We start from the raw sequence: 285,284 nt of genomic DNA, 5'->3' as shown, positions 1-285,284 counted from the left end.
GAAAAAAATCGGGAAAAAATCGGAAAAAAATCGGAAAAAATCGGAAAAAATCGGAAAAAAAATCGGAAAAAATCGGAAAAAATCGGAAAAAAAATCGGAAAAAATCGGAAAAAATCGGAAAAAAATCGGAAAAAAATCGGAAAAAAATCGGAAAAAATCGGAAAAAAATCGGAAAAAAATCGGAAAAAAATCGGAAAAAAAAAAATCGGAAAAAATCGGGAAAAAATCGGAAAAAATCGGAGAAAATCGGGAAAAATCGGGAAAATAATCGGGAAAAAAATCGGAGAAAATCGGGAAAAATCGGGAAAATCGGAAAAAAATCGGAAAAAATCGGAAAAAAATCGGAGAAAATCGGGAAAAAAAAAAAATCGGAAAAAATCGGGAAAAAATCGGAAAAAAAAAAAATCGGAAAAAATCGGGAAAAAAATCGGAAAAAAATCGGAAAAAATCGGAAAAATCGGGAAAAATCGGAAAAAAATCGGAAAAAAATCGGAAAAAATCGGAAAAAATCGGAAAAAAATCGGAAAAAAAAAAATCGGAAAAAAAATCGGAAAAAATCGGAAAAAATCGGAAAAAATCGGGAAAAAATCGGAAAAAATCGGGAAAAAAATCGGAAAAAAATCGGGAAAAAAAAATCGGAAAAAAAATCGGAAAAAAAAAATCGGAAAAAAATCGGAAAAAAAAAATCGGAAAAAAATCGGAAAAAATCGGAAAAAAATCGGGAAAAAAAAAAATCGGAAAAAATCGGAAAAAATCGGAAAAAATCGGAAAAAATCGGGAAAAAATCGGGAAAAAAATCGGAGAAAATCGGGAAAAATCGGAAAAAAATCGGGAAAAAAATCGGAGAAAATCGGAAAAAAAATTCGGAAAAAATCGGAAAAAATCGGAAAAAAATCGGAAAAAATCGGAAAAAAATCGGAAAAAAATCGGAAAAATCGGAAAAAAAATCGGAAAAAAATCGGAAAAAATCGGAAAAAAAATCGGAAAAAAAAAAAATCGGAAAAAAATCGGAAAAAATCGGAAAAAAAAAATCGGAAAAAAATCGGAAAAAAATCGGAAAAAATCGGAAAAAAAATCGGAAAAAAATCGGAAAAAATCGGAAAAAAATCGGGAAAAAAATCGGAAAAAAAATCGGAAAAAAATCGGAAAAAAATCGGAAAAAAAAAAAATCGGAAAAAAAATCGGAAAAAAAATCGGAAAAAATCGGAAAAAAAATCGGAAAAAATCGGAAAAAATCGGAAAAAAATCGGAAAAAAATCGGAAAAAATCGGAAAAAAAATCGGAAAAAAAATCGGAAAAAATCGGAAAAAAAAAATCGGAAAAAAAAATCGGGAAAAATCGGAAAAAAATCGGGAAAAAAATCGGAGAAAATCGGGAAAAATCGGAAAAAAATCGGGAAAAAAAAAAAATCGGAGAAAATCGGGAAAAATCGGAAAAAAATCGGAAAAAATCGGAAAAAAATCGGAAAAAAATCGGAAAAAAATCGGGAAAAAAAAATCGGAAAAAAATCGGGAAAAAAAAAAATCGGAAAAAATCGGAAAAAAAATCGGAAAAAATCGGAAAAAAAATCGGAAAAAAATCGGGAAAAAAATCGGAAAAAAAATCGGAAAAAAAAAAAAATCGGAAAAAAAATCGGAAAAAATCGGAAAAAATCGGAAAAAATCGGAAAAAATCGGAAAAAATCGGAAAAAAATCGGGAAAAAAATCGGAGAAAATCGGAAAAAAATCGGAAAAAAATCGGGAAAAAATCGGAAAAAAATCGGAAAAAATCGGGAAAAAAATCGGAAAAAAATCGGAAAAAATCGGAAAAAATCGGAAAAAAATCGGAAAAAAATCGGGAAAAAAAAAATCGGAGAAAATCGGGAAAAATCGGAAAAAAATCGGGAAAAAAATCGGAAAAAATCGGAAAAAAAAAAAATCGGAAAAAATCGGGAAAAATCGGAAAAAAATCGGAAAAAAATCGGAAAAAATCGGAAAAAAAATCGGAAAAAAAATCGGAAAAAATCGGAAAAAAAATCGGAAAAAATCGGGAAAAAATCGGAAAAAATCGGAAAAAATCGGAAAAAAAATCGGAAAAAATCGGAAAAAATCGGAAAAAAAATCGGAAAAAATCGGAAAAAATCGGAAAAAAAATCGGAAAAAATCGGAAAAAATCGGAAAAAAAAAAATCGGAAAAAATCGGAAAAAAAATCGGAAAAAATCGGAAAAAATCGGAAAAAAAAATCGGAAAAAAATCGGAAAAAAATCGGAAAAATCGGGAAAAAAATCGGAAAAAAATCGGAAAAAATCGGAAAAAAATCGGAAAAAATCGGGAAAAATCGGAAAAAAAATCGGAAAAAATCGGAAAAAATCGGAAAAAAATCGGGAAAAAAATCGGAGAAAATCGGAAAAAAAATCGGAAAAAATCGGAAAAAATCGGGAAAAAAAAAAAAAATCGGAAAAAATCGGGAAAAATCGGAAAAAAATCGGGAAAAAAATCGGAGAAAATCGGGAAAAAAAAATCGGAAAAAAATCGGAAAAAATCGGGAAAAATCGGAAAAAAATCGGAAAAAATCGGGAAAAAATCGGAAAAAAATCGGAAAAATCGGGAAAAAAATCGGAAAAAAATCGGAAAAAAATCGGAAAAAATCGGAAAAAAAATCGGAAAAAATCGGAAAAAAAATCGGAAAAAATCGGGAAAAAAATCGGAAAAAATCGGAAAAAATCGGAAAAAATCGGAGAAAATCGGGAAAAAAATCGGAAAAAAATCGGAAAAAATCGGGAAAAAATCGGAAAAAATCGGAAAAAATCGGGAAAAAAATCGGAAAAAAATCGGAAAAAAAAAAAAATCGGAAAAAAATCGGAAAAAATCGGGAAAAATCGGAAAAAAATCGGGAAAAAATCGGGAAAAAATCGGAGAAAATCGGGAAAAATCGGAAAAAAATCGGAAAAAAATCGGAGAAAATCGGAAAAAAAAAAATCGGAAAAAATCGGAAAAAATCGGAAAAAAATCGGAAAAAATCGGAAAAAAATCGGAAAAAATCGGAAAAATCGGAAAAAAATCGGAAAAAAAATCGGAAAAAATCGGAAAAAAAATCGGAAAAAAATCGGAAAAAAATCGGAAAAAAAAAAATCGGAAAAAAATCGGAAAAAAATCGGAAAAAATCGGAAAAAAAATCGGAAAAAAAATCGGAAAAAATCGGAAAAAAATCGGAAAAAATCGGAAAAAATCGGAAAAAAAAATCGGAAAAAAATCGGAAAAAAATCGGAAAAAATCGGAAAAAAATCGGAAAAAAAAAAAATCGGAAAAAAATCGGAAAAAATCGGAAAAAAATCGGAAAAAAATCGGAAAAATCGGAAAAAAATCGGAAAAAAAATCGGAAAAAAAATCGGAAAAATCGGGAAAAATCGGAAAAAATCGGGAAAAAAATCGGAGAAAATCGGAAAAAATCGGAAAAAAATCGGAAAAAAAAAAATCGGAAAAAATCGGGAAAAAATCGGAAAAAAAATCGGAAAAAAATCGGAAAAAAATCGGGAAAAAAATCGGAGAAAAAAAAATCGGAAAAAAATCGGAAAAAAATCGGAAAAATCGGAAAAAAAAAAAATCGGAAAAAATCGGGAAAAATCGGAAAAAAAAATCGGGAAAAATCGGAAAAAATCGGAAAAAAAATCGGAAAAAAATCGGAAAAAATCGGAAAAAAAAATCGGAAAAAATCGGAAAAAATCGGAAAAAAATCGGAAAAAAATCGGGAAAAAATCGGAAAAAAATCGGAAAAATCGGGAAAAATCGGAAAAAAATCGGAAAAAAATCGGAAAAATCGGAAAAAAAATCGGAAAAAATCGGAAAAAATCGGAAAAAAATCGGAAAAAATCGGAAAAAATCGGAAAAAAATCGGAAAAAAAAAATCGGAAAAAAAAAATCGGAAAAAATCGGGAAAAAAATCGGAGAAAATCGGGAAAAATCGGAAAAAAATCGGGAAAAAAATCGGAGAAAATCGGAAAAAAAAAAAATCGGAAAAAATCGGAAAAAATCGGAAAAAAAATCGGAAAAAATCGGGAAAAAAATCGGAAAAAATCGGAAAAAAATCGGAAAAAAAATCGGAAAAAATCGGAAAAAAATCGGAAAAAAAAAATCGGAAAAAATCGGAAAAAATCGGAAAAAATCGGAAAAAATCGGGAAAAATCGGAAAAAAAAAAATCGGAAAAAAATCGGAAAAAAAATCGGAAAAAAATCGGAAAAAATCGGAAAAAAAATCGGAAAAAAAAAAATCGGAAAAAAATCGGAAAAAATCGGAAAAAAATCGGAAAAAAATCGGGAAAAAAATCGGAAAAAAAATCGGAAAAAATCGGAAAAAATCGGAAAAAAATCGGGAAAAAAATCGGAAAAAATCGGAAAAAAAAAATCGGAAAAAAATCGGGAAAAAATCGGGAAAAAATCGGAGAAAATCGGGAAAAATCGGAAAAAAATCGGGAAAAAAATCGGAGAAAATCGGAAAAAAAATCGGAAAAAATCGGAAAAAATCGGAAAAAAAATCGGAAAAAATCGGGAAAAAATCGGAAAAAAATCGGAAAAAATCGGAAAAAATCGGGAAAAAAATCGGAAAAAAAAAAAATCGGAAAAAATCGGGAAAAAATCGGAAAAAAATCGGAAAAAAAAATCGGAAAAAAATCGGAAAAAAAATCGGAAAAAAATCGGAAAAAATCGGAAAAAAATCGGGAAAAAAATCGGAAAAAATCGGAAAAAAAATCGGGAAAAAAATCGGAAAAAAAATCTGAAAAAATCTGAAAAAATCGGGAAAAAAATCGGAAAAAATCGGAAAAAAATCGGAAAAAATCGGAAAAAAAATCGGAAAAAAAATCGGAAAAAATCGGAAAAAAAATCGGAAAAAAAATCGGAAAAAATCGGAAAAAATCGGAAAAAATCGGAAAAAAATCGGAAAAAAATCGGGAAAAAAAAATCGGAGAAAAAAATCGGGAAAAAAATCGGAAAAAATCGGGAAAAATCGGGAAAATAATCGGAGAAAATCGGGAAAAATCGGGAAAAAATCGGGAAAAAAATCGGAGAAAATCGGAAAAAAAAATCGGAAAAAAATCGGAAAAAATCGGAAAAAAAATCGGGAAAAAATCGGAAAAAATCGGAAAAAAATCGGAAAAAAATCGGAAAAATCGGAAAAAAATCGGAAAAAAATCGGAAAAAAAATCGGAAAAAATCGGAAAAAAAATCGGAAAAAATCGGGAAAAAAATCGGAAAAAATCGGAAAAAAATCGGAAAAAAAAAAAAAATCGGAAAAAATCGGAAAAAAATCGGAAAAAATCGGGAAAAAATCGGAAAAAATCGGAAAAAAATCAGAAAAAAATCGGAAAAAAATCGGAAAAAAATCAGAAACAAATCGGGAAAAAATCGGAAAAAAAATCGGAAAAAATCGGAAAAAAATCAGAAAAAATCGGAAAAAAAATCGGAAAAAAATCGGAAAAATCGGAAAAATCGGAAAAAAATCGGGAAAAAAATCGGAGAAAATCGGGAAAAAAAATCGGAAAAAATCGGGAAAAAATCGGAAAAAAATCGGAAAAAATCGGAAAAAAAATCGGAAAAAAATCGGAAAAAATCGGAAAAAAAATCGGAAAAAAAATCGGAAAAAATCGGAAAAAATCGGAAAAAAAATCGGAAAAAATCGGGAAAAAATCGGAAAAAAAAAATCGGAAAAAATCGGAAAAAAAAAATCGGAAAAAAATCGGAAAAAATCGGAAAAAATCGGAAAAAAATCGGAAAAAAATCGGAAAAAATCGGAAAAAAAATCGGAAAAAATCGGGAAAAAATCGGAAAAAAAATCGGAAAAAATCGGAAAAAAAATCGGAAAAAAAATCGGAAAAAATCGGAAAAAAATCGGAAAAAAATCGGAAAAAAAATCGGAAAAAATCGGAAAAAAAATCGGAAAAAATCGGGAAAAATCGGGAAAAAAATCGGAGAAAATCGGGAAAAATCGGGAAAAAAATCGGAAAAAATCGGAAAAAATCGGAAAAAAAATCGGAAAAAAAATCGGAAAAAATCGGAAAAAATCGGGAAAAAATCGGAAAAAAAAAAATCGGGAAAAATCGGAAAAAAATCGGGAAAAAAAAAAAAATCGGAAAAAATCGGAAAAAATCGGAAAAAAATCTGAAAAAATCGGAAAAAAATCGGAAAAAAAATCGGAAAAAATCGGAAAAAAATCGGAAAAAAATCGGAAAAAAAATCAGAAAAAAATCGGAAAAAAATCGGAAAAAAAATCGGAAAAAATCGGAAAAAAATCGGAAAAAATCGGAAAAAAAATCGGAAAAAAATCGGAAAAAATCGGAAAAAAATCGGAAAAAAAAATCGGAAAAAAATCGGAAAAAAAATCGGAAAAAATCGGAAAAAAAATCGGAAAAAAATCGGAAAAAAAATCGGAAAAAATCGGAAAAAATCGGGAAAAATCGGAAAAAAATCGGAAAAAAATCGGAGAAAAATCGGGAAAAAAATCGGAAAAAATCGGAAAAAAATCGGGAAAAAAATCGGAAAAAATCGTAAAAAAAATCGGGAAAAATCGGAAAAAAAATCGGAAAAAATCGGAAAAAAAATCGGAAAAAATCGGAAAAAAATCGGGAAAAAATCGGGAAAAAATCGGAGAAAATCGGGAAAAATCGGAAAAAAATCGGGAAAAAAATCGGAAAAAATCGGAAAAAAAATCGGAAAAAATCGGAAAAAATCGGGAAAAAATCGGAAAAAATCGGAGAAAAAATCGGAGAAAAATCGGAAAAAAAAAAAATCGGAAAAAAATCGGAAAAATCGGAAAAAAATCGGAAAAAAATCGGAAAAAATCGGAAAAAAATCGGAGAAAATCGGGAAAAATCGGAAAAAAAAATCGGAAAAAAATCGGAAAAAATCGGAAAAAATCGGGAAAAAATCGGAAAAAAAATCGGAAAAAAAAAAATCGGAAAAAATCGGGAAAAAATCGGAAAAAAATCGGAAAAAATCGGGAAAAATCGGAAAAAAATCGGAGAAAATCGGGAAAAATCGGAAAAAAAATCGGAAAAAATCGGAAAAAATCGGAAAAAAAATCGGAAAAAATCGGGAAAAAAAAAATCGGAAAAAATCGGGAAAAATCGGGAAAAAAATCGGGAAAAAATCGGAAAAAAATCGGAGAAAATCGGAAAAAATCGGAAAAAATCGGAAAAAAAAAAAATCGGAAAAAATCGGGAAAAAAATCGGAGAAAATCGGGAAAAATCGGAAAAAAATCGGAAAAAAATCGGAAAAAATCGGAAAAAAAATCGGAAAAAATCGGAAAAAAAATCGGAAAAAAATCGGGAAAAATCGGGAAAAAATCGGAAAAAATCGGAAAAAATCGGAAAAAAATCGGAAAAAATCGGAAAAAATCGGAAAAAAAATCGGAAAAAATCGGAAAAATCGGAAAAAAAATCGGAAAAAATCGGAAAAAATCGGAAAAAAAATCGGAAAAAAATCGGAAAAAAAATCGGAAAAAAATCGGGAAAAAAATCGGAGAAAATCGGGAAAAAATCGGAAAAAAATCGGGAAAAAAATCGGAGAAAATCGGGAAAAAAAAAAATCGGAAAAAATCGGAAAAAAAATCGGAAAAAATCGGAAAAAATCGGGAAAAAAATCGGAAAAAATCGGGAAAAATCGGAAAAAAAATCGGAAAAAAAAAAAAAAAATCGGAAAAAATCGGAAAAAATCGGAAAAAATCGGAAAAAAAATCGGAAAAAATCGGAAAAATCGGAAAAAAATCGGAAAAAATCGGAGAAAATCGGGAAAAAAATCGGAAAAAATCGGAAAAAAAAAAAAATCGGAAAAAATCGGAAAAAATCGGAAAAAAATCGGAAAAAAATCGGAAAAAATCGGGAAAAAAATCGGAGAAAATCGGGAAAAATCGGAAAAAAATCGGAAAAAATCGGAAAAAAAATCGGAAAAAAAATCGGAAAAAATCGGGAAAAATCGGAAAAAAAATCGGAAAAAATCGGAAAAAATCGGAAAAAAAATCGGAAAAAATCGGAAAAAATCGGAAAAAAATCGGAGAAAATCGGAAAAAATCGGAAAAAAATCGGGAAAAAAATCGGAGAAAATCGGGAAAAATCGGAAAAAAAAAAATCGGAAAAAATCGGAAAAAAATCGGAAAAAAATCGGAAAAAAATCGGAAAAAAATCGGAAAAAATCGGAAAAAAATCGGAAAAAATCGGAAAAAATCGGAAAAAAATCGGAAAAAATCGGAAAAAAATCGGAAAAAAATCGGAAAAAATCGGAAAAAAAATCGGAAAAAAATCGGAAAAAATCGGAAAAAAAATCGGAAAAAATCGGAAAAAATCGGAAAAAAATCGGGAAAAAAATCGGAAAAAATCGGAAAAAAAATCGGAAAAAATCGGAAAAAAATCGGAAAAAAAAAAATCGGAAAAAATCGGAAAAAATCGGAAAAAAAAAAATCGGAAAAAAAATCGGGAAAAAATCGGAAAAAAATCGGAGAAAATCGGAAAAAAAAATCGGAAAAAATCGGAAAAAATCGGGAAAAAAAAATCGGGAAAAAATCGGAGAAAATCGGGAAAAATCGGAAAAAAATCGGGAAAAAAATCGGAGAAAATCGGGAAAAATCGGAAAAAAATCGGGAAAAAATCGGAAAAAAAATCGGAAAAAATCGGGAAAAAAAAATCGGAAAAAAAATCGGAAAAAATCGGAAAAAAATCGGAAAAAAAAAAATCGGAAAAAATCGGGAAAAAAATCGGAAAAAAAAAATCGGAAAAAAATCGGAAAAAATCGGGAAAAAAATCGGAGAAAATCGGGAAAAATCGGAAAAAAAATTCGGAAAAAATCGGAAAAAATCGGAAAAAAAATCGGAAAAAATCGGGAAAAAATCGGAGAAAATCGGGAAAAATCGGAAAAAAATCGGGAAAAAAATCGGAGAAAATCGGGAAAAAAATCGGAAAAAATCGGGAAAAAATCGGGAAAAAAATCGGAGAAAATCGGGAAAAAAAAATCGGGAAAAAAATCGGAGAAAATCGGAAAAAAAATTCGGAAAAAATCGGGAAAAATCGGGAAAAAATCGGGGAAAAAATCGGAGAAAATCGGGAAAAATCGGAAAAAAATCGGGAAAAAAATCGGAGAAAATCGGAAAAAAAATTCGGAAAAAATCGGAAAAAATCGGAAAAAATCGGGAAAAAATCGGAGAAAAAAAAATCGGGAAAAAATCGGGAAAAAAATCGGAGAAAATCGGGAAAAATCGGAAAAAAATCGGGAAAAAATCGGAAAAAAATCGGAGAAAATCGGAAAAATCGGAAAAAAATCGGAAAAAAATCGGAGAAAAAAATTCGGAAAAAAAATCGGAAAAAATCGGAAAAAATCGGAAAAAATCGGAAAAAAAAAAAATCGGAAAAAATCGGAAAAAATCGGGAAAAAAATCGGAGAAAATCGGGAAAAATCGGAAAAAAAATTCGGAAAATATCGGAAAAAATCGGAAAAAAAATCGGAAAAAATCGGGAAATAAATCGGAAAAAAATCGGGAAAAAAATCGGAAAAAAATCGGGAAAAAAATCGGAGAAAATCGGAAAAAAAATTCGGAGAAAATCGGAAAAAAAATTCGGAAAAAATCGGGAAAAATCGGGAAAAAATCGGGGAAAAAATCGGAGAAAATCGGGAAAAATCGGAAAAAAAATCGGAAAAAATCGGGAAAAAATCGGGGAAAAAATCGGAGAAAATCGGGAAAAATCGGAAAAAAAATCGGAAAAAATCGGGAAAAAATCGGGAAAAAATCGGAGAAAATCGGGAAAAATCGGAAAAAAATCGGGAAAAAAATCGGAGAAAATCGGGAAAAATCGGAAAAAAATCGGGAAAAAATCGGGAAAAAAATCGGAGAAAATCGAGAAAAATCGGAAAAAAAATTCGGAAAAAATCGGAAAAAATCGGAAAAAAAATCGGAAAAAATCGGGAAAATAATCGGAGAAAATCGGGAAAAATCGGAAAAAAATCGGGAAAAAAATCGGAGAAAATCGGAAAAAAAAATCGGAAAAAATCGGAAAAAATCGGAAAATAAATCGGAAAAAATCGGGAAAAAATCGGAGAAAATCGGGAAAAATCGGAAAAAATCGGAAAAAAATCGGGAAAAAAATCGGAGAAAATCGGGAAAAATCGGAAAAAATCGGAAAAAATCGGAAAAAAAATCGGAGAAAATCGGGAAAAATCGGAAAAAAATCGGGAAAAAAATCGGAGAAATTCGGGAAAAATCGGAAAATAATCGGGAAAAAAATCGGAGAAAATCGGGAAAAATCGGGAAAAAAAAAAATCGGAAAAAAATCGGAAAAAATCGGAGAAAATCGGAAAAAAATCGGAAAAAAAAAAATCGGGAAAAAAATCGGAAAAAAATCGGGAAAAATCGGAAAAAAATCGGAAAAAAATCGGAAAAATCGAAAAAAAAAATCGGAAAATAAAAAATCGGGAAAAAAATCGGAGAAAATCGGGAAAAATCGGAAAAAATCGGGAAAAAATCGGGAAAAATCGGAAAAAAATCGGGAAAAAATCGGGAAAAAAATCGGAGAAAATCGGGAAAAATCGGAAAAAAATCGGAAAAAAATCGGAAAAAAAAAAAAATCGGAAAAAATCGGGAAAAATCGGAAAAAAATCGGAAAAAATCGGAAAAAATCGGAAAAAAAATCGGAAAAAATCGGAAAAAATCGGGAAAAAATCGGAAAAAATCGGAAAAATCGGAAAAAAATCGGGAAAAAATCGGAAAAAATCGGAAAAAAATCGGAAAAAAATCGGAAAAAAATCGGAAAAAATCGGAAAAAAATCGGAAAAAATCGGAAAAAATCGGAAAAAAAATCGGAAAAAATCGGAAAAAAAAAATCGGAAAAAAAATCGGAAAAAATCGGAAAAAATCGGAAAAAAATCGGGAAAAAAAAAAATCGGAAAAAATCGGAGAAAAAAAAAAATCGGGAAAAAATCGGAAAAAAATCGGAAAAAAAAAAAATCGGAAAAAAAATCGGAAAAAATCGGAAAAAAAAAATCGGAAAAAATCGGGAAAAAATCGGAAAAAAATCGGAGAAAAATCGGGAAAAAAATCGGAAAAAAATCGGAAAAAAATCGGAAAAAATCGGGAAAAAAAAATCGGAAAAAAATCGGGAAAAAATCGGGAAAAAATCGGAGAAAATCGGGAAAAATCGGAAAAAAATCGGGAAAAAATCGGAAAAAAATCGGAGAAAATCGGGAAAAATCGGAAAAAAAATCGGAAAAAATCGGAAAAAATCGGAAAAAAAATCGGAAAAAATCGGAAAAAAATCGGAAAAAATCGGAAAAAAATCGGAAAAAAATCGGAAAAAAATCGGAAAAAATCGGGAAAAAAATCGGAAAAAATCGGGAAAAAATCGGAAAAAAAAAAAAATCGGAGAAAATCGGGAAAAATCGGAAAAAAATCGGAAAAAATCGGAAAAAAAATCGGAAAAAATCGGGAAAAAAATCGGGAAAAAATCGGGAAAAAATCGGAAAAAATCGGGAAAAATCGGAAAAAAATCGGAAAAAAATCGGAGAAAATCGGAAAAAAAATCGGAAAAAATCGGAAAAAATCGGGAAAAAATCGGAAAAAAAAAAAATCGGAGAAAATCGGGAAAAATCGGAAAAAAATCGGGAAAAAAATCGGAAAAAATCGGGAAAAATCGGAAAAAAATCGGAAAAAATCGGGAAAAAAATCGGAGAAAATCGGGAAAAATCGGAAAAAAATCGGGAAAAAAATCGGAAAAAATCGGAAAAAAAATCGGAAAAAATCGGGAAAAAATCGGGAAAAAAATCGGAAAAAATCGGAAAAAATCGGAAAAAAAATCGGAAAAAATCGGGAAAAATCGGAAAAAAATCGGGAAAAAATCGGAAAAAAATCGGAAAAAATCGGAAAAAATCGGAAAAAAAATCGGAAAAAATCGGAAAAAATCGGAAAAAAAATCGGAAAAAATCGGGAAAAAATCGGAAAAAATCGGGAAAAATCGGAAAAAAATCAGAAAAAAATCGGAAAAAATCGGAAAAAAAAAAAAATCGGAAAAAATCGGAAAAAATCGGAAAAAAATCGGAAAAAATCGGGAAAAAATCGGAAAAAATCGGAGAAAATCGGAAAAAATCGGAAAAAAATCGGAAAAAATCGGAAAAAATCGGAAAAATCGGAAAAAATCGGAAAAAATCGGAAAAAAAAAAAAATCGAGAAAAAATCGGGAAAAATCGGAAAAAAATCGGGAAAAAAATCGGAGAAAATCGGGAAAAATCGGAAAAAAATCGGAAAAAAATCGGAAAAAAATCGGAAAAAATCGGAAAAAATCGGGAAAAAAATCGGAAAAAATCGGAAAAAATCGGAAAAAATCGGGAAAAAAATCGGAAAAAAAATCGGGAAAAAAATCGGAGAAAATCGGGAAAAATCGGAAAAAAATCGGAAAAAAATCGGAAAAAATCGGAAAAATCGGAAAAAAATCGGAAAAAAATCGGAAAAAATCGGGAAAAAAAATCGGAAAAAATCGGAAAAAATCGGAAAAAATCGGAAAAAAAAAAAATCGGAAAAAATCGGAAAAAAATCGGAAAAAAAATCGGGAAAAAAAAAATCGGAAAAAAATCGGAAAAAATCGGAAAAAAAATCGGAAAAAATCGGAAAAAATCGGAAAAAAAAATCGGAAAAAATCGGAAAAAATCGGAAAAAAAATCGGAAAAAAAAAATCGGAAAAAATCGGGAAAAAATCGGAGAAAATCGGGAAAAATCGGAAAAAAAAAAAAATCGGGAAAAAATCGGAAAAAAAAATCGGAAAAAATCGGGAAAAATCGGAAAAAAATCGGAAAAAATCGGAAAAAAATCGGAAAAAAATCGGAGAAAATCGGAAAAAAAATCGGAAAAAATCGGAAAAAATCGGAAAAAAAATCGGAAAAAATCGGAAAAAAATCGGGAAAAAAATCGGAGAAAATCGGAAAAAAATCGGAAAAAAAAAAAAAAATCGGAAAAAAAAAAAAAAAAATCGGAAAAAATCGGAAAAAATCGGGAAAAAAATCGGAAAAAATCGGGAAAAAATCGGGAAAAAATCGGAGAAAATCGGGAAAAATCGGAAAAAAATCGGGAAAAAAATCGGAGAAAATCGGAAAAATCGGAAAAAAATCGGAAAAAATCGGGAAAAAAATCGGAAAAAATCGGAAAAATCGGAAAAAAATCGGAAAAAATCGGGAAAAAAATCGGAGAAAATCGGGAAAAATCGGAAAAAAAATTCGGAAAAAATCGGAAAAAATCGGAAAAAAAATCGGAGAAAATCGGGAAAAATCGGAAAAAAATCGGGAAAAAAATCGGAAAAAAATCGGGAAAAAAATCGGAGAAAATCGGAAAAAAATCGGAAAAAAATCGGGAAAAAATCGGAAAAAAAATCGGAGAAAATCGGGAAAAAAATCGGAAAAAAATCGGAAAAAATCGGAAAAAAAATCGGAAAAAATCGGAAAAAAAATCGGAAAAAAATCGGGAAAAAATCGGAGAAAATCGGGAAAAATCGGAAAAAAATCGGAAAAAAATCGGAAAAAATCTGAAAAAAAATCGGAAAAAAAATCGGAAAAAATCGGAAAAAAATCGGAAAAAATCGGGAAAAAAATCGGAGAAAATCGGGAAAAATCGGAAAAAAATCGGAAAAAAATCGGAAAAAAATCGGAAAAAATCGGAAAAAAATCGGGAAAAAATCGGGAAAAAAATCGGAGAAAATCGGGAAAAATCGGAAAAAAATCGGGAAAAAAATCGGAGAAAATCGGAAAAAAAATCGGAAAAAATCGGAAAAAATCGGAAAAAAAAAATCGGAAAAAATCGGGAAAAAATCGGAAAAAAATCGGAAAAAATCGGGAAAAAAATCGGAGAAAAAATCGGGAAAAAATCGGAAAAAAATCGGAAAAAAATCGGAAAAAATCGGAAAAATCGGAAAAAAAAAAAATCGGAAAAAATCGGGAAAAAAATCGGAAAAAATCGGGAAAAAAATCGGAGAAAATCGGGAAAAATCGGAAAAAAATCGGGAAAAAAATCGGAGAAAATCGGAAAAAATCGGAAAAAAAATCGGAAAAAAATCGGAAAAAATCGGGAAAAATCGAAAAAAAATCGGAAAAAAATCGGAAAAAATCGGAAAAAAAATCGGAAAAAATCGGAAAAATCGGGAAAAAATCGGAAAAAATCGGAAAAAATCGGAAAAAATCGGAAAAAAATCGGGAAAAAAAAAAAAATCGGAAAAAATCGGAAAAAAAAAAAATCGGAAAAAATCGGGAAAAAAATCGGAGAAAATCGGAAAAAAAATCGGAAAAAATCGGAAAAAATCGGAAAAAAAAAAATCGGAAAAAAAAAAATCGGAAAAAATCGGAAAAAATCGGAGAAAATCGGAAAAAATCGGAAAAAAATCGGAAAAAAATCGGAGAAAATCGGAAAAAAAAAAAATCGGGAAAAAATCGGGAAAAAAATCGGAGAAAATCGGAAAAATCGGAAAAAAAATTCGGAAAAAATCGGAAAAAATCGGAAAAAAAATCGGAAAAAATCGGGAAAATAATCGGAAAAAATCGGAAAAATCGGAAAAAAATCGGGAAAAAAATCGGAGAAAATCGGAAAAAAAAATCGGAAAAAATCGGAAAAAATCGGAAAATAAATCGGAAAAAATCGGGGAAAAAATCGGAGAAAATCGGGAAAAATCGGAAAAAAATCGGAAAAAATCGGAAAAAAAATCGGAAAAAATCGGGAAAAAATCGGGAAAAAATCGGAGAAAATCGGGAAAAATCGGAAAAAAAAAAAAAATCGGGAAAAAAATCGGAGAAAATCGGGAAAAATCGGAAAAAAATCGGAAAAAAATCGGAAAAAAAATCGGGAAAAAATCGGAAAAAAAAATCGGGAAAAAATCGGAAAAAATCGGGAAAAAATCGGAAAAAATCGGAAAAAAAATCGGAAAAAAATCGGGAAAAAAATCGGAGAAAATCGGAAAAAAAATTCGGAAAAAATCGGAAAAAAAATCGGAAAAAAAAATCGGAAAAAAAAAAATCGGAAAAAAAATCGGAAAAAAAAATCGGGAAAAAATCGGAAAAAATCGGGAAAAATCGGAAAAAAATCGGGAAAAAAATCGGAAAAAAATCGGAAAAAATCGGAAAAAAAATCGGAAAAAAATCGGAAAAAATCGGAAAAAAATCGGAAAAAAAATCGGAAAAAAATCGGAAAAAATCGGAAAAAAAATCGGAAAAAATCGGGAAAAAATCGGAAAAAAATCGGAAAAAAAAAAAATCGGGAAAAAAATCGGAGAAAATCGGAAAAAATCGGAAAAAAAATCGGGAAAAAAATCGGAAAAAATCGGGAAAAATCGGAAAAAAAATCGGGAAAAAAATCGGAAAAAATCGGAAAAAAAATCGGAAAAAATCGGGAAAAAATCGGGAAAAAATCGGGAAAAAATCGGAGAAAATCGGGAAAAATCGGAAAAAAATCGGGAAAAAAATCGGAGAAAATCGGGAAAAAATCGGAGAAAATCGGGAAAAATCGGAAAAAAATCGGGAAAAAAATCGGAGAAAATCGGGAAAAATCGGAAAAAAATCGGGAAAAAATCGGGAAAAAAATCGGAGAAAATCGGGAAAAATCGGAAAAAAAATCGGAAAAAATCGGAAAAAATCGGAAAAAAAATCGGAAAAAATCGGGAAAAAATCGGAGAAAATCGGGAAAAATCGGAAAAAAATCGGAAAAAAATCGGAAAAATCGGGAAAAAAATCGGAAAAAAAAAATCGGAAAAATCGGGAAAATAATCGGAAAAAATCGGAGAAAATCGGAAAAATCGGAAAAAAATCGGGAAAAAAATCGGAGAAAATCGGAAAAAAAATTCGGAAAAAATCGGAAAAAAAAAAATCGGAAAATAAATCGGAAAAAATCGGAAAAAATCGGGAAAAAAATCGGAAAAAAATCGGGAAAAAATCGGAAAAAATCGGGAAAAAAATCGGAGAAAATCGGGAAAAATCGGAAAAAAATCGGAAAAAATCGGAAAAAAAATCGGAAAAAAAATCGGAAAAAATCGGAAAAAATCGGAAAAAAATCGGAAAAAATCGGGAAAAAATCGGAAAAAAATCGGAGAAAATCGGGAAAAATCGGAAAAAAATCGGAGAAAATCGGAAAAAAAATTCGGAAAAAATCGGGAAAAATCGGAAAAAAAATCGGAAAAAATCGGAAAAAATCGGAAAAAAAATCGGAAAAAATCGGGAAAAAAATCGGGAAAAAATCGGAAAAAAAAAAAAATCGGAAAAAATCGGGAAAAATCGGAAAAAAATCGGAAAAAATCGGAAAAAATCGGAAAAAAAATCGGAAAAAATCGGAAAAAATCGGAAAAAATCGGGAAAAATCGGAAAAAAATCGGGAAAAAAATCGGAGAAAATCGGAAAAAAAATCGGAAAAAAATCGGAAAAAATCGGAAAAAAATCGGAAAAAAATCGGAGAAAAATCGGAAAAAAAAAAAATCGGGAAAAAAATCGGAGAAAATCGGAAAAAAATCGGAAAAAATCGGAAAAAATCGGAAAAAAATCGGAAAAAATCGGGAAAAAAAAAAAATCGGGAAAAAAATCGGAAAAAATCGGGAAAAATCGGGAAAAAAATCGGAGAAAATCGGAAAAAAAATTCGGAAAAAATCGGGAAAAATCGGAAAAAAAATCGGAAAAAATCGGAAAAAATCGGAGAAAATCGGGAAAAATCGGGAAAAAAATCGGAGAAAATCGGAAAAAAAATTCGGAAAAAATCGGGAAAAATCGGAAAAAAAATCGGAAAAAATCGGAAAAAATCGGAAAAAAAATCGGAAAAAATCGGGAAAAAAATCGGAGAAAATCGGGAAAAATCGGAAAAAAATCGGGAAAAAAATCGGAGAAAATCGGGAAAAATCGGAAAAAAATCGGGAAAAAATCGGGAAAAAAATCGGAGAAAATCGGGAAAAATCGGAAAAAAATCGGAAAAAATCGGGAAAAAAATCGGAGAAAATCGGAAAAAATCGGAAAAAAAATCGGAAAAAATCGGAAAAAATCGGAAAAAAATCGGAGAAAATCGGGAAAAATCGGAAAAAAATCGGAAAAAAATCGGAAAAAAATCGGGAAAAAATCGGAAAAAAAAAAATCGGGAAAAAATCGGAAAAAAATCGGAGAAAATCGGAAAAAAATCGGGAAAAAATCGGGAAAAAAATCGGAAAAAATCGGAAAAAAATCGGAAAAAAAATCGGAAAAAATCGGAAAAAATCGGAAAAAAAATTCGGAAAAAATCGGAAAAAATCGGAAAAAAATCGGAAAAAATCGGGAAAAAAAAAAATCGGAGAAAATCGGGAAAAATCGGGAAAAATCGGAAAAAAAAAAAAATCGGAAAAAATCGGAAAAAATCGGAAAAAAAATTCGGAAAAAATCGGGAAAAAATCGGGAAAAAATCGGAGAAAAAAATCGGAAAAAAAAATCGGAAAAAAATCGGAAAAAAATCGGGAAAAAATCGGAAAAAAATCGGAAAAAATCGGGAAAAATCGGAAAAAAAATCGGAAAAAAAATCGGAAAAAAATCGGAAAAATCGGGAAAAATCGGAAAAAAATCGGGAAAAAATCGGGAAAAAAATCGGAAAAAATCGGGAAAAATCGGAAAAAAATCGGGGAAAAAATCGGAGAAAATCGGAAAAAAATCGGGAAAAAAATCGGAAAAAATCGGAAAAAATCGGAAAAAAAATCGGAAAAAATCGGGAAAAAATCGGAGAAAATCGGGAAAAATCGGAAAAAAATCGGGAAAAAAATCGGAGAAAATCGGGAAAAAAATCGGAAAAAATCGGGAAAAAATCGGGAAAAAAATCGGAGAAAATCGGGAAAAATCGGAAAAAAATCGGAGAAAATCGGAAAAAAAATTCGGAAAAAATCGGGAAAAATCGGAAAAAATCGGGAAAAAATCGGAAAAAATCGGGAAAAATCGGAAAAAAAAAAAATCGGAAAAAAATCGGAGAAAATCGGAAAAAAAATTCGGAAAAAATCGGAAAAAATCGGAAAAAATCGGGAAAAAATCGGGAAAAAAATCGGGAAAAATCGGAAAAAAATCGGAAAAAAATCGGGAAAAAAATCGGAGAAAATCGGGAAAAATCGGAAAAAAATCGGGAAAAAATCGGGAAAAAAATCGGAGAAAATCGGAGAAAATCGGAAAAAAAATTCGGAAAAAATCGGAAAAAATCGGAAAATAAATCGGAAAAAATCGGGAAAAAATCGGGAAAAAAATCGGAGAAAATCGGGAAAAATCGGGAAAAATCGGAAAAAAAATCGGAAAAAATCGGAAAAAAAATTCGGAAAAAATCGGGAAAAAATCGGAAAAAAAAAAATCGGAAAAAATCGGAAAAAATCGGGAAAAAATCGGAAAAAAATCGGAAAAAAATCGGAAAAAAAAAAAATCGGAAAAAAATCGGAAAAAATCGGGAAAAAAATCGGAGAAAATCGGGAAAAATCGGAAAAAAATCGGGAAAAAAAAAATCGGGAAAAAAATCGGAGAAAATCGGGAAAAATCGGAAAAAAAATCGGAAAAAATCGGAAAAAAATCGGAAAAATCGGGAAAAATCGGAAAAAAATCGGGAAAAAATCGGAAAAAAATCGGAAAAAATCGGGAAAAATCGGAAAAAAATCGGAAAAAATCGGAAAAAAATCGGAGAAAATCGGAAAAAAACGGAAAAAAAATTCGGAAAAAATCGGAAAAAATCGGAAAAAAAATCGGAAAAAATCGGGAAAAAATCGGAGAAAATCGGGAAAAATCGGAAAAAAATCGGGAAAAAAATCGGAGAAAATCGGGAAAAAAATCGGAAAAAATCGGAAAAAATCGGAAAAAAATCGGAGAAAATCGGGAAAAATCGGGAAAAAAATCGGAAAAAATCGGAAAAAAAATCGGAAAAAAAATTCGGAAAAATTCGGGAAAAATCGGAAAAAAAATCGGAAAAATCGGAAAAAAATCGGGAAAAAAAATCGGAGAAAATCGGAAAAAAAATTCGGAAAAAATCGGAAAAAATCGGAAAAAATCGAAAAATTTTTTGGGAAAAAATCGGAAAAAATTGGGAAAAATCGGAAAAAAAATCGGAAAAAATCGGGAAAAATCGGAAAAAAATCGGGAAAAAATCGGGAAAAAAATCGGAGAAAATCGGGAAAAATCGGAAAAAAATCGGGAAAAAAATCGGAGAAAATCGGGAAAAATCGGAAAAAATCGGAAAAAATCGGAAAAAAAATCGGAAAAAAATCGGAAAAAATCGGGAAAAAAATCGGAGAAAATCGGGAAAAATCGGAAAAAAATCGGGAAAAAAATCGGAGAAAATCGGGAAAAATCGGAAAAAATCGGAAAAAATCGGAAAAAAAATCGGAAAAAATCGGGAAAAAATCGGGGAAAAAATCGGAGAAAATCGGGAAAAATCGGAAAAAAAATCGGGAAAAAAATCGGAGAAAATCGGGAAAAATCGGAAAAAAATCGGGAAAAAAATCGGAGAAAATCGGGAAAAATCGGAAAAAAATCGGGAAAAAAATCGGAGAAAATCGGGAAAAATCGGAAAAAAATCGGAAAAAAATCGGAGAAAATCGGGAAAAATCGGAAAAAAAATTCGGAAAAAATCGGGAAAAAAATCGGAAAAAATCGGGAAAAAATCGGGAAAAAAATCGGAAAAAATCGGGAAAAATCGGAAAAAAAATCGGGAAAAAAATCGGAGAAAATCGGGAAAAAATCGGAAAAAAATCGGAAAAAAATCGGAAAAATCGGAAAAAATCGGAAAAAAATCGGAAAAAAATCGGAGAAAATCGGGAAAAAAATCGGAAAAAAAATTCGGAAAAAATCGGAAAAAAATCGGAGAAAATCGGGAAAAATCGGAAAAAAATCGGGAAAAAATCGGGAAAAAAATCGGAGAAAATCGGGAAAAATCGGAAAAAAATCGGGAAAAAATCGGAAAAAAATCGGAGAAAATCGGGAAAAATCGGAAAAAAAATTCGGAAAAAATCGGAAAAAATCGGAAAAAAAATCGGAAAAAATCGGGAAAAAATCGGAGAAAATCGGGAAAAATCGGAAAAAAATCGGGAAAAAAATCGGAGAAAATCGGGAAAAAAAAAAATCGGAAAAAATCGGGAAAAAATCGGAAAAAAATCGGAGAAAAATCGGGAAAAATCGGAAAAAAATCGGAGAAAATCGGAAAAAAAATTCGGAAAAAATCGGGAAAAATCGGAAAAAATCGGGGAAAAAATCGGAAAAAATCGGGAAAAATCGGAAAAAAATCGGGAAAAAAATCGGAGAAAATCGGAAAAAAAATTCGGAAAAAATCGGAAAAAATCGGAAAAAATCGGGGAAAAAATCGGAGAAATTCGGGAAAAATCGGAAAAAAATCGGGAAAAAAATCGGAAAAAATCGGGAAAAATCGGAAAAAAATCGGAAAAAATCGGGAAAAAATCGGAGAAAATCGGAAAAAAATCGGAAAAAAATCGGGAAAAAAAAAAAAAAAATCGGAGAAAATCGGGAAAAATCGGAAAAAATCGGAAAAAATCGGAAAAAAAATCGGAAAAAATCGGGAAAAAATCGGGAAAAAATCGGAGAAAATCGGGAAAAATCGGAAAAAAATCGGGAAAAAAATCGGAGAAAATCGGGAAAAATCGGAAAAAATCGGAAAAAATCGGAAAAAAAATCGGAAAAAATCGGAAAAAAATCGGGAAAAAATCGGAGAAAATCGGGAAAAATCGGAAAAAAAAAAAATCGGGAAAAAAATCGGAGAAAATCGGGAAAAATCGGAAAAAAATCGGGAAAAAAATCGGAGAAAATCGGGAAAAAAAAATCGGAAAAAAATCGGGAAAAAAATCGGAGAAAATCGGGAAAAATCGGAAAAAAATCGGGAAAAAAAAAATCGGAGAAAATCGGAAAAATCGGAAAAAAAATTCGGAAAAAATCGGGAAAAAATCGGGAAAAAAATCGGAGAAAATCGGGAAAAATCGGAAAAAAATCGGGAAAAAAATCGGAGAAAATCGGAAAAAATCGGAAAAAAAATCGGGAAAAAAATCGGAAAAAATCGGAAAAATCTGAAAAAAAATCGGGAAAAAAATCGGAAAAAATCGGAAAAAAAATTCGGAAAAAATCGGGAAAAATCGGGAAAAAATCGGGGAAAAAATCGGAGAAAATCGGGAAAAATCGGAAAAAAATCGGGAAAAAAATCGGAGAAAATCGGAAAAAAAATTCGGAAAAAATCGGAAAAAATCGGGAAAAAATCGGGAAAAAATCGGAGAAAATCGGAAAAAAATCGGGAAAAAAATCGGAGAAAATCGGGAAAAATCGGAAAAAAATCGGGAAAAAATCGGGAAAAAAATCGGAGAAAATCGGGAAAAATCGGAAAAAAAATTCGGAAAAAATCGGAAAAAATCGGAAAAAAAATCGGAAAAAATCGGGAAAAAATCGGAGAAAATCGGGAAAAATCGGAAAAAAATCGGGAAAAAAATCGGAGAAAATCGGGAAAAAAATCGGAAAAAATCGGGAAAAATCGGGAAAATAATCGGAGAAAATCGGGAAAAATCGGAAAAAAATCGGGAAAAAAATCGGAGAAAATCGGAAAAAAAATTCGGAAAAAATCGGAAAAAATCGGAAAATAAATCGGAAAAAATCGGGAAAAAATCGGGAAAAAAATCGGAGAAAATCGGGAAAAAATCGGGAAAAAATCGGGAAAAAAATCGGAGAAAATCGGGAAAAATCGGAAAAAAATCGGGGAAAAAATCGGAGAAAATCGGAAAAAAAATTCGGAAAAAATCGGAAAAAATCGGGAAAAAATCGGGAAAAAAATCGGAGAAAATCGGGAAAAATCGGAAAAAAATCGGGAAAAAATCGGGAAAAAAATCGGAGAAAATCGGGAAAAATCGGAAAAAAAATTCGGAAAAAATCGGAAAAAATCGGAAAAAAAATCGGAAAAAATCGGAAAAAATCGGAAAAAAATCGGGAAAAATCGGAAAAAAATCGGGAAAAAAATCGGAGAAAATCGGAAAAAAATCGGAAAAAATCGGGAAAAAATCGGGAAAAAAATCGGAGAAAATCGGGAAAAATCGGGAAAAAAATCGGAGAAAATCGGGAAAAATCTGGAAAAAATCGGGGAAAAAATCGGAGAAAATCGGGAAAAATCGGAAAAAAATCGGGAAAAAAATCGGAGAAAATCGGAAAAAAAATTCGGAAAAAATCGGAAAAAATCGGAAAATAAATCGGAAAAAATCGGGAAAAAATCGGGAAAAAAATCGGAGAAAATCGGGAAAAATCGGGAAAAAAATCGGAGAAAATCGGAAAAAAAATCGGAAAAAATCGGGAAAAAATCGGAGAAAATCGGGAAAAATCGGAAAAAAATCGGAAAAAATCGGGAAAAAATCGGAAAAAATCGGAAAAAATCGGGAAAAAAATCGGAGAAAATCGGGAAAAATCGGGAAAATAATCGGGAAAAAAATCGGAGAAAATCGGGAAAAATCGGGAAAAATCGGAAAAAAATCGGGAAAAAATCGGGAAAAAAATCGGAGAAAATCGGGAAAAATCGGAAAAAAATCGGGAAAAAAATCGGAGAAAATCGGAAAAAAAATTCGGAAAAAATCGGAAAAAATCGGAAAAAAATCGGAAAAAATCGGGAAAAAATCGGAAAAAAATCGGAGAAAATCGGGAAAAATCGGGAAAAAAATCGGAGAAAATCGGAAAAAAAATTCGGAAAAATTCGGGAAAAAATCGGGAAAAAATCGGGAAAAATCGGAGAAAATCGGGAAAAATCGGAAAAAAATCGGGAAAAAAATCGGAGAAAATCGGAAAAAAAATTCGGAAAAAATCGGAAAAAATCGGGAAAAAATCGGGGAAAAAATCGGAGAAAATCGGGAAAAATCGGAAAAAAATCGGAAAAAAATCGGAGAAAATCGGAAAAAAAAATTCGGAAAAAATCGGAAAAAATCGGAAAATAAATCGGAAAAAATCGGGAAAAAATCGGGAAAAAAATCGGAGAAAATCGGGAAAAATCGGGAAAAAAATCGGAGAAAATCGGGAAAAAAAATTCGGAAAAAATCGGGAAAAATCGGAAAAAAAATCGGAAAAAATCGGAAAAAATCGGAAAAAAAATTCGGAAAAAATCGGAAAAAATCGGAAAAAAAATCGGAAAAAATCGGGAAAAAATCGGTGAAAATCGGGAAAAATCGGAAAAAAATCGGAAAAAATCGGGAAAAAATCGGGAAAAAAATCGGAGAAAATCGGGAAAAATCGGGAAAAAAATCGGAGAAAATCGGAAAAAAAATTCGGAAAAAATCGGGAAAAATCGGGAAAAAATCGGGAAAAAATCGGAGAAAATCGGGAAAAATCGGAAAAAAACCGGAAAAAAATCGGAGAAAATCGGAAAAAAAATTCGGAAAAAATCGGAAAAAATCGGGAAAAAATCGGGGAAAAAATCGGAGAAAATCGGGAAAAATCGGAAAAAAATCGGGAAAAAAATCGGAGAAAATCGGAAAAAAAATTCGGAAAAAATCGGAAAAAATCGGAAAATAAATCGGAAAAAATCGGGAAAAAATCGGGAAAAAAATCGGAGAAAATCGGGAAAAATCGGAAAAAAATCGGAGAAAATCGGGAAAAAAAATTCGGAAAAAATCGGGAAAAATCGGAAAAAAAATCGGAAAAAATCGGAAAAAATCAGAAAAAAAATTCGGAAAAAATCGGAAAAAATCGGAAAAAAAATCGGAAAAAATCGGGAAAAAATCGGTGAAAATCGGGAAAAATCGGAAAAAAATCGGAAAAAAATCGGGAAAAAAATCTCAGAAAATCGGAAAAAGAATTCGGAAAAAATCGGAAAAAATCGGAAAAAAAATCGGAAAAAATCGGGAAAAAATCGGAAAAAAATCGGGAAAAAAATCGGAGAAAATCGGGAAAAATCGGGAAAAAAATCGGGAAAAAATTGGAAAAAAATCGGGAAAAAAATCGGAAAAAATCGGGAAAAATCGGGAAAAAAATCGGAGAAAATCGGGAAAAATCGGGAAAAAAATCGGAAAAAATCGGAAAAAAAATCGGAAAAAATTCGGAAAAAATCGGAAAAAAATCGGAGAAAATCGGAAAAATCGGAAAAAAATCGGAAAAAAAATGGAAAAATATGGAAAAATCGGAAAAAAATCGGAAAAATCGGTAAAAATCGGAAAAAAAAAAATCGGGAAAAAAATCGGGAAAAAAATCGGAGAAAATCGGAAAAAAATCTGAAAAAAAATCGGGAAAAAATCGGGAAAAAAATCGGAGAAAATCGGGAAAAATCGGAAAAAAATCGGGAAAAAAATCTCAGAAAATCGGAAAAAAAATTCGGAAAAAATCGGAAAAAAAATCGGAAAAAATCGGGAAAAAATCGGAAAAAAATCGGGAAAAAAATCTCAGAAAATCGGAAAAAAAATTCGGAAAAATTCGGGAAAAATCGGAAAAAAAATCGGAAAAAATCGGAAAAAAAATCGGAAAAAATCGGGAAAAAAATCGGGAAAAAAATCGGAGAAAATCGGAAAAAAATCTGAAAAAAAATCGGGAAAAAATCGGGAAAAAATCGGAGAAAATCGGGAAAAATCGGAAAAAAATCGGGAAAAAAATCTCAGAAAATCGGAAAAAAAATTCGGAAAAAATCGGAAAAAATCGGAAAAAAAATCGGAAAAAATCGGGAAAAAATCGGAAAAAAATCGGGAAAAAAATCGGAGAAAATCGGGAAAAATCGGGAAAAAAATCGGAAAAAATCGGAAAAAAAATCGGAGAAAATCGGGAAAAAATCGGGAAAAATTTTGAAAAAAAATTCGGAAAAATTCGGGAAAAATCGGAAAAAAAATCGGAAAAAATCGGAAAAAAAATCGGAAAAAATCGGGAAAAAATCGGAAAAAAATCGGGAAAAAAATCGGAGAAAATCGGGAAAAATCGGAAAAAAACGGGAAAAAAATCTCAGAAAATCGGAAAAAAAATTCGGAAAAAATCGGAAAAAAATCGGGAAAAAATCGGGAAAAAAATCGGAGAAAATCGGGAAAAATCGGAAAAAAATCGGAAAAAATCGGGAAAAAAATCGGGAAAAAATCGGAGAAAAATCGAAAAATCGGAAAAAAATCTGAAAAAAAATCGGGAAAAAATCGGGAAAAAAATCGGAGAAAATCGGGAAAAATCGGAAAAAAATCGGGAAAAAAATCGGAGAAAATCGGAAAAAAAATTCGGAAAAAATCGGAAAAAATCGGAAAAAAAATCGGAAAAAATCGGGAAAAAATCGGAAAAAAATCGGGAAAAAAATCGGAGAAAATCGGGAAAAATCGGGAAAAAAATCGGAAAAAATCGGAAAAAAAATCGGAAAAAATCCGGGAAAAAAATCTCAGAAAATCGGGAAAAATCGGAAAAAAAACGGGAAAAAAATCTCAGAAAATCGGAAAAAAAATCGGAAAAAATCGGGAAAAAATCGGAAAAAAATCGGAAAAAAATCGGGAAAAAAATCGGAAAAAATCGGGAAAAATCGGGAAAAAAATCGGAGAAAATCGGGAAAAATCGGGAAAAAAATCGGAGAAAATCGGGAAAAATCGGAAAAAAACCGGGAAAAAAATCGGGAAAAAAATCGGAGAAAATCGGAAAAAAATCTAAAAAAAAATCGGGAAAAAATCGGGAAAAAAAAAAATCGGAGAAAATCGGGAAAAATCGGAAAAAAATCGGGAAAAAAATCGGAGAAAATCGGAAAAAAAATTCGGAAAAAATCGGAAAAATCGGAAAAAAAATCGGAAAAATCGGGAAAAAATCGGAAAAAAATCGGGAAAAAAATCGGAGAAAATCGGGAAAAATCGGAAAAAAAATCGGAAAAAATCGGGAAAAAATCGGGAAAAAAATCGGAGAAAATCGGGAAAAATCGGAAAAAAATCGGGAAAAAAATCGGAGAAAATCGGGAAAAATCGGAAAAAAATCGGAAAAAATCGGGAAAAATCGGAAAAAAATCGGAAAAAAAAAAATTCGGAAAAAATCGGAAAAAATCGGAAAAAAAATCGGAAAAATCGGGAAAAAATCGGAAAAAAATCGGGAAAAAAATCGGAAAAAAATCGGAAAAAAATCGGAAAAAATCGGAAAAAAAAAAATTCGGAAAAAAATCGGGAAAAATCGGAAAAAAAATCGGAAAAAATCGGAAAAAAAATCGGAAAAAATCGGGAAAAAATCGGAAAAAAATCGGGAAAAAAATCGGAGAAAATCGGGAAAAATCGGAAAAAAATCTGGAAAAAATCGGAGAAAATCGGGAAAAATCGGAAAAAAATCGGGAAAAAAATCGGAGAAAATCGGGAAAAATCGGAAAAAAACCGGGAAAAAAATCTCAAAAAATCGGAAAAAATCGGGAAAAAATCGGAAAAAAATCGGGAAAAAAATCGGAGAAAATCGGGAAAAATCGGGAAAAAAATCGGGAAAAAATCGGAAAAAAATCGGGAAAAAAATCGGAAAAAATCGGGAAAAATCGGGAAAAAAATCGGAGAAAATCGGGAAAAATCGGGAAAAAATCGGAGAAAAATCGGAAAAAATCGGAAAAAAACGGGAAAAAAATCGGGAAAAAAATCGGAGAAAATCGGAAAAAAATCGGAAAAAAAATCGGGAAAAAATCGGGAAAAAAATCGGAAAAAATCGGAAAAATCGGAAAAAAATCGGGAAAAAAATCTCAGAAAATCGGAAAAAAAATTCGGAAAAAATCGGAAAATATCGGAAAAAAAATCGGGAAAAAAATCGGAAAAAATCGGAAAAAAATCGGGAAAAAAATCGGAGAAAATCGGGAAAAATCGGAAAAAAATCGGAAAAAATCGGAAAAAAAATCGGAAAAAATCGGGAAAAAATCGGGAAAAAAATCGGAGAAAATCGGGAAAAATCGGAAAAAAATCGGAAAAAAATCGGAGAAAATCGGAAAAATCGGAAAAAAATCGGAAAAAATCGGGAAAAATCGGAAAAAAAATCGGAGAAAATCGGAAAAAAAATCGGAAAAAATCGGAAAAAATCGGAAAAAAAATCGGAAAAATCGGGAAAAAATCGGAAAAAAATCGGGAAAAAAATCGGAGAAAATCGGGAAAAAATCGGGAAAAAATTTGAAAAAAAATTCGGAAAAATCGGGAAAAATCGGAAAAAAAATCGGAAAAAATCGGAAAAAAAATCGGAAAAAATCGGGAAAAAATCGGAAAAAAATCGGGAAAAAAATCGGAGAAAATCGGGAAAAATCGGAAAAAAATCTGGAAAAAATCGGAGAAAATCGGGAAAAATCGGAAAAAAATCGGGAAAAAAATCGGAGAAAATCGGGAAAAATCGGAAAAAAACGGGAAAAAAATCTCAGAAAATCGGAAAAAAAATCGGAAAAAATCGGGAAAAAATCGGAAAAAAATCGGGAAAAAAATCGGAGAAAATCGGGAAAAATCGGGAAAAAAATCGGGAAAAAATCGGAAAAAAATCGGGAAAAAAATCGGAAAAAATCGGGAAAAATCGGGAAAAAAATCGGAGAAAATCGGGAAAAATCGGGAAAAAAATCGGAGAAAATCGGGAAAAATCGGAAAAAAACCGGGAAAAAAATCGGGAAAAAAATCGGAGAAAATCGGAAAAAAATCTAAAAAAAAATCGGGAAAAAATCGGGAAAAAAATCGGAGAAAATCGGGAAAAATCGGAAAAAAATCGGGAAAAAAATCTCAGAAAATCGGAAAAAAAATTCGGAAAAAATCGGAAAATATCGGAAAAAAAATCGGAAAAAATCGGGAAAAAATCGGAGAAAATCGGAAAAAAATTTGAAAAAAAATTCGGAAAAATTCGGGAAAAATCGGAAAAAAAATCTGAAAAAATCGGAAAAAAAAAAAATCGGAAAAAAATCGGAAAAAATCGGGAAAAAAATCGGAAAAAAAAAATCGGAAAAAATCGGAAAAAAATCGGAAAAAAATCGGAAAAATCGGAAAAATCGGAAAAAAATCGGAAAAAAATCGGAAAAAAATCGGAGAAAATCGGGAAAAATCGGAAAAAAATCGGGAAAAAAATCGGGAAAAAAATCGGAAAAAGTCGGAAAAAATATCGGAAAAAATCGGAAAAAATCGGAAAAAAAATCGGAAAAATCGGGAAAAAATCGGAAAAAAATCGGAAAAAAATCGGAAAAATCGGGAAAAATCGGAAAAAAATCGGAAAAAATCGGAAAAAAAATCGGAAAAAATCGGGAAAAAATCGGAAAAAAAAAAATCGGAAAAATCGGAAAAAAAATCGGAAAAAATCGGAAAAAATCGGAAAAAATCGGAAAAATCGGAAAAATCGGAAAAAAATCGGAAAAAATCGGAAAAAAATCGGAAAAAAATCGGAGAAAATCGGAAAAAAATCTGAAAAAAAATCGGGAAAAAATCGGGAAAAAAATCGGAGAAAATCGGGAAAAATCGGGAAAAAAATCGGAGAAAATCGGAAAAAAAATTCGGAAAAAATCGGAAAAAATCGGAAAAAAAATCGGAAATAATCGGGAAAAAATCGGAAAAAAATCGGGAAAAAAATCGGAGAAAATCGGGAAAAATCGGGAAAAAATCGGAAAAAATCGGGAAAAATCGGGAAAAAAATCTCAGAAAATCGGAAAAAAAATTCGGAAAAAATCGGAAAAAATCGGAAAAAAAATCGGAAAAAATCGGGAAAAAATCGGAAAAAAATCGGGAAAAAAATCGGAGAAAATCGGGAAAAATCGGAAAAAATTCGGAAAAAATCGGGAAAAATCGGGAAAAAATCGGGGAAAAAATCGGAGAAAATCGGGAAAAATCGGAAAAAAACCGGAAAAAAATCTCAGAAAATCGGAAAAAAAATTCGGAAAAAATCGGAAAAAATCGGAAAAAAAATCGGAAATAATCGGGAAAAAATCGGAAAAAAATCGGGAAAAAAATCGGAGAAAATCGGGAAAAATCGGAAAAAATTCGGAAAAAATCGGGAAAAATCGGGAAAAAATCGGGAAAAAAAATTCGGAAAAAATCGGGAAAAATCGGAAAAAAATCGGGAAAAAAATCGGAGAAAATCGGAAAAAAAATTCGGAAAAAATCGGAAAAAATCGGGAAAAAATCGGGGAAAAAATCGGAGAAAATCGGGAAAAATCGGAAAAAAATCGGGAAAAAAATCGGAGAAAATCGGAAAAAAAATTCGGAAAAAATCGGAAAAAATCGGAAAATAAATCGGAAAAAATCGGGAAAAAATCGGGAAAAAAATCGGAGAAAATCGGGAAAAATCGGGAAAAAAATCGGAGAAAATCGGGAAAAAAAATTCGGAAAAAATCGGGAAAAATCGGAAAAAAAATCGGAAAAAATCGGAAAAAATCGGAAAAAAAATTCGGAAAAAATCGGAAAAAATCGGAAAAAAAATCGGAAAAAATCGGGAAAAAATCGGAAAAAATCGGGAAAAATCGGAAAAAAATCGGAAAAAATCGGGAAAAAATCGGGAAAAAAATCGGAGAAAATCGGGAAAAATCGGGAAAAAAATCGGAGAAAATCGGAAAAAAAATTCGGAAAAAATCGGAAAAAATCGGAAAAAATCGGGAAAAAAATCGGAGAAAATCGGGAAAAATCGGAAAAAAACCGGAAAAAAATCGGAGAAAATCGGGAAAAATCGGAAAAAAATCGGAAAAAATCGGGAAAAATCTGAAAAAAAATCGGAAAAAAATCGGAAAAAATCGGAAAAAAAATTCGGAAAAAATCGGGAAATATCGGAAAAAATCGGGAAAAAAAATCGGAGAAAATCGGGAAAAATCGGAAAAAAATCGGAAAAAAATCGGAAAAAATCGGAAAAAAAATTCGGAAAAAATCGGAAAAAATCGGGAAAAAATCGGGAAAAAATCGGAAAAAATCGGAAAAAAATCGGGAAAAAAATCGGAAAAAATCGGAAAAATCGGAAAAAAATCGGGAAAAAATCGGAAAAAAATCGGAGAAAAATCGGAAAAATCGGAAAAAAAATTCGGAAAAAATCGGAAAAAATCGGAAAAAAAATCGGAAAAAATCGGGAAAAAATCGGAGAAAATCGGGAAAAATCGGAAAAAAATCGGGAAAAAAATCGGAGAAAATCGGAAAAAAATCGGAAAAAATCGGGAAAAATCGGGAAAAAAATCGGAGAAAATCGGGAAAAATCGGAAAAAAATCGGAAAAAAATCGGAGAAAATCGGAAAAAAAATTCGGAAAAAATCGGAAAAAATCGGAAAATAAATCGGAAAAAATCGGGAAAAAATCGGGAAAAAAATCGGAGAAAATCGGGAAAAAATCGGAAAAAAATCGGAAAAAAATCGGAGAAAATCGGGAAAAATCGGAAAAAAATCGGGAAAAAAATCGGAGAAAATCGGAAAAAAAATTCGGAAAAAATCGGAAAAAATCGGAAAAAAATCGGGAAAAAATCGGGAAAAAAATCGGAGAAAATCGGGAAAAATCGGGAAAAAAATCGGAGAAAAAATCGGAAAAAAAATTCGGAAAAAATCGGGAAAAATCGGAAAAAAAATCGGAAAAAATCGGAAAAAATCGGAAAAAAAATTCGGAAAAAATCGGGAAAAAATCGGAAAAAAATCGGAGAAAATCGGGAAAAATCGGAAAAAAATCGGGAAAAAAATCGGAGAAAATCGGGAAAAATCGGAAAAAAAATCGGGAAAAAATCGGAAAAAAATCGGAGAAAATCGGGAAAAATCGGAAAAAAATCGGGAAAAAATCGGGAAAAAAATCGGAGAAAATCGGGAAAAATCGGAAAAATAATCGGGAAAAAAATCGGAGAAAATCGGAAAAAAAATTCGGAAAAAATCGGAAAAAATCGGAAAATAAATCGGAAAAAATCGGAAAAAAATCGGGAAAAAAATCGGAGAAAATCGGGAAAAATCGGGAAAAATCGGAAAAAAAATCGGAAAAAATCGGAAAAAATCGGAAAAAAAATTCGGAAAAAATCGGGAAAAAATCGGGAAAAAAATCGGAGAAAATCGGGAAAAATCGGAAAAAAATCGGGAAAAAAATCGGAGAAAATCGGGAAAAATCGGAAAAAAATCGGGAAAAAATCGGAAAAAAATCGGAGAAAATCGGGAAAAATCGGAAAAAAATCGGAAAAAATCGGAAAAAAATCGGAAAAATCGGGAAAAATCGGAAAAAAAATTCGGAAAAAATCGGAAAAAAATCGGAAAAATCGGGAAAAATCGGAAAAAAATCGGGAAAAAATCGGAAAAAAATCGGAGAAAATCGGGAAAAATCGGAAAAAAATCGGGAAAAAATCGGGAAAAAAATCGGAGAAAATCGGGAAAAATCGGAAAAAAAATTCGGAAAAAATCGGAAAAAATCGGAAAAAAAATCGGAAAAAAAATCGGAAAAAATCGGGAAAAAATCGGAGAAAATCGGGAAAAATCGGAAAAAAATCGGGAAAAAAATCGGAGAAAATCGGAAAAAATCGGAAAAAATCGGGAAAAAATCGGAAAAAAATCGGAAAAAATCGGGAAAAAAATCGGAAAAAAAAATCGGAAAAAATCGGAAAAAAAAAAAATCGTAAAAAATCGGAAAAAATCGGAAAAAATCGGGAAAAAAATCGGAGAAAATCGGGAAAAATCGGAAAAAAATCGGGAAAAAAATCGGAGAAAATCGGAAAAAAAATTCGGAAAAAATCGGAAAAAATCGGAAAATAAATCGGAAAAAATCGGAAAAAATCGGGAAAAAAATCGGAGAAAATCGGGAAAAATCGGAAAAAAATCGGAGAAAATCGGAAAAAAAATCGGAAAAAATCGGAAAAAATCGGAAAAATCGGGAAAAATCGGAAAAAAATCGGAGAAAATCGGGAAAAAATCGGAAAAAATCGGGAAAAATCGGGAAAATAATCGGAGAAAATCGGGAAAAATCGGAAAAAAATAATCGGGAAAAAAATCGGAAAAATCGGGAAAAATCGGGAAAAATCGGAAAAAAATCGGGAAAAAATCGGAAAAAAATCGGAAAAAATCGGGAAAAATCGGAAAAAAATCGGGAAAAAAATCGGAGAAAATCGGAAAAAAAATTCGGAAAAAATCGGAAAAAATCGGAAAATAAATCGGAAAAAATCGGAAAAAATCGGAAAAAAATCGGAGAAAATCGGGAAAAATCGGGAAAAAAATCGGAAAAATCGGAAAAAAAATTCGGAAAAAATCGGGAAAAATCGGGAAAAAATCGGAAAAAAATCGGAGAAAATCGGGAAAAATCGGAAAAAAAAAATCGGAAAAAAATCGGAGAAAAAAATCGGAAAAAAAATTCGGAAAAAATCGGAAAAAATCGGGAAAAAATCGGGAAAAAATCGGAGAAAATCGGGAAAAATCGGAAAAAAATCGGGAAAAAAATCGGAGAAAATCGGAAAAAAAATTCGGAAAAAATCGGAAAAAATCGGAAAAAAATCGGAAAAAATCGGAAAAAATCGGGAAAAAATCGGAGAAAATCGGGAAAAATCGGAAAAAAATCGGAGAAAATCGGGAAAAAAAATTCGGAAAAAATCGGGAAAAATCGGAAAAAAAATCGGAAAAAATCGGAAAAAATCGGAAAAAAAATTCGGAAAAAATCGGAAAAAATCGGAAAAAAAATCGGAAAAAATCGGGAAAAAATCGGTGAAAATCGGGAAAAATCGGAAAAAAATCGGAAAAAATCGGAAAAAATCGGGAAAAAAATCGGAAAAAATCGGGAAAAATCGGGAAAAAAATCGGAGAAAATCGGAAAAAAAATTCGGAAAAAATCGGAAAAATCGGGAAAAAATCGGGAAAAAAATCGGAGAAAAAAATCGGGAAAAATCGGAAAAAAACCGGAAAAAAATCGGAGAAAATCGGAAAAAAAATTCGGAAAAAATCGGAAAAAATCGGAAAAAATCGGGAAAAAATCGGAGAAAATCGGGAAAAATCGGAAAAAAATCGGGAAAAAAATCGGAGAAAATCGGAAAAAAAATTCGGAAAAAATCGGAAAAAATCGGAAAATAAATCGGAAAAAATCGGAAAAAATCGGAAAAAAAATTCGGAAAAAATCGGGAAAAATCGGGAAAAAAATCGGAGAAAATCGGAAAAAAAATCGGAAAAAATCGGGAAAAATCGGAAAAAAAATCGGAAAAAATCGGAAAAAATCGGAAAAAAAATTCGGAAAAAATCGGAAAAAATCGGAAAAAAAATCGGAAAAAATCGGGAAAAAATCGGTGAAAAAATCGGAAAAAATCGGAAAAAAATCGGAAAAAAATCGGAAAAAAATCTCAGAAAATCGGAAAAAAAATTCGGAAAAAATCGGAAAAAATCGGAAAAAAAATCGGAAAAAATCGGGAAAAAATCGGAAAAAAATCGGGAAAAAAATCGGAGAAAATCGGGAAAAATCGGAAAAAAATCGGGAAAAAATTGGAAAAAAATCGGAAAAAAATCGGAAAAAATCGGAAAAAAATCGGAAAAAAATCGGAGAAAATCGGGAAAAATCGGAAAAAAATCGGAAAAAATCGGAAAAAAAATCGGAAAAAATCGGGAAAAAATCGGGAAAAAAATCGGAAAAAATCGGGAAAAATCGGAAAAAAATCGGAAAAAAAAAAAAATCGGAGAAAATCGGGAAAAATCGGAAAAAAATCGGAAAAATCGGGAAAAATCGGAAAAAAACCGGAAAAAAATCGGAAAAAAATCGGAAAAAATCGGAAAAAAATCGAAAAAAAATCGGAAAAAATCGGAAAAAAATCGGAGAAAATCGGGAAAAATCGGAAAAAAATCGGGAAAAAAATCGGAGAAAATCGGAAAAAAAATTCGGAAAAAATCGGAAAAAAAATCGGAAAAAATCGGGAAAAAATCGGAAAAAAATCGGGAAAAAAATCTCAGAAAATCGGAAAAAAAAAAAAAAAAATTCGGAAAAATTCGGGAAAAATCGGAAAAAAAATCGGAAAAAATCGGAAAAAAAATCGGAAAAAATCGGGAAAAAAAAAAAATCGGAAAAAAATCGGAGAAAATCGGAAAAAAATCGGAAAAAAAATCGGAAAAAATCGGAAAAAATCGGAAAAATCGGGAAAAATCGGAAAAAAATCGGAAAAAAATCTCAGAAAATCGGAAAAAAAATTCGGAAAAAATCGGAAAAAATCGGAAAAAAAATCGGAAAAAATCGGGAAAAAATCGGAAAAAAATCGGGAAAAAAATCGGAGAAAATCGGGAAAAATCGGGAAAAAAATCGGAAAAAATCGGAAAAAAAATCGGAAAAAATCGGAAAAAATCGGGAAAAATTTCGGAAAAAAATTCGGAAAAATTCGGGAAAAATCGGAAAAAAAATCGGAAAAAATCGGAAAAAAAATCGGAAAAAATCGGGAAAAAATCGGAAAAAAATCGGGAAAAAAATCGGAGAAAATCGGGAAAAATCGGAAAAAAATCTGGAAAAAATCGGAGAAAATCGGGAAAAATCGGAAAAAAATCGGAAAAAAATCGGAGAAAAAATCGGGAAAAATCGGAAAAAAACCGGAAAAAAATCGGAGAAAATCGGAAAAAAAATCGGAAAAAATCGGAAAAAAATCGGGAAAAAATCGGGAAAAAAATCGGAGAAAATCGGGAAAAATCGGAAAAAAATCGGAAAAAATCGGGAAAAAAATCGGGAAAAAATCGGAGAAAATCGGAAAAAAATCTGAAAAAAAATCGGGAAAAAATCGGGAAAAAAATCGGAGAAAATCGGGAAAAATCGGAAAAAAATCGGGAAAAAAATCTCAGAAAATCGGAAAAAAAATTCGGAAAAAATCGGAAAATATCGGAAAAAAAATCGGAAAAAATCGGGAAAAAATCGGAAAAAAATCGTGAAAAAAATCGGAGAAAATCGGGAAAAATCGGGAAAAAAATCGGAAAAAATCGGAAAAAAAATCGGAAAAAATCCGGGAAAAAAATCTCAGAAAATCGGGAAAAATCGGAAAAAAAACGGGAAAAAAATCTCAGAAAATCGGAAAAAAAATCGGAAAAAATCGGGAAAAAATCGGAAAAAAATCGGAAAAAAATCGGAGAAAATCGGAAAAAATCGGAAAAAATCGGAAAAAAAAAAAATCGGAAAAATCGGAAAAATCGGAAAAATCGAAAAAAATCGGAAAAATCGGGAAAAATCGGAAAAAAACCGGAAAAAAATCGGGAAAAAAATCGGAAAAAAATCGGAAAAAAATCGGAAAAAAAATCGGAAAAAATCGGGAAAAAAATCGGAGAAAATCGGGAAAAATCGGAAAAAAATCGGGAAAAAAATCTCAGAAAATCGGAAAAAAAATTCGGAAAAAATCGGAAAATATCGGAAAAAAAATCGGGAAAAATCGGGAAAAAATCGGAAAAAAATCGGGAAAAAAATCGGAGAAAATCGGGAAAAATCGGGAAAAAAATCGGAAAAAATCGGAAAAAAATCGGAAAAAATCGGGAAAAAATTGGGAAAAAAATCGGAGAAAATCGGGAAAAATCGGAAAAAAATCGGGAAAAAAATCGGAGAAAATCGGGAAAAATCGGAAAAAAATCGGAAAAAATCGGAAAAATCGGGAAAAAAATCGGAAAAAAAATCGGAAAAAAAATTCGGAAAAAATCGGAAAAAATCGGAAAAAAAATCGGAAATAATCGGGAAAAAATCGGAAAAAAATCGGGAAAAAAATCGGAGAAAATCGGGAAAAAATCGGGAAAAAATTTGAAAAAAAATTCGGAAAATTCGGGAAAAATCGGAAAAAAAATCGGAAAAAATCGGAAAAAAAATCGGAAAAAATCGGGAAAAAATCGGAAAAAAATCGGGAAAAAAATCGGAGAAAATCGGGAAAAATCGGAAAAAAATCTGGAAAAAATCGGAGAAAATCGGGAAAAATCGGAAAAAAATCGGGAAAAAAAACGGAGAAAATCGGGAAAAATCGGAAAAAAACCGGGAAAAAAATCTCAAAAAATCGGAAAAAATCGGGAAAAAATCGGAAAAAAATCGGGAAAAAAATCGGAGAAAATCGGGAAAAATCGGAAAAAAATCGGGAAAAAATCGGAAAAAAATCGGAAAAAAATCGGAAAAAATCGGGAAAAATCGGGAAAAAAATCGGAAAAAAAAAATCGGAAAAAAAAAAAAATCGGAGAAAATCGGAAAAAAAAAAAATCGGAAAAAATCGGAAAAAATCGGAAAAAAATCGGAGAAAATCGGGAAAAATCGGAAAAAAATCGGGAAAAAATTCGGAGAAAATCGGGAAAAATCGGGAAAAAATCGGGAAAAAAATCGGGAAAAAAATCGGAGAAAATCGGAAAAAAAATTCGGAAAAAATCGGAAAAAATCGGAAAAAAAATCGGAAAAAAATCGGGAAAAAAATCGGAGAAAATCGGGAAAAAATCGGGAAAAAATTTGAAAAAAAATTCGGAAAAATTCGGGAAAAATCGGAAAAAAAATCGGAAAAAATCGGAAAAAAAATCGGAAAAAATCGGGAAAAAATCGGAAAAAAATCGGAAAAAAATCGGAGAAAATCGGGAAAAATCGGAAAAAAATCGGAAAAAATCGAAAAAAAATCGGAAAAAATCGGGAAAAATCGGAAAAAAATCGGGAAAAAAATCGGAGAAAATCGGGAAAAATCGGAAAAAAATCGGGAAAAAAATCGGAGAAAATCGGAAAAAAAATTCGGAAAAAATCGGAAAAAAATCGGAAAAAATCGGAAAAAAAAATCGGAGAAAATCGGAAAAATCGGAAAAAAATCGGAAAAAAATCGGAAAAAAATCGGGAAAAAATCGGAAAAAATCGGAAAAAAATCGGAAAAAAAAAAAATCGGGAAAAAATCGGGAAAAAAATCGGAGAAAATCGGGAAAAATCGGAAAAAAATCGGAAAAAAATCTCAGAAAATCGGAAAAAAAATTCGGAAAAAATCGGAAAAATCGGAAAAAAAATCGGAAAAAATCGGGAAAAAAATCGGAAAAAATCGGGAAAAATCGGGAAAAAAATCGGAAAAAAATCGGAAAAAAAATCGGAAAAAATCGGGGAAAAAAATCGGAAAAAATCGGGAAAAATCGGAAAAAAATCGGGAAAAAAATCGGAAAAATCGGAAAAAAAATCGGAAAAAATCGGGAAAAAATCGGAAAAAAATCGGAAAAAAATCGGAAAAAATCGGAAAAAATCGGAAAAAAATCGGAAAAAAATCGGAAAAAATCGGAAAAAAATCGGAAAAAAATCGGAAAAAATCGGAAAAAAATCGGAAAAAAATCGGAGAAAATCGGAAAAAAATCGGAAAAAAATCGGAAAAATCGGGAAAAATCGGAAAAAAAACCGGAAAAAAATCGGAAAAAAATCGGAGAAAATCGGAAAAAAATCGGAAAAAAAATCGGGAAAAAATCGGAAAAAATCGGAGAAAATCGGGAAAAATCGGAAAAAAATCGGGAAAAAAATCTCAGAAAATCGGAAAAAAAATTCGGAAAAAATCGGAAAAAAAAAAATCGGAAAAAAAATCGGAAAAAATCGGGAAAAAATCGGAAAAAATCGGAAAAAAAAAATCGGAAAAAAAATTCGGAAAAATTCGGGAAAAATCGGAAAAAAAATCGGAAAAAATCGGAAAAAAAATCGAAAAAAATCGGAAAAAATCGGGAAAAAAATCGGAGAAAATCGGGAAAAATCGGAAAAAATCGGGAAAAAAATCGGAAAAAAATCGGAAAAAATCGGAAAAAATCGGGAAAAAATCGGAAAAAAATCGGGAAAAAAATCGGAAAAATCGGAAAAATCTGAAAAAAATCGGAAAAAAATCGGGAAAAAAATCGGAAAAATCGGAAAAAATATTCGGAAAAAATCGGAAAAAATCGGAAAAAAAATCGAAAAAAATCGGGAAAAAATCGGAAAAAAATCGGGAAAAAAAAAATCGGAGAAAATCGGAAAAAAAAAATCGGAAAAAAATCGGAAAAAATCGGAAAAAATCGGAAAAAAAATCGGAAAAAATCGGAAAAAATCGGAAAAAAATCGGGAAAAAAATCGGAAAAAAAATCGGAAAAATCGGAAAAAATCGGAAAAAATCGGAAAAATCGGAAAAAAATCTCAAAAAATCGGAAAAAAAATTCGGAAAAAATCGGAAAAAAATCGGAAAAAAATCGGAAAAAATCGGGAAAAAATCGGAAAAAAATCGGGAAAAAAATCGGAAAAATCGGAAAAATCGGAAAAAATTCGGAAAAAATCGGGAAAAATCGGAAAAAAATCGGGAAAAAAATCGGAGAAAATCGGGAAAAATCGGAAAAAAACGGAAAAAAATCGGAGAAAATCGGAAAAAAAATCGGAAAAAATCGGAAAAAATCGGAAAAAAAATCGGAAAAAAAATCGGGAAAAAATCGGAAAAAAATCGGAAAAAAATCGGAGAAAATCGGGGAAAAATCGGAAAAAATTCGGAAAAAATCGGGAAAAATCGGGAAAAAATCGGGAAAAAAATCGGAGAAAATCGGGAAAAATCGGAAAAAAAAAATCGGAAAAAAATCGGAGAAAATCGGAAAAAAAAAATCGGAAAAAATCGGAAAAAATCGGAAAAAATCGGAAAAAATCGGAAAAAATCGGGAAAAATCGGAAAAAAATCGGGAAAAAAATCGGAAAAAATCGGAAAAAAAATCGGAAAAAATCGGAAAAAATCGGAAAAAAATCGGAAAAAATCGGAAAAAATCGGAAAAAAATCGGAAAAAATCGGAAAAAAATCGGGAAAAAAATCGGAGAAAATCGGGAAAAAAAATTCGGAAAAAATCGGGAAAAATCGGAAAAAAAAAAATCGGAAAAAATCGGAAAAAATCGGAAAAAAAATCGGAAAAAATCGGAAAAAATCGGAAAAAAAATCGGAAAAAATCGGAAAAAATCGGAAAAAATCGGGAAAAATCGGAAAAAAATCGGAAAAAATCGGAAAAAAAAAATCGGAAAAAAATCGGAGAAAATCGGAAAAATTCGGGAAAAAATCGGAAAAAATCGGAAAAAAAATCGGAAAAAATCGGGAAAAATCGGAAAAAAATCGGGAAAAAAATCGGAGAAAATCGGGAAAAATCTGAAAAAAATCGGAAAAAAAATTCGGAAAAAATCGGAAAAAATCGGAAAAAATCGGAAAAAATCGGAAAAAAATCGGAAAAAATCGGAAAAAATCGGAAAAAATCGGGAAAAATCGGAAAAAAATCGGAAAAAAATCGGAGAAAATCGGAAAAAATCGGAAAAAATCGGAAAAAATCGGAAAAAAATCGGAAAAAATCGGGAAAAAATCGGAAAAAAATCGGAGAAAAAAATCGGAAAAAATCGGGAAAAAAATCGGAAAAAATCGGAAAAAAAATCGGAAAAAATCGGGAAAAATCGGAAAAAAAATCGGAAAAAATCGGAAAAAATCGGAAAAAAAATCGGAAAAAATCGGAAAAAATCGGAAAAAAAATCGGAAAAAATCGGGAAAAAATCGGAGAAAATCGGGAAAAATCGGAAAAAAATCGGAAAAAAATCGGGAAAAAAATCTCAGAAAATCGGAAAAAAAATTCGGAAAAAATCGGAAAAAATCGGAAAAAAATCGGAAAAAATCGGGAAAAAATCGGAAAAAAATCGGAAAATCGGAAAAATCGGAAAAAAAATCGGAAAAAAAATCGGAAAAAATCGGAAAAAAAATCGGAAAAAATCGGGAAAAAAATCGGAAAAAAAATCGGAAAAAATCGGGAAAAATCGGAAAAAAAATCGGAAAAAATCGGAAAAAATCGGAAAAAAAATCGGAAAAAATCGGGAAAAAATCGGAAAAAATCGGGAAAAATCGGAAAAAAATCGGAAAAAAATCGGGAAAAAAATCGAAAATCGGAAAAAAAATCGGAAAAAATCGGAAAAAATCGGAAAAAAAATCGGAAAAAATCGGGAAAAATCGGAAAAAAATCGGGAAAAAAATCGGAGAAAATCGGAAAAATCGGAAAAAAATCGGAAAAAATCGGAAAAAAAATCGGAAAAAAAATCGGAAAAAATCGGAAAAATCGGGAAAAAAAAAAATCGGAGAAAATCGGAAAAAATCGGAAAAAAATCGGAAAAAATCGGAAAAAAAATCGGAAAAAATCGGGAAAAAATCGGGAAAAAAATCGGAAAAAAATCGGGAAAAATCGGAAAAAAATCGGAAAAAAATCGGAAAAAATCGGGAAAAATCGGGAAAAAAATCGGAAAAATCGGAAAAATCGGAAAAAAACGGAAAAAAATCGGAAAAAAATCGGAGAAAATCGGAAAAAAATCGGAAAAAAAATCGGGAAAAAATCGGAAAAAAAATCGGAGAAAATCGGAAAAATCGGAAAAAAATCGGGAAAAAAATCGGAAAAATCGGAAAAAAAAAAAAATTCGGAAAAAATCGGAAAAAAAATCGGAAAAAATCGGAAAAAAATCGGAAAAAAATCGGGAAAAAAAAAAAAATCGGGAAAAAAATCGGAGAAAATCGGAAAAAAAATTCGGAAAAAATCGGGAAAAATCGGAAAAAAAATCGGAAAAAATCGGAAAAAAAATCGGAAAAAATCGGAAAAAAAAAAATCGGAAAAAAATCGGAGAAAATCGGAAAAAAATCGAAAAAAAATCGGGAAAAAATCGGGAAAAAAATCGGAGAAAATCGGGAAAAATCGGAAAAAAATCGGGAAAAAAATCGGAGAAAATCGGAAAAAAAATCGGAAAAAATCGGAAAAAATCGGAAAAAAAATCGGAAAAAATCGGGAAAAAATCGGAAAAAAATCGGAAAAAAATCGGAGAAAATCGGAAAAAATCGGAAAAAAATTCGGAAAAAATCGGAAAAAAAATCGGAAAAAATCGGGAAAAAATCGGGAAAAAAATCGGAAAAAATCGGGAAAAATCGGAAAAAAATCGGAAAAAAATCGGAGAAAATCGGGAAAAAAAATCGGAAAAATCGGAAAAAAATCGGAAAAAAATCGGAAAAAATCGGGAAAAATCGGAAAAAAATCGGAGAAAATCGGGAAAAATCGGGAAAAAAATCGGAGAAAATCGGAAAAAATCGGAAAAAAACCGGAAAAAAATCGGAAAAAAATCGGAGAAAATCGGAAAAAAATCGGAAAAAAAATCGGAAAAAATCGGGAAAAAAATCGGAGAAAATCGGGAAAAATCGGAAAAAAATCGGGAAAAAAATCGGAGAAAATCGGAAAAAAAATCGGAAAAAATCGGAAAAAATCGGAAAAAAAATCGGAAAAAATCGGGAAAAAATCGGAAAAAAATCGGGAAAAAAATCGGAAAAAATCGGGAAAAATCGGAAAAAAATCGGAAAAAATCGGAAAAAAAAAAATCGGAAAAAATCGGGAAAAAATCGGAAAAAAATCGGAAAAAATCGGAAAAAATCGGAAAAAAATCGGGAAAAAAAAAAATCGGAGAAAATCGGGAAAAATCGGGAAAAAAATCGGAAAAAAAAATCGGAAAAAAATCGGGAAAAAAATCTCAGAAAATCGGAAAAAAAATCGGAAAAAATCGGAAAAAATCGGAAAAAAAATCGGAAAAAATCGGGAAAAAATCGGAAAAAAATCGGGAAAAAAATCGGAGAAAATCGGAAAAAAATCGGGAAAAAATTTGAAAAAAAATCGGAAAATCGGGAAAAATCGGAAAAAAAATCGGAAAAAATCGGAAAAAAAATCGGAAAAAATCGGGAAAAAATCGGAAAAAAATCGGAAAAAAATCGGAGAAAATCGGAAAAAATCGGAAAAAAATCGGGAAAAAATCGGAAAAAAATCGGGAAAAATCGGAAAAAAATCGGAAAAAAAATCGGAGAAAATCGGGAAAAATCGGAAAAAAATCGGGAAAAAAATCGGAAAAAAATCGGAAAAAATCGGAAAAAATCGGAAAAAAATCGGGAAAAAAATCGGAGAAAATCGGGAAAAATCGGAAAAAAATCGGAAAAAAATCGGAAAAAAAAAAAATCGGAAAAAAAATCGGAAAAAATCGGGAAAAATCGGAAAAAAATCGGAAAAAATCGGAAAAATCGGGAAAAAAATCGGAGAAAATCGGGAAAAATCGGAAAAAAACGGGAAAAAAATCGGAAAAAAAAAAAAAAATCGGAAAAAATCGGAAAAAAATCGGAAAAAAAAAAAATCGGAAAAAATCGGGAAAAAAATCGGAGAAAATCGGGAAAAATCGGAAAAAAATCGGGAAAAAAATCGGAGAAAATCGGAAAAAAAATCGGAAAAAATCGGAAAAATCGGAAAAAAAATCGGGAAAAATCGGGAAAAAATCGGAAAAAAATCGGGAAAAAAATCGGAGAAAATCGGGAAAAATCGGAAAAAAATCGGAAAAAATCGGAAAAAAAATCGGAAAAAATCGGAAAAAAATTGGGAAAAAAATCGGAAAAATCGGGAAAAATCGGAAAAAAATCGGGAAAAAAATCGGAAAAAATCGGGAAAAATCGGAAAAAAATCGGAAAAAATCGGGAAAAATCGGGAAAAAAATCTCAGAAAATCGGAAAAAAAATTCGGAAAAAATCGGAAAAAATCGGAAAAAAAATCGGAAAAATCGGAAAAAATCGGAAAAAAATCGGGAAAAAAATCGGAGAAAATCGGAAAAAATCGGAAAAAATTTGGAAAAAAAATCGGAAAAAATCGGAAAAATCGGAAAAAAAATCGGAAAAAATCGGAAAAAAAAAAAAATCGGAAAAAATCGGAAAAAATCGGAAAAAAATCGGGAAAAAAATCGGAAAAAATCGGAAAAAATCGGAAAAAAAAAAAAATCGGAAAAAATCGGAAAAATCGGAAAAATCGGAAAAAAATCGGAAAAAAATCGGAGAAAATCGGGAAAAATCGGAAAAAAATCGGGAAAAAAATCGGAGAAAATCGGAAAAAAAATTCGGAAAAAATCGGAAAAAAATCGGAAAAAATCGGGAAAAAAATCGGAGAAAATCGGAAAAATCGGAAAAAAATCGGAAAAAATCGGGAAAAAAATCGGGAAAAAATCGGAGAAAATCGGAAAAAAATCGGAAAAAAAATCGGGCAAAAATCGGAAAAAAATCGGAGAAAATCGGGAAAAATCGGAAAAAAATCGGGAAAAAAATCGGAGAAAATCGGAAAAAAAATTCGGAAAAAATCGGAAAATATCGGAAAAAAAAAAAAATCGGAAAAAATCGGAAAAAAATCGGAAAAATCGGGAAAAATCGGAAAAAAATCGGAAAAAATCGGAAAAAATCGGAAAAAAAATCGGAAAAAATCGGGAAAAAAATCGGAGAAAATCGGGAAAAATCGGAAAAAAAACGGGAAAAAAATCGGAAAAATCGGAAAAAAAATCGGAAAAAAATCGGAAAAAATCGGAAAAAAATCGGGAAAAAAATCGGAAAAAATCGGGAAAAAAATCGGAAAAAAATCGGGAAAAAAATCGGAAAAAAATCGGGAAAAAAATCGGAAAAAATCGGGAAAAATCGGGAAAAAAATCGGAAAAAATCGGAAAAAATCGGAAAAAAATCGGAGAAAATCGGGAAAAATCGGAAAAAAATCGGGAAAAAAATCGGAAAAAAAAATCGGAAAAAATCGGAAAAAAATCGGAAAAAAAAATCGGGAAAAAATCGGAAAAAAATCGGAAAAAATCGGGAAAAATCGGAAAAAAATCGGAAAAAAATCGGAAAAAATCGGAAAAAAAATCGGAAAAAATCGGAAAAAATCGGAAAAAAAAAAATCGGAAAAAATCGGGAAAAAATCGGAAAAAAATCGGAAAAAAATCGGAAAAAAATCGGAAAAAAATCGGAAAAATCGGAAAAAATCGGAAAAAAATCGGAAAAAAATCGGAAAAAAAATTCGGAAAAATTCGGGAAAAATCGGAAAAAAAATCTGAAAAAATCGGAAAAAAAATCGAAAAAAATCGGGAAAAAATCGGGAAAAAAATCGGAGAAAATCGGGAAAAATCGGAAAAAATCGGGAAAAAAATCGGGAAAAAAATCGGAGAAAATCGGAAAAATCGGGAAAAATCGGAAAAAAATCGGGAAAAAAATCGGAGAAAATCGGGAAAAATCTGAAAAAAATCGGAAAAAAATCGGGAAAAAAATCTCAGAAAATCGGAAAAAATATTCGGAAAAAATCGGAAAAAATCGGAAAAAAAATCGGAAAAAATCGGGAAAAAATCGGAAAAAAATCGGGAAAAAAATCGGAGAAAATCGGGAAAAATCGGAAAAAAATCGGAAAAAATCGGAAAAAAAAAAAAATCGGAAAAAATCGGAAAAAATCGGAAAAAAATCGGAAAAAATCGGAAAAAAAATCGGAAAAAATCGGAAAAAAAATCGGAAAAAATCGGAGAAAATCGGAAAAAAATCGGAAAAAAATCGGAAAAAATCGGAAAAAAATCGGAAAAAAATCGGAAAAAAAAAATCGGAAAAAAAAAATCGGAAAAAAAATCGGAAAAAATCGGAAAAAAATCGGAGAAAATCGGAAAAAAATCGGAAAAAAATCGGAGAAAATCGGAAAAAAAATTCGGAAAAAATCGGAAAAAATCGGAAAAAAAATCGGAAAAATCGGGAAAAAATCGGAAAAAAATCGGAAAAAAATCGGAAAAAATCGGAAAAATCGGAAAAAATCGGGAAAAATCGGGAAAAATCGGAAAAAAATCGGGAAAAAAATCGGAAAAAAAATTCGGAAAAAATCGGAAAAAATCGGAAAAAAAATCGGAAAAAAATCGGAAAAAATCGGAAAAAAATCGGGAAAAAATCGGAGAAAATCGGGAAAAATCGGAAAAAATTCGGAAAAAATCGGGAAAAATCGGGAAAAAATCGGGAAAAAAATCGGAAAAAATCGGAAAAATCGGAAAAAAACCGGAAAAAAATCGGAGAAAATCGGAAAAAAAATCGGAAAAAATCGGAAAAAATCGGGAAAAAATCGGGAAAAAAATCGGAAAAAATCGGGAAAAATCGGAAAAAAATCGGGAAAAAAATCGGAGAAAATCGGAAAAAAAATTCGGAAAAAATCGGAAAAAATCGGAAAAAAAATCGGAAAAAATCGGGAAAAAATCGGAAAAAAATCGGAAAAAAAAAAATCGGGAAAAAATCGGAAAAAATCGGGAAAAATCGGAAAATAAATCGGAAAAAATCGGAAAAAATCGGAAAAAAATCGGAAAAAAAAAATCGGAAAAAATCGGAAAAAAATCGGAGAAAATCGGGAAAAAAAATCGGAAAAAATCGGGAAAAATCGGAAAAAAAATCGGAAAAAATCGGAAAAAATCGGAGAAAAAAAAAAATCGGAAAAAATCGGAAAAAATCGGAAAAAAAATCGGAAAAAATCGGGAAAAAATCGGTGAAAATCGGGAAAAATCGGAAAAAAATCGGAAAAAATCGGGAAAAAATCGGAAAAAAATCGGAGAAAATCGGAAAAATCGGAAAAAAATCGGAAAAAAATCGGAAAAAAAATCGGAAAAAATCGGAAAAAATCGGAAAAAATCGGGAAAAAATCGGAGAAAATCGGAAAAATCGGAAAAAAACCGGAAAAAAATCGGAAAAATCGGAAAAAAAAATCGGAAAAAATCGGAAAAAATCGGGAAAAAATCGGGAAAAAAATCGGAAAAATCGGAAAAATCGGAAAAAAATCGGAAAAAAATCGGAAAAAATCGGAAAAAAAATTCGGAAAAAATCGGAAAAAATCGGAAAAAAATCGGAAAAAATCGGAAAAAAATCGGAAAAAAATCGGAGAAAATCGGGAAAAATCGGAAAAAAATCGGAAAAAATCGGGAAAAAAAATTCGGAAAAAATCGGGAAAAATCGGAAAAAAAATCGGAAAAAATCGGAAAAAATCGGAAAAAAAATTCGGAAAAAATCGGAAAAAATCGGAAAAAAAATCGGAAAAAAAAAATCGGAAAAAATCGGAAAAAATCGGGAAAAATCGGAAAAAAATCGGAAAAAAATCGGGAAAAAAATCTCAGAAAATCGGAAAAAGAATTCGGAAAAAATCGGAAAAAATCGGAAAAAAATCGGAAAAAATCGGAAAAAATCGGAAAAAAATCGGAGAAAATCGGGAAAAAAAATCGGAAAAAAATCGGAGAAAATCGGAAAAAAAATTCGGAAAAAATCGGGAAAAATCGGAAAAAAAATCGGAAAAAATCGGAAAAAATCAGAAAAAAATCGGAAAAAATCGGAAAAATCGGAAAAAAATCGGAAAAAAATCGGGAAAAAAATCGGAAAAATCGGAAAAAGAATCGGAAAAAATCGGAAAAAATCGGAAAAAAAATCGGAAAAAATCGGAAAAAATCGGAAAAAAATCGGGAAAAAAATCGGAGAAAATCGGGAAAAAAATCGGAAAAAATCGGAAAAAATCGGAAAAAAATCGGAAAAAAATCGGAAAAAATCGGAAAAAAATCGGGGAAAAAAATCGGAAAAATCGGAAAAAAAATCGGAAAAAAATCGGAAAAAATCGGAAAAAAAATCGGAAAAAATCGGAAAAAATCGGAAAAAAATCGGAAAAAATCGGGAAAAATCGGAAAAAAAAAAATCGGGAAAAAAATCGGAGAAAATCGGGAAAAATCGGGAAAAAAATCGGAGAAAATCGGAAAAATCGGAAAAAAACCGGAAAAAAATCGGGAAAAAAATCGGAAAAATCGGAAAAAAATCGGAAAAAAAATCGGGAAAAAATCGGAAAAAAATCGGAGAAAATCGGAAAAATCGGAAAAAAATCGGGAAAAAAATCGGAGAAAATCGGAAAAAAAATTCGGAAAAAATCGGAAAAAAAATCGGAAAAAATCGGGAAAAAATCGGAAAAAAATCGGGAAAAAAATCGGAGAAAATCGGAAAAAAAATTCGGAAAAATTCGGGAAAAATCGGAAAAAAAATCGGAAAAAATCGGAAAAAAAATCGGAAAAAAAAAAATCGGAAAAAAATCGGAAAAAAATCGGAGAAAATCGGAAAAAAATCGGAAAAAAAATCGGGAAAAAATCGGGAAAAAATCGGAGAAAATCGGGAAAAATCGGAAAAAAATCGGGAAAAAAATCTCAGAAAATCGGAAAAAAAATTCGGAAAAAAAAAATCGGAAAAAATCGGAAAAAAAATCGGAAAAAATCGGGAAAAAATCGGAAAAAAATCGGGAAAAAAATCGGAGAAAATCGGGAAAAAAATCGGAAAAAAATCGGAAAAAATCGGAAAAAAAATCGGAAAAAATCGGGAAAAAATCGGAAAAAAATCGGAAAAAAATCGGAAAAAAATCGGAAAAAATCGGAAAAAATTTGAAAAAAAATTCGGAAAAATCGGAAAAATCGGAAAAAAAAAAAAATCGGAAAAAATCGGAAAAAAAATCGGAAAAAATCGGAAAAAATCGGAAAAAAATCGGGAAAAAAATCGGAGAAAATCGGAAAAATCGGAAAAAAATCGGGAAAAAATCGGAAAAATCGGAAAAAAATCGGAAAAAAATCGGAAAAAAATCGGAAAAATCGGGAAAAATCGGAAAAAAACCGGGAAAAAAATCTCAGAAAATCGGAAAAAAAATTCGGAAAAAATCGGAAAAAAATCGGGAAAAAATCGGGAAAAAAATCGGAGAAAATCGGGAAAAATCGGAAAAAAATCGGAAAAAATCGGGAAAAAAATCGGGAAAAAATCGGAGAAAATCGGAAAAAAATCGGAAAAAAAATCGGGAAAAAATCGGGAAAAAAATCGGAGAAAATCGGGAAAAATCGGAAAAAAATCGGAAAAAAATCGGAGAAAATCGGAAAAAAAATTCGGAAAAAATCGGAAAAATCGGAAAAAAAATCGGAAAAAATCGGAAAAAATCGGAAAAAAATCGGAAAAAAATCGGAGAAAATCGGAAAAAAAATCGGGAAAAAAATCGGAAAAAATCGGAAAAAAAATCGGAAAAAATCGGGAAAAAAATCGCAGAAAATCGGGAAAAATCGGAAAAAAAACGGGAAAAAAATCTCAGAAAATCGGAAAAAAAATCGGAAAAAATCGGAAAAAAAAAAAATCGGAAAAAAATCGGAAAAAAATCGGAAAAAAATCGGAAAAATCGGAAAAAAATCGGGAAAAAATCGGAAAAAAATCGGAAAAAAATCGGAAAAAATCGGGAAAAATCGGGAAAAAAATCGGAGAAAATCGGGAAAAATCGGGAAAAAAATCGGAGAAAATCGGGAAAAATCGGAAAAAAACCGGGAAAAAAATCGGGAAAAAAATCGGAGAAAATCGGAAAAAAATCTAAAAAAAAATCGGGAAAAAATCGGGAAAAAAATCGGAGAAAATCGGGAAAAATCGGAAAAAAATCGGGAAAAAAATCGGAGAAAATCGGAAAAAAAATCGGAAAAAATCGGAAAAATCGGAAAAAAAATCGGGAAAAATCGGGAAAAAATCGGAAAAAAATCGGGAAAAAAATCGGAGAAAATCGGAAAAATCGGGAAAAAAATCGGAAAAAATCGGAAAAAAAATCGGAAAAAATCGGGAAAAAATTGGGAAAAAAATCGGAGAAAATCGGGAAAAATCGGAAAAAAATCGGGAAAAAAATCGGAGAAAATCGGGAAAAATCGGGAAAAAAATCGGAAAAAATCGGGAAAAATCGGGAAAAAAATCTCAGAAAATCGGAAAAAAAATCGGAAAAAATCGGAAAAAATCGGAAAAAAAATCGGAAAAAATCGGAAAAAATCGGAAAAAAATCGGGAAAAAAATCGGAAAAAAAAAATCGGGAAAAAATCGGGAAAAAATTTGGAAAAAAATTCGGAAAAAATCGGGAAAAATCGGAAAAAAAATCGGAAAAAATCGGAAAAAAAATCGGAAAAAATCGGAAAAAATCGGAAAAAAATCGGGAAAAAAATCGGAAAAATCGGGAAAAAAATCGGAAAAAAATCTGGAAAAAATCGGAAAAAATCGGGAAAAATCGGAAAAAAATCGGGAAAAAAATCGGAGAAAATCGGGAAAAATCGGAAAAAAACCGGGAAAAAAATCTCAGAAAATCGGAAAAAAAATTCGGAAAAAATCGGAAAAAAATCGGGAAAAAATCGGGAAAAAAATCGGAGAAAATCGGGAAAAATCGGAAAAAAATCGGAAAAAATCGGGAAAAAAATCGGGAAAAAATCGGAGAAAATCGGAAAAAAATCTGAAAAAAAATCGGGAAAAAATCGGGAAAAAAATCGGAGAAAATCGGGAAAAATCGGAAAAAAATCGGGAAAAAAATCTCAGAAAATCGGAAAAAAAATTCGGAAAAAATCGGAAAATATCGGAAAAAAAATCGGAAAAAATCGGGAAAAAAATCGGAGAAAATCGGGAAAAATCGGGAAAAAAATCGGAAAAAATCGGAAAAAAAATCGGAAAAAATCGGGAAAAAAATCTCGGAAAAAAATCGGGAAAAATCGGAAAAAAAACGGGAAAAAAAAAAATCTCAGAAAAAAATCGGAAAAAAAATCGGAAAAAATCGGGAAAAAATCGGAAAAAAATCGGGAAAAAAATCGGAGAAAATCGGGAAAAATCGGAAAAAAATCGGAAAAAATCGGAAAAAAATCGGAAAAAAATCGGAAAAAATCGGAAAAATCGGAAAAAAATCGGAGAAAAAATCGGGAAAAATCGGAAAAAAAATCGGAGAAAATCGGGAAAAATCGGAAAAAAACGGAAAAAAATCGGGAAAAAAATCGGAGAAAATCGGAAAAAAATCGGAAAAAAAATCGGGAAAAAATCGGAAAAAAATCGGAAAAATCGGGAAAAATCGGAAAAAAATCGGGAAAAAAATCGGAAAAATCGGAAAAAAAATCGGAAAAAATCGGAAAAAATCGGAAAAAAAATCGGAAAAAATCGGAAAAAATCGGAAAAAAATCGGGAAAAAAATCGGAAAAATCGGGAAAAATCGGGAAAAAATCGGAGAAAATCGGAAAAAAATCGGAAAAAAAATTCGGAAAAAAATCGGAAAAATCGGAAAAAAAAAATCGGAAAAAATCGGAAAAAAAAAAAATCGGAAAAAAATCGGAAAAAATCGGGAAAAAAATCGGAGAAAATCGGGAAAAATCGGAAAAAATCGGAAAAAAATCGGAAAAAAAAAAAATCGGAGAAAATCGGAAAAATCGGGAAAAATCGGAAAAAAATCGGGAAAAAAATCGGAGAAAATCGGGAAAAATCTGAAAAAAATCGGGAAAAAAATCGGGAAAAAAATCTCAGAAAATCGGAAAAAATATTCGGAAAAAATCGGAAAAAATCGGAAAAAAAATCGGAAAAAATCGGGAAAAAATCGGAAAAAAATCGGAAAAAAATCGGAAAAAATCGGGAAAAATCGGGAAAAAAATCGGAAAAAATCGGAAAAAAAATCGGAAAAAATCGGGAAAAAATCGGGAAAAAAATCGGAGAAAATCGGAAAAAAAATTCGGAAAAAATCGGAAAAAATCGGGAAAAAATCGGAGAAAATCGGGAAAAATCGGAAAAAAATCGGAAAAAAAAAAAATCGGAAAAAAATCGGAAAAAAATCGGAGAAAATCGGAAAAAAAAAATCGGAAAAAAAATCGGGAAAAAATCGGGAAAAAAATCGGAGAAAATCGGGAAAAATCGGAAGAAAATCGGAAAAAAAATTCGGAAAAAATCGGAAAAAATCGGAAAAAAAATCGGAAAAAATCGGGAAAAAATCGGAAAAAAATCGGAAAAAAATCGGAGAAAATCGGAAAAATCGGGAAAAAATCGGAAAAAATCGGAAAAATCGGGAAAAAAATCTCAGAAAAAAATCGGAAAAAAAATTCGGAAAAAATCGGAAAAAATCGGAAAAAAAATCGGAAAAAAAAAATCGGGAAAAAATCGGAAAAAAATCGGGAAAAAAATCGGAAAAAATCGGGAAAAATCGGAAAAAAATCGGAAAAAATCGGGAAAAAATCGGAAAAAAATCGGGAAAAAAATCGGAGAAAAATCGGGAAAAATCGGGAAAAATCGGAAAAAAATCGGAAAAAAATCGGAAAAAAAATCGGGAAAAATCGGAAAAAAATCGGGAAAAAATCGGAAAAAATCGGGAAAAATCGGAAAAAAAATCGGAAAAAAAATCGGAAAAAATCGGAAAAAAATCGGAAAAAAATCGGAAAAAATCGGAAAAAATCGGGAAAAATCGGAGAAAATCGGGAAAAATCGGAAAAAAATCGGAAAAAAATCGGAAAAATCGGAAAAAATCGGAAAAAAATCGGAAAAAATCGGAAAAAATCGGAAAAAATCGGAAAAAAATCGGAAAAAATCGGGAAAAATCGGAAAAAAATCGGAAAAAAATCGGAAAAATCGGGAAAAATCGGAAAAAAATCGGGAAAAAAATCGGAAAAAATCGGAAAAATCGGAAAAAATCGGAAAAAATCGGAAAAATCGGAAAAAAATCGGGAAAAAATCGGAGAAAATCGGAAAAATCGGAAAAAAACCGGAAAAAAATCGGAAAAAATCGGAAAAAAAATCGGAAAAAATCGGAAAAAAAAAAAAATCGGAAAAAAATCGGGAAAAAATCGGAAAAAAATCGGGAAAAAAAAAAATCGGAAAAAAATCGGAAAAAAATCGGAAAAAATCGGAAAAAAAATCGGAAAAAATCGGAAAAAATCGGAAAAAATCGGAAAAAAATCGGAAAAAATCGGGAAAAAATCGGAAAAAAATCGGAAAAAATCGGGAAAAATCGGAAAAAAATCGGAAAAAAAATCGGAAAAAAAAATCGGAAAAAATCGGAAAAATCGGAAAAAAAATCGGAAAAAATCGGAAAAAATCGGAAAAAAAATTCGGAAAAAATCGGAAAAAATCGGAAAAAAAATCGGAAAAAATCGGAAAAAATCGGTGAAAATCGGGAAAAATCGGAAAAAAATCGGAAAAAATCGGAGAAAATCGGAAAAAAATCGGAAAAATTCGGGAAAAATCGGAAAAAAATCGGAAAAAATCGGAAAAAAATCGGAAAAAATCGGGAAAAATCGGAAAAAAATCGGGAAAAAATCGGAAAAAATCGGGAAAAATCGGAAAAAAACGGAAAAAAATCGGAAAAAATCGGAAAAAAAATCGGAAAAAATCGGAAAAAATCGGAAAAAATCGGGAAAAAATCGGAGAAAATCGGGAAAAATCGGAAAAAAATCGGGAAAAAAATCGGAAAAAATCGGAAAAAAAATTCGGAAAAAATCGGAAAAAATCGGAAAATAAATCGGAAAAAATCGGAAAAAATCGGAAAAAAATCGGAGAAAATCGGGAAAAAAAAAAAATCGGGAAAAAAATCGGAAAAAATCGGAAAAAAAATCGGAAAAAAAATCGGGAAAAATCGGAAAAAAAATCGGAAAAAATCGGAAAATAAATTGGAAAAAAAATCGGAAAAAATCGGAAAAAATCGGAAAAAAAATCGAAAAAAATCGGAAAAAATCGGAAAAAATCGGGAAAAATCGGAAAAAAATCGGAAAAAAATCGGGAAAAAAATCTCAGAAAATCGGAAAAAAATTCGGAAAAAATCGGAAAAAATCGGAAAAAAATCGGAAAAAATCGGAAAAAATCGGAAAAAAATCGGAAAAAAAATCGGAAAAAAATCGGAAAAAAAATCGGAAAAAATCGGGAAAAAAAAAAAATCGGAAAAAAAAAATCGGGAAAAATCGGAAAAAAAATCGGAAAAAATCGGAAAAAATCGGAAAAAAATCGGTGAAAATCGGGAAAAATCGGAAAAAAATCGGAAAAAAATCGGAAAAAAATCGGAAAAAATCGGAAAAAAATTCGGAAAAAATCGGAAAAAATCGGAAAAAAAAATCGGAAAAAATCGGAAAAAATCGGAAAAAAATCGGAAAAAAATCGGAAAAAATCGGAAAAAAATCGGAAAAAAAAAATCGGAAAAAATCGGAAAAAAATCGGAAAAAAATCGGAAAAAATCGGAAAAAAATCGGAAAAAAATCGGAAAAATCGGGAAAAATCGGGAAAAAAATCGGAAAAAATCGGAAAAAAAAAAAAATCGGAAAAAATCGGAAAAAATCGGAAAAAAATCGGAGAAAATCGGGAAAAATCGGAAAAAAATCGGAAAAAAATCGGAAAAAATCGGAAAAAAAATCGGAAAAAAATCGGAAAAAATCGGAAAAATCGGAAAAAAACCGGAAAAAATCGGAAAAAAATCGGAAAAAAATCGGGAAAAAAATCGGAGGAAAAAAATCGGAAAAAAATCGGAAAAAAAAAAAAATCGGAAAAAATCGGGAAAAAAATCGGAAAAAATCGGGAAAAAAATCGGAAAAAAATCGGAAAAAAAATCGGAAAAAATCGGAAAAAAAATCGGAAAAAATCGGAAAAAAAATCGGAAAAAATCGGGAAAAAAATCGGAAAAAAATCGGAAAAAAATCGGAAAAATCGGAAAAAAAATCGGAAAAATTCGGGAAAAATCGGAAAAAAAATCGGAAAAAATCGGAAAAAAAATCGGAAAAAATCGGGAAAAAAATCGGAAAAAAATCGGAAAAAAAATCGGAAAAAAATCGGAAAAAAAATCGGAAAAAAATCGGGAAAAAATCGGAAAAAAAATCGGAGAAAATCGGGAAAAATCGGAAAAAAATCGGGAAAAAAATCTCAGAAAATCGGAAAAAAAATTCGGAAAAAATCGGGAAAAATCGGAAAAAAAATCGGAAAAAATCGGGAAAAAATCGGAAAAAAATCGGGAAAAAAATCGGAGAAAATCGGGAAAAAAATCGGAAAAAAATCGGAAAAAATCGGAAAAAAAAAAATCGGAAAAAATCGGAAAAAATCGGAAAAAAATCGGAAAAAAATCGGAGAAAAATCGGAAAAAAATCGGAAAAAATCGGAAAAAAAAAAAAATCGGAAAAAAAAATCGGGAAAAATCGGAAAAAAAATCGGAAAAAATCGGAAAAAAAATCGGAAAAAAAAAAATCGGAAAAAAATCGGAAAAAAATCGGGAAAAAAATCGGAAAAATCGGAAAAAAATCGGAAAAAAATCGGAAAAAATCGGAGAAAATCGGGAAAAAAATCGGAAAAAAAAAAAAATCGGAAAAAAATCGGAAAAATCGGGAAAAATCGGAAAAAAATCGGGAAAAAAATCGGAGAAAATCGGAAAAAAAATTCGGAAAAAATCGGAAAAAAATCGGAAAAAATCGGAAAAAAATCGGAAAAAATCGGAAAAAATCGGAAAAAAATCGGAAAAAATCGGAAAAAAATCGGAAAAAATCGGAAAAATCGGAAAAAAAATCGGAAAAAAAAAAATCGGAAAAAAATCGGGAAAAAAATCGGGAAAAATCGGAAAAAAATCGGGAAAAAAATCTCAGAAAATCGGAAAAAAAATCGGAAAAAATCGGAAAAAATCGGAAAAAAAATCGGAAAAAATCGGAAAAAATCGGAAAAAAATCGGGAAAAAAATCGGAGAAAATCGGAAAAAAAAATCGGAAAAAAATCGGAAAAAATCGGAAAAAAAATCGGAAAAAATCGGGAAAAAAATCGGAAAAAATCGGGAAAAATCGGAAAAAAAACGGAAAAAAATCGGAAAAAATCGGAAAAAAAATCGGAAAAAATCGGAAAAAATCGGAAAAAAATCGGAAAAAAATCGGAAAAATCGGGAAAAATCGGAAAAAAATCGGAAAAAAATCGGAAAAAAATCGGAAAAAAAATCGGAAAAAATCGGGAAAAATCGGAAAAAAAATCGGAGAAAATCGGGAAAAATCGGAAAAAAATCGGAAAAATCGGGAAAAATCGGAAAAAAATCGGAAAAAAATCGGGAAAAAAATCGGAAAAAATCGGAAAAAAATCGGAAAAAAAAATCGGGAAAAAATCGGAAAAAAATCGGAGAAAATCGGGAAAAATCGGAAAAAAATCGGGAAAAAAATCGGAAAAATCGGAAAAAAAATTCGGAAAAAATCGGAAAAATCGGAAAAAAAATCGGAAAAATCGGGAAAAAATCGGAAAAAAATCGGGAAAAAAATCGGAAAAATCGGAAAAAATCGGAAAAAATCGGGAAAAAAATCGGAAAAAATCGGAAAAAAAATCGGAAAAAATCGGAAAAAAATCGGGAAAAAAATCGGAGAAAATCGGAAAAATCGGAAAAAAATCGGGAAAAAAATCGGAAAAAATCGGAAAAAATCGGAAAAAAAAAAAATCGGAAAAAATCGGAAAAAATAGGGAAAAAAATCGGAGAAAATCGGAAAAAAAATTCGGAAAAAAATCGGAAAAAATCGGAAAAAAAATCGGAAAAAAAAATCGGAAAAAATCGGAAAAAAATCGGAAAAAAATCGGAAAAAATCGGAAAAAAATCGGGAAAAAATCGGAAAAAATCGGAAAAAAAAATCGGAAAAATCGGAAAAAAATCGGAAAAAAATCGGAAAAAATCGGGAAAAATCGGAAAAAAAATCGGAAAAAAATCGGAAAAATCGGAAAAAAAAAAAATCGGAAAAAATCGGAAAAAAATCGGAAAAAATCGGAAAAAAATCGGAAAAAATCGGAAAAATCGGAAAAAAATCGGAAAAAATCGGAAAAAAATCGGAAAAAAATCGGAGAAAATCGGAAAAAAATCGGAAAAAAAATCGGGAAAAAATCGGAAAAAAATCGGAGAAAATCGGGAAAAATCGGAAAAAAATCGGGAAAAAAATCGGAGAAAATCGGAAAAAAAATTCGGAAAAAATCGGAAAAATCGGAAAAAAAATCGGAAAAAATCGGGAAAAAAATCGGAGAAAATCGGAAAAATCGGGAAAAAAATCGGAAAAAAATCGGAAAAAAATCGGAAAAAAATCGGAAAAAAATCGGGAAAAAAATCGGAGAAAATCGGGAAAAATCGGAAAAAAATCGGGAAAAAAATCGGAGAAAATCGGAAAAAAAATCGGAAAAAATCGGAAAAAATCGGAAAAAAATCGGGAAAAAAAAAAAATCGGAAAAAATCGGGAAAAAAATCGGAAAAAAATCGGAAAAAAATCGGAAAAAAATCGGAAAAAAAATCGGAAAAAATCGGAAAAAATCGGAAAAAAATCGGAAAAAAATCGGGAAAAATCGGAAAAAAATCGGAAAAATCGGGAAAAATCGGAAAAAAACCGGAAAAAAATCGGAAAAAAATCGGAAAAAATCGGAAAAAAATCGGAAAAAAAATCGGGAAAAAATCGGGAAAAAAATCGGAAAAAATCGGGAAAAATCGGAAAAAAATCGGGAAAAAAATCGGAGAAAATCGGAAAAAAAATTCGGAAAAAATAGGAAAAAATCGGAAAAAAAATCGGAAAAAATCGGGAAAAAATCGGAAAAAAATCGGAAAAAAATCGGAAAAATCGGAAAAAAATCGGAAAAAAATCGGAAAAAATCGGAAAAAAATCGGAAAAAAAAAAAAATTCGGAAAAAATCGGAAAAAATCGGAAAAAAAATCGGAAAAAATCGGAAAAAAAATCGGAAAAAATCGGAAAAAATCGGAAAAAAATCGGAAAAAATCGGGAAAAATCGGAAAAAATCGGAAAAAAATCGGGAAAAAAATCGGAAAAAAAATCGGAAAAAAATCGGAAAAATCGGAAAAAAATCGGGAAAAAAATCGGAAAAAATCGGGAAAAATCGGAAAAAAAAAATCGGAAAAAAATCGGAAAAAAATCGGAGAAAATCGGAAAAAATATTCGGAAAAAATCGGAAAAAATCGGAAAAAAAAAAAATCGGAAAAAAATCGGGAAAAAATCGGAAAAAAATCGGGAAAAAAATCGGAGAAAATCGGAAAAAATCGGAAAAAAAATCGGAAAAAATCGGAAAAAAAATCGGAAAAAATCGGAAAAAATCGGAAAAAAATCGGAAAAAATCGGAAAAAAAATCGGAAAAAATCGGAAAAAATCGGGAAAAAATCGGAGAAAATCGGAAAAAAATCGGAAAAAAATCGGAAAAAAAAATCGGAAAAAAATCGGAAAAAAATCGGAAAAAAAAAAATCGGAAAAAAATCGGAAAAAAAAAAAATCGGAAAAAATCGGGAAAAAAATCGGAAAAAATCGGAAAAAATCGGGAAAAAAATCGGAAAAAATCGGAAAAAAAATCGGAAAAAATCGGAAAAAATCGGAAAAAAAATCGGAAAAAATCGGAAAAAATCGGAAAAAAATCGGAAAAAAATCGGAGAAAATCGGGAAAAATCGGAAAAAATCGGAAAAAATCGGGAAAAAAATCTCAGAAAATCGGAAAAAAAATCGGAAAAAATCGGAAAAAATCGGAAAAAAAATCGGAAAAATCGGGAAAAAATCGGAAAAAAATCGGGAAAAAAATCGGAGAAAATCGGGAAAAATCGGAAAAAAATCGGAAAAAATCGGAAAAAATCGGAAAAAAATCGGAAAAAAATCGGAAAAATCGGAAAAATCGGGAAAAATCGGAAAAAAATCGGAAAAAAATCGGAGAAAATCGGGAAAAAAATCGGAAAAAAATCGGAAAAAAATCGGAAAAAATCGGGAAAAATCGGAAAAAAAAAAATCGGAAAAAATCGGAAAAAATCGGAAAAAAAATCGGAAAAAAATCGGAAAAAATCGGAAAAAAATCGGAAAAAAAATCGGGAAAAATCGGAAAAAAATCGGAAAAAAATCGGAAAAAAATCGGAAAAATCGGAAAAAAATCGGAAAAAATCGGAAAAAATCGGAAAAAAATCGGAAAAAATCGGAAAAATCGGAAAAAATCGGAAAAAAATCGGGAAAAAAAAAAATCGGAAAAAAAAAAATCGGAAAAAATCGGAAAAAAATCGGGAAAAAAATCGGAGAAAATCGGGAAAAATCGGAAAAAAATCGGGAAAAAAATCGGAGAAAATCGGAAAAAAAATCGGAAAAAATCGGAAAAAATCGGAAAAAATCGGAAAAAAAAAATCGGAAAAAAATCGGAAAAAATCGGAAAAAAATCGGAAAAAAATCGGAAAAAATCGGAAAAAAATCGGAAAAAAAATCGGGAAAAAATCGGAAAAAAATCGGAAAAAATCGGGAAAAATCGGAAAAAAATCGGGAAAAAAATCGGAAAAATCGGAAAAAAAATCGGAAAAAATCGAAAACAATCGGAAAAAAAATCGGAAAAAATCGGGAAAAAATCTGAAAAAAAACCGAAAAAAATCGGAAAAATCGGAAAAAATCGGAAAAAAATCGGAAAAAATCGGAAAAAAAATCGGAAAAAATCGGAAAAAAATCGGAAAAAAATCGGAAAAAATCGGGAAAAATCGGAAAAAAATCGGAAAAAAATCGGAGAAAATCGGGAAAAATCGGAAAAAAATCGGAAAAAATCGGAAAAATCGGAAAAAAAATCGGAAAAAATCGGAAAAAAAAAAAATCGGAAAAAATCGGGAAAAAAATCGGAAAAAAAATCGGAAAAAATCGGGAAAAAAATCGGAAAAAAATCGGAAAAAAACAGAAAAAATCTGAAAAAATCGGGAAAAAATCGAAAAAAATCTATAAAAAAAATCGAAAAAAATCGGAAAAAAAATCGGAAAAAATCGGAAAAAATCGGAAAAAAATCGGAAAAAATCGGAAAAAATCGGAAAAAATCGGAAAAAAATCGGAAAAAATCGGGAAAAATCGGAAAAAAACCGGGAAAAAAATCGGAAAAAAATCGGAAAAAAAAGAAAATCGGAAAAAAAATCGGAAAAAATCGGAAAAAAAATCGGAAAAAAAATCGGAAAAAAAAAAATCGGAAAAAAATCGGGAAAAAAATCGGAAAAAAATCGGAAAAAAAATCGGAAAAATCGGAAAAAAAATCGGAAAAAATCGGAAAAAAAAAAAAATCGGAAAAAATCGGGAAAAAATCGGGAAAAAAATCGGAGAAAATCGGAAAAATCGGAAAAAAATCGGGAAAAAAATCGGAAAAAATCGGGAAAAATCGGAAAAAAATCGGAAAAAATCGGAAAAATCGGAAAAAAATCGGAAAAAAAATCGGAAAAAAAAATCGGAAAAAATCGGAAAAAAAAAAAATCGGAAAAAATCGGAAAAATCGGAAAAAAATCGGAAAAAAATCGGAAAAAATCGGAAAAAAAATCGGAAAAAAATCGGAAAAAATCGGAAAAAAATCGGAAAAAAATCGGAAAAAAATCGGAAAAAAAATCGGAAAAAAATCGGAAAAAATCGGAAAAAATCGGAAAAAAATCGGAAAAAATCGGAAAAAAATCGGAAAAAAATCGGAAAAAAATCGGAAAAAATCGGGAAAAATCGGGAAAAATCGGAAAAAAATCGGAAAAAAATCGGAGAAAATCGGAAAAATCGGAAAAAAAAAAAATCGGGAAAAAATCGGGAAAAAAATCGGAGAAAATCGGGAAAAATCGGAAAAAAATCGGGAAAAAAATCGGAAAAAATCGGAAAAAAATCGGAAAAAATCGGAAAAAATCGGAAAACAAATCGGAAAAAATCGGGAAAAAATCGGAAAAAAATCGGAAAAAAATCGGAGAAAATCGGAAAAAAAATCGGAAAAAAATCGGAAAAAATCGGAAAAAAAATCGAAAAAAATCGGAAAAAATCGGAAAAAAATCGGAAAAAATCGGAAAAAAAATCGGAAAAAATCGGAAAAAATCGGAAAAAAATCGGAAAAATCGGAAAAAAATCGGAAAAAAATCGGAAAAAATCGGAAAAAAAAAAATCGGAAAAAAATCGGAAAAAATCGGAAAAAAATCGGAAAAAAAAAAATCGGAAAAAATCGGGAAAAAAATCGGAGAAAATCGGGAAAAATCGGAAAAAAATCGGAGAAAATCGGAAAAAAAAAAAATCGGAAAAAATCGGAAAAAATCCGAAAAAAAATCGGAAAAAAATCGGAAAAAAATCTGAAAAAATCTGAAAAAAATCGGGAAAAAAATCCGAAAAAATCGGAAAAAATCGGGAAAAAATCGGAAAAAAATCGGGAAAAAAATCGGGAAAAAAATCGGAAAAAATCGGAAAAAATCGGAAAAAAATCGGAAAAAATCGGAAAAAATCGGAAAAAAAATCGGAAAAAAATCGGGAAAAAATCGGAAAAAAATCGGAAAAAAATCGGAGAAAATCGGAAAAAAAATCGGAAAAAAATCGGAAAAAATCGGAAAAAAATCGGAAAAAATCGGAAAAAAATCGGAAAAAATCGGAAAAAATCGGAAAAAATCGGAAAAAAAATCGGAAAAAAAATCGGAAAAAAAATCGGAAAAAAAAATCGGAAAAAAATCGGAAAAAAATCGGAGAAAATCGGGAAAAAATCGGAAAAAAATCGGGAAAAAATCGGAAAAAAAAAATCGGAAAAATCGGAAAAAAAAATCGGAAAAAATCGGAAAAAATCGGAAAAAAATCGGAAAAAATCGGAAAAAAATCGGAAAAATCGGAGAAAATCGGGAAAAATCGGAAAAAAATCGGGAAAAAAATCGGAGAAAATCGGGAAAAATCGGAAAAAATCGGAAAAAATCGGAAAAAATCGGAAAAAATCGGAAAAAATCGGAAAAAATCGGAAAAAAATCGGAAAAAATCGGAAAAATCGGAAAAAAATCGGGAAAAAATCGGAGAAAATCGGAAAAAATCGGAAAAAAAAAAAATCGGAAAAAAATCGGAAAAAATCGGGAAAAAAATCGGAAAAAAATCGGGAAAAAAAATCGGAAAAAATCGGAAAAAAAATCGGAAAAAATCGGAAAAAAATCGGGAAAAAAAATCGGAGAAAATCGGGAAAAATCGGAAAAAAATCGGAAAAAAAACCGGAAAAAAATCGAAAAAAAATGGAAAAAAACGGAAAAAAAACGGGAAAAAATCGGAAAAAAATCGGAAAAAAATCGGGAAAAAATCGGAAAAAATCGGGAAAAATCGGAAAAAAATCGGGAAAAAAATCTCAGAAAATCGGAAAAAATCGGAATCGGAAAAAAAAAAAATCGGAAAAAATCGGAAAAAAAAAAAAATCGGAAAAAAATCGGAAAAAATCGGAAAAAAATCGGAAAAAAATCGGAGAAAATCGGAAAAAAAATCGGAAAAAAATCGGAAAAAATCGGAAAAAAAAAAAATCGGAAAAAAATCGGAAAAAAATCGGGAAAAAAAAAAAATCGGAAAAAATCGGGAAAAATCGGAAAAAAATCGGGAAAAAAATCGGAGAAAATCGGGAAAAATCGGAAAAAAATCGGAAAAAAAATCGGAAAAAAAAAAAATCGGAAAAAAATCGGAAAAAATCGGAAAAAAAATCGGAAAAAATCGGAAAAAATCGGAAAAAAAATCGGAAAAAATCGGAAAAAAATCGGAAAAAATCGGAAAAAAAATCGGAAAAAAATCGGAAAAAAATCGGAAAAAATCGGAAAAAAATCGGAAAAAAATCGGAAAAAAATCGGAAAAAAAATCGGAAAAAAAATCGGAAAAAATCGGAAAAAAAATCGGAAAAAATCGGGAAAAAAATCGGGAAAAAAATCGGAGAAAATCGGGAAAAATCGGAAAAAAATCGGAAAAAAATCGGAAAAAAAAAAATCGGAAAAAAATCGGAAAAAAAAAAAATCGGAAAAAATCGGAAAAAAAAAATCGGAAAAAAAATCGGAAAAAATCGGAAAAAAATCGGAAAAAAATCGGAAAAAAATCGGGAAAAAAATCGGAAAAAATCGGAAAAAAATCGGAAAAAAATCGGAAAAAAAATCGGAAAAAAAATCGGAAAAAATCGGAAAAAATCGGAAAAAAATCGGAAAAAATCGGGAAAAAAATCGGAAAAAAATCGGAAAAAAAATCGGAAAAAATCGGAAAAAATCGGAAAAAAAATCGGAAAAAAATCGGAAAAAAATCGGAAAAAAATCGGAAAAAAATCGGAAAAAAATCGGAAAAAATCGGAAAAAAATCGGAAAAAAATCGGAAAAAAATCGGAAAAAATCGGAAAAAAATCGGAAAAAAATCGGAAAAAAATCGGAAAAAAAATCGGAAAAAATCGGAAAAAATCGGAAAAAAAATCGGAAAAAAATCGGAAAAAAATCGGAAAAAAATCGGAAAAAATCGGAAAAAAAATCGGAAAAAAATCGGAAAAAAATCGGAAAAAATCGGAAAAAATCGGAAAAAAATCGGAAAAAAAAATCGGAAAAAATCGGAAAAAAATCGGAAAAAATCGGAAAAAAAATCGGAAAAAATCGGAAAAAATCGGAAAAAAAATCGGAAAAAAATCGGGAAAAAATCGGAAAAAAATCGGAAAAAAATCGGAAAAAAATCGGAAAAAAAATCGGAAAAAATCGGAAAAAATCGGAAAAAAATCGGAAAAAAATCGGAAAAAAATCGGAAAAAAATCGGGAAAAATCGGAAAAAAATCGGAAAAAAATCGGAAAAAATCGGAAAAAATCGGAAAAAAATCGGAAAAATCGGGAAAAAAATCGGAAAAAAATCGGGAAAAAAAAAAAATCGGAAAAAATCGGAAAAAAAAAAAATCGGAAAAAATCGGAAAAAATCGGAAAAAAAAATCGGAAAAAATCGGGAAAAATCGGAAAAAAATCGGGAAAAAAAAATCGGAAAAAATCGGAAAAAATCGGAAAAAAAATCGGAAAAAATCGGGAAAAAAATCGAAAAAAAAATCGGAAAAAAATCGGAAAAAATCGGGAAAAAATCGGAAAAAATCGGAAAAAAATCGGAAAAAATCGGAAAAAAATCGGAAAAAAAATCGGAAAAAATCGGAAAAAAATCGGAAAAAAATCGGAAAAAATCGGAAAAAAATCGGAAAAAAATCGGAAAAAAATCGGAAAAAAATCGGAAAAAATCGGAAAAAAATCGGGAAAAAAATCGGAAAAAATCGGAAAAAAATCGGAAAAATCGGAAAAAAATCGGAAAAAAATCGGAAAAAATCGGAAAAAAAAATCGGAAAAAAAAAAATCGGAAAAAAATCGGAAAAAATCGGAAAAAATCGGAAAAATCGGAAAAAAATCGGAAAAAAATCGGAGAAAATCGGAAAAAAAATTCGGAAAAAATCGGGAAAAATCGGAAAAAAAATCGGAAAAAATCGGAAAAAAAAAAAATCGGAAAAAATCGGAAAAAATCGGAAAAAAATCGGAAAAAATCGGAAAAATCGGAAAAAAATCAGAAAAAAATCGGAAAAAAATCGGAAAAAAATCGGAAAAAAATCGGAAAAAATCGGAAAAAATCGGAAAAAATCGGAAAAAATCGGAAAAAAATCGGAAAAAAAATCGGAAAAAATCGGGAAAAATCGGAAAAAAATCGGAAAAAATCGGAAAAAAAAAAAATCGGAAAAAATCGGAAAAAAATCGGAAAAAAAAAAAAATCGGAAAAAATCGGAAAAAAAATCGGAAAAAAATCGGAAAAAAATCGGAAAAAAAATCGGAAAAAAATCGGAAAAAAATCGGAAAAAAATCGGAAAAAATCGGAAAAATCGGAAAAAAAACGGGAAAAAAATCGGAAAATCGGAAAAAAAATCGGAAAAAATCGGAAAAAATCGGAAAAAAATCGGAGAAAATCGGGAAAAATCGGAAAAAAATCGGAAAAAATCGGAAAAAAATCGGAAAAAAAATCGGAAAAAATCGGAAAAAAATCGGAAAAAAAAAAAATCGGAAAAAAATCGGGAAAAAAATCGGAGAAAATCGGGAAAAATCGGAAAAAAATCGGAAAAAAATCGGAAAAATCGGAAAAAAAAAAAAATCGGAAAAAAATCGGAAAAAATCGGAAAAAAAATCGGAAAAAATCGGAAAAAAATCGGAAAAAAAAAATCGGAAAAAAATCGGAAAAAAAAAAAATCGGAAAAAAATCGGAAAAAATCGGAAAAAAAATCGGAAAAAATCGGAAAAAAATCGGAAAAAAAAAAAAAATCGGAAAAATCGGAAAAAATCGGAAAAAAATCGGAAAAAAAAAAAATCGGAAAAAAATCGGAAAAAAAAAATCGGAAAAAAATCGGAAAAAAATCGGGAAAAAAAAAAATCGGAAAAAAATCGGAAAAAAAATCGGAAAAAAAAATCGGAAAAAATCGGAAAAAATCGGAAAAAATCGGAAAAAAATCGGGAAAAAAAAAATCGGAAAAAATCGGAAAAAAATCGGAAAAAATCGGAAAAAAAATCGGAAAAAAAATCGGAAAAAAAATCGGAAAAAAATCGGAAAAAAAAAAAAATCGGAAAAAATCGGAAAAAAAAAAAATCGGAAAAAATCGGAAAAAAATCGGAAAAAAATCGGAAAAAAATCGGAAAAAATCGGAAAAAAAATCGGAAAAAATCGGAAAAAATCGGAAAAAAAATCGGAAAAAATCGGAAAAAATCGGAAAAAAATCGGAAAAAAATCGGAAAAAATCGGAAAAAATCGGAAAAAAATCGGAAAAAAATCGGAAAAAAAATCGGAAAAAAATCGGAAAAAAATCGGAAAAAATCGGAAAAAAATCGGAAAAAAATCGGAAAAAAAAAAAATCGGAAAAAATCGGAAAAAAAAAAATCGGAAAAAAATCGGAAAAAAATCGGAAAAAAATCGGAAAAAATCGGAAAAAATCGGAAAAAAATCGGGAAAAAAATCGGAGAAAATCGGGAAAAATCGGAAAAAAATCGGGAAAAAAATCGGAGAAAATCGGAAAAAAAATTCGGAAAAAATCGGAAAAAATCGGAAAAAAATCGGAAAAAATCGGAAAAAATCGGAAAAAAATCGGAAAAAAATCGGAAAAAAATCGGAAAAAAAATCGGAAAAAATCGGAAAAAAAAAAAATCGGAAAAAAAAAATCGGAAAAAATCGGAAAAAAATCGGAAAAAATCGGGAAAAATCGGAAAAAAATCGGGAAAAAAATCTCGGAAAAATCGGAAAAAAAAATCGGAAAAAATCGGAAAAAATCGGAAAAAAAATCGGAAAAAATCGGAAAAAATCGGAAAAAAATCGGAAAAAAATCGGAAAAAAATCGGAAAAAAAATCGGAAAAAATCGGAAAAAAATCGGAAAAAAAAAAAATCGGAAAAAATCGGAAAAAAAAAAAAAAATCGGAAAAAATCGGAAAAAATCGGAAAAAAAAAAAATCGGAAAAAAATCGGAAAAAAATCGGGAAAAATCGGAAAAAAAATCGGAAAAAAATCGGAAAAATCGGAAAAAAAAAAAATCGGAAAAAATCGGAAAAAAAAAAATCGGAAAAAATCGGAAAAAATCGGAAAAAATCGGAAAAAAATCGGAAAAAAATCGGAAAAAAAATCGGAAAAATCGGAAAAAATCGGAAAAAAATCGGAAAAAAAAATCGGAAAAAAATCGGAAAAAATCGGAAAAAAAATCGGAAAAAATCGGAAAAAAAAAAAAATCGGAAAAATCGGAAAAAAAATCGGAAAAAATCGGAAAAAAATCGGAAAAAAAATCGGAAAAAATCGGAAAAAAATCGGAAAAAAATCGGAAAAAAATCGGAAAAAAATCGGGAAAAATCGGAAAAAAATCGGAAAAAAATCGGGAAAAATCGGAAAAAAAATCGGAAAAAATCGGAAAAAAATCGGAAAAAAATCGGGAAAAATCGGAAAAAATCGGAAAAAAATCGGAAAAAAAATCGGAAAAAATCGGGAAAAAAAAATCGGAAAAAAATCGGAGAAAATCGGAAAAAAAATCGGAAAAAAAATCGGAAAAAATCGGAAAAAAAATCGGAAAAAATCGGAAAAAAAATCGGAAAAAATCGGAAAAAAATCGGAAAAAAATCGGAAAAAAATCGGAAAAAATCGGAAAAAAAATCGGAAAAAATCGGAAAAAAATCGGAAAAAAAAAAATCGGAAAAAATCGGAAAAAATCGGAAAAAAATCGGAAAAAAATCGGAAAAAAATCGGAAAAAAATCGGAAAAAAAATCGGAAAAAATCGGAAAAAAATCGGAAAAAATCGGAAAAAAATCGGAAAAAAATCGGAAAAAATCGGAAAAAAATCGGAAAAAAAAAAAATCGGAAAAAAAATCGGAAAAAAATCGGAAAAAAAAAAAATCGGAAAAAATCGGAAAAAAATCGGAAAAAATCGGAAAAAAATCGGAAAAAAAAAAAAATCGGAAAAATCGGAAAAAAATCGGAAAAAAATCGGAAAAAAAAAAAAATCGGAGAAAATCGGAAAAAAAATCGGAAAAAATCGGAAAAAATCGGAAAAAAAATCGGAAAAAATCGGAAAAAATCGGAAAAAAATCGGGAAAAAAATCGGAGAAAATCGGAAAAAATCGGAAAAAAATCGGAAAAAATCGGAAAAAAAATCGGAAAAAAAATCGGAAAAAATCGGAAAAAATCGGAAAAAAATCGGAAAAAATCGGAAAAAATCGGAAAAAAAATCGGAAAAAAATCGGAAAAAAAATCGGAAAAAAAATCGGAAAAAAAAAATCGGAAAAAAATCGGAAAAAAAATCGGAAAAAATCGGAAAAAAAATCGGAAAAAATCGGAAAAAAAAAAAAATCGGAAAAAAATCGGAAAAAAAAAAATCGGAAAAAAATCGGAAAAAATCGGAAAAAATCGGAAAAAAAATCGGAAAAAAATCGGAAAAAATCGGAAAAAAAATCGGAAAAAAAAAAAAAAATCGGAAAAAATCGGAAAAAAAATCGGAAAAAATCGGAAAAAAAATCGGAAAAAATCGGAAAAAAATCGGAAAAAAATCGGAAAAAAAATCGGAAAAAATCGGAAAAAAAATCGGAAAAAATCGGGAAAAAATCGGAAAAAAAATCGGAAAAAATCGGGAAAAAATCGGAAAAAAATCGGAAAAAAATCGGAAAAAAATCGGAAAAAAAAAAATCGGAAAAAAATCGGAAAAAATCGGAAAAAAAATCGGAAAAAATCGGAAAAAAATCGGAAAAAATCGGAAAAAATCGGAAAAAAATCGGAAAAAAATCGGAAAAAATCGGAAAAAAAAAAAATCGGAAAAAAATCGGAAAAAAAATCGGAAAAAATCGGAAAAAAATCGGAAAAAAATCGGAAAAAATCGGAAAAAAATCGGAAAAAAATCGGAAAAAAAATCGGAAAAAAAATCGGGAAAAATCGGAAAAAAATCGGAAAAAAATCGGAAAAATCGGAAAAAAAATCGGAAAAAATCGGAAAAAATCGGAAAAAAATCGGAAAAATCGGGAAAAATCGGAAAAAAATCGGAAAAAAATCGGAAAAAAATCGGAAAAAAATCGGAAAAAATCGGAAAAAAATCGGAAAAAAAAAAAATCGGAAAAAATCGGGAAAAAAATCGGAGAAAATCGGGAAAAATCGGAAAAAAAAAAAAATCGGAAAAAAATCGGAAAAAATCGGAAAAAAAAATCGGAAAAAATCGGAAAAAAATCGGAAAAAAAAAATCGGAAAAAAATCGGAAAAAATCGGAAAAAAATCGGAAAAAAATCGGAAAAATCGGAAAAAATCGGAAAAAAAATCGGAAAAAATCGGAAAAAAAATCGGAAAAAATCGGAAAAAAATCGGAAAAAAATCGGAAAAAAAAAATCGGAAAAAAATCGGGAAAAAAATCGGAAAAAATCGGAAAAAATCGGAAAAAAATCGGAAAAAAATCGGAAAAATCGGGAAAAAAATCGGAAAAAAATCGGAAAAAAAAAAAAATCGGAAAAAAAAAAAATCGGAAAAAATCGGGAAAAAATCGGAAAAAAATCGGAAAAAAATCGGAGAAAATCGGAAAAAATCGGGGAAAAAATCGGAGAAAATCGGAAAAAAAAATCGGAAAAAAAAAAAATCGGAAAAAATCGGAAAAAAAATCGGAAAAAATCGGAAAAAAAATCGGAAAAATCGGAAAAAAATCGGAAAAAAATCGGAAAAAAATCGGAAAAAATCGGAAAAAAAATCGGAAAAAATCGGAAAAAATCGGAAAAAAAATCGGAAAAAATCGGGAAAAAATCGGAAAAAAATCGGAAAAAAATCGGAAAAATCGGAAAAAAAAAAAATCGGAAAAAAATCGGAAAAAATCGGAAAAAAAATCGGAAAAAATCGGAAAAAAATCGGAAAAAAATCGGAAAAAAATCGGAAAAAAATCGGAAAAAAATCGGAAAAAATCGGAAAAAATCGGAAAAAATCGGAAAAAAATCGGAAAAAAATCGGAAAAAAATCGGAAAAAATCGGAAAAAAATCGGAAAAAAATCGGAAAAATCGGAAAAAAATCGGAAAAAAATCGGGAAAAAAATCGGAAAAAATCGGAAAAAAAATCGGAAAAAATCGGAAAAAATCGGAAAAAAAATCGGAAAAAATCGGAAAAAATCGGAAAAAAATCGGAAAAAAATCGGAGAAAATCGGAAAAAAAATCGGAAAAAAATCGGAAAAAAAAAATCGGAAAAAAAATCGGAAAAAATCGGAAAAAATCGGAAAAAAATCGGAAAAAAATCGGAAAAAAAATCGGAAAAAATCGGAAAAAAAATCGGAAAAAAATCGGGAAAAAATCGGAAAAAAATCGGAAAAAAATCGGAAAAAAATCGGGAAAAATCGGAAAAAAATCGGAAAAAAATCGGAAAAAATCGGAAAAAAATCGGAAAAAAATCGGAAAAAATCGGAAAAAAAATCGGAAAAAAATCGGAAAAAATCGGAAAAAAATCGGAAAAAAATCGGAAAAAAATCGGAAAAAAATCGGAAAAAAATCGGAAAAATCGGAAAAAAATCGGAAAAAAAAAAAAATCGGAAAAAAAAAAAATCGGGAAAAAAATCGGAAAAAAAATCGGAAAAAATCGGAAAAAATCGGGAAAAAAATCGGAGAAAATCGGGAAAAATCGGAAAAAAATCGGAAAAAATCGGAAAAAAATCGGAAAAAAAATCGGAAAAAATCGGAAAAAAATCGGAAAAAAATCGGAAAAAATCGGAAAAAATCGGAAAAAAATCGGAAAAAATCGGAAAAAAAATCGGAAAAATCGGAAAAAAATCGGAAAAAAATCGGAAAAAAATCGGAAAAAATCGGAAAAAAATCGGAAAAAAATCGGAAAAAATCGGAAAAATCGGAAAAAAATCGGAAAAAAATCTCAAAAAATCGGAAAAAAAAAAATCGGAAAAAATCGGAAAAAATCGGAAAAAATCGGAAAAAAAATCGGAAAAAAATCGGAAAAAAATCGGAAAAAATCGGAAAAAAATCGGGAAAAAAAAAAATCGGAAAAAATCGGAAAAAAATCGGAAAAAAAAAATCGGGAAAAAATCGGGAAAAAAATCGGAGAAAATCGGGAAAAATCGGAAAAAAATCGGGAAAAAAATCGGAGAAAATCGGAAAAAAAATCGGAAAAAATCGGAAAAAATCGGAAAAAAAATCGGAAAAAATCGGAAAAAATCGGAAAAAAATCGGAAAAAAATCGGAAAAAATCGGAAAAAAAAAAAAATCGGAAAAAATCGGAAAAAAAAAAAAAAAAATCGGAAAAAATCGGAAAAAAATCGGGAAAAAAATCGGAAAAAATCGGAAAAAATCGGAAAAAAAAAAAAATCGGAAAAAAAATCGGAAAAAAAATCGGAAAAAATCGGAAAAAAATCGGAAAAAAATCGGAAAAAAAAAAAATCGGAAAAAATCGGAAAAAAAATCGGAAAAAATCGGAAAAAATCGGAAAAAAAATCGGAAAAAATCGGAAAAAATCGGAAAAAAATCGGAAAAAAATCGGAAAAAATCGGAAAAAATCGGAAAAAAATCGGAAAAAATCGGAAAAAAATCGGAAAAAAATCGGGAAAAATCGGAAAAAAAATCGGAAAAAATCGGAAAAAAAATCGGAAAAAATCGGGAAAAAATCGGGAAAAAAATCGGAGAAAATCGGGAAAAAAAAAAATCGGAAAAAAATCGGGAAAAAATCGGAAAAAAATCGGAAAAAAAATCGGAAAAAAATCGGAAAAAATCGGAAAAAAAATCGGAAAAAAAATCGGAAAAAATCGGAAAAAAATCGGAAAAAAATCGGAAAAAAAATCGGAAAAAATCGGAAAAAAATCGGAAAAAAAATCGGAAAAAATCGGAAAAAAAATCGGAAAAAATCGGAAAAAAATCGGAAAAAATCGGAAAAATCGGAAAAAAATCGGAAAAAAATCGGAAAAAAATCGGAAAAAATCGGAAAAAAATCGGAAAAAATCGGAAAAAATCGGAAAAAAATCGGAAAAAAATCGGAAAAAAATCGGAAAAAAATCGGAAAAAAATCGGAAAAAAATCTCGGAAAAAAATCGGAAAAAAAAAAAAATCGGAAAAAATCGGAAAAAATCGGAAAAAAAATCGGAAAAAATCGGAAAAAAATCGGGAAAAAAATCGGAGAAAATCGGGAAAAATCGGAAAAAAATCGGAAAAAATCGGAAAAAAAATCGGAAAAAAAAAAAATCGGAAAAAAATCGGAAAAAATCGGAAAAAAAATCGGAAAAAATCGGAAAAAATCGGAAAAAAATCGGAAAAAAATCGGGAAAAATCGGAAAAAAAATCGAAAAAAAATCGGAAAAAAAAATCGGAAAAAAAATCGGAAAAAATCGGAAAAAAATCGGAAAAAAATCGGAAAAAATCGGAAAAAAATCGGAAAAAAATCGGAAAAAATCGGAAAAAAATCGGAAAAAAAATCGGAAAAAAATCGGAAAAAAATCGGAAAAAAAATCGGAAAAATCGGAAAAAAAATCGGAAAAAATCGGAAAAATCGGAAAAAAAATCGGAAAAAATCGGAAAAAATCGGAAAAAAAAAAATCGGAAAAAATCGGAAAAAATCGGGAAAAAAATCGGAGAAAATCGGGAAAAATCGGAAAAAAATCGGGAAAAAAATCGGAGAAAATCGGAAAAAATCGGAAAAAAATCGGAAAAAATCGGAAAAAATCGGAAAAAATCGGAAAAAAATCGGAAAAAAATCGGAAAAAAATCGGAAAAATCGGAAAAAAATCGGAAAAAAATCGGAAAAAATCGGAAAAAAAATCGGAAAAAATCGGAAAAAATCGGAAAAAAAATCGGAAAAAATCGGAAAAAAATCGGAAAAAAATCGGAAAAAATCGGAAAAAAATCGGAAAAAAAATCGGAAAAAATCGGAAAAAATCGGAAAAAAATCGGAAAAAAATCGGAAAAAAATCGGAAAAAAAAAAAAAATCGGAAAAAATCGGAAAAAATCGGAAAAAAAATCGGAAAAAAAAAAAAATCGGAAAAAAAATCGGAAAAAATCGGAAAAAAATCGGAAAAAATCGGAAAAAAATCGGAAAAAATCGGAAAAAAATCGGAAAAAAATCGGAAAAAAATCGGAAAAAAATCGGAAAAAAAAAAAAATCGGGAAAAAAATCGGAAAAAAAATCGGGAAAAAAATCGGAGAAAAATCGGAAAAATCGGAAAAAAATCGGGAAAAAAATCGGAGAAAATCGGAAAAAAAATCGGAAAAAATCGGAAAAAATCGGAAAAAAATCGGAAAAAATCGGAAAAAAAAAATCGGAAAAAAATCGGAAAAAAATCGGAAAAAATCGGAAAAAAATCGGAAAAATCGGAAAAAAAATCGGAAAAAAATCGGAAAAAAAATCGGAAAAAAAATCGGAAAAAAAAAAAATCGGAAAAAAATCGGAAAAAATCGGAAAAAAAATCGGAAAAAAATCGGAAAAAAAAAAAATCGGAAAAAAATCGGAAAAAAATCGGAAAAAATCGGAAAAAAAATCGGAAAAAATCGGGAAAAAAATCGGAAAAAAAATCGGAAAAAATCGGAAAAAAAATCGGAAAAAATCGGAAAAAAATCGGAAAAAAAATCGGAAAAAAAATCGGAAAAAAATCGGAAAAAAAAAAAAATCGGAAAAAAAAAAATCGGAAAAAAATCGGAGAAAATCGGGAAAAATCGGAAAAAAATCGGGAAAAAAATCGGAGAAAATCGGAAAAAAAATCGGAAAAAATCGGAAAAAATCGGAAAAAAAATCGGAAAAAATCGGAAAAAATCGGAAAAAAATCGGAAAAAATCGGAAAAAAATCGGAGAAAATCGGAAAAAATCGGAAAAAATCGGAAAAAAAATCGGAAAAAATCGGAAAAAAATCGGAAAAAAATCGGAAAAAAATCGGAAAAAATCGGAAAAAAAAAAATCGGAAAAAAAAAAATCGGAAAAAATCGGAAAAAAATCGGAAAAAATCGGAAAAAAAAAAAAATCGGAAAAAAAAAATCGGAAAAAATCGGAAAAAAAATCGGAAAAAAATCGGAAAAAAATCGGAAAAAAATCGGAAAAATCGGAAAAAAATCGGAAAAAAATCGGAAAAAAATCGGAAAAAAATCGGAAAAAATCGGAAAAAAATCGGAAAAAATCGGAAAAAATCGGAAAAAAAATCGGAAAAAATCGGAAAAAATCGGAAAAAAATCGGAAAAAAATCGGAAAAAAATCGGAAAAATCGGAAAAATCGGAAAAAAATCGGAAAAAAAAAAAATCGGAAAAAAATCGGAAAAAAAATCGGAAAAAAAAAATCGGAAAAAAATCGGAAAAAAAATCGGAAAAAAAATCGGAAAAAAAATCGGAAAAAATCGGAAAAAAAATCGGAAAAAAATCGGAAAAAATCGGAAAAAAATCGGAAAAAAAAATCGGAAAAAAATCGGAAAAAATCGGAAAAAAATCGGAAAAAAATCGGAAAAAAATCGGAAAAAAAAAAAATCGGAAAAAAATCGGAAAAAAATCGGAAAAAAATCGGAAAAAAATCGGAAAAAAATCGGAAAAAAATCGGAAAAAAAATCGGGAAAAAAAAAAATCGGAAAAAAATCGGAAAAAATCGGAAAAAAAATCGGAAAAAATCGGAAAAAAATCGGGAAAAAAATCGGAAAAAATCGGAAAAAAATCGGAAAAAAATCGGAAAAAATCGGGAAAAAAATCGGAAAAAAATCTCAGAAAAATCGGAAAAAAAAAAAAATCGGAAAAAATCGGAAAAAATCGGAAAAAAAATCGGAAAAATCGGGAAAAAATCGGAAAAAAATCGGAAAAAAATCGGAAAAAAAAAAATCGGAAAAAATCGGAAAAAAATCGGAAAAAAAAATCGGAAAAAAATCGGAAAAAAATCGGAAAAAATCGGAAAAAAAATCGGAAAAAAAATCGGAAAAAATCGGAAAAAATCGGAAAAAAATCGGAAAAAAATCGGAAAAAAATCGGAAAAAAATCGGAAAAAAAAAATCGGAAAAAAAATCGGAAAAAATCGGAAAAAAAATCGGAAAAAATCGGAAAAAAATCGGAAAAAAATCGGGAAAAAAAAAAAAAATCGGAAAAAATCGGAAAAAATCGGAAAAAAAATCGGAAAAAATCGGAAAAAATCGGAAAAAAATCGGAAAAAAATCGGAAAAATCGGAAAAAAAATCGGAAAAAAATCGGAAAAAATCGGAAAAAAAATCGGAAAAAATCGGAAAAAAATCGGGAAAAAAATCGGAGAAAATCGGAAAAAAAAAAAATCGGAAAAAATCGGAAAAAAAATCGGAAAAAATCGGAAAAAATCGGAAAAAAATCGGAAAAAAATCGGAGAAAATCGGAAAAAAAATTCGGAAAAAATCGGGAAAAAATCGGAAAAAAATCGGAAAAAAAATCGGAAAAAAAATCGGAAAAAAATCGGAAAAAATCGGAAAAAATCGGAAAAAAAATCGGAAAAAAATCGGAAAAAATCGGAAAAAAATCGGAAAAAAAAAAATCGGAAAAAATCGGAAAAAAATCGGAAAAAAATCGGAAAAAAATCGGAAAAAAATCGGGAAAAAATCGGAAAAAAAATCGGAAAAAAATCGGAAAAAAATCGGAAAAATCGGAAAAAAATCGGAAAAAAATCGGAAAAAAATCGGAAAAAAAATCGGAAAAAAATCGGAAAAAAATCGGAAAAAAAATCGGAAAAAATCGGAAAAAATCGGAAAAAATCGGAAAAAAATCGGAAAAAATCGGAAAAAATCGGAAAAAAAAAAAATCGGGAAAAAATCGGAAAAAAATCGGAGAAAATCGGAAAAAATCGGAAAAAAATCGGAAAAAAATCGGAGAAAATCGGAAAAAAAATCGGAAAAAAAATCGGAAAAAATCGGAAAAAAATCGGAAAAAATCGGAAAAAATCGGAAAAAAATCGGAAAAAAAAAATCGGAAAAAAATCGGAAAAAAATCGGAAAAAAAATCGGAAAAAAATCGGAAAAAATCGGAAAAAAAATCGGAAAAAAAATCGGAAAAAATCGGAAAAAAATCGGAAAAAAAAAAAAAATCGGAAAAAATCGGAAAAAAATCGGAAAAAATCGGAAAAAAAATCGGAAAAAATCGGAAAAAAAATCGGAAAAAAAATCGGAAAAAATCGGAAAAAAAATCGGAAAAAAATCGGAAAAAAATCGGAAAAAAATCGGAAAAAAATCGGAAAAAAATCGGAAAAAAAAAAATCGGAAAAAAAATCGGAAAAAAAAAAATCGGAAAAAAAATCGGAAAAAAAAAAAATCGGAAAAAAAATCGGAGAAAATCGGAAAAATCGGAAAAAAATCGGAAAAAATCGGAAAAAAAAAAAAAATCGGAAAAAATCGGAAAAAAATCGGAAAAAATCGGGAAAAAAATCGGAGAAAATCGGGAAAAATCGGAAAAAAATCGGAAAAAAATCGGAAAAAATCGGAAAAAAAAAAATCGGAAAAAATCGGAAAAAAAATCGGAAAAAAAATCGGAAAAAATCGGGAAAAAAATCGGAAAAAAATCGGAAAAAATCGGAAAAAAATCGGAAAAAAATCGGAAAAAAAATCGGAAAAAAAAAAAAAATCGGAAAAAATCGGAAAAAATCGGAAAAAAAATCGGAAAAAATCGGAAAAAATCGGAAAAAAAATCGGAAAAAATCGGAAAAAATCGGAAAAAAAATCGGAAAAAATCGGAAAAAAAATCGGAAAAAATCGGAAAAAATCGGAAAAAAATCGGAAAAAATCGGAAAAAATCGGAAAAAAAATCGGAAAAAATCGGAAAAAAAATCGGAAAAAATCGGGAAAAAATCGGAAAAAATCGGGAAAAATCGGAAAAAAATCGGAAAAAAATCGGAAAAAATCGGAAAAATCGGAAAAAAATCGGAAAAAAATCGGGAAAAAAATCGGAAAAAAATCGGAAAAAAATCGGAAAAAATCGGGAAAAAATCGGAAAAAAATCGGAAAAAATCGGAAAAAAATCGGAAAAAAATCGGAAAAAATCGGAAAAAAATCGGAAAAAAAAAAAAATCGGAAAAAATCGGAAAAAAATCGGAAAAAAATCGGAAAAAAATCGGAAAAAATCGGAAAAAAATCGGAAAAAATCGGAAAAAATCGGAAAAAAATCGGAAAAAAAATCGGAAAAAAATCGGAAAAAATCGGAAAAAAAATCGGAAAAAATCGGAAAAAATCGGAAAAAAATCGGAAAAAAATCGGAAAAAATCGGAAAAAAAATCGGAAAAAATCGGAAAAAATCGGAAAAAAATCGGAAAAATCGGGAAAAATCGGAAAAAAATCGGGAAAAAAATCGGAAAAAATCGGAAAAAATCGGAAAAAAATCGGAAAAAAAAAAAATCGGAAAAAATCGGAAAAAAATCGAAAAAAATCGGAAAAAAAAATCGGAAAAAATCGGAAAAAATCGGAAAAAAAATCGGAAAAAATCGGAAAAAATCGGAAAAAAATCGGAAAAAAATCGGAAAAAATCGGAAAAAAAATCGGAAAAAAATCGGAAAAAAAAAATCGGAAAAAAAAAATCGGAAAAAATCGGAAAAAAATCGGAAAAAAAATCGGAAAAAATCGGGAAAAAAATCGGAAAAAAAAAAATCGGAAAAAAAATCGGAAAAAAAATCGGAAAAAATCGGAAAAAAAATCGGAAAAAAAATCGGAAAAAATCGGAAAAAAATCGGAAAAAAATCGGAAAAAAAATCGGAAAAATCGGAAAAAAATCGGAAAAAAATCGGAAAAAAAAATCGGAAAAAAAATCGGAAAAAATCGGAAAAAATCGGAAAAAAAATCGGAAAAAATCGGAAAAAAAAATCGGAAAAAAATCGGGAAAAAAATCGGAGAAAATCGGAAAAAAAATCGGAAAAAAATCGGAAAAAATCGGAAAAAAAATCGGAAAAAATCGGAAAAAAATCGGAAAAAAATCGGGAAAAAAATCGGAAAAAATCGGAAAAAAAAAAAATCGGAAAAAAATCGGAAAAAAAAATCGGAAAAAAATCGGAAAAAAATCGGAAAAAAAAATCGGAAAAAAAAAAAATCGGAAAAAATCGGAAAAAATCGGAAAAAAATCGGAAAAAATCGGAAAAAAAATCGGAAAAAATCGGAAAAAAATCGGAAAAAAATCGGAAAAAAAATCGGAAAAAAATCGGAAAAAATCGGAAAAAAATCGGAAAAAAATCGGAAAAAAATCGGAAAAAAATCGGAAAAAAAATCGGAAAAAAAAAAAATCGGAAAAAATCGGAAAAAATCGGGAAAAATCGGAAAAAAAAAAAATCGGAAAAAAATCGGAAAAAATCGGAAAAAAATCTCAAAAATCGGAAAAAAAATCGGAAAAAATCGGAAAAAATCGGAAAAAAAATCGGAAAAAATCGGGAAAAATCGGAAAAAAATCGGGAAAAAAATCGGAAAAAATCGGAAAAAAAATCGGAAAAAAATCGGAAAAAATCGGAAAAAAAAAAATCGGAAAAAATCGGAAAAAAATCGGAAAAAAAATCGGAAAAAAATCGGAAAAAAATCGGAAAAAAATCGGAAAAAAATCGGAAAAAAATCGGAAAAAAAATCGGAAAAAATCGGAAAAAATCGGAAAAAAAATCGGAAAAAATCGGAAAAAAATCGGAAAAAAATCGGAAAAAATCGGAAAAAAAAATCGGAAAAAATCGGAAAAAAAAAAAATCGGAAAAAAAATCGGAAAAAAAAAAAATCGGAAAAAAAAATCGGAAAAAATCGGAAAAAAATCGGAAAAAAAATCGGAAAAAAATCGGAAAAAAAATCGGAAAAAAATCGGAAAAATCGGAAAAAAAAAAATCGGAAAAAAATCGGAGAAAATCGGAAAAAAAATCGGAAAAAATCGGAAAAAAAATCGGAAAAAATCGGAAAAAAAATCGGAAAAAATCGGAAAAAAAATCGGAAAAAATCGGAAAAAAAAATCGGAAAAAAATCGGAAAAAAAATCGGAAAAAATCGGAAAAAAAATCGGAAAAAATCGGAAAAAATCGGAAAAAAAATCGGAAAAAATCGGAAAAAAAAAAAATCGGAAAAAATCGGAAAAAAATCGGAAAAAAAAATCGGAAAAAAATCGGAAAAAATCGGAAAAAAAATCGGAAAAAATCGGAAAAAATCGGAAAAAAATCGGAAAAAATCGGAAAAAAATCGGAAAAAAAAATCGGAAAAAAAATCGGAAAAAAATCGGAAAAAAATCGGAAAAAAATCGGAAAAAAATCGGAAAAAAATCGGAAAAAAAATCGGAAAAAATCGGAAAAAAATCGGAAAAAATCGGAAAAAAAATCGGAAAAAATCGGAAAAAAAAAAAAAATCGGAAAAAATCGGAAAAAAAATCGGAAAAAAAATCGGAAAAAATCGGAAAAAAATCGGGAAAAAAATCGGAAAAAATCGGAAAAAAAATCGGAAAAAAATCGGAAAAAATCGGAAAAAATCGGAAAAAAAATCGGAAAAAAATCGGAAAAAAATCGGAAAAAAATCGGAAAAAAATCGGAAAAAATCGGAAAAAAATCGGAAAAAAATCGGAAAAAAAATCGGAAAAAATCGGAAAAAAATCGGAAAAAATCGGGAAAAATCGGAAAAAAAAAAAAATCGGAAAAAATCGGAAAAAAAATCGGAAAAAATCGGAAAAAATCGGAAAAAAATCGGAAAAAATCGGAAAAAATCGGAAAAAAATCGGAAAAAAATCGGAAAAAATCGGAAAAAAAATCGGAAAAAAATCGGAAAAAATCGGAAAAAAAATCGGAAAAAAATCGGAAAAAATCGGAAAAAAATCGGAAAAAAATCGGAAAAAATCGGAAAAAAAATCGGAAAAAAATCGGAAAAAAATCGGAAAAAAATCGGAAAAAAATCGGAAAAAATCGGAAAAAAAAAAAATCGGAAAAAATCGGAAAAAAATCGGAAAAAAATCGGAAAAAAATCGGAGAAAATCGGGAAAAATCGGAAAAAAATCGGGAAAAAAATCGGGAAAAAAAATCGGAAAAAATCGGAAAAAATCGGAAAAAAAATCGGAAAAAATCGGAAAAAAATCGGAAAAAAATCGGAAAAAAAAAAATCGGAAAAATCGGAAAAAAATCGGAAAAAAATCGGAAAAAAATCGGAAAAAAAATCGGAAAAAATCGGAAAAAAATCGGAAAAAAATCGGAAAAAAATCGGAAAAATCGGAAAAAAAATCGGAAAAAAATCGGAAAAATCGGAAAAAAATCGGAAAAAAATCGGAAAAAAATCGGAAAAAAAAAAAATCGGAAAAAATCGGAAAAAATCGGAAAAAAAATCGGAAAAAAAAAAATCGGGAAAAAAAAAAATCGGAAAAAAATCGGAAAAAAATCGGAAAAAAAATCGGAAAAAATCGGAAAAAAAATCGGAAAAAAATCGGAAAAAAATCGGAAAAAATCGGAAAAAAAATCGGAAAAAATCGGGAAAAAATCGGAAAAAAAAACGGAAAAAATCGGAAAAAAAATCGGAAAAAATCGGAAAAAATCGGAAAAAAATCGGAAAAAAATCGGAAAAAATCGGAAAAAATCGGAAAAAAATCGGAAAAAAATCGGAAAAAAATCGGAAAAAAATCGGAAAAAAATCGGAAAAAAATCGGAAAAAAATCGGAAAAAAAAAAATCGGAAAAAAAATCGGAAAAAAAAAATCGGAAAAAATCGGGAAAAAAATCGGAAAAAAATCGGAAAAAAATCGGAAAAAAATCGGAAAAAATCGGAAAAAAAATCGGAAAAAAAAAAATCGGAAAAAATCGGAAAAAAATCGGAAAAAAATCGGAAAAAAATCGGAAAAAAAATCGGAAAAAAAATCGGAAAAAATCGGAAAAAAATCGGAAAAAAATCGGAAAAAATCGGAAAAAAAATCGGAAAAAATCGGAAAAAAAAAAAATCGGAAAAAAATCGGAAAAAATCGGAAAAAAATCGGAAAAAAAATCGGAAAAAATCGGAAAAAAATCGGAAAAAAATCGGAAAAAAATCGGGAAAAAAATCGGAAAAAAATCGGAAAAAATCGGAAAAAATCGGAAAAAATCGGAAAAAAATCGGAAAAAAATCGGAAAAAATCGGAAAAAATCGGAAAAAAATCGGAAAAAAATCGGAAAAAAATCGGAAAAAATCGGAAAAAAAAAAAAATCGGAAAAAAATCGGAAAAAAATCGGAAAAAAAAAAATCGGAAAAAAATCGGAAAAAAATCGGAAAAAATCGGAAAAAAAATCGGAAAAAAATCGGAAAAAAATCGGAAAAAAAATCGGAAAAAATCGGAAAAAAAAATCGGAAAAAAATCGGAAAAAATCGGAAAAAAATCGGAAAAAAATCGGAAAAAAATCGGAAAAAAAAAAATCGGAAAAAAATCGGAAAAAAAAATCGGAAAAAAATCGGAAAAAAATCGGAAAAAAATCGGGAAAAATCGGAAAAAAATCGGAAAAAAATCGGAAAAATCGGAAAAAAAATCGGAAAAAAAATCGGAAAAAATCGGAAAAAATCGGAAAAAAAATCGGAAAAAATCGGAAAAAATCGGAAAAAAATCGGAAAAAAATCGGTAAAAATCGGAAAAAAAATCGGAAAAAAATCGGAAAAAATCGGAAAAAAAATCGGAAAAAATCGGAAAAAATCGGAAAAAAATCGGAAAAAAAATCGGAAAAAAAATCGGAAAAAATCGGAAAAAATCGGAAAAAAATCGGAAAAAATCGGAAAAAAATCGGAAAAAAATCGGAAAAAAATCGGAAAAATCGGAAAAAAATCGGAAAAAAATCGGAAAAAAAATCGGAAAAAAATCGGAAAAAAATCGGAAAAAAAATCGGAAAAAAAATCGGAAAAAATCGGAAAAAAATCGGAAAAAATCGGGAAAAAAATCGGAAAAAAATCGGAAAAAAATCGGAAAAAATCGGAAAAAAAATCGGAAAAAAATCGGAAAAAAATCGGAAAAAAATCGGAAAAAATCGGAAAAAAATCGGAAAAAAATCGGAAAAAATCGGAAAAAAAAATTCGGAAAAAATCGGAAAAAAAATCGGAAAAAATCGGAAAAAATCGGAAAAAAATCGGGAAAAAAATCCGAAAAAATCGGAAAAAATCGGAAAAAAATCGGGAAAAAAATCGGGAAAAAAATCGGAAAAAAATCGGAAAAAAATCGGAAAAAAATCGGAAAAATCGGAAAAAAAATCGGAAAAAATCGGAAAAAAATCGGAAAAAAATCGGAAAAAAAAAATCGGAAAAAAAATCGGAAAAAAATCGGAAAAAATCGGAAAAAAATCGGAAAAAATCGGAAAAAATCGGAAAAAAAATCGGAAAAAATCGGAAAAAAATCGGAAAAAAATCGGAAAAAAATCGGAAAAAATCGGAAAAAAAATCGGAAAAAAAAAAAATCGGAAAAAAATCGGAAAAAATCGGAAAAAAATCGGAAAAAAATCGGAAAAAAATCGGAAAAAAAATCGGAAAAAATCGGAAAAAATCGGAAAAAAAATCGGAAAAAATCGGAAAAAATCGGAAAAAAATCGGAAAAAAATCGGAAAAAAATCGGAAAAAATCGGAAAAAAAATCGGAAAAAAATCGGAAAAAAATCGGAAAAAAAATCGGAAAAAAAAATCGGAAAAAAATCGGAAAAAAATCGGAAAAAATCGGGAAAAAAATCGGAAAAAAATCGGAAAAAAATCGGAAAAAAAAAATCGGAAAAAAATCGGAAAAAAATCGGAGAAAATCGGAAAAAAATCGGAAAAAAATCGGAAAAAAATCGGAAAAAATCGGAAAAAAAAAATCGGAAAAAAAAAAAATCGGAAAAAATCGGAAAAAAATCGGAAAAAAAAAAATCGGAAAAAATCGGAAAAAAATCGGAAAAAATCGGAAAAAAATCGGAAAAAAATCGGAAAAAAAATCGGAAAAAAATCGGAAAAAAATCGGAAAAAAATCGGAAAAAAATCGGAAAAAATCGGGAAAAATCGGAAAAAAATCGGGAAAAAAAAAATCGGAAAAAATCGGAAAAAATCGGAAAAAAAATCGGAAAAAATCGGAAAAAATCGGAAAAAAAATCGGAAAAAATCGGGAAAAAATCGGAAAAAAATCGGGAAAAAAATCGGAAAAAATCGGAAAAAATCGGAAAAAAATCGGAAAAAATCGGAAAAAAAATCGGAAAAAATCGGAAAAAAATCGGAAAAAATCGGAAAAAATCGGAAAAAAATCGGAAAAAAATCGGAAAAAAATCGGAAAAAAATCGGAAAAAATCGGAAAAAAATCGGAAAAAATCGGAAAAAAAATCGGAAAAAAATCGGAAAAAATCGGAAAAAAATCGGAAAAAATCGGAAAAAAAATCGGAAAAAAATCGGAAAAAAATCGGAAAAAATCGGAAAAAAAATCGGAAAAAATCGGAAAAAAAATCGGAAAAAATCGGAAAAAATCGGAAAAAAATCGGAAAAAAATCGGAAAAATCGGAAAAAAATCGGAAAAAAAAAAATCGGAAAAAAATCGGAGAAAATCGGAAAAAAAATCGGAAAAAATCGGAAAAAATCGGAAAAAAAATCGGAAAAAATCGGAAAAAATCGGAAAAAAATCGGAAAAAAATCGGAGAAAAAAATCGGAAAAATCGGAAAAAAATCGGAAAAAATCGGAAAAAATCGGAAAAAAATCGGAAAAAATCGGAAAAATCGGAAAAAAAAAAATCGGAAAAAAATCGGAAAAAAATCGGAAAAAATCGGAAAAAAAAAATCGGAAAAAATCGGAAAAAAAAAATCGGAAAAAAATCGGAAAAAAATCGGAAAAAATCGGAAAAAAATCGGAAAAAAATCGGAAAAAATCGGAAAAAAAATCGGAAAAAATCGGAAAAAATCGGAAAAAAAATCGGAAAAAATCGGAAAAAAAATCGGAAAAAAATCGGAAAAAAATCGGAAAAAATCGGAAAAAAATCGGAAAAAAATCGGAAAAAAATCGGAAAAAAATCGGAAAAAAAAATCGGAAAAAAATCGGAAAAAATCGGAAAAAAAAATCGGAAAAAATCGGAAAAAATCGGAAAAAAAATCGGAAAAAATCGGAAAAAATCGGAAAAAAAAATCGGAAAAAAATCGGAAAAATCGGAAAAAAAATCGGAAAAAAATCGGAAAAAAAAAATCGGAAAAAATCGAAAAAAATCGGAAAAAAATCGGAAAAAATCGGAAAAAATCGGAAAAAAATCGGAAAAAAATCGGAAAAAAAATCGGAAAAAAAATCGGAAAAAAAAAAAATCGGAAAAAAATCGGAAAAAATCGGAAAAAATCGGAAAAAAAATCGGAAAAAAAATCGGAAAAAATCGGAAAAAAAATCGGAAAAAATCGGAAAAAATCGGAAAAAAATCGGAAAAAAAATCGGAAAAAATCGGAAAAAAAATCGGAAAAAATCGGAAAAAAATCGGAAAAAAATCGGAAAAAATCGGAAAAAAATCGGAAAAAAATCGGAAAAAAAATCGGAAAAAATCGGGAAAAAAATCGGAAAAAATCGGAAAAAAATCGGAAAAAAATCGGAAAAAAATCGGAGAAAATCGGAAAAAAAATCGGAAAAAATCGGAAAAAAATCGGAAAAAAATCGGAAAAAATCGGAAAAAATCGGAAAAAAAAATCGGGAAAAAAATCGGAGAAAATCGGAAAAAAAATCGGAAAAAATCGGGAAAAAAAAAAAAATCGGAAAAAAAATCGGAAAAAATCGGAAAAAAATCGGAAAAAAATCGGAAAAAAATCGGAAAAAATCGGAAAAAAAATCGGAAAAAATCGGAAAAAATCGGAAAAAAATCGGAAAAAAAATCGGAAAAAATCGGAAAAAAATCGGAAAAAATCGGAAAAAAATCGGAAAAAAATCGGAAAAAAATCGGAAAAAAAAAAAATCGGAAAAAAATCGGAAAAAATCGGAAAAAAAATCGGAAAAAAAAAAAAAATCGGAAAAAATCGGAAAAAAAATCGGAAAAAAAATCGGAAAAAATCGGAAAAAAATCGGAAAAAAATCGGAAAAAATCGGAAAAAAATCGGAAAAAAATCGGAAAAAATCGGAAAAAAATCGGAAAAAAAATCGGAAAAAAATCGGAAAAAAATCGGAAAAAAAATCGGAAAAAAAATCGGAAAAAAATCGGAAAAAAATCGGAAAAAATCGGAAAAAAAAAAAAATCGGAAAAAATCGGAAAAAAATCGGAAAAAATCGGAAAAAATCGGAAAAAAATCTGAAAAAATCGGGAAAAATCGGAAAAAAATCGGGAAAAAAATCTCGGAAAAAAAATCGGAAAAAAAAAAAATCGGAAAAAATCGGAAAAAAAAAAATCGGAAAAAAAATCGGAAAAAATCGGAAAAAAATCGGAAAAAAATCGGAAAAAATCGGAAAAAAATCGGAAAAAAATCGGAAAAAAATCGGAAAAAAATCGGAAAAAATCGGAAAAAATCGGAAAAAAATCGGAAAAAAATCGGAAAAAAATCGGAAAAAAATCGGAAAAAAATCGGAAAAAAAATCGGAAAAAAATCGGAAAAAAATCGGAAAAAATCGGAAAAAAATCGGAAAAAAATCGGGAAAAAAATCGGAAAAAATCGGAAAAAATCGGAAAAAAAAAAAATCGGAAAAAATCGGGAAAAAAATCGGAGAAAATCGGAAAAAAAATCGGAAAAAATCGGGAAAAAAATCGGAGAAAAAAAAATCGGAAAAAAATCGGAAAAAAATCGGAAAAAAAATCGGAAAAAAAATCGGAAAAAAATCGGGAAAAAATCGGAAAAAAATCGGAAAAAATCGGAAAAAATCGGAAAAAAATCGGAAAAAAATCGGAAAAAATCGGAAAAAAATCGGAAAAAAATCGGAAAAAATCGGAAAAAAATCGGAAAAAAATCGGAAAAAAATCGGAAAAAAAATCGGAAAAAAATCGGAAAAAAATCGGAAAAAAATCGGAAAAAAAAATCGGAAAAAAATCGGAAAAAAATCGGAAAAAAAAAAATCGGAAAAAATCGGAAAAAAAATCGGAAAAAATCGGAAAAAAAATCGGAAAAAAAATCGGAAAAAATCGGAAAAAAATCGGAAAAAAATCGGAAAAAATCGGAAAAAAAATCGGAAAAAATCGGGAAAAAAATCGGAAAAAAAATCGGAAAAAATCGGAAAAAAAATCGGAAAAAATCGGAAAAAAAATCGGAAAAAAAAAAAAAATCGGAAAAAAAATCGGAAAAAAAAAAAAATCGGAAAAAAAAAATCGCAAAAAATCGGAAAAAATCGGAAAAAATCGGAAAAAAATCGGAAAAAATCGGAAAAAAATCGGAAAAAAATCGGAAAAAATCGGAAAAAAATCGGAAAAAATCGGAAAAAAAATCGGAAAAAATCGGGAAAAAAATCGGAAAAAAATCGGAAAAAATCGGAAAAAATCGGAAAAAAATCGGAAAAAAATCGGAAAAAATCGGAAAAAAAATCGGAAAAAAATCGGAAAAAATCGGAAAAAAAATCGGAAAAAAATCGGAAAAAATCGGAAAAAAAATCGGAAAAAAATCGGAAAAAATCGGAAAAAAATCGGAAAAAATCGGAAAAAATCGGAAAAAAAATCGGAAAAAAATCGGAAAAAAATCGGAAAAAAATCGGAAAAAATCGGAAAAAAATCGGAAAAAAAATCGGAAAAAAATCGGAAAAAAATCGGAAAAAAATCGGGAAAAAAATCGGAAAATCGGAAAAAAAAATCGGAAAAAAAAAAAATCGGAAAAAATCGGAAAAAAAATCGGAAAAAAATCGGAAAAAAATCGGAAAAAAAAAAATCGGAAAAAAATCGGAAAAAAAATCGGAAAAAAAAAATCGGAAAAAATCGGAAAAAAAATCGGAAAAAAATCGGAAAAAATCGGAAAAAATCGGAAAAAAATCGGAAAAAAATCGGAAAAAAATCGGAAAAAAAATCGGAAAAAATCGGAAAAAAATCGGAAAAAAATCGGAAAAAATCGGAAAAAAATCGGAAAAAAATCGGAAAAAAATCGGAAAAAAATCGGAAAAAATCGGAAAAAAAAAAAAATCGGAAAAAAAATCGGAAAAAAAATCGGAAAAAAAAAAAATCGGAAAAAATCGGAAAAAATCGGAAAAAAAATCGGAAAAAAAAAATCGGAAAAAAATCGGAAAAAAAATCGGAAAAAATCGGAAAAAAATCGGAAAAAAATCGGAAAAAAAATCGGAAAAAAATCGGAAAAAAATCGGAAAAAAAAAATCGGAAAAAATCGGAAAAAAATCGGAAAAAATCGGAAAAAAAAATCGGAAAAAATCGGAAAAAAAAAAAAAATCGGAAAAAAATCGGAAAAAAAAAAAATCGGAAAAAAATCGGAAAAAAATCGGAAAAAATCGGAAAAAAATCGGAAAAAAAATCGGAAAAAAATCGGAAAAAAAATCGGAAAAAAAATCGGAAAAAATCGGAAAAAAATCGGAAAAAAAATCGGAAAAAATCGGAAAAAAATCGGAAAAAAAATCGGAAAAAAATCGGAAAAAAATCGGAAAAATCGGAAAAAAAATCGGAAAAAAATCGGAAAAAAATCGGAAAAAAATCGGAAAAAAATCGGAAAAAATCGGAAAAAAATCGGAAAAAATCGGAAAAAAAATCGGAAAAAATCGGAAAAAATCGGAAAAAAATCGGAAAAAATCGGAAAAAATCGGAAAAAAATCGGAAAAAAATCGGAAAAAATCGGAAAAAAAATCGGAAAAAAATCGGAAAAAATCGGAAAAAAAATCGGAAAAAATCGGAAAAAATCGGAAAAAAATCGGAAAAAAATCGGAAAAAATCGGAAAAAATCGGAAAAAAATCGGGAAAAAAAAATCGGAAAAAATCGGAAAAAAATCGGAAAAAAAATCGGAAAAAAATCGGAAAAAAAATCGGAAAAAAATCGGAAAAAATCGGAAAAAAATCGGAAAAAAAATCGGAAAAAAAATCGGAAAAAAATCGGAAAAAATCGGAAAAAAAATCGGAAAAAAAATCGGAAAAAATCGGAAAAAAATCGGAAAAAAATCGGAAAAAAATCGGAAAAAAATCGGAAAAATCGGAAAAAAATCGGAAAAAAATCGGAAAAAAAATCGGAAAAATCGGAAAAAAAATCGGAAAAAATCGGAAAAAATCGGAAAAAAAATCGGAAAAAAATCGGAAAAAAATCGGAAAAAAAATCGGAAAAAAAATCGGAAAAAAATCGGAAAAAAATCGGAAAAATCGGAAAAAAAATCGGAAAAAAATCGGAAAAAAATCGGAAAAAATCGGAAAAAAAAAAATCGGAAAAAAAATCGGAAAAAATCGGAAAAAAAATCGGAAAAAATCGGGAAAAAAATCGGAAAAAAATCGGAAAAAAATCGGAAAAAATCGGAAAAAAAAATCGGAAAAAAATCGGAAAAAATCGGAAAAAAAATCGGAAAAAATCGGAAAAAATCGGAAAAAAATCGGAAAAAAATCGGAAAAAAAATCGGAAAAAATCGGAAAAAAATCGGAAAAAAATCGGAAAAAAATCGGAAAAAAATCGGGAAAAAAATCGGAAAAAAATCGGAAAAAATCGGAAAAAAATCGGAAAAAAATCGGAAAAAATCGGAAAAAAATCGGGAAAAAATCGGAAAAAATCGGAAAAAAAATCGGAAAAAAAATCGGAAAAAATCGGAAAAAAATCGGAAAAAAATCGGAAAAAATCGGAAAAAAATCGGAAAAAATCGGAAAAAAATCGGAAAAATCGGGAAAAATCGGAAAAAATCGGAAAAAAATCGGAAAAAATCGGGAAAAAAATCGGAAAAAATCGGAAAAAATCGGAAAAAAAAAAAAATCGGAAAAAAATCGGAAAAAAAATCGGAAAAAAATCGGAAAAAAATCGGAAAAAAATCGGAAAAAATCGGAAAAAAAATCGGAAAAAAATCGGAAAAAATCGGAAAAAAAATCGGAAAAAATCGGAAAAAATCGGAAAAAAATCGGAAAAATCGGAAAAAAATCGGAAAAAAATCGGAAAAAAATCGGAAAAAAATCGGAAAAAAATCGGAAAAAAAAAAAAATCGGAAAAAAATCGGAAAAAAATCGGAAAAAAAATCGGAAAAAAATCGGAAAAAAAATCGGAAAAAATCGGAAAAAAATCGGAAAAAAAATCGGAAAAAAATCGGAAAAAAAAAAAATCGGAAAAAAAAAAAAAATCGGAAAAAATCGGAAAAAAAATCGGAAAAAATCGGAAAAAAAATCGGAAAAAATCGGAAAAAATCGGAAAAAAAAAAATCGGAAAAAAATCGGAAAAAATCGGAAAAAATCGGAAAAAAAATCGGAAAAAATCGGAAAAAAAAAAAATCGGAAAAAAATCGGAAAAAATCGGAAAAAAAAAAAATCGGAAAAAATCGGAAAAAAAATCGGAAAAAAAAATCGGAAAAAAATCGGAAAAAAATCGGAAAAAAATCGGAAAAAAATCGGAAAAAAATCGGAAAAAAATCGGAAAAAAATCGGAAAAAAATCGGAAAAAAATCGGAAAAAAAAAAAATCGGAAAAAAAAATCGGAAAAAAATCGGAAAAAATCGGAAAAAAAATCGGAAAAAATCGGAAAAAAAATCGGAAAAAAATCGGAAAAAAATCGGAAAAAAATCGGAAAAAAATCGGAAAAAATCGGAAAAAAAATCGAAAAAAATCGGAAAAAAAAATCGGAAAAAAATCGGAAAAAAATCGGAAAAAAAATCGGAAAAAATCGGAAAAAAAAAAATCGGAAAAAAATCGGAAAAATCGGAAAAAAAATCGGAAAAAATCGGAAAAAATCGGAAAAAAATCGGAAAAAATCGGGAAAAAATCGGAAAAAAATCGGGAAAAAAATCGGAGAAAATCGGAAAAAATCGGAAAAAAATCGGAAAAAATCGGAAAAAAAACCGGAAAAAAATCGGAAAAAAATCGGAAAAAAATCGGAAAAAATCGGAAAAAAAAAAAATCGGAAAAAAAAATCGGAAAAAAATCGGAAAAAAATCGGAAAAAAAAAAAATCGGAAAAAAATCGGAAAAAAATCGGAAAAAATCGGAAAAAATCGGAAAAAAATCGGAAAAAAATCGGAAAAAATCGGAAAAAAAATCGGAAAAAATCGGAAAAAATCGGAAAAAAATCGGAAAAAATCGGAAAAAAATCGGAAAAAAAAAAATCGGAAAAAAATCGGAAAAAAATCGGAAAAAAATCGGAAAAAAATCGGAAAAAATCGGAAAAAAATCGGAAAAAAATCGGAAAAAATCGGAAAAAAAATCGGAAAAAATCGGAAAAAATCGGAAAAAAATCGGAAAAATCGGGAAAAATCGGAAAAAAATCGGAAAAAATCGGAAAAAAATCGGAAAAAAAATCGGAAAAAATCGGAAAAAAATCGGAAAAAAAATCGGGAAAAAATCGGAAAAAAATCGGAAAAAATCGGAAAAAATCGGAAAAAAATCGGAAAAAAATCGGGAAAAAAAATCGGAAAAAATCGGAAAAAAAATCGGAAAAAAAAATCGGAAAAAATCGGAAAAAAATCGGAAAAAAATCGGAAAAAAATCGGAAAAAAATCGGAAAAAAAATCGGAAAAAATCGGAAAAAAATCGGAAAAAAAATCGGAAAAAATCGGAAAAAAATCGGAAAAAAATCGGAAAAAAATCGGAAAAAATCGGAAAAAAAATCGGAAAAAATCGGAAAAAAAATCGGAAAAAAATCGGAAAAAAAATCGGAAAAAAAATCGGAAAAAAAAAAAATCGGAAAAAAAATCGGAAAAAAAAAAAATCGGAAAAAAATCGGAAAAAATCGGAAAAAAAAAAAATCGGAAAAAAATCGGAAAAAAAATCGGAAAAAAAATCGGAAAAAAAAAAAATCGGAAAAAATCGGAAAAAAAAAAAAATCGGAAAAAATCGGGAAAAAATCGGAAAAAAAAAAATCGGAAAAAAATCGGAAAAAATCGGAAAAAATCGGAAAAAAATCGGAAAAAAATCGGAAAAAAATCGGAAAAAAAATCGGAAAAAAATCGGAAAAAAAATCGGAAAAAATCGGAAAAAAAATCGGAAAAAAATCGGAAAAAATCGGAAAAAAATCGGAAAAAAAATCGGAAAAAAAATCGGAAAAAATCGGAAAAAATCGGAAAAAAATCGGAAAAAATCGGAAAAAATCGGAAAAAAAATCGGAAAAAAATCGGAAAAAATCGGAAAAAAATCGGAAAAAATCGGAAAAAAAATCGGAAAAAATCGGAAAAAATCGGAAAAAAATCGGAAAAAATCGGAAAAAATCGGAAAAAAAATCGGAAAAAATCGGAAAAAAATCGGAAAAAAAATCGGAAAAAAATCGGAAAAAAATCGGAAAAAAATCGGAAAAAAATCGGAAAAAATCGGAAAAAAAATCGGAAAAAATCGGAAAAAATCGGAAAAAAATCGGAAAAATCGGAAAAATCGGAAAAAAATCGGAAAAAAATCGGAAAAAAAATCGGAAAAAAAAAAATCGGAAAAAAAAAAAATCGGAAAAAAATCGGAAAAAATCGGGAAAAATCGGAAAAAAATCGGGAAAAAAATCGGAAAAAATCGGAAAAAAAATCGGAAAAAATCGGAAAAAAAAAAAATCGGAAAAAAATCGGAAAAAATCGGAAAAAAATCGGAAAAAATCGGGAAAAAAATCGGAAAAAAATCGGAAAAAAAATCGGAAAAAAATCGGAAAAAAATCGGGAAAAATCGGAAAAAAAATCGGAAAAAATCGGAAAAAAAATCGGAAAAAATCGGAAAAAATCGGAAAAAAATCGGGAAAAAAATCGGAGAAAATCGGGAAAAAATCGGAAAAAAATCGGAAAAAAAATCGGAAAAAAAAAATCGGAAAAAAAATCGGAAAAAATCGGAAAAAAATCGGAAAAAAAATCTCGGAAAAATCGGAAAAAAAATCGGAAAAAATCGGAAAAAATCGGAAAAAAAATCGGAAAAAATCGGAAAAAATCGGAAAAAAATCGGAAAAAAATCGGAAAAAAAAAAATCGGAAAAAAAATCGGAAAAAATCGGAAAAAAAATCGGAAAAAATCGGAAAAAAATCGGAAAAAAATCGGAAAAAAATCGGAAAAAAATCGGAAAAAATCGGAAAAAAATCGGAAAAAAAAAAAATCGGAAAAAATCGGAAAAAAAATCGGAAAAAAATCGGAAAAAAATCGGAAAAAAAATCGGAAAAAATCGGAAAAAAATCGGAAAAAAATCGGAAAAAATCGGAAAAAAAATCGGAAAAAATCGGAAAAAATCGGAAAAAAATCGGAAAAAAATCGGAAAAAAATCGGAAAAAATCGGAAAAAAATCGGAAAAAATCGGAAAAAAAAAAAAAATCGGAAAAAAATCGGAAAAAATCGGAAAAAAATCGGAAAAAAATCGGAAAAAATCGGAAAAAAAATCGGAAAAAAATCGGAAAAAATCGGAAAAAAATCGGAAAAAAAAATCGGAAAAAATCGGAAAAAAATCGGAAAAAATCGGAAAAAAATCGGAAAAAAATCGGAAAAAATCGGAAAAAAATCGGAAAAAAAATCGGAAAAAATCGGGAAAAAAATCGGAAAAAATCGGAAAAAATCGGAAAAAAATCGGAAAAAAATCGGAAAAAATCGGAAAAAAAATCGGAAAAAAATCGGAAAAAATCGGAAAAAAATCGGAAAAAAAATCGGAAAAAAATCGGAAAAAATCGGAAAAAAATCGGAAAAAATCGGAAAAAAATCGGAAAAAATCGGAAAAAATCGGAAAAAAATCGGAAAAAATCGGAAAAAAATCGGAAAAAAATCGGAAAAAAATCGGAAAAAAATCGGAAAAAATCGGAAAAAAAATCGGAAAAAATCGGAAAAAAAATCGGAAAAAATCGGAAAAAATCGGAAAAAAAAAAATCGGAAAAAAAATCGGAGAAAATCGGAAAAAAATCGGAAAAAATCGGAAAAAAAAATCGGAAAAATCGGAAAAAATCGGAAAAAAAATCGGAAAAAATCGGAAAAAAAAAAATCGGAAAAAAATCGGAAAAAAATCGGAAAAAAATCGGAAAAAATCGGAAAAAATCGGAAAAAATCGGAAAAAAATCGGAAAAAAATCGGAAAAAAAAAAATCGGAAAAAAAATCGGAAAAAAAATCGGAAAAAATCGGAAAAAAATCGGAAAAAAAATCGGAAAAAAATCGGAAAAAATCGGAAAAAAAATCGGAAAAAATCGGAAAAAAATCGGAAAAAAATCGGAAAAAAAAAATCGGAAAAAAAATCGGAAAAAATCGGAAAAAAATCGGAAAAAAAATCGGAAAAAAATCGGAAAAAAAATCGGAAAAAATCGGAAAAAAATCGGAAAAAAATCGGAAAAAATCGGAAAAAAATCGGAAAAAAATCGGAAAAAAATCGGAAAAAATCGGGAAAAAATCGGAAAAAAATCGGAAAAAAAATCGGAAAAAATCGGAAAAAAAATCGGAAAAAAATCGGAAAAAATCGGAAAAAAAATCGGAAAAAATCGGAAAAAATCGGAAAAAAAATCGGAAAAAAATCGGAAAAAATCGGAAAAAAATCGGAAAAAAATCGGAAAAAAAATCGGAAAAAAATCGGAAAAAAATCGGAAAAAAATCGGGAAAAATCGGAAAAATCGGAAAAAATCGGAAAAAAATCGGGAAAAAAATCGGGAAAAAAATCCGAAAAAATCGGAAAAAATCGGAAAAAAATCGGAAAAAAATCGGAAAAAATCGGAAAAAAATCGGAAAAAAATCGGAAAAAATCGGAAAAAAATCGGAAAAAAATCGGAAAAAATCGGAAAAAAATCGGAAAAAAATCGGAAAAAATCGGAAAAAAAATCGGAAAAAATCGGAAAAAATCGGAAAAAATCGGAAAAAAAAAAAAATCGGAAAAAATCGGAAAAAAAAAAATCGGAAAAAAAAATCGGAAAAAATCGGAAAAAAATCGGAAAAAATCGGAAAAAATCGGAAAAAAATCGGAAAAAAAAAAAATCGGAAAAAAATCGGAAAAAAATCGAAAAAAATCGGGAAAAAATTTGAAAAAAATCCGAAAAAAATCCGAAAAAATCGGAAAAAAAATCGGAAAAAATCGGAAAAAAAATCGGAAAAAATCGGAAAAATCGGAAAAAACCGGAAAAAAATCCGAAAAAATCCGAAAAAATCGGAAAAAAAATCGGAAAAAATCGGAAAAAATCGGAAAAAAAATCGGAAAAAATCGGGAAAAAAATCGGAAAAAAATCGGAAAAAATCGGAAAAAAATCGGAAAAAAATCGGAAAAAAATCGGAAAAAATCGGAAAAAAAATCGGAAAAAATCGGAAAAAATCGGAAAAAAAAAAAAAAATCGGAAAAAAATCGGAAAAAAATCGGAAAAAATCGGAAAAAATCGGGAAAAAATTTGGAAAAAAAATCGGAAAAAAATCGGAAAAAATCGGAAAAAAAATCGGAAAAAATCGGAAAAAATCGGAAAAAAAATCGGAAAAAATCGGAAAAAATCGGAAAAAAATCGGAAAAAATCGGAAAAATCGGAAAAAAATCGGAAAAAAATCGGAAAAAAATCGGAAAAAATCGGAAAAAATCGGAAAAAAATCGGGAAAAAAATCGGAGAAAATCGGAAAAAATCGGAAAAAAATCGGAAAAAAATCGGAAAAAATCGGAAAAAAAATCGGAAAAAAAAAATCGGAAAAAAAAAAAAAAATCGGAAAAAATCGGAAAAAATCGGAAAAAAATCGGAAAAAAATCGGAAAAAATCGGAAAAAAATCGGAAAAAAATCGGAAAAAATCGGAAAAAATCGGAAAAAAATCGGAAAAAAAATCTGAAAAAATCGGAAAAATCGGAAAAAAAATCGGAAAAAAATCGGAAAAAATCGGAAAAAAATCGGAAAAAATCGGAAAAAATCGGAAAAAAAATCGGAAAAAATCGGAAAAAAATCGGAAAAAAAAAAAATCGGAAAAAAATCGGAAAAAAATCGGAAAAATCGGAAAAAAATCGGAAAAAATCGGGAAAAAATCGGAAAAAAATCGGAAAAAATCGGAAAAAATCGGAAAAAAATCGGAAAAAAAATCGGAAAAAATCGGAAAAAAAATCGGAAAAAATCGGAAAAAATCGGAAAAAAAATCGGAAAAAATCGGAAAAAAATCGGAAAAAAATCGGAAAAAAAATCGGAAAAAATCGGAAAAAAATCGGAAAAAAATCGGAAAAAATCGGAAAAAAAATCGGAAAAAAAAAAATCGGAAAAAAATCGGAAAAAAAATCGGAAAAAATCGGAAAAAAATCGGAAAAAAAATCGGAAAAAATCGGGAAAAATCGGAAAAAAATCGGAAAAAATCGGAAAAAAAATCGGAAAAAATCGGAAAAAATCGGAAAAAAAATCGGAAAAAATCGGAAAAAATCGGAAAAAAAAATCGGAAAAAAATCGGAAAAAAATCGGAAAAAAAAATCGGAAAAAAAATCGGAAAAAATCGGAAAAAAATCGGAAAAAAATCGGAAAAATCGGAAAAAAAAAAAATCGGAAAAAATCGGAAAAAATCGGAAAAAAAAGTCGGGAAAAAAATCGGAGAAAATCGGAAAAAATCGGGAAAAAAATCGGGAAAAAAATCGGAAAAAATCGGAAAAAAAATCGGAAAAAAAAAAAATCGGAAAAAATCGGAAAAAAAATCGGAAAAAATCGGAAAAAATCGGAAAAAAATCGGAAAAAAATCGGAAAAAAATCGGAAAAAAAAAATCGGAAAAAAAAAAATCGGAAAAAATCGGAAAAAATCGGAAAAAAATCGGAAAAAAATCGGAAAAAAATCGGAAAAAAATCGAAAAAATCGGAAAAAAAATCGGAAAAAAATCGGAAAAAATCGGAAAAAAAATCGGAAAAAATCGGAAAAAATCGGAAAAAAATCGGAAAAAAAAAATCGGAAAAATCGGAAAAAAATCGGAAAAAATCGGAAAAAAAATCGGAAAAAATCGGAAAAAATCGGAAAAAAATCGGAAAAAAAAAAATCGGAAAAAATCGGGAAAAAATCGGAGAAAATCGGGAAAAATCGGAAAAAAATCGGAAAAAATCGGAAAAAAATCGGAAAAAAAAAAAAATCGGAAAAAATCGGAAAAAAAATCGGAAAAAAATCGGGAAAAAAAATCGGAAAAAATCGGAAAAAATCGGAAAAAAAATCGGAAAAAATCGGAAAAAAATCGGAAAAAAAAAAATCGGAAAAAATCGGAAAAAAAATCGGAAAAAATCGGAAAAAAAATCGGAAAAAAAATCGGAAAAATCGGAAAAAAAAAAAAAATCGGAAAAAATCGGAAAAAAAATCGGAAAAAATCGGAAAAAATCGGAAAAAAAATCGGAAAAAATCGGAAAAAATCGGAAAAAAAAAAAAATCGGAAAAAAATCGGAAAAAAAATCGGAAAAAAATCGGAAAAAAATCGGAAAAAAATCGGAAAAAATCGGAAAAAATCGGAAAAAAATCGGAAAAAAAATCGGAAAAAAAATCGGAAAAAAAATCGGAAAAAATCGGGAAAAAATCGGAAAAAATCGGAAAAAAAATCGGAAAAAATCGGAAAAAATCGGAAAAAAAATCGGAAAAAATCGGAAAAAATCGGAAAAAAATCGGAAAAAATCGGAAAAAAAATCGGAAAAAAAATCGGAAAAAATCGGAAAAAAATCGGAAAAAAAATCGGGAAAAAATCGGAAAAAAATCGGAAAAAATCGGGAAAAATCGGAAAAAAATCGGAAAAAAATAGGAAAAAATCGGAAAAAAAATCGGAAAAAATCGGAAAAAATCGGAAAAAAATCGGAAAAAAAAAAATCGGAAAAAAATCGGAAAAAAATCGGAAAAAATCGGGAAAAAATCGGAAAAAAATCGGAAAAAAATCGGAAAAAAATCGGAAAAAAATCGGAAAAAATCGGAAAAAAATCGGAAAAAAATCGGAAAAAATCGGAAAAAAAAAAATCGGAAAAAAATCGGAAAAAAAAATCGGAAAAAAAAAAAAAAATCGGAAAAAATCGGAAAAAAATCGGAAAAAAATCGGAAAAATCGGGAAAAATCGGAAAAAAATCGGGAAAAAAATCGGAGAAAATCGGAAAAAAAATTCGGAAAAAAATCGGAAAAAAATCGGAAAAAATCGGAAAAAAATCGGGAAAAAAAATCGGAAAAAAAATCGGAAAAAAAATCGGAAAAATCGGGAAAAAATCGGAAAAAAATCGGAAAAAAATCGGAAAAAAATCGGAAAAAAATCGGAAAAAATCGGAAAAAAATCGGAAAAAAATCGGAAAAAATCGGAAAAAATCGGAAAAAAATCGGAAAAAATCGGGAAAAAAATCGGAAAAATCGGAAAAAAAAAAATCGGAAAAAATCGGGAAAAAAAATCGGAAAAAAAATCGGAAAAAATCGGAAAAAAATCGGAAAAAAATCGGGAAAAAAATCGGAAAAAAAAAAAATCGGAAAAAATCGGAAAAAAATCGGAAAAAATCGGAAAAAAAAAAAATCGGAAAAAATCGGAAAAAAATCGGAAAAAAATCGGAAAAAATCGGAAAAATCGGAAAAAAATCGGGAAAAAATCGGAAAAAAAATCGGAAAAAAATCGGAAAAAAAAAAAATCGGAAAAAAAATCGGAAAAAATCGGGAAAAATCGGAAAAAAATCGGAAAAAAATCGGAAAAATCGGAAAAAAAATCGGAAAAAATCGGAAAAAATCGGAAAAAAATCGGAAAAAAATCGGAAAAAATCGGAAAAAATCGGAAAAAAATCGGAAAAAATCGGAAAAAAATCGGAAAAAAAATCGGAAAAAATCGGAAAAAAATCGGAAAAAAAATCGGAAAAAATCGGAAAAAAAAAAATCGGAAAAAAATCGGAAAAAATCGGGAAAAATCGGAAAAAAAATCGGGAAAAAAATCGGAAAAAAAAAAATCGGAAAAAATCGGAAAAAAATCGGAAAAAAATCGGAAAAAATCGGAAAAAAATCGGAAAAAAAATCGGGAAAAAATCGGAAAAAAAATCGGAAAAATCGGGAAAAATCGGAAAAAAATCGGGAAAAAAATCGGAGAAAATCGGAAAAAAAATTCGGAAAAAATCGGGAAAAAAATCGGAGAAAATCGGAAAAAAATCGGAAAAAAATCGGAAAAAATCGGAAAAAAAATCGGAAAAAATCGGAAAAAATCGGAAAAAAATCGGAAAAAATCGGAAAAATCGGAAAAAAATCGGAAAAAATCGGGAAAAATCGGAAAAAAATCGGAAAAAATCGGAAAAAAAATCGGAAAAAATCGGAAAAAATCGGAAAAAAAATCGGAAAAAAAATCGGAAAAAAATCGGAAAAAAAAAAATCGGAAAAAAATCGGAAAAAAATTGGAAAAAAAAAAAAATCGGAAAAAATCGGAAAAAATCGGAAAAAAAATCGGAAAAAATCGGAAAAAAAATCGGAAAAAATCGGAAAAAATCGGAAAAAAATCGGAAAAAAATCGGAAAAATCGGAAAAAATCGGAAAAAAATCGGAAAAAAATCGGAAAAAATCGGAAAAAATCGGAAAAAAATCGGAAAAAAATCGGAGAAAATCGGGAAAAATCGGAAAAAAATCGGGAAAAAAATCTCAGAAAAAATCGGAAAAAAAATCGGAAAAAATCGGAAAAAATCGGAAAAAAAAAATCGGAAAAAATCGGGAAAAAATCGGAAAAAAAAAAAAATCGGAAAAAAATCGGAAAAAATCGGAAAAAATCGGAAAAAAAATCGAAAAAAATCGGAAAAAAAATCGGAAAAAAAATCGGAAAAAAATCGGAAAAAAATCGGAAAAAAATCGGAAAAAATCGGAAAAAATCGGAAAAAAATCGGAAAAAAATCGGAAAAAATCGGAAAAAAATCGGAAAAAAAATCGGAAAAAATCGGAAAAAATCGGAAAAAAAATCGGAAAAAATCGGAAAAAAAAAAAATCGGAAAAAAATCGGAGAAAATCGGAAAAAATCGGAAAAAAAAAAAATCGGAAAAAATCGGAAAAAAAATCGGAAAAAATCGGGAAAAATCGGAAAAAAATCGGAAAAAATCGGGAAAAATCGGAAAAAAATCGGGAAAAAAATCGGAGAAAATCGGAAAAAAAATTCGGAAAAAATCGGAAAAAAAAAAATCGGAAAAAAAATCGGAAAAATCGGAAAAAATCGGAAAAAAATCGGAAAAAAATCGGAAAAAATCGGAAAAAAAATCGGAAAAAAATCGGAAAAAAATCGGAAAAAAATCGGAAAAAATCGGAAAAAAATCGGAAAAAATCGGAAAAAAATCGGAAAAAAATCGGAAAAAATCGGAAAAATCGGAAAAAAATTGGAAAAAAATCGGGAAAAAAAAAGAAAATCGGAAAAAAAATCGGAAAAAATCGGGAAAAAATCGGAAAAAAAATCGGAAAAAATCGGAAAAAAAATCGGAAAAAAATCGGAAAAAAATCGGAAAAAAATCGGAAAAAATCGGAAAAAAATCGGAAAAAATCGGAAAAAAATCGGAAAAAATCGGAAAAAATCGGAAAAAAAATCGGAAAAAATCGGAAAAAAATCGGAAAAAAATCGGAAAAAAATCGGAAAAAATCGGAAAAAATCGGAAAAAATCGGAAAAAAATCGGAAAAAATCGGAAAAAAAATCGGAAAAAATCGGGAAAAAATCGGGAAAAAATCGGAAAAAATCGGGAAAAATCGGAAAAAAATCGGAAAAAAATCGGAGAAAATCGGAAAAAAATCGGAAAAAAATCGGAAAAAATCGGGAAAAATCGGAAAAAAATCGGAGAAAATCGGAAAAAAAATTCGGAAAAAAAAAAAATCGGAAAAAATCGGAAAAAAAATCGGAAAAATCGGAAAAAATCGGAAAAAAATCGGGAAAAAAATCGGAAAAATCGGGAAAAAATCGGAAAAAATTTGGAAAAAAATTCGGAAAAATCGGAAAAAATCGGAAAAAAAATCGGAAAAAATCGGAAAAAAAATCGGAAAAAATCGGAAAAAATCGGGAAAAAAATCGGAAAAAAATCGGAAAAAATCGGAAAAAAATCGGAAAAAAATCGGAAAAATCGGAAAAAAATCGGAAAAAAAATCGGGAAAAAATCGGGAAAAAAATCGGAAAAAATCGGAAAAAATCGGGAAAAAATCGGAAAAAAAAAAAAATCGGAAAAAAATCGGAGAAAATCGGAAAAATCGGAAAAAAAATCGGAAAAAATCGGAAAAAAAATCGGAAAAAATCGGGAAAAAATCGGGAAAAAAATCGGAAAAAAATCGGAGGAAAAAAATCGGAAAAAAAATCGGAAAAAATCGGAAAAAATCGGAAAAAAAATCGGAAAAAATCGGAAAAAATCGGAAAAAAATCGGGAAAAAAATCGGAAAAAAAATCGGAAGAAATCGGGAAAAATCGGAAAATAAATCGGAAAAATCGGAAAAATCGGAAAAAAAATCGGAAAAAATCGGAAAAAAAATCGGAAAAAATCGGAAAAAATCGGAAAAAAATCGGAGAAAATCGGAAAAAAATCGGAAAAAATCGGAAAAAAATCGGAAAAAAATCGGAAAAATCGGGAAAAATCGGGAAAAATCGGAAAAAAATCGGGAAAAAAAAAAAATCGGAGAAAATCGGGAAAAATCGGAAAAAATGAAAAAAATCGGAAAAAAAATTCGGAAAAAATCGGAAAAAATCGGAAAAAAAATCGGAAAAAATCGGAAAAAATCGGAAAAAAAATCGGAAAAAATCGGAAAAAAAATCGGAAAAAATCGGAAAAAAAATCGGAAAAAATCGGAAAAAATCGGGAAAAATCGGAAAAAAATCGGAAAAAATCGGAAAAAAATCGGAAAAAAAATCGGAAAAAAAATCGGAAAAAAATCGGAAAAAATCGGAAAAAAAATCGGAAAAAATCGGGAAAAATCGGAAAAAAAATCGGAAAAAATCGGAAAAAATCGGAAAAAATCGGAGAAAATCGGAAAATAAATCGGGAAAAATCGGAAAAAAATCGGAAAAAAAATCGGAAAAAATCGGAAAAAATCGGAAAAAAAAAAAATCGGAAAAAATCGGAAAAAATCGGAAAAAAAATCGGAAAAAATCGGAAAAAATCGGAAAAAAAATCGGAAAAAATCGGGAAAAAATCGGAGAAAATCGGGAAAAATCGGGAAAAATCGGAAAAAAATCGGGAAAAAAATCGGAAAAAATCGGAAAAAAATCGGGAAAAAAATCGGAAAAAATCGGGAAAAATCGGAAAAAAAATCGGGAAAAAAATCGGAAAAAATCGGAAAAAAAAAAATCGGAAAAAATCGGGAAAAATCGGAAAAAAAATCGGAAAAAATCGGGAAAAAATCGGAAAAAAAATCGGAAAAATTCGGAAAAAATCGGAAAGAAAATCGGAAAAAATAGGAAAAAAATCGGAAAAAATCGGAAAAATCGGGAAAAATCGGAAAAAAATCGGAAAAAAATCGGAAAAAAATCGGAAAAATCGGAAAAAAAATCGGAAAAAAACGGAAAAAATCGGAAAAAATCGGGAAAAATCGGAAAAAAAATTCGGAAAAATCGGGAAAAAAAACGGGAAAAAATCGGAAAAAAATCGGAGAAAATCGGAAAAATCGGAAAAAAAATTCGGAAAAAATCGGAAAAAATCGGAAAATAAATCGGAAAAAATCGGGAAAAAATCGGGAAAAAAATCGGAGAAAATCGGGAAAAATCGGGAAAAAAATCGGAAAAAAAAAAATCGGAAAAAATCGGGAAAAATCGGAAAAAAAATCGGAAAAAATCGGAAAAAATCGGAAAAAAAATCGGAAAAAATCGGAAAAAATCGGAAAAAAAATCGGAAAAAATCGGAAAAAATCGGAAAAAATCGGGAAAAATCGGAAAAATCGGAAAAAAATCGGAAAAAATCGGAAAAAAAATCGGAAAAAATCGGAAAAAATCGGAAAAAAAATCGGAAAAAATCGGGAAAAAATCGGAAAAAATCGGGAAAAATCGGGAAAAAAATCGGAAAAAAATCGGAAAAAAATCGGAGAAAATCGGAAAAAAAATCGGAAAAATTCGGGAAAAAATCGGGAAAAAAATCGGGAAAAAAATCGGAAAAAAAATCGGAAAAATCGGAAAAAATCGGAAAAAAATCGGAAAAATTCGGGAAAAATCGGAAAAAAAATCGGAAAAAATCGGGGAAAAAAATCGGGAAAAATCGGAAAAAAATCGGAGAAAATCGGGAAAAATCGGAAAAAAATCGGGAAAAAAATCGGAAAAAATCGGGAAAAATCGGAAAAAATCGGAAAAAATCGGGAAAAAAATCGGAAAAAAATCGGAAAAAAATCGGAAAAAATCGGGAAAAATCGGGAAAAATCGGAAAAAAATCGGGAAAAAATCGGGAAAAAAATCGGAGAAAATCGGGAAAAAAATCGGAAAAAAATCGGAGAAAATCGGAAAAAAAATTCGGAAAAAATCGGGAAAAATCGGAAAAAAAATCGGAAAAAATCGGAAAAAAAATCGGAAAAAATCGGAAAAAATCGGGAAAAAAAAAAATTCGGAGAAAATCGGGAAAAATCGGAAAAAAATCGGAAAAAAAAAAAAAATCGGAAAAAATCGGGAAAAATCGGAAAAAAAATCGGAAAAAATCGGAAAAAATCGGAAAAAAAATTCGGAAAAAATCGGAAAAAATCGGAAAAAAAATCGGAAAAAATCGGGAAAAAATCGGAGAAAATCGGGAAAAATCGGGAAAAATCGGAAAAAAATCGGGAAAAAAATCGGAAAAAAAATTCGGAAAAAATCGGAAAAAATCGGAAAAAAAATTCGGAAAAAATCGGAAAAAATCGGAAAAAAATCGGAGAAAATCGGGAAAAATCGGGAAAAAAATCGGAAAAAATCGGAAAATAAAAAAATCGGAAAAAATCGGGAAAAAATCGGGAAAAAAATCGGAAAAAATCGGAAAAATCGGGAAAAAAATCGGAGAAAATCGGAAAAAAAAATCGGAAAAAATCGGAAAAAATCGGATCGGGGAAAAAATCGGAAAAAAAATCGGAAAAAAATCGGAAAAAAATCGGGAAAAAAAAAAATCGGAGAAAATCGGGAAAAATCGGAAAAAAATCGGGAAAAAAATCGGAGAAAATCGGGAAAAATCGGAAAAAAAATCGGAAAAAATCGGAAAAAATCGGAAAAAAAATCGGAAAAAAAATCGGAAAAAATCGGGAAAAAATCGGAGAAAATCGGGAAAAATCGGAAAAAAATCGGAAAAAAATCGGAAAAAAAAATCGGAAAAAAAATCGGAAAAAATCGGAAAAAATCGGAAAAAAAATCGGAAAAAATCGGGAAAAAATCGGAAAAAATCGGGAAAAATCGGGAAAAATCGGAAAAAAATCGGGAAAAAAATCGGAAAAAAAATTCGGAAAAAATCGGGAAAAATCGGAAAAAAATCGGGAAAAAAATCGGAAAAAAAATCGGAAAAAATCGGGAAAAAAAAAAAAATCGGAAAAAAATCGGAAAAATCGGAAAAAATCGGAAAAAAATCGGAAAAAATCGGAAAAAAAATCGGAAAAAATCGGGAAAAATCGGGAAAAAATCGGAGAAAATCGGGAAAAATCGGAAAAAAATCGGGAAAAAAATCGGAGAAAATCGGGAAAAATCGGGAAAATAATCGGAGAAAATCGGGAAAAATCGGGAAAAAATCGGGAAAAAAATCGGAAAAAAATCGGAGAAAAAAATCGGAAAAAAATCGGAAAAAAATCGGAAAAATCGGAAAAAATCGGAAAAAAAATCGGAAAAAAATCGGAAAAAATCGGAAAAATCGGAAAAAAAAAAAATCGGAAAAAAATCGGAAAAAATCGGAAAAAAAATCGGAAAAAATCGGGAAAAAATCGGAAAAAAATCGGAGAAAATCGGGAAAAATCGGAAAAAAAATCGGAAAAAAAATCGGGAAAAAATCGGAAAAAAATCGGAAAAAATCGGAAAAAATCGGAAAAAAATCGGGAAAAAAATCGGAAAAAATCGGGAAAAATCGGAAAAAAATCGGAAAAAATCGGAAAAAAAAAAATCGGAGAAAATCGGGAAAAATCGGAAAAAAATCGGGAAAAAAATCGGAGAAAATCGGAAAAAAAATTCGGAAAAAATCGGAAAAAATCGGAAAATAAATCGGAAAAAATCGGAAAAAATCGGGAAAAAAATCGGAGAAAATCGGGAAAAATCGGGAAAAAAATCGGAAAAATCGGAAAAAAAATCGGAAAAAATCGGGAAAAATCGGAAAAAAAATCGGAAAAAATCGGAAAAAATCGGAAAAAAAATCGGAAAAAATCGGAAAAAAAATCGGAAAAAAATCGGAAAAAAATCGGAAAAAAATCGGAGAAAATCGGAAAAAATCGGAAAAAAATCGGGAAAAAAATCGGAGAAAATCGGGAAAAATCGGAAAAAAATCGGAAAAAAAATCGGAAAAAATCGGAAAAAATCGGAAAAAAATCGGAAAAAAAATCGGAAAAAATCGGAAAAAATCGGAAAAAATCGGGAAAAATCGGAAAAAAAATCGGAAAAAAATCGGGAAAAATCGGGAAAAATCGGAAAAAAAAAATCGGGAAAAAATCGGGAAAAAAATCGGAGAAAATCGGAAAAATCGGAAAAAAATCGGGAAAAAAATCGGAGAAAATCGGAAAAAAAAATCGGAAAAAATCGGGAAAAATCGGAAAAAAAATCGGAAAAAATCGGAAAAAATCGGAAAAAAAATTCGGAAAAAATCGGAAAAAATCGGAAAAAAAAAATCGGAAAAAATCGGAAAAAAATCGGGGAAAAAAATCGGGAAAAATCGGGAAAAATCGGAAAAAAATCGGAAAAAAATCGGAGAAAATCGGGAAAAATCGGAAAAAAATCGGGAAAAAAATCGGAAAAAATCGGAAAAAATCGGAAAAAAATCGGGAAAAAAATCGGAAAAAATCGGGAAAAATCGGAAAAAAAATCGGAGAAAATCGGAAAAATCGGGAAAAATCGGAAAAAAATCGGGAAAAAATCGGGAAAAAAATCGGAGAAAATCGGGAAAAATCGGAAAAAAATCGGGAAAAAAATCGGAGAAAATCGGAAAAAAAAATCGGAAAAAATCGGGAAAAATCGGAAAAAAAATCGGAAAAAATCGGAAAAAATCGGAAAAAAAATTCGGAAAAAATCGGAAAAAATCGGAAAAAAAATCGGAAAAAATCGGGAAAAAATCGGGAAAAAAATCGGAGAAAATCGGGAAAAATCGGAAAAAAATCGGGAAAAAAATCGGAGAAAATCGGGAAAAATCGGAAAAAAAATTCGGAAAAAAACGGAAAAAATCGGAGAAAATCGGGAAAAATCGGAAAAAAAATTCGGAAAAATTCGGGAAAAAATCGGGAAAAAATCGGGAAAAAAATCGGAGAAAATCGGGAAAAATCGGAAAAAAAATTCGGAAAAAATCGGAAAAAATCGGAAAATAAATCGGAAAAAATCGGGAAAAAATCGGGAAAAAAATCGGAGAAAATCGGGAAAAATCGGAAAAAAATCGGAAAAAAAATTCGGAAAAAATCGGGAAAAATCGGAAAAAAAATCGGAAAAAATCGGAAAAAATCGGAAAAAAAATTCGGAAAAAATCGGAAAAAATCGGAAAAAAAATCGGAAAAAATCGGGAAAAAATCGGAGAAAATCGGGAAAAATCGGGAAAAATCGGAAAAAAATCGGAAAAAATCGGGAAAAAATCGGGAAAAAAATCGGAGAAAATCGGGAAAAATCGGAAAAAAAATCGGAAAAAAAAAAAATCGGAAAAAATCGGAAAAAATCGGAAAAAAAATCGGAAAAAATCGGAAAAAATCGGAAAAAAAATCGGAAAAAATCGGAAAAAATCGGAAAAAAAATCGGAAAAAATCGGGAAAAAATCGGAAAAAATCGGGAAAAATCGGGAAAAATCGGAAAAAAATCGGGAAAAAAATCGGAGAAAATCGGAAAAAAAATCGGAAAAAAATCGGGAAAAAATCGGGAAAAAAATCGGTAAAAAAATCGGAAAAAATCGGGAAAAAAAAATCGGAAAAAATCGGGAAAAAAATCGGAGAAAATCGGGAAAAATCGGAAAAAAATCGGGAAAAAAATCGGAAAAAATCGGAAAAAAAATCGGAAAAAATCGGGAAAAATCGGGAAAATAAAAAAATCGGAGAAAATCGGGAAAAATCGGGAAAAAAATCGGAAAAAAATCGGAGAAAATCGGGAAAAATCGGGAAAAATCGGAAAAAAATCGGGAAAAAATCGGGAAAAAAATCGGAGAAAATCGGGAAAAATCGGAAAAAAATCGGAAAAAAATCGGAGAAAATCGGAAAAAAAATTCGGAAAAAATCGGAAAAAATCGGAAAAAAATCGGAAAAAATCGGGAAAAAATCGGGAAAAAAATCGGAGAAAATCGGGAAAAATCGGGAAAAAAATCGGAGAAAATCGGAAAAAAAATCGGAAAAAATCGGGAAAAATCGGAAAAAAAATCGGAAAAAATCGGAAAAAATCGGAAAAAAAATCGGAAAAAATCGGAAAAAATCGGAAAAAAAATCGGAAAAAAAATCGGAAAAAAATCGGAAAAAATCGGAAAAAATCGGGAAAAAATCGGAAAAAAATCGGAAAAAAAATCGGGAAAAATCGGAAAAAAATCGGGAAAAAAATCGGAGAAAATCGGGAAAAATCGGAAAAAAATCGGGAAAAAAATCGGGAAAAAATCGGGAAAAATCGGGAAAAAATCGGGAAAAAAATCGGAGAAAATCGGGAAAAATCGGGAAAAATCGGAAAAAAATCGGGAAAAAATCGGGAAAAAAATCGGAGAAAATCGGGAAAAATCGGAAAAAAATCGGAAAAAAATCGGAGAAAATCGGAAAAAAAAATCGGAAAAAATCGGGAAAAAAAAAATCGGAAAAAATCGGGAAAAAATCGGAAAAATCGGGAAAAATCGGAAAAAATCGGGAAAAAAATCGGAGAAAATCGGGAAAAATCGGAAAAAAAATTCGGAAAAAAACGGAAAAAATCGGAGAAAATCGGAAAAAAAATTCGGAAAAATTCGGGAAAAAATCGGGAAAAAAATCGGGAAAAAAATCGGAAAAAATCGGGAAAAAAATCGGAGAAAATCGGGAAAAATCGGGAAAAAAATCGGAGAAAATCGGAAAATAAATCGGAAAAAATCGGGAAAAAATCGGGAAAAAAATCGGAGAAAATCGTGAAAAATCGGGAAAAAAATCGGAGAAAATCGGAAAAAAAAATCGGAAAAAATCGGGAAAAATCGGAAAAAAAATCGGAAAAAATCGGGAAAAAATCGGAAAAAAAATTCGGAAAAAATCGGAAAAAATCGGAAAAAAAATCGGAAAAAATCGGGAAAAAATCGGGGAAAAAATCGGAAAAAAAATCGGAAAAATCGGGAAAAAATCGGGGAAAAAATCGGAGAAAATCGGGAAAAATCGGAAAAAAATCGGGAAAAAAATCGGAGAAAATCGGGAAAAATCGGAAAAAAAATTCGGAAAAAATCGGAAAAAATCGGAAAAAAAAAAAAATCGGAAAAAAAATCGGAAAAAATCGGGAAAAAATCGGAGAAAATCGGGAAAAATCGGGAAAAAAATCGGAGAAAGTCGGAAAAAAAAATCGGAAAAAAAATTCGGAAAAAATCGGAAAAAATCGGAAAAAAAATCGGAAAAAATCGGGAAAAAATCGGAGAAAATCGGGAAAAATCGGGAAAAATCGGAAAAAAATCGGGAAAAAAATCGGAGAAAATCGGAAAAAAAATTCGGAAAAATTCGGGAAAAAATCGGGAAAAAAATCGGAAAAAAATCGGAGAAAATCGGGAAAAATCGGGAAAAAATCGGGAAAAAAATCGGAGAAAATCGGGAAAAATCGGAAAAAAATCGGAAAAAATCGGAAAAAAAATCGGAAAAAATCGGGAAAAATCGGGAAAATAATCGGAGAAAATCGGGAAAAAAATCGGGAAAAAAATCGGGAAAAAAAAAAAATCGGAGAAAATCGGAAAAATCGGGAAAATAATCGGAGAAAATCGGGAAAAATCGGAAAAAAAATCGGGAAAAAAAAAAAATCGGAAAAAAATCGGAGAAAATCGGAAAAAAATCGGAAAAAAATCGGAAAAATCGGAAAAAATCGGAAAAAAAATCGGAAAAAAATCGGAAAAAATCGGGAAAAATCGGAAAAAAAATCGGGAAAAAAATCGGAAAAAATCGGAAAAAAAATCGGAAAAAATCGGGAAAAAATCGGAAAAAAATCGGAGAAAATCGGGAAAAATCGGAAAAAAAATCGGAAAAAAATCGGGAAAAAATCGGAAAAAAATCGGAGTAAATCGGAAAAAATCGGAAAAAAATCGGAAAAAAATCGGAGAAAAATCGGAAAAAAAATCGGAAAAAAATCGGAAAAAATCGGAAAAAAATCGGAGAAAATCGGGAAAAATCGGAAAAAAATCGGGAAAAAAATCGGAGAAAATCGGAAAAAAAAAAAAATCGGAAAAAATCGGAAAAAATCGGAAAATAAATCGGAAAAAATCGGGAAAAAATCGGAAAAAAATCGGAGAAAATCGGGAAAAATCGGGAAAAAAATCGGAGAAAATCGGAAAAAAAATCGGAAAAAATCGGAAAAAATCGGAAAAAATCGGAAAAAAAATCGGAAAAAATCGGAAAAAATCGGAAAAAAAAAAAAAAATCGGAAAAAATCGGGAAAAAATCGGGAAAAAATCGGAGAAAATCGGGAAAAATCGGAAAAAAATCGGGAAAAAAATCGGAGAAAATCGGGAAAAATCGGAAAAAAAATTCGGAAAAAAACGGAAAAAATCGGAAAAATCGGAAAAATCGGAAAAAAAATTCGGAAAAATTCGGGAAAAAATCGGGAAAAAATCGGGAAAAAAATCGGAAAAAAATCGGAAAAATCGGAAAAAAATTCGGAAAAAATCGGAAAAAATCGGAAAAAAATCGGAAAAAAAAAAATCGGAAAAAATCGGAAAAAAATCGGAGAAAATCGGAAAAATCGGGGAAAAAAAAAAATCGGAAAAAAAATTCGGAAAAAATCGGAAAAAATCGGAAAAAAAATCGGAAAAAATCGGGAAAAAATCGGAAAAATCGGAAAAATCGGGAAAAAAATCGGAAAAAAATCGGGAAAAAAATCGGAGAAAATCGGAAAAAAAATTCGGAAAAAATCGGGAAAAAATCGGAAAAAAAATCGGAATCGGAAAAAATCGGAAAAAATCGGAAAAAAAATTCGGAAAAAATCGGAAAAAATCGGAAAAAAAATCGGAAAAAATCGGAAAAAATCGGAAAAATCGGGAAAAATCGGGAAAAATCGGAAAAAAATCGGGAAAAAAATCGGAGAAAATCGGAAAAAAATTCGGAAAAATTCGGGAAAAAATCGGAAAAAAATCGGGAAAAAAATCGGAGAAAATCGGAAAAATCGGGAAAAAATCGGGAAAAAAATCGGAGAAAATCGGGAAAAATCGGAAAAAAATCGGAAAAAAATCGGAAAAAATCGGAAAAAAAATCGGAAAAAATCGGAAAAAATCGGGAAAAAATCGGAGAAAATCGGAAAAAATCGGGAAAAAAATCGGAAAAAAATCGGAGAAAAATCGGGAAAAATCGGGAAAATAAAAAAAATCGGAAAAATCGGGAAAAATCGGGAAAAAAATCGGGAAAAAAATCGGAGAAAATCGGGAAAAATCGGGAAAAATCGGAAAAAAATCGGAAAAAATCGGAAAAAAAAATCGGAAAAAATCGGGAAAAATCGGAAAAAAATCGGAGAAAATCGGAAAAAAAATCGGAAAAAATCGGGAAAAAATCGGAAAAAAAATCGGAAAAAATCGGAAAAAAATCGGAAAAAAATCGGAAAAAATCGGGAAAAAAATCGGAAAAAAAATCGGGAAAAATCGGGAAAAAAATCGGAAAAAAAATCGGAAAAAATCGGAAAAAATCGGAAAAAAAATCGGAAAAAAATCGGAGAAAATCGGAAAAAAAATCGGAAAAAATCGGAAAAAATCGGAAAATAAATCGGAAAAAATCGGAAAAAATCGGAAAAAAATCGGAAAAAATCGGGAAAAATCGGGAAAAAAATCGGAGAAAATCGGAAAAAAAATTCGGAAAAAATCGGAAAAAATCGGAAAAAAAATCGGAAAAAATCGGAAAAAAAAAATCGGAAAAAATCGGAAAAAAATCGGAGAAAATCGGAAAAAATCGGGAAAAAATCGGGAAAAAAATCGGAGAAAATCGGGAAAAATCGGAAAAAAATCGGGAAAAAAATCGGAGAAAATCGGGAAAAATCGGAAAAAAATCGGGAAAAAAATCGGGAAAAAATCGGGAAAAATCGGGAAAAAAATCGGGAAAAAAATCGGAGAAAATCGGGAAAAATCGGGAAAAATCGGAAAAAAATCGGGAAAAAATCGGGAAAAAAATCGGAGAAAATCGGGAAAAATCGGAAAAAAATCGGGAAAAAAATCGGAGAAAATCGGAAAAAAAAATCGGAAAAAATCGGGAAAAATCGGGAAAAAATCGGGGAAAAAATCGGAGAAAATCGGGAAAAATCGGAAAAATATCGGGAAAAAAATCGGAGAAAATCGGGAAAAATCGGAAAAAAAATTCGGAAAAAAACGGAAAAAATCGGAGAAAATCGGGAAAAATCGGAAAAAAAATTCGGAAAAAATTCGGAAAAAAATCGGAGAAAATCGGGAAAAATCGGAAAAAAAATTCGGAAAAATTCGGGAAAAAATCGGGAAAAAAATCGGGAAAAAAATCGGAGAAAATCGGAAAAAAATTCGGAAAAAATCGGGAAAAAATCGGGAAAAAAATCGGAGAAAATCGGGAAAAATCGGAAAAAAAAATTCGGAAAAAATCGGAAAAAATCGGAAAAAAAATCGGAAAAAATCGGGAAAAAATCGGAAAAAAATCGGAAAAAATCGGAAAAAATCGGAAAAAAAATCGGAAAAAATCGGTAAAAAATCGGAGAAAATCGGGAAAAATCGGGAAAAATCGGAAAATAAATCGGAAAAAATCGGGAAAAAATCGGAAAAAAAATCGGAAAAAATCGGAAAAAAAATCGGAAAAAATCGGAAAAAATCGGAAAAAAATCGGAGAAAATCGGGAAAAATCGGGAAAAAAATCGGAAAAAAAATTCGGAAAAAATCGGGAAAAATCGGAAAAAAAATCGGAAAAAATCGGAAAAAATCGGAAAAAAAATTCGGAAAAAATCGGAAAAAATCGGAAAAAAAATCGGAAAAAATCGGGAAAAAATCGGAGAAAATCGGGAAAAATCGGGAAAAATCGGAAAAAAATCGGGAAAAAAATCGGAGAAAATCGGAAAAAAAATTCGGAAAAATTCGGGAAAAAATCGGGAAAAAAATCGGGAAAAAAATCGGAAAAAATCGGGAAAAAAATCGGAGAAAATCGGGAAAAATCGGGAAAAAAATCGGAGAAAATCGGAAAATAAATCGGAAAAAATCGGGAAAAAATCGGGAAAAAAATCGGAGAAAATCGTGAAAAATCGGGAAAAAAATCGGAGAAAATCGGAAAAAAAAATCGGAAAAAATCGGGAAAAATCGGAAAAAAAATCGGAAAAAATCGGAAAAAAAAATCGGAAAAAAAATTCGGAAAAAATCGGAAAAAATCGGAAAAAAAATCGGAAAAAATCGGGAAAAAATCGGGAAAAAATCGGAAAAAAAATCGGAAAAAATCGGGAAAAAATCGGGAAAAAAATCGGAGAAAATCGGGAAAAATCGGAAAAAAATCGGGAAAAAAATCGGAGAAAATCGGGAAAAATCGGAAAAAAAATTCGGAAAAAATCGGAAAAAATCGGAAAAAAAATCGGAAAAAAAATCGGAAAAAATCGGGAAAAAATCGGAGAAAATCGGGAAAAATCGGAAAAAAATCGGAAAAAAAAAAATCGGAAAAAAAAAAAATCGGAAAAAAAAAAAATCGGAAAAAATCGGAAAAAATCGGAAAAAAAATCGGAAAAAATCGGGAAAAAATCGGAGAAAATCGGGAAAAATCGGGAAAAATCGGAAAAAAATCGGGAAAAAAATCGGAGAAAATCGGAAAAAAAATTCGGAAAAATTCGGGAAAAAATCGGGAAAAAAATCGGGAAAAAAATCGGAGAAAATCGGGAAAAATCGGGAAAAAATCGGGAAAAAAATCGGAGAAAATCGGGAAAAATCGGAAAAAAATCGGAAAAAATCGGAAAAAAAATCGGAAAAAATCGGGAAAAATCGGGAAAAAAATCGGAGAAAATCGGGAAAAATCGGGAAAAAAATCGGGAAAAAAATCGGAGAAAATCGGGAAAAATCGGGAAAATAATCGGAGAAAATCGGGAAAAATCGGGAAAAAAATCGGGAAAAAAATCGGGAAAAAAATCGGAGAAAATCGGAAAAAAATCGGAAAAAAATCGGAAAAAAAGTCGGGAAAATGCAAAAAATCGGAAAAAAATCGGGAAAAAAATCGGAGAAAATCGGGAAAAATCGGAAAAAAAATCGGGAAAAAAATCGGAAAAAATCGGGAAAAATCTGAAAAAAAATCGGAAAAAAATCGGAAAAAATCGGAAAAAAAATCGGAAAAAATCGGGAAAAAATCGGAAAAAAATCGGAAAAATCGGGAAAAATCGGGAAAAAAATCGGAAAAAAAATCGGGAAAAAATCGGAAAAAAATCGGAAAAAATCGGAAAAAATCGGAAAAAAATCGGGAAAAAAATCGGAGAAAATCGGGAAAAATCGGAAAAAAATCGGGAAAAAATCGGAGAAAAAAATCGGAAAAATCGGGAAAAAAATCGGAAAAAAATCGGAAAAAAATCGGAAAAAATCGGAAAAAAAATTCGGAAAAAATCGGAAAAAATCGGAAAATAAATCGGAAAAAATCGGGAAAAAATCGGGAAAAAAATCGGAGAAAATCGGGAAAAATCGGGAAAAAAATCGGAGAAAATCGGAAAAAAAATTCGGAAAAAATCGGAAAAAATCGGAAAAAATCGGAAAAAAAATTCGGAAAAAATCGGAAAAAATCGGAAAAAAAATCGGAAAAAATCGGGAAAAAATCGGGAAAAAATCGGAGAAAATCGGGAAAAATCGGAAAAAAATCGGGAAAAAAATCGGAGAAAATCGGGAAAAATCGGAAAAAAAATTCGGAAAAAAACGGAAAAAATCGGAGAAAATCGGGAAAAATCGGAAAAAAAATTCGGAAAAATTCGGGAAAAAATCGGGAAAAAATCGGGAAAAAAATCGGAGAAAATCGGGAAAAATCGGAAAAAAATTCGGAAAAAATCGGAAAAAATCGGAAAAAAAATCGGAAAAAATCGGAAAAAATCGGAAAAAAAATCGGAGAAAATCGGAAAAAAAAATCGGAAAAAAATCGGAAAAAAAATCGGAAAAAATCGGAAAAAATCGGAAAAAAAATCGGAAAAAATCGGAAAAAATCGGAGAAAATCGGGAAAAATCGGGAAAAATCGGAAAAAAATCGGGAAAAAAATCGGAAAAAAAATTCGGAAAAAATCGGAAAAAATCGGAAAAAAAATTCGGAAAAAATCGGAAAAAATCGGAAAAAAAATCGGAAAAAAATCGGAAAAAATCGGAAAAAAAATCGGAAAAAATCGGAAAAAATCGGAAAAAAATCGGGAAAAATCGGGAAAAATCGGAAAAAAATCGGAAAAAAATCGGAGAAAATCGGAAAAAAAATTCGGAAAAATTCGGAAAAAATCGGGAAAAAAATCGGAAAAAAATCGGAGAAAATCGGGAAAAATCGGAAAAAATCGGGAAAAAAAAAAATCGGAGAAAAAATCGGGAAAAATCGGAAAAAAATCGGGAAAAAAATCGGAAAAAATCGGAAAAAAAATCGGAAAAAATCGGAAAAAAATCGGGAAAAAATCGGAGAAAATCGGGAAAAATCGGGAAAAAAATCGGAAAAAAATCGGAGAAAATCGGGAAAAATCGGGAAAAAAATCGGAAAAATCGGGAAAAAATCGGAAAAAAATCGGAAAAAAATCGGAAAAAAATCGGAAAAAAAAAATCGGAAAAAATCGGAAAAAATCGGAAAAAAATCGGAAAAAATCGGGAAAAAATCGGAAAAAAATCGGAAAAAATCGGAAAAAAAATCGGAAAAAATCGGAAAAATCGGAAAAAAAAAAAATCGGAAAAAATCGGAAAAAATCGGAAAATCGGAAAAAATCGGGAAAAAATCGGGAAAAAAATCGGAGAAAATCGGGAAAAATCGGAAAAAAAATCGGGAAAAAAATCGGAGAAAATCGGGAAAAATCGGGAAAAAAATCGGAAAAAATCGGAAAAAATCGGAAAAAAAATCGGAAAAAATCGGAAAAAATCGGAAAAAAATCGGGAAAAAAATCGGAAAAAAAATCGGAAAAAAAATCGGAAAAAATTCGGGAAAAAATCGGAAAAAAAATCGGGAAAAAAATCGGAAAAAATCGGAAAAAATCGGAAAAAAATCGGAGAAAATCGGAAAAATCGGAAAAAAATCGGAAAAAAAATCGGAAAAAATCGGGAAAAATCGGAAAAAAAATCGGAAAAAATCGGAAAAAATCGGAAAAAAAATCGGAAAAAATCGGAAAAAATCGGAAAAAAAATCGGAAAAAATCGGAAAAAATCGGAAAAAATCGGAAAAATCGGGAAAAATCGGAAAAAAATCGGGAAAAAAATCGGAGAAAATCGGAAAAAAAATCGGAAAAAATCGGAAAAAAAAAAAAAAATCGGAAAAAAATCGGGAAAAAATCGGGAAAAAAATCGGAGAAAATCGGGAAAAATCGGGAAAAAAATCGGAGAAAATCGGAAAATAAATCGGAAAAAATCGGGAAAAAATCGGGAAAAAAATCGGAGAAAATCGGAAAAATCGGGAAAAAAATCGGAGAAAATCGGAAAAAAAAATCGGAAAAAATCGGGAAAAATCGGAAAAAAAATCGGAAAAAATCGGAAAAAATCGGAAAAAAAATCGGAAAAAATCGGAAAAAATCGGAAAAAAAATCGGAAAAAATCGGAAAAAATCGGGAAAAAATCGGAAAAAAATCGGAAAAAAATCGGAAAAAAATCGGAAAAATCGGGAAAAATCGGAAAAAAAAAAAATCGGAAAAAATCGGAAAAAATCGGAAAAAAAATCGGAAAAAAAATCGGAAAAAATCGGGAAAAAATCGGAGAAAATCGGGAAAAATCGGGAAAAAAATCGGAGAAAATCGGAAAAAAAATCGGAAAAAAAATTCGGAAAAAATCGGAAAAAATCGGAAAAAAAATCGGAAAAAATCGGGAAAAAATCGGAGAAAATCGGGAAAAATCGGGAAAAATCGGAAAAAAATCGGAAAAAATCGGGAAAAATCGGAAAAAAAATCGGAAAAAAATCGGAAAAAATCGGAAAAAATCGGGAAAAAAATCGGAGAAAATCGGAAAAAATCGGAAAAAATCGGAAAAAAAATCTGGAAAAATCGGGAAAAATCGGAAAAAAATCGGAAAAAAATCGGAGAAAATCGGAAAAAAAATCGGAAAAAATCGGAAAAAATCGGAAAAAAATCGGAAAAAAATCGGAAAAAATCGGAAAAAATCGGAAAAAAATCGGAGAAAATCGGGAAAAATCGGAAAAAAATCGGAAAAAAAAAATCGGAAAAAAAATCGGAAAAAATCGGAAAAAATCGGAAAAAATCGGAAAAAAAATCGGAAAAAATCGGAAAAAATCGGAAAAAAAATCGGAAAAAATCGGGAAAAAATCGGGAAAAAAATCGGAGAAAATCGGGAAAAATCGGAAAAAAATCGGGAAAAAAATCGGAAAAAATCGGGAAAAATCGGAAAAAAAATTCGGAAAAAAACGGAAAAAATCGGAAAAAATCGGGAAAAATCGGAAAAAAAATCGGAAAAAAATCGGAAAAAATCGGGAAAAAATCGGGAAAAAAATCGGAAAAATCGGGAAAAATCGGAAAAAAATCGGAAAAAATCGGAAAAAATCGGAAAATAAAAATCGGAAAAAATCGGAAAAAATCGGAAAAAATCGGAGAAAATCGGGAAAAATCGGAAAAAAATCGGAAAAAAATCGGAAAAAATCGGGAAAAATCGGAAAAAAAATTCGGAAAAAAACGGAAAAAATCGGAAAAAAAATCGGAAAAAATCGGAAAAAAAATCGGAAAAAATCGGAAAAAATCGGAAAAAAAATCGGAAAAAATCGGGAAAAAATCGGGAAAAAATCGGAGAAAATCGGGAAAAATCGGAAAAAAATCGGGAAAAAAATCGGAGAAAATCGGGAAAAATCGGAAAAAAAATCGGAAAAAAACGGAAAAAATCGGAGAAAATCGGGAAAAATCGGAAAAAAAATTCGGAAAAATTCGGAAAAAAAAATCGGAAAAAAAATCGGGAAAAAATCGGAAAAAATCGGGAAAAATCGGAAAAAAATCGGAAAAAATCGGAAAAAATCGGAAAAAAATCGGAAAAAATCGGGAAAAAATCGGGAAAAAAATCGGAAAAAATCGGGAAAAAAATCGGAAAAAAATCGGAAAAAAAATCGGAAAAAATCGGAAAAAATCGGAAAAAAAATCGGAAAAAATCGGGAAAAAATCGGAGAAAATCGGGAAAAAATCGGGAAAAAAATCGGAAAAAATCGGGAAAAAATCGGAGAAAATCGGAAAAAAAATCGGAAAAAAATCGGAGAAAATCGGAAAAAATCGGAAAAAATCGGAAAAAAAATCGGAAAAAATCGGAAAAAATCGGAAAAAAAATTCGGAAAAAATCGGAAAAAATCGGAAAAAAAATCGGAAAAAATCGGGAAAAAATCGGAGAAAATCGGGAAAAATCGGAAAAATCGGAAAAAAATCGGAAAAAAATCGGAGAAAATCGGAAAAAAAATTCGGAAAAAAATCGGGAAAAAATCGGGAAAAAAATCGGGAAAAAAATCGGAGAAAATCGGGAAAAATCGGGAAAAAATCGGGAAAAAAATCGGAGAAAATCGGGAAAAATCGGAAAAAAATCGGGAAAAAAATCGGAAAAAATCGGAAAAAAAATCGGAAAAAATCGGGAAAAATCGGGAAAATAATCGGAGAAAATCGGGAAAAATCGGAAAAAAATCGGGAAAAAAATCGGAGAAAATCGGGAAAAATCGGGAAAAAAATCGGAAAAAATCGGAGAAAATCGGGAAAAATCGGAAAAAAAAAAATCGGAAAAAAAAAAAAAATCGGAGAAAAAAAATCGGGAAAAATCGGAAAAAAAATCGGAAAAAATCGGGAAAAAATCGGGAAAAAAATCGGAGAAAATCGGGAAAAATCGGAAAAAAAATCGGAAAAAAATCGGAAAAAAAAAAAAAATCGGAAAAAATCGGGAAAAATCGGAAAAAAAATCGGAAAAAATCGGAAAATAAATCGGAAAAAATCGGAAAAAATCGGAAAAAAATCGGAGAAAATCGGAAAAATCGGGAAAAAAATCGGAAAAAAAATCGGAAAAAATCGGAAAAAAAATCGGAAAAAAAATCGGAAAAAATCGGAAAAAATCGGAAAAAAAATCGGAAAAAATCGGAAAAAATCGGAAAAAAATCGGGAAAAAAATCGGAGAAAATCGGAAAAAAAATCGGAAAAAAATCGGAAAAATCGGGAAAAAAATCGGAAAAAAATCAGGAAAAAAATCGGAAAAAATCGGGAAAAAATCGGAAAAAATCGGGAAAAAAATCGGAAAAAAATCGGAAAAAAAACCGGAAAAAATCGGGAAAAAAATCGGAGAAAATCGGAAAAAATCGGAAAAAATCGGAAAAAAAATCGGGAAAAAAATCGGAAAAAAAATCGGAAAAAAAATCGGAAAAAATCGGGAAAAAATCGGAGAAAATCGGGAAAAATCGGGAAAAATCGGAAAAAAATCGGAAAAAATCGGAAAAATCGGAAAAAAAAAAAATCGGAAAAAATCGGGAAAAAATCGGAAAAAAAAATCGGAAAAAAATCGGAAAAAATCGGGAAAAAATCGGAAAAAATCGGGAAAAATCGGGAAAAAAATCGGAGAAAATCGGAAAATAAATCGGAAAAAATCGGGAAAAAATCGGGAAAAAAATCGGAGAAAATCGGGAAAAATCGGGAAAAAAATCGGAGAAAATCGGAAAAAAAAATCGGAAAAAATCGGGAAAAATCGGAAAAAAAATCGGAAAAAATCGGAAAAAATCGGAAAAAAAATTCGGAAAAAATCGGAAAAAATCGGAAAAAAAATCGGAAAAAATCGGGAAAAAATCGGGGAAAAAATCGGAAAAAAATCGGAAAAATCGGGAAAAAATCGGGGAAAAAATCGGAGAAAATCGGGAAAAATCGGAAAAAAATCGGGAAAAAAATCGGAGAAAATCGGGAAAAATCGGAAAAAAAATTCGGAAAAAATCGGAAAAAATCGGAAAAAAAATCGGAAAAAAAATCGGAAAAAATCGGGAAAAAATCGGAGAAAATCGGGAAAAATCGGAAAAAAATCGGAAAAAATCGGAAAAAAAATCGGAAAAAAAATTCGGAAAAAATCGGAAAAAATCGGAAAAAAAATCGGAAAAAATCGGGAAAAATCGGAAAAAATCGGGAAAAATCGGGAAAAATCGGAAAAAAATCGGGAAAAAAATCGGAGAAAATCGGAAAAAAAATTCGGAAAAATTCGGGAAAAAATCGGGAAAAAAATCGGGAAAAAAATCGGAGAAAATCGGGAAAAATCGGGAAAAAATCGGAAAAAAATCGGAAAAAATCGGAGAAAATCGGAAAAAAATCGGAAAAAATCGGAAAAAAAAAATCGGAAAAAAAATCGGAAAAAATCGGGAAAAAATCGGAAAAAAATCGGAGAAAATCGGGAAAAATCGGAAAAAAATCGGAAAAAAATCGGAAAAATCGGGAAAAAATCGGGAAAATAAAAAATCGGAAAAAATCGGAAAAATCGGAAAAAAATCGGAAAAAAATCGGAAAAAATCGGAAAAAAATCGGAAAAAAATCGGAAAAAAATCGGGAAAAAAATCGGAGAAAATCGGAAAAAATCGGAAAAAAAATCGGAAAAAAATCGGAAAAAATCGGGAAAAATCTGAAAAAAAATCGGGAAAAAAATCGGAAAAAATCGGAAAAAAAATCGGAAAAAATCGGGAAAAAATCGGGAAAAAAATCGGAGAAAATCGGGAAAAATCGGGAAAAAAATCGGAAAAAAATCGGGAAAAAATCGGGAAAAAAATCGGAGTAAATCGGAAAAAATCGGAAAAAAATCGGGAAAAAAATCGGAAAAATCGGGAAAAATCGGAAAAAAATCGGGAAAAAATCGGGAAAAAAATCGGAGAAAATCGGGAAAAATCGGAAAAAAATCGGAAAAAATCGGAAAAAATCGGAAAAAAAATCGGAAAAAATCGGAAAAAATCGGAAAAAAATCGGAAAAAATCGGGAAAAAATCGGAAAAAAATCGGAGAAAAAAATCGGGAAAAAATCGGAAAAAAAAATCGGAAAAAAAATCGGAAAAAAAATCGGAAAAAATCGGGAAAAATCGGAAAAAAAATCGGAAAAAATCGGAAAAAATCGGAAAAAAAATCGGAAAAAATCGGAAAAAATCGGAAAAAAATCGGAAAAAAATCGGAAAAAATCGGAAAAAAATCGGAAAAAAATCGGAAAAAATCGGAAAAAATCGGAAAAAAATCGGAAAAAAATCGGAAAAATCGGAAAAAATCGGAAAAAAATCGGAAAAAAATGGGAAAAAATCGGAAAAAAATCGGAAAAAATCGGGAAAAATCGGAAAAAAAATCGGAAAAAAATCGGGAAAAATCGGGAAAAATCGGAAAAAATCGGAAAAAATCGGGGAAAAAAATCGGAGAAAATCGGAAAAAAATCGGAAAAAAATCGGAAAAAAATCGGAAAAAATCGGAAAAAAAAATCGGAAAAAATCGGAAAAAATCGGAAAAAAAAAATCGGAAAAAATCGGAAAAAATCGGAAAAAAAATCGGAAAAAATCGGAAAAAATCGGAAAAAAAATCGGAAAAAATCGGGAAAAAATCGGGAAAAAATCGGAGAAAATCGGGAAAAATCGGAAAAAAATCGGGAAAAAAATCGGAAAAAATCGGGAAAAATCGGAAAAAAAATCGGAAAAAAACGGAAAAAATCGGAGAAAATCGGGAAAAATCGGAAAAAAATCGGAAAAAAAATCGGAAAAAATCGGAAAAAAAATCGGAAAAAAAATCGGAAAAAATCGGAAAAAATCGGAGAAAATCGGGAAAAATCGGAAAAAAATCGGAAAAAAATCGGAAAAAAATCGGAAAAAAATCGGAGAAAATCGGGAAAAATCGGGAAAAAATCGGGAAAAAAATCGGAAAAATCGGGAAAAATCGGAAAAAAATCGGAAAAAATCGGAAAAAAATCGGAAAAAATCGGAAAAAAAATCGGAAAAAAATCGGGAAAAATCGGAAAAAAATCGGAAAAAATCGGAAAAATCGGGAAAAAAATCGGGAAAAAAATCGGAGAAAATCGGAAAAATCGGAAAAATTCGGAAAAAATCGGGAAAAATCGGAAAAAAAATCGGAAAAAATCGGAAAATAAATCGGAAAAAATCGGGAAAAAATCGGGAAAAAAATCGGAGAAAATCGGGAAAAATCGGGAAAAAAATCGGAAAAAAAATTCGGAAAAAATCGGGAAAAATCGGAAAAAAAATCGGAAAAAATCGGAAAAAAAATCGGAAAAAAACTGAAAAAATCGGAAAAAAAATTCGGAAAAAATCGGAAAAAAAAAAAAATCGGAAAAAATCGGGAAAAAATCGGAGAAAATCGGGAAAAATCGGGAAAAATCGGAAAAAAATCGGGAAAAAAATCGGAGAAAATCGGAAAAAAAATTCGGAAAAATTCGGGAAAAAATCGGGAAAAAAATCGGAAAAAAATCGGAAAAAATCGGGAAAAAAATCGGGAAAAAAATCGGAGAAAATCGGAAAATAAATCGGAAAAAATCGGGAAAAAATCGGAAAAAAATCGGAAAAAATCGGGAAAAATCGGAAAAAAATCGGGAAAAAAATCGGAGAAAATCGGGAAAAATCGGAAAAAAAATTCGGAAAAAATCGGAAAAAATCGGAAAAAAAATCGGAAAAAAAATCGGAAAAAATCGGGAAAAAATCGGAGAAAATCGGGAAAAATCGGGAAAAAAATCGGAGAAAATCGGGAAAAATCGGAAAAAAAATTCGGAAAAAATCGGAAAAAATCGGAAAAAAAATCGGAAAAAATCGGAAAAAATCGGAGAAAATCGGGAAAAATCGGGAAAAATCGGAAAAAAATCGGGAAAAAAATCGGAGAAAATCGGAAAAAAAATTCGGAAAAAATCGGAAAATAAATCGGAAAAAATCGGGAAAAAATCGGGAAAAAAATCGGAGAAAATCGGGAAAAATCGGGAAAAAAATCGGAGAAAATCGGAAAAAATCGGAAAAAAAATCGGGAAAAAAATCGGAAAAAATCGGAAAAAAAAAATCGGAAAAAATCGGAAAAAATCGGAAAAAAATCGGAAAAAATCGGAAAAAATCGGAAAAAAATCGGGAAAAAAATCGGAGAAAATCGGGAAAAATCGGGAAAAATCGGAAAAAAATCGGGAAAAAATCGGAAAAAAATCGGAGAAAAAAATCGGAAAAATCGGAAAAAAATCGGAAAAAAATCGGAGAAAATCGGAAAAAAAATTCGGAAAAAATCGGAAAAATCGGAAAAAAATCGGAAAAAATCGGAAAAAATCGGGAAAAAAATCGGAGAAAATCGGGAAAAATCGGGAAAAAAATCGGAGAAAATCGGAAAAAAAATTCGGAAAAAATCGGGAAAAATCGGGAAAAAAATCGGGAAAAAAATCGGAGAAAATCGGGAAAAATCGGGAAAATAATCGGAGAAAATCGGGAAAAATCGGAAAAAAATCGGAAAAAAATCGGAGAAAAAATCGGAAAAATCGGGAAAAATCGGAAAAAAATCGGGAAAAAAATCGGAGAAAATCGGAAAAAATCGGAAAAAAAATCGGGAAAAAAATCGGAAAAAATCGGGAAAAATCTGAAAAAAAATCGGGAAAAAAATCGGAAAAAATCGGAAAAAAAATCGGAAAAAATCGGGAAAAAATCGGAAAAAAATCGGAGAAAATCGGGAAAAATCGGAAAAAAATCGGGAAAAAAATCGGAGAAAATCGGGAAAAATCGGAAAAAAATCGGGAAAAAAATCGGAGAAAATCGGAAAAAAAATCGGAAAAAATCGGAAAAAATCGGAAAAAAATCGGAAAAAATCGGAAAAAATCGGGAAAAAAATCGGAGAAAATCGGGAAAAATCGGGAAAAAAATCGGAAAAATCGGAAAAAAAATTCGGAAAAAATCGGAAAAATCGGAAAAAAATCGGAAAAAATCGGAGAAAATCGGAAAAAAATCGGAAAAAATCGGGAAAAAATCGGAAAAAATCGGAGAAAAATCGGGAAAAATCGGAAAAAAATCGGGAAAAAAATCGGAGAAAATCGGGAAAAATCGGAAAAAAAATTCGGAAAAAAACGGAAAAAATCGGAAAAAATCGGAAAAATCGGAAAAAAAATTCGGAAAAAATCGGAAAAAATCGGAAAAAATCGGAAAAAAAATTCGGAAAAAATCGGAAAAAATCGGAAAAATAAATCGGAAAAAATCGGAAAAAAATCGGGAAAAAAATCGGAGAAAATCGGGAAAAATCGGGAAAAAAATCGGAAAAAAAATCGGGAAAAAAATCGGAGAAAATCGGGAAAAATCGGGAAAAAATCGGGAAAAAAATCGGAGAAAATCGGGAAAAATCGGAAAAAAATCGGGAAAAAAATCGGAAAAAATCGGAAAAAAAATCGGAAAAAATCGGGAAAAATCGGGAAAAAATCGGAGAAAATCGGGAAAAATCGGGAAAAAAATCGGAAAAAAATCGGAGAAAATCGGGAAAAATCGGGAAAAATCGGAAAAAAATCGGGAAAAAATCGGAAAAAAATCGGAAAAATCGGGAAAAATCGGGAAAAAAAATCGGAAAAAAATCGGAAAAAATCGGGAAAAAAAAAATCGGAAAAAAAATCGGGAAAAATCGGAAAAAAATCGGAAAAAATCGGAAAAATCGGAAAAAAAATTCGGAAAAAAAAAATCGGAAAAAATCGGAAAATAAATCGGAAAAAATCGGAAAAAATCGGAAAAAAATCGGAGAAAATCGGGAAAAATCGGAAAAAAATCGGAAAAAATCGGAAAAAAAATTCGGAAAAAAAATCGGAGAAAATCGGGAAAAATCGGGAAAAATCGGGAAAAAATCGGAGAAAATCGGGAAAAATCGGAAAAAAATCGGGAAAAAAATCGGAGAAAATCGGGAAAAATCGGGAAAAATCGGAAAAAAATCGGGAAAAAAATCGGAGAAAATCGGAAAAAATCGGAAAAAAAATCGGGAAAAAAATCGGAAAAAATCGGGAAAAATCGGAAAAAAAAAAAAAAATCGGGAAAAAAATCGGAAAAAATCGGAAAAAAAATCGGAAAAAATCGGGAAAAAATCGGAAAAAAATCGGAGAAAATCGGGAAAAATCGGGAAAAAAATCGGAAAAAAATCGGAGAAAATCGGGAAAAATCGGAAAAAAATCGGAAAAAAAATCGGAAAAATCGGAAAAAAAATTCGGAAAAAATCGGAAAAAATCGGAAAATAAATCGGAAAAAATCGGAAAAAATCGGAAAAAAATCGGAAAAATCGGGAAAAATCGGGAAAAAAATCGGAAAAAATCGGAAAAAAATTCGGAAAAAATCGGGAAAAATCGGGAAAAAATCGGAAAAAAAAAAATCGGAAAAAATCGGAAAAAAATCGGAAAAAATCGGGAAAAAATCGGGAAAAAATCGGAGAAAATCGGGAAAAATCGGAAAAAAATCGGGAAAAAAATCGGAGAAAATCGGGAAAAATCGGAAAAAAAATTCGGAAAAAAACGGAAAAAATCGGAGAAAATCGGGAAAAATCGGAAAAAAAAAAAAATTCGGAAAAATCGGAAAAAATCGGGAAAAATCGGAAAAAAAATCGGAAAAAATCGGAAAAAATCGGAAAAAAAATCGGAAAAAATCGGGAAAAAATCGGAAAAAAATCGGAAAAATCGGGGAAAAATCGGAAAAAAATCGGAAAAAAAATCGGAAAAAAATCGGAGAAAATCGGGAAAAATCGGGAAAAAATCGGAAAAAAATCGGAGAAAATCGGAAAAAAAAAAAATCGGAAAAAAATCGGAAAAAATCGGAAAAAAAAAAAAATCGGAAAAAATCGGAAAAAATCGGGAAAAAATCGGAGAAAATCGGGAAAAATCGGAAAAAAATCGGGAAAAAAATCGGAGAAAATCGGGAAAAATCGGGAAAAATCGGAAAAAAATCGGAAAAAATCGGAAAAAAATCGGAAAAATCGGGAAAAATCGGGAAAAATCGGAAAAAAAAAATCGGAAAAAATCGGAAAAAAATCGGAGAAAATCGGGAAAAATCGGAAAAAAATCGGAAAAAAATCGGAGAAAATCGGAAAAAAAATTCGGAAAAAATCGGAAAAAATCGGAAAATAAATCGGAAAAAATCGGGAAAAAATCGGAAAAAAATCGGAAAAATCGGGAAAAAATCGGAAAAAAATCGGAGAAAATCGGGAAAAATCGGAAAAAAATCGGAAAAAAATCGGAAAAAATCGGAAAAAAAATCGGAAAAAATCGGGAAAAAATCGGGAAAAAAATCGGAGAAAATCGGAAAAATCGGGAAAAAAATCGGAAAAAAATCGGAGAAAATCGGGAAAAATCGGGAAAAATCGGAAAAAAATCGGGAAAAAATCGGGAAAAAAATCGGAGAAAATCGGGAAAAATCGGAAAAAATCGGAAAAAAATCGGAAAAAATCGGAAAAAAATCGGAGAAAATCGGGAAAAATCGGAAAAAAATCGGAAAAAAAAAAAATCGGAAAAAATCGGAAAAAAAATTCGGAAAAAATCGGAAAAAATCGGAAAATAAATCGGAAAAAATCGGAAAAAATCGGGAAAAAAATCGGAGAAAATCGGGAAAAATCGGGAAAAAAATCGGAGAAAATCGGAAAAAAAATTCGGAAAAAATCGGGAAAAATCGGAAAAAAAATCGGAAAAAATCGGAAAAAATCGGAAAAAAAATCGGAAAAAATCGGAAAAAATCGGAAAAAATCGGAAAAAATCGGAAAAAAATCGGAAAAATCGGAAAAAATCGGAAAAAATCGGAAAAAAATCGGAGAAAATCGGAAAAATCGGAAAAAAATCGGAAAAAAATCGGAGAAAATCGGAAAAATCGGAAAAAAAATTCGGAAAAATCGGAAAAAATCGGAAAAAAATCGGAAAAAAAATCGGAGAAAATCGGAAAAATCGGAAAAAAATCGGAAAAAATCGGAAAAAATCGGAAAAAAAATCGGAAAAAAATCGGAAAAAATCGGGAAAAATCGAAAAAAAATCGGGAAAAAAATCGGAAAAAATCGGAAAAAAAATCGGAAAAAATCGGAAAAAATCGGAAAAAAATCGGAGAAAATCGGGAAAAATCGGGAAAAAAATCGGGAAAAAAATCGGAGAAAAATCGGAAAAATCGGAAAAAATCGGAAAAAAATCGGGAAAAAATCGGAAAAAAATCGGAAAAAATCGGGAAAAATCGGAAAAAAATCGGAAAAAAATCGGAGAAAATCGGAAAAAAAATTCGGAAAAAATCGGAAAAATCGGAAAATAAATCGGAAAAAATCGGGAAAAAATCGGGAAAAAAATCGGAGAAAATCGGGAAAAATCGGAAAAAAATCGGAGAAAATCGGAAAAAAAATTCGGAAAAAATCGGGAAAAAAAAAAATCGGAAAAAAAATCGGAAAAAATCGGAAAAAATCGGAAAAAAATCGGAAAAAATCGGAAAAAATCGGAAAAAAAAAATCGGAAAAAAATCGGAAAAAATCGGAAAAAATCGGAAAAAAATCGGAAAAAAATCGGAAAAATCGGAAAAAATCGGAAAAAAAAAAATCGGAAAAAAATCGGAAAAATCGGAAAAAATCGGAAAAAATTCGGGAAAAAAATCGGAGAAAATCGGAAAAAAAATTCGGAAAAAATCGGGAAAAATCTGAAAAAAAATCGGAAAAAAATCGGAAAAAATCGGAAAAAAAATCGGAAAAAATCGGGAAAAAATCGGGAAAAAAATCGGAGAAAATCGGGAAAAATCGGAAAAAAATCGGAAAAAAATCGGAAAAATCGGGAAAAATCGGAAAAATCGGAAAAAAATCGGGAAAAAATCGGAAAAAAATCGGAGAAAATCGGGAAAAATCGGAAAAAAATCGGGAAAAAAATCGGAGAAAATCGGAAAAAAAAATCGGAAAAAATCGGGAAAAATCGGAAAAAAAATCGGAAAAAATCGGAAAAAATCGGAAAAAAAATCGGAAAAAATCGGAAAAAATCGGGAAAAAAACGGGAAAAAATCGGGAAAAAAATCGGAAAAATCGGAAAAATCGGGAAAAAAATCGGAAAAAAATCGGAAAAAAATCGGAAAAAAAATCGGAAAAATCGGAAAAATCGGAAAAAAATCGGAAAAAATCGGAAAAAAATCGGAAAAAATCGGGAAAAATCGGAAAAAAATCGGGAAAAAAATCGGAAAAAATCGGAAAAAAAAATCGGAAAAAATCGGGAAAAATCGGAAAAAAAATCGGAAAAAATCGGAAAAAATCGGAAAAAAAATTCGGAAAAAATCGGAAAAAATCGGAAAAAAATCGGAAAAAATCGGGAAAATAATCGGAAAAATCGGGAAAAATCGGGAAAAAAATCGGAAAAAAATCGGAGAAAATCGGGAAAAATCGGAAAAAAATCGGGAAAAAAATCGGAAAAAATCGGAAAAAAAATCGGAAAAAATCGGGAAAAATCGGGAAAATAATCGGAGAAAATCGGGAAAAATCGGAAAAAAATCGGGAAAAAAATCGGAGAAAATCGGGAAAAATCGGAAAAAAATCGGGAAAAAAATCGGAGAAAATCGGAAAAAATCGGAAAAAAAATCGGAAAAAAATCGGAAAAAATCGGAAAAAAAATCGGAAAAAATCGGGAAAAAATCGGGAAAAAAATCGGAGAAAATCGGGAAAAATCGGAAAAAAATCGGGAAAAAAATCGGAGAAAATCGGAAAAATCGGGAAAAAATCGGGAAAAAATCGGAGAAAATCGGGAAAAATCGGAAAAAAATCGGGAAAAAAATCGGAGAAAATCGGGAAAAATCGGAAAAAAATCGGGAAAAAAATCGGAGAAAATCGGAAAAAAAAATCGGAAAAAATCGGGAAAAATCGGAAAAAAAATCGGAAAAAATCGGAAAAAATCGGAAAAAAAATTCGGAAAAAATCGGAAAAAATCGGAAAAAAATCGGGAAAAATCGGGAAAATAATCGGAGAAAATCGGGAAAAATCGGGAAAAAAATCGGGAAAAAAATCGGAGAAAATCGGAGAAAATCGGGAAAAATCGGGAAAAATCGGGAAAAAAATCGGGAAAAAAATCGGAGAAAAAAAATCGGAAAAATCGGAAAAAAATCGGAAAAAAATCGGGAAAAAAATCGGAGAAAATCGGAAAAAAAAATCGGAAAAAATCGGGAAAAAAATCGGAAAAAAAATCGGAAAAAATCGGAAAAAATCGGAAAAAAAATTCGGAAAAAATCGGAAAAAATCGGAAAAAAATCGGGAAAAATCGGGAAAATAATCGGAGAAAATCGGGAAAAATAGGGAAAAAAATCGGGAAAAAAATCGGAAAAATCGGAAAAAATCGGAAAAATCGGAAAAAAAAAATCGGGAAAAAATCGGGAAAAAAATCGGAGAAAATCGGGAAAAATCGGAAAAAAATCGGGAAAAAAATCGGAGAAAATCGGGAAAAATCGGAAAAAAAATTCGGAAAAAAACGGAAAAAATCGGAGAAAATCGGGAAAAATCGGAAAAAAAATTCGGAAAAAATTCGGAAAAAAATCGGAGAAAATCGGGAAAAATCGGAAAAAAAATTCGGAAAAATTCGGAAAAAATCGGGAAAAAAATCGGGAAAAAAATCGGAGAAAATCGGGAAAAATCGGAAAAAAATCGGGAAAAAAATCGGAGAAAATCGGGAAAAATCGGAAAAAAAATTCGGAAAAAATCGGGAAAAAATCGGGAAAAAAATCGGAAAAAAATCGGAAAAATCGGAAAAAAATTTTGGAAAAAATCGGAAAAAAAATCGGAAAAAATCGGGAAAAAATCGGGAAAAAAATCGGAGAAAATCGGGAAAAATCGGGAAAAATCGGGAAAAAAATCGGGAAAAAAATCGGAGAAAATCGGGAAAATCGGAAAAAAATCGGGAAAAAAATCGGAGAAAATCGGGAAAAAAAATCGGGAAAAAATCGGGAAAAAATCGGAAAAAATCGGGAAAAAAATCGGAAAAAAAAAAATCGGAAAAAAATCGGAAAAATCGGAAAAAAAATCGGAAAAAATCGGAAAAAATCGGAAAAAAAATCGGAAAAAATCGGAAAAAATCGGAAAAAAATCGGAGAAAATCGGAAAAAAAATTCGGAAAAAATCGGGAAAAATCGGAAAAAAAATCGGAAAAAATCGGAAAAAATCGGGAAAAAAATCGGAAAAAAATCGGAAAAAAATCGGAGAAAATCGGAAAAAATCGGAAAAAAATCGGGAAAAAATCGGAAAAATCGGGAAAAATCGGAAAAAAATCGGAAAAAAAAATCGGAAAAAAAAATCGGAAAAAATCGGAAAAAAAATTCGGAAAAATTCGGGAAAAAATCGGGAAAAAAATCGGAAAAAAATCGGAAAAAATCGGAAAAAATCGGAAAAAAATCGGGAAAAAAATCGGAGAAAATCGGGAAAAATCGGAAAAAAAATCGGGAAAAAAATCGGAAAAAATCGGGAAAAATCTGAAAAAAAATCGGGAAAAAAATCGGAAAAAATCGGAAAAAAAATCGGAAAAAATCGGAAAAAATCGGAAAAAATCGGGAAAAAATCGGAGAAAATCGGGAAAAATCGGAAAAAATCGGAAAAAAATCGGAAAAAAATCGGAAAAAATCGGAAAAAAATTCGGAAAAATCGGAAAAAAATCGGGAAAAAAATCGGGAAAAAAATCGGAGAAAATCGGGAAAAATCGGAAAAAAATCGGGAAAAAAATCGGAGAAAATCGGGAAAAATCGGAAAAAAATCGGAAAAAAATCGGGAAAAAAATCGGAAAAAAAATCGGAAAAAATCGGGAAAAATCGGGAAAAAAATCGGAGAAAATCGGGAAAAATCGGAAAAAAATCGGAAAAAAATCGGAGAAAATCGGGAAAAATCGGAAAAAATCGGAAAAAAATCGGGAAAAAATCGGAAAAAAATCGGAGAAAATCGGGAAAAAAATCGGAAAAAATCGGAAAAATCCGAAAAAAAATCGGAAAAAATCGGAAAAAATCGGAAAAAAAATCGGAAAAAATCGGGAAAATCGGGAAAAATCGGGAAAAAAATCGGAAAAAAAATCGGAAAAAATCGGAAAAATCGGGAAAAATCGGAAAAAAATCGGGAAAAAAAAAAATCGGGAAAAAAATCGGAGAAAATCGGGAAAAAAATCGGAAAAAATCGGAAAAATCGGAAAAAAAATCGGAAAAAATCGGAAAAAATCGGAAAAAAAATCGGAAAAAATCGGGAAAAATCGGGAAAAATCGGGAAAAAAATCGGAAAAAAATCGGAAAAAATCGGAAAAATCGGAAAAAAATCGGAAAAAAATCGGAAAAAATCGGAAAAAAAATTCGGAAAAAAAAAAAATCGGAAAAAATCGGAAAATAAATCGGAAAAAATCGGAAAAAATCGGGAAAAAAAAAAATCGGAGAAAATCGGGAAAAATCGGAAAAAAATCGGAAAAATCGGAAAAAAAATTCGGAAAAAATCGGGAAAAAATCGGAAAAAAAATCGGAAAAAATCGGAAAAAATCGGAAAAAAAATCGGAAAAAATCGGAAAAAATCGGAAAAAATCGGAGAAAATCGGGAAAAATCGGAAAAAAATCGGAAAAAAATCGGAGAAAATCGGGAAAAATCGGAAAAAAATCGGAAAAAATCGGAAAAAAAATCGGAAAAAATCGGGAAAAATCGGAAAAAAAATCGGAAAAAATCGGAAAAAATCGGAAAAAAAATTCGGAAAAAATCGGAAAAAAAATCGGAAAAAAAATCGGAAAAAATCGGAAAAAATCGGGAAAAAAATCGGAGAAAAAAATCGGAAAAATCGGAAAAAAATCGGAAAAAAATCGGAGAAAATCGGGAAAAATCGGAAAAAAATCGGGAAAAAAATCGGAAAAAATCGGAAAAAAAAATCGGAAAAAATCGGGAAAAATCGGAAAAAAAATCGGAAAAAATCGGAAAAAAAATTCGGAAAAAAAAAAATCGGAAAAAATCGGAAAAAATCGGAAAAAAATCGGGAAAAATCGGGAAAATAATCGGAAAAATCGGGAAAAATCGGGAAAAAAATCGGAAAAAAATCGGAGAAAATCGGGAAAAATCGGGAAAAATCGGAAAAAAATCGGAAAAAATCGGAAAAAAAATCGGAAAAATCGGGAAAAATCGGAAAAAAATCGGAAAAAAATCGGAGAAAATCGGAAAAATCGGAAAAAAAATTCGGAAAAAAACTGAAAAAATCGGAAAAAAAATCGGAAAAAATCGGAAAAAAAATCGGAAAAAAATCGGAAAAAAATCGGAGAAAAATCGGAAAAAAATCGGGAAAAAAATCGGAGAAAATCGGGAAAAATCGGGAAAAAAATCGGGAAAAAATCGGAGAAAATCGGGAAAAATCGGAAAAAAATCGGAAAAAAATCGGAGAAAATCGGGAAAAATCGGAAAAAAATCGGGAAAAAAATCGGAGAAAATCGGAAAAAAAATTCGGAAAAAATCGGAAAAAATCGGAAAATAAATCGGAAAAAATCGGGAAAAAATCGGAAAAAAATCGGAGAAAATCGGGAAAAATCGGGAAAAAAATCGGAAAAATCGGAAAAAATCGGAAAAAAAATCGGAAAAAAATCGGAAAAAATCGGGAAAAAAATCGGAAAAAAAATCGGGAAAAAAATCGGAAAAAATCGGAAAAAAAATCGGAAAAAATCGGGAAAAAATCGGAAAAATCGGGAAAAAAATCGGAAAAAAATCGGAAAAAAATCGGAAAAAAATCGGAAAAAATCGGGAAAAATCGGGAAAAATCGGAAAAAAATCGGAAAAAATCGGAAAAAAAATCGGAAAAAATCGGGAAAAAAATCGGAAAAAATCGGAGAAAAAAATCGGGAAAAATCGGGAAAAAAATCGGAAAAAAATCGGAGAAAAAAATCGGAAAAATCGGGAAAAATCGGAAAAAAATCGGGAAAAAATCGGAAAAAAATCGGAGAAAATCGGGAAAAAAATTCGGAAAAAATCGGAAAAATCGGAAAAAAAATCGGAAAAAATCGGAAAAAATCGGAAAAAAAATCGGAAAAAATCGGGAAAAAATCGGGAAAAATCGGAAAAAAATCGGAAAAAAATCGGAAAAAATCGGAAAAATCGGAAAAAAATCGGGAAAAAAATCGGAGAAAATCGGAAAAAAAATTCGGAAAAAATCGGAAAAAATCGGAAAATAAATCGGAAAAAATCGGAAAAAATCGGAAAAAAATCGGAAAAATCGGGAAAAATCGGGAAAAAAATCGGAGAAAATCGGAAAAAAAATCGGAAAAAATCGGAAAAATCGGAAAAAAAATCGGAAAAAATCGGAAAAAATCGGAAAAAAAATCGGAAAAAATCGGAAAAAAATCGGAAAAAAATCGGGAAAAAATCGGAAAAAATCGGGAAAAATCGGAAAAAAATCGGAAAAAAATCGGAAAAAAAATCGGAAAAAATCGGAAAAATCGGAAAAAAATCGGAAAAAATCGGAAAAAATCGGAAAAAAAATCGGAAAAAAATCGGAAAAAATCGGAAAAAAATCGGAAAAATCGGAAAAATCGGAAAAAAATCGGAAAAAAATCGGAAAAATCGGAAAAAATCGGAAAAAAATCGGAAAAAAATCGGAAAAATCGGAAAAAATCGGAAAAAAATCGGGAAAAAAAATCGGAAAAAATCGGGAAAAAAATCGGAAAAAATCGGGAAAAAAATCTGAAAAAAAATCGGGAAAAAAATCGGAAAAATCGGGAAAAATCGGAAAAAAATCGGGAAAAAATCGGGAAAAAAATCGGAGAAAATCGGGAAAAATCGGAAAAAAATCGGGAAAAAAATCGGAGAAAATCGGAAAAAAAAATCGGAAAAAATCGGGAAAAATCGGAAAAAAAATCGGAAAAAATCGGAAAAAATCGGAAAAAAAATTCGGAAAAAATCGGAAAAAATCGGAAAAAAAAAAATCGGAAAAAATCGGAAAAAAAAATCGGAAAAAATCGGAAAAATCGGAAAAAAAATTCGGAAAAAAAAATCGGGAAAAAATCGGAAAAAATCGGAAAAAAATCGGAGAAAATCGGGAAAAATCGGAAAAAAAATCGGAAAAAATCGGAAAAAATCGGAAAATAAATCGGAAAAAATCGGGAAAAAAAAAAATCGGGAAAAAAATCGGAAAAATCGGGAAAAATCGGAAAAAAATCGGAAAAAAAATTCGGAAAAAATCGGGAAAAATCGGAAAAAAAATCGGAAAAAATCGGAAAAAATCGGAAAAAAATTCGGAAAAAATCGGAAAAAATCGGAAAAAAAATCGGAAAAAATCGGGAAAAAATCGGAGAAAATCGGGAAAAATCGGGAAAAATCGGAAAAAAAATTCGGAAAAAAATCGGAGAAAATCGGAAAAAAAAATCGGAAAAATTCGGGAAAAAATCGGAAAAAAATCGGGAAAAAAATCGGAGAAAATCGGGAAAAATCGGAAAAAATCGGGAAAAAAATCGGAGAAAATCGGGAAAAATCGGAAAAAAATCGGGAAAAAAATCGGAAAAAATCGGAAAAAAAATCGGAAAAAATCGGGAAAAATCGGGAAAATAATCGGAGAAAATCGGGAAAAATCGGGAAAAAAATCGGGAAAAAAATCGGAGAAAATCGGAAAAATCGGAAAAATCGGAAAAAAATCGGGAAAAATTCGGGAAAAAAATCGGAGAAAATCGGGAAAAATCTGAAAAAAATCGGAAAAAAAATCGGAGAAAATCGGAAAAAAAATTCGGAAAAAATCGGAAAAAATCGGAAAATAAATCGGAAAAAATCGGGAAAAAATCGGGAAAAAAATCGGAGAAAATCGGGAAAAATCGGGAAAAAAATCGGAAAAAATCGGAAAAAAAATTCGGAAAAAATCGGGAAAAATCGGAAAAAAAATCGGGAAAAATCGGAAAAAAATCGGGAAAAAAATCGGAGAAAATCGGAAAAAATCGGAAAAAAATCGGAAAAAAATCGGAAAAAATCGGGAAAAAAATCGGAAAAAATCGGGAAAAATCTGAAAAAAAATCGGAAAAAAAAATCGGAAAAATCGGAAAAAATCGGAAAAAAATCGGAAAAAATCGGGAAAAAAATCGGAAAAATCGGGAAAAATCGGAAAAAAATCGGAAAAAAATCGGAGAAAATCGGAAAAAAAAATCGGAAAAAATCGGAAAAAATCGGAAAAAAAATCGGAAAAAATCGGAAAAAATCGGAAAAAAAAAAATCGGAAAAAATCGGAAAAAATCGGGAAAAAATCGGAGAAAATCGGAAAAATCGGAAAAAAATCGGAAAAAAATCGGAAAAATCGGGAAAAATCGGAAAAAAAATTCGGAAAAAAACGGAAAAAATCGGAAAAAAAAATCGGGAAAAATCGGAAAAAAAATTCGGAAAAATTCGGGAAAAAATCGGGAAAAAATCGGGAAAAAAATCGGAGAAAATCGGGAAAAATCGGAAAAAAAATTCGGAAAAAATCGGAAAAAATCGGAAAATAAATCGGAAAAAATCGGGAAAAAATCGGAAAAAAATCGGAGAAAATCGGGAAAAATCGGGAAAAAAATCGGAAAAAAAATTCGGAAAAAATCGGGAAAAATCGGAAAAAAAATCGGAAAAAATCGGAAAAAATCGGAAAAAAAATTCGGAAAAAATCGGAAAAAATCGGAAAAAAAATCGGAAAAAATCGGGAAAAAATCGGAGAAAATCGGGAAAAATCGGGAAAAATCGGAAAAAAATCGGGAAAAAAATCGGAGAAAATCGGAAAAAAAATTCGGAAAAATTCGGGAAAAAATCGGGAAAAAAATCGGAAAAAAATCGGAGAAAATCGGGAAAAATCGGGAAAAAATCGGGAAAAAAATCGGAGAAAATCGGGAAAAATCGGAAAAAAATCGGGAAAAAAATCGGAAAAAATCGGAAAAAATCGGAAAAAATTGGGAAAAAATCGGAAAAAATCGGAAAAAAAATCGGAAAAAATCGGGAAAAAATCGGAGAAAATCGGGAAAAATCGGGAAAAATCGGAAAAAAATCGGGAAAAAAATCGGAGAAAATCGGAAAAAAAATTCGGAAAAATTCGGGAAAAAATCGGAAAAAATCGGAAAAAAATCGGAGAAAATCGGGAAAAATCGGAAAAAATCGGGAAAAAAATCGGAGAAAATCGGGAAAAATCGGAAAAAAATCGGGAAAAAAATCGGAAAAAATCGGAAAAAAAATCGGAAAAAATCGGGAAAAATCGGAAAAAATCGGAAAAATCGGGAAAAATCGGAAAAAAATCGGAAAAAAATCGGAGAAAATCGGGAAAAATCGGGAAAAATCGGAAAAAAAACGGAAAAAAAAAATCGGAAAAAATCGGGAAAAAATCGGAGAAAATCGGGAAAAATCGGGAAAAAAATCGGAGAAAATCGGAAAAAAAATTCGGAAAAAATCGGGAAAAATCGGAAAAAAAATCGGGAAAAATCGGAAAAAAAATCGGGAAAAAAATCGGAAAAATCGGAAAAAATCGGAAAAAAATCGGAAAAAAATCGGAAAAAATCGGGAAAAAAATCGGAAAAAATCGGGAAAAATCTGAAAAAAAATCGGGAAAAAAATCGGGAAAAATCGGGAAAAATCGGAAAAAAATCGGGAAAAAATCGGGAAAAAAATCGGAGAAAATCGGGAAAAATCGGAAAAAAATCGGGAAAAAAATCGGAGAAAATCGGAAAAAAAAATCGGAAAAAATCGGGAAAAATCGGAAAAAAAATCGGAAAAAATCGGAAAAAATCGGAAAAAAAATTCGGAAAAAATCGGAAAAAATCGGGAAAAAATCGGAGAAAATCGGGAAAAATCGGAAAAAAATCGGGAAAAAAATCGGAGAAAATCGGGAAAAATCGGAAAAAAAATTCGGAAAAAAACGGAAAAAATCGGAGAAAATCGGGAAAAATCGGAAAAAAAATTCGGAAAAATTCGGGAAAAAATCGGGAAAAAATCGGGAAAAAAATCGGAGAAAATCGGGAAAAATCGGAAAAAAAATTCGGAAAAAATCGGAAAAAATCGGAAAATAAATCGGAAAAAATCGGGAAAAAATCGGGAAAAAAATCGGAGAAAATCGGGAAAAATCGGGAAAAAAATCGGAAAAAAAATTCGGAAAAAATCGGGAAAAATCGGAAAAAAAATCGGAAAAAATCGGAAAAAATCGGAAAAAATTCGGAAAAAATCGGAAAAAATCGGAAAAAAAATCGGAAAAAATCGGGAAAAAATCGGAGAAAATCGGGAAAAATCGGGAAAAATCGGAAAAAAATCGGGAAAAAAATCGGAGAAAATCGGAAAAAAAATTCGGAAAAATTCGGGAAAAAATCGGGAAAAAAATCGGGAAAAAAATCGGAGAAAATCGGGAAAAATCGGGAAAAAATCGGGAAAAAAATCGGAGAAAATCGGGAAAAATCGGAAAAAAATCGGGAAAAAAATCGGAAAAAATCGGAAAAAAAATCGGAAAAAATCGGGAAAAATCGGGAAAATAATCGGAGAAAATCGGGAAAAATCGGGAAAAAAATCGGGAAAAAAATCGGAGAAAATCGGGAAAAATCGGGAAAAATCGGAAAAAAATCGGGAAAAAATCGGGAAAAAAATCGGAGAAAATCGGGAAAAATCGGAAAAAAATCGGGAAAAAAATCGGAGAAAATCGGAAAAAAAATTCGGAAAAAATCGGAAAAAATCGGAAAATAAATCGGAAAAAATCGGGAAAAAATCGGAAAAAAATCGGAGAAAATCGGGAAAAATCGGGAAAAAAATCGGAGAAAATCGGAAAAAAAATTCGGAAAAAATCGGAAAAAATCGGAAAAAAAATCGGAAAAAATCGGAAAAAATCGGAAAAAAATCGGGAAAAAATCGGAAAAAAATCGGAGAAAATCGGAAAAAATCGGGAAAAAATCGGGAAAAAAATCGGAGAAAATCGGGAAAAATCGGAAAAAAATCGGGAAAAAAATCGGAGAAAATCGGGAAAAATCGGAAAAAAAATTCGGAAAAATTCGGGAAAAAATCGGGAAAAAAATCGGAAAAAAATCGGAGAAAATCGGGAAAAATCGGAAAAAAATCGGAAAAAAATCGGAGAAAATCGGAAAAAATCGGGAAAAAACGGAAAAAAATCGGGAAAAAATCGGAAAAAAATCGGAGAAAATCGGGAAAAATCTGAAAAAAATCGGGAAAAAATCGGAAAAAATCGGAAAAAAAATCGGAAAAAATCGGGAAAAAATCGGGAAAAAAATCGGAGAAAATCGGGAAAAATCGGGAAAAAAATCGGGAAAAAAATCGGAGAAAATCGGAAAAATCGGGAAAAAACGGAAAAAAATCGGGAAAAAATCGGGAAAAAAATCGGAGAAAATCGGGAAAAATCGGAAAAAAATCGCGAAAAAAATCGGAGAAAATCGGAAAAAAAATTCGGAAAAAATCGGAAAAATCGGAAAAAATCGGAAAAAAAATCGGAAAAAATCGGGAAAATCGGAAAAATCGGGAAAAAAATCGTGAAAAAAATCGGAGAAAATCGGGAAAAATCGGAAAAAAATCGGGAAAAAAATCGGAGAAAATCGGAAAAAAAATTCGGAAAAAATCGGAAAAAATCGGAAAATAAATCGGAAAAAATCGGGAAAAAATCGGGAAAAAAATCGGAGAAAATCGGGAAAAATCGGGAAAAAAATCGGAGAAAATCGGAAAAAAAATTCGGAAAAAATCGGGAAAAATCGGAAAAAAAATCGGAAAAAATCGGAAAAAATCGGAAAAAAATCGGAAAAAATCGGGAAAAAATCGGAGAAAATCGGGAAAAATCGGAAAAAAAATCGGAGAAAATCGGGAAAAAATCGGGAAAAAAATCGGAGAAAATCGGGAAAAATCGGAAAAATCGGGAAAAAAAATCGGGAAAAATCGGAAAAAAATCGGAGAAAATCGGGAAAAATCGGAAAAAAATCGGGAAAAAAATCGGAGAAAATCGGGAAAAATCGGAAAAAAATCGGGAAAAAAATCGGAGAAAATCGGAAAAAATCGGAAAAAAATCGGGAAAAAAATCGGAAAAAATCGGGAAAAAAATCGGAAAAAATCGGGAAAAATCCGAAAAAAAATCGGAAAAAATCGGAAAAAATCGGAAAAAAAATCGGAAAAAATCGGGGAAAATCGGGAAAAATCGGAAAAAAATCGGGAAAAAAATCGGAGAAAATCGGGAAAAATCGGAAAAAAATCGGGAAAAAAATCGGAGAAAATCGGAAAAAAAATTCGGAAAAAATCGGAAAAAATCGGAAAATAAATCGGAAAAAATCGGGAAAAAATCGGGAAAAAAATCGGAGAAAATCGGGAAAAATCGGGAAAAAAATCGGAGAAAATCGGAAAAAAAATTCGGAAAAAATCGGGAAAAATCGGAAAAAAAATCGGAAAAAATCGGAAAAAATCGGAAAAAATCGGGAAAAAATCGGGAAAAAATCGGAGAAAATCGGGAAAAATCGGAAAAAAATCGGGAAAAAAATCGGAGAAAATCGGGAAAAATCGGGAAAAAAATCGGAAAAAATCGGAAAAAATCGGGAAAAATCGGAAAAAAATCGGGAAAAAATCGGAAAAAAATCGGAGAAAATCGGGAAAAATCGGAAAAAAATCGGGAAAAAATCGGAGAAAATCGGGAAAAATCGGAAAAAAATCGGGAAAAAAATCGGAGAAAATCGGAAAAAATCGGAAAAAAATCGGGAAAAAAATCGGAAAAAATCGGGAAAAAAATCGGAAAAAATCGGAAAAAATCTGAAAAAAAATCGGGAAAAAAATCGGGAAAAATCGGGAAAAATCGGAAAAAAATCGGGAAAAAATCGGGAAAAAAATCGGAGAAAATCGGGAAAAATCGGAAAAAAATCGGGAAAAAAATCGGAAAAAATCGGAAAAATCGGAAAAAAAATCGGAAAAAATCGGGAAAAATCGGAAAAAAAATCGGAAAAAATCGGAAAAAATCGGAAAAAAAATTCGGAAAAAATCGGAAAAAATCGGAAAAAAAATCGGAAAAAATCGGAAAAAATCGGAGAAAATCGGGAAAAATCGGAAAAAAAATTCGGAAAAATTCGGAAAAAATCGGGAAAAAATCGGGAAAAAAATCGGAGAAAATCGGGAAAAATCGGAAAAAAAATTCGGAAAAAATCGGAAAAAATCGGAAAATAAATCGGAAAAAATCGGGAAAAAATCGGGAAAAAAATCGGAGAAAATCGGGAAAAATCGGGAAAAAAATCGGAAAAAAAATTCGGAAAAAATCGGGAAAAATCGGAAAAAAAATCGGAAAAAATCGGAAAAAATCGGAAAAAATTCGGAAAAAATCGGAAAAAATCGGAAAAAAAATCGGAAAAAATCGGGAAAAAATCGGAGAAAATCGGGAAAAATCGGGAAAAATCGGAAAAAAATCGGGAAAAAAATCGGAGAAAATCGGAAAAAAAATTCGGAAAAATTCGGGAAAAAATCGGGAAAAAAATCGGGAAAAAAATCGGAGAAAATCGGGAAAAATCGGGAAAAAATCGGGAAAAAAATCGGAAAAAATCGGGAAAAATCGGAAAAAAATCGGGAAAAAAATCGGAAAAAATCGGAAAAAAAATCGGAAAAAATCGGGAAAAATCGGGAAAATAATCGGAGAAAATCGGAAAAATCGGAAAAAAATCGGAAAAAAATCGGAGAAAATCGGGAAAAATCGGGAAAAATCGGAAAAAAATCGGGAAAAAATCGGGAAAAAAATCGGAGAAAATCGGGAAAAATCGGAAAAAAATCGGGAAAAAAATCGGAGAAAATCGGAAAAAAAATTCGGAAAAAATCGGAAAAAATCGGAAAATAAATCGGAAAAAATCGGGAAAAAATCGGGAAAAAAATCGGAGAAAATCGGGAAAAATCGGGAAAAAAATCGGAGAAAATCGGAAAAAAAATTCGGAAAAAATCGGGAAAAATCGGAAAAAAAAAAAAAAAAAATCGGAAAAAATCGGAAAAAAATCGGAAAAAAATCGGAGAAAATCGGAAAAAATCGGAAAAAAATCGGGAAAAAAATCGGAAAAAATCGGAAAAAAATCGGAAAAAATCGGGAAAAATCTGAAAAAAAATCGGAAAAAAATCGGAAAAATCGGAAAAATCGGAAAAAAATCGGGAAAAAATCGGGAAAAAAATCGGAGAAAAAAATCGGAAAAATCGGAAAAAAATCGGGAAAAAAATCGGAGAAAATCGGAAAAAAAAATCGGAAAAAATCGGGAAAAATCGGAAAAAAAATCGGAAAAAAAATCGGAAAAAATCGGGAAAAAATCGGAGAAAATCGGGAAAAATCGGGAAAAATCGGAAAAAAATCGGGAAAAAAATCGGAGAAAATCGGAAAAAAAATTCGGAAAAAATCGGAAAAAATCGGAAAAAAATCGGGAAAAAAATCGGAGAAAATCGGGAAAAATCGGGAAAAAATCGGAAAAAAATCGGAGAAAATCGGGAAAAATCGGAAAAAAATCGGGAAAAAAATCGGAAAAAATCGGAAAAAAAATCGGAAAAAATCGGGAAAAATCGGGAAAATAATCGGAGAAAATCGGGAAAAATCGGGAAAAAAATCGGGAAAAAAATCGGAGAAAATCGGGAAAAATCGGGAAAAATCGGAAAAAAATCGGGAAAAATTCGGGAAAAAAATCGGAGAAAATCGGGAAAAATCGGAACAAAATCGGGAAAAAAATCGGAGAAAATCGGAAAAAAAATTCGGAAAAAATCGGAAAAAATCGGAAAATAAATCGGAAAAAATCGGGAAAAAATCGGAAAAAAATCGGAGAAAATCGGAAAAAATCGGGAAAAAAATCGGAGAAAATCGGAAAAAAAATTCGGAAAAAATCGGAAAAAATCGGAAAAAAAATCGGAAAAAATCGGGAAAAAATCGGAGAAAATCGGGAAAAATCGGGAAAAAAATCGGAGAAAATCGGAAAAAATCGGAAAAAATCGGGAAAAAATCGGAGAAAATCGGGAAAAATCGGAAAAAAATCGGGAAAAAAATCGGAGAAAATCGGGAAAAATCGGAAAAAAAATTCGGAAAAATTCGGGAAAAAATCGGGAAAAAAATCGGCAAAAAAATCGGAGAAAATCGGGAAAAATCGGAAAAAAATCGGGAAAAAAATCGGAGAAAATCGGAAAAAATCGGGAAAAAACGGAAAAAAATCGGGAAAAAATCGGGAAAAAAATCGGAGAAAATCGGGAAAAATCTGAAAAAAATCGGGAAAGAAATCGGAAAAAATCGGAAAAAAAATCGGAAAAAATCGGGAAAAAATCGGAAAAAAATCGGAGAAAATCGGGAAAAATCGGGAAAAAAATCGGGAAAAAAATCGGAGAAAATCGGGAAAAATCGGGAAAAAACGGAAAAAAATCGGGAAAAAATCGGGAAAAAAATCGGAGAAAATCGGGAAAAATCGGAAAAAAATCGCGAAAAAAATCGGAGAAAATCGGAAAAAAAATTCGGAAAAAATCGGAAAAATCGGAAAAAATCGGAAAAAAAATCGGAAAAAATCGGGGAAAATCGGGAAAAATCGGGAAAAAAATCGTGAAAAAAATCGGAGAAAATCGGGAAAAATCGGAAAAAAATCGGGAAAAAAATCGGAGAAAATCGGAAAAAAAATTCGGAAAAAATCGGAAAAAATCGGAAAATAAATCGGAAAAAATCGGGAAAAAATCGGGAAAAAAATCGGAGAAAATCGGGAAAAATCGGGAAAAAAATCGGAGAAAATCGGAAAAAAAATTCGGAAAAAATCGGGAAAAATCGGAAAAAAAATCGGAAAAAATCGGAAAAAATCGGAAAAAAATCGGGAAAAAATCGGGAAAAAATCGGAGAAAATCGGGAAAAATCGGAAAAAAATCGGGAAAAAAATCGGAGAAAATCGGGAAAAATCGGGAAAAAAATCGGAGAAAATCGGGAAAAATCGGAAAAATCGGAAAAAAATCGGGAAAAAATCGGGAAAAAAATCGGAGAAAATCGGGAAAAATCGGAAAAAAATCGGGAAAAAAATCGGAGAAAATCGGGAAAAATCGGAAAAAAATCGGGAAAAAAATCGGAGAAAATCGGAAAAAATCGGAAAAAAATCGGGAAAAAAATCGGAAAAAATCGGGAAAAAAATCGGAAAAAATCGGGAAAAATCTGAAAAAAAATCGGGAAAAAAATCGGAAAAAATCGGAAAAAATCGGAAAAAAAATCGGAAAAAATCGGGGAAAATCGGGAAAAATCGGGAAAAAAATCGTGAAAAAAATCGGAGAAAAAATTCGGAAAAAATCGGGAAAAATCGGAAAAAAAATCGGAAAAAATCGGAAAAAATCGGAAATTAAATTCGGAAAAAATCGGAAAAAATCGGAAAAAAAATCGGAAAAAATCGGGAAAAAATCGGAGAAAATCGGGAAAAATCGGGAAAAATCGGAAAAAAATCGGGAAAAAAATCGGAGAAAATCGGAAAAAAAAATCGGAAAAATTCGGGAAAAAATCGGAAAAAAATCGGAAAAAAATCGGAGAAAATCGGGAAAAATCGGGAAAAAATCGGGAAAAAAATCGGAGAAAATCGGGAAAAATCGGAAAAAAATCGGGAAAAAAATCGGAAAAAATCGGAAAAAAAATCGGAAAAAATCGGGAAAAAATCGGGAAAAAATCGGAGAAAATCGGGAAAAATCGGGAAAAAAATCGGGAAAAAAATCGGAGAAAATCGGGAAAAATCGGGAAAAATCGGAAAAAAATCGGGAAAAATTCGGGAAAAAAATCGGAGAAAATCGGGAAAAATCGGAAAAAAATCGGGAAAAAAATCGGAGAAAATCGGAAAAAAAATTCGGAAAAAATCGGAAAAAATCGGAAAATAAATCGGAAAAAATCGGGAAAAAATCGGAAAAAAATCGGAGAAAATCGGGAAAAATCGGGAAAAAAATCGGAGAAAATCGGAAAAAAAATTCGGAAAAAATCGGGAAAAATCGGAAAAAAAATCGGGAAAAATCGGAAAAAAATCGGGAAAAAAATCGGAGAAAATCGGAAAAAATCGGAAAAAAATCGGGAAAAAAATCGGAAAAAATCGGGAAAAAAATCGGAAAAAATCGGGAAAAATCTGAAAAAAAATCGGGAAAAAAATCGGAAAAAATCGGAAAAATCGGAAAAAAATCGGGAAAAAATCGGAAAAAAATCGGAGAAAATCGGGAAAAATCGGAAAAAAATCGGGAAAAAAATCGGAGAAAATCGGAAAAAAAAATCGGAAAAAATCGGGAAAAATCGGAAAAAAATCGGGAAAAAAATCGGAGAAAATCGGAAAAAAAAATCGGAAAAAATCGGGAAAAATCGGAAAAAAAATCGGAAAAAATCGGAAAAAATCGGAGAAAATCGGGAAAAATCGGAAAAAAATCGGGAAAAAAATCGGAGAAAATCGGGAAAAATCGGAAAAAAAATTCGGAAAAAAACGGAAAAAATCGGAGAAAATCGGGAAAAATCGGAAAAAAAATTCGGAAAAATTCGGGAAAAAATCGGGAAAAAATCGGGAAAAAAATCGGAGAAAATCGGGAAAAATCGGAAAAAAAATTCGGAAAAAATCGGAAAAAATCGGAAAATAAATCGGAAAAAATCGGGAAAAAATCGGAAAAAAATCGGAGAAAATCGGGAAAAATCGGGAAAAAAATCGGAAAAAAAATTCGGAAAAAATCGGTAAAAATCGGAAAAAAAATCGGAAAAAATCGGAAAAAATCGGAAATTAAATTCGGAAAAAATCGGAAAAAATCGGAAAAAAAATCGGAAAAAATCGGGAAAAAATCGGAGAAAATCGGGAAAAATCGGGAAAAATCGGAAAAAAATCGGAGAAAATCGGAAAAAAAATTCGGAAAAATTCGGGAAAAAATCGGGAAAAAAATCGGGAAAAAAATCGGAGAAAATCGGGAAAAATCGGGAAAAAATCGGGAAAAAAATCGGAGAAAATCGGAAAAAATCGGAAAAAAATCGGAAAAAAATCGGAAAAAATCGGAAAAAAAATCGGAAAAAATCGGAAAAATCGGGAAAATAATCGGAGAAAATCGGGAAAAATCGGAAAAAAATCGGAAAAAAATCGGAGAAAATCGGGAAAAATCGGGAAAAATCGGAAAAAAATCGGGAAAAAATCGGGAAAAAAATCGGAGAAAATCGGGAAAAATCGGAAAAAAATCGGGAAAAAAATCGGAGAAAATCGGAAAAAAAATTCGGAAAAAATCGGAAAAAATCGGAAAATAAATCGGAAAAAATCGGGAAAAAATCGGAAAAAAAATCGGAGAAAATCGGGAAAAATCGGAAAAAAATCGGAGAAAATCGGAAAAAAAATTCGGAAAAAATCGGGAAAAATCGGAAAAAAAATCGGGAAAAATCGGAAAAAAATCGGGAAAAAAATCGGAGAAAATCGGAAAAAATCGGAAAAAAATCGGGAAAAAAATCGGAAAAAATCGGGAAAAAAATCGGAAAAAATCGGGAAAAATCTGAAAAAAAATCGGGAAAAAAATCGGAAAAAATCGGGAAAAATCGGAAAAAAATCGGGAAAAAATCGGGAAAAAATCGGAGAAAATCGGGAAAAATCGGAAAAAAATCGGGAAAAAAATCGGAGAAAATCGGAAAAAAAAATCGGAAAAAATCGGGAAAAATCGGAAAAAAAATCGGAAAAAAAATCGGAAAAAATCGGGAAAAAATCGGAGAAAATCGGGAAAAATCGGGAAAAATCGGAAAAAAATCGGGAAAAAAATCGGAGAAAATCGGAAAAAAAAATCGGAAAAATTCGGGAAAAAATCGGGAAAAAAATCGGAAAAAAATCGGAAAAAATCGGGAAAAATCGGAAAAAAATCGGGAAAAAAATCGGAGAAAATCGGGAAAAATCTGAAAAAAATCGGAAAAAAATCGGAAAAAATCGGAAAAAAAATCGGAAAAAATCGGGAAAAATCGGGAAAATAATCGGAGAAAATCGGGAAAAATCGGGAAAAAAATCGGGAAAAAAATCGGAGAAAATCGGAAAAATCGGGAAAAATCGGAAAAAAATCGGAAAAATTCGGGAAAAAAATCGGAGAAAATCGGGAAAAATCGGAACAAAATCGGAAAAAAATCGGAGAAAATCGGAAAAAAAATTCGGAAAAAATCGGAAAAAATCGGAAAATAAATCGGAAAAAATCGGAAAAAATCGGGAAAAAAATCGGAGAAAATCGGGAAAAATCGGGAAAAAAATCGGAGAAAATCGGAAAAAAAATTCGGAAAAAATCGGAAAAAATCGGAAAAAAAATCGGAAAAAATCGGGAAAAAATCGGGAAAAAATCGGGGAAAAATCGGGAAAAAAATCGGAGAAAATCGGAAAAAATCGGGAAAAAATCGGGAAAAAATCGGAGAAAATCGGGAAAAATCGGAAAAAAATCGGGAAAAAAATCGGAGAAAATCGGGAAAAATCGGAAAAAAAATTCGGAAAAATTCGGGAAAAAATCGGGAAAAAAATCGGCAAAAAAATCGGAGAAAATCGGGAAAAATCGGAAAAAAATCGGAAAAAAATCGGAGAAAATCGGAAAAAATCGGAAAAAACGGAAAAAAATCGGGAAAAAATCGGAAAAAAATCGGAGAAAATCGGGAAAAATCTGAAAAAAATCGGGAAAGAAATCGGAAAAAATCGGAAAAAAAATCGGAAAAAATCGGGAAAAAATCGGGAAAAAAATCGGAGAAAATCGGGAAAAATCGGGAAAAAAATCGGGAAAAAAATCGGAGAAAATCGGGAAAAATCGGGAAAAAACGGAAAAAAATCGGGAAAAAATCGGGAAAAAAATCGGAGAAAATCGGGAAAAATCGGAAAAAAATCGCGAAAAAAATCGGAGAAAATCGGAAAAAAAATTCGGAAAAAATCGGAAAAATCGGAAAAAATCGGAAAAAAAATCGGAAAAAATCGGAGAAAATCGGGAAAAATCGGGAAAAAAATCGTGAAAAAAATCGGAGAAAATCGGGAAAAATCGGAAAAAAATCGGGAAAAAAATCGGAGAAAATCGGAAAAAAAATTCGGAAAAAATCGGAAAAAATCGGAAAATAAATCGGAAAAAATCGGAAAAAATCGGGAAAAAAATCGGAGAAAATCGGGAAAAATCGGGAAAAAAATCGGAGAAAATCGGAAAAAAAATTCGGAAAAAATCGGGAAAAATCGGAAAAAAAATCGGAAAAAATCGGAAAAAATCGGAAAAAAATCGGAAAAAATCGGGAAAAAATCGGAGAAAATCGGGAAAAATCGGAAAAAAATCGGGAAAAAAATCGGAGAAAATCGGGAAAAAATCGGGAAAAAAATCGGAGAAAATCGGAAAAATCGGAAAAATCGGAAAAAAATCGGAAAAAATCGGGAAAAAAATCGGAGAAAATCGGGAAAAATCGGAAAAAAATCGGGAAAAAAATCGGAGAAAATCGGGAAAAATCGGAAAAAAATCGGGAAAAAAATCGGAGAAAATCGGAAAAAATCGGAAAAAAATCGGGAAAAAAATCGGAAAAAATCGGGAAAAAAATCGGAAAAAATCGGGAAAAATCTGAAAAAAAATCGGGAAAAAAATCGGGAAAAATCGGAAAAAATCGGAAAAAAAATCGGAAAAAATCGGGGAAAATCGGGAAAAATCGGAAAAAAATCGTGAAAAAAATCGGAGAAAATCGGGAAAAATCGGAAAAAAATCGGGAAAAAAATCGGAGAAAATCGGAAAAAAAATTCGGAAAAAATCGGAAAAAATCGGAAAATAAATCGGAAAAAATCGGGAAAAAATCGGGAAAAAAATCGGAGAAAATCGGGAAAAATCGGGAAAAAAATCGGAGAAAATCGGAAAAAAAATTCGGAAAAAATCGGGAAAAATCGGAAAAAAAATCGGAAAAAATCGGAAAAAATCGGGAAAAAATCGGAAAAAATCGGGAAAAAATCGGAGAAAATCGGGAAAAATCGGAAAAAAATCGGGAAAAAAATCGGAGAAAATCGGGAAAAATCGGGAAAAAAATCGGAGAAAATCGGGAAAAATCGGGAAAAATCGGAAAAAAATCGGGAAAAAATCGGAAAAAAATCGGAGAAAATCGGGAAAAATCGGAAAAAAATCGGGAAAAAAATCGGAGAAAATCGGGAAAAATCGGAAAAAAATCGGGAAAAAAATCGGAGAAAATCGGAAAAAATCGGAAAAAAATCGGGAAAAAAATCGGAAAAAATCGGAAAAAAATCGGAAAAAATCGGGAAAAATCTGAAAAAAAATCGGGAAAAAAATCGGGAAAAATCGGGAAAAATCGGAAAAAAATCGGGAAAAAATCGGGAAAAAAATCGGAGAAAATCGGGAAAAATCGGAAAAAAATCGGGAAAAAAATCGGAGAAAATCGGAAAAAAAAATCGGAAAAAATCGGGAAAAATCGGAAAAAAAATCGGAAAAAATCGGAAAAAATCGGAAAAAAAATTCGGAAAAAATCGGAAAAAATCGGAAAAAAAATCGGAAAAAATCGGAAAAAATCGGAGAAAATCGGGAAAAATCGGAAAAAAAATTCGGAAAAATTCGGGAAAAAATCGGAAAAAATCGGGAAAAAAATCGGAGAAAATCGGGAAAAATCGGAAAAAAAATTCGGAAAAAATCGGAAAAAATCGGAAAATAAATCGGAAAAAATCGGGAAAAAATCGGGAAAAAAATCGGAGAAAATCGGGAAAAATCGGGAAAAAAATCGGAAAAAAAATTCGGAAAAAATCGGGAAAAATCGGAAAAAAAATCGGAAAAAATCGGAAAAAATCGGAAATTAAATTCGGAAAAAATCGGAAAAAATCGGAAAAAAAATCGGAAAAAATCGGGAAAAAATCGGAGAAAATCGGGAAAAATCGGGAAAAATTGGAAAAAAATCGGGAAAAAAATCGGAGAAAATCGGAAAAAAAAATCGGAAAAATTCGGGAAAAAATCGGAAAAAAATCGGAAAAAAATCGGAGAAAATCGGGAAAAATCGGAAAAAAATCGGGAAAAAAATCGGAGAAAATCGGGAAAAATCGGAAAAAAATCGGGAAAAAAATCGGAAAAAATCGGGAAAAATCTGAAAAAAAATCGGGAAAAAAATCGGGAAAAATCGGGAAAAATCGGAAAAAAATCGGGAAAAAATCGGGAAAAAAATCGGAGAAAATCGGGAAAAATCGGAAAAAAATCGGGAAAAAAATCGGAGAAAATCGGAAAAAAAAATCGGAAAAAATCGGGAAAAATCGGAAAAAAAATCGGAAAAAATCGGAAAAAATCGGAAAAAAAATTCGGAAAAAATCGGAAAAAATCGGAAAAAAAATCGGAAAAAATCGGAAAAAATCGGAGAAAATCGGGAAAAATCGGAAAAAAAATTCGGAAAAATTCGGGAAAAAATCGGGAAAAAATCGGGAAAAAAATCGGAGAAAATCGGGAAAAATCGGAAAAAAAATTCGGAAAAAATCGGAAAAAATCGGAAAATAAATCGGAAAAAATCGGGAAAAAATCGGGAAAAAAATCGGAGAAAATCGGGAAAAATCGGGAAAAAAATCGGAAAAAAAATTCGGAAAAAATCGGGAAAAATCGGAAAAAAAATCGGAAAAAATCGGAAAAAATCGGAAATTAAATTCGGAAAAAATCGGAAAAAATCGGAAAAAAAATCGGAAAAAATCGGGAAAAAATCGGAGAAAATCGGGAAAAATCGGGAAAAATCGGAAAAAAATCGGGAAAAAAATCGGAGAAAATCGGAAAAAAAAATCGGAAAAATTCGGGAAAAAATCGGGAAAAAAATCGGGAAAAAAATCGGAGAAAATCGGGAAAAATCGGGAAAAAATCGGGAAAAAAATCGGAGAAAATCGGGAAAAATCGGAAAAAAATCGGGAAAAAAATCGGAAAAAATCGGAAAAAAAATCGGAAAAAATCGGGAAAAATCGGGAAAATAATCGGAGAAAATCGGGAAAAATCGGGAAAAAAATCGGGAAAAAAATCGGAGAAAATCGGGAAAAATCGGAAAAAATCGGAAAAAAATCGGGAAAAAATCGGGAAAAAAATCGGAGAAAATCGGGAAAAATCGGAAAAAAATCGGGAAAAAAATCGGAGAAAATCGGAAAAAAAATTCGGAAAAAATCGGAAAAAATCGGAAAATAAATCGGAAAAAATCGGGAAAAAATCGGAAAAAAATCGGAGAAAATCGGGAAAAATCGGGAAAAAAATCGGAGAAAATCGGAAAAAAAATTCGGAAAAAATCGGGAAAAATCGGAAAAAAAATCGGGAAAAATCGGAAAAAAATCGGGAAAAAAATCGGAGAAAATCGGAAAAAATCGGAAAAAAATCGGGAAAAAAATCGGAAAAAATCGGGAAAAAAATCGGAAAAAATCGGGAAAAATCTGAAAAAAAATCGGGAAAAAAATCGGGAAAAATCGGGAAAAATCGGAAAAAATCGGGAAAAAATCGGGAAAAAAATCGGAGAAAATCGGGAAAAATCGGAAAAAAATCGGGAAAAAAATCGGAGAAAATCGGAAAAAAAAATCGGAAAAAATCGGGAAAAATCGGAAAAAAAATCGGAAAAAATCGGAAAAAATCGGAGAAAATCGGGAAAAATCGGAAAAAAATCGGGAAAAAAATCGGAGAAAATCGGGAAAAATCGGAAAAAAAATTCGGAAAAAAACGGAAAAAATCGGAGAAAATCGGGAAAAATCGGAAAAAAAATTCGGAAAAATTCGGGAAAAAATCGGGAAAAAATCGGGAAAAAAATCGGAGAAAATCGGGAAAAATCGGAAAAAAAATTCGGAAAAAATCGGAAAAAATCGGAAAATAAATCGGAAAAAATCGGGAAAAAATCGGGAAAAAAATCGGAGAAAATCGGGAAAAATCGGGAAAAAAATCGGAAAAAAAATTCGGAAAAAATCGGGAAAAAATCGGAGAAAATCGGGAAAAATCGGGAAAAATCGGAAAAAAATCGGGAAAAAAATCGGAGAAAATCGGAAAAAAAAATCGGAAAAATTCGGGAAAAAATCGGAAAAAAATCGGGAAAAAAATCGGAGAAAATCGGGAAAAATCGGGAAAAAATCGGGAAAAAAATCGGAGAAAATCGGGAAAAATCGGAAAAAAATCGGGAAAAAAATCGGAAAAAATCGGAAAAAAAATCGGAAAAAATCGGGAAAAATCGGGAAAATAATCGGAGAAAATCGGGAAAAATCGGGAAAAAAATCGGGAAAAAAATCGGAGAAAATCGGGAAAAATCGGGAAAAATCGGAAAAAAATCGGGAAAAATTCGGGAAAAAAATCGGAGAAAATCGGGAAAAATCGGAAAAAAATCGGGAAAAAAATCGGAGAAAATCGGAAAAAAAATTCGGAAAAAATCGGAAAAAATCGGAAAATAAATCGGAAAAAATCGGGAAAAAATCGGGAAAAAAATCGGAGAAAATCGGGAAAAATCGGGAAAAAAATCGGAGAAAATCGGAAAAAAAATTCGGAAAAAATCGGAAAAAATCGGAAAAAAAATCGGAAAAAATCGGAAAAAATCGGAAAAAATCGGAAAAAATCGGAAAAAAATCGGAGAAAATCGGAAAAAATCGGGAAAAAATCGGGAAAAAAATCGGAGAAAATCGGGAAAAATCGGAAAAAAATCGGGAAAAAAATCGGAGAAAATCGGGAAAAATCGGAAAAAAAATTCGGAAAAATTCGGGAAAAAATCGGGAAAAAAATCGGAAAAAAATCGGAGAAAATCGGGAAAAAACGGAAAAAAATCGGGAAAAAAATCGGAGAAAATCGGAAAAAATCGGGAAAAAACGGAAAAAAATCGGGAAAAAATCGGGAAAAAAATCGGAGAAAATCGGGAAAAATCTGAAAAAAATCGGGAAAGAAATCGGAAAAAATCGGAAAAAAAATCGGAAAAAATCGGGAAAAAATCGGGAAAAAAATCGGAGAAAATCGGGAAAAATCGGGAAAAAAATCGGGAAAAAAATCGGAGAAAATCGGGAAAAATCGGGAAAAAACGGAAAAAAATCGGGAAAAAATCGGGAAAAAAATCGGAGAAAATCGGGAAAAATCGGAAAAAAATCGCGAAAAAAATCGGAGAAAATCGGAAAAAAAATTCGGAAAAAATCGGAAAAATCGGAAAATAAATCGGAAAAAATCGGGAAAAAATCGGGAAAAAAATTCGGAAAAAATCGGAAAAAATCGGAAAAAAAATTCGGAAAAAATCGGAAAAAATCGGAAAAAAAATCGGAAAAAATCGGAAAAAATCGGAGAAAATCGGGAAAAATCGGAAAAAAAATTCGGAAAAATTCGGGAAAAAATCGGGAAAAAATCGGGAAAAAAATCGGAGAAAATCGGGAAAAATCGGAAAAAAAATTCGGAAAAAATCGGAAAAAATCGGAAAATAAATCGGAAAAAATCGGGAAAAAATCGGGAAAAAAATCGGAGAAAATCGGGAAAAATCGGGAAAAAAATCGGAAAAAAAATTCGGAAAAAATCGGGAAAAATCGGAAAAAAAATCGGAAAAAATCGGAAAAAATCGGAAATTAAATTCGGAAAAAATCGGAAAAAATCGGAAAAAAAATCGGAAAAAATCGGGAAAAAATCGGAGAAAATCGGGAAAAATCGGGAAAAATCGGAAAAAAATCGGGAAAAAAATCGGAGAAAATCGGAAAAAAAAATCGGAAAAATTCGGGAAAAAATCGGGAAAAAAATCGGGAAAAAAATCGGAGAAAATCGGGAAAAATCGGGAAAAATCGGAAAAAAATCGGAGAAAATCGGGAAAAATCGGGAAAAAATCGGGAAAAAAATCGGAAAAAATCGGAAAAAAAATCGGAAAAAATCGGGAAAAATCGGGAAAATAATCGGAGAAAATCGGGAAAAATCGGAAAAAAATCGGGAAAAAAATCGGAGAAAATCGGGAAAAATCGGGAAAAATCGGAAAAAAATCGGGAAAAATTCGGGAAAAAAATCGGAGAAAATCGGGAAAAATCGGAAAAAAATCGGGAAAAAAATCGGAGAAAATCGGAAAAAAAATTCGGAAAAAATCGGAAAAAATCGGAAAATAAATCGGAAAAAATCGGGAAAAAATCGGGAAAAAAATCGGAGAAAATCGGGAAAAATCGGGAAAAAAATCGGAGAAAATCGGAAAAAAAATTCGGAAAAAATCGGGAAAAATCGGAAAAAAAATCGGGAAAAATCGGAAAAAAATCGGGAAAAAAATCGGAGAAAATCGGAAAAAATCGGAAAAAAATCGGGAAAAAAATCGGAAAAAATCGGGAAAAAAATCGGAAAAAATCGGGAAAAATCTGAAAAAAAATCGGGAAAAAAATCGGGAAAAATCGGGAAAAATCGGAAAAAAATCGGGAAAAAATCGGGAAAAAAATCGGAGAAAATCGGGAAAAATCGGAAAAAAATCGGGAAAAAAATCGGAGAAAATCGGAAAAAAAAATCGGAAAAAATCGGGAAAAATCGGAAAAAAAATCGGAAAAAATCGGAAAAAATCGGAGAAAATCGGGAAAAATCGGAAAAAAATCGGGAAAAAAATCGGAGAAAATCGGGAAAAATCGGAAAAAAAATTCGGAAAAAAACGGAAAAAATCGGAGAAAATCGGGAAAAATCGGAAAAAAAATTCGGAAAAATTCGGGAAAAAATCGGGAAAAAATCGGGAAAAAAATCGGAGAAAATCGGGAAAAATCGGAAAAAAAATTCGGAAAAAATCGGAAAAAATCGGAAAATAAATCGGAAAAAATCGGGAAAAAATCGGGAAAAAAATCGGAGAAAATCGGGAAAAATCGGGAAAAAAATCGGAAAAAAAATTCGGAAAAAATCGGGAAAAATCGGAAAAAAAATCGGAAAAAATCGGAAAAAATCGGAAATTAAATTCGGAAAAAATCGGAAAAAATCGGAAAAAAAATCGGAAAAAATCGGGAAAAAATCGGAGAAAATCGGGAAAAATCGGGAAAAATCGGAAAAAAATCGGGAAAAAAATCGGAGAAAATCGGAAAAAAAAATCGGAAAAATTCGGGAAAAAATCGGGAAAAAAATCGGGAAAAAAATCGGAGAAAATCGGGAAAAATCGGGAAAAAATCGGGAAAAAAATCGGAGAAAATCGGGAAAAATCGGAAAAAAATCGGGAAAAAAATCGGAAAAAATCGGAAAAAAAATCGGAAAAAATCGGGAAAAATCGGGAAAATAATCGGAGAAAATCGGGAAAAATCGGGAAAAAAATCGGGAAAAAAATCGGAGAAAATCGGGAAAAATCGGGAAAAATCGGAAAAAAATCGGGAAAAATTCGGGAAAAAAATCGGAGAAAATCGGGAAAAATCGGAAAAAAATCGGGAAAAAAATCGGAGAAAATCGGAAAAAAAATTCGGAAAAAATCGGAAAAAATCGGAAAATAAATCGGAAAAAATCGGGAAAAAATCGGGAAAAAAATCGGAGAAAATCGGGAAAAATCGGGAAAAAAATCGGAGAAAATCGGAAAAAAAATTCGGAAAAAATCGGAAAAAATCGGAAAAAAAATCGGAAAAAATCGGGAAAAAATCGGGAAAAAATCGGGAAAAAATCGGGAAAAAAATCGGAGAAAATCGGAAAAAATCGGGAAAAAATCGGGAAAAAAATCGGAGAAAATCGGGAAAAATCGGAAAAAAATCGGGAAAAAAATCGGAGAAAATCGGGAAAAATCGGAAAAAAAATTCGGAAAAATTCGGGAAAAAATCGGGAAAAAAATCGGAAAAAAATCGGAGAAAATCGGGAAAAAACGGAAAAAAATCGGGAAAAAAATCGGAGAAAATCGGAAAAAATCGGGAAAAAACGGAAAAAAATCGGGAAAAAATCGGGAAAAAAATCGGAGAAAATCGGGAAAAATCTGAAAAAAATCGGGAAAGAAATCGGAAAAAATCGGAAAAAAAATCGGAAAAAATCGGGAAAAAATCGGGAAAAAAATCGGAGAAAATCGGGAAAAATCGGGAAAAAAATCGGAAAAAAAATCGGAGAAAATCGGGAAAAATCGGGAAAAAACGGAAAAAAATCGGGAAAAAATCGGGAAAAAAATCGGAGAAAATCGGGAAAAATCGGAAAAAAATCGCGAAAAAAATCGGAGAAAATCGGAAAAAAAATTCGGAAAAAATCGGAAAAATCGGAAAATAAATCGGAAAAAATCGGGAAAAAATCGGGAAAAAAATCGGAAAAAATCGGGAAAAAATCGGGAAAAAATCGGGAAAAAATCGGGAAAAAAATCGGGGAAAATCGGGAAAAATCGGAAAAAAATCGGGAAAAAAATCGGAGAAAATCGGGAAAAATCGGGAAAAAAATCGGAGAAAATCGGAAAAAAAATTCGGAAAAAATCGGGAAAAATCGGAAAAAAAATCGGAAAAAATCGGAAAAAATCGGAAAAAAAATTCGGAAAAAATCGGAAAAAAAATCGGAAAAAAAATCGGAAAAAATCGGAAAAAATCGGGAAAAAATCGGAAAAAATCGGGAAAAATCGGAAAAAAATCGGAAAAAAATCGGAGAAAATCGGGAAAAATCGGAAAAAAATCGGGAAAAAAATCGGAGAAAATCGGAAAAAAAAATCGGAAAAAATCGGGAAAAATCGGAAAAAAAATCGGAAAAAATCGGAAAAAATCGGAAAAAAAATTCGGAAAAAATCGGAAAAAATCGGAAAAAAATCGGGAAAAAAATCGGAGAAAATCGGGAAAAATCGGGAAAAATCGGAAAAAAATCGGGAAAAAATCGGGAAAAAAATCGGAGAAAATCGGGAAAAATCGGAAAAAAATCGGGAAAAATCGGAGAAAATCGGGAAAAATCGGAAAAAAAATTCGGAAAAAAAAGGAAAAAATCGGAGAAAATCGGGAAAAATCGGAAAAAAATCGGAAAAAAATCGGGAAAAAAATCGGAGAAAATCGGGAAAAATCGGAAAAAAATCGGGAAAAAAATCGGAGAAAATCGGAAAAAATCGGAAAAAAAATCGGGAAAAAAATCGGAAAAAATCGGAAAAAAAATCGGAAAAAATCGGGAAAAAATCGGGAAAAAAATCGGAGAAAATCGGGAAAAATCGGGAAAAATCGGGAAAATAATCGGGAAAAAAATCGGAGAAAATCGGGAAAAATCGGGAAAAATCGGGAAAAAATCGGAGAAAATCGGGAAAAATCGGAAAAAAATCGGGAAAAAAATCGGAGAAAATCGGGAAAAATCGGAAAAAAATCGGGAAAAAAATCGGAGAAAATCGGAATTTTTTTTGGGAAAAAATCGGAAAAAATCGGGAAAAATCGGAAAAAAATCGGGAAAAAAATCGGAGAAAATCGGAAAAAAAATTCGGAAAAAATCGGAAAAAATCGGAAAATAAATCGGAAAAAATCGGGAAAAAATCGGGAAAAAAATCGGAGAAAATCGGGAAAAATCGGGAAAAAAATCGGAGAAAATCGGAAAAAATCGGAAAAAAAATCGGGAAAAAAATCGGAAAAAATCGGAAAAAAAATCGGAAAAAATCGGGAAAAAATCGGGAAAAAAATCGGAGAAAATCGGGAAAAATCGGGAAAAAAATCGGGAAAAAAATCGGAGAAAATCGGGAAAAATCGGGAAAAATCGGAAAAAAATCGGGAAAAAATCGGGAAAAAAATCGGAGAAAATCGGGAAAAATCGGAAAAAAATCGGGAAAAAAATCGGAGAAAATCGGAAAAAAAATTCGGAAAAAATCGGAAAAAATCGGAAAATAAATCGGAAAAAATCGGGAAAAAATCGGGAAAAAAATCGGAGAAAATCGGGAAAAATCGGGAAAAAAATCGGAGAAAATCGGAAAAAAAATTCGGAAAAAATCGGGAAAAATCGGAAAAAAAATCGGAAAAAATCGGAAAAAATCGGAAAAAAAATCGGAAAAAATCGGGAAAAAATCGGGAAAAAATCGGGAAAAAATCGGGAAAAAAATCGGAGAAAATCGGGAAAAATCGGAAAAAAATCGGGAAAAAAATCGGAGAAAATCGGGAAAAATCGGGAAAAAAATCGGAGAAAATCGGAAAAAAAATTCGGAAAAAATCGGGAAAAATCGGAAAAAAAATCGGAAAAAATCGGAAAAAATCGGAAAAAAAATTCGGAAAAAATCGGAAAAAAAATCGGAAAAAAAATCGGAAAAAATCGGGAAAAAATCCGGGAAAAAATCGGAGAAAATCGGGAAAAATCGGAAAAAAATCGGAAAAAAATCGGAGAAAATCGGGAAAAATCGGAAAAAAATCGGGAAAAAAATCGGAGAAAATCGGAAAAAAAATCGGAAAAAATCGGGAAAAATCGGAAAAAAAATCGGAAAAAATCGGAAAAAATCGGAAAAAAAATTCGGAAAAAATCGGAAAAAATCGGAAAAAAATCGGGAAAAAAATCGGAGAAAATCGGGAAAAATCGGGAAAAATCGGAAAAAAATCGGGAAAAAATCGGGAAAAAAATCGGAGAAAATCGGGAAAAATCGGAAAAAAATCGGGAAAAAAATCGGAGAAAATCGGGAAAAATCGGAAAAAAAATTCGGAAAAAAACGGAAAAAATCGGAGAAAATCGGGAAAAATCTGAAAAAAAATTCGGAAAAAAATCGGGAAAAAAATCGGAGAAAATCGGGAAAAATCGGAAAAAAATCGGGAAAAAAATCGGAGAAAATCGGAATTTTTTTTTGGAAAAAATCGGAAAAAATCGGGAAAAATCGGAAAAAAATCGGGAAAAAAATCGGAGAAAATCGGAAAAAAAATTCGGAAAAAATCGGAAAAAATCGGAAAATAAATCGGAAAAAATCGGGAAAAAATCGGGAAAAAAATCGGAGAAAATCGGGAAAAATCGGGAAAAAAATCGGAGAAAATCGGAAAAAATCGGAAAAAAAATCGGGAAAAAAATCGGAAAAAATCGGGAAAAATCTGAAAAAAAATCGGGAAAAAAATCGGAAAAAATCGGAAAAAAAATCGGAAAAAATCGGGAAAAAATCGGGAAAAAAATCGGAGAAAATCGGGAAAAATCGGGAAAAAAATCGGGAAAAAAATCGGAGAAAATCGGGAAAAATCGGGAAAAATCGGAAAAAAATCGGGAAAAAATCGGGAAAAAAATCGGAGAAAATCGGGAAAAATCGGAAAAAAATCGGGAAAAAAATCGGAGAAAATCGGAAAAAAAATTCGGAAAAAATCGGGAAAAATCGGAAAAAAAATCGGAAAAAATCGGAAAAAATCGGAAAAAAAATCGGAAAAAATCGGGAAAAAATCGGGAAAAAATCGGGAAAAAATCGGGAAAAAAATCGGAGAAAATCGGAAAAAATCGGGAAAAAATCGGGAAAAAAATCGGAGAAAATCGGGAAAAATCGGAAAAAAATCGGGAAAAAAATCGGAGAAAATCGGGAAAAATCGGAAAAAAAATTCGGAAAAATTCGGGAAAAAATCGGGAAAAAAATCGGGAAAAAAATCGGAGAAAATCGGGAAAAATCGGAAAAAAATCGGGAAAAAAATCGGAGAAAATCGGAAAAAATCGGGAAAAAACGGAAAAAAATCGGGAAAAAATCGGAAAAAAATCGGAGAAAATCGGGAAAAATCTGAAAAAAAATCGGGAAAAAAATCGGAAAAAATCGGAAAAAAAATCGGAAAAAATCGGGAAAAAATCGGGAAAAAAATCGGAGAAAATCGGGAAAAATCGGGAAAAAAATCGGGAAAAAAATCGGAGAAAATCGGGAAAAATCGGAAAAAAATCGGAGAAAATCGGAAAAAAAATTCGGAAAAAATCGGGAAAAATCGGAAAAAAAATCGGAAAAAATCGGAAAAAATCGGAAAAAAAATTCGGAAAAAATCGGAAAAAAAATCGGAAAAAAAATCGGAAAAAATCGGGAAAAAATCCGGGAAAAAATCGGAGAAAATCGGGAAAAATCGGAAAAAAATCGGAAAAAAATCGGAGAAAATCGGGAAAAATCGGAAAAAAATCGGGAAAAAAATCGGAGAAAATCGGAAAAAAAAATCGGAAAAAATCGGGAAAAATCGGAAAAAAAATCGGAAAAAATCGGAAAAAATCGGAAAAAAAATTCGGAAAAAATCGGAAAAAATCGGAAAAAAATCGGGAAAAAAATCGGAGAAAATCGGGAAAAATCGGGAAAAATCGGAAAAAAATCGGGAAAAAATCGGGAAAAAAATCGGAGAAAATCGGGAAAAATCGGAAAAAAATCGGGAAAAATCGGAGAAAATCGGGAAAAATCGGAAAAAAAATTCGGAAAAAAACGGAAAAAATCGGAGAAAATCGGGAAAAATCGGAAAAAAAATTCGGAAAAAAATCGGGAAAAAAATCGGAGAAAATCGGGAAAAATCGGAAAAAAATCGGGAAAAAAATCGGAGAAAATCGGAAAAAATCGGAAAAAAAATCGGGAAAAAAATCGGAAAAAATCGGAAAAAAAATCGGAAAAAATCGGGAAAAAATCGGGAAAAAAATCGGAGAAAAACGGGAAAAATCGGGAAAAATCGGGAAAAAAATCGGGAAAAAAATCGGAGAAAATCGGGAAAAATCGGGAAAAAAATCGGGAAAAAATCGGGGAAAAAATCGGAGAAAATCGGGAAAAATCGGAAAAAAATCGGGAAAAAAATCGGAGAAAATCGGGAAAAATCGGAAAAAAATCGGGAAAAAAATCGGAGAAAATCGGAATTTTTTTTTGGAAAAAATCGGAAAAAATCGGGAAAAATCGGAAAAAAATCGGGAAAAAAATCGGAGAAAATCGGAAAAAAAATTCGGAAAAAATCGGAAAATAAATCGGAAAAAATCGGGAAAAAATCGGGAAAAAAATCGGAGAAAATCGGGAAAAATCGGGAAAAAAATCGGAGAAAATCGGAAAAAATCGGAAAAAAAATCGGGAAAAAAATCGGAAAAAATCGGAAAAAAAATCGGAAAAAATCGGGAAAAAATCGGGAAAAAAATCGGAGAAAATCGGGAAAAATCGGGAAAAAAATCGGGAAAAAAATCGGAGAAAATCGGGAAAAATCGGGAAAAATCGGAAAAAAATCGGGAAAAAATCGGGAAAAAAATCGGAGAAAATCGGGAAAAATCGGAAAAAAATCGGGAAAAAAATCGGAGAAAATCGGAAAAAAAATTCGGAAAAAATCGGAAAAATCGGAAAATAAATCGGAAAAAATCGGGAAAAAATCGGGAAAAAAATCGGAGAAAATCGGGAAAAATCGGGAAAAAAATCGGAGAAAATCGGAAAAAAAATTCGGAAAAAATCGGGAAAAATCGGAAAAAAAATCGGAAAAAATCGGAAAAAATCGGAAAAAAAATCGGAAAAAATCGAGAAAAAATCGGGAAAAAATCGGGAAAAAATCGGGAAAAAAATCGGGGAAAATCGGGAAAAATCGGAAAAAAATCGGGAAAAAAATCGGAGAAAATCGGGAAAAATCGGGAAAAAAATCGGAGAAAATCGGAAAAAAAATTCGGAAAAAATCGGGAAAAATCGGAAAAAAAATCGGAAAAAATCGGAAAAAATCGGAAAAAAAATTCGGAAAAAATCGGAAAAAAAATCGGAAAAAAAATCGGAAAAAATCGGGAAAAAATCCGGGAAAAAATCGGAGAAAATCGGGAAAAATCGGAAAAAAATCGGAAAAAAATCGGAGAAAATCGGGAAAAATCGGAAAAAAATCGGAAAAAAATCGGAGAAAATCGGAAAAAAAATCGGAAAAAATCGGGAAAAATCGGAAAAAAAATCGGAAAAAATCGGAAAAAATCGGAAAAAAAATTCGGAAAAAATCGGAAAAAATCGGAAAAAAATCGGGAAAAAAATCGGAGAAAATCGGGAAAAATCGGGAAAAATCGGAAAAAAATCGGGAAAAAATCGGGAAAAAAATCGGAGAAAATCGGGAAAAATCGGAAAAAAATCGGGAAAAAAATCGGAGAAAATCGGGAAAAATCGGAAAAAAAATTCGGAAAAAAACGGAAAAAATCGGAGAAAATCGGGAAAAATCGGAAAAAAAATTCGGAAAAAAATCGGGAAAAAAATCGGAGAAAATCGGGAAAAATCGGAAAAAAATCGGGAAAAAAATCGGAGAAAATCGGAATTTTTTTTTGGAAAAAATCGGAAAAAATCGGGAAAAATCGGAAAAAAATCGGGAAAAAAATCGGAGAAAATCGGAAAAAAAATTCGGAAAAAATCGGAAAAAATCGGAAAATAAATCGGAAAAAATCGGGAAAAAATCGGGAAAAAAATCGGAGAAAATCGGGAAAAATCGGGAAAAAAATCGGAGAAAATCGGAAAAAATCGGAAAAAAAATCGGGAAAAAAATCGGAAAAAATCGGAAAAAAAATCGGAAAAAATCGGGAAAAAATCGGGAAAAAAATCGGAGAAAATCGGGAAAAATCGGGAAAAAAATCGGGAAAAAAATCGGAGAAAATCGGGAAAAATCGGGAAAATCGGAAAAAAATCGGGAAAAATTCGGGAAAAAAATCGGAGAAAATCGGGAAAAATCGGAAAAAAATCGGGAAAAAAATCGGAGAAAATCGGAAAAAAAATTCGGAAAAAATCGGAAAAAATCGGAAAATAAATCGGAAAAAATCGGGAAAAAATCGGGAAAAAAATCGGAGAAAATCGGGAAAAATCGGGAAAAAAATCGGAGAAAATTCGGAAAAAATCGGAAAAAATCGGAAAATAAATCGGAAAAAATCGGGAAAAAATCGGGAAAAAAATCGGAGAAAATCGGGAAAAATCGGGAAAAAAATCGGAGAAAATCGGAAAAAATCGGGAAAAAATCGGGAAAAAAATCGGAGAAAATCGGGAAAAATCGGAAAAAAATCGGGAAAAAAATCGGAGAAAATCGGGAAAAATCGGAAAAAAAATTCGGAAAAATTCGGGAAAAAATCGGGAAAAAAATCGGCAAAAAAATCGGAGAAAATCGGGAAAAATCGGAAAAAAATCGGGAAAAAAATCGGAGAAAATCGGAAAAAATCGGGAAAAAACGGAAAAAAATCGGGAAAAAATCGGGAAAAAAATCGGAGAAAATCGGGAAAAATCTGAAAAAAAATCGGGAAAGAAATCGGAAAAAATCGGAAAAAAAATCGGAAAAAATCGGGAAAAAATCGGGAAAAAAATCGGAGAAAATCGGGAAAAATCGGGAAAAAAATCGGGAAAAAAATCGGAGAAAATCGGGAAAAATCGGGAAAAAAATCGGAGAAAATCGGAAAAAAAATTCGGAAAAAATCGGAAAAAAAATCGGAAAAAAAATCGGAAAAAATCGGGAAAAAATCCGGGAAAAAATCGGAGAAAATCGGGAAAAATCGGAAAAAAATCGGAAAAAAATCGGAGAAAATCGGGAAAAATCGGAAAAAAATCGGGAAAAAAATCGGAGAAAATCGGAAAAAAAAATCGGAAAAAATCGGGAAAAATCGGAAAAAAAATCGGAAAAAATCGGAAAAAATCGGAAAAAAAATTCGGAAAAAATCGGAAAAAATCGGAAAAAAATCGGGAAAAAAATCGGAGAAAATCGGGAAAAATCGGGAAAAATCGGAAAAAAATCGGAGAAAATCGGAAAAAAAAATCGGAAAAAATCGGGAAAAATCGGAAAAAAAATCGGAAAAAATCGGAAAAAATCGGAAAAAAAATTCGGAAAAAATCGGAAAAAATCGGAAAAAAATCGGGAAAAAAATCGGAGAAAATCGGGAAAAATCGGGAAAAATCGGAAAAAAATCGGGAAAAAATCGGGAAAAAAATCGGAGAAAATCGGGAAAAATCGGAAAAAAATCGGGAAAAATCGGAGAAAATCGGGAAAAATCGGAAAAAAAATTCGGAAAAAAACGGAAAAAATCGGAGAAAATCGGGAAAAATCGGAAAAAAAATTCGGAAAAAAATCGGGAAAAAAATCGGAGAAAATCGGAAAAAATCGGAAAAAAAATCGGGAAAAAAATCGGAAAAAATCTGAAAAAAAATCGGAAAAAATCGGGAAAAAATCGGGAAAAAAATCGGAGAAAAACGGGAAAAATCGGGAAAAATCGGGAAAAAAATCGGGAAAAAAATCGGAGAAAATCGGGAAAAATCGGGAAAAAAATCGGGAAAAAATCGGGGAAAAAATCGGAGAAAATCGGGAAAAATCGGAAAAAAATCGGGAAAAAAATCGGAGAAAATCGGGAAAAATCGGAAAAAAATCGGGAAAAAAATCGGAGAAAATCGGAATTTTTTTTTGGAAAAAATCGGAAAAAATCGGGAAAAATCGGAAAAAAATCGGGAAAAAAATCGGAGAAAATCGGAAAAAAAATTCGGAAAAAATCGGAAAAAATCGGAAAATAAATCGGAAAAAATCGGGAAAAAATCGGGAAAAAAATCGGAGAAAATCGGGAAAAATCGGGAAAAAAATCGGAGAAAATCGGAAAAAATCGGAAAAAAAATCGGGAAAAAAATCGGAAAAAATCGGAAAAAAAATCGGGAAAAAATCGGAAAAAAAATTCGGAAAAAATCGGAAAAAATCGGAAAAAAATCGGGAAAAAAATCGGAGAAAATCGGGAAAAATCGGGAAAAATCGGAAAAAAATCGGGAAAAAATCGGGAAAAAAATCGGAGAAAATCGGGAAAAATCGGAAAAAAATCGGGAAAAATCGGAGAAAATCGGGAAAAATCGGAAAAAAAATTCGGAAAAAAACGGAAAAAATCGGAGAAAATCGGGAAAAATCGGAAAAAAAATTCGGAAAAAAATCGGGAAAAAAATCGGAGAAAATCGGGAAAAATCGGAAAAAAATCGGGAAAAAAATCGGAGAAAATCGGAAAAAATCGGAAAAAAAATCGGGAAAAAAATCGGAAAAAATCGGAAAAAAAATCGGAAAAAATCGGGAAAAAATCGGGAAAAAAATCGGAGAAAATCGGGAAAAATCGGGAAAAATCGGGAAAATAATCGGGAAAAAAATCGGAGAAAATCGGGAAAAATCGGGAAAAAAATCGGGAAAAAATCGGGGAAAAAATCGGAGAAAATCGGGAAAAATCGGAAAAAAATCGGGAAAAAAATCGGAGAAAATCGGGAAAAATCGGAAAAAAATCGGGAAAAAAATCGGAGAAAATCGGAATTTTTTTTTGGAAAAAATCGGAAAAAATCGGGAAAAATCGGAAAAAAATCGGGAAAAAAATCGGAGAAAATCGGAAAAAAAATTCGGAAAAAATCGGAAAAAATCGGAAAATAAATCGGAAAAAATCGGGAAAAAATCGGGAAAAAAATCGGAGAAAATCGGGAAAAATCGGGAAAAAAATCGGAGAAAATCGGAAAAAATCGGAAAAAAAATCGGGAAAAAAATCGGAAAAAATCGGAAAAAAAATCGGAAAAAATCGGGAAAAAATCGGGAAAAAAATCGGAGAAAATCGGGAAAAATCGGGAAAAAAATCGGGAAAAAAATCGGAGAAAATCGGGAAAAATCGGGAAAAATCGGAAAAAAATCGGGAAAAAATCGGGAAAAAAATCGGAGAAAATCGGGAAAAATCGGAAAAAAATCGGGAAAAAAATCGGAGAAAATCGGAAAAAAAATTCGGAAAAAATCGGAAAAATCGGAAAATAAATCGGAAAAAATCGGGAAAAAATCGGGAAAAAAATCGGAGAAAATCGGGAAAAATCGGGAAAAAAATCGGAGAAAATCGGAAAAAAAATTCGGAAAAAATCGGGAAAAATCGGAAAAAAATCGGAAAAAATCGGAAAAAATCGGAAAAAAAATCGGAAAAAATCGGGCAAAAATCGGGAAAAAATCGGGAAAAAATCGGGAAAAAAATCGGGGAAAATCGGGAAAAATCGGAAAAAAATCGGGAAAAAAATCGGAGAAAATCGGGAAAAATCGGGAAAAAAATCGGAGAAAATCGGAAAAAAAATTCGGAAAAAATCGGGAAAAATCGGAAAAAAAATCGGAAAAAATCGGAAAAAATCGGAAAAAAAATTCGGAAAAAATCGGAAAAAAAATCGGAAAAAAAATCGGAAAAAATCGGGAAAAAATCGGAGAAAATCGGGAAAAATCGGAAAAAAATCGGAAAAAAATCGGAGAAAATCGGGAAAAATCGGAAAAAAATCGGGAAAAAAATCGGAGAAAATCGGAAAAAAAATCGGAAAAAATCGGGAAAAATCGGAAAAAAAATCGGAAAAAATCGGAAAAAATCGGAAAAAAAATTCGGAAAAAATCGGAAAAAATCGGAAAAAAATCGGGAAAAAAATCGGAGAAAATCGGGAAAAATCGGGAAAAATCGGAAAAAAATCGGGAAAAAATCGGGAAAAAAATCGGAGAAAATCGGGAAAAATCGGAAAAAAATCGGGAAAAAAATCGGAGAAAATCGGGAAAAATCGGAAAAAAAATTCGGAAAAAAACGGAAAAAATCGGAGAAAATCGGGAAAAATCGGAAAAAAAATTCGGAAAAAAATCGGGAAAAAAATCGGAGAAAATCGGGAAAAATCGGAAAAAAATCGGGAAAAAAATCGGAGAAAATCGGAATTTTTTTTTGGAAAAAATCGGAAAAAATCGGGAAAAATCGGAAAAAAATCGGGAAAAAAATCGGAGAAAATCGGAAAAAAAATTCGGAAAAAATCGGAAAAAATCGGAAAATAAATCGGAAAAAATCGGGAAAAAATCGGGAAAAAAATCGGAGAAAATCGGGAAAAATCGGGAAAAAAATCGGAGAAAATCGGAAAAAATCGGAAAAAAAATCGGGAAAAAAATCGGAAAAAATCGGGAAAAATCTGAAAAAAAATCGGGAAAAAAATCGGAAAAAATCGGAAAAAAAATCGGAAAAAATCGGGAAAAAATCGGGAAAAAAATCGGAGAAAATCGGGAAAAATCGGGAAAAAAATCGGGAAAAAAATCGGAGAAAATCGGGAAAAATCGGGAAAAATCGGAAAAAAATCGGGAAAAATTCGGGAAAAAAATCGGAGAAAATCGGGAAAAATCGGAAAAAAATCGGGAAAAAAATCGGAGAAAATCGGAAAAAAAATTCGGAAAAAATCGGAAAAAATCGGAAAATAAATCGGAAAAAATCGGGAAAAAATCGGAAAAAAATCGGAGAAAATCGGGAAAAATCGGGAAAAAAATCGGAGAAAATCGGAAAAAATCGGGAAAAAATCGGGAAAAAAATCGGAGAAAATCGGGAAAAATCGGAAAAAAATCGGGAAAAAAATCGGAGAAAATCGGGAAAAATCGGAAAAAAAATTCGGAAAAATTCGGGAAAAAATCGGGAAAAAAATCGGCAAAAAAATCGGAGAAAATCGGGAAAAATCGGAAAAAAATCGGGAAAAAAATCGGAGAAAATCGGAAAAAATCGGGAAAAAACGGAAAAAAATCGGGAAAAAATCGGGAAAAAAATCGGAGAAAATCGGGAAAAATCTGAAAAAAAATCGGGAAAAAAATCGGAAAAAATCGGAAAAAAAATCGGAAAAAATCGGGAAAAAATCGGGAAAAAAATCGGAGAAAATCGGGAAAAATCGGGAAAAAAATCGGGAAAAAAATCGGAGAAAATCGGGAAAAATCGGGAAAAAAATCGGAGAAAATCGGAAAAAAAATTCGGAAAAAATCGGGAAAAATCGGAAAAAAAATCGGAAAAAATCGGAAAAAATCGGAAAAAAAATTCGGAAAAAATCGGAAAAAAAATCGGAAAAAAAATCGGAAAAAATCGGGAAAAAATCCGGGAAAAAATCGGAGAAAATCGGGAAAAATCGGAAAAAAATCGGAAAAAAATCGGAGAAAATCGGGAAAAATCGGAAAAAAATCGGGAAAAAAATCGGAGAAAATCGGAAAAAAAAATCGGAAAAAATCGGGAAAAATCGGAAAAAAAATCGAAAAAAATCGGAAAAAATCGGAAAAAAAATTCGGAAAAAATCGGAAAAAATCGGAAAAAAATCGGGAAAAAAATCGGAGAAAATCGGGAAAAATCGGGAAAAATCGGAAAAAAATCGGAAAAAATCGGAAAAAATCGGAAAAAAAATTCGGAAAAAATCGGAAAAAAAATCGGAAAAAAAATCGGAAAAAATCGGGAAAAAATCGGGAAAAAATCGGAGAAAATCGGGAAAAATCGGAAAAAAATCGGAAAAAAATCGGAGAAAATCGGGAAAAATCGGAAAAAAATCGGGAAAAAAATCGGAGAAAATCGGAAAAAAAAATCGGAAAAAATCGGGAAAAATCGGAAAAAAAATCGAAAAAAATCGGAAAAAATCGGAAAAAAAATTCGGAAAAAATCGGAAAAAATCGGAAAAAAATCGGGAAAAAAATCGGAGAAAATCGGGAAAAATCGGGAAAAATCGGAAAAAAATCGGGAAAAAATCGGGAAAAAAATCGGAGAAAATCGGGAAAAATCGGAAAAAAATCGGGAAAAATCGGAGAAAATCGGGAAAAATCGGAAAAAAAATTCGGAAAAAAACGGAAAAAATCGGAGAAAATCGGGAAAAATCGGAAAAAAAATTCGGAAAAAAATCGGGAAAAAAATCGGAGAAAATCGGAAAAAATCGGAAAAAAAATCGGGAAAAAAATCGGAAAAAATCTGAAAAAAAATCGGAAAAAATCGGGAAAAAATCGGGAAAAAAATCGGAGAAAAACGGGAAAAATCGGGAAAAATCGGGAAAAAAATCGGGAAAAAAATCGGAGAAAATCGGGAAAAATCGGGAAAAAAATCGGGAAAAAATCGGGGAAAAAATCGGAGAAAATCGGGAAAAATCGGAAAAAAATCGGGAAAAAATCGGAGAAAATCGGGAAAAATCGGAAAAAAATCGGGAAAAAAATCGGAGAAAATCGGAATTTTTTTTTGGAAAAAATCGGAAAAAATCGGGAAAAATCGGAAAAAAATCGGGAAAAAAATCGGAGAAAATCGGAAAAAAAATTCGGAAAAAATCGGAAAAAATCGGAAAATAAATCGGAAAAAATCGGGAAAAAATCGGGAAAAAAATCGGAGAAAATCGGGAAAAATCGGGAAAAAAATCGGAGAAAATCGGAAAAAATCGGAAAAAAAATCGGGAAAAAAATCGGAAAAAATCGGAAAAAAAATCGGAAAAAATCGGGAAAAAATCGGGAAAAAAATCGGAGAAAATCGGGAAAAATCGGGAAAAAAATCGGGAAAAAAATCGGAGAAAATCGGGAAAAATCGGGAAAAATCGGAAAAAAATCGGGAAAAAATCGGGAAAAAAATCGGAGAAAATCGGGAAAAATCGGAAAAAAATCGGGAAAAAAATCGGAGAAAATCGGAAAAAAAATTCGGAAAAAATCGGAAAAATCGGAAAATAAATCGGAAAAAATCGGGAAAAAATCGGGAAAAAAATCGGAGAAAATCGGGAAAAATCGGGAAATAAATCGGAGAAAATCGGAAAAAAAATTCGGAAAAAATCGGGAAAAATCGGAAAAAAAATCGGAAAAAATCGGAAAAAATCGGAAAAAAAATCGGAAAAAATCGGGAAAAAATCGGGAAAAAATCGGGAAAAAATCGGGAAAAAAATCGGGGAAAATCGGGAAAAATCGGAAAAAAAATTCGGAAAAAAACGGAAAAAATCGGAGAAAATCGGGAAAAATCGGAAAAAAAATTCGGAAAAAAATCGGGAAAAAAATCGGAGAAAATCGGAAAAAATCGGAAAAAAAATCGGGAAAAAAATCGGAAAAAATCTGAAAAAAAATCGGAAAAAATCGGGAAAAAATCGGGAAAAAAATCGGAGAAAAACGGGAAAAATCGGGAAAAATCGGGAAAAAAATCGGGAAAAAAATCGGAGAAAATCGGGAAAAATCGGGAAAAATCGGGAAAAAATCGGGGAAAAAATCGGAGAAAATCGGGAAAAATCGGAAAAAAATCGGGAAAAAAATCGGAGAAAATCGGGAAAAATCGGAAAAAAATCGGGAAAAAAATCGGAGAAAATCGGAATTTTTTTTTGGAAAAAATCGGAAAAAATCGGGAAAAATCGGAAAAAAATCGGGAAAAAAATCGGAGAAAATCGGAAAAAAAATTCGGAAAAAATCGGAAAAAATCGGAAAATAAATCGGAAAAAATCGGGAAAAAATCGGGAAAAAAATCGGAGAAAATCGGGAAAAATCGGGAAAAAAATCGGAGAAAATCGGAAAAAATCGGAAAAAAAATCGGGAAAAAAATCGGAAAAAATCGGAAAAAAAATCGGAAAAAATCGGGAAAAAATCGGGAAAAAAATCGGAGAAAATCGGGAAAAATCGGGAAAAAAATCGGGAAAAAAATCGGAGAAAATCGGGAAAAATCGGGAAAAATCGGAAAAAAATCGGGAAAAAATCGGAAAAAAATCGGAGAAAATCGGGAAAAATCGGAAAAAAATCGGGAAAAAAATCGGAGAAAATCGGAAAAAAAATTCGGAAAAAATCGGAAAAATCGGAAAATAAATCGGAAAAAATCGGGAAAAAATCGGGAAAAAAATCGGAGAAAATCGGGAAAAATCGGGAAAAAAATCGGAGAAAATCGGAAAAAAAATTCGGAAAAAATCGGGAAAAATCGGAAAAAAAATCGGAAAAAATCGGAAAAAATCGGAAAAAAAATCGGAAAAAATCGGGAAAAAATCGGGAAAAAATCGGGAAAAAATCGGGAAAAAAATCGGAGAAAATCGGGAAAAATCGGAAAAAAATCGGGAAAAAAATCGGAGAAAATCGGGAAAAATCGGGAAAAAATTCGGAGAAAATCGGAAAAAAAATTCGGAAAAAATCGGGAAAAATCGGAAAAAAAATCGGAAAAAATCGGAAAAAATCGGGAAAAAAATCGGAGAAAATCGGAAAAAAAATTCGGAAAAAATCGGGAAAAATCGGAAAAAAAATCGGAAAAAATCGGAAAAAATCGGAAAAAAAATTCGGAAAAAATCGGAAAAAAAATCGGAAAAAAAATCGGAAAAAATCGGGAAAAAATCCGGGAAAAAATCGGAGAAAATCGGGAAAAATCGGAAAAAAATCGGAAAAAAATCGGAGAAAATCGGGAAAAATCGGAAAAAAATCGGGAAAAAAATCGGAGAAAATCGGAAAAAAAAATCGGAAAAAATCGGGAAAAATCGGAAAAAAAATCGGAAAAAATCGGAAAAAATCGGAAAAAAAATTCGGAAAAAATCGGAAAAAATCGGAAAAAAATCGGGAAAAAAATCGGAGAAAATCGGGAAAAATCGGGAAAAATCGGAAAAAAATCGGGAAAAAATCGGGAAAAAAATCGGAGAAAATCGGGAAAAATCGGAAAAAAATCGGGAAAAATCGGAGAAAATCGGGAAAAATCGGAAAAAAAATTCGGAAAAAAACGGAAAAAATCGGAGAAAATCGGGAAAAATCGGAAAAAAAATTCGGAAAAAAATCGGGAAAAAAATCGGAGAAAATCGGGAAAAATCGGAAAAAAATCGGGAAAAAAATCGGAGAAAATCGGAAAAAATCGGAAAAAAAATCGGGAAAAAAATCGGAAAAAATCGGAAAAAAAATCGGAAAAAATCGGAAAAAAATCGGGAAAAAAATCGGAGAAAAACGGGAAAAATCGGGAAAAATCGGAAAAAAATCGGGAAAAAAATCGGAGAAAATCGGGAAAAATCGGAAAAAAATCGGGAAAAAAATCGGAGAAAATCGGAAAAAATCTGAAAAAAAATCGGGAAAAAAATCGGAAAAAATCGGAAAAAAAATCGGAAAAAATCGGGAAAAAATCGGGAAAAAAATCGGAGAAAATCGGGAAAAATCGGGAAAAAAATCGGGAAAAAAATCGGAGAAAATCGGGAAAAATCGGGAAAAATCGGAAAAAAATCGGGAAAAAATCGGGAAAAAAATCGGAGAAAATCGGGAAAAATCGGAAAAAAATCGGGAAAAAAATCGGAGAAAATCGGAAAAAAAATTCGGAAAAAATCGGAAAAAATCGGAAAATAAATCGGAAAAAATCGGGAAAAAATCGGGAAAAAAATCGGAGAAAATCGGGAAAAATCGGAAAAAAATCGGAGAAAATCGGAAAAAAAATTCGGAAAAAATCGGGAAAAATCGGAAAAAAAATCGGAAAAAATCGGAAAAAATCGGAAAAAAAATCGGAAAAAATCGGGAAAAAATCGGGAAAAAATCGGGAAAAAAATCGGAGAAAATCGGAAAAAATCGGAAAAAAATCGGGAAAAAAATCGGAGAAAATCGGGAAAAATCGGAAAAAAATCGGAAAAAAATCGGAGAAAATCGGAAAAAATCGGAAAAAAATCGGGAAAAAAATCAGAAAAAATCGGGAAAAAAATCGGAAAAAATCGGGAAAAATCTGAAAAAAAATCGGGAAAAAAATCGGGAAAAAAATCGGAAAAAATCGGAAAAAAAATCGGAAAAAATCGGGAAAAAATCGGGAAAAAAATCGGAGAAAATCGGGAAAAATCGGGAAAAATCGGAAAAAAATCGGGAAAAAATCGGGAAAAAAATCGGAGAAAATCGGGAAAAATCGGAAAAAAATCGGGAAAAAAATCGGAGAAAATCGGAAAAATCGGAAAAAAAATTCGGAAAAAAACGGAAAAAATCGGAGAAAATCGGGAAAAATCGGAAAAAAAAATTCGGAAAAAAATCGGAGAAAATCGGGAAAAATCGGAAAAAAATCGGGAAAAAAATCGGAGAAAATCGGAAAAAATCGGAAAAAAAATCGGTAAAAAAATCGGAAAAAATCGGAAAAAAAATCGGAAAAAATCGGGAAAAAATCGGGAAAAAAATTCGGAAATATCGGAAAAAAAATCGGAAAAAATCGGGAAAAAATCGGGAAAAATCGGGAAAAAAATCGGAGAAAATCGGGAAAAATCGGGAAAAAAATCGGAGAAAATCGGGAAAAATCGGAAAAAAAATCGGAAAAAATCGGAAAAAATCGGAAAAAAAATTCGGAAAAAATCGGAAAAAATCGGAAAAAAAATCGGGAAAAATCGGAAAAAAATCGGGAAAAAAATCGGAGAAAATCGGAAAATTTTTTGGGAAAAAATCGGAAAAAAAATCGGGAAAAATCGGAAAAAATCGGAAAAAAAATCGGGAAAAATCGGAAAAAAATCGGGAAAAAAATCGGAGAAAATCGGAAAAAATTTTGGGAAAAAATCGGAAAAAAAATTCGGAAAAAATCGGAAAAAATCGGAAAAAAAATCGGAAAAAATCGGAAAAAATCGGAAAAAAAATCGGAAAAAATCGGAAAAAAAATCGGGAAAAATCGGGAAAAATCGGAAAAAAATCGGGAAAAAATCGGGAAAAAAATCGGAGAAAATCGGGAAAAATCGGAAAAAAATCGGGAAAAAAATCGGAGAAAATCGGAAAAAAAATTCGGAAATATCGGAAAAAAAATCGGAAAAAATCGGGAAAAAATCGGGAAAAATCGGGAAAAAAATCGGAGAAAATCGGGAAAAATCGGGAAAAAAATCGGAGAAAATCGGGAAAAATCGGAAAAAAAATCGGAAAAAATCGGAAAAAAATCGGGAAAAATCGGAAAAAAATCGGGAAAAAAATCGGAGAAAATCGGAAATTTTTTTTGGAAAAAATCGGAAAAAAAATTCGGAAAAAATCGGAAAAAATCGGAAAAAAAATCGGAAAAAATCGGAAAAAATCGGAAAAAAAATCGGAGAAAATCGGGAAAAATCGGAAAAAAATCGGGAAAAAATCGGGAAAAAAATCGGAGAAAATCGGGAAAAATCGGAAAAAAATCGGGAAAAAAATCGGAGAAAATCGGAAAAAAAATTCGGAAATATCGGAAAAAAAATCGGAAAAAATCGGGAAAAAATCGGGAAAAATCGGGAAAAAAATCGGAGAAAATCGGGAAAAATCGGGAAAAAAATCGGAGAAAATCGGGAAAAATCGGAAAAAAAATCGGAAAAAATCGGAAAAAAAATTCGGAAAAAATCGGAAAAAATCGGAAAAAAAATCGGGAAAAATCGGAAAAAAATCGGGAAAAAAATCGGAGAAAATCGGAAAAAAAATTTGGAAAAAATCGGAAAAAAAATTCGGAAAAAATCGGAAAAAATCGGAAAAAAAATCGGAAAAAATCGGAAAAAATCGGAAAAAAAATCGGAAAAAATCGGAAAAAAAATCGGAAAAAATCGGGAAAAAATCGGGGAAAATCGGGAAAAATCGGGAAAAAAAATCGGAGAAAATCGGGAAAAATCGGAAAAAAATCGGGAAAAAATCGGGAAAAAAATCGGAGAAAATCGGGAAAAATCGGAAAAAAAATCGGAAAAAATCGGAAAAAAATCGGGAAAAATCGGAAAAAAATCGGGAAAAAAATCGGAGAAAATCGGAAAATTTTTTTGGAAAAAATCGGAAAAAAAATTCGGAAAAAATCGGAAAAAATCGGAAAAAAAATCGGAAAAAATCGGAAAAAATCGGAAAAAAAATCGGAGAAAATCGGGAAAAATCGGAAAAAAATCGGGAAAAAATCGGGAAAAAAATCGGAGAAAATCGGGAAAAATCGGAAAAAAATCGGGAAAAAAATCGGAGAAAATCGGAAAAAAAATTCGGAAATATCGGAAAAAAAATCGGAAAAAATCGGGAAAAAATCGGGAAAAATCGGGAAAAAAATCGGAGAAAATCGGGAAAAATCGGGAAAAAAATCGGAGAAAATCGGGAAAAATCGGAAAAAAAATCGGAAAAAATCGGAAAAAAAATTCGGAAAAAATCGGAAAAAATCGGAAAAAAAATCGGGAAAAATCGGAAAAAAATCGGGAAAAAAATCGGAGAAAATCGGAAAAAAAATTTGGAAAAAATCGGAAAAAAAATTCGGAAAAAATCGGAAAAAATCGGAAAAAAAATCGGAAAAAATCGGAAAAAATCGGAAAAAAAATCGGAAAAAATCGGAAAAAAAATCGGAAAAAATCGGGAAAAAATCGGGGAAAATCGGGAAAAATCGGGAAAAAAATCGGGAAAAAAAATCGGAGAAAATCGGGAAAAATCGGAAAAAAATCGGGAAAAAATCGGGAAAAAAATCGGAGAAAATCGGGAAAAATCGGAAAAAAATCGGGAAAAAAATCGGAGAAAATCGGAAAAAAAATTCGGAAAAAATCGGAAAAAATCGGAAAATAAATCGGAAAAAATCGGGAAAAAATCGGAAAAAAAATCGGAAAAAATCGGGAAAAAATCGGGAAAAAAATCGGAGAAAATCGGGAAAAATCGGGAAAAAAATCGGGAAAAAAATCGGAGAAAATCGGGAAAAATCGGGAAAAATCGGAAAAAAATCGGGAAAAAATCGGGAAAAAAATCGGAGAAAATCGGGAAAAATCGGAAAAAAATCGGGAAAAAAATCGGAGAAAATCGGAAAAAAAATTCGGAAAAAATCGGAAAAATCGGAAAATAAATCGGAAAAAATCGGGAAAAAATCGGGAAAAAAATCGGAGAAAATCGGGAAAAATCGGGAAAAAAATCGGAGAAAATCGGAAAAAAAATTCGGAAAAAATCGGGAAAAATCGGAAAAAAAATCGGAAAAAATCGGAAAAAATCGGAAAAAAAATCGGAAAAAATCGGGAAAAAATCGGGAAAAAATCGGGAAAAAAATCGGAGAAAATCGGGAAAAATCGGGAAAAAATTCGGAGAAAATCGGAAAAAAAATTCGGAAAAAATCGGGAAAAATCGGAAAAAAAATCGGAAAAAATCGGAAAAAATCGGAAAAAAAATTCGGAAAAAATCGGAAAAAAAATCGGAAAAAAAATCGGAAAAAATCGGGAAAAAATCCGGGAAAAAATCGGAGAAAATCGGGAAAAATCGGAAAAAAATCGGAAAAAAATCGGAGAAAATCGGGAAAAATCGGAAAAAAATCGGAAAAAAATCGGAGAAAATCGGAAAAAAAATCGGAAAAAATCGGGAAAAATCGGAAAAAAAATCGGAAAAAATCGGAAAAAATCGGAAAAAAAATTCGGAAAAAATCGGAAAAAATCGGAAAAAAATCGGGAAAAAAATCGGAGAAAATCGGGAAAAATCGGGAAAAATCGGAAAAAAATCGGGAAAAAATCGGAAAAAAAATCGGAGAAAATCGGGAAAAATCGGAAAAAAATCGGGAAAAAAATCGGAGAAAATCGGGAAAAATCGGAAAAAAAATTCGGAAAAAAACGGAAAAAATCGGAGAAAATCGGGAAAAATCGGAAAAAAAATTCGGAAAAAAATCGGGAAAAAAATCGGAGAAAATCGGGAAAAATCGGAAAAAAATCGGGAAAAAAATCGGAGAAAATCGGAAAAAATCGGAAAAAAAATCGGGAAAAAAATCGGAAAAAATCGGAAAAAAAATCGGAAAAAATCGGGAAAAAATCGGAAAAAATCGGGAAAAATCGGGAAAAAAATCGGGAAAAAAATCGGAGAAAATCGGGAAAAATCGGAAAAAAATCGGGAAAAAATCGGGAAAAAAATCGGAGAAAATCGGGAAAAATCGGAAAAAAATCGGGAAAAAAATCGGAGAAAATCGGGAAAAATCGGAAAAAAATCGGGAAAAAAATCGGAGAAAATCGGAATTTTTTTTTGGAAAAAATCGGAAAAAATCGGGAAAAATCGGAAAAAAATCGGAAAAAAATCGGAGAAAATCGGAAAAAAAATTCGGAAAAAATCGGAAAAAATCGGAAAATAAATCGGAAAAAATCGGGAAAAAATCGGGAAAAAAATCGGAGAAAATCGGGAAAAATCGGGAAAAAAATCGGAGAAAATCGGAAAAAATCGGAAAAAAAATCGGGAAAAAAATCGGAAAAAATCGGGAAAAATCTGAAAAAAAATCGGGAAAAAAATCGGAAAAAATCGGAAAAAAAATCGGAAAAAATCGGGAAAAAATCGGGAAAAAAATCGGAGAAAATCGGGAAAAATCGGGAAAAAAATCGGGAAAAAAATCGGAGAAAATCGGGAAAAATCGGGAAAAATCGGAAAAAAATCGGGAAAAAATCGGGAAAAAAATCGGAGAAAATCGGGAAAAATCGGAAAAAAATCGGGAAAAAAATCGGAGAAAATCGGAAAAAAAAATCGGAAAAAATCGGAAAAAATCGGAAAATAAATCGGAAAAAATCGGGAAAAAATCGGGAAAAAAATCGGAGAAAATCGGGAAAAATCGGGAAAAAAATCGGAGAAAATCGGAAAAAAAATTCGGAAAAAATCGGGAAAAATCGGAAAAAAAATCGGAAAAAATCGGAAAAAATCGGAAAAAAAATCGGAAAAAATCGGGAAAAAATCGGGAAAAAATCGGGAAAAAAATCGGAGAAAATCGGAAAAAATCGGAAAAAAATCGGGAAAAAAATCGGAGAAAATCGGGAAAAATCGGAAAAAAATCGGGAAAAAAATCGGAGAAAATCGGAAAAAATCGGAAAAAAATCGGAAAAAAATCAGAAAAAATCGGGAAAAAAATCGGAAAAAATCGGGAAAAATCTGAAAAAAAATCGGGAAAAAAATCGGAAAAAATCGGAAAAAAAATCGGAAAAAATCGGGAAAAAATCGGGAAAAAAATCGGAGAAAATCGGGAAAAATCGGGAAAAATCGGGAAAAAAATCGGGAAAAAATCGGGAAAAAAATCGGAGAAAATCGGGAAAAATCGGAAAAAAATCGGGAAAAAAATCGGAGAAAATCGGGAAAAATCGGAAAAAAAATTCGGAAAAAAACGGAAAAAATCGGAGAAAATCGGGAAAAATCGGAAAAAAAAATTCGGAAAAAAATCGGAGAAAATCGGGAAAAATCGGAAAAAAATCGGGAAAAAAATCGGAGAAAATCGGAAAAAATCGGAAAAAAAATCGGTAAAAAAATCGGAAAAAATCGGAAAAAAAATCGGAAAAAATCGGGAAAAAATCGGGAAAAAAATCGGAGAAAATCGGGAAAAATCGGGAAAAATCGGGAAAAAAATCGGAGAAAATCGGGAAAAATCGGGAAAAAAATCGGGAAAAAATCGGGGAAAAAATCGGAGAAAATCGGGAAAAATCGGAAAAAAATCGGGAAAAAAATCGGAGAAAATCGGGAAAAATCGGAAAAAAATCGGGAAAAAAATCGGAGAAAATCGGAATTTTTTTTTGGAAAAAATCGGGAAAAATCGGAAAAAAATCGGGAAAAAAATCGGAGAAAATCGGAAAAAAAATTCGGAAAAAATCGGAAAAAATCGGAAAATAAATCGGAAAAAATCGGGAAAAAAATCGGGAAAAAAATCGGAGAAAATCGGGAAAAATCGGGAAAAAAATCGGAGAAAATCGGAAAAAATCGGAAAAAAAATCGGGAAAAAAATCGGAAAAAATCGGGAAAAATCTGAAAAAAAATCGGGAAAAAAATCGGAAAAAATCGGAAAAAAAATCGGAAAAAATCGGAAAAAATCGGAAAAAAATCGGAGAAAATCGGGAAAAATCGGGAAAAAAATCGGGAAAAAAATCGGAGAAAATCGGGAAAAATCGGGAAAAATCGGAAAAAAATCGGGAAAAAATCGGGAAAAAAATCGGAGAAAATCGGGAAAAATCGGAAAAAAATCGGGAAAAAAATCGGAGAAAATCGGAAAAAAAATTCGGAAAAAATCGGAAAAAATCGGAAAATAAATCGGAAAAAATCGGAAAAAATCGGGAAAAAAATCGGAGAAAATCGGGAAAAATCGGGAAAAAAATCGGAGAAAATCGGAAAAAAAATTCGGAAAAAATCGGGAAAAATCGGAAAAAAAATCGGAAAAAATCGGAAAAAATCGGAAAAAAAATCGGAAAAAATCGGGAAAAAATCGGGAAAAAATCGGGAAAAAATCGGGAAAAAAATCGGAGAAAATCGGAAAAAATCGGAAAAAAATCGGGAAAAAAATCAGAAAAAATCGGGAAAAAAATCGGAAAAAATCGGGAAAAATCTGAAAAAAAATCGGGAAAAAAATCGGGAAAAAAATCGGAAAAAATCGGAAAAAAAATCGGAAAAAATCGGGAAAAAATCGGGAAAAAAATCGGAAAAAATCGGAAAAAAATCGGGAAAAAAATCGGAGAAAATCGGGAAAAATCGGAAAAAAATCGGGAAAAAAATCGGAGAAAATCGGAAAAAATCGGAAAAAAATCGGGAAAAAAATCGGAAAAAATCGGAAAAAAATCGGAAAAAATCGGAAAAATCTGAAAAAAAATCGGAAAAAAATCGGGAAAAAAATCGGAAAAAATCGGAAAAAAAATCGGAAAAAATCGGGAAAAAATCGGGAAAAAAATCGGAGAAAATCGGGAAAAATCGGGAAAAATCGGAAAAAAATCGGGAAAAAATCGGGAAAAAAATCGGAGAAAATCGGGAAAAATCGGAAAAAAATCGGGAAAAAAATCGGAGAAAATCGGGAAAAATCGGAAAAAAAATTCGGAAAAAAACGGAAAAAATCGGAGAAAATCGGGAAAAATCGGAAAAAAAATTCGGAAAAAAAATCGGAAAAAATCGGAAAAAAAATCGGAAAAAATCGGGAAAAAATCGGGAAAAAAATCGGAGAAAATCGGGAAAAATCGGGAAAAATCGGGAAAAAAATCGGGAAAAAAATCGGAGAAAATCGGGAAAAATCGGGAAAAAAATCGGGAAAAAATCGGGGAAAAAATCGGAGAAAATCGGGAAAAATCGGAAAAAAATCGGGAAAAAAATCGGAGAAAATCGGGAAAAATCGGAAAAAAAATTCGGAAAAAAACGGAAAAAATCGGAGAAAATCGGGAAAAATCGGAAAAAAAATTCGGAAAAAAATCGGGAAAAAAATCGGAGAAAATCGGGAAAAATCGGAAAAAAATCGGGAAAAAAATCGGAGAAAATCGGAAAAAATCGGAAAAAAAATCGGGAAAAAAATCGGAAAAAATCGGAAAAAAAATCGGAAAAAATCGGGAAAAAATCGGGAAAAAAATCGGAGAAAAACGGGAAAAATCGGGAAAAATCGGGAAAAAAATCGGGAAAAAAATCGGAGAAAATCGGGAAAAATCGGGAAAAATCGGGAAAAAATCGGAGAAAATCGGGAAAAATCGGAAAAAAATCGGGAAAAAAATCGGAGAAAATCGGGAAAAATCGGAAAAAAATCGGGAAAAAAATCGGAGAAAATCGGAATTTTTTTTTGGAAAAAATCGGAAAAAATCGGGAAAAATCGGAAAAAAATCGGGAAAAAAATCGGAGAAAATCGGAAAAAAAATTCGGAAAAAATCGGAAAATAAATCGGAAAAAATCGGGAAAAAAATCGGAGAAAATCGGGAAAAATCGGGAAAAATCGGGAAAAAAATCGGGAAAAAATCGGGAAAAAAATCGGAGAAAATCGGGAAAAATCGGAAAAAAATCGGGAAAAAAATCGGAGAAAATCGGGAAAAATCGGAAAAAAAATTCGGAAAAAAACGGAAAAAATCGGAGAAAATCGGGAAAAATCGGAAAAAAAATTCGGAAAAAAATCGGGAAAAAAATCGGAGAAAATCGGGAAAAATCGGAAAAAAATCGGGAAAAAAATCGGAGAAAATCGGAAAAAATCGGAAAAAAAATCGGTAAAAAAATCGGAAAAAATCGGAAAAAAAATCGGAAAAAATCGGGAAAAAATCGGGAAAAAAATCGGAGAAAATCGGGAAAAATCGGGAAAAAAAATCGGAGAAAATCGGAAAAAAAATTCGGAAAAAATCGGGAAAAATCGGAAAAAAAATCGGAAAAAATCGGAAAAAATCGGAAAAAATCGGAAAAAAATCGGAAAAAAAATCGGAAAAAATCGGAAAAAAATCGGAAAAAAATCGGGAAAAAATCGGAAAAAATCGGAAAAAAATCGGAAAAAAATCGGGAAAAAATCGGGAAAAAATCGGAAAAAATCGGAAAAAAATCGATTTTTTTTTTTTTTTTTGGAAAAAAATCGGAAAAAAATCGGAAAAAATCGGAAAAAAATCGGAAAAAATCGGGAAAAAATCGGAAAAAAATCGGAGAAAATCGGGAAAAATCGGAAAAAAAATCGGAAAAAATCGGAAAAAAATCGGAAAAAATCGGAAAAAAAATCGGAAAAAATCGGAAAAAATCGGAAAAAATCGGAAAAAAATCGGAAAAAAAATCGGAAAAAATCGGAAAAAAATCGGAAAAAAATCGGAAAAAATCGGAAAAAATCGGAAAAAAATCGGAAAAAAATCGGGAAAAAATCGGAAAAAATCGGAAAAAATCGGAAAAAAATCGATTTTTTTTTTTTTTTTTTGGAAAAAAATCGGAAAAAAATCGGAAAAAATCGGAAAAAAATCGGAAAAAAAATCGGAAAAAATCGGAAAAAAATCGGAAAAAAATCGGGAAAAATCGGAAAAAAAATCGGAAAAAATCGGAAAATAATTGGAAAAAAATCGGAAAAAAATCGGGAAAAAATCGGAAAAAATCGGAAAAAATCGGAAAAAAATCGATTTTTTTTTTTTTTTTTTTGGAAAAAAATCGGAAAAAAATCGGAAAAAATCGGAAAAAAATCGGAAAAAAATCGGAAAAAATCGGAAAAAATCGGAAAAAAATCGGAAAAAAATCGGGAAAAAATCGGGAAAAAATCGGAAAAAATCGGAAAAAAATCGATTTTTTTTTTTTTTTTTTGGAAAAAAATCGGAAAAAAATCGGAAAAAATCGGAAAAAAATCGGAAAAAATCGGAAAAAATCGGAAAAAAAATCGGAAAAAATCGGGAAAAATCGGAAAAAAAATCGGAAAAAATCGGAAAAAAATCGGAAAAAATCGGAAAAAAAATCGGAAAAAATCGGAAAAAATCGGAAAAAATCGGAAAAAAATCGGAAAAAAAATCGGAAAAAATCGGAAAAAAATCGGAAAAAAATCGGGAAAAAATCGGAAAAAATCGGAAAAAAATCGGAAAAAAATCGGAAAAAATCGGGAAAAAATCGGAAAAAATCGGAAAAAAATCGATTTTTTTTTTTTTTTTTTTGGAAAAAAATCGGAAAAAAATCGGAAAAAATCGGAAAAAAATCGGAAAAAAAATCGGAAAAAATCGGAAAAAAATCGGAAAAAAATCGGAAAAAATCGGAAAAAAAATCGGAAAAAATCGGAAAAAAATCGGAAAAAAATCGGAAAAAAATCGGGAAAAAATCGGAAAAAATCGGAAAAAATCGGAAAAAAATCGATTTTTTTTTTTTTTTTTGGAAAAAAATCGGAAAAAAATCGGAAAAAATCGGAAAAAAATCGGAAAAAAAATCGGAAAAAATCGGAAAAAAATCGGAAAAAAATCGGGAAAAATCGGAAAAAAAATCGGAAAAAATCGGAAAATAATTGGAAAAAAATCGGAAAAAAATCGGGAAAAAATCGGGAAAAAATCGGAAAAAATCGGAAAAAAATCGATTTTTTTTTTTTTTTTTTTGGAAAAAAATCGGAAAAAAATCGGAAAAAATCGGAAAAAAATCGGAAAAAAAATCGGAAAAAATCGGAAAAAATCGGAAAAAAATCGGAAAAAAATCGGAAAAAATCGGAAAAAAATCGGAAAAAAATCGGAAAAAAAATCGGAAAATAATCGGAAAAAAAATCGGAAAAAAATCGGAAAAAATCGGAAAAAATCGGAAAAAAATCTGAAAAAATCTGGAAAAAATCGGAAAAAAATCGGAAAAAAATCGGAAAAAATCGGAAAAAATCGGAAAAAATCGGAAAAAAATCGGAAAAAAAATCGGAAAAAAATCGGAAAAAAATCGGAAAAAATCGGGAAAAAATCGGAAAAAAATCGGAAAAAATCGGGAAAAAATCGGAAAAAATCGGAAAAAAACGGAAAAAAATCGGAAAAAATTCGGAAAAAAATCGGAAAAAAAATCGGAAAAAATTCGGAAAAAAAATCGGAAAAAAATCGGAAAAAATCTGAAAAAAATCTGAAAAAATCGGAAAAAAATCGGAAAAAAAATCGGAAAAAAATCGGAAAAAAATCGGAAAAAATCGGAAAAAAATCGGAAAAAAAATCGGAAAAAATCGGAAAAAAATCGGAAAAAAATCGGAAAAAAATCGGAAAAAATCGGGAAAAAATCGGAAAAAATCGGAAAAAAACGGAAAAAAATCGGAAAAAATTCGGAAAAAAATCGGAGAAAATCGGGAAAAATCGGAAAAAATCGGGAAAAAATCGGAAAAAAATCGGGGAAAATCGGGAAAAATCGGGAAAAAAATCGGGAAAAAAATCGGAGAAAATCGGGAAAAAAATTCGGAAAAAATCGGAAAAATTCGGAAAATAAATCGGAAAAAATCGGGAAAAAATCGGGAAAAAAATCGGAGAAAATCGGAAAATAAATCGGAAAAAATCGGGAAAAAATCGGGAAAAAATCGGAAAAAATCGGAAAAAAATCGATTTTTTTTGGAAAAAAATCGGAAAAAAATCGGAAAAAATCGGAAAAAAATCGGAAAAAAAATCGGAAAAAAACGGAAAAAAATCGGAAAAAAATCGGAAAATAATCGGAAAAAAAATCGGAAAAAAATCGGAAAAAATCGGAAAAAATCGGAAAAAAATCTGAAAAAATCGGGAAAAAATCGGAAAAAAATCGGAAAAAAATCGGAAAAAATCGGGAAAAAATCGGAAAAAATCGGAAAAAAATCGGAAAAAAATCGGAAAAAAATCGGGAAAAAATCGGAAAAAAATCGGGAAAAATCGGAAAAAAATCGGAAAAAAATCGGGAAAAATCGGAAAAAAAATCGAAAAAAATCGGAAAAAAAATCGGAAAAAATCGGAAAAAAATCGGAAAAAAATCGGGAAAAAATCGGAAAAAATCGGAAAAAAATCGGAAAAAAATCGGGAAAAAATCGGGAAAAAATCGGAAAAAATCGGAAAAAAATCGATTTTTTTTTTTTTTTTTTGGAAAAAAATCGGAAAAAAATCGGAAAAAATCGGAAAAAAATCGGAAAAAAAATCGGAAAAAATCGGAAAAAAATCGGAAAAAAATCGGGAAAAATCGGAAAAAAAATCGGAAAAAATCGGAAAATAATTGGAAAAAAATCGGAAAAAAATCGGAAAAAATCGGGAAAAAATCGGAAAAAAATCGGAAAAAATCGGGAAAAAATCGGAAAAAATCGGAAAAAAACGGAAAAAAATCGGAAAAAAATCGGAAAAAAATCGGAAAAAAAATCGGAAAAAATTCGGAAAAAAAATCGGAAAAAAATCGGAAAAAATCTGAAAAAAATCTGAAAAAATCGGAAAAAAATCGGAAAAAAAATCGGAAAAAAATCGGAAAAAAATCGGAAAAAATCGGAAAAAAATCGGAAAAAAAAAAAAAATCGGAAAAAATCGGAAAAAAATCGGAAAAAAAATCGAAAAAAATCGGGAAAAATCGGAAAAAAATCGGAAAAAAATCGGGAAAAAATCGGGAAAAAATCGGAAAAAATCGGAAAAAAATCGATTTTTTTTGGAAAAAAATCGGAAAAAAATCGGAAAAAATCGGAAAAAAATCGGAAAAAAAATCGGAAAAAATCTGAAACAAATCGGAAAAAAATCGGAAAAAAATCGGAAAAAATCGGGAAAAAATCGGAAAAAATCGGAAAAAAACGGAAAAAAATCGGAAAAAATTCGGAAAAAAATCGGAGAAAATCGGGAAAAATCGGAAAATAAATCGGAAAAAATCGGGAAAAAATCGGAAAAAAATCGGGGAAAATCGGGAAAAATCGGAAAAAAATCGGGAAAAAAATCGGAGAAAATCGGGAAAAATCGGGAAAAATCGGAAAAAAATCGGGAAAAAATCGGGAAAAAAATCGGAGAAAATCGGGAAAAATCGGAAAAAAATCGGGGAAAATCGGGAAAAAATCGGGAAAAAATCGGAGAAAATCGGAAAATAAATCGGAAAAAATCGGGAAAAAATCGGGAAAAAAATCGGAGAAAATCGGGAAAAATCGGGAAAAAAATCGGAGAAAATCGGAAAAAAAATTCGGAAAAAATCGGGAAAAATCGGAAAAAAAATCGGAAAAAATCGGAAAAAATCGGAAAAAAAATTCGGAAAAATCGGAAAAAATCGGAAAAAAAATCGGAAAAAATCGGAAAAAATCGGGAAAAAAATCGGAGAAAATCGGGAAAAATCGGAAAAAAATCGGGAAAAAATCGGGAAAAAAATCGGAGAAAATCGGGAAAAATCGGAAAAAAATCGGGAAAAAAATCGGAGAAAATCGGAAAAAAAATTCGGAAATAATCGGAAAAAATCGGAAAATAAATCGGAAAAAATCGGGAAAAAATCGGGAAAAAAATCGGGAAAAAAATCGGAGAAAATCGGGAAAAATCGGAAAAAAATCGGGAAAAAAATCGGAGAAAATCGGGAAAAATCGGGAAAAATCGGATAAAAATCGGGAAAAAAATCGGAGAAAATCGGAATTTTTTTTTGGAAAAAATCGGAAAAAATCGGAAAAAAAATCGGAAAAAATCGGAAGAAATCGGGAAAAAATCGGGAAAAAAATCGGAGAAAATCGGGAAAAATCGGAAGAAAATCGGGAAAAAAATCGGAGAAAATCGGAAAAAAAATTCGGAAAAAATCGGGAAAAAAATCGGAAAAAATCGGAAAAAAAATTCGGAAAAAATCGGAAAAAATCGGAAAAAATCGGGAAAAAATCGGGGAAAAAATCGGGAAAAAAATCGGAGAAAATCGGAATTTTTTTTTGGGAAAAATCGGAAAAAATCGGAAAAAAAATCGGAAAAAATCGGAAAAAAAATTCGGAAAAAATCGGGAAAAATCGGAAAAAAAATTCGGAAAAAAACGGAAAAAATCGGAAAAAAAATCGGAAAAAATCGGGAAAAAATCGGGGAAAATCGGGAAAAATCGGGAAAAAAATCGGGAAAAAAAATCGGAGAAAATCGGGAAAAATCGGGAAAAATCGGGAAAAAATCGGGAAAAAAATCGGAGAAAATCGGGAAAAATCGGAAAAAAATCGGGAAAAAAATCGGAGAAAATCGGAAAAAAAAATCGGAAAAAATCGGAAAAAATCGGGAAAAAATCGGGAAAAAAATCGGAGAAAATCGGGAAAAATCGGGAAAAAAATCGGAGAAAATCGGGAAAAATCGGAAAATAAATCGGAAAAAATCGGGAAAAAAATCGGAGAAAATCGGGAAAAATCGGGAAAAAAATCGGAGAAAATCGGAAAAAAATTCGGAAAAAATCGGAGAAAATCGGGAAAAATCGGAAAAAAATCGGGAAAAAAATCGGAGGAAATCGGGAAAAATCGGAAAAAAATCGGGAAAAAAATCGGAGAAAATCGGAAAAAAATGTTGGAAAAAATCGGAAAAAAAATCGGAAAAAATCGGGAAAAAAATCGGAGAAAATCGGAAAAAAAATTCGGAAAAAATCGGGAAAAATCGGAAAAAAAATCGGAAAAAATCGGAGAAAATCGGGAAAAATCGGGAAAAAAATCGGAGAAAATCGGGAAAAATCGGAAAATAAATCGGAAAAAATCGGGAAAAAAATCGGAGAAAATCGGGAAAAATCGGGAAAAAAATCGGAGAAAATCGGAAAAAAAATCGGAAAAAATCGGAGAAAATCGGGAAAAATCGGAAAAAAATCGGGAAAAAAATCGGAGGAAATCGGGAAAAATCGGAAAAAAATCGGGAAAAAAATCGGAGAAAATCGGAAAAAAATGTTGGAAAAAATCGGAAAAAATCGGAAAAAAAATCGGAAAAAATCGGGAAAAAAATCGGAGAAAATCGGAAAAAAAATTCGGAAAAAATCGGGAAAAATCGGAAAAAAAATCTGAAAAAATCGGAGAAAATCGGGAAAAATCGGGAAAAAAATCGGAGAAAATCGGGAAAAATCGGAAAATAAATCGGAAAAAATCGGGAAAAAAATCGGAAAAAATCGGAAAAAAAATTCGGAAAAAATCGGGAAAAATCGGAAAAAAAATTCGGAAAAAATCGGAAAAAATCGGAAAAAAAATCGGAAAAAATCGGGAAAAAATCGGAGAAAATCGGGAAAAATCGGAAAAAAATCGGGAAAAAAAATCGGAGAAAATCGGAAAAATCGGGAAAAATCGGAAAAAATCGGAAAAAAATCGGAGAAAATCGGAAAAATCGGAAAAAAATCGGAAAAAAATCGGAGAAAATCGGAAAAAAAAATCGGAAAAAATCGGAAAAAATCGGAAAATAAATCGGAAAAAATCGGGAAAAAATCGGGGAAAAAATCGGAGAAAATCGGGAAAAATCTGAAAAAAATCGGGAAAAAATCGGGAAAAAAATCGGAGAAAATCGGGAAAAATCGGAAAAAAATCGGGAAAAAAATCGGAGAAAATCGGAAAAAAAATTCGGAAAAAATCGGAAAAAATCGGAAAATAAATCGGAAAAAATCGGGAAAAAATCGGGAAAAATCGGGAAAAAAATCGGAGAAAATCGGGAAAAATCGGAAAAAAATCGGAAAAATCGGGAAAAATCGGAAAATAAATCGGAAAAAATCGGGAAAAAATCGGGAAAAAAATCGGAGAAAATCGGGAAAAATCGGGAAAAAAATCGGAGAAAATCGGAAAAAAATTCGGAAAAAATCGGAGAAAATCGGGAAAAATCGGAAAAAAATCGGGAAAAAAATCGGAGGAAATCGGGAAAAATCGGAAAAAAATCGGGAAAAAAATCGGAGAAAATCGGAAAAAAATGTTGGAAAAAATCGGAAAAAATCGGAAAAAAAATCGGAAAAAATCGGGAAAAAAATTCGGAAAAAAATCGGAAAAAATCGGAAAATAAATCGGAAAAAATCGGAAAAAATCGGGAAAAATCGGGAAAAAAAAATCGGAAAAAATCGGGAAAAATCGGGAAAAAAATCGGAGAAAATCGGGAAAAATCGGAAAATAAATCGGAAAAAATCGGGAAAAAATCGGGAAAAAAATCGGAGAAAATCGGGAAAAATCGGAAAAAAATCGGAGAAAATCGGAAAAAAATTCGGAAAAAATCGGAAAAATCGGGAAAAATCGGAAAAAAATCGGGAAAAAAATCGGAGAAAAAATCGGGAAAAATCGGAAAAAAATCGGGAAAAAAATCGGAGAAAATCGGAAAAAAATGTTGGAAAAAATCGGAAAAAATCGGAAAAAAAATCGGAAAAAATCGGGAAAAAAATCGGAGAAAATCGGAAAAAAAATTCGGAAAAAATCGGGAAAAATCGGAAAAAAAATCGGAAAAAATCGGAAAAAATCGGAAAAAAAATTCGGAAAAAATCGGAAAAAATCGGGAAAAAAATCGGAGAAAATCGGGAAAAATCGGGAAAAAAATCGGGAAAAAAATCGGAGAAAATCGGGAAAAATCGGGAAAAATCGGGAAAAAATCGGGAAAAAAATCGGAGAAAATCGGGAAAAATCGGAAAAAAATCGGGAAAAAAATCGGAGAAAATCGGAAAAAAAATTCGGAAAAAATCGGAAAAAATCGGAAAATAAATCGGAAAAAATCGGAAAAAATCGGGAAAAAAATCGGAGAAAATCGGGAAAAATCGGGAAAAAAATCGGAGAAAATCGGAAAAAAAATTCGGAAAAAATCGGGAAAAATCGGAAAAAAAATCGGAAAAAATCGGAAAAAATCGGAAAAAAAATTCGGAAAAAATCGGAAAAAATCGGAAAAAAAATCGGAAAAAATCGGGAAAAAATCGGGAAAAAATCGGAGAAAATCGGGAAAAATCGGAAAAAAATCGGGAAAAAATCGGAAAAAAATCGGGAAAAAATCGGAAAAAATCGGGAAAAAAATCGGAGAAAATCGGGAAAAATCGGAAAAAAATCGGAAAAAAATCGGAGAAAATCGGGAAAAATCGGGAAAAATCGGAAAAAATCGGGAAAAAAATCGGAGAAAATCGGGAAAAATCGGAAAAAAATCGGGAAAAAAATCGGAGAAAATCGGAAAAAAAATTCGGAAAAAATCGGAAAAAATCGGAAAATAAATCGGAAAAAATCGGGAAAAAATCGGAAAAAAATCGGAAAAAATCGGGAAAAATCGGGAAAAAAATCGGAAAAAATCGGAAAAAAAATTCGGAAAAAATCGGGAAAAATCGGAAAAAAAATCGGAAAAAATCGGAAAAAATCGGAAAAAAAATTCGGAAAAAATCGGAAAAAATCGGAAAAAAAATCGGAAAAAATCGGGAAAAAATCGGGAAAAAAATCGGAGAAAATCGGGAAAAATCGGAAAAAAATCGGAAAAAAATCGGGAAAAAAATCGGAGAAAATCGGAAAAAAAATTCGGAAATAATCGGAAAAAATCGGAAAATAAATCGGAAAAAATCGGGAAAAAATCGGGAAAAATCGGGAAAAAAATCGGGAAAAAAATCGGAGAAAATCGGGAAAAATCGGAAAAAAATCGGGAAAAAAATCGGAGAAAATCGGGAAAAATCGGGAAAAATCGGAAAAAAATCGGGAAAAAAATCGGAGAAAATCGGGAAAAATCGGAAAATAAATCGGAAAAAATCGGGAAAAAATCGGAAAAAAATCGGGGAAAATCGGGAAAAATCGGGAAAAAAATCGGGAAAAAAATCGGAGAAAATCGGGAAAAATCGGAAAAAATCGGAAAAAAATCGGGAAAAAATCGGGAAAAAAATCGGAGAAAATCGGGAAAAATCGGAAAAAAATCGGGGAAAAAATCGGAGAAAATCGGAAAAAAAATTCGGAAAAAATCGGAAAAATTCGGAAAATAAATCGGAAAAAATCGGGAAAAAATCGGGAAAAAAATCGGAGAAAATCGGAAAATAAATCGGAAAAAATCGGGAAAAAATCGGGAAAAAAATCGGAGAAAATCGGGAAAAATCGGGAAAAAAATCGGAGAAAATCGGAATTTTTTTTTGGAAAAAATCGGAAAAAATCGGAAAAAAAATCGGAAAAAATCGGAAAAAATCGGGAAAAAATCGGGAAAAAAATCGGAGAAAATCGGGAAAAATCGGAAGAAAATCGGGAAAAAAATCGGAGAAAATCGGAAAAAAAATTCGGAAAAAATCGGGAAAAAAATCGGAAAAAATCGGAAAAAAATTTCGGAAAAAATCGGAAAAAATCGGAAAAAATCGGGAAAAAATCGGGGAAAAAATCTGGAAAAAAATCGGAGAAAATCGGAATTTTTTTTTGGAAAAAATCGGAAAAAATCGGAAAAAAAATCGGAAAAAATCGGAAAAAAAATTCGGAAAAAATCGGGAAAAATCGGAAAAAAAATTCGGAAAAAAACGGAAAAAATCGGAAAAAAAATCGGAAAAAATCGGGAAAAAATCGGGGAAAATCGGGAAAAAATCGGGGAAAAAATCGGGAAAAAAATCGGAGAAAATCGGAATTTTTTTTTGGAAAAAATCGGAAAAAATCGGAAAAAAAATCGGAAAAAATCGGAAGAAATCGGGAAAAAATCGGGAAAAAAATCGGAGAAAATCGGGAAAAATCGGAAGAAAATCGGGGAAAAAATCGGAGAAAATCGGAAAAAAAATTCGGAAAAAATCGGGAAAAAATCGGGAAAAAAATCGGAGAAAATCGGGAAAAATCGGGAAAAAAAAAAATCGGAAAAATCGGAAAAAATTTTGGAAAAAATCGGAAAAAATCGGAAAAAAAATCGGAAAAAATCGGAAGAAATCGGGAAAAAATCGGGAAAAAAATCGGAGAAAATCGGGAAAAATCGGAAGAAAATCGGGAAAAAAATCGGAGAAAATCGGAAAAAAAATTCGGAAAAAATCGGGAAAAAAATCGGAAAAAATCGGAAAAAAATTTCGGAAAAAATCGGAAAAAATCGGAAAAAATCGGGAAAAAATCGGGGAAAAAATCGGAAAAAAATCGGAGAAAATCGGAATTTTTTTTTGGAAAAAATCGGAAAAAATCGGAAAAAAAATCGGAAAAAATCGGAAAAAAAATTCGGAAAAAATCGGGAAAAATCGGAAAAAAAATTCGGAAAAAAACGGAAAAAATCGGAAAAAAAATCGGAAAAAATCGGGAAAAAATCGGGGAAAATCGGGAAAAAATCGGGAAAAAATCGGGAAAAAAATCGGAGAAAATCGGAAAAAAAAAAAAATTGGAAAAAATCGGAAAAAATCGGAAAAAAAATCGGAAAAAATCGGAAAAAATCGGAAAAAAATCGGGAAAAAAATCGGAGAAAATCGGGAAAAATCGGAAAAAATCGGGAAAAAAATCGGAGAAAATCGGAAAAAAAATTCGGAAAAAATCGGAAAAAAATCGGAAAAAATCGGAAAAAAAATTCGGAAAAAATCGGAAAAAATCGGAAAAAATCGGGAAAAAAAAAAATCGGAAAAAATCGGGAAAAAAATCGGAGAAAATCGGAATTTTTTTTTGGAAAAAATCGGAAAAAATCGGAAAAAAAATCGGAAAAAATCGGAAAAAAAATTCGGAAAAAATCGGGAAAAATCGGAAAAAAAATTCGGAAAAAAACGGAAAAAATCGGAAAAAAAATCGGAAAAAATCGGGAAAAAATCGGAGAAAATCGGGAAAAATCGGAAAAAAATCGGGAAAAAAATCGGAGAAAATCGGGAAAAATCGGGAAAAATCGGGAAAAAATCGGGAAAAAAATCGGAGAAAATCGGGAAAAATCGGAAAAAAATCGGGAAAAAAATCGGAGAAAATCGGAAAAAAAAATCGGAAAAAATCGGAAAAAATCGGGAAAAAATCGGGGAAAAAATCGGAGAAAATCGGGAAAAATCGGAAAAAAATCGGAAAAATCGGGAAAAATCGGAAAATAAAAAAATCGGAAAAAATCGGGAAAAAAATCGGAGAAAATCGGGAAAAATCGGGAAAAAAATCGGAGAAAATCGGAAAAAAATTCGGAAAAAATCGGAGAAAATCGGGAAAAATCGGAAAAAAATCGGGAAAAAAATCGGAGGAAATCGGGAAAAATCGGAAAAAAATCGGGAAAAAAATCGGAGAAAATCGGAAAAAAATGTTGGAAAAAATCGGAAAAAATCGGTAAAAAAATCGGAAAAAATCGGGAAAAAAATCGGAGAAAATCGGAAAAAAAAAATCGGAAAAAATCGGGAAAAATCGGAAAAAAAAAAATCGGAAAAAATCGGAAAAAATCGGAAAAAAATCGGAAAAATCGGGAAAAATCGGAAAAAAATCGGAAAAAATCGGGAAAAAAATCGGAGAAAATCGGGAAAAATCGGGAAAAAAATCGGAGAAAATCGGAAAAAAAATCGGAAAAAATCGGAGAAAATCGGGAAAAATCGGAAAAAAAATCGGAAAAAATCGGAGAAAATCGGGAAAAATCGGAAAAAAATCGGGAAAAAAATCGGAGAAAATCGGAAAAAAATGTTGGAAAAAATCGGAAAAAATCGGAAAAAAAATCGGAAAAAATCGGAAAAAAATCGGAGAAAAAATCGGAAAAAAAATCGGAAAAAATCGGGAAAAATCGGAAAAAAAATCGGAAAAAATCGGAAAAAATCGGAAAAATCGGAAAAAAATCGGAGAAAAAAATCGGAAAAATCGGAAAATAAATCGGAAAAAATCGGGAAAAAAATCGGAAAAAAAATCGGAAAAAATCGGGAAAAATCGGAAAAAAAATCGGAAAAAATCGGAAAAAATCGGAAAAAAAATCGGAAAAAATCGGGAAAAAATCGGGAAAAAATCGGAAAAAATCGGGAAAAAAATCGGGAAAAAAATCGGAAAAAAATCGGAAAAATCGGGAAAAATCGGAAAAAATCGGGAAAAAAAAAAAATCGGAGAAAATCGGGAAAAATCGGAAAAAAATCGGGAAAAAAATCGGAGAAAATCGGAAAAAAAATCGGAAAAAATCGGAAAAAATCGGAAAATAAATCGGAAAAAATCGGGAAAAAATCGGGAAAAAATCGGAGAAAATCGGGAAAAATCGGAAAAAAATCGGAAAAAATCGGGAAAAAAATCGGAAAAAATCGGGAAAAATCGGAAAAAAAATCGGAAAAAATCGGAAAAAATCGGAAAAAAAATCGGAAAAAATCGGAAAAAATCGGAAAAAAAATCGGAAAAAATCGGAAAAAATCGGAAAAAAATCGGAAAAAATCGGGAAAAATCGGAAAAAAATCGGGAAAAAAATCGGAGAAAAAATCGGGAAAAAAATCGGGAAAAATCGGAAAAAAATCGGAAAAAAAAAAAAATCGGAGAAAATCGGGAAAAATCGGAAAAAAATCGGGAAAAAAATCGGAGAAAATCGGAAAAAAAATCGGAAAAAATCGGAAAAAATCGGAAAATAAATCGGAAAAAATCGGGAAAAAATCGGAAAAAAATCGGAAAAAAATCGGGAAAAATCGGGAAAAAAATCGGAGAAAATCGGAAAAAAAATCGGAAAAAATCGGAAAAAATCGGAAAAAAAAAATCGGAAAAAATCGGAAAAAATCGGAAAAAATCGGAAAAATCGGGAAAAATCGGAAAAAAATCGGGAAAAAATCGGAAAAAATCGGAAAAAATCGGAAAAAATCGGGAAAAAAATCGGAGAAAATCGGGAAAAATCGGAAAAAAAATCGGAAAAAAATCGGAAAAAATCGGAAAAAATCGGAAAAAATCGGAAAAAATCGGAAAAAAAATCGGAAAAAATCGGGAAAAATCGGAAAATAATCGGAAAAAAATCGGGAAAAATCGGAAAAAAAATCGGAAAAAATCGGAAAAAATCGGAAAAAAAATCGGAAAAAATCGGGAAAAAATCGGGAAAAAATCGGAAAAAATCGGAAAAATCGGAAAAAAATCGGAAAAAATCGGAAAAAAATCGGAGAAAATCGGGAAAAATCGGAAAAAAATCGGGAAAAAAATCGGAGAAAATCGGAAAAAAAATTCGGAAAAAATCGGAAAAAATCGGAAAAAAATCGGAAAAAATCGGGAAAAAAAATCGGAAAAAAAATCGGAAAAAAATCGGAAAAAAATCGGAGAAAAAAAAATCGGAAAAAAATCGGAAAAAAATCGGGAAAAAAAAAAAATCGGAAAAAATCGGGAAAAATCGGAAAATAAATCGGAAAAAATCGGAAAAAATCGGAAAAAAATCGGAAAAATCGAACAAAAATCGGGAAAAAAAATCGGGAAAAATCGGGAAAAAAATCGGAAAAAAATCGGAAAAAATCGGAAAAAAATCGGAGAAAATCGGAAAAATCGGAAAAAAATCGGAAAAAATCGGAAAAAATCGGAAAAAATCGGAAAAAAAATCGGAAAAAATCGGAAAAAATCGGAAAAAAATCGGAAAAAATCGGAAAAAATCGGAAAAAAATCGGAGAAAATCGGAAAAAAATCGGAAAAAAATCGGAAAAAAATCGGAAAAAAATCGGAAAAAATCGGGAAAAATCGGAAAAAAAATCGGAAAAAATCGGAAAAAATCGGAAAAAAAATCGGAAAAAATCGGAAAAAATCGGAAAAAAATCGGAAAAAATCGGAAAAAAATCGGAAAAAATCGGAAAAAATCGGAAAAAAATCGGAAAAAATCGGAAAAAAATCGGAAAAAAAATCGGAAAAAAAAAAAATCGGAAAAATCGGAAAAATCGGAAAAAATCGGGAAAAAATCGGAAAAAAATCGGAAAAAATCGGAAAAAAATCGGAAAAAAATCGGAAAAAAATCGGAGAAAATCGGAAAAAAAAATCGGAAAAAATCGGAAAAAATCGGAAAAAAAATCGGAAAAAATCGGAAAAAATCGGGAAAAAAATCGGAGAAAATCGGGAAAAATCGGAAAAAAATCGGAAAAAAATCGGGAAAAAAATCGGAAAAAATCGGAAAAAATCGGAAAAAAATCGGAAAAAAATCGGAGAAAATCGGAAAAAAAATTCGGAAAAAATCGGAAAAAATCGGAAAAAAATCGGAAAAAAATCGGAAAAAATCGGGAAAAAAATCGGAAAAAAATCGGAAAAAAATCGGAAAAAAAAAATCGGAAAAAAATCGGAAAAAAATCGGGAAAAAAATCGGAAAAAATCGGGAAAAATCGGAAAAAAATCGGAAAAAAATCGGAAAAAATCGGAAAAAAATCGGAAAAAAATCGGAAAAAAATCGGAAAAATCGGAAAAAAAAAAAATCGGAAAAAATCGGGAAAAAATCGGAAAAAAAAAAATCGGAAAAAATCGGAAAAATCGGAAAAAAATCGGGAAAAAAATCGGAAAAAAAAAAAAAATCGGAAAAAATCGGAAAAAATCGGAAAAAAAATCGGAAAAAATCGGAAAAAATCGGAAAAAAATCGGAAAAAATCGGAAAAAAAATCGGAAAAAAAATCGGAAAAAAAAATCGGAAAAAATCGGAAAAAATCGGAAAAAAATCGGAGAAAATCGGGAAAAATCGGGAAAAAAATCGGAAAAAAAAATCGGAAAAAAAATTCGGAAAAAATCGGAAAAAATCGGAAAAAAAAAAAAATCGGAAAAAATCGGAAAAAAAATCGGAAAAAATCGGAAAAAATCGGAAAAAAAATCGGAAAAAATCGGAAAAAATCGGAAAAAAAATCGGAAAAAATCGGAAAAAAATCGGAAAAAAATCGGAAAAAAATCGGAAAAAATCGGAAAAAATCGGAAAAAAATCGGAAAAAAATCGGAAAAAATCGGAAAAAAAATCGAAAAAAATCGGAAAAAATCGGAAAAAAATCGGAAAAAATCGGAAAAAATCGGAAAAAAAATCGGAAAAAAATCGGAAAAAAATCGGAAAAAATCGGAAAAAAAATCGGAAAAAAAAAATCGGAAAAAAATCGGAAAAAATCGGAAAAAATCGGGAAAAATCGGAAAAAAAAAAATCGGGAAAAAAATCGGAGAAAATCGGAAAAAATCGGAAAAAAATCGGGAAAAAATCGGAAAAAATCGGAAAAAATCGGAAAAAAAATCGGAAAAAATCGGAAAAAAATCGGAAAAAAATCGGAAAAATCGGAAAAAATCGGAAAAAAAAAAAATCGGAAAAAATCGGGAAAAAAATCGGAGAAAATCGGGAAAAATCGGAAAAAAAATCGGAAAAAAATCGGAAAAAATCGGAAAAAAAATCGGAAAAATCGGAAAAAATCGGAAAAAAATCGGAAAAAATCGGAAAAAAATCGGAAAAAAATCGGAAAAAAATCGGAAAAAATCGGGAAAAAAATCGGAGAAAATCGGAAAAAAAATCGGAAAAAATCGGAAAAAATCGGAAAAAAATCGGAAAAAATCGGAAAAAAAAATCGGAAAAAAATCGGAGAAAATCGGAAAAAATCGGAAAAAAATCGGAAAAAATCGGAAAAAAAAAAATCGGAAAAAATCGGAGAAAATCGGAAAAAATCGGAAAAAAATCGGAAAAAAAATCGGAAAAAATCGGGAAAAATCGGAAAAAAATCAGAAAAAAATCGGAAAAAATCGGAAAAAAATCGGGAAAAATCGGAAAAAATCGGAAAAAAAATCGGAAAAAATCGGGAAAAAAATCGGAAAAAATCGGAAAAAATCGGAAAAAATCGGAAAAAAAAAAAATCGGAAAAAAATCGGAAAAAAAAAAAAAATCGGAAAAAATCGGAAAAAATCGGAAAAAAAATCGGAAAAAATCGGAAAAAATCGGAAAAAAATCGGAAAAAATCGGAAAAATCGGAAAAAAATCGGAAAAAAATCGGAAAAAATCGGAAAAAATCGGAAAAAAATCGGAAAAAAAAAAAAATCGGAAAAAAAAAATCGGAAAAAAATCGGAAAAAAAATCGGAAAAAATCGGAAAAAATCGGAAAAAAAATCGGAAAAAATCGGAAAAAATCGGAAAAAAATCGGAAAAAATCGGAAAAAATCGGAAAAAAATCGGAAAAAATCGGAAAAAAATCGGAAAAAAATCGGAAAAAATCGGAAAAAAATCGGAAAAATCGGGAAAAATCGGAAAAAAATCGGGAAAAAAATCGGAAAAAATCGGAAAAAAAAAATCGGAAAAAATCGGAAAAAAAATCGGAAAAAAAATCGGAAAAAATCGGAAAAAATCGGAAAAAAAATCGGAAAAAAATCGGAAAAAATCGGAAAAAATCGGAAAAAATCGGAAAAAAAAAAAATCGGAAAAAAAATCGGAAAAAATCGGAAAAAAAATCGGAAAAAATCGGAAAAAATCGGAAAAAAATCGGAAAAAATCGGAAAAAAAAAAAATCGGAAAAAATCGGAAAAAATCGGAAAAAAAATCGGAAAAAAATCGGAAAAAATCGGAAAAAAAATCGGAAAAAAAATCGGAAAAAAATCGGAAAAAAATCGGAAAAAATCGGAAAAAATCGGGAAAAAAATCGGAAAAAAATCGGGAAAAAAATCGGAAAAAATCGGAAAAAAAATCGGAAAAAATCGGAAAAAATCGGAAAAAAATCGGAAAAAAAATCGGAAAAAATCGGAAAAAATCGGGAAAAAAAAAAATCGGAGAAAATCGGGAAAAATCGGAAAAAAAATCGGAAAAAAATCGGAAAAAATCGGAAAAAAATCGGAAAAAATCGGAAAAATCGGAAAAAAAATCGGAAAAAAAAAAAAATCGGAAAAAATCGGAAAAAAAATCGGAAAAAAATCGGAAAAAATCCGAAAAAAATCGGAAAAAATCGGAAAAAATCGAAAACAATCGGAAAAAAAATCGGAAAAATCGGGAAAAAAATCGGAAAAAATCGGAAAAAAATCGGAAAAATCGGAAAAAATCGGAAAAAATCGGAAAAAAAAATCGGGAAAAAAATCGGAAAAAATCGGAAAAAATCGGAAAAAATCGGAAAAAATCGGGAAAAAAATCGGAAAAAAAATCGGAAAAAATCGGAAAAAATCGGAAAAAAAATCGGAAAAAATCGGAAAAAATCGGAAAAAAAATCGGAAAAAATCGGAAAAAATCGGAAAAAATCGGAAAAAATCGGGAAAAAAAAAAATCGGAAAAAAATCGGAGAAAATCGGGAAAAAAAAACGGGAAAAAATCGGAAAAATCGGAAAAAATCGGAAAAAAATCGGGAAAAAATCGGAAAAATCGGGAAAAAAAATCGGAAAAAAATCGGAAAAAATCGGAAAAAAAATCGGAAAAAAAATCGGAAAAAATCGGAAAAAATCGGAAAAAAATCGGAAAAAATCGGGAAAAAATCGGAAAAAAATCGGAAAAAAAATCGGAAAAATCGGGAAAAAAATCGGAAAAAAATCGGAAAAAATCGGAAAAAATCGGAAAAAAATAAATCGGAAAAATCGGGAAAAAAATCGGGAAAAAAATCGGAAAAAATCGGAAAAAAAATCGGAAAAAATTGGGAAAAAAATTGGGAAAAAAATTCGGAAAAAATCGGGAAAAATCGGGAAAAAAATCGGAGAAAATCGGGAAAAATCGGAAAAAAAATCGGGAAAAAAATCGGAGAAAATCGGGAAAAAAAATCGGAAAAAATCGGAAAAAATCGGAAAAAAATCGGAAAAAAAAAAATCGGAAAAAAAAAATCGGAAAAAAAATTTCGGAAAAAATCGGAAAAAATCGGAAAAAAAATCGGAAAAAATCGGAAAAAATCGGAAAAAAAATCGGAAAAAATCGGAAAAAATCGGAAAAAAAATCGGAAAAAATCGGGAAAAAATCGGAAAAAATCGGGAAAAATCGGAAAAAAATCAGAAAAAAATCGGAAAAAATCGGAAAAAAAATCGGAAAAAATCGGAAAAAAATCGGAAAAAATCGGAAAAAAAATCGGAAAAAATCGGAAAAAATCGGAAAAAAATCGGAAAAAAAATCGGAAAAAATCGGAAAAAAAATCGGAAAAAATCGGAAAAAATCGGAAAAAAATCGGAAAAAATCGGAAAAAATCGGGAAAAAAATCGGAAAAAATCGGGAAAAATCGGAAAAAAAATCGGAAAAAAATCGGAAAAAATCGGAAAAAATCGGAAAAAAATCGGAAAAAATCGGAAAAAAATCGGAAAAAAATCGGAAAAATCGGAAAAAAAATCGGAAAAAATCGGAAAAAATCGGAAAAAAATCGGAAAAAATCGGGAAAAAATCGGAAAAAAAAAAAAATCGGAAAAAATCGGGAAAAAATCGGAAAAAAATCGGAAAAAATCGGGAAAAAATCGGAAAAAAATCGGAAAAAATCGGAAAAAAAATCGGAAAAAAATCGGAAAAAATCGGGAAAAATCGGAAAAAAATCGGAAAAAATCGGAAAAAAATCGGAAAAAATCGGAAAAAAATCGGAAAAAAATCGGAAAAAATCGGGAAAAAAATCGGAAAAAAAATCGGAAAAAAATCGGAAAAAAATCGGAAAAAAATCGGAAAAAAAATCGGAAAAAAATCGGAAAAAATCGGAAAAAATCGGAAAAAAAATCGGAAAAAATCGGAAAAAAAATCGGAAAAAAAATCGGAAAAAAAATCGGAAAAAATCGGAAAAAATCGGAAAAAAAAAAAATCGGAAAAAATCGGAAAAAATCGGAAAAAAAATCGGAAAAAATCGGAAAAAAAAAATCGGAAAAAAAATCGGAAAAAATCGGAAAAAATCGGAAAAAAATCGGAAAAAAAAAAAAATCGGAAAAAATCGGAAAAAATCGGAAAAAAAATCGGAAAAAATCGGAAAAAATCGGAAAAAAAATCGGAAAAAAAATCGGAAAAAAAATCGGAAAAAATCGGAAAAAATCGGAAAAAAATCGGAAAAAATTGGAAAAAATCGGAAAAAATCGGAAAAAAAATCGGAAAAAATCGGAAAAAATCGGAAAAAAAAAAATCGGAAAAAATCGGGAAAAAATCGGGAAAAAAAAAAATCGGAAAAAAAAAATCGGAAAAAAATCGGAAAAAAATCGGAAAAAATCGGAAAAAAATCGGAGAAAAATCGGGAAAAATCGGAAAAAAATCGGAAAAAAATCGGAGAAAATCGGAAAAAAAATCGGAAAAAATCGGAAAAAATCGGAAAAAAATCGGAAAAAAATCGGAAAAAATCGGAAAAAAAATCGGAAAAAAAAAAAAATCGGAAAAAAATCGGAAAAATCGGGAAAAATCGGAAAAAAATCGGGAAAAAAATCGGGAAAAATCGGAAAAAATCGGAAAAAATCGGAAAAAATCGGAAAAAAATCGGAAAAAATCGGAAAAAATCGGAAAAAATCGGAAAAAAATCGGAAAAAATCGGAAAAAAATCGGAAAAAAATCGGAAAAAATCGGAAAAATCGGGAAAAAAATCGGAAAAAAATCGGAAAAAATCGGGAAAAAAATCGGAAAAAATCGGGAAAAATCGGAAAAAATCGGAAAAAAAATCGGAAAAAATCGGAAAAAAAATCGGAAAAAATCGGAAAAAATCGGAAAAAAAAAAATCGGAAAAAATCGGGAAAAAATCGGAAAAAAAATCGGAAAAAATCGGAAAAAAATCGGAAAAAAATCGGAAAAAAATCGGGAAAAAAATCGGAAAAAAATCGGAAAAAAAAATCGGAAAAAAATCGGAAAAAAAATCGGAAAAAAAAATCGGAAAAAATCGGAAAAAAATCGGAAAAAAAATCGGAAAAAATCGGAAAAAATCGGAAAAAAAATCGGAAAAAATCGGAAAAAATCGGAAAAAAAATCGGAAAAAATCGGAAAAAAATCGGAAAAAATCGGAAAAAATCGGAAAAAAAATCGGAAAAAAATCGGAAAAAATCGGAAAAAAATCGGAAAAAAAATCGGGAAAAATCGGAAAAAAATCGGAAAAAAATCGGAAAAAATCGGAAAAAAAATCGGAAAAAATCGGAAAAAATCGGAAAAAAAATCGGAAAAAATCGGAAAAAATCGGAAAAAAAATCGGAAAAAAAAAAATCGGAAAAAAATCGGAAAAAAAAATCGGAAAAAAAATCGGAAAAAAATCGGAAAAAAATCGGAAAAAAATCGGAAAAATCGGAAAAAAATCGGAAAAAAAAAAAATCGGAAAAAAATCGGAAAAAATCGGAAAAAATCGGAAAAAAAAAATCGGAAAAAAAATCGGAAAAAATCGGGAAAAAATCGGAAAAAATCGGAAAAATCGGAAAAAAATCGGAAAAAAATCGGAAAAATCGGAAAAAAAATCGGAAAAATCGGAAAAAAAAAAAATCGGGAAAAAATCGGGAAAAAAATCGGAAAAATCGGGAAAAATCGGAAAAAAATCGGGAAAAAAATCGGAGAAAATCGGAAAAAAAATCGGAAAAAAAAAATCGGAAAAAATCGGAAAAAATCGGAAAAAAATCGGAAAAAATCGGAAAAAATCGGAAAAAAATCGGAAAAAATCGGGAAAAATCGGAAAAAAATCGGAAAAAATCGGAAAAAAAATCGGAAAAAATCGGAAAAATCGGAAAAAAAATCGGAAAAAATCGGAAAAAATCGGAAAAAAAATCGGAAAAAATCGGAAAAAATCGGAAAAAAAATCGGAAAAAATCGGAAAAAATCGGAAAAAAATCGGAGAAAATCGGGAAAAAAATCGGAAAAAAAAATCGGAAAAAAATCGGAAAAAAATCGGAAAAAAATCGGGAAAAATCGGAAAAAAATCGGGAAAAAAAAAATCGGAAAAAAAAATCGGAAAAAAAAAAAAATCGGAAAAAATCGGAAAAAATCGGAAAAAAAATCGGAAAAAATCGGGAAAAAATCGGGAAAAAAATCGGAGAAAATCGGAAAAAAAATCGGAAAAATCGGAAAAAAATCGGAAAAAATCGGAAAAAAAATCGGAAAAAAATCGGGAAAAATCGGAAAAAAAATCGGAAAAAATCGGAAAAAAATCGGAAAAAAAATCGGAAAAAATCGGAAAAAATCGGAAAAAAATCGGAAAAAAATCGGGAAAAAATCGGAAAAAAATCGGAAAAAAATCGGAAAAAATCGGAAAAAAAATCGGAAAAAATCGGAAAAAAATCGGAAAAAAATCGGAAAAAATCGGAAAAAAAATCGGAAAAAAAAAAAATCGGAAAAAAATCGGAAAAAAATCGGGAAAAATCGGAAAAAAATCGGAAAAAATCGGAAAAAATCGGAAAAAAATCGGAAAAAATCGGAAAAAAATCGGAAAAAATCGGAAAAAAATCGGGAAAAAATCGGAAAAAAATCGGAAAAAAATCGGAAAAAATCGGAAAAATCGGAAAAAAAAAAATCGGAAAAAAAATCGGAAAAAATCGGAAAAAAAATCGGAAAAAATCGGAAAAAATCGGAAAAAAAATCGGAAAAAATCGGAAAAAATCGGAAAAAAAATCGGAAAAAATCGGAAAAAAATCGGAAAAAAAATCGGAAAAAATCGGAAAAAAATCGGAAAAAATCGGAAAAAATCGGAAAAAAAAAAATCGGAAAAAAAAAAAAATCGGAAAAAATCGGAAAAAAAATCGGAAAAAAAATCGTAAAAAATCGGAAAAAATCGGAAAAAAAATCGGAAAAAAAATCGGAAAAAAAAAAAATCGGAAAAAAAATCGGAAAAAAAATCGGAAAAAAATCGGAAAAAATCGGAAAAAAAATCGGAAAAAAAATCGGAAAAAAATCGGAAAAAAATCGGAAAAAAATCGGAAAAAAATCGGAAAAAATCGGGAAAAATCGGAAAAAAATCGGAAAAAAAATCGGAAAAAATCGGAAAAAAAATCGGAAAAAATCGGAAAAAATCGGAAAAAAATCGGAAAAAATCGGAAAAAAATCGGGAAAAAAATCGGAAAAAATCGGAAAAAAATCGGAAAAAATCGGAAAAAAATCGGGAAAAAAATCGGAGAAAATCGGAAAAAAATCGGAAAAAATCGGAAAAAATCGGAAAAAAATCGGAAAAAATCGGGAAAAATCGGAAAAAAATCGGAAAAAAATCGGAAAAAAAATCGGAAAAAATCGGAAAAAAATCGGAAAAAAAATCGGAAAAAATCGGAAAAAAAAAATCGGAAAAAAAATCGGAAAAAATCGGAAAAAATCGGAAAAAAAATCGGAAAAAATCGGGAAAAAATCGGAAAAAATCGGAAAAATCGGGAAAAATCGGAAAAAAATCGGAAAAAAATCGGAAAAAAATCGGAGAAAATCGGAAAAAATCGGAAAAAAATCGGAAAAAAATCGGAAAAAAATCGGAAAAAAAATCGGAAAAAATCGGAAAAAATCGGAAAAAAAATCGGAAAAAATCGGAAAAAATCGGGAAAAAAATCGGAGAAAATCGGGAAAAATCGGAAAAAAATCGGAAAAAATCGGGAAAAAAATCGGAAAAAAAATCGGAAAAAATCGGAAAAATCGGAAAAAAATCGGAAAAAAATCGGAGAAAATCGGAAAAAAAATTCGGGAAAAAAAATTGGAAAAAATCTGAAAAAATCGGAAAAAATCGGAAAAAATCGGAAAATAATCGGAAAAAAATCGGAAAAAATCGGAAAAAAAATCGGAAAAAATCGGGAAAAAATCGGGAAAAAAATCGGAAAAAAATCGGAAAAAATCGGAAAAAATCGGAAAAAAATCGGAAAAAAAATCGGAAAAAATCGGAAAAAAATCGGAAAAAAATCGGAAAAAATCGGAAAAAATCGGAAAAAAATCGGAAAAAATCGGGAAAAATCGGGAAAAATCGGAAAAAAATCGGAAAAAATCGGGAAAAAAATCGGAAAAAATCGGGAAAAATCGGAAAAAAATCGGGAAAAAATCGGAGAAAATCGGAAAAAAAATTCGGAAAAAATCGGAAAAAATCGGAAAATAAATCGGAAAAAATCGGAAAAAATCGGGAAAAAAATCGGAGAAAATCGGAAAAAAAAAAAATCGGAAAAAATCGGAAAAAATCGGAAAAAAATCGGAAAAAATCGGAAAAAATCGGAAAAAAATCGGAAAAAATCGGAAAAAAAATCGGAAAAAATCGGAAAAAATCGGAAAAAAAATCGGAAAAAATCGGAAAAAATCGGAAAAAAAATCGGAAAAAAAAATCGGAAAAAATCGGAAAAAAAATCGGAAAAAATCGGAAAAAAATCGGAAAAAATCGGAAAAATCGGGAAAAATCGGAAAAAAATCGGAAAAAATCGGAAAAAAATCGGAAAAAATCGGAAAAATCGGAAAAAAATCGGAAAAAAATCGGAAAAAATCGGAAAAAAAATCGGAAAAAATCGGAAAAAATCGGAAAAAAATCGGAAAAAATCGGGAAAAAATCGGAAAAAAAAATCGGAAAAAATCGGAAAAAAATAAATCGGAAAAAATCGGAAAAAAATCGGAAAAAAATCGGAAAAAATCGGAAAAAAATCGGAAAAAATCGGAAAAAATCGGAAAAAAATCGGAGAAAATCGGGAAAAATCGGGAAAAAAATCGGAAAAATCGGAAAAAAAATCGGAAAAAATCGGGAAAAATCGGAAAAAAAATCGGAAAAAATCGGAAAAAAATCGGAAAAAAAATCGGAAAAAATCGGAAAAAATCGGAAAAAAAATCGGAAAAAATCGGAAAAAAATCGGAAAAAAATCGGAGAAAATCGGAAAAAATCGGAAAAAAATCGGAAAAAATCGGAAAAAAATCGGAAAAAATCGGAAAAAAAAATCGGAAAAAAATCGGAAAAAAATCGGAGAAAATCGGAAAAAAAATCGGAAAAAATCGGAAAAAATCGGAAAAAAAATCGGAAAAAATCGGGAAAAAATCGGGGAAAAAAATCGGAAAAAAATCGGAAAAAAAATCGGAGGGAAAAATCGGAAAAAAATCGGGAAAAAAATCGGAAAAATCGGAAAAAAAATCGGAAAAAAATCGGAAAAAAATCGGAAAAAAATCGGAAAAAAATCGGAAAAATCGGAAAATCGGAAAAAATCGGGAAAAAATCGGAAAAAAATCGGAAAAAAAATCGGAAAAAAATCGGAAAAAAATCGGGAAAAAAATCGGAAAAAATCGGAAAAAATCGGAAAAAAAAAAAATCGGAAAAAAATCGGAAAAAAATCGGGAAAAAAAAAATCGGAAAAAAAATCGGGAAAAATCGGAAAAAAATCGGAAAAAAATCGGAGAAAATCGGAAAAAAAATCGGAAAAAATCGGAAAAAATCGGAAAAAAATCGGAAAAAATCGGAAAAAATCGGAAAAAAATCGGAAAAAATCGGGAAAAAAATCGGAAAAAAATCGGAGAAAAAAATCGGAAAAAAAATCGGAAAAAATCGGAAAAAATCGGAAAAAAAATCGGAAAAAATCGGAAAAAATCGGAAAAAAAATCGGAAAAAATCGGAAAAAATCGGAAAAAAAATCGGAAAAAATCGGGAAAAAATCGGGAAAAAATCGGAAAAAATCGGGAAAAATCGGGAAAAAATCGGAAAAAAATCGGAAAAAAAATCGGAAAAAATCGGGAAAAATCGGAAAAAAATCGGAAAAAAATCGGAGAAAATCGGAAAAAAAATCGGAAAAAATCGGAAAAAATCGGAAAAAAATCGGAAAAAATCGGAAAAAAAAAATCGGAAAAAATCGGAAAAAATCGGAAAAAAATCGGGAAAAAAATCGGAAAAATCGGAAAAAAAATCGGAAAAAAAAAAATCGGAAAAAAATCGGGAAAAAATCGGAAAAAATCGGAAAAAAATCGGAAAAAAATCGGAAAAAAATCGGGAAAAATCGGAAAAAAATCGGAAAAAATCGGAAAAAAATCGGAAAAAAAATCGGAAAAAAAATCGGAAAAAAATCGGAAAAAATCGGGAAAAAAATCGGAAAAAAATCGGAAAAAATCGGAGAAAATCGGAAAAAAAATTCGGAAAAAATCGGAAAAAATCGGAAAAAAATCGGAAAAAATCGGGAAAAAATCGGAAAAAAATCGGAAAAAAAATCGGAAAAAAATCGGAAAAAAATCGGAAAAAATCGGAAAAAATCGGAAAAAAAAAAAATCGGAAAAAAATCGGAAAAAATCGGGAAAAAAAAAATCGGAAAAAAATCGGAAAAAAATCGGAAAAAAATCGGAAAAAATCGGAAAAATCGGAAAAAAATCGGAAAAAATCGGAAAAAATCGGAAAAAATCGGAAAAAATCGGGAAAAATCGGAAAAAAATCGGAAAAAAATCGGAAAAAATCGGGAAAAAATCGGAAAAAATCGGAAAAAAATCGGAAAAAATCGGAAAAAAATCGGAAAAAATCGGGAAAAATCGGAAAAAAATCGGAAAAAAATCGGAAAAATCGGAAAAAAAAAAAAAATCGGAAAAAATCGGAAAAAATCGGAAAAAAAATCGGAAAAAATCGGGAAAAAATCGGGAAAAAAATCGGAGAAAATCGGGAAAAATCGGGAAAAAAATCGGAGAAAATCGGAAAAAAAATTCGGAAAAAATCGGGAAAAATCGGAAAAAAATCGGAAAAAATCGGAAAAAATCGGAAAAAAAATCGGAAAAAATCGGAAAAAATCGGAAAAAAAATCGGAAAAAATCGGGAAAAAATCGGGAAAAAATCGGAAAAATCGGAAAAATCGAAAAAAATCGGAAAAAAATCGGAAAAAAATCGGAAAAAAATCGGGAAAAATCGGAAAAAAAAAAATCGGAAAAAAATCGGAAAAAAAATCGGAAAAAAATCGGAAAAAAAATCGGAAAAAATCGGAAAAAATCGGAAAAAAATCGGAAAAAATCGGAAAAAATCGGGAAAAAATCGGAAAAATCGGGAAAAAAATCGGAAAAAAATCGGAAAAAATCGGAAAAAAAATCGGAAAAAAATCGGGAAAAAAATCGGAAAAAAATCGGAAAAAATCGGGAAAAATCGGAAAAAAAATCGGGAAAAAAATCGGAAAAAATCGGGAAAAATCGGAAAAAATCGGAAAAAAATCGGAAAAAATCGGGAAAAAAATCGGAGAAAATCGGGAAAAATCGGAAAAAAATCGGGAAAAAAATCGGAGAAAATCGGAAAAAAAATCGGAAAAAATCGGAAAAAATCGGAAAATAAATCGGAAAAAATCGGGAAAAAATCGGAAAAAAAATCGGAAAAAATCGGGAAAAATCGGAAAAAAAATCGGAAAAAAATCGGGAAAAAAATCGGAAAAAAAAAAAAAATCGGAAAAAAATCGGAAAAAATCGGAAAAAAAATCGGAAAAAATCGGAAAAAATCGGAAAAAAAATCGGAAAAAATCGGAAAAAAATCGGGAAAAAAATCGGAGAAAATCGGGAAAAATCGGAAAAAAATTCGGAAAAAATCGGAAAAAAAATCGGAAAAAATCGGAAAAAATCGGAAAAAAATCGGAAAAAATCGGAAAAAATCGGAAAAAATCGGAAAAAATCGGAAAAAATCGGAAAAAAAATCGGAAAAAATCGGAAAAAATCGGAAAAAAATCGGGAAAAAAATCGGAAAAATCGGAAAAAAAATCGGAAAAAATCGGAAAAAAATCGGAAAAAAATCGGAAAAAATCGGAAAAAATCGGAAAAAAAATCGGAAAAAATCGGAAAAAATCGGAAAAAAATCGGAAAAAATCGGGAAAAAAATCGGAAAAAATCGGAAAAAAATCGGAAAAAAATCGGAAAAAAATCGGAAAAAAATCGGGAAAAATCGGAAAAAAATCGGAAAAAAAATCGGAAAAAATCGGAAAAAAATCGGAAAAAAATCGGAAAAAATCGGAAAAAAATCGGAAAAAAAAAAAAATCGGAAAAAATCGGAAAAAATCGGAAAAAAAATCGGAAAAAATCGGAAAAAAATCGGAAAAAATCGGAAAAAATCGGAAAAAAATCGGAAAAAATCGGAAAAAAATCGGGAAAAAAATCGGAAAAAAATCGGAAAAAAATCGGAAAAAAATCGGAAAAAATCGGAAAAAAAATCGGAAAAAATCGGGAAAAATCGGAAAAAAAATCGGAAAAAATCGGAAAAAATCGGAAAAAAAATCGGAAAAAATCGGAAAAAAAAAAAATCGGAAAAAAAATCGGAAAAAAAAATCGGAAAAAATCGGAAAAAATCGGAAAAAATCGGAAAAAAATCGGAAAAAAAATCGGAAAAAATCGGAAAAAAATCGGAAAAAATCGGGAAAAATCGGAAAAAAATCGGAAAAAAAATCGGAAAAAATCGGAAAAAAAATCGGAAAAAATCGGAAAAAAAATCGGAAAAAATCGGAAAAAATCGGAAAAAAAATCGGAAAAAATCGGAAAAAATCGGAAAAAAATCGGAAAAATCGGGAAAAATCGGAAAAAAATCGGGAAAAAAATCGGAAAAAATCGGAAAAAAAATCGGAAAAAATCGGAAAAAATCGGAAAATAAATCGGAAAAAATCGGGAAAAAATCGGAGAAAAATCGGAGAAAAAATCGGGAAAAATCGGAAAAAAATCGGGAAAAAAATCGGAAAAAAAATTCGGAAAAAATCGGGAAAAATCGGAAAAAAAATCGGAAAAAATCGGAAAAAATCGGAAAAAAAATTCGGAAAAAATCGGAAAAAATCGGAAAAAAAATCGGAAAAAATCGGAAAAAAATCGGAAAAAATCGGAAAAATCGGAAAAAAAAAAATCGGAAAAAATCGGGAAAAAATCGGAAAAAATCGGAAAAAATCGGAAAAAATCGGAAAAAAAAAAAATCGGAAAAAAATCGGAGAAAATCGGAAAAAAAATCGGAAAAAATTGGAAAAAATCGGAAAAAAATCGGAAAAAATCGGAAAAAATCGGAAAAAAATCGGGAAAAAAATCGGGAAAAAAATCGGAAAAAGTCGGAAAAAATCGGAAAAAAATCGGAAAAAAAATCGGAAAAAAATCGGAAAAAATCGGAAAAATCGGAAAAAAATCGGAAAAAAATCGGAAAAAATCGGAAAAAAAATCGGAAAAAATCGGAAAAAATCCGAAAAAAATCGGAAAAAAATCGGAAAAAACCGGAAAAAATTGGAAAAAATCGGAAAAAAATCGGAAAAAATCGGAAAAAATTGGAAAAAATCGGAAAAAAATCGGAAAAAAATCGGAAAAATCGGAAAAAATCGGAAAAAAAATCGGGAAAAAAATCGGAAAAAAAAAAAATCGGAAAAAATCGGAAAAAATCGGAAAAAATCGGAAAAAAATCGGGAAAAAATCGGAAAAAAATCGGAAAAAATCGGGAAAAATCGGAAAAAAATCGGAAAAAAATCGGAAAAAATCGGAAAAAAAATCGGAAAAAATCGGAAAAAATCGGAAAAAAATCGGAAAAAATCGGAAAAAAATCGGAAAAAAAAAAAAATCGGAGAAAAAAATCGGAAAAAATCGGGAAAAAAATCGGAAAAAAATCGGAAAAAAAAAAATCGGAAAAAAAATCGGAAAAAATCGGGAAAAATCGGAAAAAAAATCGGAAAAAATCGGAAAAAATCGGAAAAAAAATCGGAAAAAATCGGAAAAAATCGGAAAAAAAATCGGAAAAAATCGGAAAAAATCGGGGAAAAAATCGAAAAAAATCGGAAAAAATCGGGAAAAATCGGAAAAAAATCGGAAAAAAATCGGAAAAAAAATCGGAAAAAAAATCGGAAAAAATCGGAAAAAATCGGAAAAAAATCGGAAAAAATCGGAAAAAATCGGAAAAAAATCGGAGAAAATCGGAAAAAATCGGAAAAAAATCGGAAAAATCGGAAAAAAAATCGGAAAAAAAATCGGAAAAAATCGGAAAAAAAATCGGAAAAAAAATCGGAAAAAATCGGAAAAAATCGGAAAAAAATCGGAAAAAATCGGAAAAAATCGGGAAAAATCGGAAAAAAATCGGAAAAAATCGGGAAAAAAATCGGAGAAAAAATCGGGAAAAAAAAAAAATCGGAAAAAATCGGAAAAAAAAAAAATCGGAAAAAATCGGAAAAAATCGGAAAAAAAATCGGAAAAAATCGGAAAAAATCGGAAAAAAATCGGAAAAAAATCGGGAAAAAAATCGGAAAAAAAATCGGAAAAAATCGGAAAAAAAAAAAATCGGGAAAAAAATCGGAAAAAAATCGGAAAAAATCGGGAAAAATCGGAAAAAAATCGGAAAAAAATCGGAGAAAATCGGAAAAAAAATCGGAAAAAAAATCGGAAAAAAATCGGGAAAAAATCGGAAAAAAATCGGAGAAAATCGGGAAAAAATCGGAAAAAAATCGGGAAAAAAATCGGAGAAAATCGGAAAAAAAATCGGAAAAAATCGGAAAAAATCGGAAAATCGGGAAAAAATCGGAAAAAATCGGAAAAAAATCGGAAAAAAATCGGAAAAATCGGAAAAAAAATCGGAAAAAATCGGAAAAAAAATCGGAAAAAATCGGAAAAAAATCGGAAAAAAATCGGGAAAAATCGGAAAAAAAATCGGAAAAAATCGGAAAAAATCGGAAAAAAATCGGAAAAAAATCGGAAAAAAATCGGAAAAAAAATCGGAAAAAATCGGAAAAAATCGGAAAAAAAAAAATCGGAAAAAATCGGAAAAAATCGGAAAAAAATCGGAAAAAAAATCGGGAAAAAAATCGGAGAAAATCGGAAAAAAAATCGGAAAAAAATCGGGAAAAAAATCGGAAAAAAATCGGAAAAAATCGGGAAAAAAATCGGAAAAAAATCGGAAAAAATCGGAAAAAATCGGAAAAAAAATCGGAAAAAAAAAAATCGGGAAAAAATCGGAAAAAAATCGGAGAAAATCGGAAAAATCGGAAAAAAATCGGAAAAAAATCGGAAAAAATCGGAAAAAAAATCGGAAAAAATCGGAAAAAATCGGAAAAAAATCGGAAAAAAAAAATCGGGAAAAAATCGGAAAAAATCGGGAAAAAAATCGGAAAAAATTGGGAAAAAATCGGAAAAAAATCGGAGAAAATCGGAAAAAAAATCGGAAAAAATCGGGAAAAATCGGAAAAAAAAAAATCGGAAAAAATCGGAAAAAAATCGGAAAAAATCGGAAAAAATCGGAAAAAATCGGAAAAAAAATCGGAAAAAATCGGAAAAAAATCGGAAAAAATCGGAAAAAAATCGGAAAAAAAATCGGAAAAAATCGGAAAAAATCGGGAAAAAAATCGGAAAAAATCGGAAAAAATCGGAAAAAATCGGGAAAAATCGGAAAAAAAATCGGAAAAAATCGGAAAAAAAAAAAAATCGGAAAAAAAATCGGAAAAAATCGGAAAAAATCGGAAAAAAAATCGGAAAAAATCGGAAAAAATCGGAAAAAATCGGAAAAAAATCGGAAAAAAATCGGAAAAAAATCGGAAAAAAATCGGAAAAAATCGGGAAAAATCGGAAAAAAATCGGAAAAAAATCGGAAAAAATCGGAAAAAAAATCGGAAAAAATCGGAAAAAATCGGAAAAAATCGGAAAAAAAAAAATCGGAAAAAATCGGAAAAAAATCGGAAAAAAATCGGAAAAATCGGAAAAAAAATCGGAAAAAATCGGAAAAAATCGGAAAAAAAATCGGAAAAAAAATCGGAAAAAATCGGGAAAAAATCGGAGAAAATCGGGAAAAATCGGGAAAAAAATCGGAGAAAATCGGGAAAAATCGGAAAAAAAAATCGGAAAAAATCGGAAAAAAATCGGAAAAAAATCGGAAAAAAATCGGAAAAAAAATCGGAAAAAAATCGGAAAAAATCGGAAAAAAATCGGAAAAAATCGGGAAAAATCGGAAAAAAAATCGGAAAAAATCGGAAAAAATCGGAAAAAAAATCGGAAAAAATCGGAAAAAAATCGGAAAAAAAATCGGAAAAAATCGGAAAAAAAATCGGAAAAAATCGGAAAAAATCGGGAAAAAAATCGGAAAAATCGGAAAAAAATCGGAAAAAAATCGGAAAAAAATCGGAAAAAATCGGAAAAAAAAAATCGGAAAAAATCGGAAAAAAATCGGAAAAAAATCGGAAAAAATCGGAAAAAATCGGAAAAAAATCGGAAAAAATCGGAAAAAAATCGGAAAAAAAATCGGAAAAAATCGGGAAAAAATCGGAAAAAAATCGGAAAAAAAATCGGAAAAAATCGGAAAAAATCGGGAAAAAAATCGGAAAAAATCGGGAAAAAAATCGGAGAAAATCGGGAAAAATCGGAAGAAAATCGGAAAAAAAATTCGGAAAAAATCGGAAAAAATCGGAAAAAAAATCGGAAAAAATCGGAAAAAATCGGGAAAAAAATCGGAAAAATCGGGAAAAATCGGGAAAAAAATCGGAAAAAAAAAATCGGAAAAAAAATCGGAAAAAAAATCGGAAAAAATCGGAAAAAATCGGAAAAAAAAAAAAATCGGAAAAAATCGGAAAAAATCGGAAAAAAAATCGGAAAAAATCGGAAAAAATCGGAAAAAAATCGGAAAAATCGGGAAAAATCGGAAAAAAATCGGAAAAAATCGGAAAAAAATCGGAAAAAATCGGAAAAAAATCGGAAAAAATCGGAAAAAAAATCGGAAAAAAATCGGAAAAAAAAAAATCGGAAAAATCGGGAAAAAAATCGGAAAAAATCGGAAAAAATCGGAAAAAATAAATCGGAAAAAATCGGGAAAAAATCGGAAAAAAATCGGAGAAAATCGGGAAAAATCGGAAAAAAATCGGAAAAAAATCGGAAAAAATCGGGAAAAATCGGAAAAAAAAAAAATCGGAAAAAAAATCGGAAAAAATCGGGAAAAAAATCGGAAAAAATCGGAAAAAATCGGAAAAAAATCGGAAAAAAATCGGAAAAAATCGGAAAAAAATCGGAAAAAATCGGAAAAATCGGAAAAAAATCGGAAAAAAATCGGAAAAAAATCGGAAAAAAAATCGGAAAAAATCGGAAAAAATCGGAAAAAAAATCGGAAAAAATCGGAAAAAATCGGAAAAAAAATCGGAAAAAATCGGAAAAAAAATCGGAAAAAAAAAAATCGGAAAAAATCGGAAAAAATCGGAAAAAATCGGAAAAATCGGAAAAAAATCGGGAAAAAATCGGAAAAAAATCGGAGAAAAAAAAATCGGAAAAAAATCGGAAAAAAATCGGAGAAAATCGGAAAAAAAATTCGGAAAAAATCGGAAAAAATCGGAAAATAAATCGGAAAAAATCGGAAAAAATCGGAAAAAATCGGAAAAAAATCGGGAAAAAAATCGGAGAAAAAAATCGGAAAAAATCGGAAAAAAATCGGAAAAAAATCGGAAAAAATCGGAAAAATCGGAAAAAAATCGGAAAAAATCGGAAAAAATCGGAAAAAAAATCGGAAAAAATCGGAAAAAATCGGAAAAAAATCGGAAAAAATCGGAAAAAATCGGAAAAAAAATCGGAGAAAATCGGAAAAAAAAAAAATCGGAAAAAATCGGAAAAAATCGGAAAAAAAATCGGAAAAAATCGGAAAAAATCGGAAAAAAAAAAAATCGGAAAAAATCGGGAAAAAATCGGGAAAAAAATCGGAAAAAATCGGAAAAAATCGGAAAAAAATCGGAAAAAATCGGAAAAAAAATCGGAAAAAAAATCGGAAAAAATCGGAAAAAATCGGAAAAAAAATCGGAAAAAATCGGAAAAAATCGGAAAAAAAATCGGAAAAAATCGGAAAAAATCGGGAAAAAAATCGGAGAAAATCGGAAAAATCGGAAAAAAATCGGGAAAAAAATCGGAAAAAAAAAAATCGGAAAAAATCGGAAAAAAATCGGAAAAAATCGGAAAAAATCGGAAAAAAATCGGAAAAAATCGGAAAAAAAATCGGAAAAAAAATCGGAAAAATCGGAAAAAATCGGAAAAAAATCGGAAAAAATCGGAAAAAATCGGAAAAAATCGGAAAAAAATCGGGAAAAATCGGAAAAAAATCGGGAAAAAAATCGGAAAAAATCGGGAAAAATCGGGAAAAAAATCGGAAAAAAATCGGAAAAAAATCGGAAAAAAAATCGGAGAAAATCGGGAAAAATCGGAAAAAAATCGGAAAAAAATCGGAAAAAATCGGAAAAAAAATCGGAAAAAATCGGAAAAAATCGGAAAAAAAATCGGAAAAAATCGGGAAAAAATCGGAAAAAAATCGGAGAAAATCGGGAAAAATCGGAAAAAAAATCGGAAAAAATCGGGAAAAAATCGGGAAAAAATCGGAGAAAAATCGGGAAAAAAATCGGAAAAAAATCGGAAAAAAATCGGAGAAAAAAATCGGAAAAAAAATCGGAAAAAATCGGAAAAAATCGGAAAAAAATCGGAAAAAATCGGAAAAAATCGGGAAAAAAATCGGAAAAAATCGGGAAAAATCGGAAAAAAAATCGGAAAAAAATCGGAAAAAAATCGGGAAAAAAAAAAATCGGAAAAAAAAATCGGAAAAATCGGAAAAAAATCGGAAAAAAATCGGAAAAAATCGGAAAAAAAATTCGGAAAAAATCGGGAAAAATCGGAAAAAAAATCGGAAAAAATCGGGAAAAAATCGGGAAAAAAATTCGGAAAAAATCGGAAAAAATCGGAAAAAATCGGGAAAAATCGGAAAAAAAATCGGAAAAAATCGGAAAAAATCGGAAAAAAAATTCGGAAAAAATCGGAAAAAATCGGAAAAAAAATCGGAAAAAATCGGAAAAAATCGGGAAAAATCGGGAAAAATCGGAAAAAAAATCGGAAAAAAATCGGAGAAAATCGGGAAAAATCGGGAAAAATCGGAAAAAAATCGGAAAAAATCGGAAAAAAAATCGGAGAAAATCGGGAAAAATCGGAAAAAAATCGGAAAAAAATCGGAGAAAATCGGAAAAAATCGGAAAAAAATCGGAAAAAATCGGGAAAAAATCGGAAAAAAATCGGAAAAAAATCGGGAAAAAAATCGGAGAAAATCGGAAAAAAATCGGAAAAAAATCGGAAAAAATCGGAGAAAATCGGGAAAAAATCGGAAAAAATCGGGAAAAAATCGGGAAAAAAATCGGAGAAAATCGGGAAAAATCGGAAAAAATCGGAAAAAAATCGGAAAAAATCGGAAAAAAATCGGAAAAAATCGGAAAAAATCGGAAAAAATCGGAAAAAAATCGGAAAAAAATCGGAGAAAATCGGGAAAAATCGGAAAAAAATCGGGAAAAAAATCGGAGAAAAATCGGAAAAAAATCGGAAAAAATCGGAAAAAATCGGAAAAAAATCGGAAAAAATCGGGAAAAAAATCGGAAAAAATCGGAAAAAAAATTCGGAAAAAATCGGGAAAAATCGGAAAAAAAATCGGAAAAAATCGGAAAAAATTCGAAAAAAAATCAGAAAAAATCGGAAAAAATCGGAAAAAAATCGAAAAAAAATCGGGAAAAAAATCGGAAAAAAATCGGAAAAAAATCGGAAAAAAAATCGGAAAAATCGGGAAAAATCGGAAAAAATCGGAAAAAAATCGGAAAAAAATCGGGAAAAATCGGAAAAAAATCGGAAAAAAATCGGAAAAAATCGGAAAAAAAAAAAATCGGAAAAAATCGGAAAAAAACCGGAAAAAAATCGGAAAAAAATCGGAAAAAATCGGAAAAAAATCGGAAAAAATCGGGAAAAATCGGAAAAAAATCGGAAAAAATCGGAAAAAATATCGGAAAAAATCGGGAAAAATCGGAAAAAAATCGGAAAAAATCGGGAAAAATCGGAAAAAAAATCGGAAAAAATCGGAAAAAATCGGAAAAAAAATCGGAAAAAATCGGGAAAAAATCGGAAAAAATCGGAGAAAATCGGGAAAAATCGGAAAAAAATCGGAAAAAATCGGGAAAAAAAAATCGGAAAAATCGGGAAAAATCGGAAAAAAATCGGAAAAAAATCGGAAAAAAAATCGGAAAAAAAATCGGAAAAAATCGGAAAAAATCGGAAAAAAATCGGAAAAAATCGGAAAAAAATCGGAAAAAAATCGGGAAAAAAATCGGAAAAAAATCGGAAAAAATCGGAAAAAAATCGGAAAAAAATCGGAAAAAAATCGGAAAAAATCGGGAAAAATCGGAAAAAAATCGGAAAAAAATCGGAAAAAAATCGGAAAAAATCGGAAAAAATCGGAAAATAAATCGGAAAAAATCGGAAAAAATCGGAAAAAAAAAAAATCGGAAAAAATCGGGAAAAATCGGGAAAAATCGGAAAAAAATCGGAAAAAATCGGGAAAAAAATCGGAGAAAATCGGGAAAAATCGGAAAAAAATCGGGAAAAAAATCGGAAAAAATCGGAAAAAAAATCGGAAAAAATCGGAAAAAATCGGAAAAAAATCGGAAAAAATCGGAAAAAAATCGGAAAAAAATCGGAGAAAATCGGAAAAAAATCGGAAAAAATCGGGAAAAAATCGGAAAAAAATCGGAGAAAAATCGGGAAAAATCGGAAAAAAATCGGAAAAAATCGGAAAAAAAATCGGAAAAAATCGGAAAAAATCGGAAAAAAAAAAAAATCGGAAAAAATCGGAAAAAATCGGAAAAAAAATCGGAAAAAATCGGAAAAAATCGGAAAAAAAATCGGAAAAAATCGGAAAAAATCGGAAAAAAATCGGAGAAAAAATCGGGAAAAATCGGAAAAAAAAAAATCGGAAAAAATCGGAAAAAAATCGGAGAAAATCGGGAAAAATCGGAAAAAAATCGGGAAAAAAATCGGAGAAAATCGGAAAAAAATGTTGGAAAAAATCGGAAAAAATCGGAAAAAAAATCGGAAAAAATCGGAAAAAAATCGGAAAAAATCGGAAAAAAAAAAAAATCGGAAAAAATCGGGAAAAAAAAAAAATCGGAAAAAAAATCGGAAAAAATCGGAAAAAATCGGAAAAAAAATCGGAAAAAATCGGAAAAAATCGGGAAAAAAATCGGAAAAAATCGGGAAAAATCGGAAAAAAATCGGAAAAAAATCGGAGAAAAAAATCGGGAAAAAAAATCGGAAAAAATCGGGAAAAAATCGGAAAAAAATCGGAGAAAATCGGGAAAAATCGGAAAAAAATCGGAAAAAAATCGGAAAAAATCGGAAAAAAAATTCGGAAAAAATCGGAAAAAATCGGAAAAAAATAAATCGGAAAAAATCGGGAAAAAATCGGGAAAAAAATCGGAGAAAATCGGGAAAAATCGGAAAAAAATCGGAGAAAATCGGAAAAAAAATTCGGAAAAAATCGGGAAAAATCGGAAAAAAAAAAATCGGAAAAAATCGGAAAAAATCGGAAAAAAAATCGGAAAAAATCGGAAAAAATCGGAAAAAAAATCGGAAAAAATCGGAAAAAATCGGGAAAAAATCGGAAAAAAATCGGAAAAATCGGAAAAAAATCGGGAAAAAATCGGAAAAAAATCGGAAAAAATCGGGAAAAATCGGAAAAAAATCGGAAAAAAATCGGAAAAAATCGGAAAAAAAATCGGAAAAAATCGGAAAAAATCGGAAAAAAATCGGAAAAAATCGGGAAAAAATCGGAAAAAAATCGGAAAAATCGGGAAAAAAATCGGAAAAAAATCGGAAAAATCGGAAAAAAAATCGGAAAAAATCGGGAAAAATCGGAAAAAAAATCGGAAAAAATCGGAAAAAATCGGAAAAAAAATCGGAAAAAATCGGAAAAAAAATCGGAAAAAAATCGGGAAAAAATCGGGAAAAAATCGGAGAAAATCGGAAAAAATCGGAAAAAAATCGGGAAAAAATCGGGAAAAAAATCGGAGAAAATCGGGAAAAATCGGAAAAAAATCGGAAAAAAATCGGAGAAAATCGGAAAAAAAATCGGAAAAAATCGGAAAAAATCGGAAAAAAATCGGAAAAAATCGGAAAAAAATCGGGAAAAAAAATCGGAAAAAAATCGGAAAAAAATCGGAAAAAAATCGGGAAAAATCGGAAAAAAATCGGGAAAAAAAAAAAATCGGAAAAAAATCGGGAAAAAATCGGAAAAAAATCGGAAAAAAATCGGGAAAAAATCGGGAAAAAAATCGGAAAAAATCGGGAAAAATCGGAAAAAAATCGGAAAAAATCGGAAAAATCGGAAAAAAAATCGGAAAAAATCGGAAAAAAATCGGAAAATAAATCGGAAAAAATCGGGAAAAAATCGGGAAAAAATCGGAGAAAATCGGGAAAAATCGGAAAAAAATCGGAAAAAAATCGGAAAAAAAATCGGAAAAAAAATCGGAAAAAATCGGAAAAAATCGGAAAAAATCGGAAAAAATCGGAAAAAATCGGAAAAAAAATCGGAAAAAATCGGAAAAAATCGGAAAAAAAATCGGAAAAAATCGGAAAAAATCGGAAAAAAATCGGAAAAAAATCGGAAAAAAAAAAAATCGGAAAAAATCGGAAAAAAATCGGAAAAAATCGGAAAAAATCGGAAAAAATCGGAAAAAATCGGGAAAAATCGGAAAAAAATCGGAAAAAATCGGAAAAAAAATCGGAAAAAAAAAAATCGGAAAAAATCGGAAAAAATCGGAAAAAAAATCGGAAAAATTCGGAAAAAATCGGAAAAAATCGGAAAAAATCGGGAAAAAAATCGGAAAAAATCGGGGAAAAAATCGGAAAAAATCGGGAAAAAAATCTGAAAAAAATCGGGAAAAAATCGGAAAAAAATCGGAAAAATCGGGAAAAATCGGAAAAAAATCGGGAAAAAAATCGGAGAAAATCGGAAAAAAAATTCGGAAAAAATCGGAAAAAATCGGAAAATAAATCGGAAAAAATCGGGAAAAAATCGGGAAAAATCGGGAAAAAAATCGGAGAAAATCGGAAAATAAATCGGGAAAAATCGGAAAAAATCGGAAAAAAATCGGAGAAAATCGGGAAAAAATCGGAAAAAATCGGGAAAAATCGGAGAAAATCGGAAAATAAATCGGGAAAAATCGGAAAAAAATCGGAAAAAAAATCGGAAAAAAAATCGGAGAAAATCGGAAAAAAAATCGGAAAAAATCGGAAAAAAAATCGGAAAAAATCGGAAAAAATCGGGAAAATCGGGAAAAATCGGAAAAAAATCGGAAAAAAAAATCGGAAAAAATCGGAAAAAATCGGAAAAAAAATCGGAAAAAAATCGGAAAAAATCGGGAAAAAAATCGGAGAAAATCGGGAAAAATCGGAAAAAAATCGGAAAAAAATCGGAGAAAATCGGAAAAAAAATTCGGAAAAAATCGGAAAAAATCGGAAAATAAATCGGAAAAAATCGGGAAAAAATCGGGAAAAAAATCGGAAAAAAATCGGAGAAAATCGGAAAAAAAATCGGAAAAAATCGGAAAAAATCGGAAAAAAATCGGAAAAAATCGGGAAAAAATCGGGAAAAATCGGAAAAAAAAATCGGAAAAAAAAATCGGAAAAAATCGGAAAAAAATCGGAAAAAAAATCGGAAAAATCGGAAAAAAATCGGAAAAAATCGGAAAAAATCGGAAAAAAAATCGGAAAAAATCGGAAAAAAAATCGGAAAAAATCGGAAAAAATCGGAAAAAAAATCGGAAAAATCGGAAAAAAATCGGAAAAAAATCGGAAAAAATCGGGAAAAATCGGAAAAATCGGAAAAAAATCGGAAAAAAATCGGGAAAAAAATCGGAGAAAATCGGGAAAAATCGGAAAAAAATCGGAAAAAAATCGGAGAAAATCGGAAAAAAAATCGGAAAAAATCGGAAAAAATCGGAAAATAAATCGGAAAAAATCGGGAAAAAATCGGGAAAAATCGGGAAAAAAATCGGAGAAAATCGGAAAAAAAATTCGGAAAAAATCGGAAAAAATCGGAAAATAAATCGGAAAAAAAAATCGGAAAAAATCGGAAAAAATCGGAAAAAAATCGGAAAAAAAAAAAATCGGAAAAAATCGGAAAAAAATCGGAAAAAATCGGGAAAAATCGGAAAATAAATCGGAAAAAATCGGAAAAAAATCGGGAAAAAAATCGGAGAAAAAAAATCGGGAAAAATCGGAAAAAAATCGGAGAAAATCGGAAAAAAATTCGGAAAAAATCGGGAAAAATCGGAAAAAAAATCGGAAAAAATCGGAAAAAATCGGAAAAAATCGGAAAAATCGGGAAAAATCGGAAAAAAATCGGAAAAAATCGGAAAAAAAAAAATCGGAGAAAATCGGAAAAATCGGAAAAAAATCGGAAAAAATCGGAAAAAATCGGAAAAAAAATTCGGAAAAAATCGGAAAAAATCGGAAAAAAAATCGGAAAAAATCGGGAAAAAATCGGGAAAAAAATCGGAGAAAATCGGGAAAAATCGGAAAAAAATCGGGAAAAAAATCGGAGAAAATCGGGAAAAATCGGAAAAAAATCGGGAAAAAATCGGAAAAAAAATCGGAAAAAATCGGGAAAAATCGGAAAAAAATCGGAAAAAAATCGGAGAAAATCGGAAAAAAAAAAAAATCGGAAAAAATCGGAATCGGAAAAAAAATCGGAAAAAATCGGAAAAAATCGGGAAAAAAATCGGAAAAAAATCGGAAAAAATCGGGAAAAAATCGGAAAAAAATCGGAGAAAATCGGGAAAAATCGGGAAAAAAATCGGAAAAAATCGGAAAAAATCGGAAAAAAAATCGGAAAAAATCGGAAAAAATCGGAAAAAAATCGGAAAAAATCGGAAAAAATCGGAAAAAATCGGAAAAAAATCGGAAAAAAAATCGGAAAAAAATCGGAAAAAATCGGAAAAAAAATCGGAAAAAATCGGAAAAAAAAAAATCGGAAAAAAATCGGAGAAAATCGGGAAAAATCGGGAAAAATCGGAAAAAAATCGGAAAAAATCGGGAAAAAAATCGGAGAAAATCGGGAAAAATCGGAAAAAAATCGGGAAAAAAATCGGAGAAAATCGGAAAAAAAAAAAAAATCGGAAAAAATCGGAAAAAAATCGGAAAAAAATCGGAAAAAATCGGAAAAAAATCGGAAAAAATCGGAAAAAAATCGGAAAAAATCGGGAAAAAATCGGAAAAAAATCGGAAAAAAATCGGAAAAATCGGAAAAAAAATCGGAAAAAAATCGGAAAAAAATCGGAAAAAATCGGGAAAAAATCGGAAAAAACGGGAAAAAAATCGGAAAAAATCGGAAAAAAAATCGGAAAAAAAAAAATCGGAAAAAAATCGGAAAAAATCGGGAAAAAATCGGGAAAAATCGGGAAAAAAATCGGAGAAAATCGGGAAAAATCGGGAAAAAAATCGGAGAAAATCGGGAAAAATCGGAAAATAAATCGGAAAAAATCGGAAAAAATCGGAAAAAAAATCGGAAAAAATCGGAAAAAAAATCGGAAAAAATCGGGAAAAAATCGGGGAAAATCGGGAAAAATCGGGAAAAAAATCGGGAAAAAAATCGGAGAAAATCGGGAAAAATCGGGAAAAATCGGAAAAAAATCGGTAAAAAATCGGGAAAAAAATCGGAGAAAATCGGGAAATACGGAAAAAAATCGGGAAAAAAATCGGAGAAAATCGGAAAAAAAATTCGGAAAAAATCGGAAAAAATCGGAAAATAAATCGGAAAAAATCGGGAAAAAATCGGAAAAAATCGGGAAAAAAATCGGAGAAAATCGGAAAAAAAATTCGGAAAAAATCGGAAAAAATCGGAAAATAAATCGGAAAAAATCGGGAAAAAATCGGGAAAAATCGGAAAAAAATCGGAGAAAATCGGGAAAAATCGGGAAAAAAATCGGAGAAAAAAAATCGGGAAAAATCGGAAAATAAATCGGAAAAAATCGGGAAAAAATCGGGAAAAAAATCGGAGAAAATCGGGTAAAATCGGAAAAAAATCGGAAAAAATCGGAAAAAAATTCGGAAAAAATCGGGAAAAATCGGAAAAAAAATCGGAAAAAATCGGAAAAAATCGGGGAAAAAATCGGAGAAAATCGGGAAAAATCGGAAAAAAATCGGAAAAAAATCGGGAAAAAAATCGGAGAAAATCGGGAAAAATCGGAAAAAAATCGGGAAAAAATCGGAAAAAATCGGAAAAAAAATTCGGAAAAAATCGGAAAAAATCGGAAAAAAAATCGGAAAAAATCGGGAAAAAATCGGGGAAAAAATCGGAGAAAATCGGGAAAAATCGGAAAAAAATCGGGAAAAAAATCGGAGAAAATCGGGAAAAATCGGAAAAAAATCGGGAAAAAATCGGGAAAAAAATCGGAGAAAATCGGGAAAAATCGGAAAAAAATCGGGAAAAAAATCGGAAAAAATCGGAAAAAAAATTCGGAAAAATCGGAAAAAAAATCGGAAAAAATCGGGAAAAAATCGGGAAAAATCGGGAAAAATCGGAAAAAAAATCGGAAAAAATCGGAAAAAATCGGAAAAAAAATTCGGAAAAAATCGGAAAAAATCGGAAAAAAAATCGGGAAAAATCGGAAAAAAATCGGGAAAAAAATCGGAGAAAATCGGAAAAATTTTTGGGAAAAAATCGGAAAAAAAAAATCGGGAAAAATCGGAAAAAATCGGAAAAAAAATCGGAAAAAATCGGAAAAAAATCGGGAAAAAAATCGGAGAAAATCGGAAAAAATTTTGGGAAAAAATCGGAAAAAAAATTCGGAAAAAATCGGAAAAAATCGGAAAAAAAATCGGAAAAAATCGGAAAAAATCGGAAAAAAAATCGGAAAAAATCGGAAAAAAAATCGGGAAAAATCGGGAAAAATCGGAAAAAAATCGGGAAAAAATCGGGAAAAAAATCGGAGAAAATCGGGAAAAATCGGAAAAAAATCGGGAAAAAAATCGGAGAAAATCGGAAAAAAAATTCGGAAAAAAATCGGAAAAAAAATCGGAAAAAATCGGAAAAAATCGGGAAAAATCGGGAAAAAAATCGGAAAAAATCGGGAAAAATCGGGAAAAAAATCGGAAAAAATCGGGAAAAATCGGAAAAAAAATCGGAAAAAATCGGAAAAAAATCGGGAAAAATCGGAAAAAAATCGGGAAAAAAATCGGAAAAATCGGAAATTTTTTTTGGAAAAAATCGGAAAAAAAATTCGGAAAAAATCGGAAAAAATCGGAAAAAAAATCGGAAAAAATCGGAAAAAATCGGAAAAAAAATCGGAGAAAATCGGGAAAAATCGGAAAAAAATCGGGAAAAAATCGGAAAAAAATCGGAGAAAATCGGGAAAAATCGGAAAAAAATCGGGAAAAAAATCGGAGAAAATCGGAAAAAAAATTCGGAAAAATCGGAAAAAAAATCGGAAAAAATCGGGAAAAAATCGGGAAAAATCGGGAAAAAAATCGGAGAAAAATCGGGAAAAAATCGGGAAAAAAATCGGAGAAAATCGGGAAAAATCGGAAAAAAAATTCGGAAAAAATCGGAAAAAAAATTCGGAAAAAATCGGGAAAAATCGGAAAAAAAATCGGAAAAAATCGGAAAAAAATCGGGAAAAAAATCGGAGAAAATCGGAAAAAAAATTTGGAAAAAATCGGAAAAAAAATTCGGAAAAAATCGGAAAAAATCGGAAAAAAAATCGGAAAAAATCGGAAAAAATCGGAAAAAAAATCGGAAAAAATCGGAAAAAAAATCGGAAAAAATCGGAAAAAATCGGGGAAAATCGGGAAAAATCGGAAAAAAATCGGGAAAAAAAATCGGAGAAAATCGGAAAAAATCGGAAAAAAATCGGGAAAAAATCGGGAAAAAAATCGGAGAAAATCGGGAAAAATCGGAAAAAAATCGGGAAAAAAATCGGAGAAAATCGGAAAAAAAATTCGGAAAAAATCGGAAAAAATCGGAAAATAAATCGGAAAAAATCGGGAAAAAATCGGGAAAAAAATCGGAGAAAATCGGGAAAAATCGGGAAAAAAATCGGAGAAAATCGGAAAAAAAATTCGGAAAAAATCGGGAAAAATCGGAAAAAAAATCGGAAAAAAAATCGGGAAAAATCGGAAAAAAATCGGGAAAAAAATCGGAGAAAATCGGAAAAAATCGGGAAAAATCGGAAAAAAAATCGGAAAAAATCGGAAAAAATCGGAAAAAAAATCGGAAAAAATCGGAAAAAAAATCGGAAAAAATCGGGAAAAAATCGGGAAAAATATCGGAGAAAATCGGAAAAAAAATTCGGAAATATCGGAAAAAAAATCGGAAAAAATCGGGAAAAATCGGGAAAAAAATCGGAGAAAATCGGGAAAAATCGGAAAAAATCGGAAAAAATCGGAAAAAAAATCGGAAAAAATCGGAAAAAAATCGGGAAAAAATCGGGAAAAAAATCGGAGAAAATCGGGAAAAATCGGAAAAAAATCGGGAAAAAAATCGGAGAAAATCGGAAAAAAAATTCGGAAAAAATCGGAAAAAATCGGAAAATAAATCGGAAAAAATCGGGAAAAAATCGGGAAAAAAATCGGAGAAAATCGGGAAAAATCGGGAAAAAAATCGGAGAAAATCGGAAAAAAAATTCGGAAAAAATCGGGAAAAATCGGAAAAAAAATCGGAAAAAATCGGAAAAAATCGGAAAAAAAATTCGGAAAAAATCGGAAAAAATCGAAAAAAAAATCGGAAAAAATCGGAAAAAAAATTCGGAAAAAATCGGAAAAAATCGGAAAAAAAATCGGAAAAAATCGGAAAAAATCGGAAAAAAAATCGGAAAAAATCGGAAAAAAAATCGGAAAAAATCGGGAAAAAATCGGGGAAAATCGGGAAAAATCGGGAAAAAAATCGGGAAAAAAATCGGAGAAAATCGGGAAAAATCGGAAAAAAATCGGGAAAAAATCGGGAAAAAAATCGGGAAAATCGGGAAAAATCGGGAAAAAATCGGGGAAAAAATCGGAGAAAATCGGGAAAAATCGGAAAAAAATCGGGAAAAAAATCGGAGAAAATCGGAAAAAAATCGGGAAAAAAATCGGAAAAAATCGGAAAAAAATCGGGAAAAAAATCGGAGAAAATCGGAATTTTTTTTGGGAAAAAATCGGAAAAAATCGGAAAAAATCGGGAAAAATCGGAAAAAAAATCGGGAAAAAAATCGGAAAAAATCGGAAAAAAAATCGGAAAAAATCGGGAAAAAATCGGGAAAAAAATCGGAGAAAATCGGGAAAAATCGGGAAAAAAATCGGGAAAAAAATCGGAGAAAATCGGGAAAAATCGGGAAAAATCGGAAAAAATCGGGAAAAAATCGGAGAAAATCGGGAAAAATCGGAAAAAAATCGGGAAAAAAATCGGAGAAAATCGGAAAAAAAATTCGGAAAAAATCGGAAAAAATCGGAAAATAAATCGGAAAAAATCGGGAAAAAATCGGGAAAAAAATCGGAGAAAATCGGGAAAAATCGGGAAAAAAATCGGAGAAAATCGGAAAAAAAATTCGGAAAAAATCGGGAAAAATCGGAAAAAAAATCGGAAAAAATCGGAAAAAATCGGAAAAAAAATTCGGAAAAAATCGGAAAAAATAAGAAAAAAAATCGGAAAAAATCGGGAAAAAATCGGGAAAAAATCGGAGAAAATCGGAAAAAAAATTCGGAAAAAATCGGAAAAAATCGGAAAATAAATCGGAAAAAATCGGGAAAAAATCGGGAAAAAAATCGGAGAAAATCGGGAAAAATCGGAAAAAAATCGGGAAAAAAATCGGAGAAAATCGGAAAAAAAAATCGGAAATAATCGGAAAAAATCGGAAAATAAATCGGAAAAAATCGGGAAAAAATCGGGAAAAATCGGGAAAAAAATCGGAGAAAATCGGGAAAAATCGGGAAAAAAATCGGAGAAAATCGGGAAAAATCGGAAAATAAATCGGAAAAAATCGGGAAAAAATCGGGAAAAAAATCGGAGAAAATCGGGAAAAATCGGGAAAAAAATCGGAGAAAATCGGAAAAAAATTCGGAAAAAATCGGGAAAAATCGGAAAAAAAATCGGAAAAAATCGGAAAAAATCGGGGAAAAAATCGGAGAAAATCGGGAAAAATCGGAAAAAAATCGGGAAAAAATCGGGAAAAAAATCGGAGAAAATCGGGAAAAATCGGAAAAAAATCGGGAAAAAATCGGAAAAAATCGGGAAAAAATTCGGAAAAAATCGGAAAAAATCGGAAAAAAAATCGGAAAAAATCGGGAAAAAATCGGGAAAAAATCGGAGAAAATCGGGAAAAATCGGAAAAAAATCGGGAAAAAAATCGGAGAAAATCGGGAAAAATCGGAAAAAAATCGGGAAAAAATCGGGAAAAAAATCGGAGAAAATCGGGAAAAATCGGAAAAAAATCGGGAAAAAAATCGGAAAAAATCGGGAAAAAATCGGAGAAAATCGGGAAAAATCGGAAAAAAATCGGGAAAAAATCGGGAAAAAAATCGGAGAAAATCGGGAAAAATCGGAAAAAAATCGGGAAAAAATCGGAAAAAATCGGAAAAAATTCGGAAAAAATCGGAAAAAATCGGAAAAAAAATCGGAAAAAAAATCGGAAAAAATCGGGAAAAAATCGGAGAAAATCGGGAAAAATCGGGAAAAAAATCGGAGAAAATCGGGAAAAATCGGAAAAAAATCGGGAAAATATCGGGAAAAAAATCGGAGAAAATCGGGAAAAATCGGAAAAAAATCGGGAAAAAAATCGGAGAAAATCGGAAAAAAAATTCGGAAAAAATCGGAAAAAATCGGAAAATAAATCGGAAAAAATCGGGAAAAAATCGGGAAAAAAATCGGAGAAAATCGGGAAAAATCGGGAAAAAAATCGGAGAAAATCGGAAAAAAAATTCGGAAAAAATCGGGAAAAATCGGAAAAAAAATCGGAAAAAAAATCGGGAAAAATCGGAAAAAAATCGGGAAAAAAATCGGAGAAAATCGGAAAAAAAATTTGGAAAAAATCGGAAAAAATCGGAAAAAATCGGGAAAAATCGGAAAAAAAATCGGAAAAAATCGGAAAAAATCGGAAAAAAAATCGGAAAAAATCGGAAAAAAAATCGGAAAAAATCGGGAAAAAATCGGGGAAAATCGGGAAAAATCGGGAAAAAAATCGGGAAAAAAATCGGAGAAAATCGGAAAAAAAATTCGGAAATATCGGAAAAAAAATCGGAAAAAATCGGGAAAAAATCGGGAAAAATCGGGAAAAAAATCGGAGAAAATCGGGAAAAATCGGGAAAAAAATCGGAGAAAATCGGGAAAAATCGGAAAAAAAATCGGAAAAAATCGGAAAAAATCGGAAAAAAAATTCGGAAAAAATCGGGGAAAAACGGAAAAAAAATCGGAAAAAAAATCGGGAAAAATCGGAAAAAAATCGGGAAAAAAATCGGAGAAAATCGGAATTTTTTTTTGGAAAAAATCGGAAAAAATCGGAAAAAATCGGGAAAAATCGGAAAAAAAATCGGAAAAAATCGGAAAAAATCGGAAAAAAAATCGGAAAAAATCGGAAAAAAATCGGAAAAAATCGGGAAAAAATCGGGGATAATCGGGAAAAATCGGGAAAAAAATCGGGAAAAAAATCGGAGAAAATCGGAAAAAAAATTCGGAAATATCGGAAAAAAAATCGGAAAAAATCGGGAAAAAATCGGGAAAAATCGGGAAAAAAATCGGAGAAAATCGGGAAAAATCGGGAAAAAAATCGGAGAAAATCGGGAAAAATCGGAAAAAAAATCGGAAAAAATCGGAAAAAATCGGAAAAAAAATTCGGAAAAAATCGGAAAAAATCGGAAAAAAAATCGGGAAAATCGGAAAAAAATCGGGAAATAAATCGGAGAAAATCGGAAAAAAAATTTGGAAAAAATCGGAAAAAATCGGAAAAAATCGGGAAAAATCGGAAAAAAAATCGGGAAATAAATCGGAGAAAATCGGAAAATTTTTTTGGAAAAAATCGGAAAAAATCGGAAAAAATCGGGAAAAATCGGAAAAAAAATCGGAAAAAATCGGAAAAAATCGGAAAAAAAATCGGAAAAAATCGGAAAAAAAATCGGAAAAAATCGGGAAAAAATCGGGGAAAATCGGGAAAAATCGGGAAAAAAATCGGGAAAAAAATCGGAGAAAATCGGAAAAAATCGGAAAAAAATCGGGAAAAAAATCGGAGAAAATCGGGAAAAATCGGAAAAAATCGGGAAAAAATCGGGAAAAAATCGGGAAAAAAATCGGAGAAAATCGGAAAAAATCGGAAAATAAATCGGAAAAAATCGGGAAAAAATCGGAAAAAAATCGGAGAAAATCGGGAAAAATCGGGAAAAAAATCGGAGAAAATCGGAAAAAAAATTCGGAAAAAATCGGGAAAAATCGGAAAAAAAATCGGAAAAAATCGGAAAAAATCGGAAAAAAAATTCGGAAAAAATCGGAAAAAATCGGAAAAAAAATCGGGAAAAATGGGAAAAAAATCGGGAAAAAAATCGGAGAAAATCGAAAAAAAAAATTGGAAAAAATCGGAAAAAATCGGAAAAAATCGGGAAAAATCGGAAAAAAAATCGGAAAAAATCGGAAAAAAAATTCGGAAAAAATCGGGAAAAAAATCGGAAAAAAAATCGGAAAAAATCGGGAAAAAATCGGGGAAAATCGGGAAAAATCGGGAAAAATCGGAAAAAAATCGGGAAAAAATCGGGAAAAAAATCGGAGAAAATCGGGAAAAATCGGAAAAAAATCGGGAAAAAAATCGGAGAAAATCGGAAAAAAAATTCGGAAAAAATCGGAAAAAATCGGAAAATAAATCGGAAAAAATCGGGAAAAAATCGGGAAAAAAATCGGAGAAAATCGGGAAAAATCGGGAAAAAAATCGGAGAAAATCGGAAAAAAATTTTGGAAAAAATCGGAAAAAATCGGAAAAAATCGGGAAAAATCGGAAAAAAAATCGGAAAAAATCGGAAAAAATCGGAAAAAAAATCGGAAAAAATCGGAAAAAAAAATTCGGAAAAAATCGGGAAAAAATCGGGAAAAAAATCGGGAAAAAATCGGGAAAAAAATCGGAGAAAATCGGAAAAAATCGGAAAAAAATCGGGAAAAAAATCGGAGAAAATCGGGAAAAATCGGAAAAAATCGGAAAAAATCGGGAAAAAATCGGGAAAAAATCGGGAAAAAAATCGGAGAAAATCGGGAAAAATCGGGAAAAAAATCGGAGAAAATCGGAAAAAAAATTCGGAAAAAATCGGGAAAAACCGAAAAAAAAATTGGAAAAAATCGGAAAAAATCGGAAAAAATCGGGAAAAATCGGAAAAAAAATCGGAAAAAATCGGAAAAAAAATTCGGAAAAAATCGGGAAAAAAATCGGAAAAAAAATCGGAAAAAATCGGGAAAAAATCGGGGAAAATCGGGAAAAATCGGGAAAAATCGGAAAAAAATCGGGAAAAAATCGGGAAAAATATCGGAGAAAATCGGGAAAAATCGGAAAAAAATCGGGAAAAAAATCGGAGAAAATCGGGAAAAATCGGGAAAAAAATCGGAGAAAATCGGAAAAAAAATTTGGAAAAAATCGGAAAAAATCGGAAAAAATCGGGAAAAATCGGAAAAAAAATCGGAAAAAATCGGAAAAAATCGGAAAAAAAATCGGAAAAAATCGGAAAAAAATCGGAAAAAATCGGGAAAAAATCGGGGAAAATCGGGAAAAATCGGGAAAAAAATCGGGAAAAAAATCGGAGAAAATCGGAAAAAATCGGAAAAAAATCGGGAAAAAAATCGGAGAAAATCGGGAAAAATCGGAAAAAATCGGGAAAAAATCGGGAAAAAATCGGGAAAAAATCGGGAAAAAAATCGGAGAAAATCGGAAAAAATCGGAAAATAAATCGGAGAAAATCGGGAAAAAATCGGGAAAAAAATCGGAGAAAATCGGAAAAAAAATTCGGAAATATCGGAAAAAAAATCGGAAAAAATCGGGAAAAAATCGGGAAAAATCGGGAAAAAAATCGGAGAAAATCGGGAAAAATCGGGAAAAAAATCGGAGAAAATCGGGAAAAATCGGAAAAAAAATCGGAAAAAATCGGAAAAAATCGGAAAAAAAATTCGGAAAAAATCGGAAAAAATCGGAAAAAAAATCGGGAAAATCGGAAAAAAATCGGGAAATAAATCGGAGAAAATCGGAAAAAAAATTTGGAAAAAATCGGAAAAAATCGGAAAAAATCGGGAAAAATCGGAAAAAAAATCGGGAAATAAATCGGAGAAAATCGGAAAATTTTTTTGGAAAAAATCGGAAAAAATCGGAAAAAATCGGGAAAAATCGGAAAAAAAATCGGAAAAAATCGGAAAAAATCGGAAAAAAAATCGGAAAAAATCGGAAAAAAAATCGGAAAAAATCGGGAAAAAATCGGGGAAAATCGGGAAAAATCGGGAAAAAAATCGGGAAAAAAATCGGAGAAAATCGGAAAAAATCGGAAAAAAATCGGGAAAAAAATCGGAGAAAATCGGGAAAAATCGGAAAAAATCGGGAAAAAATCGGGAAAAAATCGGGAAAAAAATCGGAGAAAATCGGAAAAAATCGGAAAATAAATCGGAAAAAATCGGGAAAAAATCGGGAAAAAAATCGGAGAAAATCGGGAAAAATCGGGAAAAAAATCGGAGAAAATCGGAAAAAAAATTCGGAAAAAATCGGGAAAAATCGGAAAAAAAATCGGAAAAAATCGGAAAAAATCGGAAAAAAAATTCGGAAAAAATCGGAAAAAATCGGAAAAAAAATCGGGAAAAATGGGAAAAAAATCGGGAAAAAAATCGGAGAAAATCGAAAAAAAAAATTGGAAAAAATCGGAAAAAATCGGAAAAAATCGGGAAAAATCGGAAAAAAAATCGGAAAAAATCGGAAAAAAAATTCGGAAAAAATCGGGAAAAAAATCGGAAAAAAAATCGGAAAAAATCGGGAAAAAATCGGAGAAAATCGGGAAAAATCGGGAAAAATCGGAAAAAAATCGGGAAAAAATCGGAAAAAAATCGGAGAAAATCGGGAAAAATCGGAAAAAAATCGGGAAAAAAATCGGAGAAAATCGGAAAAAAAATTCGGAAAAAATCGGAAAAAATCGGAAAATAAATCGGAAAAAATCGGGAAAAAATCGGGAAAAAAATCGGAGAAAATCGGGAAAAATCGGGAAAAAAATCGGAGAAAATCGGAAAAAAATTTTGGAAAAAATCGGAAAAAATCGGAAAAAATCGGGAAAAATCGGAAAAAAAATCGGAAAAAATCGGAAAAAATCGGAAAAAAAATCGGAAAAAATCGGAAAAAAATCGGAAAAAATCGGGAAAAAATCGGGGAAAATCGGGAAAAATCGGGAAAAAAATCGGGAAAAAAATCGGAGAAAATCGGAAAAAATCGGAAAAAAATCGGGAAAAAAATCGGAGAAAATCGGGAAAAATCGGAAAAAATCGGGAAAAAAAATCGGAAAAAATCGGGAAAAAATCGGGAAAAAATCGGGAAAAAAATCGGAGAAAATCGGGAAAAATCGGGAAAAAAATCGGAGAAAATCGGAAAAAAAATTCGGAAAAAATCGGGAAAAACCGAAAAAAAAATTGGAAAAAATCGGAAAAAATCGGAAAAAATCGGGAAAAATCGGAAAAAAAATCGGAAAAAATCGGAAAAAAAATTCGGAAAAAATCGGGAAAAAAATCGGAAAAAAAATCGGAAAAAATCGGGAAAAAATCGGGGAAAATCGGGAAAAATCGGGAAAAATCGGAAAAAAATCGGGAAAAAATCGGGAAAAATATCGGAGAAAATCGGGAAAAATCGGAAAAAAATCGGGAAAAAAATCGGAGAAAATCGGGAAAAATCGGGAAAAAAATCGGAGAAAATCGGAAAAAAAATTTGGAAAAAATCGGAAAAAATCGGAAAAAATCGGGAAAAATCGGAAAAAAAATCGGAAAAAATCGGAAAAAATCGGAAAAAAAATCGGAAAAAATCGGAAAAAAATCGGAAAAAATCGGGAAAAAATCGGAGAAAATCGGGAAAAATCGGAAAAAAATCGGGAAAAAAATCGGAGAAAATCGGAAAAAATCGGAAAAAAATCGGGAAAAAAATCGGAGAAAATCGGGAAAAATCGGAAAAAATCGGGAAAAAATCGGGAAAAAATCGGGAAAAAATCGGGAAAAAAATCGGAGAAAATCGGAAAAAATCGGAAAATAAATCGGAGAAAATCGGGAAAAAATCGGGAAAAAAATCGGAGAAAATCGGGAAAAATCGGGAAAAAAATCGGAGAAAATCGGAAAAAAAATTCGGAAAAAATCGGGAAAAATCGGAAAAAAAATCGGAAAAAATCGGAAAAAATCGGAAAAAAAATTCGGAAAAAATCGGAAAAAATCGGAAAAAAAATCGGGAAAAATGGGAAAAAAATCGGGAAAAAAATCGGAGAAAATCGAAAAAAAAATTTTGAAAAAATCGGAAAAAATCGGAAAAAATCGGGAAAAATCGGAAAAAAAATCGGAAAAAATCGGAAAAAAAATTCGGAAAAAATCGGGAAAAAAATCGGAAAAAAAATCGGAAAAAATCGGGAAAAAATCGGGGAAAATCGGGAAAAATCGGGAAAAATCGGAAAAAAATCGGGAAAAAATCGGGAAAAAAATCGGAGAAAATCGGGAAAAATCAGAAAAAAATCGGGAAAAAAATCGGAGAAAATCGGAAAAAAAATTCGGAAAAAATCGGAAAAAATCGGAAAATAAATCGGAAAAAATCGGGAAAAAATCGGGAAAAAAATCGGAGAAAATCGGGAAAAATCGGGAAAAAAATTCGGAAAAATTCGGAAAAAATCGGAAAAAAAATCGGAAAAAATCGGGAAAAAATCGGGGAAAATCGGGAAAAATCGGGAAAAAAATCGGGAAAAAAATCGGAGAAAATCGGAAAAAATCGGAAAAAAATCGGGAAAAAAATCGGAGAAAATCGGGAAAAATCGGAAAAAATCGGGAAAAAATCGGGAAAAAATCGGGAAAAAATCGGGAAAAAAATCGGAGAAAATCGGAAAAAATCGGAAAATAAATCGGAAAAAATCGGGAAAAAATCGGGAAAAAAATCGGAGAAAATCGGGAAAAATCGGAAAAAAATCGGGAAAAAAATCGGAGAAAATCGGAAAAAAAAATCGGAAATAATCGGAAAAAATCGGAAAATAAATCGGAAAAAATCGGGAAAAAATCGGGAAAAATCGGGAAAAAATCGGGAAAAAAATCGGAGAAAATCGGAAAAAATTTTTGGAAAAAATCGGAAAAAATCGGAAAAAATCGGGAAAAAAATCGGAGAAAATCGGGAAAAATCGGAAAAAAAATCGGGAAAAATCGGAAAAAAATCGGGAAAAAAATCGGAGAAAATCGGAATTTTTTTTTGGAAAAAATCGGAAAAAATCGGAAAAAATCGGGAAAAATCGGAAAAAAAATCGGAAAAAATCGGAAAAAATCGGAAAAAAAATCGGAAAAAATCGGAAAAAAATCGGAAAAAATCGGGAAAAAATCGGGGAAAATCGGGAAAAATCGGGAAAAAAATCGGGAAAAAAATCGGAGAAAATCGTGAAAAATCGGGAAAAATCGGAAAAAAATCGGGAAAAAATCGGGAAAAAAATCGGAGAAAATCGGAAAAAAATCGGGAAAAAAATCGGAGGAAATCAGGAAAAATCGGAAAAAAAATCGGAAAAAATCGGGAAAAAATCGGGGAAAAAATCGGAGAAAATCGGGAAAAATCGGAAAAAAATCGGGAAAAATCGGAAAAAAATCGGGAAAAAAATCGGAGGAAATCAGGAAAAATCGGAAAAAAAATCGGAAAAAATCGGGAAAAAATCGGGGAAAAAATCGGAGAAAATCGGGAAAAATCGGAAAAAAATCGGGAAAAAAATCGGAGAAAATCGGATTTTTTTTTTGGAAAAAATCGGAAAAAATCGGGAAAAATCGGAAAAAATCGGGAAAAATTGGAGAAAATCGGGAAAAATCGGAAAAAAATCGGGAAAAAAATCGGAGAAAATCGGAATTTTTTTTTGGAAAAAATCGGAAAAAATCGGAAAAAATCGGGAAAAATCGGAAAAAAAATCTGAAAAAATCGGAAAAAATCGGAAAAAAAATCGGAAAAAATCGGAAAAAAATCGGAAAAAATCGGGAAAAAATCGGGGAAAATCGGGAAAAATCGGGAAAAAAATCGGGAAAAAAATCGGAGAAAATCGGGAAAAATCGGGAAAAATCGGAAAAAAATCGGGAAAAAATCGGGAAAAAAATCGGAGAAAATCGGGAAAAATCGGAAAAAAATCGGGAAAAAAATCGGAGAAAATCGGAAAAAAAATTCGGAAAAAATCGGAAAAAATCGGAAAATAAATCGGAAAAAATCGGGAAAAAATCGGGAAAAAAATCGGAGAAAATCGGGAAAAATCGGGAAAAAAATCGGAGAAAATCGGAAAAAAAATTCGGAAAAAATCGGGAAAAATCGGAAAAAAAATCGGAAAAAATCGGAAAAAATCGGAAAAAAAATTCGGAAAAAATCGGAAAAAATCGGAAAAAAAATCGGAAAAAATCGGGAAAAAATCGGGAAAAAATTCGGAAAAAATCGGAAAAAAAATCGGAAAATAAATCGGGAAAAATGGGAAAAAAATCGGGAAAAAAATCGGAGAAAATCGAAATTTTTTTTTGGAAAAAATCGGAAAAAATCGGAAAAAATCGGGAAAAATCGGAAAAAAAATCGGAAAAAATCGGAAAAAAAATTCGGAAAAAATCGGAAAAAATCGGAAAAAAAATCGGAAAAAATCGGGAAAAAATCGGGGAAAATCGGGAAAAATCGGGAAAAATCGGAAAAAAATCGGGAAAAAATCGGGAAAAAAATCGGAGAAAATCGGGAAAAATCGGAAAAAAATCGGGAAAAAAATCGGAGAAAATCGGAAAAAAAATTCGGAAAAAATCGGAAAAAATCGGAAAATAAATCGGAAAAAATCGGGAAAAAATCGGGAAAAAAATCGGAGAAAATCGGGAAAAATCGGAAAAAAAATCGGAAAAAATCGGGAAAAAATCGGGGAAAAAATCGGAGAAAATCGGGAAAAATCGGAAAAAAATCGGGAAAAAAATCGGAGAAAATCGGGAAAAATCGGAAAAAAATCGGGAAAAAATCGGGAAAAAAATCGGAGAAAATCGGGAAAAATCGGAAAAAAATCGGGAAAAAAATCGGAGAAAATCGGAAAAAAAATTCGGAAAAAATCGGGAAAAAATCGGGAAAAATCGGAAAAAAATCGGGAAAAAAATCGGAGGAAATCAGGAAAAATCGGAAAAAAAATCGGAAAAAATCGGGAAAAAATCGGGGAAAAAATCGGAGAAAATCGGGAAAAATCGGAAAAAAATCGGGAAAAAAATCGGAGAAAATCTGATTTTTTTTTTGGAAAAAATCGGAAAAAATCGGAAAAAATCGGGAAAAATCGGAAAAAAAATCGGGAAAAAAATCGGAAAAAATCGGAAAAAAATCGGGAAAAAAATCGGAGAAAATCGGATTTTTTTTTTGGAAAAAATCGGAAAAAATCGGAAAAAATCGGGAAAAATCGGAAAAAAAATCGGGAAAAAAATCGGAAAAAATCGGAAAAAAAATCGGAAAAAATCGGGAAAAAATCGGGAAAAAAATCGGAGAAAATCGGAAAAAATCGGGAAAAAAATCGGGAAAAAAATCGGAGAAAATCGGGAAAAATCGGGAAAAATCGGGAAAAAATCGGGGAAAAAATCGGAGAAAATCGGGAAAAATCGGAAAAAAATCGGGAAAAAAATCGGAGAAAATCGGGAAAAATCGGAAAAAAATCGGGAAAAAAATCGGAGAAAATCGGAATTTTTTTTTGGAAAAAATCGGAAAAAATCGGGAAAAATCGGAAAAAAATCGGGAAAAAAATCGGAGAAAATCGGAAAAAAAATTCGGAAAAAATCGGAAAAAATCGGAAAATAAATCGGAAAAAATCGGGAAAATATCGGGAAAAAAATCGGAGAAAATCGGGAAAAATCGGGAAAAAAATCGGAGAAAATCGGAAAAAAAATTCGGAAAAAATCGGGAAAAATCGAAAAAAAAATCGGAAAAAATCGGAAAAAATCGGAAAAAAAATTCGGAAAAAATCGGAAAAAAAATCGGAAAAAATCGGGAAAAAATCGGGAAAAATGGGAAAAAAATCGGGAAAAAAATCGGAGAAAATCGAAATTTTTTTTTGGAAAAAATCGGAAAAAATCGGAAAAAATCGGGAAAAATCGGAAAAAAAATCGGAAAAAATCGGAAAAAAAATTCGGAAAAAATCGGAAAAAATCGGAAAAAAAATCGGAAAAAATCGGGAAAAAATCGGGGAAAATCGGGAAAAATCGGGAAAAATCGGAAAAAAATCGGGAAAAAATCGGGAAAAAAATCGGAGAAAATCGGGAAAAATCGGAAAAAAATCGGGAAAAAAATCGGAGAAAATCGGAAAAAAAATTCGGAAAAAATCGGAAAAAATCGGAAAATAAATCGGAAAAAATCGGGAAAAAATCGGGAAAAAAATCGGAGAAAATCGGGAAAAATCGGAAAAAAAATCGGAAAAAATCGGGAAAAAATCGGAGAAAATCGGGAAAAATCGGAAAAAAATCGGGAAAAAAATCGGAGAAAATCGGGAAAAATCGGAAAAAAATCGGGAAAAAATCGGGAAAAAAATCGGAGAAAATCGGGAAAAATCGGAAAAAAATCGGGAAAAAAATCGGAGAAAATCGGAAAAAAAATTCGGAAAAAATCGGGAAAAAATCGGGAAAAATCGGGAAAAAATCGGGAAAAAAATCGGAGAAAATCGGAAATTTTTTTTGGAAAAAATCGGAAAAAATCGGAAAAAATCGGGAAAAATCGGGAAAAAAATCGGAGAAAATCGGGAAAAATCGGAAAAAAAATCGGGAAAAATCGGAAAAAAATCGGGAAAAAAATCGGAGAAAATCGGAATTTTTTTTTGGAAAAAATCGGAAAAAATCGGAAAAAATCGGGAAAAATCGGAAAAAAAATCGGAAAAAATCGGAAAAAATCGGAAAAAAAATCGGAAAAAATCGGAAAAAAATCGGAAAAAATCGGGAAAAAATCGGGGAAAATCGGGAAAAATCGGGAAAAAAATCGGGAAAAAAATCGGAGAAAATCGTGAAAAATCGGGAAAAATCGGAAAAAAATCGGGAAAAAATCGGGAAAAAAATCGGAGAAAATCGGGAAAAATCGGAAAAAAATCGGGAAAAAAATCGGAGAAAATCGGAAAAAAAATTCGGAAAAAATCGGGAAAAAATCGGGAAAAATCGGAAAAAAATCGGGAAAAAAATCGGAGGAAATCAGGAAAAATCGGAAAAAAAATCGGAAAAAATCGGGAAAAAATCGGGGAAAAAATCGGAGAAAATCGGGAAAAATCGGAAAAAAATCGGGAAAAAAATCGGAGAAAATCGGATTTTTTTTTTGGAAAAAATCGGAAAAAATCGGGAAAAATCGGAAAAAAAATCGGGAAAAAAATCGGAAAAAATCGGAAAAAAATCGGGAAAAAAATCGGAGAAAATCGGATTTTTTTTTTGGAAAAAATCGGAAAAAATCGGAAAAAATCGGGAAAAATCGGAGAAAATCGGGAAAAATCGGAAAAAAATCGGGAAAAAAATCGGAGAAAATCGGAATTTTTTTTTGGAAAAAATCGGAAAAAATCGGAAAAAATCGGGAAAAATCGGAAAAAAAATCGGAAAAAATCGGAAAAAATCGGAAAAAAAATCGGAAAAAATCGGAAAAAAATCGGAAAAAATCGGGAAAAAATCGGGGAAAATCGGGAAAAATCGGGAAAAAAATCGGGAAAAAAATCGGAGAAAATCGGGAAAAATCGGGAAAAATCGGAAAAAAATCGGGAAAAAATCGGGAAAAAAATCGGAGAAAATCGGGAAAAATCGGAAAAAAATCGGGAAAAAAATCGGAGAAAATCGGAAAAAAAATTCGGAAAAAATCGGAAAAAATCGGAAAATAAATCGGAAAAAATCGGGAAAAAATCGGGAAAAAAATCGGAGAAAATCGGGAAAAATCGGGAAAAAAATCGGAGAAAATCGGAAAAAAAATTCGGAAAAAATCGGGAAAAATCGGAAAAAAAATCGGAAAAAATCGGAAAATATCGGAAAAAAAATTCGGAAAAAATCGGAAAAAATCGGAAAAAAAATCGGAAAAAATCGGGAAAAAATCGGGGAAAAAATTCGGAAAAAATCGGTAAAAAAATCGGAAAAAAAATCGGGAAAAATGGGAAAAAAATCGGGAAAAAAATCGGAGAAAATCGAAATTTTTTTTTGGAAAAAATCGGAAAAAATCGGAAAAAATCGGGAAAAATCGGAAAAAAAATCGGAAAAAATCGGAAAAAAAATTCGGAAAAAATCGGAAAAAATCGGAAAAAAAATCGGAAAAAATCGGGAAAAAATCGGGGAAAATCGGGAAAAATCGGGAAAAATCGGAAAAAAATCGGGAAAAAATCGGGAAAAAAATCGGAGAAAATCGGGAAAAATCGGAAAAAAATCGGGAAAAAAATCGGAGAAAATCGGAAAAAAAATTCGGAAAAAATCGGAAAAAATCGGAAAATAAATCGGAGAAAATCGGGAAAAAATCGGGAAAAAAATCGGAGAAAATCGGGAAAAATCGGAAAAAAAATCGGAAAAAATCGGGAAAAAATCGGGGAAAAAATCGGAGAAAATCGGGAAAAATCGGAAAAAAATCGGGAAAAAAATCGGAGAAAATCGGAGAAAATCGGGAAAAATCGGAAAAAAATCGGGAAAAAAATCGGAGAAAATCGGGAAAAAAATCGGAGAAAATCGGGAAAAATCGGAAAAAAATCGGGAAAAAATCGGGAAAAAAATCGGAGAAAATCGGGAAAAATCGGAAAAAAATCGGGAAAAAAATCGGAGAAAATCGGAAAAAAAATTCGGAAAAAATCGGGAAAAAATCGGGAAAAATCGGAAAAAAATCGGGAAAAAAATCGGAGGAAATCAGGAAAAATCGGAAAAAAAATCGGAAAAAATCGGGAAAAAATCGGGGAAAAAATCGGAGAAAATCGGGAAAAATCGGAAAAAAATCGGGAAAAAAATCGGAGAAAATCTGATTTTTTTTTTGGAAAAAATCGGAAAAAATCGGAAAAAATCGGGAAAAATCGGAAAAAAAATCGGGAAAAAAATCGGAAAAAATCGGAAAAAAATCGGGAAAAAAATCGGAGAAAATCGGAATTTTTTTTTGGAAAAAATCGGAAAAAATCGGGAAAAATCGGAAAAAAATCGGGAAAAAAATCGGAGAAAATCGGAAAAAAAATTCGGAAAAAATCGGAAAAAATCGGAAAATAAATCGGAAAAAATCGGGAAAATATAGGGAAAAAAATCGGAGAAAATCGGGAAAAATCGGGAAAAAAATCGGAGAAAATCGGAAAAAAAATTCGGAAAAAATCGGGAAAAATCGAAAAAAAAATCGGAAAAAATCGGAAAAAATCGGAAAAAAAATTCGGAAAAATTCGGAAAAAATCGGAAAAAAAATCGGAAAAAATCGGGAAAAAATCGGGGAAAAAATCGGAGAAAATCGGGAAAAATCGGAAAAAAATCGGGAAAAAATCGGGAAAAAAATCGGAGAAAATCGGGAAAAATTTGAAAAAAATCGGAAAAAAAATCGGAAAAAATCGGAAAAAAAATTCGGAAAAAATCGGGAAAAATCGGAAAAAAAATCGGAAAAAAAATTCGGAAAAAATCGGGGAAAAAATTCGGAAAAAATCGGAAAAAATCGGGAAAAAATCGGGGAAAAAATTCGGAAAAAATCGGAAAAAAAATCGGAGAAAATCGAAAATTCTTTTTGGAAAAAATCGGAAAAAATCGGGAAAAATCGGAAAAAAAATCGGAAAAAATCGGAAAAAAAATTCGGAAAAAATCGGAAAAAATCGGGAAAAAATCGGGGAAAATCGGGAAAAATCGGGAAAAATCGGAAAAAAATCGGGAAAAAATCGGGAAAAAAATCGGAGAAAATCGGGAAAAATCGGAAAAAAATCGGGAAAAAAATCGGAGAAAATCGGAAAAAAAATTCGGAAAAAATCGGAAAAAATCGGAAAATAAATCGGAAAAAATCGGGAAAAATCGGGAAAAAAATCGGAGAAAATCGGAAAAAAAATTCGGAAAAAATCGGGAAAAATCGGAAAAAAAATCGGAAAAAATCTGAAAAAATCGGAAAAAAAATTCGGAAAAAATCGGAAAAAATCAGAAAAAAAATCGGAAAAAATCGGGAAAAAATCGGGGAAAAAATCGGAGAAAATCGGGAAAAATCGGAAAAAATCGGGAAAAAAATCGGAGAAAATCGGGAAAAATCGGAAAAAAATCGGGAAAAAATCGGGAAAAAAATCGGAGAAAATCGGGAAAAATCGGAAAAAAATCGGGAAAAAAATCGGAGAAAATCGGAAAAAAAAATCGGAAAAAATCGGGAAAAAATCGGGAAAAATCGGAAAAAAATCGGGAAAAAAATCGGAGAAAATCGGAAAAACAATTTGGAAAAAATCGGAAAAAATCGAAAAAAAAATCGGAAAAAATCGGGAAAAAAATCGGAGAAAATCGGGAAAAATCGGGAAAAAAATCGGAGAAAATCGGAAAAAAAATTCGGAAAAAATCGGGAAAAAAATCGGAGAAAATCGGAATTTTTTTTTGGAAAAAATCGGGAAAAATCGGGAAAAATCGGAAAAAAATCGGGAAAAAATCGGAGAACATCGGAAAAAAAATTCGGAAAAAATCGGGAAAAATCGGAAAAAAAATTCGGAAAAAATCGGAAAAAATCGGAAAAAAATCGGGGAAAAATCGGAGAAAATCGGAAAAAAAAATCGGAAAAATTTGGGAAAAAATCGGGAAAATTAATCGGGAAAAAAATCGGGAAAAAAATCGGAGAAAATCGGAATTTTTTTTTGGAAAAAATCGGAAAAAATCGGAAAAAATCGGGAAAAATCGGAAAAAAAATCGGGAAAAAAATCGGAAAAAATCGGAAAAAAATCGGGAAAAAAATCGGAGAAAATCGGAATTTTTTTTTGGAAAAAATCGGAAAAAATCGGAAAAAATCGGGAAAAATCGGAAAAAAAATCGGGAAAAAAATCGGGAAAAAAATCGGAGAAGATCGGAAAAAAAATTCGGAAAAAATCGGAAAAAATCGGAAAAATCGGAGGAAATCGGGAAAAATCGGAAAAAAATCGGAGAAAATCGGAAAAAAATCGGAAAAAATCGGGAAAAAATCGGGGAAAATCGGGAAAAATCGGGAAAAAAATCGGGAAAAAAATCGGAGAAAATCGGGAAAAATCGGGAAAAAAATCGGAGAAAATCGGGAAAAATCGGAAAAAAAATCGGAAAAAATCGGAAAAAATCGGAAAAAAAATTCGGAAAAAATCGGAAAAAATCGGAAAAAAAATCGGGAAAAATCGGAAAAAAATCGTGAAAAAAATCGGAGAAAATCGGAAAAATTTTTTGGAAAAAATCGGAAAAAATCGGAAAAAATCGGGAAAAATCGGAAAAAAAATCGGAAAAAATCGGAAAAAATCGGGAAAAAATCGGGAAAAATCGGGAAAAAAATCGGAGAAAATCGGGAAAAATCGGGAAAAAAATCGGAGAAAATCGGGAAAAATCGGAAAAAAAATCGGAAAAAATCGGAAAAAATCGGAAAAAAAATTCGGAAAAAATCGGAAAAAATCGGAAAAAAAATCGGGAAAAATCGGAAAAAAATCGTGAAAAAAATCGGAGAAAATCGGAAAAAATTTTTGGAAAAAATCGGAAAAAATCGGAAAAAATCGGGAAAAATCGGAAAAAAAATCGGAAAAAATCGGAAAAAATCGGAAAAAAAATCGGAAAAAATCGGAAAAAAAATCGGAAAAAATCGGGAAAAAATCGGGGAAAATCGGGAAAAATCGGGAAAAAAATCGGGAAAAAAATCGGAGAAAATCGGGAAAAATCGGGAAAAATCGGAAAAAAATCGGGAAAAAATCGGGAAAAAAATCGGAGAAAATCGGGAAAAATCGGAAAAAAATCGGGAAAAAAATCGGAGAAAATCGGAAAAAAAATTCGGAAAAAATCGGGAAAAAAATCGGAGAAAATCGGAAATTTTTTTTGGAAAAAATCGGGGAAAAATCGGAAAAAAATCGGGAAAAAAATCGGAGAACATCGGAAAAAAAATTCGGAAAAAATCGGGAAAAATCGGAAAAAAAATTCGGAAAAAATCGGAAAAAATCGGAAAAAAAATCGGAAAAAATCGGGAAAAAATCGGAGAAAATCGGGAAAAATCGGGAAAAAAATCGGAGAAAATCGGAAAAAAAATTCGGAAAAAATCGGGAAAAAAATCGGAGAAAATCGGAATTTTTTTTGGGAAAAAATCGGGAAAAAATCGGGAAAAATCGGAAAAAAATCGGGAAAAAAATCGGAGAACATCGGAAAAAAAATTCGGAAAAAATCGGGAAAAATCGGAAAAAAAATTCGGAAAAAATCGGAAAAAATCGGAAAAAAAATCGGAAAAAATCGGGAAAAAATCGGAGAAAATCGGGAAAAATCGGGAAAAATCGGAAAAAAATCGGGAAAAAAATCGGAGAAAATCGGAAAAAAAAATCGGAAAAATTCGGGAAAAAATCGGGAAAAAAATCGGGAAAAAAATCGGGAAAAAAATCGGAGAAAATCGGAAAAAAAAATCGGAAAAATTTGGGAAAAAATCGGGAAAATTAATCGGGAAAAAAATCGGGAAAAAAATCGGAGAAAATCGGAAATTTTTTTGGGAAAAAATCGGAAAAAATCGGAAAAAATCGGGAAAAATCGGAAAAAAAATCGGGAAAAAAATCGGAAAAAATCGGAAAAAAATCGGGAAAAAAATCGGAGAAAATCGGATTTTTTTTTTGGAAAAAATCGAAAAAAATCGGGAAAAATCGGAAAAAAAATCGGGAAAAAAATCGGAAAAAATCGGAAAAAAAATCGGAAAAAATCGGGAAAAAATCGGGAAAAAAATCGGAGAAAATCGGGAAAAATCGGGAAAAAAATCGGAGAAAATCGGGAAAAATCGGGAAAAATCGGGAAAAAATCGGGAAAAAAATCGGAGAAAATCGGGAAAAATCGGAAAAAAATCGGGAAAAAAATCGGAGAAAATCGGAATTTTTTTTTGGAAAAAATCGGAAAAAATCGGGAAAAATCGGAAAAAAATCGGGAAAAAAATCGGAGAAAATCGGAAAAAAAATTCGGAAAAAATCGGGAAAAATCGGAAAAAAAATCGGAAAAAATCGGAAAAAATCGGAAAAAAAATTCGGAAAAATTCGGAAAAAATCGGAAAAAAAATCGGAAAAAATCGGGAAAAAATCGGGGAAAAAATCGGAGAAAATCGGGAAAAATCGGAAAAAAATCGGGAAAAAATCGGGAAAAAAATCGGAGAAAATCGGGAAAAATCTGAAAAAAATCGGAAAAAAAATCGGAAAAAATCGGAAAAAAAATCGGAAAAAATCGGGAAAAAATCGGGGAAAATCGGGAAAAATCGGGAAAAAAATCGGGAAAAAAATCGGAGAAAATCGGGAAAAATCGGGAAAAATCGGAAAAAAATCGGGAAAAAATCGGGAAAAAAATCGGAGAAAATCGGGAAAAATCGGAAAAAAATCGGGAAAAAAATCGGAGAAAATCGGAATTTTTTTTTGGAAAAAATCGGAAAAAATCGGGAAAAAAATCGGAGAAAATCGGGAAAAATCGGGAAAAAAATCGGAGAAAATCGGAAAAAAAATTCGGAAAAAATCGGGAAAAATCGGAAAAAAAATCGGAAAAAATCGGAAAAAATCGGAAAAAAAATTCGGAAAAAATCGGAAAAAATCGGAAAAAAAATTCGGAAAAAATCGGAAAAAATCGGAAAATAAATCGGAAAAAATCGGGAAAAAATCGGGAAAAAAATCGGAGAAAATCGGGAAAAATCGGGAAAAAAATCGGAGAAAATCGGAAAAAAAATTCGGAAAAAATCGGGAAAAATCGGAAAAAAAATCGGAAAAAATCGGAAAAAATCGGAAAAAAAATTCGGAAAAAATCGAAAAAAATCGGAAAAAAAATCGGAAAAAATCGGGAAAAAATCGGTGAAAAAATTCGGAAAAAATCGGAAAAAAAATCGGGAAAAATGGGAAAAAAATCGGGAAAAAAATCGGAGAAAATCGAAATTTTTTTTTGGAAAAAATCGGAAAAAATCGGAAAAAATCGGGAAAAATCGGAAAAAAAATTCGGAAAAAATCGGAAAAAATCGGGAAAAATCGGGGAAAATCGGGAAAAATCGGGAAAAATCGGAAAAAAATCGGGAAAAAATCGGGAAAAAAATCGGAGAAAATCGGAATTTTTTTTTGGAAAAAATCGGGAAAAAATCGGGAAAAATCGGAAAAAAATCGGGAAAAAAATCGGAGAACATCGGAAAAAAAATTCGGAAAAAATCGAAAAAAATCGGGAAAAAAATCGGAGAAAATCGGATTTTTTTTTTTGAAAAAATCGGAAAAAATCGGAAAAAATCGGGAAAAATCGGAAAAAAAATCGGGAAAAAAATCGGAAAAAATCGGAAAAAAATCGGGAAAAAAATCGGAAAAATCGGAGGAAATCGGGAAAAATCGGAAAAAAATCGGAGAAAATCGGAAAAAAATCGGAAAAAATCGGGAAAAAATCGGGGAAAATCGGGAAAAATCGGGAAAAAAATCGGGAAAAAAATCGGAGAAAATCGGGAAAAATCGGGAAAAAAATCGGAGAAAATCGGGAAAAATCGGAAAAAAAATCGGAAAAAATCGGAAAAAATCGGAAAAAAAATTCGGAAAAAATCGGAAAAAATCGGAAAAAAAATCGGGAAAAATCGGAAAAAAATCGTGAAAAAAATCGGAGAAAATCGGAAAAATTTTTTGGAAAAAATCGGAAAAAATCGGAAAAAATCGGGAAAAATCGGAAAAAAAATCGGAAAAAATCGGAAAAAATCGGGAAAAAATCGGGAAAAATCGGGAAAAAAATCGGAGAAAATCGGGAAAAATCGGGAAAAAAATCGGAGAAAATCGGGAAAAATCGGAAAAAAAATCGGAAAAAATCGGAAAAAATCGGAAAAAAAATTCGGAAAAAATCGGAAAAAATCGGAAAAAAAATCGGGAAAAATCGGAAAAAAATCGTGAAAAAAATCGGAGAAAATCGGAAAAAATTTTTGGAAAAAATCGGAAAAAATCGGAAAAAATCGGGAAAAATCGGAAAAAAAATCGGAAAAAATCGGAAAAAATCGGAAAAAAAATCGGAAAAAATCGGAAAAAAAATCGGAAAAAATCGGGAAAAAATCGGGGAAAATCGGGAAAAATCGGGAAAAAAATCGGGAAAAAAATCGGAGAAAATCGGGAAAAATCGGGAAAAATCGGAAAAAAATCGGGAAAAAATCGGGAAAAAAATCGGAGAAAATCGGGAAAAATCGGAAAAAAATCGGGAAAAAAATCGGAGAAAATCGGAAAAAAAATTCGGAAAAAATCGGGAAAAAAATCGGAGAAAATCGGAAATTTTTTTTGGAAAAAATCGGGGAAAAATCGGAAAAAAATCGGGAAAAAAATCGGAGAACATCGGAAAAAAAATTCGGAAAAAATCGGGAAAAATCGGAAAAAAAATTCGGAAAAAATCGGAAAAAATCGGAAAAAAAATCGGAAAAAATCGGGAAAAAATCGGAGAAAATCGGGAAAAATCGGGAAAAAAATCGGAGAAAATCGGAAAAAAAATTCGGAAAAAATCGGGAAAAAAATCGGAGAAAATCGGAATTTTTTTTTGGAAAAAATCGGGAAAAAATCGGGAAAAATCGGAAAAAAATCGGGAAAAAAATCGGAGAACATCGGAAAAAAAATTCGGAAAAAATCGGGAAAAATCGGAAAAAAAATTCGGAAAAAATCGGAAAAAATCGGAAAAAAAATCGGAAAAAATCGGGAAAAAATCGGAGAAAATCGGGAAAAATCGGGAAAAATCGGAAAAAAATCGGGAAAAAAATCGGAGAAAATCGGAAAAAAAAATCGGAAAAATTCGGGAAAAAATCGGGAAAAAAATCGGGAAAAAAATCGGGAAAAAAATCGGAGAAAATCGGAAAAAAAAATCGGAAAAATTTGGGAAAAAATCGGGAAAATTAATCGGGAAAAAAATCGGGAAAAAAATCGGAGAAAATCGGAAATTTTTTTGGGAAAAAATCGGAAAAAATCGGAAAAAATCGGGAAAAATCGGAAAAAAAATCGGGAAAAAAATCGGAAAAAATCGGAAAAAAATCGGGAAAAAAATCGGAGAAAATCGGATTTTTTTTTTGGAAAAAATCGAAAAAAATCGGGAAAAATCGGAAAAAAAATCGGGAAAAAAATCGGAAAAAATCGGAAAAAAAATCGGAAAAAATCGGGAAAAAATCGGGAAAAAAATCGGAGAAAATCGGGAAAAATCGGGAAAAAAATCGGAGAAAATCGGGAAAAATCGGGAAAAATCGGGAAAAAATCGGGAAAAAAATCGGAGAAAATCGGGAAAAATCGGAAAAAAATCGGGAAAAAAATCGGAGAAAATCGGAATTTTTTTTTGGAAAAAATCGGAAAAAATCGGGAAAAATCGGAAAAAAATCGGGAAAAAAATCGGAGAAAATCGGAAAAAAAATTCGGAAAAAATCGGGAAAAATCGGAAAAAAAATCGGAAAAAATCGGAAAAAATCGGAAAAAAAATTCGGAAAAATTCGGAAAAAATCGGAAAAAAAATCGGAAAAAATCGGGAAAAAATCGGGAAAAAATCGGAGAAAATCGGGAAAAATCGGAAAAAAATCGGGAAAAAATCGGAAAAAAATCGGAGAAAATCGGGAAAAATCTGAAAAAAATCGGAAAAAAAATCGGAAAAAATCGGAAAAAAAATCGGAAAAAATCGGGAAAAAATCGGGGAAAATCGGGAAAAATCGGGAAAAAAATCGGGAAAAAAATCGGAGAAAATCGGGAAAAATCGGGAAAAATCGGAAAAAAATCGGGAAAAAATCGGGAAAAAAATCGGAGAAAATCGGGAAAAATCGGAAAAAAATCGGGAAAAAAATCGGAGAAAATCGGAATTTTTTTTTGGAAAAAATCGGAAAAAATCGGGAAAAAAATCGGAGAAAATCGGGAAAAATCGGGAAAAAAATCGGAGAAAATCGGAAAAAAAATTCGGAAAAAATCGGGAAAAATCGGAAAAAAAATCGGAAAAAATCGGAAAAAATCGGAAAAAAAATTCGGAAAAAATCGGAAAAAATCGGAAAAAAAATTCGGAAAAAATCAGAAAAAATCGGAAAATAAATCGGAAAAAATCGGGAAAAAATCGGGAAAAAAATCGGAGAAAATCGGGAAAAATCGGGAAAAAAATCGGAGAAAATCGGAAAAAAAATTCGGAAAAAATCGGGAAAAATCGGAAAAAAAATCGGAAAAAATCGGAAAAAATCGGAAAAAAAATTCGGAAAAAATCGAAAAAAATCGGAAAAAAAATCGGAAAAAATCGGGAAAAAATCGGTGAAAAAATTCGGAAAAAATCGGAAAAAAAATCGGGAAAAATGGGAAAAAAATCGGGAAAAAAATCGGAGAAAATCGAAATTTTTTTTTGGAAAAAATCGGAAAAAATCGGAAAAAATCGGGAAAAATCGGAAAAAAAATTCGGAAAAAATCGGAAAAAATCGGGAAAAATCGGGGAAAATCGGGAAAAATCGGGAAAAATCGGAAAAAAATCGGGAAAAAATCGGGAAAAAAATCGGAGAAAATCGGAATTTTTTTTTGGAAAAAATCGGGAAAAAATCGGGAAAAATCGGAAAAAAATCGGGAAAAAAATCGGAGAACATCGGAAAAAAAATTCGGAAAAAATCGAAAAAAATCGGGAAAAAAATCGGAGAAAATCGGATTTTTTTTTTTGAAAAAATCGGAAAAAATCGGAAAAAATCGGGAAAAATCGGAAAAAAAATCGGGAAAAAAATCGGAAAAAATCGGAAAAAAATCGGGAAAAAAATCGGAGAAAATCGGAATTTTTTTTTGGAAAAAATCGGAAAAAATCGGAAAAAATCGGGAAAAATCGGAAAAAAAATCGGGAAAAAAATCGGAAAAAATCGGAAAAAAAATCGGAAAAAATCGGGAAAAAATCGGGAAAAAAATCGGAGAAAATCGGAATTTTTTTTTGGAAAAAATCGGAAAAAATCGGGAAAAATCGGAAAAAAATCGGGAAAAAAATCGGAGAAAATCGAAAATTTTTTTTGGAAAAAATCGGAAAAAATCGGAAAAAATCGGGAAAAATCGGAAAAAAAATTCGGAAAAAATCGGAAAAAATCGGAAAAAAATCGGGAAAAAAATCGGAGAAAATCGGAATTTTTTTTTGGAAAAAATCGGAAAAAATCGGGAAAAATCGGAAAAAAATCGGGAAAAAAATCGGAGAAAATCGGAAAAAAAATTCGGAAAAAATCGGAAAAAATCGGAAAAAATCGGAGGAAATCGGGAAAAATCGGAAAAAAATCGGAGAAAATCGGAAAAAAATCGGAAAAAATCGGGAAAAAATCGGGGAAAATCGGGAAAAATCGGGAAAAAAATCGGGAAAAATCGGGAAAAATCGGGAAAAAAATCGGAGAAAATCGGGAAAAATCGGAAAAAAAATCGGAAAAAATCGGAAAAAATCGGAAAAAAAAATCGGAAAAAATCGGAAAAAAAATCGGAAAAAATCGGGAAAAATCGGGAAAAATCGGAAAAAAATCGGGAAAAAAATCGGAGAAAATCGGGAAAAATCGGAAAAAAATCGGGAAAAAAATCGGAGAAAATCGGAAAAAAAATCGGAAAAAATCGGGAAAAAATCGGGAAAAATCGGAAAAAAATCGGAGAAAATCGGGAAAAATCGGGAAAAAAATCGGAGAAAATCGGGAAAAATCGGAAAAAAAATCGGAAAAAATCGGAAAAAATCGGAAAAAAAAATCGGAAAAAATCGGAAAAAAAATCGGAAAAAATCGGGAAAAATCGGGAAAAATCGGAAAAAAATCGGGAAAAAAATCGGAGAAAATCGGGAAAAATCGGAAAAAAATCGGGAAAAAAATCGGAGAAAATCGGAAAAAAAATTCGGAAAAAATCGGGAAAAAAATCGGAGAAAATCGGAATTTTTTTTTGGAAAAAATCGGGAAAAAATCGGGAAAAATCGGAAAAAAATCGGGAAAAAAATCGGAGAACATCGGAAAAAAAATTCGGAAAAAATCGGGAAAAATCGGAAAAAAAATTCGGAAAAAATCGGAAAAAATCGGAAAAAAAATCGGAAAAAATCGGGAAAAAATCGGAGAAAATCGGGAAAAATCGGGAAAAAAATCGGAGAAAATCGGAAAAAAAATTCGGAAAAAATCGGGAAAAAAATCGGAGAAAATCGGAATTTTTTTTTGGAAAAAATCGGGAAAAAATCGGGAAAAATCGGAAAAAAATCGGGAAAAAAATCGGAGAACATCGGAAAAAAAATTCGGAAAAAATCGGGAAAAATCGGAAAAAAAATTCGGAAAAAATCGGAAAAAATCGGAAAAAAAATCGGAAAAAATCGGGAAAAAATCGGAGAAAATCGGGAAAAATCGGGAAAAATCGGAAAAAAATCGGGAAAAAAATCGGAGAAAATCGGAAAAAAAATTCGGAAAAATTCGGGAAAAAATCGGGAAAAAAATCGGGAAAAAAATCGGGAAAAAAATCGGAGAAAATCGGAAAAAAAAATCGGAAAAATTTGGGAAAAAATCGGGAAAATTAATCGGGAAAAAAATCGGGAAAAAAATCGGAGAAAATCGGGAAAAATCGGGAAAAAAATCGGGAAAAAAATCGGAGAAAATCGGGAAAAATCGGGAAAAATCGGGAAAAAATCGGGGAAAAAATCGGAGAAAATCGGGAAAAATCGGAAAAAAATCGGGAAAAAAATCGGAGAAAATCGGGAAAAATCGGAAAAAAATCGGAGAAAATCGGAATTTTTTTTGGAAAAAATCGGAAAAAATCGGGAAAAATCGGAAAAAAATCGGGAAAAAAATCGGAGAAAATCGGAAAAAAAATTCGGAAAAAATCGGAAAAAATCGGAAAATAAATCGGAAAAAATCGGAAAAAATCGGAAACAAAATTCGGAAAAAATCGGAAAAAATCGGAAAAAAAATCGGAAAAAATCGGGAAAAAATCGGGGAAAAAATCGGAGAAAATCGGGAAAAATCGGAAAAAAATCGGGAAAAAATCGGGAAAAAAATCGGAGAAAATCGGGAAAAATCGGAAAAAAATCGGGAAAAAAATCGGAGAAAATCGGAAAAAAAATTCGGAAATAATCGGAAAAAATCGGAAAATAAATCGGAAAAAATCGGAAAAAAAATTCGGAAAAAATCGGAAAAAATCGGAAAAAAAATCGGAAAAAATCGGGAAAAAATCGGGGAAAAAATCGGAGAAAATCGGGAAAAATCGGAAAAAAATCGGGAAAAAATCGGGAAAAAAATCGGAGAAAATCGGGAAAAATCGGAAAAAAATCGGGAAAAAAATCGGAGAAAATCGGAAAAAAAAATCGGAAATAATCGGAAAAAATCGGAAAATAAATCGGAAAAAATCGGGAAAAAATCGGGAAAAATCGGAAAAAATCGGGGAAAAAATCGGAGAAAATCGGGAAAAAATCGGGGAAAAAATCGGAGAAAATCGGGAAAAAATCGGGGAAAAAATCGGAGAAAATCGGGAAAAATCGGAAAAAAATCGGGAAAAAATCGGGAAAAAAATCGGAGAAAATCGGGAAAAATCGGAAAAAAATCGGGAAAAAAATCGGAGAAAATCGGAAAAAAAAATCGGAAATAATCGGAAAAAATCGGAAAATAAATCGGAAAAAATCGGGAAAAAATCGGGAAAAATCGGGAAAAAAATCGGAGAAAATCGGGAAAAATCGGGAAAAAAATCGGAGAAAATCGGGAAAAATCGGAAAAAAAATCGGGAAAAATCGGGAAAAATCGGAAAAAAAATCGGAAAAAAACGGAAAAAATCGGAAAAAAAATTCGGAAAAAAAATCGGAAAAAATCGGAAAAAATCGGGGAAAAAATCGGAGAAAATCGGGAAAAATCGGAAAAAAATCGGGAAAAAAATCGGAGAAAATCGGGAAAAATCGGAAAAAAATCGTGAAAAAAATCGGAGAAAATCGGAAAAAAAATTGGAAAAAATCGGAAAAAATCGGGAAAAATCGGAAAAAAATCGGGAAAAAAATCGGAGAAAATCGGAAAAAAAATTCGGAAAAAATCGGAAAAAATCGGAAAATAAATCGGAAAAAATCGGGAAGAAATCGGGAAAAAAATCGGAGAAAATCGGGAAAAACGGGAAAAAAATCGGAAAAAATCGGAAAAAAAATTCGGAAAAAATCGGGAAAAATCGGAAAAAATCGGAAAAAAAATCGGAAAAAATCGGGAAAAAATCGGGGAAAAAATCGGAGAAAATCGGGAAAAATCGGGAAAAAAATCGGAGAAAATCGGGAAAAATCGGAAAAAAATCGGGAAAAAAATCGGAGAAAATCGGAATTTTTTTTTGGAAAAAATCGGAAAAAATCGGAAAAAAAATCGGAAAAAATCGGAAAAAAAATCGGAAAAAATCGGGAAAAAATCGGGGAAAAAATCGGAGAAAATCGGAAAAAAAATTCGGAAAAAATCGGAAAAAATCGGAAAATAAATCGGAAAAAATCGGGAAAAAATCGGGAAAAAAATCGGAGAAAATCGGAAAAAAAATTCGGAAAAAATCGGGAAAAATCGGAAAAAAAATCGGAAAAATTCGGAAAAAATCGGAAAAATTCGGAAAAAATCGGAAAAAATCGGAAAAAAAATCGGAAAAAATCGGGAAAAAATCGGGGAAAAAATCGGAGAAAATCGGGAAAAATCGGAAAAAAATCGGGAAAAAAATCGGAGAAAATCGGGAAAAATCGGAAAAAAATCGGGAAAAAAATCGGAGAAAATCGGATTTTTTTTTTGGAAAAAATCGGAAAAAATCGGAAAAAAAATCGGAAAAAATCGGGAAAAAAATCGGAGAAAATCGGGAAAAATCGGGAAAAAAATCGGAGAAAATCGGAATTTTTTTTTGGAAAAAATCGGGAAAAATCGGAAAAAAATCGGGAAAAAAATCGGAGAAAATCGGGAAAAATCGGAAAAAAATCGGGAAAAAAATCGGATAAAATTGGAATTTTTTTTTGGAAAAAATCGGAAAAAATCGGAGAAAATCGGAAAAAAAAATCGGAAAAAATCGTGAAAAATCGGAAAAAAAATCGGAGAAAATCGGAGAAAATCGGAAAAAAAATCGGAAAAAATCGGAAAAAATCGGAAAAAAATCGGGAAAAAATCGGAGAAAATCGGAAAAAAATCGGAAAAAATCGGGCAAAAAATCGGAGAAAATCGGGAAAAATCGGGAAAAAAATCGGAGAATATCGGAAAAAAAATTCGGAAAAAATCGGGAAAAATCGGAAAAAAAATCGGATAAAATTGGAATTTTTTTTTGGAAAAAATCGGAAAAAATCGGAGAAAATCGGAAAAAAAAATCGGAAAAAAAATCGGAAAAAATCGGAAAAAATCGGAAAAAAATCGGGAAAAAATCGGAGAAAATCGGAAAAAAATCGGAAAAAATCGGGCAAAAAATCGGAGAAAATCGGGAAAAATCGGGAAAAAAATCGGAGAATATCGGGAAAAATCGGAAAAAAATCGGGAAAAAAATCGGAGAAAATCGGATTTTTTTTTTGGAAAAAATCGGAAAAAATCGGAAAAAAAATCGGAAAAAATCGGGAAAAAAATCGGAGAAAATCGGGAAAAATCGGGAAAAAAATCGGAGAAAATCGGAATTTTTTTTTGGAAAAAATCGGGAAAAATCGGAAAAAAATCGGGAAAAAAATCGGAGAAAATCGGGAAAAATCGGAAAAAAATCGGGAAAAAAATCGGATAAAATTGGAATTTTTTTTTGGAAAAAATCGGAAAAAATCGGAGAAAATCGGAAAAAAAAATCGGAAAAAATCGTGAAAAATCGGAAAAAAAATCGGAGAAAATCGGAGAAAATCGGAAAAAAAATCGGAAAAAATCGGAAAAAATCGGAAAAAAATCGGGAAAAAATCGGAGAAAATCGGAAAAAAATCGGAAAAAATCGGGCAAAAAATCGGAGAAAATCGGGAAAAATCGGGAAAAAAATCGGAGAATATCGGAAAAAAAATTCGGAAAAAATCGGGAAAAATCGGAAAAAAAATCGGATAAAATTGGAATTTTTTTTTGGAAAAAATCGGAAAAAATCGGAGAAAATCGGAAAAAAAAATCGGAAAAAAAATCGGAAAAAATCGGAAAAAATCGGAAAAAAATCGGGAAAAAATCGGAGAAAATCGGAAAAAAATCGGAAAAAATCGGGCAAAAAATCGGAGAAAATCGGGAAAAATCGGGAAAAAAATCGGAGAATATCGGAAAAAAAATTCGGAAAAAATCGGGAAAAATCGGAAAAAAAATCGGAAAAAATCGGAAAAAATCGGAAAAAAAATTCGGAAAAAATCGGAAAAAATCGGAAAAAAATCGGAAAAAATCGGGAAAAAATCGGAGAAAATCGGGAAAAATCGGAAAAAAATCGGGAAAAAAATCGGAGAAAATCGGAATTTTTTTTTGGAAAAAATCGGAAAAAATCGGAAAAAATCGGAAAATAAATCGGAGAAAATCGGGAAAAAATCGGAAAAAATCGGGAAAAATCGGAAAAAAATCGGGAAAAAAATCGGAGAAAATCGGAAAAAAAATTCGGAAAAAATCGGAAAAAATCGGAAAATAAATCGGAAAAAATCGGGGAAAAAATCGGAGAAAATCGGGAAAAATCGGAAAAAAATCGGGAAAAAAACCGGAGAAAATCGGGAAAAATCGGAAAAAAATCGGGAAAAAAATCGGAGAAAATCGGATTTTTTTTTTGGAAAAAATCGGAAAAAATCGGAAAAAAAATCGGAAAAAATCGGGAAAAAAATCGGAGAAAATCGGGAAAAATCGGGAAAAAAATCGGAGAAAATCGGAAATTTTTTTTGGAAAAAATCGGGAAAAATCGGAAAAAAATCGGGAAAAAAATCGGAGAAAATCGGGAAAAATCGGAAAAAAATCGGGAAAAAAATCGGAGAAAATCGGAAAAAAAAATCGGAAAAAATCGTGAAAAATCGGAAAAAAAATCGGAAAAAATCGGAGAAAATCGGAAAAAAAATCGGAAAAAATCGGAAAAAATCGGAAAAAAAATTCGGAAAAAATCGGAAAAAATCGGAAAAAAAATCGGAAAAAATCGGGAAAAATCGGAAAAAAAATCGGAAAAAATCGGAAAAAATCGGAAAAAAAATTCGGAAAAAATCGGAAAAAATCGGAAAAAAAATCGGAAAAAATCGGGAAAAAATCGGGGAAAAAATCGGAGAAAATCGGGAAAAATCGGAAAAAAATCGGGAAAAAAATCGGAGAAAATCGGGAAAAATCGGAAAAAAATCGGGAAAAAAATCGGAGAAAATCGGAATTTTTTTTTGGAAAAAATCGGAAAAAATCGGGAAAAATCGGAAAAAAATCGGGAAAAAAATCGGAGAAAATCGGAAAAAAAATTCGGAAAAAATCGGAAAAAATCGGAAAATAAATCGGAAAAAATCGGGAAAAAATCGGGAAAAAAATCTGAGAAAATCGGGAAAAACGGGAAAAAAATCGGAGAAAATCGGAAAAAAAATTCGGAAAAAATCGGGAAAAATCGGAAAAAAAATCGGAAAAAATCGGAAAAAATCGGAAAAAAAAATCGGAAAAAATCGGAAAAAATCGGAAAAAAAATCGGAAAAAATCGGGAAAAAATCGGGGAAAAAATCGGAGAAAATCGGGAAAAATCGGGAAAAAAATCTGAGAAAATCGGGAAAAACGGGAAAAAAATCGGAGAAAATCGGAAAAAAAATTCGGAAAAAATCGGGAAAAATCGGAAAAAAAATCGGAAAAAATCGGGAAAAAATCGGGGAAAAAATCGGAGAAAATCGGGAAAAATCGGGAAAAAAATCTGAGAAAATCGGGAAAAATCGGAAAAAATCGGGAAAAAATCGGAGAAAATCGGAAAAAAAATCGGAAAAAATCGGGAAAAATCGGAAAAAAAATCGGAAAAAATCGGAAAAAAATCGGAAAAAATCGGGCAAAAAATCGGAGAAAATCGGGAAAAATGGGAAAAAATCGGAAAAAATCGGAAAAAAATCGGGAAAAATCGGAAAAAAAATCGGAAAAAATCGGGAAAAAATCGGGAACAAATCGGGAAAAAAATCGGAGAAAATCGGGAAAAATCGGGAAAAATCGGAAAAAAATCGGGAAAAAAATCGGAGAAAATCGGGAAAAATCGGAAAAAAATCGGGAAAAAATCGGGAAAAAATCGGAGAAAATCGGGAAAAATCGGAAAAAAATCGGGAAAAAAATCGGAGAAAATCGGAAAAAAAATTCGGAAATAATCGGGAAAAATCGGAAAAAAAAATTCGGAAAAAATTGGAAAAAATCTGAAAATAAATCGGAAAAAATCGGGAAAAAATCGGGAAAAATCGGGAAAAAAATCGGAGAAAATCGGGAAAAATCGGGAAAAAAATCGGAGAAAATCGGGAAAAATCGGGAAAAAAATCGGGAAAAAAATCGGAGAAAATCGGGAAAAAAATCGGAGAAAATCGGGAAAAATCGGAAAAAAATCGGGAAAAAAATCGGAGAAAATCGGAAAAAAAATTCGGAAAAAATCGGAAAAAATCGGAAAATAAATCTGAAAAAATCGGGAAAAAATCGGGAAAAAAATCGGAGAAAATCGGGAAAAATCGGGAAAAAAATCGGAGAAAATCGGAAAAAAAATTCGGAAAAAATCGGGAAAAAATCGGGAAAAAAATCGGAGAAAATCGGGAAAAATCGGAAAAAAATCGGGAAAAAAATCCGGAAAAAATCGGAAAAAATCGGAATAAAAATCGGAAAAAATCGGGAAAAAATCGGGGAAAAAATCGGAGAAAATCGGGAAAAATCGGAAAAAAAATCGGAAAAAATCGGAAAAAATCGGAAAAAAAATCGGAAAAAATCGGAAAAAATCGGAAAAAAAATCGGAAAAAATCGGGAAAAAATCGGGGAAAAAATCGGAGAAAATCGGGAAAAATCGGGAAAAAAATCGGAGAAAATCGGGAAAAATCGGAAAAAAATCGGGAAAAAAATCGGAGAAAATCGGAATTTTTTTTTGGAAAAAATCGGAAAAAATCGGAAAAAAAATCGGAAAAAATCGGGAAAAAAATCGGAGAAAATCGGGAAAAATCGGGAAAAAAATCGGAGAAAATCGGAATTTTTTTTTGGAAAAAATCGGGAAAAATCGGAAAAAAAATCGGGAAAAAAATCGGGAAAAAATCGGAGAAAATCGGAAAAAAAATCGGAAAAAATCGGAGAAAATCGGAAAAAAAATCGGAAAAAATCGGAAAAAAAATCGGAAAAAATCGGGAAAAAATCGGAGAAAATCGGAAAAAAAATCGGAAAAAATCGGGAAAAATCGGAAAAAAAATCGAAAAAAATCGGAAAAAAATCGGAAAAAATCGGGCAAAAAATCGGAGAAAATCGGGAAAAATGGGAAAAAATCGGAAAAAATCGGAAAAAAATCGGGAAAAATCGGAAAAAAAATCGGAAAAAATCGGGAAAAAATCGGGAACAAATCGGGAAAAAAATCGGAGAAAATCGGGAAAAATCGGAAAAAAATCGGGAAAAAAATCGGAGAAAATCGGAAAAAAAATTCGGAAATAATCGGGAAAAATCGGAAAAAAAATTCGGAAAAAATCGGAAAAAATCTGAAAATAAATCGGAAAAAATCGGGAAAAAATCGGGAAAAATCGGGAAAAAAATCGGAGAAAATCGGGAAAAATCGGAAAAAATCGGAAAATAAATCTGAAAAAATCGGGAAAAAATCGGGAAAAAAATCGGAGAAAATCGGGAAAAATCGGGAAAAAATCGGAGAAAATCGGAAAAAAAATTCGGAAAAAATCGGGAAAAAATCGGGAAAAAAATCGGAGAAAATCGGGAAAAATCGGAAAAAAATCGGGAAAAAAATCCGGAAAAAATCGGAAAAAATCGGAATAAAAATCGGAAAAAATCGGGAAAAAATCGGGGAAAAAATCGGAGAAAATCGGGAAAAATCGGGAAAAAAATCGGAGAAAATCGGGAAAAATCGGAAAAAAATCGGGAAAAAAATCGGAGAAAATCGAAATTTTTTTTTGGAAAAAATCGGAAAAAATCGGAAAAAAAATCGGAAAAAATCGGGAAAAAAATCGGAGAAAATCGGGAAAAATCGGGAAAAAAATCGGAGAAAATCGGAATTTTTTTTGGGAAAAAATCGGGAAAAATCGGAAAAAAATCTGGAAAAAAATCGGAGAAAATCGGGAAAAATCGGAAAAAAATCGGGAAAAAAATCGGAGAAAATCGGAATTTTTTTTTGGAAAAAATCGGAGAAAATCGGAAAAAAAATCGGAAAAAATCGGGAAAAATCGGAAAAAAAATCGGAAAAAATCGGAAAAAAAATCGGAAAAAATCGGGAAAAAATCGGGGAAAAAATCGGAGAAAATCGGGAAAAATCGGAAAAAAATCGGGAAAAAAATCGGAGAAAATCGGGAAAAATCGGAAAAAAATCGGGAAAAAAATCGGAGAAAATCGGAATTTTTTTTTGGAAAAAATCGGAAAAAATCGGGAAAAATCGGAAAAAAATCGGGAAAAAAATCGGAGAAAATCGGAAAAAAAATTCGGAAAAAATCGGAAAGAATCGGAAAATAAATCGGAAAAAATCGGGAAAAAATCGGGAAAAAAATCGGAGAAAATCGGGAAAAATCGGGAAAAAAATCGGAGAAAATCGGAAAAAATCGGAAAAAAAATTCGGAAAAAATCGGAAAAAAAATCGGAAAAAATCGGGAAAAAATCGGGGAAAAAATCGGAGAAAATCGGGAAAAAAATCGGAAAAAATCGGAAAAAATCGGAAAAAAAAATCTGAAAAAATCGGAAAAAATCGGAAAAAAAATTCGGAAAAAATCGGAAAAAATCGGAAAATAAATCGGAAAAAAGCGGGAAAAAATCGGGAAAAAAATCGGAGAAAATCGGGAAAAATCGGAAAAAAATCGGGAAAAAAATCGGAGAAAATCGGAAAAAAATTAGGAAATAATCGGAAAAAATCGGAAAATAAATCGGAAAAAGTCGGGAAAAAATCGGGAAAAATCGGGAAAAAAATCGGAGAAAATCGGGATAAATCGGGAAAAAAATCGGAAAAAATCGGAAAAAAAATCGGAAAAAATCGGGAAAAAATCGGGAAAAAATCGGGAAAAAAGTCGGAGAAAATCGGGAAAAATCGGAAAAAAATCGGGAAAAAAATCGGAGAAAATCGGAAAAAGAATTCGGAAAAAATCGGAAAGAATCGGAAAATAAATCGGAAAAAATCGGGAAAAAATCGGGAAAAAAATCGGAGAAAATCGGGAAAAATCGGGAAAAAAATCGGAGAAAATCGGAAAAAAAATTCGGAAAAAATCGGGAAAAATCGGAAAAAAAATCGGAAAAAATCGGAAAAAATCGGAAAAAAATTCGGAAAAAATCGGAAAAAATCGGAAAAAAAATCGGAAAAAATCGGGAAAAAATCGGGGAAAAAATCGGAGAAAATCGGAAAAAAAATTAGGAAATAATCGGAAAAAATCGGAAAATAAATCGGAAAAAATCGGGAAAAAATCGGGAAAAATCGGGAAAAAAATCGGAGAAAATCGGGAAAAATCGGGAAAAAAATCGGAAAAAATCGGAAAAAAAATCGGAAAAAATCGGGAAAAAATCGGGAAAAAATCGGGAAAAAAGTCGGAGAAAATCGGGAAAAATCGGAAAAAAATCGGGAAAAAAATCGGAGAAAATCGGAAAAAAAATTCGGAAAAAATCGGAAAGAATCGGAAAATAAATCGGAAAAAATCGGGAAAAAATCGGGAAAAAAATCGGAGAAAATCGGGAAAAATCGGGAAAAAAATCGGAGAAAATCGGAAAAAAAATTCGGAAAAAATCGGGAAAAATCGGAAAAAAAATCGGAAAAAATCGGAAAAAATCGGAAAAAAAATTCGGAAAAAATCGGGAAAAATCGGGAAAAAATCGGAGAAAATCGGGAAAAATCGGAAAAAAATCGGGAAAAAAATCGGAGAAAATCGGGAAAAATCGGAAAAAAATCGGGAAAAAATCGGGAAAAATCGGGAAAAAAATCGGAGAAAATCGGGAAAAATCGGGAAAAAAATCGGAAAAAATCGGAAAAAAAATCGGAAAAAATCGGAAAAAATCGGGAAAAAATCGGAAAAAAGTCGGAGAAAATCGGGAAAAATCGGAAAAAAATCGGGAAAAAAATCGGAGAAAATCGGAAAAAAAAATCGGAAAAAATCGGAAAGAATCGGAAAATAAATCGGAAAAAATCGGGAAAAAATCGGGAAAAAAATCGGAGAAAATCGGGAAAAATCGGGAAAAAAATCGGAGAAAATCGGAAAAAAAATTCGGAAAAAATCGGGAAAAATCGGAAAAAAAATCGGAAAAAATCGGAAAAAATCGGAAAAAAAATTCGGAAAAAATCGGAAAGAATCGGAAAATAAATCGGAAAAAATCGGGAAAAAATCGGGGAAAAAATCGGAGAAAATCGGAAAAAAATCGGGAAAAAAATCGGAGAAAATCGGGAAAAATCGGAAAAAAATCGGGAAAAAATCGGGAAAAATCGGGAAAAAAATCGGAGAAAATCGGGAAAAATCGGGAAAAAAATCGGAGAAAATCGGGAAAAATCGGAAAAAAAATCGGAAAGAATCGGAAAATAAATCGGAAAAAATCGGGAAAAAATCGGGAAAAAAATCGGAGAAAATCGGGAAAAATCGGGAAAAAAATCGGAGAAAATCGGAAAAAAAATTCGGAAAAAATCGGGAAAAATCGGAAAAAAAATCGGAAAAAATCGGAAAAAATCGGAAAAAAAATTCGGAAAAAATCGGGAAAAAATCGGGGAAAAAATCGGAGAAAATCGGGAAAAATCGGAAAAAAATCGGGAAAAAAATCGGAGAAAATCGGGAAAAATCGGAAAAAAATCGGGAAAAAATCGGGAAAAAAATCGGGAAAAAAATCGGAGAAAATCGGGAAAAATCGGGAAAAAAATCGGAAAAAATCGGAAAAAAAATCGGAAAAAATCGGGAAAAAATCGGGAAAAAATCGGGAAAAAAGTCGGAGAAAATCGGGAAAAATCGGAAAAAAATCGGGAAAAAAATCGGAGAAAATCGGAAAAAAAAATCGGAAAAAATCGGAAAGAATCGGAAAATAAATCGGAAAAAATCGGGAAAAAATCGGGAAAAAAATCGGAGAAAATCGGGAAAAATCGGGAAAAAAATCGGAGAAAATCGGAAAAAAAATTCGGAAAAAATCGGGAAAAATCGGAAAAAAAATCGGAAAAAATCGGAAAAAATCGGAAAAAAAATTCGGAAAAAATCGGAAAGAATCGGAAAATAAATCGGAAAAAATCGGGAAAAAATCGGGAAAAAAATCGGAGAAAATCGGAAAAAAATCGGGAAAAAAATCGGAGAAAATCGGGAAAAATCGGAAAAAAATCGGAAAAAATCGGGAAAAATCGGGAAAAAAATCGGAGAAAATCGGGAAAAATCGGAAAAAAATCGGAGAAAATCGGGAAAAATCGGAAAAAAAATCGGAAAAAATCGGAAAAAATCGGAAAAAAAATTCGGAAAAAATCGGAAAAAATCGGAAAAAAAATCGGAGAAAATCGGAAAAAAAATTCGGAAAAAATCGGAAAAAATCGGAAAATAAATCGGAAAAAATCGGGAAAAAATTTTTTCCCGAAAAAAATCGGAGAAAATCGGGAAAAATCGGGAAAAAAATCGGAGAAAATCGGAAAAAAAATTCGGAAAAAATCGGAAAAAATCGGAAAATAAATCGGAAAAAATCGGGAAAAAATCGGGAAAAAAATCGGAGAAAATCGGGAAAAATCGGGAAAAAAATCGGAGAAAATCGGAAAAAAAATTCGGAAAAAATCGGGAAAAAATCGGGAAAAAAATCGGAGAAAATCGGGAAAAATCGGAAAAAAATCGGGAAAAAAATCGGAGAAAATCGGAAAAAAAATTCGGAAATAATCGGAAAAAATCGGAAAAAAAATCGGAAAAAATCGGGAAAAATCGGGAAAAAAATCGGAGAAAATCGGGAAAAATCGGGAAAAAAATCGGAGAAAATCGGGAAAAATCGGGAAAAAAATCGGGAAAAAAATCGGAGAAAATCGGGAAAAATCGGGAAAAATCGGAAAAAAATCGGGAAAAAATCGGGAAAAAAATCGGAGAAAATCGGGAAAAATCGGAAAAAAATCGGGAAAAAAATCGGAGAAAATCGGAAAAAAAAATCGGAAAAAATCGGAAAAAATCGGAAAATAAATCGGAAAAAATCGGGAAAAAATCGGGAAAAATCGGGAAAAAAATCGGAGAAAATCGGGAAAAATCGGGAAAAAAATCGGAAAAAATCGGAAAAAAAATCGGAAAAAATCGGGAAAAAATCGGGGAAAAATCGGGAAAAAAGTCGGAGAAAATCGGGAAAAATCGGAAAAAAAACGGGAAAAAAATCGGAGAAAATCGGAAAAAAAATTCGGAAAAAATCGGAAAAATCGGAAAATAAATCGGAAAAAATCGGGAAAAAATCGGGAAAAAAATCGGAGAAAATCGGGAAAAATCGGGAAAAAAATCGGAGAAAATCGGAAAAAAAATTCGGAAAAAATCGGGAAAAATCGGAAAAAAAATCGGAAAAAATCGGAAAAAATCGGAAAAAAAATTCGGAAAAAATCGGAAAAAATCGGAAAATAAATCGGAAAAAATCGGGAAAAAATCGGGGAAAAAATCGGAGAAAATCGGAAAAAAATCGGGAAAAAAATCGGAGAAAATCGGGAAAAATCGGAAAAAAATCGGGAAAAAATCGGGAAAAATCGGGAAAAAAATCGGAGAAAATCGGGAAAAATCGGGAAAAAAATCGGAGAAAATCGGGAAAAATCGGAAAAAAAATCGGAAAAAATCGGAAAAAATCGGAAAAAAAATTCGGAAAAAATCGGAAAAAATCGGAAAAAAAATCGGAGAAAATCGGAAAAAAAATTCGGAAAAAATCGGAAAAAATCGGAAAATAAATCGGAAAAAATCGGGAAAAAATTTTTTCCCGAAAAAAATCGGAGAAAATCGGGAAAAATCGGGAAAAAAATCGGAGAAAATCGGAAAAAAAATTCGGAAAAAATCGGAAAAAATCGGAAAATAAATCGGAAAAAATCGGGAAAAAATCGGGAAAAAAATCGGAGAAAATCGGGAAAAATCGGGAAAAAAATCGGAGAAAATCGGAAAAAAAATTCGGAAAAAATCGGGAAAAAATCGGGAAAAAAATCGGAGAAAATCGGGAAAAATCGGAAAAAAATCGGGAAAAAAATCGGAGAAAATCGGAAAAAAAATTCGGAAATAATCGGAAAAAATCGGAAAAAAAATCGGAAAAAATCGGGAAAAATCGGGAAAAAAATCGGAGAAAATCGGGAAAAATCGGGAAAAAAATCGGAGAAAATCGGGAAAAATCGGGAAAAAAATCGGGAAAAAAATCGGAGAAAATCGGGAAAAATCGGGAAAAATCGGAAAAAAATCGGGAAAAAATCGGGAAAAAAATCGGAGAAAATCGGGAAAAATCGGAAAAAAATCGGGAAAAAAATCGGAGAAAATCGGAAAAAAAAATCGGAAAAAATCGGAAAAAATCGGAAAATAAATCGGAAAAAATCGGGAAAAAATCGGGAAAAATCGGGAAAAAAATCGGAGAAAATCGGGAAAAATCGGGAAAAAAATCGGAAAAAATCGGAAAAAAAATCGGAAAAAATCGGGAAAAAATCGGGAAAAAAGTCGGAGAAAATCGGGAAAAATCGGAAAAAAATCGGGAAAAAAATCGGAGAAAATCGGAAAAAAAATTCGGAAAAAATCGGAAAGAATCGGAAAATAAATCGGAAAAAATCGGGAAAAAATCGGGAAAAAAATCGGAGAAAATCGGGAAAAATCGGGAAAAAAATCGGAGAAAATCGGAAAAAAAATTCGGAAAAAATCGGGAAAAATCGGAAAAAAAATCGGAAAAAATCGGAAAAAATCGGAAAAAAATTCGGAAAAAATCGGAAAAAATCGGAAAAAAAATCGGAAAAAATCGGGAAAAAATCGGGAAAAAATCGGAGAAAATCGGGAAAAATCGGAAAAAAATCGGGAAAAAAATCGGAGAAAATCGGGAAAAATCGGAAAAAAATCGGAGAAAATCGGAAAAAAAATTTGGAAATAATCGGAAAAAATCGGAAAATAAATCGGAAAAAATCGGGAAAAAATCGGGAAAAATCGGGAAAAAAATCGGAGAAAATCGGGAAAAATCGGGAAAAAAATCGGAAAAAATCGGAAAAAAAATCGGAAAAAATCGGGAAAAAATCGGGAAAAAATCGGGAAAAAAGTCGGAGAAAATCGGGAAAAATCGGAAAAAAATCGGGAAAAAAATCGGAGAAAATCGGAAAAAAAATTCGGAAAAAATCGGAAAGAATCGGAAAATAAATCGGAAAAAATCGGGAAAAAATCGGGAAAAAAATCGGAGAAAATCGGGAAAAATCGGGAAAAAAATCGGAGAAAATCGGAAAAAAAATTCGGAAAAAATCGGGAAAAATCGGAAAAAAAATCGGAAAAAATCGGAAAAAATCGGAAAAAAAATTCGGAAAAAATCGGAAAAAATCGGAAAAAAATCGGAGAAAATCGGGAAAAATCGGAAAAAAATCGGGAAAAAAATCGGAGAAAATCGGGTAAAATCGGAAAAAAATCGGGAAAAAATCGGGAAAAATCGGGAAAAAAATCGGAGAAAATCGGGAAAAATCGGGAAAAAAATCGGAAAAAATCGGAAAAAAAATCGGAAAAAATCGGGAAAAAATCGGGAAAAAATCGGGAAAAAAGTCGGAGAAAATCGGGAAAAATCGGAAAAAAATCGGGAAAAAAATCGGAGAAAATCGGAAAAAAAATTCGGAAAAAATCGGAAAAAATCGGAAAATAAATCGGAAAAAATCGGGAAAAAATCGGGAAAAAAATCGGAGAAAATCGGGAAAAATCGGGAAAAAAATCGGAGAAAATCGGAAAAAAAAATCGGAAAAAATCGGGAAAAATCGGAAAAAAAATCGGAAAAAATCGGAAAAAATCGGAAAAAAAATTCGGAAAAAATCGGAAAGAATCGGAAAATAAATCGGAAAAAATCGGGAAAAAATCGGGTAAAAAATCGGAGAAAATCGGAAAAAAATCGGGAAAAAAATCGGAGAAAATCGGGAAAAATCGGAAAAAAATCGGGAAAAAATCGGGAAAAATCGGGAAAAAAATCGGAGAAAATCGGGAAAAATCGGGAAAAAAATCGGAGAAAATCGGGAAAAATCGGAAAAAAAATCGGAAAAAATCGGAAAAAATCGGAAAAAAAATTCGGAAAAAATCGGAAAAAATCGGAAAAAAAATCGGAGAAAATCGGAAAAAAAATTCGGAAAAAATCGGAAAAAATCGGAAAATAAATCGGAAAAAATCGGGAAAAAATTTTTTCCCGAAAAAAATCGGAGAAAATCGGGAAAAATCGGGAAAAAAATCGGAGAAAATCGGAAAAAAAATTCGGAAAAAATCGGAAAAAATCGGAAAATAAATCGGAAAAAATCGGGAAAAAATCGGGAAAAAAATCGGAGAAAATCGGGAAAAATCGGGAAAAAAATCGGAGAAAATCGGAAAAAAAATTCGGAAAAAATCGGGAAAAAATCGGGAAAAAATCGGAGAAAATCGGGAAAAATCGGAAAAAAATCGGGAAAAAAATCGGAGAAAATCTGAAAAAAAATTCGGAAATAATCGGAAAAAATCGGAAAAAAAATCGGAAAAAATCGGAAAAATCGGGAAAAAAATCGGAGAAAATCGGGAAAAATCGGGAAAAAAATCGGAGAAAATCGGGAAAAATCGGAAAAAAATCGGGAAAAAAATCGGAGAAAATCGGGAAAAATCGGGAAAAATCGGAAAAAAATCGGAAAAAATCGGGAAAAAAATCGGAGAAAATCGGGAAAAATCGGAAAAAAATCGGGAAAAAAATCGGAGAAAATCGGAAAAAAAAATCGGAAAAAATCGGAAAAAATCGGAAAATAAATCGGAAAAAATCGGGAAAAAATCGGGAAAAATCGGGAAAAAAATCGGAGAAAATCGGGAAAAATCGGGAAAAAAATCGGAAAAAATCTGAAAAAAAATCGGAAAAAATCGGGAAAAAATCGGGAAAAAATCGGGAAAAAAATCGGAGAAAATCGGGAAAAATCGGGAAAAAAATCGGAGAAAATCGGAAAAAAAATTGGAAAAAATCGGAAAAAAAATTCGGAAAAAATCGGAAAAAATCGGAAAAAAAATCGGAAAAAATCGGGAAAAAATCGGGGAAAAAATCGGAGAAAATCGGAAAAAAATCGGGAAAAAAATCGGAGAAAATCGGGAAAAATCGGAAAAAAATCGGGAAAAAATCGGGAAAAAAATCGGAGAAAATCGGGAAAAATCGGAAAAAAATCGGGAAAAAATCGGAGAAAATCGGAAAAAAAATTAGGAAATAATCGGAAAAAATCGGAAAATAAATCGGAAAAAATCGGGAAAAATCGGAAAAAAATCGGGAAAAATCGGAAAAAAATCTGGAAAAAATCGGGAAAAAAATCGGAGAAAATCGGGAAAAATCGGAAAAAAATCGGGAAAAATCGGAAAAAAATTCGGAAAAAATCGGAAAAAATCGGAAAAAAAATTCGGAAAAAATCGGAAAAAATCGGAAAAAAAATCGGAAAAAATCGGGAAAAAATCGGGAAAAAATCGGAGAAAATCGGGAAAAATCGGAAAAAAATCGGGAAAAAATCGGGAAAAATCGGGAAAAAAATCGGAGAAAATCGGGAAAAATCGGGAAAAAAATCGGAGAAAATCGGGAAAAATCGGAAAAAAAATCGGAAAAAATCGGAAAAAATCGGAAAAAAAATTCGGAAAAAATCTGAAAAAATCGGAAAAAAAATCGGAGAAAATCGGAAAAAAAAATTCGGAAAAAATCGGAAAAAATCGGAAAATAAATCGGAAAAAATCGGGAAAAAATCGGGAAAAAATCGGAGAAAATCGGGAAAAATCGGAAAAAAATCGAGAAAAAAATCGGAGAAAATCGGAAAAAAAATTGGAAAAAATCGGAAAAAATCGGGAAAAAAATCGGAGAAAATCGGGAAAAATCGGGAAAAAAATCGGAGAAAATCGGAAATTTTTTTTGGAAAAAATCGGGAAAAATCGGAAAAAAATCGGGAAAAAAATCGGAGAAAATCGGGAAAAATCGGAAAAAAATCGGGAAAAAAATCGGAGAAAATCGGAAAGAAATTCGGAAAAAATCGGAAAAAATCGGAAAAAAATCGGAGAAAATCGGAAAAAAATCGGAAAAAATCGGAAAAAATCGGGAAAAAAATCGGAGAAAATCGGGAAAAATCGGGAAAAAAATCGGAGAAAATCGGAAATTTTTTTTGGAAAAAATCGGGAAAAATCGGAAAAAAATCTGAGAAAATCGGGAAAAATCGGAAAAAAATCGGGAAAAAAATCGGAGAAAATCGGAAAGAAATTCGGAAAAAATCGGAAAAAATCGGAAAAAAATCGGAGAAAATCGGGAAAAATCGGAAAAAAAATCGGAAAAAATCGGGAAAAATCGGAAAAAAATCGGAAAAAAACGGAAAAAATCGGAAAAAAAATTCGGAAAAAATCGGAAAAAATCGGAAAAAAAATCGGAAAAAATCGGGAAAAAATCGGGAAAAAAATCGGAGAAAATCGGGAAAAATCGGAAAAAAATCGGGAAAATATCGGAGAAAATCGGGAAAAATCGGAAAAAAATCGGGAAAAAATTCGGAGAAAATCGGGAAGAATCGGAAAAAAATCGGGAAAAAAATCGGAGAAAATCGGAAAGAAATTCGGAAAAAATCGGAAAAAATCGGAAAAAAATCGGAGAAAATCGGGAAAAATCGGGAAAAAAATCGGAAAAAATCGGAAAAAATCGGAAAAAAAATTCGGAAAAAATCGGAAAAAATCGGAAAAAAAATCGGAAAAAATCGGGAAAAAATCGGGAAAAAATCGGAGAAAATCGGGAAAAATCGGAAAAAAATCGGGAAAAAAATCGGAGAAAATCGGGAAAAATCGGAAAAAAATCGGGAAAAAAATCGGAGAAAATCGGAAAAAATTTTGGAAAAAATCGGGAAAAATCGGAAAAAAATCGGGAAAAAATTCGGAGAAAATCGGGAAAAATCGGAAAAAAATCGGGAAAAAAATCGGAGAAAATCGGAAAGAAATTCGGAAAAAATCGGAAAAAATCGGAAAAAAATCGGAGAAAATCGGGAAAAATCGGAAAAAAAATCGGAAAAAATCGGGAAAAATCGGAAAAAAATCGGAAAAAATCGGAAAAAATCGGAAAAAAATCGGAGAAAATCGGGAAAAATCGGAAAAAAATCGGGAAAAAAATCGGAGAAAATCGGAAAAAAAATTCGGAAAAAATCGGAAAAAATCGGAAAATAAATCGGAAAAAATCGGGAAAAAATCGGGAAAAAAATCGGAGAAAATCGGGAAAAATCGGGAAAAAAATCGGAGAAAATCGGAAAAAAAAATCGGAAAAAATCGGGAAAAATCGGAAAAAAAATCGGAAAAAATCGGAAAAAAAATTCGGAAAAATTCGGAAAAAATCGGAAAAAAAATCGGAAAAAATCGGGAAAAAATCGGGAAAAAAATCGGAGAAAATCGGGAAAAATCGGAAAAAAATCGGGAAAAAAATCGGAGAAAATCGGGAAAAATCGGAAAAAAATCGGGAAAAAATCGGAAAAAATCGGGAAAAAATCGGAGAAAATCGGGAAAAATCGGAAAAAAATCGGGAAAAAAATCGGAGAAAATCGGAAAAAAATTTGGAAAAAATCGGAAAAAATCGGGAAAAAAATCGGAAAAAATCGGAAAAAATCGGAAAAAAATCGGAGAAAATCGGAAATTTTTTTTGGAAAAAATCGGGAAAAATCGGAAAAAAATCGGGAAAAATCGGAAAAAAATCGGGAAAAAAATCGGAGAAAATCGGAAAAATTTTTGGAAAAAATCGGGAAAAATCGGAAAAAAATCGGGAAAAAATTCGGAGAAAATCGGGAAAAATCGGAAAAAAATCGGGAAAAAAATCGGAGAAAATCGGAAAGAAATTCGGAAAAAATCGGAAAAAATCGGAAAAAAATCGGAGAAAATCGGGAAAAATCGGAAAAAAAATCGGAAAAAATCGGGAAAAATCGGAAAAAAATCGGAAAAAATCGGAAAAAATCGGGAAAAAAATCTGAGAAAATCGGGAAAAATCGGAAAAAAATCTGGAAAAAAATCGGAGAAAATCGGAAAAAAAATTCGGAAAAAATCGGAAAAAATCGGAAAATAAATCGGAAAAAATCGGGAAAAAATCGGGAAAAAAATCGGAGAAAATCGGGAAAAATCGGGAAAAAAATCGGAGAAAATCGGAAAAAAATCGGGAAAAAAATCGGAGAAAATCGGGAAAAATCGGAAAAAAATCGGGAAAAAATCGGGAAAAATCGGAAAAAAAATCGGAGAAAATCGGGAAAAATCGGAAAAAAAATCGGAAAAAATCGGAAAAAATCGGAAAAAAAATTCGGAAAAAATCGGAAAAAATCGGAAAAAAAATCGGAGAAAATCGGAAAAAAAATTCGGAAAAAATCGGGAAAAATCGGAAAAAAAATCGGAAAAAATCGGAAAAAATCGGAAAAAAAATTCGGAAAAAATCGGAAAGAATCGGAAAATAAATCGGAAAAAATCGGGAAAAAATCGGGAAAAAATCGGAGAAAATCGGAAAAAAATCGGGAAAAAAATCGGAGAAAATCGGGAAAAATCGGAAAAAAATCGGGAAAAAATCGGGAAAAATCGGGAAAAAAATCGGAGAAAATCGGGAAAAATCGGGAAAAAAATCGGAGAAAATCGGGAAAAATCGGAAAAAAAATCGGAAAAAATCGGAAAAAATCGGAAAAAAAATTCGGAAAAAATCGGAAAAAATCGGAAAAAAAATCGGAGAAAATCGGAAAAAAAATTCGGAAAAAATCGGAAAAAATCGGAAAATAAATCGGAAAAAATCGGAAAAAATTTTTTCCCGAAAAAAATCGGAGAAAATCGGGAAAAATCGGGAAAAAAATCGGAGAAAATCGGAAAAAAAATTCGGAAAAAATCGGAAAAAATCGGAAAATAAATCGGAAAAAATCGGAAAAAATCGGAAAAAAATCGGAGAAAATCGGGAAAAATCGGGAAAAAAATCGGAGAAAATCGGAAAAAAAATTCGGAAAAAATCGGGAAAAAATCGGGAAAAAAATCGGAGAAAATCGGGAAAAATCGGAAAAAAATCGGGAAAAAAATCGGAGAAAATCTGAAAAAAAATTCGGAAAAAAATCGGAAAAAATCGGAAAAAATCGGAAAAAAAATTCGGAAAAAATCGGAAAAAAATCGGAGAAAATCGGGAAAAATCGGGAAAAAAATCGGAAAAAATCGGAAAAAATCGGAAAAAAAATTCGGAAAAAATCGGAAAAAATCGGAAAAAAAATCGGAAAAAATCGGGAAAAAATCGGGGAAAAAATCGGAGAAAATCGGGAAAAATCGGAAAAAAATCGGGAAAAAAATCGGAGAAAATCGGGAAAAATCGGAAAAAAATCGGGAAAAAAATCGGAGAAAATCGGAAAAATTTTTGGAAAAAATCGGGAAAAATCGGAAAAAAATCGGGAAAAAATTCGGAGAAAATCGGGAAAAATCGGAAAAAAATCGGGAAAAAAATCGGAGAAAATCGGAAAGAAATTCGGAAAAAATCGGAAAAAATCGGAAAAAAATCGGAGAAAATCGGGAAAAATCGGAAAAAAAATCGGAAAAAATCGGGAAAAATCGGAAAAAAATCGGAAAAAATCGGAAAAAATCGGAAAAAAAATTCGGAAAAAATCGGAAAAAATCGGAAAAAAAATCGGAAAAAATCGGAAAAAATCGGGAAAAAATCGGAGAAAATCGGGAAAAATCGGAAAAAAATCGGGAAAATATCGGAGAAAATCGGGAAAAATCGGAAAAAAATCGGGAAAAAATTCGGAGAAAATCGGGAAGAATCGGAAAAAAATCGGGAAAAAAATCGGAGAAAATCGGAAAGAAATTCGGAAAAAATCGGAAAAAATCGGAAAAAAATCGGAGAAAATCGGGAAAAATCGGGAAAAAAATCGGAAAAAATCGGAAAAAATCGGAAAAAAAATTCGGAAAAAATCGGAAAAAATCGGAAAAAAAATCGGAAAAAATCGGGAAAAAATCGGGGAAAAAATCGGAGAAAATCGGGAAAAATCGGAAAAAAATCGGGAAAAAAATCGGAGAAAATCGGGAAAAATCGGAAAAAAATCGGGAAAAAAATCGGAGAAAATCGGAAAAAATTTTGGAAAAAATCGGGAAAAATCGGAAAAAAATCGGGAAAAAATTCGGAGAAAATCGGGAAAAATCGGAAAAAAATCGGGAAAAAAATCGGAGAAAATCGGAAAGAAATTCGGAAAAAATCGGAAAAAATCGGAAAAAAATCGGAGAAAATCGGGAAAAATCGGAAAAAAAATCGGAAAAAATCGGGAAAAATCGGAAAAAAATCGGAAAAAATCGGAAAAAATCGGGAAAAAAATCTGAGAAAATCGGGAAAAATCGGAAAAAAATCGGGAAAAAAATCGGAGAAAATCGGAAAAAAAATTCGGAAAAAATCGGAAAAAATCGGAAAATAAATCGGAAAAAATCGGGAAAAAATCGGGAAAAAAATCGGAGAAAATCGGGAAAAATCGGGAAAAAAATCGGAGAAAATCGGAAAAAAAAATCGGAAAAAATCGGGAAAAATCGGAAAAAAAATCGGAAAAAATCGGAAAAAAAATTCGGAAAAATTCGGAAAAAATCGGAAAAAAAATCGGAAAAAATCGGAAAAAATCGGGAAAAAATCGGAGAAAATCGGGAAAAATCGGAAAAAAATCGGGAAAAAAATCGGAGAAAATCGGGAAAAATCGGAAAAAAATCGGGAAAAAATCGGAAAAAATCGGGAAAAAATCGGAGAAAATCGGGAAAAATCGGAAAAAAATCGAGAAAAAAATCGGAGAAAATCGGAAAAAAATTTGGAAAAAATCGGAAAAAATCGGGAAAAAAATCGGAGAAAATCGGGAAAAATCGGGAAAAAAATCGGAGAAAATCGGAAAATTTTTTTGGAAAAAATCGGGAAAAATCGGAAAAAAATCGGGAAAAAAATCGGAGAAAATCGGGAAAAATCGGAAAAAAATCGGGAAAAAAATCGGAGAAAATCGGAAAATTTTTTGGAAAAAATCGGGAAAAATCGGAAAAAAATCGGGAAAAAATTCGGAGAAAATCAGGAAAAATCGGAAAAAAATCGGGAAAAAAATCGGAGAAAATCGGAAAGAAATTCGGAAAAAATCGGAAAAAATCGGAAAAAAATCGGAGAAAATCGGGAAAAATCGGAAAAAAAATCGGAAAAAATCGGGAAAAATCGGAAAAAAATCGGAAAAAATCGGAAAAAATCGGGAAAAAAATCTGAGAAAATCGGGAAAAATCGGAAAAAAATCTGGAAAAAAATCGGAGAAAATCGGAAAAAAAATTCGGAAAAAATCGGAAAAAATCGGAAAATAAATCGGAAAAAATCGGGAAAAAATCGGGAAAAAAATCGGAGAAAATCGGGAAAAATCGGGAAAAAAATCGGAGAAAATCGGAAAAAAAAATCGGAAAAAATCGGGAAAAATCGGAAAAAAAATCGGAAAAAATCGGAAAAAAAATTCGGAAAAATTCGGAAAAAATCGGAAAAAAAATCGGAAAAAATCGGGAAAAAATCGGGGAAAAAATCGGAGAAAATCGGGAAAAATCGGAAAAAAATCGGGAAAAAAATCGGAGAAAATCGGGAAAAATCGGAAAAAAATCGGGAAAAAATCGGAAAAAATCGGGAAAAAATCGGAGAAAATCGGGAAAAAATCGGAGAAAATCGGGAAAAATCGGAAAAAAAATCGGAGAAAATCGGGAAAAATCGGAAAAAAAATCGGAAAAAATCGGAAAAAATCGGAAAAAAAATTCGGAAAAAATCGGAAAAAATCGGAAAAAAATCGGAGAAAATCGGAAAAAAAATTCGGAAAAAATCGGAAAAAATCGGAAAATAAATCGGAAAAAATCGGGAAAAAATCGGGAAAAAAATCGGAGAAAATCGGGAAAAATCGGAAAAAAATCGAGAAAAAAATCGGAGAAAATCGGAAAAAAATTTGGAAAAAATCGGAAAAAATCGGGAAAAAAATCGGAGAAAATCGGGAAAAATCGGGAAAAAAATCGGAGAAAATCGGAAAATTTTTTGGAAAAAATCGGGAAAAATCGGAAAAAAATCGGGAAAAAAATCGGAGAAAATCGGGAAAAATCGGAAAAAAATCGGGAAAAAAATCGGAGAAAATCGGGAAAAATCGGGAAAAATCGGAAAAAAATCGGGAAAAAATCGGGAAAAAAATCGGAGAAAATCGGGAAAAATCGGAAAAAAATCGGGAAAAAAATCGGAGAAAATCGGAAAAAAAAATCGGAAAAAATCGGAAAAAATCGGAAAATAAATCGGAAAAAATCGGGAAAAAATCGGGAAAAATCGGGAAAAAAATCGGAGAAAATCGGGAAAAATCGGGAAAAAAATCGAAAAAAATCGGAAAAAAAATCGGAAAAAATCGGGAAAAAATCGGGAAAAAATCGGGAAAAAAATCGGAGAAAATCGGGAAAAATCGGGAAAAAAATCGGAGAAAATCGGAAAAAAAATTGGAAAAAATCGGAAAAAAAATTCGGAAAAAATCGGAAAAAATCGGAAAAAAAATCGGAAAAAATCGGGAAAAAATCGGGAAAAAATCCGAAAAAATCGGAAAAAAATCGGGAAAAAAATCGGAGAAAATCGGGAAAAATCGGAAAAAAATCGGGAAAAAATCGGGAAAAAAATCGGAGAAAATCGGGAAAAATCGGAAAAAAATCGGGAAAAAATCGGAGAAAATCGGAAAAAAAATTAGGAAATAATCGGAAAAAATCGGAAAATAAATCGGAAAAAATCGGGAAAAATCGGAAAAAAATCGGGAAAAATCGGAAAAAAATCTGGAAAAAATCGGGAAAAAAATCGGAGAAAATCGGGAAAAATCGGAAAAAAATCGGGAAAAATCGGAAAAAAATTCGGAAAAAATCGGAAAAAATCGGAAAAAAAATTCGGAAAAAATCGGAAAAAATCGGAAAAAAAATCGGAAAAAATCGGGAAAAAATCGGGGAAAAAATCGGAGAAAATCGGGAAAAATCGGAAAAAAATCGGGAAAAAATCGGGAAAAATCGGGAAAAAAATCGGAGAAAATCGGGAAAAATCGGGAAAAAAATCGGAGAAAATCGGGAAAAATCGGAAAAAAAATCGGAAAAAATCGGAAAAAATCGGAAAAAAAATTCGGAAAAAATCTGAAAAAATCGGAAAAAAAATCGGAGAAAATCGGAAAAAAAAATTCGGAAAAAATCGGAAAAAATCGGAAAATAAATCGGAAAAAATCGGGAAAAAATCGGGGAAAAAATCGGAGAAAATCGGGAAAAATCGGAAAAAAATCGAGAAAAAAATCGGAGAAAATCGGAAAAAAAATTGGAAAAAATCGGAAAAAATCGGGAAAAAAATCGGAGAAAATCGGGAAAAATCGGGAAAAAAATCGGAGAAAATCGGAATTTTTTTTTGGAAAAAATCGGGAAAAATCGGAAAAAAATCGGGAAAAAAATCGGAGAAAATCGGGAAAAATCGGAAAAAAATCGAGAAAAAAATCGGAGAAAATCGGAAAGAAATTCGGAAAAAATCGGAAAAAATCGGAAAAAAATCGGAGAAAATCGGAAAAAAATCGGAAAAAATCGGAAAAAATCGGGAAAAAAATCGGAGAAAATCGGGAAAAATCGGGAAAAAAATCGGAGAAAATCGGAAAATTTTTTTGGAAAAAATCGGGAAAAATCGGAAAAAAATCGGAGAAAATCGGGAAAAATCGGAAAAAAATCGGGAAAAAAATCGGAGAAAATCGGAAAGAAATTCGGAAAAAATCGGAAAAAATCGGAAAAAAATCGGAGAAAATCGGGAAAAATCGGAAAAAAAATCGGAAAAAATCGGGAAAAATCGGAAAAAAATCGGAAAAAATCGGAAAAAATCGGAAAAAAAATTCGGAAAAAATCGGAAAAAATCGGAAAAAAAATCGGAAAAAATCGGAAAAAATCGGGGAAAAAATCGGAGAAAATCGGGAAAAATCGGAAAAAAATCGGGAAAATATCGGAGAAAATCGGGAAAAATCGGAAAAAAATCGGGAAAAAATTCGGAGAAAATCGGGAAGAATCGGAAAAAAATCGGGAAAAAAATCGGAGAAAATCGGAAAGAAATTCGGAAAAAATCGGAAAAAATCGGAAAAAAATCGGAGAAAATCGGGAAAAATCGGGAAAAAAATCGGAAAAAATCGGAAAAAATCGGAAAAAAAATTCGGAAAAAATCGGAAAAAATCGGAAAAAAAATCGGAAAAAATCGGAAAAAAATCGGGAAAAAATCGGAGAAAATCGGGAAAAATCGGAAAAAAATCGGGAAAAAAATCGGAGAAAATCGGGAAAAATCGGAAAAAAATCGGGAAAAAAATCGGAGAAAATCGGAAAAAATTTTGGAAAAAATCGGGAAAAATCGGAAAAAAATCGGAAAAAATTCGGAGAAAATCGGGAAAAATCGGAAAAAAATCGGGAAAAAAATCGGAGAAAATCGGGAAAAATCGGAAAAAAAATCGGAAAAAATCGGGAAAAATCGGAAAAAAATCGGAAAAAATCGGAAAAAATCGGGAAAAAAATCTGAGAAAATCGGGAAAAATCGGAAAAAAATCGGGAAAAAAATCGGAGAAAATCGGAAAAAAAATTCGGAAAAAATCGGAAAAAATCGGAAAATAAATCGGAAAAAATCGGGAAAAAATCGGGAAAAAAATCGGAGAAAATCGGGAAAAATCGGGAAAAAAATCGGAGAAAATCGGAAAAAAAAATCGGAAAAAATCGGGAAAAATCGGAAAAAAAATCGGAAAAAATCGGAAAAAAAATTCGGAAAAATTCGGAAAAAATCGGAAAAAAAATCGGAAAAAATCGGGAAAAAATCGGGGAAAAAATCGGGAAAAATCGGAAAAAAATCGGGAAAAAAATCGGAGAAAATCGGGAAAAATCGGGAAAAATCGGAAAAAAATCGGGAAAAAATCGGGAAAAATCGGGGAAAAAATCGGAGAAAATCGGGAAAAATCGGAAAAAAATCGAGAAAAAAATCGGAGAAAATCGAAAAAAAATCGGAAAAAATCGGGAAAAAATCGGGAAAAAATCGGAGAAAATCGGGAAAAATCGGAAAAAAATCGGGAAAAAAATCGGAGAAAATCGGGAAAAATCGGAAAAAAATCGGGAAAAAAATCGGAGAAAATCGGAAAAAATTTTGGAAAAAATCGGGAAAAATCTGAAAAAAATCGGGAAAAAATTCGGAGAAAATCGGGAAAAATCGGAAAAAAATCGGGAAAAAAATCGGAAAAAATCGGAAAAAAATCGGAGAAAATCGGGAAAAAAATCGGAGAAAATCGGGAAAAATCGGGAAAAAAATCGGAGAAAATCGGAAAAAAAAATCGGAAAAAATCGGGAAAAATCGGAAAAAAAATCGGAAAAAATCGGGAAAAAAATCGGAGAAAATCGGGAAAAATCGGAAAAAAATCGGGAAAAAAATCGGAGAAAATCGGAAAAAAAATTCGGAAAAAATCGGGAAAAATCGGAAAAAAAATCGGAAAAAAAATTCGGAAAAAATCGGAAAAAATCGAAAAAAAATCGGAAAAAATCGGGAAAAAATCGGGGAAAAAATCGGAGAAAATCGGGAAAAATCGGAAAAAAATCGGGAAAAAAATCGGAGAAAATCGGGAAAAATCGGAAAAAAATCGGGAAAAAAATCGGAGAAAATCGGAAAAAATTTTGGAAAAAATCGGGAAAAATCGGAAAAAAATCGGGAAAAAATTCGGAGAAAATCGGGAAAAATCGGAAAAAAATCGGGAAAAAAATCGGAGAAAATCGGGAAAAATCGGAAAAAAAATCGGAAAAAATCGGGAAAAATCGGAAAAAAATCGGAAAAAATCGGAAAAAATCGGGAAAAAAATCTGAGAAAATCGGGAAAAATCGGAAAAAAATCGGGAAAAAAATCGGAGAAAATCGGAAAAAAAATTCGGAAAAAATCGGAAAAAATCGGAAAATAAATCGGAAAAAATCGGGAAAAAATCGGGAAAAAAATCGGAGAAAATCGGGAAAAATCGGGAAAAAAATCGGAGAAAATCGGAAAAAAAAATCGGAAAAAATCGGGAAAAATCGGAAAAAAAATCGGAAAAAATCGGAAAAAAAATTCGGAAAAATTCGGAAAAAATCGGAAAAAAAATCGGAAAAAATCGGGAAAAAATCGGGGAAAAAATCGGGAAAAATCGGAAAAAAATCGGGAAAAAAATCGGAGAAAATCGGGAAAAATCGGGAAAAATCGGAAAAAAATCGGGAAAAAATCGGGAAAAATCGGGGAAAAAATCGGAGAAAATCGGGAAAAATCGGAAAAAAATCGAGAAAAAAATCGGAGAAAATCGGAAAAAAATTTGGAAAAAATCGGAAAAAATCGGGAAAAAAATCGGAGAAAATCGGGAAAAATCGGGAAAAAAATCGGAGAAAATCGGAAAATTTTTTTGGAAAAAATCGGGAAAAATCGGAAAAAAATCGGGAAAAAAATCGGAGAAAATCGGGAAAAATCGGAAAAAAATCGGGAAAAAAATCGGAGAAAATCGGAAAATTTTTTGGAAAAAATCGGGAAAAATCGGAAAAAAATCGGGAAAAAATTCGGAGAAAATCGGGAAAAATCGGAAAAAAATCGGGAAAAAAATCGGAGAAAATCGGAAAGAAATTCGGAAAAAATCGGGAAAAATCGGAAAAAAAATCGGAAAAAATCGGAAAAAAAATTCGGAAAAATTCGGAAAAAATCGGAAAAAAAATCGGAAAAAATCGGGAAAAAATCGGGGAAAAAATCGGAGAAAATCGGGAAAAATCGGAAAAAAATCGGGAAAAAAATCGGAGAAAATCGGGAAAAATCGGAAAAAAATCGGGAAAAAATCGGGAAATAAATCGGAAAAAATCGGGAAAAAATCGGGAAAAAAATCGGAGAAAATCGGGAAAAATCGGGAAAAAAATCGGAGAAAATCGGAAAAAAAAATCGGAAAAAATCGGGAAAAATCGGAAAAAAAATCGGAAAAAATCGGAAAAAAAATTCGGAAAAATTCGGAAAAAATCGGAAAAAAAATCGGAAAAAATCGGGAAAAAATCGGGAAAAAATCGGAGAAAATCGGGAAAAATCGGAAAAAAATCGGGAAAAAAATCGGAGAAAATCGGGAAAAATCGGAAAAAAATCGGGAAAAAATCGGGAAAAATCGGGAAAAAAATCGGAGAAAATCGGGAAAAATCGGGAAAAAAATCGGAGAAAATCGGGAAAAATCGGAAAAAAAATCGGAGAAAATCGGGAAAAATCGGAAAAAAAATCGGAAAAAATCGGAAAAAATCGGAAAAAAAATTCGGAAAAAATCGGAAAAAATCGGAAAAAAAATCGGAGAAAATCGGAAAAAAAATTCGGAAAAAATCGGAAAAAATCGGAAAATAAATCGGAAAAAATCGGGAAAAAATCGGGGAAAAAATCGGAGAAAATCGGGAAAATTCGGAAAAAAATCTGAAAAAATCGGAAAAAATCGGAAAAAAAAATCGGAAAAAATCGGAAAAAATCGGAAAAAAAATCGGAAAAAATCGGGAAAAAATCGGGAAAAATCGGAAAAAAATCGGGAAAAAAATCGGAGAAAATCGGGAAAAATCGGAAAAAAATCGAGAAAAAAATCGGAGAAAATGGAAAAAAATTTGGAAAAAATCGGAAAAAATCGGGAAAAAAATCGGAGAAAATCGGGAAAAAAATCGGAGAAAATCGGGAAAAATCGGAAAAAAATCGGGAAAAAAATCGGAGAAAATCGGGAAAAATCGGGAAAAATCGGAAAAAAATCGGGAAAAAAATCAGAGAAAATCGGGAAAGATCGGAAAAAAATCGGGAAAAAATCGGGAAAAAAATCGGAGAAAATCGGGAAAAATCGGAAAAAAATCGGGAAAAAAATCGGAGAAAATCGGAAAAAAAATTCGGAAAAAATCGGGAAAAATCGGAAAAAAAATCGGAAAAAAAATTCGGAAAAAATCGGAAAAAATCGAAAAAAAATCGGAAAAAATCGGGAAAAAATCGGGAAAAAAATCGGAGAAAATCGGGAAAAATCGGAAAAAAATCGGGAAAAAAATCGGAGAAAATCGGGAAAAATCGGAAAAAAATCGGGAAAAAAATCGGAGAAAATCGGAAAAAATTTTGGAAAAAATCGGGAAAAATCTGAAAAAAATCGGGAAAAAATTCGGAGAAAATCGGGAAAAATCGGAAAAAAATCGGGAAAAAAATCGGAAAAAATCGGAAAAAAATCGGAGAAAATCGGGAAAAAAATCGGAGAAAATCGGGAAAAATCGGGAAAAAAATCGGAGAAAATCGGAAAAAAAAATCGGAAAAAATCGGGAAAAATCGGAAAAAAAATCGGAAAAAATCGGAAAAAAAATTCGGAAAAATTCGGAAAAAATCGGAAAAAAAATCGGAAAAAATCGGGAAAAAATCGGGGAAAAAATCGGAGAAAATCGGGAAAAATCGGAAAAAAATCGGGAAAAAAATCGGAGAAAATCGGGAAAAATCGGAAAAAAATCGGGAAAAAATCGGGAAAAATCGGGGAAAAAATCGGAGAAAATCGGGAAAAATCGGAAAAAAATCGGAGAAAATCGGAAAATTTTTTTGGAAAAAATCGGGAAAAATCGGAAAAAAATCGGGAAAAAAATCGGAGAAAATCGGGAAAAATCGGAAAAAAATCGGGAAAAAAATCGGAGAAAATCGGAAAAATTTTTGGAAAAAATCGGGAAAAATCGGAAAAAAATCGGGAAAAAATTCGGAGAAAATCGGGAAAAATCGGAAAAAAATCGGGAAAAAAATCGGAGAAAATCGGAAAGAAATTCGGAAAAAATCGGAAAAAATCGGAAAAAAATCGGAGAAAATCGGGAAAAATCGGAAAAAAAATCGGAAAAAATCGGGAAAAATCGGAAAAAAATCGGAAAAAATCGGAAAAAATCGGGAAAAAAATCTGAGAAAATCGGGAAAAATCGGAAAAAAATCTGGAAAAAAATCGGAGAAAATCGGAAAAAAAATTCGGAAAAAATCGGAAAAAATCGGAAAATAAATCGGAAAAAATCGGGAAAAAATCGGGAAAAAAATCGGAGAAAATCGGGAAAAATCGGGAAAAAAATCGGAGAAAATCGGAAAAAAAATCGGAAAAAATCGGGAAAAATCGGAAAAAAAATCGGAAAAAATCGGAAAAAAAATTCGGAAAAATTCGGAAAAAATCGGAAAAAAAATCGGAAAAAATCGGGAAAAAATCGGGGAAAAAATCGGAGAAAATCGGGAAAAATCGGAAAAAAATCGGGAAAAAAATCGGAGAAAATCGGGAAAAATCGGAAAAAAATCGGGAAAAAATCGGGAAAAATCGGGAAAAAAATCGGAGAAAATCGGGAAAAATCGGGAAAAAAATCGGAGAAAATCGGGAAAAATCGGAAAAAAAATCGGAGAAAATCGGGAAAAATCGGAAAAAAAATCGGAAAAAATCGGAAAAAATCGGAAAAAAAATTCGGAAAAAATCGGAAAAAATCGGAAAAAAAATCGGAGAAAATCGGAAAAAAAATTCGGAAAAAATCGGAAAAAATCGGAAAATAAATCGGAAAAAATCGGGAAAAAAATCGGAGAAAATCGGGAAAAATCGGGAAAAAAATCGGAGAAAATCGGAAAAAATTTTTGGAAAAAATCGGGAAAAATCGGAAAAAAATCGGGAAAAAAATCGGAGAAAATCGGGAAAAATCGGAAAAAAATCGGGAAAAAAATCGGAGAAAATCGGAAAGAAATTCGGAAAAAATCGGAAAAAATCGGAAAAAAATCGGAGAAAATCGGGAAAAATCGGAAAAAAAATCGGAAAAAATCGGGAAAATTCGGAAAAAAATCTGAAAAAATCGGAAAAAATCGGAAAAAAAAATCGGAAAAAATCGGAAAAAATCGGAAAAAAAATCGGAAAAAATCGGGAAAAAATCGGGAAAAATCGGAAAAAAATCGGGAAAAAAATCGGAGAAAATCGGGAAAAATCGGAAAAAAATCGAGAAAAAAATCGGAGAAAATGGAAAAAAATTTGGAAAAAATCGGAAAAAATCGGGAAAAAAATCGGAGAAAATCGGGAAAAAAATCGGAGAAAATCGGGAAAAATCGGAAAAAAATCGGGAAAAAAATCGGAGAAAATCGGGAAAAATCGGGAAAAATCGGAAAAAAATCGGGAAAAAAATCAGAGAAAATCGGGAAAAATCGGAAAAAAATCGGGAAAAAATCGGGAAAAAAATCGGAGAAAATCGGGAAAAATCGGAAAAAAAATTCGGAAAAAATCGGGAAAAATCGGAAAAAAAATCGGAAAAAAAATTCGGAAAAAATCGGAAAAAATCGAAAAAAAATCGGAAAAAATCGGGAAAAAATCGGGGAAAAAATCGGAGAAAATCGGGAAAAATCGGAAAAAAATCGGGAAAAAAATCGGAGAAAATCGGGAAAAATCGGAAAAAAATCGGGAAAAAAATCGGAGAAAATCGGAAAAAATTTTGGAAAAAATCGGGAAAAATCGGAAAAAAATCGGGAAAAAATTCGGAGAAAATCGGGAAAAATCGGAAAAAAATCGGGAAAAAAATCGGAGAAAATCGGAAAAAAAATCGGAAAAAATCGGAAAAAATCGGAAAAAAATCGGAGAAAATCGGGAAAAAAATCGGAGAAAATCGGGAAAAATCGGGAAAAAAATCGGAGAAAATCGGAAAAAAAAATCGGAAAAAATCGGGAAAAATCGGAAAAAAAATCGGAAAAAATCGGAAAAAAAATTCGGAAAAATTCGGAAAAAATCGGAAAAAAAATCGGAAAAAATCGGGAAAAAATCGGGGAAAAAATCGGAGAAAATCGGGAAAAATCGGAAAAAAATCGGGAAAAAAATCGGAGAAAATCGGGAAAAATCGGAAAAAAATCGGGAAAAAATCGGGAAAAATCGGGGAAAAAATCGGAGAAAATCGGGAAAAATCGGAAAAAAATCGGGAAAAAAATCGGAGAAAATCGGAAAGAAATTCGGAAAAAATCGGAAAAAATCGGAAAAAAATCGGAGAAAATCGGGAAAAATCGGAAAAAAAATCGGAAAAAATCGGGAAAATTCGGAAAAAAATCGGAAAAAATCGGAAAAAATCGGAAAAAAAATTCGGAAAAAATCGGAAAAAATCGGAAAAAAAATCGGAAAAAATCGGGAAAAAATCGGGGAAAAAATCGGAGAAAATCGGGAAAAATCGGAAAAAAATCGGGAAAATATCGGAGAAAATCGGGAAAAATCGGAAAAAAATCGGGAAAAAATTCGGAGAAAATCGGGAAGAATCGGAAAAAAATCGGGAAAAAAATCGGAGAAAATCGGAAAGAAATTCGGAAAAAATCGGAAAAAATCGGAAAAAAATCGGAGAAAATCGGGAAAAATCGGGAAAAAAATCGGAAAAAATCGGAAAAAATCGGAAAAAAAATTCGGAAAAAATCGGAAAAAATCGGAAAAAAAATCGGAAAAAATCGGGAAAAAATCGGGAAAAAATCGGAGAAAATCGGGAAAAATCGGAAAAAAATCGGGAAAAAAATCGGAGAAAATCGGGAAAAATCGGGAAAAAAATCGGAGAAAATCGGAAAAATTTTTTGGAAAAAATCGGGAAAAATCGGAAAAAAATCGGGAAAAAAATCGGAGAAAATCGGGAAAAATCGGAAAAAAATCGGGAAAAAAATCGGAGAAAATCGGAAAAATTTTTGGAAAAAATCGGGAAAAATCGGAAAAAAATCGGGAAAAAATTCGGAGAAAATCGGGAAAAATCGGAAAAAAATCGGGAAAAAAATCGGAGAAAATCGGAAAGAAATTCGGAAAAAATCGGAAAAAATCGGAAAAAAATCGGAGAAAATCGGGAAAAATCGGAAAAAAAATCGGAAAAAATCGGGAAAAATCGGAAAAAAATCGGAAAAAATCGGAAAAAATCGGGAAAAAAATCTGAGAAAATCGGGAAAAATCGGAAAAAAATCTGGAAAAAAATCGGAGAAAATCGGAAAAAAAATTCGGAAAAAATCGGAAAAAATCGGAAAATAAATCGGAAAAAATCGGGAAAAAATCGGGAAAAAAATCGGAGAAAATCGGGAAAAATCGGGAAAAAAATCGGAGAAAATCGGAAAAAAAAATCGGAAAAAATCGGGAAAAATCGGAAAAAAAATCGGAAAAAATCGGAAAAAAAATTCGGAAAAATTCGGAAAAAATCGGAAAAAAAATCGGAAAAAATCGGGAAAAAATCGGGGAAAAAATCGGAGAAAATCGGGAAAAATCGGAAAAAAATCGGGAAAAAAATCGGAGAAAATCGGGAAAAATCGGAAAAAAATCGGGAAAAAATCGGGAAAAATCGGGAAAAAAATCGGAGAAAATCGGGAAAAATCGGGAAAAAAATCGGAGAAAATCGGGAAAAATCGGAAAAAAAATCGGAGAAAATCGGGAAAAATCGGAAAAAAAATCGGAAAAAATCGGAAAAAATCGGAAAAAAAATTCGGAAAAAATCGGAAAAAATCGGAAAAAAAATCGGAGAAAATCGGAAAAAAAATTCGGAAAAAATCGGAAAAAATCGGAAAATAAATCGGAAAAAATCGGGAAAAAATCGGGGAAAAAATCGGAGAAAATCGGGAAAAATCGGAAAAAAATCGAGAAAAAAATCGGAGAAAATCGGAAAAAAATTTGGAAAAAATCGGAAAAAATCGGGAAAAAAATCGGAGAAAATCGGGAAAAATCGGGAAAAAAATCGGAGAAAATCGGAAAAAATTTTTGGAAAAAATCGGGAAAAATCGGAAAAAAATCGGGAAAAAAATCGGAGAAAATCGGGAAAAAAATCGGAGAAAATCGGAAAAAAAAATCGGAAAAAATCGGGAAAAATCGGAAAAAAAATCGGAAAAAATCGGAAAAAAAATTCGGAAAAATTCGGAAAAAATCGGAAAAAAAATCGGAAAAAATCGGGAAAAATCGGGAAAAAAATCGGAGAAAATCGGAAAAAAATTTGGAAAAAATCGGAAAAAATCGGGAAAAAAATCGGAGAAAATCGGGAAAAATCGGGAAAAAAATCGGAGAAAATCGGAAAAAATTTTTGGAAAAAATCGGGAAAAATCGGAAAAAAATCGGGAAAAAAATCGGAGAAAATCGGGAAAAAAATCGGAGAAAATCGGAAAAAAAAATCGGAAAAAATCGGGAAAAATCGGAAAAAAAATCGGAAAAAATCGGAAAAAAAATTCGGAAAAATTCGGAAAAAATCGGAAAAAAAATCGGAAAAAATCGGGAAAAAATCGAGAAAAAAATCGGAGAAAATCGGAAAAAAATTTGGAAAAAATCGGAAAAAATCGAGAAAAAAATCGGAGAAAATCGGAAAAAAATTTGGAAAAAATCGGAAAAAATCGGGAAAAAAATCGGAGAAAATCGGGAAAAATCGGGAAAAAAATCGGAGAAAATCGGAAAAAATTTTTGGAAAAAATCGGGAAAAATCGGAAAAAAATCGGGAAAAAAATCGGAGAAAATCGGGAAAAATCGGAAAAAAATCGGGAAAAAAATCGGAGAAAATCGGAAAATTTTTTGGAAAAAATCGGGAAAAATCGGAAAAAAATCGGGAAAAAATTCGGAGAAAATCGGGAAAAATCGGAAAAAAATCGGGAAAAAAATCGGAGAAAATCGGAAAGAAATTCGGAAAAAATCGGAAAAAATCGGAAAAAAATCGGAGAAAATCGGGAAAAATCGGAAAAAAAATCGGAAAAAATCGGGAAAAATCGGAAAAAAATCGGAAAAAATCGGAAAAAATCGGGAAAAAAATCTGAGAAAATCGGGAAAAATCGGAAAAAAATCTGGAAAAAAATCGGAGAAAATCGGAAAAAAAATTCGGAAAAAATCGGAAAAAATCGGAAAATAAATCGGAAAAAATCGGGAAAAAATCGGGAAAAAAATCGGAGAAAATCGGGAAAAATCGGGAAAAAAATCGGAGAAAATCGGAAAAAAAAATCGGAAAAAATCGGGAAAAATCGGAAAAAAAATCGGAAAAAATCGGAAAAAAAATTCGGAAAAATTCGGAAAAAATCGGAAAAAAAATCGGAAAAAATCGGGAAAAAATCGGGAAAAAATCGGAGAAAATCGGGAAAAATCGGAAAAAAATCGGGAAAAAAATCGGAGAAAATCGGGAAAAATCGGAAAAAAATCGGGAAAAAATCGGGAAAAATCGGGAAAAAAATCGGAGAAAATCGGGAAAAATCGGGAAAAAAATCGGAGAAAATCGGGAAAAATCGGAAAAAAAATCGGAGAAAATCGGGAAAAATCGGAAAAAAAATCGGAAAAAATCGGAAAAAATCGGAAAAAAAATTCGGAAAAAATCGGAAAAAATCGGAAAAAAAATCGGAGAAAATCGGAAAAAAAATTCGGAAAAAATCGGAAAAAATCGGAAAATAAATCGGAAAAAATCGGGAAAAAATCGGGGAAAAAATCGGAGAAAATCGGGAAAAATCGGAAAAAAATCGAGAAAAAAATCGGAGAAAATCGGAAAAAATTTTGGAAAAAATCGGGAAAAAAATCGGAGAAAATCGGGAAAAATCGGGAAAAAAATCGGAGAAAATCGGAAAAATTTTTTGGAAAAAATCGGGAAAAATCGGAAAAAAATCGGGAAAAAAATCGGAGAAAATCGGGAAAAATCGGAAAAAAATCGGGAAAAAAATCGGAGAAAATCGGAAAGAAATTCGGAAAAAATCGGAAAAAATCGGAAAAAAATCGGAGAAAATCGGGAAAAATCGGAAAAAAAATCGGAAAAAATCGGGAAAATTCGGAAAAAAATCTGAAAAAATCGGAAAAAATCGGAAAAAAAAATCGGAAAAAATCGGAAAAAATCGGAAAAAAAATCGGAAAAAATCGGGAAAAAATCGGGAAAAATCGGAAAAAAATCGGGAAAAAAATCGGAGAAAATCGGGAAAAATCGGAAAAAAATCGAGAAAAAAATCGGAGAAAATGGAAAAAAATTTGGAAAAAATCGGAAAAAATCGGGAAAAAAATCGGAGAAAATCGGGAAAAAAATCGGAGAAAATCGGGAAAAATCGGAAAAAAATCGGGAAAAAAATCGGAGAAAATCGGGAAAAATCGGGAAAAATCGGAAAAAAATCGGGAAAAAAATCAGAGAAAATCGGGAAAAATCGGAAAAAAATCGGGAAAAAATCGGGAAAAAAATCGGAGAAAATCGGGAAAAATCGGAAAAAAATCGGGAAAAAAATCGGAGAAAATCGGAAAAAAAATTCGGAAAAAATCGGGAAAAATCGGAAAAAAAATCGGAAAAAATCGGAAAAAATCGGAAAAAAAATTCGGAAAAAATCGGAAAAAATCGGGGAAAAAATCGGAGAAAATCGGGAAAAATCGGAAAAAAATCGGGAAAAAAATCGGAGAAAATCGGGAAAAATCGGGAAAAAAATCGGAGAAAATCGGGAAAAATCGGGAAAAAAATTAGGAAATAATCGGAAAAAATCGGAAAATAAATCGGAAAAAATCGGGAAAAATCGGAAAAAAATCGGGAAAAATCGGAAAAAAATCGGGAAAAAATCGGGAAAAAAATCGGAGAAAATCGGGAAAAATCGGAAAAAAATCGGGAAAAATCGGAAAAAAAATCGGAAAAATTCGGAAAAAATCGGAAAAAAAATTCGGAAAAAATCGGAAAAAATCTGAAAAAAATCGGAAAAAATCGGGAAAAAATCGGGGAAAAAATCGGAGAAAATCGGGAAAAATCGGAAAAAAATCGGGAAAAAAATCGGAGAAAATCGGGAAAAATCGGAAAAAAATCGGGAAAAAATCGGGAAAAAAATCGGAGAAAATCGGGAAAAATCGGAAAAAAATCGGGAAAAAAATCGGAGAAAATCGGAAAAAAAATTAGGAAATAATCGGAAAAAATCGGAAAATAAATCGGAAAAAATCGGGAAAAATCGGGAAAAAAATCGGAGAAAATCGGGAAAAATCGGGAAAAAAATCGGAAAAAATCGGAAAAAAAATCGGAAAAAATCGGGAAAAAATCGGGAAAAAATCGGGAAAAAAATCTGAGAAAATCGGGAAAAATCGGAAAAAAATCGGGAAAAAAATCGGAGAAAATCGGGAAAAATCGGGAAAAAAATCGGAGAAAATCGGGAAAAATCGGGAAAAAAATTAGGAAATAATCGGAAAAAATCGGAAAATAAATCGGAAAAAATCGGGAAAAATCGGAAAAAAATCGGGAAAAATCGGAAAAAAATCGGGAAAAAATCGGGAAAAAAATCGGAGAAAATCGGGAAAAATCGGAAAAAAATCGGGAAAAATCGGAAAAAAAATCGGAAAAATTCGGAAAAAATCGGAAAAAAAATTCGGAAAAAATCGGAAAAAATCTGAAAAAAATCGGAAAAAATCGGGAAAAAATCGGGAAAAAATCGGAGAAAATCGGGAAAAATCGGAAAAAAATCGGGAAAAAAATCGGAGAAAATCGGGAAAAATCGGAAAAAAATCGGGAAAAAATCGGGAAAAAAATCGGAGAAAATCGGGAAAAATCGGAAAAAAATCGGGAAAAAAATCGGAGAAAATCGGAAAAAAAATTAGGAAATAATCGGAAAAAATCGGAAAATAAATCGGAAAAAATCGGGAAAAATCGGGAAAAAAATCGGAGAAAATCGGGAAAAATCGGGAAAAAAATCGGAAAAAATCGGAAAAAAAATCGGAAAAAATCGGGAAAAAATCGGGAAAAAATCGGGAAAAAAATCTGAGAAAATCGGGAAAAATCGGAAAAAAATCGGGAAAAAAATCGGAGAAAATCGGAAAAAAAATTCGGAAAAAATCGGAAAAAATCGGAAAATAAATCGGAAAAAATCGGGAAAAAATCGGGGAAAAAATCGGAGAAAATCGGGAAAAATCGGAAAAAAATCGGGAAAAAAATGGGAGAAAATCGGGAAAAATCGGAAAAAAATCGGGAAAAAATCGGGAAAAATCGGGAAAAAAATCGGAGAAAATCGGGAAAAATCGGGAAAAAAATCGGAGAAAATCGGGAAAAATCGGAAAAAAAATCGGAGAAAATCGGGAAAAATCGGAAAAAAAATCGGAAAAAATCGGAAAAAATCGGAAAAAAAATTCGGAAAAAATCGGAAAAAATCGCAAAAAAAATCGGAGAAAATCGGAAAAAAAATTCGGAAAAAATCGGAAAAAATCGGAAAATAAATCGGAAAAAATCGGGAAAAAATCGGGGAAAAAATCGGAGAAAATCGGGAAAAATCGGAAAAAAATCGAGAAAAAAATCGGAGAAAATCGGAAAAAAATTTGGAAAAAATCGGAAAAAATCGGGAAAAAAATCGGAGAAAATCGGGAAAAATCGGGAAAAAAATCGGAGAAAATCGGAAAAAATTTTTGGAAAAAATCGGGAAAAATCGGAAAAAAATCGGGAAAAAAATCGGAGAAAATCGGGAAAAATCGGAAAAAAATCGGGAAAAAAATCGGAGAAAATCGGAAAGAAATTCGGAAAAAATCGGAAAAAATCGGAAAAAAATCGGAGAAAATCGGGAAAAATCGGAAAAAAAATCGGAAAAAATCGGGAAAATTCGGAAAAAAATCTGAAAAAATCGGAAAAAATCGGAAAAAAAAATCGGAAAAAATCGGAAAAAATCGGAAAAAAAATCGGAAAAAATCGGGAAAAAATCGGGAAAAATCGGAAAAAAATCGGGAAAAAAATCGGAGAAAATCGGGAAAAATCGGAAAAAAATCGAGAAAAAAATCGGAGAAAATGGAAAAAAATTTGGAAAAAATCGGAAAAAATCGGGAAAAAAATCGGAGAAAATCGGGAAAAAAATCGGAGAAAATCGGGAAAAATCGGAAAAAAATCGGGAAAAAAATCGGAGAAAATCGGGAAAAATCGGGAAAAATCGGAAAAAAATCGGGAAAAAAATCAGAGAAAATCGGGAAAAATCGGAAAAAAATCGGGAAAAAATCGGGAAAAAAATCGGAGAAAATCGGGAAAAATCGGAAAAAAATCGGGAAAAAAATCGGAGAAAATCGGAAAAAAAATTCGGAAAAAATCGGGAAAAATCGGAAAAAAAATCGGAAAAAATCGGAAAAAATCGGAAAAAAAATTCGGAAAAAATCGGAAAAAATCGAAAAAAAATCGGAAAAAATCGGGAAAAAATCGGGGAAAAAATCGGAGAAAATCGGGAAAAATCGGAAAAAAATCGGGAAAAAAATCGGAGAAAATCGGGAAAAATCGGGAAAAAAATCGGAGAAAATCGGGAAAAATCGGGAAAAAAATTAGGAAATAATCGGAAAAAATCGGAAAATAAATCGGAAAAAATCGGGAAAAATCGGAAAAAAATCGGGAAAAATCGGAAAAAAATCGGGAAAAAATCGGGAAAAAAATCGGAGAAAATCGGGAAAAATCGGAAAAAAATCGGGAAAAATCGGAAAAAAAATCGGAAAAATTCGGAAAAAATCGGAAAAAAAATTCGGAAAAAATCGGAAAAAATCTGAAAAAAAATCGGAAAAAATCGGGAAAAAATCGGGGAAAAAATCGGAGAAAATCGGGAAAAATCGGAAAAAAATCGGGAAAAAAATCGGAGAAAATCGGGAAAAATCGGAAAAAAATCGGGAAAAAATCGGGAAAAAAATCGGAGAAAATCGGGAAAAATCGGAAAAAAATCGGGAAAAAAATCGGAGAAAATCGGAAAAAAAATTAGGAAATAATCGGAAAAAATCGGAAAATAAATCGGAAAAAATCGGGAAAAATCGGGAAAAAAATCGGAGAAAATCGGGAAAAATCGGGAAAAAAATCGGAAAAAATCGGAAAAAAAATCGGAAAAAATCGGGAAAAAATCGGGAAAAAATCGGGAAAAAAATCTGAGAAAATCGGGAAAAATCGGAAAAAAATCGGGAAAAAAATCGGAGAAAATCGGAAAAAAAATTCGGAAAAAATCGGAAAAAATCGGAAAATAAATCGGAAAAAATCGGGAAAAAATCGGGAAAAAAATCGGAGAAAATCGGGAAAAATCGGGAAAAAAATCGGAGAAAATCGGAAAAAAAAATCGGAAAAAATCGGGAAAAATCGGAAAAAAAATCGGAAAAAATCGGAAAAAAATCGGGGAAAAAATCGGAGAAAATCGGGAAAAATCGGAAAAAAATCGGGAAAAAAATCGGAGAAAATCGGGAAAATCGGGAAAAAATCGGGAAAAAATCCGGAAAAATCGGGAAAAAAATCGGAGAAAATCGGGAAAAATCGGGAAAAAAATCGGAGAAAATCGGGAAAAATCGGAAAAAAAATCGGAAAAAATCGGAAAAAATCGGAAAATAAATCGGGAAAAATCGGAAAAAAATCGGGAAAAAAATCGGAGAAAATCGGGAAAAATCGGAAAAAAATCGGGAAAAAAATCGGAGAAAATCGGAAAAAAATTTGGAAAAAATCGGAAAAAATCGGGAAAAAAATCGGAGAAAATCGGGAAAAATCGGGAAAAAAATCGGAGAAAATCGGAAATTTTTTTTGGAAAAAATCGGGAAAAATCGGAAAAAAATCGGGAAAAAAATCGGAGAAAATCGGGAAAAATCGGAAAAAAATCGGGAAAAAAATCGGAGAAAATCGGAAAGAAATTCGGAAAAAATCGGAAAAAATCGGAAAAAAATCGGAGAAAATCGGGAAAAATCGGAAAAAAAATCGGAAAAAATCGGGAAAAATCGGAAAAAAATCGGAAAAAATCGGAAAAAAAATCGGAAAAAATCGGAAAAAATCGGGAAAAAATCGGAGAAAATCGGGAAAAATCGGAAAAAAATCGGGAAAAAAATCGGAGAAAATCGGGAAAAATCGGAAAAAAATCGGGAAAAAAATCGGAGAAAATCGGAAAAAATTTTGGAAAAAATCGGGAAAAATCGGAAAAAAATCGGGAAAAAATTCGGAGAAAATCGGGAAAAATCGGAAAAAAATCGGGAAAAAAATCGGAGAAAATCGGAAAAAAAATTCGGAAAAAATCGGGAAAAATCGGAAAAAAAATCGGAAAAAATCGGAAAAAATCGGAAAAAAAATTCGGAAAAAATCGGAAAAAATCGAAAAAAAATCGGAAAAAATCGGGAAAAAATCGGGGAAAAAATCGGAGAAAATCGGGAAAAATCGGAAAAAAATCGGGAAAAAAATCGGAGAAAATCGGGAAAAATCGGGAAAAAAATCGGAGAAAATCGGGAAAAATCGGGAAAAAAATTAGGAAATAATCGGAAAAAATCGGAAAATAAATCGGAAAAAATCGGGAAAAATCGGAAAAAAATCGGGAAAAATCGGAAAAAAATCGGGAAAAAATCGGGAAAAAAATCGGAGAAAATCGGGAAAAATCGGAAAAAAATCGGGAAAAATCGGAAAAAAAATCGGAAAAATTCGGAAAAAATCGGAAAAAAAATTCGGAAAAAATCGGAAAAAATCTGAAAAAAAATCGGAAAAAATCGGGAAAAAATCGGGGAAAAAATCGGAGAAAATCGGGAAAAATCGGAAAAAAATCGGGAAAAAAATCGGAGAAAATCGGGAAAAATCGGAAAAAAATCGGGAAAAAATCGGGAAAAAAATCGGAGAAAATCGGGAAAAATCGGAAAAAAATCGGGAAAAAAATCGGAGAAAATCGGAAAAAAAATTAGGAAATAATCGGAAAAAATCGGAAAATAAATCGGAAAAAATCGGGAAAAATCGGGAAAAAAATCGGAGAAAATCGGGAAAAATCGGGAAAAAAATCGGAAAAAATCGGAAAAAAAATCGGAAAAAATCGGGAAAAAATCGGGAAAAAATCGGGAAAAAAATCTGAGAAAATCGGGAAAAATCGGAAAAAAATCGGGAAAAAAATCGGAGAAAATCGGAAAAAAAATTCGGAAAAAATCGGAAAAAATCGGAAAATAAATCGGAAAAAATCGGGAAAAAATCGGGAAAAAAATCGGAGAAAATCGGGAAAAATCGGGAAAAAAATCGGAGAAAATCGGAAAAAAAAATCGGAAAAAATCGGGAAAAATCGGAAAAAAAATCGGAAAAAATCGGAAAAAAATCGGGGAAAAAATCGGAGAAAATCGGGAAAAATCGGAAAAAAATCGGGAAAAAAATCGGAGAAAATCGGGAAAATCGGGAAAAAATCGGGAAAAAATCCGGAAAAATCGGGAAAAAAATCGGAGAAAATCGGGAAAAATCGGGAAAAAAATCGGAGAAAATCGGGAAAAATCGGAAAAAAAATCGGAAAAAATCGGAAAAAATCGGAAAATAAATCGGGAAAAATCGGAAAAAAATCGGGAAAAAAATCGGAGAAAATCGGGAAAAATCGGAAAAAAATCGGGAAAAAAATCGGAGAAAATCGGAAAAAAATTTGGAAAAAATCGGAAAAAATCGGGAAAAAAATCGGAGAAAATCGGGAAAAATCGGGAAAAAAATCGGAGAAAATCGGAAATTTTTTTTGGAAAAAATCGGGAAAAATCGGAAAAAAATCGGGAAAAAAATCGGAGAAAATCGGGAAAAATCGGAAAAAAATCGGGAAAAAAATCGGAGAAAATCGGAAAGAAATTCGGAAAAAATCGGAAAAAATCGGAAAAAAATCGGAGAAAATCGGGAAAAATCGGAAAAAAAATCGGAAAAAATCGGGAAAAATCGGAAAAAAATCGGAAAAAAT

Source organism: Oncorhynchus clarkii, chromosome 29, assembly GCF_045791955.1.
Source record: "Oncorhynchus clarkii lewisi isolate Uvic-CL-2024 chromosome 29, UVic_Ocla_1.0, whole genome shotgun sequence".
Lineage (NCBI taxonomy): Eukaryota > Metazoa > Chordata > Actinopteri > Salmoniformes > Salmonidae > Oncorhynchus > Oncorhynchus clarkii.
The sequence above is the reverse complement of the archived record's forward strand: the minus strand, read 5'-3'. Positions refer to the sequence as shown.